The sequence below is a fragment of the Vidua chalybeata genome, chromosome 12 (genome assembly GCF_026979565.1).
Source record: "Vidua chalybeata isolate OUT-0048 chromosome 12, bVidCha1 merged haplotype, whole genome shotgun sequence".
Classification (NCBI taxonomy): Eukaryota; Metazoa; Chordata; class Aves; order Passeriformes; family Viduidae; genus Vidua; species Vidua chalybeata.
In genome coordinates, this window is record NC_071541.1 from 11,512,030 (window position 1) to 11,800,387 (window position 288,358).

The following is a 288,358-nucleotide window of genomic DNA, read 5'->3' on the forward strand; positions in this document are numbered from 1 at the left end:
GTTGTGTGGCGGCTGCAAGGAGTTCTTACTGCAGAGCAAGGCCTACACAAAAATACATAACCAGGAAACGAACTTTAAGTGCTTATTTATGTATTTGTCTGTTGAAATCTCTTACACCAGCGCTACGCTTTGCGGTAGCTAAAACACGCGTTCCTCGACACAGCCGGACACAGGAGCCGGCCCCATCCCACATCAAGATGGCGGGAGGCGCAGGACTACAACTCCCGGCAAGCCGCGCAGACCCGTGCCTAGCATCCGCGCCATTGTTCTCTCTGGCCGCAGAGCACGATGGGAGTTGTAGGCGGAGGGCGGAGTTGCCACGGCCCCGCGCATGCGCGGCGGCGGCGGCGGACGCGGCGCGTGGCAGGAAGCGGAAGGGGGCGGCCGCGCTCGGAGCCTGACGTGTCCCTCCCGCCGCGGCCGCCGCTCGCTGCTGCTCGGCCGGCGCCGCCATGGGCAGTGAGTACCGGGGACCCCCCGCTCCCGCGCCTCCCCTTGGGCTCTTGCTTCTCCCCGCTGGCCGGGAAAGCGGCGTTCCCGGGGGTGGCAGCTCATCCCGGGGAAGGAACCGGCGCCGTGTGCCCCGTGCCGGGCGCTCCGCCCGGCCCCGCCAGGCTGAGCGTGCCGGGCGCGGTGCCGGGGTGGGGGGCCCGAGGTCCCCTCGGCACGAGCCGTGCAGGGGCAGACCGTGTGTGCATCCCGGAGCGATCCGATCCGTGTGCATCTGCGGGATCCCGCAGCGCGAGGAAAAGCTGCTTGGGAAGCGCCTGAGTCGATTGCTGTGTTACTGTAGATGTTGGAGAGACCCTTGAATTGAATTAAAATGAATATCGTGGCCCAGTGTCGCTTTTCAGACATAATCGGTTGAAATTAAGAAAATACCTTTTGTGGGCTGGTCTTAAGTTGCCGCTGAAATTGCAGCCTTCCGTGAAAAGATGGAAAGGCACCAGTAGTTTCGGTTCTGCACTGTTGTACTCTTCTTAGCTCAAATCAGTCCAAAATAAGGGTGCAACCTTAGATTTGTCTTAGCAGATTTAGAATTAACTCTTCAAATTCAGAGCTCTCTGCTTCTTGGAGAACTTGTGACTTTGCAGAACCCCTCTTCATTTAATGCTTATTTCAAGACAGACTTCTGACCTAAGGATGTGTCTTTTTGTCTAGGAGGGGATCATGGCATGAGATGTCTGTAGACTAACTTGAATTGAGGCTTCTTATTTCATGGGTAGGAACTGTTAAGCTGTGTGGCCCAAATGTGTGTAGGAATTCTTAAACTGTATGGCTCAAAAGTAATACATATATAATACTCAAGGCACTTTTTTCCCTCTAATATTTGGCTGAGGAGAAACTACCATGAAGTAAAAGTTCAAGGGTGTTGATAAACTCATGTAAAGCAATGACAAAGGCTTTTTGGTGCTGTCAACCTACTCAATGAAATGGGAAAATGCTTGACTTTCTTTAATTCTGTTCCCAGTCCATACTGTACTTAAAACATGTTAGCTGAATCTCTGTGTAATTAGAGCAGATAAGAATTTAATAATACAAAACACGCCCCCTGCCCCAAACTAACCAACCAAAATTTCCCCAGAATTGGGACTTTTATTATATAGAGTACATGTGCAAATTCAATTCAGCATGAGCTTTTTTTAGTGTTTGTTGTAGCTGTGTGTTCACTTTGTCTTTTAACTTATTTCTGTACAGTAAAATTTCTTGAAGTGATCAAGCCCTTCTGTGTCATCTTGCCTGAAATTCAAAAGCCAGAACGGAAGGTAGGTTAAAAAATTTTCTTCCTAGGTTTCTATTTGTGTGCTATAAAATGTTTGGAGTCTGCATTTGTGGGATTTGGGGTTTCTTCCCTAATGGGAGAATGGCAGTTTTAGGTACAGTTGTTTTTAGTGGAGTGCATGTGTGGTGCATCTCGTGTGGATGTGGCTGTACAAGAATAAATGCAGTTGGGCAGATTTGTTTATGTCACAGCAGTGCATGGTGAGATGTTGAAGGCAGTACAGATTGAAGTGTAAACTAGAGTAAGTTAAAGCAACAACCTGAAAATCTTTGCTTCATAAGCTCTAATCTAAGATTATTTGCTGAGATAAGCTGCTCCCTATTACTGTTTTTTTCTCATCATAAGCTCTTACTCATGAACATGTAAGACTCATTTCTGTGGAAGTGCTAGATTTACCTTGCATTGACATAAGCTTGTTTATTTGGATTAAATTTTGAATAAAGCCTTGTAGCTTTCCTTGGTCTTATATGGCATGAAAGGGATGAACAGTATGTTGTTTTCTTTAGGGTGTTCTGTACTTTGTCCCTCCACAAGAAAACCAAATGTGCTACTATGAAAGTTTGCTTGATGGCCTAGGTTTTATTATCTTGACACCTTTATAATCTGTTGTTGGTTTTTGGTTTTGTGTTTTTTCCCTTTAGATTCAGTTTAAGGAAAAGGTACTATGGACAGCTATCACACTCTTCATCTTCTTAGTATGCTGCCAGGTATGTTTCCTTCCCTTTTTAAGGAAGAGCTGAAATGTTTAAAGCATGCTGTGAAGTCTCTAATTTAATCTCTTGGTTGGAAATGCAGATTCCCTTGTTTGGCATTATGTCATCAGACTCTGCAGATCCTTTCTACTGGATGAGAGTGATTTTGGCATCAAATAGAGGTATGGCCAGACTTTCAGGGGGGCATTTTTTTCAGCTTGACTCAAAATGGTTTTGGACTTGCATTCTGCTCCATTGTAATGGATATAAAAACTGAAGTGGAGAGTGAAAAGTAATTTTTCTGTATTATTTAAAGTCATAAATCAGTGTGGCACTGGGAAAGGCACAACTTTCTGAACAAAATGAGTTTGTGGTTGACTGTTTGCAATCTATTATATGTACAAAAATTGGGCTTTTTTTTTTTGCTGCTGTTGCAATCTTCAAGATTTGTGATTTGTGTTTCAAAATCATTTGTGTTCCTTGAGTGCTGTGGTTTCCTGGATGACTTCTTTGAGTCTGTCACACAGAAGATTGAAATGCATAGTAGTTTATATAAATTTCAGTTTCTTGTAGAGGCTTTCTAATGCAGGTATGAAGGTTAAAATTCATGATAGTTTATATAAATTTCTGTTTCTTGGAAGGCTTTCTAATGCAGCTATGAATTAAGAATAGTGACAGTTTCCTGAATGCTCTTTTCAAGCTATCAGTTTATATCATACTTTGTTTTATGTAGAGTAAATCTATTCTTAACAGCAAAAGTCTTTTTCAGTGAATACAGTATTTTTGAAGTACTGAGGAGTACTATGTATCAAACTGACTTCTAACAAACTTTTGTTATCACTGACAATTTTTACATTTATGGAGATTTGGAGTTTTAGATCGTCTCCATTGTGAGGTAAAGTTTGATAAAAACTAACTTTGAACTTCACTGTTCTTCCTGTGTCTGGCAGGAACATTGATGGAGCTGGGCATTTCACCCATTGTCACCTCAGGGCTCATCATGCAACTCTTGGCAGGTGCTAAAATAATTGAGGTTGGTGACACTCCAAAGGACAGAGCTCTCTTCAATGGAGCCCAGAAATGTGAGTAACAGCTCATGTTGAGCACTGGTGGTTTAGAGTATCTCACCCTGACAGTGGAAAGTGTGAATTTACCATGGGAGGAGTGGTGCAGTTGGGCTTGTGGGTTTGTGTTGTGCTGTGTGTCATGTTCTGCTGCAGATACCTGCATTTCTTCAGTCTCTCACTGCCACCTCTCTGCCTTGTTGGCTGTTAAGCTTCAGAAAGGTTTGAAAAGTAAAAGTGTCAGTGCCATTGGCATTGCTGCTGTAATCTCCCCAGATAAGTGAAGCAATGTAGAGGCTGTGGAGACTCAACTATTGAACTGTGATGGTCAGTGTTGATCTGAGTGTTTTGTGGTGATTAAAATGTTGGTTGTAGCTGTTTATACCTTGCAGCTCCAGGCATGGGTCTTCCTCATCAGTAAGGAGTCTCTGTGGTCAGTTGATAATTACTTCCAGAAAAAAATGGGTGTTTTGTAGCTATTTAATGCTATACTATTTACTGATATGTGTACTGGAAAAAATCATTAATTGCTACAGTAATATCTTAACACCCTCAGAGTTTTCAGTATCTAAAGCAGCCTTTGGTAACCAAACCCACTTGCTTCTAAGTACATTTGTTTTTGTGTATTTCTATTTTCAGTGCCAGATTTCAGACAACAAAGTTAACTTGCTCTTGAATTTAAGCATCCTGTGACTTATGTATTCCTTCCCAAATGTTGTGCTTTAACCCCATCTGGCAACTAAGTATCACATGAGATACTTGCTCGCTCTCCTGTGGGAAGGGGAGGAGAATCAGGAAAAAAAATCGTGGGTTGAGATAAGAAAAGGTCCATAACTGATACAAAGTATAATTAATAACAATAACAACAACTGTAACAAAAAGGAGAGAGAGAAGTAAAACCTCAGAGAAACAAGTGATGCACAATGCAATGCTCACCACGTGCTGAGGGATGCCCAGCCAGTTCCTGAGCAGAGATGAGCCGCTCCTGGCCAATCCCCCTCAGCTGGTGTGCTGAGCCTGACATTCCAGGGTCTGGAATATCCCTGTGGCCACTTAGGGTCAGCTGTCCTGATCATGCTCCCTCCCAGCTTCTTGTGCACCTGCTGGCTGCAGAGCAGGGGACACTGAGAAGTCCTTGACTTGGGGTAAGCACTGCTGAGCAACAACTAACACAACAGCACATCAGCCTGTTATCAGCATTATTCTCATGGAAAATCCAAACCACAGCACTCTACCAGCTACTACAAAGAAAATTAACTCTATCTCAGCTGAAACCAAGATTCTCTACAAAAAAGTGATTTCTGTTTCTCTAATTGCCCACTGACATAAGTATCCAGGTCAAATACATACTTTTTCTCTTTGTTCTGTAGTGTTTGGAATGATCATTACCATTGGACAGTCTATTGTGTATGTAATGACTGGAATGTACGGAGACCCATCTGAGATGGGTGCTGGTATCTGCTTGCTTATCACAATCCAGGTAATTTCTAGTCTTCTCTACTTACTCTTCTCCTGAAAGGGTCAAAAAATCAGCCTTATGGACAGGCTGTCCCACATGCAGAGCAAGAAGCCCCAAGTGTACTTGCTTCTTCACATGTAGTCTAATCTTTTAATACACATTATTTTTCTAACAAAATGAAAAAGACATGGAACTAATACTGTATTTCTTTTTTTACTGTAGCTTTTTGTTGCTGGTTTGATAGTTCTGCTCTTGGATGAGCTGCTCCAGAAAGGATATGGTCTTGGTTCTGGCATCTCTCTCTTCATTGCTACCAATATCTGTGAGACCATTGTGTGGAAAGCATTCAGCCCCACCACAGTGAACACTGGGCGAGGTAATACAGCACAATCTATTTTCTTTACCAATTGTTTGTACAAAAAGGCAACAACTTTTTTTTTTTTTTCTTTTTTTACTGTGAACTTAATGCCAAATGCTGTTACTACCATCTTGGCTGTGTAATGATTCTTGCTAATGCAGCAGATGCTGCTGTGCAAAGTGCAAGCACAAGACATTTTTTCATAATTTGTAGTATCTCACAAGATATTTACTGAACTTGAGTTTCTTACAGTGCCTTCATTATAAGTCAGCAGTAGTAGACTGCCATTGTATTATGGTTGCTGTCCAACTTACTGACCAAATATTAGCTGTTTCTTTCTGCTTCTTGCTTTTTTTACACTTTTCCTTAAAGACCTTATTCTCCAAACTCCACTGGAGATGATCCTGTTTGCTGCTGTATAGTAGACAACAGAAGTGAGTTTATGCCATTTGCTGTAATCCAAACAATAACTTGTGTCTTACCACAAGTGACACTAGAAAGCCTGATGCTTCTTTTTTTTTCAGGATGAGGAAAGAAAAAACTTGGTGCTTGTCAATGTTTCTAGAGACCAATAGAGTTATCCTGTGCTGGGTTATGATTTAGTTTCTAGGCCACTACAAAGGGATTAAAAAAAAAATCTTGGAAATAACATAACTGATATGAAGGGTGACAGTACAAAAGTCTGAGAACATGCTCAAGGTGCAAAAGACTCAGCAATCCCATTCTGAATCCTGTAGTTCAGAAGTATGCTTAATGGGACAAAACACTGAAACTTGGAGATAATCACAGCTCACCTAACTTTTTCTTTTCCAAGGCATGGAATTTGAGGGAGCCATCATTGCTCTGTTCCATCTTCTGGCTACTCGCACAGACAAAGTCCGAGCTCTTCGTGAGGCTTTTTACCGCCAGAATCTTCCCAACCTCATGAATCTGATCGCCACCATCTTTGTCTTTGCAATTGTCATTTACTTCCAGGTCAGTTGGAATAATGAGGGTTGTAAAACTGCATGGAAGTAGGTCTGAAATTTGTTTCCTTCTACAAGAAATTATATATTCACAAGGCTCATTTTTGTACCTTATCATCTGGATCTTCATTATACACTGCCTTCTCTTAATCAGTTTCCATACTTACTGTAGTCACACAGAAGACTTGAGACTTAGTTTGGTCTCTGAAAAAAGAAACAAAACAAACCAAATAAAAATACCTCAGGCGCATGTGTGCATGTGATATTGTCTAACCCAAATGCTATTGCTTTTTACTGAGAAACACTTTGAAGTTTTTAGGCCTGTGTGTCTCTTACTGTTTGTCAGTGAAGAATATAGGAAGCTTTAATGTTTCTTTTCCTGGATGCTTTGTTCAGTCTTCTTGAAACTTCAGATTTCTTCTGATGTCTGAATCTTTCATACCTTCTTGTGTGTGACAACCATGACAACCATGCAGGCTTGCAGACCCTTTGCAGAAGGGTTCTGAAGGAGAGGAGAGCCCTCTGGGCAGAGTATTTGTACTTGCACAAAACGATTGCAGGTTTCTTCTGCTGCTGTCAAGGCCTTGCACTTGCAGTTTATGATCTCTGCTGTGGGTTCACATCCAGATGTAATGGGGGACTTTCTTTTGAAAACTTTTCAGGGCTTCAGAGTGGATCTTCCTATCAAATCTGCTCGCTACCGGGGCCAGTACAACACGTACCCTATCAAGCTGTTCTATACTTCCAACATTCCCATTATTCTCCAGTCTGCCCTGGTGTCAAACTTGTACGTCATCTCCCAGATGCTTTCTGCCCGCTTCAGTGGCAACTTGCTGGTCAGCCTGCTGGGCACCTGGTCTGTGAGTATTCCTTCTCATCTTGCATACATCTTTACAGGGGCACCATTGAAATGTGTGGTTGAAGAGATGTATTAAGACACACTTTGATAGGTGGCCATGCACACTGAAACTCCTAAATTAGTAATTTGTTTGAATTAATGGTAACATAGGAGGCTTACTGTGATGAATGTAAATTTGTGTGCTGCTGCAGTAGTAATGATGCAAAGTGACACAAAGGTGATACAAACTTTTGTAAGACTTTGCTTAATGGCTAAGAAATGGTGAGAAGATTGGTGACTGCTTGCTTTCTTCTTTCAGGACACATCATCTGGAGGCCCTGCTCGTGCTTATCCAGTTGGTGGACTCTGTTATTACCTGTCACCTCCAGAGTCCTTTTCTTCAGTTTTGGAAGACCCTGTACATGCAGTTGTTTATATTGTATTTATGTTGGGCTCCTGTGCTTTCTTCTCTAAGACATGGATTGAAGTCTCTGGCTCCTCTGCCAAAGATGTAAGTTTAAAATGACAACTTATGTAAGCTTACATGATGAAAACAGATGGGCAGTTGTAAGAATAAGACTGACTTTCTTCTGAAAAGATGTTCTGCTGGTAATCTTGTTGGGAATATTCATTGTTTGTGTAAACAGGGACTGTATCTTTTTTTAATTGAGAAAGATTAAGACAGGATGGGGGTCATTTTTTCCTATTTTCTTTACTGCTTTTTCAAAACAGCATCAAAACTTAAATTGCTTTAATTGGAATTAGGAAATTTAGAACATAGAAATATGTGATCAGTGTGAGAGCAGGAAAGGTAACAGGAGAGGTAGAAACTCTTTCAGTGCCACATGACAGGTGCACTGTGTGCAAGGCAGTTGCCACTTAAAACCTTGCAGATAAAGCTCAGACAGCCATTCCTGACACAGAGAGTTCTGAGCTTCCTTTGTGGGAAAATTAACTGGAGGTTGTTACTTTTAACTTGAGAACACTGACAATGGAGAATATAGTGCAGTGCATTGATGTACCTGAGGCTAGCTTCTCAAAATTTCCATTTGCTACAGGATATTTAACATTCAGGAACTATATAATCCTGAAATTGGAGTTGGAAAACAAAATGGAAAATAGCTGTCATTGTGGTATGTTTGTATTGTGTGGTTCTGGGTAGGAGGTGAAGTTTGGCAGCCATATGGAATGGTTTCATCCATTCTTTAACAAATAAGTAATTGCACAGTTGCTGTAACAGTGTGAGCACTCTCTTGTTTTGCACTTGCATCTTGCTGCTTCTCAGGCATGCAGGGAGGCACTCACAGCCATGTACAGTCAAGTTTTTATTTCAGAGTAAAGCAATTCAGTTTCAGAGTAGACAGTTTTTAACACTTTAATCTTTTTTCCTGGTATGAAGTAAAATAATTTTAGGTTCATGCAAAAAAGGTCAGAAATAAAAGTTGATAAATCATTACTTAAGTTTTCACTGTGTAGTGGAAAACTGGAAGCCTACTCATCTAAAAGTGTGTTTTCTCAGTGCATGGAATCAGTGATGAGCACCTTCATGTTCCCCTGCTAGAGTTTGTTACCCACAGTTGTTAGGAAAGTGTTTGCAGGGCTCTGCTGTAACCGTGTGCATCTGCAGAAATCTAGTTTTAGAATAATTTTCCAAGAAGGGATTCTAAGTCTGGTTCCTAGTGTAGCTCCACAAATAAATAGTTGACTCAACTGAATGCAGGAAACTGAAACACTTCAAGGAATGGTTTTGCACCATCTGTGAAACCTTCGTGAGGGGAAGGGTAGGTGGCAAAACATGGATTGACTTATGTGTATGAGAGCCTACCAGTATCCAAATTGTCCTTTTCTCACTAGGACTAGAATTATCCAGAAAGCTTTGTATAACTGACAGGTAGAAAAGTGCCTGTGACTGTAATATATCTGCAGTTAAAATACTGGATATTTTGAACGCAGATGAATAATCTAAAACACAATCCAGAACACAAAACAATACAAAAAACGCCCGACCCCGCCACCATTTATTTCTGTTTTCTCACAGTACTACATTCCATGGCCTTGGGAAATCACAGTAAATTTACTTGCTCCATTCCTTGATTCAATACAGGTTGCCAAGCAATTGAAAGAACAGCAGATGGTAATGCGAGGCCACAGAGAAACTTCAATGGTACATGAACTCAACAGGTGAGCTACATATTCACTGGCTGTGCATGCACAGTGTTGTGGGCAAACAAATGGCAAAGTTTGCTTTGACTTCTATTTTCTAGATCCTAGAACACAGATGTTATTTCAGCTTTGATGTCACATGCATGAGACATGGAACATTATTTCATTAATGGAAGATGTGTACAGTACAGCTTATTTTTGCCTCGCATTTAAAGATTTTGTCTCAAATTGTGGACCTTTTATTTCCCTGTTTTATTTTTTCATTTATATGCTCTTCTCAGGGTAGCTAATAATGAGCATTTTAGTGTACTTTACTACTTCAAGCTGACCCAGAAATATTTTCTTACTGTAATTTTTCATGTGTCACTAGTCTTGAAGACTTTTCATGCAGACCTTGCTTCTAAAACAAGTAGTTACTTAAATCACCTAGGTGCAGAGGTGGGCAGGGGTTGATGTCTTTAGGTTTTCAGATTTCAGGGTAGGACCTGTGTACCCTTTGTGTTATGATAATGTTATTGCAACTTTGGATTTCAGTCATCTACAGACAATTTGAAGAGCCAATAGCTATAAGTTTAATTGTGCACAATTGCATGGTGGACTGTAATACCTTCTCCTCTTAGTGTAGCATTTTTTTCTTCTCCAGTCAGGTTGAGCATTTTATATTCTTATCCAGATTGCAGCCCCACAAGGGAAGAGAGTATTCTGCCATTGACCTTTTTGTTACTATCTAAGCAAACTCTAATGGCCCCTTTGTCATTTCATGTTTTACAGGTACATCCCTACAGCTGCTGCCTTTGGTGGGCTCTGTATCGGCGCCCTCTCTGTGCTGGCAGACTTCCTTGGGGCAATTGGCTCTGGAACTGGAATTCTGCTCGCTGTCACCATCATTTATCAGTACTTTGAAATTTTTGTAAAGGAACAGAGTGAAGTTGGCAGTATGGGAGCTCTTCTTTTCTAAACCTAGTTTCTCATGGACCCAGGAAAGAGAGGAGGGACATTCTCAAAGTGTAGCCAGTCAGGGGAAAAGAGGTATCATAAACTTGATAGTGTCATTCTATAGAAACACATATTTTAATAATGTTTCCAAAGCACATTCCCTTGTGTTCAAACTTTTCTAGCATACTGTTTGCATTTTATAAATTGATGAGGAAGATGTGCAAAGAAATTTTTTAAGAAAATTGTTTTTTAATTATGTATTAGGAGAGTCAGCTCTCTAACTTGGATTTAGTTCAATGACTCCTGAAAATTTTTTGAGCCCCTTTCACATTTAGTAACCTGAAGCCTTTACAGGCTTTAATTAATGTTTGTTGAATGAAAATTTGGAAGGGATTTTTTTCCATTTAACTTGTTTTTGCAGCTCCTTTGCAGTAATGGTGAAAAAAGCCTCTCCATCTGATGCTCAAGTTCCATAATTATGGTTGTAAGCACAAATGGTGTTTCATGTGTTAGGGGTTTTTTTTCAGTATGGCAGATTTGAAAGGCAGTTGTTTCTTTTTACTACGATATAATATCTATAATTCCAAATGTTTTGTCTTGTAATTACTACACTAGACTTTGTCAGCTGTTGAGTATTGGCTTGAGACTGTTTTCAAGTGTCTGTGTAAGAAAGGAATGTGTCCTTTCCCACCACCTCTCCTCCACAAGCAGAAAACTCAGGTAAATCTAGATTCTGCCCGAACCTGTGCCTAAGAGTTGCTACTTTGAAACTTGGTTAAACCGACTTTGTAAAGCCTTCTAATTAGTCTTCATTGCCATAAGTGGCTGTGCTTCTAGTTCTGATGTCAGCTGAAAGGAATGAGTGTTATGGCTGCTTAGATGCAAATCTGCTTGTGCTCTTTGCTAGAGTGAAGTTTCTCTCCTTGATAATGAATTCTGGTCTCGTAGCAGTCAGGATGTTATCTGATTACTCATATCTAGTGAATTTTGAGTCTCAATTACCACAAAAGAGTGGAAAGAGTGGATGCTACTTGTCTGTTTTTGTAGATCTAGATACGAGACCCTTGTCAGATAACTCCACTAAGGGGCTTATGTAGAAGGCTTTTCCATCCTATAATCTCAAGGATTTGAGTGTTACATAGGAAAATACTCTTTCAGAATGTATTGGGATTCCTTTTTTGAAGATCACACCTTCAAAATGGAGAGTTTACAGTTAAGGCTGTAATGGACCAGAATAAAACTTAATTTTCCATTTAATTTAGGTTGTCAGTACTAATCAGGTGCCTAGGACCAAATGCAAATATTTGTGTGAATCTTGTAAATACACTTTTCCTCAATCAGTATTGGACAACATGGAAACCAGAAAGAGGAGTTGTGGCTGCTGGAACTTTTCTTTACACTGCATCAACATGCCTTCTGTGCATTTTTGCATGTTGGGCAGACAGTCTGGGAGTCACTGTTCCTGCTGGAGTGGTGGGACTCTGTTACACACCCAAGGAGCACAGATGACTTCCGGAGACCCTTGTTAATACCCTGAGCTCAGATACCATGGGAAATCTGCAGATGTGGATTGAGATGCACCTATCAATGAAAGTCAAATGCCTGGGATGAGGATCACAATTGGAAAAGGAATAAAAGAACTGGGATGAAGTATCCATGAAATGAGCACTGTCAGCCATTCACTATGATGTCACACTATGTTCAATAATTTTTCTGGTTTTTATGAAGTACTAATGCACCACAGCACAGCTGTGATGTAAATGGGGACAGTTAAAAAGTGGCATTAAAAGGAGAGGGAAAAGGTTCTGATACAATTCTGCTTTGGGGATTTTGTTTTTCCAGGAAGCCCAATACAAACTTTATTTTCATATAAAAGACTCCACTTCTGTGCATGCTGCTCTGGCTGGGCTGGAGCTGTACTTGTATTTTTGGTCATATCTGTTTGAACTGATTGCAGTTTAGACCATTTGCTCTTTGGTATCTAAGCAGCACTTGTTCTGTGCATCTGTATTTTTGTGGTCTAGTGGTGAATCTTTGTTATCAAACAGCTGTGTCCTCAAAGCAGAACCTCCTAGCCATAAAATGGATGTTCACAAAAAGAAATAATGCCTATAAAATCTGCTTTATAATGAAATAAAGTACATCTTTGGAGCTAGTGCTTGGGCTTTTGGTGCTTGGATACTGTTACAATTGTAACACTTGCAGAATAAGGTTACCCACCTATGAGACTGAGAAAGTGGTACCCTCAAAACACCTGATCAGAATGTCAGTGTGAAATAAAGACAATTTGTATTTGCTCCAAGGTCTCTCAGTAGTGGGTTGCCAAAATAATGATCTTGGGCTTTTCTTTTTTGAGTTGCAATTCTAAAGGTGCTGCACAAGTAAATAGAGGGTGAGTGGGGTAATGATGCATCACTTTAACAAAAACTGTTTCCATTAGAGATACAGTGCCAGTCTTCTTGTAGTGTGATAATTGGGACAACAAAACTCAAAGCTGATTATACTCCCAATGTTGTTTTGCCCTTTGAGCTTTTAAACTTAGAGTAAGGAAAAATTTTGCCTTCCTCCTGAACAGAAATACCCCAGTTCTTGAAAGCAAATTTACTTAAAATACTGTTACTGGATGCAGGAAGTTCAGCCATGATTTTGGTCATGTTTGAAGTCACTCTAAGCATCAGCCTGGTTTCTCCTTTGCTGTTTTATTTTTCATCAGGAAACTTGCATTGATGACTGTGGTTTCCATGGGAATGTTATGTCATCACACATATAATCACAGAAATAATTGAGGTCATTGTAGATATGATGAGTTATGTGCAAGAGCTGAATGAGAACTGACACCAGGGCAACATCTGACCTCTTTCTCCTGGAGTTGTTTTGTGCAAAATTCTTGACATGTCCTTTTCTTCTGCACTACAGGTTTCAGGTAAAAGCTTCTTTAGCATTTAAGTGCTGGATATTTAATTTTTGTCCCTTTTGTCATTATTCATGAAGCTTTAAAAATCGTCTGATTTATTCTAGTTCACTTATTCCTAGGGCCTATTTCCATGTAATTTTGAGACTGCAAACAAATGGACTTTTTTTTTTTTTTAATTTCTCAAACATTCTGTTGTTAGGTTTTTATATTTAAAAATAAATTAATTCCTTTTGGCTGCAACTGTAAAGGTTGTTGCTTTAGTTTAAATGTTTCATGACTCTGCTCCCTTGATTTTTTTCTGGGGATAACTCTGTCCCATACAGAGTCCCATACATAATGTCCCATACATAAACAGACTGATTTGTGGAATTTGTGATTTAGGTTTTCTAGCCAGCTTTTGGAAAAGGAGGAAGCCGAGTGGCCCAGTAACTGCTTTTCCTAACTGGCCTCTCTTGCAAGCTTTAGGTGGCCCTCAGTTTCTCCACTGCTGCGGGAGGCTCCGGGTTCCTGGGAGCTGTTTGCTCACGGATGTGCTGTGGCACTGCCGGGTCCTGGACCAGCCGCCGTGCCTGGATCCCAGACCTGCTCCCGAGGTGTGGCCGGTGCTGACTGCGCACTCCAGCCCTTCCCGCAGCCCGGCTGCCTCCCTGCGGGTCCGTGCAGGCTGTTTCCGCCAGTGGAGAAGGGACAGGACAGGGACAGTGTCCCTCTGGGCAGGGAGGGCCACTGGTGCCATCTCTGCTGTACCCTGTGTGCGCCTTGCCTGTCCTTCACCTTCTTTCCCCGCCGCTCCTCTGCCAGGTCTCTGCCATGACCCCCCGGCCTTGGGCGGCCTCCTGCCCCTAAAGCAGGCGCGGGTGCTGGGACAGCGCCGGCGGCTCCGGGGGCTGCGGCTCCGGGACGGCTCCTCGGGCCCGGAACGGCTCCTCGGGCCCGGAACGGCTCTTCAGCCCCAGAACGGCTCCTCGGGCCCAGAACGGCTCTTCAGCCCCAGAACGGCTCCTCGGGCCCAGAACGGCTCTTCAGCCCCAGAACGGCTCCTCGGGCCCAGAACGGCTCTTCAGCCCCAGAACGGCTCCTCGGGCCCAGAACGGCTCTTCAGCCCCAGAACGGCTCCTCGGGCCCGGAACGGCTCCTCGGGCCCGGAACGGCTCCTCCGCTCCGCCGAGCCTCCCGAAGCTCCGAGCCCGGCCCGGAGCCTCCGCCCGCCGGGTGGCAATGTTACCCTGCGAGTCAAGCACGGCAACCGGGATCAGGGAAAGGCGGATCAAACCTGTCCCAAATGTGTCCTTTCTTTTCCTGTGCTATTATGCCGGTGGGCGTCGTACAATGTAAAAAGTTCGGAGCAGAGTTTGCCGATATTTATTTGTGCTTCCTGGAGCTGCCGCCAGGATTGAGGTTGTTTTAAGATGAAACGCTGAAAATAATATTTTAGAGCGTTTATAATGTTTATAATATTTTCCAATATATTTTAAGCACGTTGGGTGCCAAGGGGCAGGTATCTTCTTCTGCCACTTAAGCTTAGACTGAGACAGTCTATGGGATTGGAAAGAAGAAAAGAAGCATTTAAAACCAAAATCAATATTCTAAGCTGGGGACCTAATTAGCCAGCTAGACTTTAAGCTGCTGGTTTATAATATGCTCCTGGATGGATCTGCTAAAATTGAAACTCTTCTGTGGGCCAGGTTCTAGCAATCCTCTGGCCATTGCCAGTCTGATTCCAGCCAAGCTGGCAGCGTTTGGCAGAAAGGAAATACCCTGAAAATTGGCACCTCCTTTGGCAGCTGTATCACAGGGGCTGGAGACTGAACCAGCACAGACATGATACACTTTGTCATCACAGAGGGGGCTGTCAAGGTCAGAGATGGGTTGCTGCTCTGAGATATTTTTCGCTAAAGAACAAGAAGACCAGGCCAATATCTCAGAAACAGGAATACTTGGAAGCTTAAAACAGAAGGAACAACTAGAACAGCAAGGATACATATTTTTAAGAAACTGTTTCAGGTATTTTTATATTGCTTTGAAGAAAATCAGGATACATGGTAGATATATAAAATCCCAGATTCCCCTTCTTAGATATTAAGGCTAAAGTGGATGGTTCCGAAAATGGTGTGAGCACTGCTGGGGAATATTAGCTATCTGAAATCTCAGGCGAGTATTATCCACTTTAATCTTCAGCGTGTCTGAAGCTCTCTGATGTTCTTACAGGTCTAATGTGTCTCTTCTTTATACCTGTGATGTGAAGATTTATGAAAGAAAAAGGCAGCTCCAAACATATAGGAACAGGGTACAGTGAGCATAACATTCTGCCTGATTAACTTCGCTATATTAGTGTGATTTTTATTTTTTGTTTAAATAGCTTTATCTTTTGGCAGTGCAAGAACATGAAATTGTTGTTGCTGCTGGATTCCTTAGGGCTGCAGAACTGTGCCTAATGCAGGTAGAGCAAGGGCTCCCTGTGACCACAAATGTGGTCACTTACTCAAGGATTTGGGATTACAGAGTTCAGCTGCAGGAAGTAACTGGAGGGTGTGTGGTGAGAGGCCATGAAGGAATTGTGGGAAGAAGCAGTGCAGGAGCCAAGGGGCAGTGAGGAGAGGATATACTCTCTTGAAGCTGGGATGTGGTGGCATGATGTCCCTATACCTAAAATCAGCCTATCTGAAAATGTTCTTAAGCTCCAGGATTCTGAAGACTGCTGACAACAAATTAAGAGTGCCTTGTGTGGCTGTGAATGGTGATTAAAATGCAGAGGGGCAGCTGCCTGCTGGATCTCCCCTGCCAGACAAACCCAGCATACCTGTGTGCTATAGAAATCAATGATTTGTTTAACCTTGGTGTCCCAGACTGACCTCATGTTTCCTTAGCACTGTCCAAAGTTTTCTTTGTGTTCTGCAGATGTAGAAACTTGTAAGACACGAAAGTGTGTTTGTTAAAATAATTCCTTTTCTAAGCACTTTTATCTTGGATGTTTGAGGATAAAGCTTAAACTGTTGATTTTTAAGTTACTGGAATAGCATTTTTTTAACCTATCCCCCTTGCTTTGAGTGACTCTTGAAAGGAGGAGAGATTTCTTGGGGGGGACATGTTAATTTCCTCAAGTAGGTAGAAAAGAGCTGTCTCTTATCTCAGTGCTTCCCATTTCTTAAGCAGTGCAGGCGGGTGGAAACAAGCCAACATTTGGGATAAGACTTATCTAATTTAGTGATGGAACACAGTAGCACAAGCCAGGGAGTCTGACACTACTTTCTGCAACTGAGGTACATCAAAGTCATTTTTATTTAGGTTTAAACACAGGTATCCACCTTTTTGTAAAGGATAGCTGGAAGCTCACAGGATCCATTAAACTGGAATGGTGACAAGGATATGGCATGTGAAAAGAGAAGGGTTCTAGTTGCAGAGCAAATAGACTAAAAGTGTTTCCATTTTTATGAAGTGGGTTATCAGTGGGTCATCTGTTATTTGTGTTGCAGGAGTTGTTTCTTTTGCATGTGAGCTCTCATTTTTGTGGGTGGTGGCTATAATTACATTATCATGGAGATTTTTGGTTCCAAAAATTGTGCACTCTGAAAAAAACCCTCCCACTTTTAAAAAGGAAAAAAAAAAAAAAAAAAAGAATCTGCAGAGCAGGATAGGACCTGTCCCCAGTCCTACAGTTGATCACTACAAGAGTCCTGGCTCAAACAATGTCTGCCACCTCTTTACTGGCCTCTTCCACCGATGTTGCCTCTTCTTAATGCACCAGAAGAAGTGTTAACTCTGTAGTGATTGAAGCACAGATCCAAACTGCATACATGTATGTATATAAAGTAGCTGTCTTTAAAACATAACTATCAACAGTTAATTAATGAAATAATACCCTTAATTCTGTCCTTAATCCCAAAATCAGTGTGTGAGCAGTGAGCTCATACCTGTAGGAGAATGGGGGTCAGAGAATTGAGTGGTCCATGGGCCATCATGGTCATGTTTTCCTTAGTTCATGCAGAATTGCTGATACATCACAGTCTTCGTATTATTTCACCCTTGCAGAATATTTCTACTTCTCCAGAGAGTGTTTCCTTTATGCATAATCCATTAAATGATGATCAGAGCTTTGAGTGCCTGCAATTCATCAAGTTTAACACTTTACTATAAGGAAAGACAAAACCATTTCTCTATGGTTTTGGTTGTTAAACATAATAGCTATAAAATTGACTCCATCTAGATCTTTTACCTAAGCAGTGGTGACGGATGGATGCTACTGGTGTTCTAGAAGGTGTTATTGGAGACATAATGAAGTTTCCTGCAGGCTGTTACATTGCTTCAGCTCAGGGAGCTCTGTATGAGCATAACGAAGCCTCACCCTCTAATCATCAGGAAAAAACATCTTTATTTAGCCCAGACTCCAGCCCACAACTTGAAAGACCTGAGCAAAATCCTCCATTTTATTTCTTTGTGTTCCACATGTGGATCTGTGCTGGGAGGTTCTTGAACAAAACAGGTATTTCTCATGTCAGAGCTTCAGTCCTTCTGTGGAAGTGACCCTTAGACGGTCCAAACCTTACATTTGCCATAAAAATGTGTTGCTGCAAATGCAAACACATTGGGGAGAACTCTGTTCCCCTGCCTGGAGCCCCCTCAGCAGGTACCTCTGTCATCTGAATAGATGCTGTTTTGTTCCATTACCAGGCAGAGCCGTTGCTGCAGCAATGAAGTGCAGCTTTGCCTTTCTCTTGTAAATCCTCTGGCAGGAGCACGATGTGGCTCTTGCCAAATACCTCTGTCAGGGGTAGGAAGAGCCAAGGGGTTTGAGGAGCAGGAGAATGCCCAGAGAGGTGGGCAGCAGAGGTCAGAGGTGGCTTTTCTTCCCTTGCATCAGAGCTTTGTGCACACATATCTGTCTGCTGGGAGGCACAAGAGCCTCGTACCATTGGCTGCCAAATCAGATGGGGCACAGGAGCTTTGTGACCTTATCCAACATGACCTTTCAAAGGGTGTGAGATGAGCTTCACACAATTTATTTTCATCTTACAACAACAGCAAAAGCACTTGACCATGTAAAACAATTTTGCTATATTTCTATCTAAAAGGCTTAGCAATTCCTGGATGTAATTTTTTTTTAATTTTCTCACTTGTTCCTGTGTGTGTGCTCCATTGGTGGTTAAATGCCATTGAATGAGTGCTTTCCAGCTGCCCTAGCACTGGTTGGGTGGGGTTGCCTGCTCTGATTCTGTGTGAGGGAAGGTGACTGGTTTTTCTGAAGACTGTTGATGATATGTGTGAATAGACCTGGCAAGATCCTGCCTTCTGGATTGGACAAAGCAAATTCATCCTCTGAAAAAATCTATCCAAAGGGACAGGACCCTTTAGGAATATATAGTTATCAGTCTCCGTAATCTTAGGTGTCTATCACCTGTATCCAAGTTGTACAATACAGATGTCCAGAGGGGCTGGAGCCATTCAATAAAGCTGCTGCAATAGTTCTTTACATTAATACTGAGTTTGAGCACATCACTCCTGCGGTCACTGCTCTGGAAAACCACATGCAGCTCTCAGTCCTGGAGAGCTTTGGGGATAATAAAAGAGCAGACAGGCTAAAGCAGGGCTGAGGATCCTGACAGTCCCCACTTGGGACCCAGGAAAAGTGGTGCTGGGGTGCTGGGGAATGTTTTTGGCCTCTGTGGCAGCATTTGGCTTGCTAGTTCCCAGTATTTGCCTAAATATATTTTGGATTGTTGCAGCTGTTACTGTTTGTGATAAAGGCTTGGACAAAAGGTCTATTGATCAGGCAGTCCTGGCCATCCATCTCTGTCTGCCTCTCCAGACAGCTGGGCTGTGGTGGCAGTGATGCTGCTGAGCCCCTGCTCTGCACCAGGCTGGCACAGAGCTGTGCTCCCTGGGAGGGAAAAGGTGCAATGGCACCACAGATCCCTTTGCCTTTCTCCCCACATGCACACGAGAATCTCTGTGTGATCACAGAGCGATGTGTGATGGGCTCTGAGCCTGGTTCAAAGCTCATGATGACCTTGCTCCCATGGTCTGGTTTAGTGAGGAACAGTCTGCCAGGTTTGAATGCTCATGACATTCAAGCCTCACACAGCAGAGAGATCATCACAGAAAAAAAGCTCTGAATTTTATACTTTTCTTTTTTTAATGAAATCAGCTATTGAGTGGAGAAAATCTTGTGAGTGGAGGAAAACTCCTGGGTTTCTTAGGAAAAGTGAAATATTTCCTGTAGTTATTGTTTGACCTAAACTTTGTCTGCTTGTCTAATGATGAAAAATGGTGTGTGGTGCAATTAGATAACACATGGAAAATAATAATATTTCTGGAAAACTTGTGAAAATACAGGCCATGTTAGAAATGAAATTGCATCTCACGCAACGATTCTTGCATTGACAGAGAAATTAAATACTTTTATTCCTAAAATAGGACAGAATAAGATATTGAAAATAAAAGGCATCAATATTGCTAATGTGTATACAGAAAAGATGGTTATATCTTGTGGCTCTGAAGTAGATCTTACATCCAGACATAATAATGCAGATACATAAAAACTTCTGTTTTGAAGAATTAGCTGGGAGAAAAAACAATGTGAGATTTCAATATAGATTCTTTTTAATGTACTTAAGAGAGTACAAAATTAGGACTGACAGTAAAGTTGGCCAGCAATAAGTGGGAGTTGTAGTTACCTGTTTTAACATTTAATAACTCAAATTAAAGTATTTATTCATTTTATAGGAGGCTTTATTTTCAAGCACTGGAGTACAGAAATAACAGTATCACTTCAAAAATGAATATATTTTTATACGTGTTACCATGTGTTCCTAATTTTTTGTTTTCTCAGTTAAGCCTTCCCTGACACCCCCAGTTCCCGATGCTGCTGCTGTGAAAGGTGGGGTCGGTGTCATGTGGCTGCACGCAGGGGCTCGGCACAGCGCAGAAGTTCTGGCAGCGCTGGCTCTGGGAAGATTTCAGAAGCCCGGTGCGGGTGGTGCCTGCGGGAGGAGGCAGGAGCTGGGGCGATGAAGGCAGAGCGCCGAGCACCGGGACGAGCCGGGCTGCAGCCCCACGGCCGCTCTCGGGGAGGGCAGGAGCGGCGACAGGAGCCCCTGTGTCCCCGGCGTGTCTGCAGGCTTCGGACGTGTCCACTTGGCGGACGGGCTGGCGAGGAGAGCTGAAGTGTGGGAGTCCTTAACCCCACCCGGCTGGAGAGAGTGTCCCGAGCCTCCCCTCCAGCGGCGGCCAGCGGCGCTCGGGGCGCTGGCCCTGCCCTGCGGCTCTCCGACCTCGGGGCTGCTTCCTCCTGTCCCCGCTGTGCCCCCTCGGCCCGGCCCTGCTGTCACCCCTCGTTTGCCGTCGCTCACATCAGCGCGGGGCCGGGCGGTGACCTCCCCTCACCGATCTGCGCCCCGGGGAGATCAAGGAGCGCTCGGACAAGGGGGACATTGTACCCTGCCTGGGGAAGCCAGCCTGTCCCGCACAGCGACAGCCCCGTGTGCCCGCACCTGGCAGGTCACCAGCCAGATGACGTGGGACTGATGCCGCAGAAGTGCGGAAAGAAGCGTTGGTGGGAGTGAATTGTGACTGCTTTTAGCCGGTGAGATAATTGAGGGGAACCGAGTGTTTTGAGCAGTATGATAAAAGGGGTGCAGGATTTGAGGTCCCCCATGCACACAAATTTGGAAATCATGTGTCTGAGAGGGCGTCTCTAATACTAACTGAATACATTATTTGATTCATAACTTGAAGTAAAACCTCTGCCTGGGGTTTTGGTGCATTTGCTTCTCTATGCTCAACACCTTTTCCCCCCATCTATTTGTTTACTGGCAATAGCTTCCTGGGAAGAAGGTTGCCAGACAACCTGCTGCATTTCCAGGGGGTTCCTCTTTCTCTTGCTTTCTCCATTTCATCTTTCTACTCGTCCTCTCTCTTTCTCTTCTCTTGTGATGCACAACCTTCTTTCAAACATTCCATCTCACTTGTGCTTCTCCTGCTGCCTTCTCTGGGATTGCATCTGCTATACAGAGGGTTTATTCCTCCCCTCTGCTTGTGCTTTCTCTTGCCTTTCTTAGCATAGTTCTGCCTTTCTCTTTTTCTTTCTTCATTCTCTAGATTGTCTTTCTTCTTCCTCACACTTTCTTCTCCTGTTTCAGGGAATTTTATTTTCCATTCTCTTCTTCCTTGTATCTCTCAGTTTTGCCATCCTCCCTTGCAGTGTCTGCTCCTTGTTTATCAGCCCTTTCCTTCCTTCTGTCTTCTGCTGGGTGTCTCAGCAGGCAATAAACTGAAGTCCCATGGCCAGGCCAGAGGTTCTGTCCAGTGTGATGGGCAAATAGGATCCTACAAAATGAACAGAGGAGTTTATCTGCGTGGGGTCATTGGAAATTACATCTACCCTGCCAGCTCCCCCTCTCACTGGCAGAGGATAGGAGGTGTCTGCTGATCAGTCTGACCTCCCAGTTTGGAAAAAGTGATTTTGAGTCCTGCCCACACTTGGTGAAAGTAGGGACATGGGATTGGTTTTTTAGGCAATGTGCACCTTGACCCATGATCCAATCAAACCTCATCACCCAAGAAATATTGGAATAAATCAACTCAGATGGGAAACTTACCTTACATGCAGAGATGTTGCAGTGAATGATTTATCTGAGGATGGTCTTGGTTCCTGTTGGGTGTGGGTGATAATCCCATAGAGCAGAGAGAGTCCTGTGCTGTGAGAGGTACTGTGGGTCAGTTGAGATCCACCCTCACAGCCCTCACTCCTCCACACTTCATGGTGTTGCTCGTCATAGGATTGAGCCTGAAGAATCCTCACTCCTGACCATTCAAGCCCAGTCTCAGTGGTTCAGGAACATTCCATACCTTCTTTTCTGGGCTGTATATTTTCCCAGTGTGGCATTACCTTGCTCCATCAGTCATATTTCACCCTAGAGATGGTTGTCTCTTGATGGCAGATGAAGTGGACTGATTGAAGCACTACTAGGCTGGGCCACTGTAAAATATTCTTTATCAAAAATGAGCCCTGCAAAGAGGGCTGTAATTCTTTTGACCCCCTCCCTTTTTTTATTTTTTCCTGTAGGACTATTTCAGCTATGTAATTAATTTTTTTTTTTTTAATATCTCTCTTTCCAGACTTTTTATTCTAGTCCCACTGCCTGCGATTCCTGTGGGGTGTGAGGAGGAGGGCTGAGTGACAGGCTAATAACCTGCTCTGGCTCTCGCTCCAAGCCCAGTGGCAGGTGTCCCAGAGCCCCTATTGAATGCCACCATCCAAAAAAAAATTTATCAACAATCTTCCTTCAACAATGATTTATTATTGCCATAATTTGCCTTGGTACAATGAGCTGCAGAGTGTATTTCTGCACCCGACTGACAGGTATTTGATGGCTCCAGGTTCCTATTTTATTTAGTCTTGAGCCTAATATGATTTGGTTACCCTCGCTCCCTCCTTCCCATCCCTCTTCTCCCTCCCCACCCAACCTTTTCTCATTTTGTTTTGTTTTCTAAGAGTGTGTTTCGCATAACCCTGGGCTGGCTGACAGCGCTTGTAAAAACCAGAAGTCGATCTTGCAGTGGCTTTTCACCATTAATCAAGCTGCCTGGAATTGGAAAGTAACACTGACAGGCTTTTATCTTGGAGAGAAGGAGGATGGCAGATGTATTTTATGGTGGATGAGCCTTCACGGCTTCTATTAGACTGGGACTTCAGTGGTACAAGGTGGTGGTTTGGGGGAGGAGGGGAGCGAGGGGGAGGAGAAGCCGGGGAGCAGCCTATAGATAAATAGATCCGTCAGTCAGGCGATGTGGAGGTCTCCAGGCGGCCAGCCATTGTAGGTGACAGAAAAGGCAATCAAAGACAAAACAAATCAAAAGGTACATCTTATCAGCAGCAGGCCAGCTGGACTTCCACCGCACTCAGAGGCCCCGCCGAGGGCAGGAGAAATTAATCCTGCTGTCGAGGCCAGAGAAATTGTCGCAGCTGAAGGTCCAAGTTCAGGCGAGCGGAGGTGGCCAACATTAAAGGAGAGGGAGAGCGGGGGGCGGGAGGAGAGGAGCGGGGAAGCGAGAGCCGCTGTCCCACCACCTCTCTCCCTCCCTCCCTCCTCCCTCTCCCCCCGGCCACCGCGGGCTCCTGACAAGTGCATTCATCGTGCGATGATAGCTCGGCACCTATGATTGGTACCTTTAATAATATAGCCCTCGCTCAGCTGTCACCCTGAAAGAACAATTTTTCCTCCTGCTTTCCTTGATGCAAAGATACATCTGTAATGAGAAGGGTGACAGAAAGTGGGAGCACGGGGAGCCAAGGAAAGTTTGGAAGAACATTAATCTAAAAGTGAAGTTGGAGGTGATTCTGGCTGCTTGAGGTGCCTGTGCCTCCAGTGGGGAGCCAGCAGAGAATTTGAAGTTGTTGTCATGTTTCCTGGCCTTCGATGCTTTGGAGCCCCCTCTGTGAAGGGAGAGGGGATCCATGGCCCAGCCTTGAACAGGAGCAACTTTGAAAGCCCCCATCCTCCTGCATGGCAGAGCTGGTCATGGTGGGAGGGACTGGCAAGTAGCCCCATGAGCTGGGAGTCATTGGTAGAAACTGGAAAGACTCCATTGTATGTGGATTTATGCTGGGCAGGGATCTCTCTTCACCTCTGCAGCCTGGAGGAAGAAATGTGTGATTATAGGTCCTGTGACTGTCCCTGCAGCAGGGCCCTGCTCACGTCCCACTCTGGTCCATCCTTTGGTTTCAGCCAGACTCAATGCACAGTGCCATCATTAGCAGCACTGTGCAGAAGCTGCCTCATTTCCCTGCAGGAGTTCTGCCTTCCAGGGCAGGATGCCCTTGTCTCCAGGCTGCAGTGTGGCTGCCCCTGGCTCACTTGCTCTTGGGTTTCCTCATGCATTAGCCCAAAGTCCCCCTGAAGCCCTGATTATAGACCAAGCTGCACTGTTGTGCTCCCTGGAGCAACTGCCCACATGTTCTGTGCCCAGGGCTGTAGGCACAGAGTCTGTGGTGATTGGGATGGGGCTGGCCCAGCCTCATCCCCAGTGGGTCCAGCTGTGAGCAGCACTGACAGCAATGAGCCATGGAGTGCCCAGGGGCACTGAGCAAGCACCAAAGGGAGCAGAGGGCACAGAGGTGCAGTGCAGGAACATGAGGGGATAAAAGGCTGGGCTGAAGAACAAGAAGGGCAGATGCTTGCAGCCTTCTGGAGTGGAGTGATGTTACTCTGAATGGGCAGCTGCCTGAAACCTTCTGATGAGGTAAGGTGTTATTGTGTATGGGGGAATGCTTAAAGCCTTCTGAACTTGTGTGGTGATGCTCTGTGTGTTGTGGCTGTCTCAAGTGCAGCACGTGCTGTGACACAGGGCCATTGCAGGAGGTGCCCTGGGATCCCAGTGCAGGTGCCCAGCCCTGCACACCCAGCAGCCCCTCCAAGCAATTGTGTGGGGGTGAGGAAGCTGTGGAAGTTTGTGGGAGTATATTCCACCCTAGGTGTAAAAGAGACTCTGTCAGCCCTGTTCTTGGGGGCTGGGGAGAGCAGCAGGTGCCCAAATCTGCGAGGCACTGAGGGAGCTCATTTTGTTGTATTTAGGGAGCAGGCCTATTTTAATTTAAGGGATAAGTAGCAATGTCCTCAAATGCTGTTATCTCCTGTGGTTTTTAGCAGCTTTCCTGGCTGCCCAGCTCTGCTCTGCAGTTGTCAGTCCCTCCCTGGTATGAAGCCCCTGGGCTTGAATTCTTTAGCATTGGCATTTGGCAGTCAGTTCTCTCATTCTGTGCTCTCTTGTCCCTACAAATGATTTGCTAATCTGCATCTGGTTTTGTTTTTATCCTGATGAAAGTGGGGATTATATGAAGATCTGTATCAAACAGGTTGTCTGTAAAATCCGGTGTGCTGGTCTCTGTGGTCTGCAGTCTCAAATCCCACAGGATCAGAAGGAAAGCAGGGAGGGTTAGGCAGCATCTCCAAAAGAAGTAGTTTGTTCTAGCTGGTCTCCAAAAATTCAGTGGTGGTTACTCTCTGCCTTCTCCATGGAAGCAGATAACTTCTGCAGTGGTTGGTGGGTTTGGGAACCATATGGATGGGAAAAATGTTGGTAACAATGGGTGGTGAAAACAGTTCTCAAGAAATGTTTCCCTTGTGTAAAGGGACGTGTTGAACCCAGCATGGATAAGCACAGCTCTGGTCTCCATGCAGATCTTACCAAGGCCTCACAGGAGGGGAAATGGGTCCTGCACAGTTGGTTTGGTCTGTCTATGCAGGAGCCTCAGAGGATGCTAAAAAGGATGAACCCTTCATACGTACTCTGCAGAGGTGATTCAGATATGTTTTGCTGGTGCTTAAATGAGTAAATAATGCTTTTGTCTGGTAACATTTTCTGTAGTCTATGGCTTGAAACTCTAAGAGCAGGAACTTCTAACTCAAGTGCTCAAGATGATTTTGAAAACTGAACAACAGTTTTCAAGAGACGTCCCATTCAGGACGCATACACGGTTACTAGACAGTTTAAAAATTTTTTTCTGCTTTGCTTTATCTTTGTTGCAGTGCTCTGGGGCTCAGTTCAGTTACCTGAACACACCTGGGGGTGTGGTGTGTGTCATGGGACCCCACAGTAGCTCTGACAGTGGAGCAGCCTCTGCAGGGGCACAGTGGGTGTATGTGGGGGCCCTGTGATTGAGTGCTGGGGTTTTGTGGGCAGTTGTTGCTGTCCTTGGGCAAGGTCTCCACTTCCACAAGTGAATGCAGGGTGTTTTGTGGTCTGTGGGATCTGGCAGTGCTGGTCTCACTGCTCTGCACTGCAGCAGTGGCTTCAGATGGGCTCCCTGGAAGCCACAGGTTTGTCTGAAAGCAAAATCTGTTTTGTCCCTTGCTCAAGTGCTTGGTCCCTGAAGGTTAACACCATTGCTTTTGAAGAAAAATAATACCCCAGGACAGAAAACAGCAACCCAGGCATCAAGGGGATGAATCATTGACCCAGAACACATCAAGTGTGCTGAGCACCCTCTAAGGCAGAGCTTGTCATGGCTGGGGAGTTCAGTGCACTGGTGGGGTGACAACTGCAGGGACAGTGCCCCAGTTCTAGAGGATCAGGCACGTGCTGGGAATGCTGCTTTTGTCCTTGCTGACACTTGCTTGACAAATGTCCTGAGCAGGCAAATGACACTTGCTGTGGGCAGCCCAGTGCCACCCCCTGTCCCTGCTTGCATGGCAGCAGCCTCTGCCAGGAGCTCTGCCCAAGGCTGGGTGAGGGCAGACCTGATGGTCTTGGCAGCACTGTGCTCCCACAGCCCAGGAGCCATGGCTGGCCTCACTGACTATTTCTGTGCTGCTTGAGCTCAGCCTGGATGTTGTTTTCATGGCAGCTGCCTTCAGCAGTCCCTGTGGATTCCAGCTTCCCACAGGAGACAGGATCTGCACGATCAGTGGAATCAGAGGCCACGTTGAGCTGGCAGTAAAACCTCAAGTTGTGCCATTTTCCCACTTTCCATTCCAGACTCAGGAATTTGAACTTTCTTTGGGAATGAAAGCAAGTATCAGCTGCAGATGTGAGCGTGCTCTTTGCTTCTTTGCTGTCCCTGTGCCCCTTCCTATGTTCCTATGCCTGGTTTCCAATCTGAAACGTGCTCAAATCTCTCCTCTTTACCCCTGCTTGCCTGGTTTTACACCAGAAAACCATCACAAGCTCCCCTGGCTACTGGCAGAGTCATGGGGCCATCAGCCAGTGGAGTTGGGAGCCTGGTGCCAGGTTTGGGGATCAGGGCTGGGAGCCCAGCAGTGCCGTGCAGGCTGCACAGTCACAAGGTGAAGTGTCCCCTTCAGTTTGGAAATCCTTAATTGGCACCCAAAAAAAAAAAAAAAAAAAAAAAAAAAAAAAAAACAACAAACCAAAAAAAACCACCAAACAAAAAACAACCCAAGTGAAGGTTGTATAGAATATTTTGTAATAAAAATAAACTAATTCTTAATTTTGTTGTTTAAGGGACAAAAAAGTCTACTCTTTTCCTGGCCTGCTCACTTTGTCCAAACATTGCCACTAAAAAGATTTTGTGGCTGTAACTCCCAGGATATCAGCATTGCTGCTTTGCTGGTATCAGTGGCTCACTTTGACATGCACAATTAAAAATGTACATGGATGCACAGGCTGCAAAGCTATTAATTGGCAGAAGAGATACAAATTGTGAACTGAGAGCCCAAAGTGTGCTTACACCCAGCTCCCAGAGCTGGTGCAGAGCATGGCAGAGCTTGTTCCTTTTAAAGATACCAAAATATTAAGCAGGAAAAGCTCCTGTTTGCTTCAGGGTGCTATGAGGCTGGATGAGAACAGTGGAGTTTAAAATAGTCTCCTGCTGGTAATGACTCTTGAATACCAGGGTATCTTCTGTCAAAAGAAATATAAAGCATCATCATCTTCACCTCTCTGAAGTGTTTCCCAGCCTGAGGAACACGGAGTATCTCACACTCCAACTGTGTGTGCAGGCATTGGTACAGAGGAAGGGTTTCCCAAGCCAATGTTTTGCTGGCCCTGCAGGGAGTAAAAAAGGTCACTGGTGTAACACCAGCACGTCCTCTGGCCATCCTGCAGCCTGAGGCAAGGTACAACCTGTGCCTTGTGCCTGCTGAGCCACAGCAAAGCTCTTACCATGCTTTGAGCTGCTGCATTCACCCTGGTGCTGTTTGTGGGTACCCCAATTTCAAATGGTAAAAGCCAATGCAACAAGGGCATAAGAGTTTTTTCCACTGAGGGCATCTGGACCAATTTTTGAGATGGGAAGTTTTCAGGATGTGTATAGTCTTGAGTTTTCTTGACAGTGGTGGTTTCCTGGCTGGGTCAGCTTTCAGACTATCTCCCACTGTTCCTCTGAAGGTTAATTTTGTTTTAAATGCTCTTGGCCACATGAAAACTAAAGGCAGGGCAATTTCTGCTCTCAGTGTGTATAAACAGGAGGAATCAACTTTCAGGTACTACCAGACCATGGCATCTGCATAGGAGGCACGTACACTGGATTTATGTGTATCCACTGTCTCAGAGCAGGAGCCAAGTGTGGCATCGCTCCACATTGAAAGGAAATCACAGCTTATAATATTCAACTGGTTACTAGAACCCCCACCCTCCCCAGGTTTAATATTAGAACTATTTTTCACGTTGAAAACGAAATAGTACAAAATATGGGCTTGCTGTAATTGTTGTTAGATTATGTGTCACCCTGATAAGATGTAACAAATATTTTCCTATACAGCAGGACCCGTTTCCCTGCAAGTAATGGATGGAGAAACTTCTCATAGTGTGTAGGCAATCGGTCGTAAAAACTTCCCTGAGAAGATTAATGCATCAAGTGCAACCTTTGTGGAAAATAGAAAGAAAAGAATTAAAATAATAGTTTGTTCTTTCACGTTTAATATTAATAACCAAACTTATTTGGTGGGAATGTTCCTTGCTGCCTGTGCCTTCCTCCTTCAAGGGGCAGCTTTGTGTCAGAAGTATTTCTACTTTTTTTTGAAGATCTTTGAGCAGCACCTATTGTATATGGTGCAGTGATTCTTCCAACAGAACTATTTTTATCAGTAATATGAAAGACCTTTTTTCACGGGCAAAGCTTTGACACCAGTAAGTCTGCTGGACGTCACTTAATAGGCTAGATAAACATTGGCTCACCATTCAGAGTGGAAGGATTTTCCCTCTGTGCCACAGCTCTACATCTTCCCATGGCACTTAATGGCCATCAGAGAGGTGGCACCTGGGGACAGGGCCCTGCAGGGGCTTGTTTGCTCTACAGACATGAAGGTGCAGAAGGGAAAAGTGGGGCCCTTCTGGGAGCAAAACCCGTGGGTAAGAGCAGCCCCTCCTGAGCACACTCTTCACCAAGTTCTGCCTGTTAAAAGGGTCCTTGCTCCTTCCTGGGGATTCTTTGGGACCAGCTACTGCTCTGCCACAGACTTGGCAGATGTAAGAGTGGTCTTACATTATGATATAATGATTTTTTTTTTAATTGCTCAAGGTTTGGGAAAACTGATTTAGTTTGATTGCTGCTGCTTTCCCCCCGTGTGTATTTTGAGATCTTGTTTTCTTCCTAAAGTACACTTGTACCTGCAGTCAGTCTCAAGTGACAGGTACCATCAGTCATGAAGTCTGCTGTGAAACCAGGGTCAGATGGAGCTGCTTATTTGCAGTGTGTGGCACACAGTTCACTTCTTCCCAGGTCTTTGCTTGTATCTGAGGTCTGGCAGGCTACCCAGCTTGAGTTTTACAGAGAATCACTTGTTTTACTGTTGTGAGAACAGATATTTCTCCCCAGTTTTACAGAGACTGAATTTTTATAAAGAACATTTTGTAAGCAAAGAAGCAACTGGTTTGCTAAAGTAGAAAAAAAGAGTTTCTGCCCCTTCCTGCTGATGGCAAGTGGGAACAGTGGTCTTAAGATTTCAGTATTCCAGGAAATCCACCCTTCACTGCCCCAGTAGGTGTTTTGCTGCAGAATGAACAGAGACAAATTTATCACTAAAAAGCCAATACCATCAAATGTTGATTGGGCTTTTGAACTGCTCTGGCATTCAGAATTTAGAGCTTATTCAAACTTCTTTCTAAATTGATCAGTTAGATGTTTCAGAAAACTCAAAGAAAAATGGTACTTATATTCTTAAATAACTACATTCATCATTGCCAAGAAGGACTTTCAAAGTGCAACAGAAAAAAAGGTTCAATTTTGATCATGCAGCAGCTTAATTCACCGTGTCTCTTTCCACGCTGCCATAGCACTAAAACAGAACGTGCCATCCAGCCACAGTAAAAAGAGATTTTAATTCTGCTGGTGTAATTGCCATCTTTATTCATTTGTAGTTAGTAAGAGAGCGGATTTTTAGGTTTGAAAGCAGGAACGCTCCTTGGCCAAAAATATTCACAGATAAACCAAAAATAATGAATTAAATCTGTCATTATTGTTTATTTGCAGATGTAGAGAAAGGAGTAGGTAGATTATTTAAAGTACAAAAGCTAATTAGGGCTGGCTGACAAGAGTACTGAATTTTACTTTGAAGAATGGGACAGGTTTTTTACATGACTGAGATGGTAGAATATGATCAAAACATTATTTAATCCAAACCACCCAGCTTCCTTCCAGCTCTATTTTTTTCTCCCCAGCAGACTCTGCTGTCCAGTCCACAGTTACTGGAGCTGAAAAATCATTAGCAATTTCCACTAACAGCACTTCAGCACAAGGAAGAGACAAGCCTCTAGAGCATAAAGGGGTGAGGACAGAGATTTTTAGCAGCTGGACTCCTTCCCCAAGGAGATGATGACTGAGCTCCTGCATGTTTTAGGAGGCAGAATTCCCTGATTTAACAAGGGAGCTTTGTTACATTTGGTAAGTATCAATTAACCCATGTAAATTATTTTATACAAATGTGCATGCTATGGCTTTGTGGTAATTTTAGATTCTTTAACTATCACAAAGTCTCAGAAGAAAACCTCTTAGGAAAGCAAATGAGTAACAGAGGTAGATTTCAGCTTTAAGAACAAAACAACAAAACCCCCCAAAGGCCTGTGTCTGCCTAATTTGCCATTACTGAGATTCTCCCCATGAGGAACCACTGACTTCCTGTGAAGGACTCATAGAAGGCTGAGTATGTTTGGTGTTTATGGGGCAGTGTCTCATTCAGGAACACAGATTAAAACTTTGACTTAATTAAAAACTCATCCTCTTCACTTTGCAGATGCTAAAAAGGACATTTAAACCTTGCCTCCTGTGATAAGTTACTATTTTTCCCACCCTACCCCAAGAGATGCTTATTTAAGTAGTGCACACAGGGTTTTAAATCCCTAAGGGTCTAATAAGGAATGTTAGGTTAGTCACTTGATAAGGGTTCTACGTTTTTTCTCCAATACATCCATTTATGTGGTTACAGAGATTTGTATTTCAGTGTTACAGGGATCTAAATCATTAATCATTTAACCTCAAAGTGCTGTGAAGCAATCAGGTATCCATACTTCACACAACTGTGAACATGAGACTAAGCTGAAGTTCATCCAAACTGAGCAGAGAGGGATTTCAGTTTTAGTTTGAAAATTTTTCCTGCTTCTGAGTAATCAAGAAAGTCGGGATAGTGCAAAAAATAGCTAATCATGATGGAAATGAATTTTTTTTTTTAATCTGCTTTAGAAAAACCCAAGAAAAATTTAAGTTTCTCTAGGGGAAAGGCTTCAAATAGGGCTAAGATAACGATTATGTATTTCTGCATTCTCTAAGGAAGTCTTCAGAAAATAAAACCCAAACCCTACAAAGAAGTAAACACTTCCAAAAGGTCCCAATATCTCTTTCTCTTTGCTGCAATCTATTTTTATTTTGCAAATCCATTTCACTCATATTTGGCTCTGTTAATTCCAATTTATTTTGACTGTTTTTAGGTCAACACCCAGAGTGAACACACACACACACACACACTTCCAATATTCTTGACATGTTTTATTATAAAGCACTTCAGACAAACTTTGATTCAAAACCAAAAAGTTATCATCTGTAAAAGAAAACTATTTTAAAACAGGATTCATAAAGAAAATAGACTGTTCTTAAGCATCAACTTCAGTTGGAGCTCTTCTGTAACGAAACCTAAAGACAAAACTGAGGGACCAAGAGCTACTAATGTCACATATACTGATAAAAGGGAGACTAAGATGTTACACACAAACCATGGAGCATCTTATTGTTGATAATGAAACAGGAACACTCGATAGTGAATTCTGGCCTGACAAAGCAGTCCAACATTTAAATATTCTTCAGTCCCAAAAGAGACAAACCATTAACATTTCTCATTCAATAACTAAGCCAGCCCTGGCAAAGGGTTAAAGCTACTTCAAAGCATGGAACATGATAAGCTTTTCATTTCATGTACTTCTCCTGTTGATCAGCCAGGATTTTTGCTGAGGATTTAGCATCATAGAAAAGTTCATTTATTTCTTCAATATGCTCTTTCTCAATGCTGTCTTTCCCATTAATCTTGGCAAGCAGGTTAGCTGGGGTCAGCAACTGCACAGCATACCTGTGATCAAACAGAGGCAGATGAGTAATTACAATTCAGTGCATCCCAGGGAACTGATGATACAGAGAGGTGGGACATTTGCTGGGAAACACAGCTCTACCAGCAGTATGAGAAAGTCAGCAAGCACTCCAGCACATTCATTCTTTAAAGAAGAAAAGAGGAGCATTACCACTCTCTTTTTAACAATTGTTAACAGACCATGACATTGTAAAGGAGAGGTTTGTCTGCTTTCAACAGTGAGTTTTAGACCCAGTCATGCTGAATAGAAAACTGTGCCCAACTTACCTCAGGGTTGTCTTGGTACCAATTTCCCCTAAGTGGTTTAGAGCTTCTTCACTGATATTAATCCCTTCTGTCTGAGCACGAAGTTTTGTGATCTGTTGGGAAGAGTGAGGTATGTGCCCAAACAATTAACATGCTAAATTACTTAATTTAGTATCTGTAAACTATCAGCTTAGAGATGAGACATGCTACAAGACAAGGTGGTGTGGAGTTACCCTGGTGTAACTTACCACTAAACCAGATTTTGTAGAATTCTAAGTCTTTGAACAGGCAAATATAATGTTAAAAAAAACTGTTATCACACAAGGAAGGCAAAGAAACACATCTGGACTGCTAACCCTTCATGGTAACTCTGCACACTTAGCAAATCCTATCTACTAATAAGGAGCAGAATATGAGAACTTATATAAGTAAATGGAAAATGTATGTTAGAAGTTAGTGGCAGCTGGAGGCTTCTGGATAGCTACACCAGTTACTGAATTCTGCAGTGTATCACTGATGCTGTACAGCAGAGCCCTCCAAAAAGCCCTACAGAAAGCTACAACCTTTCCTTAGCAGCTCTCAATACACTTTTTATTCAATTGACAAGAAGATAGTAAAATAAATCAAGAAGTTACTTTCTATGATTCACCTATTCCTTCAAGAAGAAAAAAAAAATCACTAAGAAGAATCTAATCTTTCAAGAACAGTCTCAGGCTTGTACCAGTTTGAAGATCCTTACAAAGTTGGAGAGGAAGATATCACCAATAAGCCTGAGCATATAAAGCTGTAACAAAAGTGGCACAAGTCTCTCGGTAGTCTGTATTACCAGCTGAGTGATAAGGGGCAGACTGGATAATGATGTTGTGTTGTAGTGCAGAGATAACTCTGGAACTGCAAGCCTCATATAATACAGGTATTTTTCACTTTGGCAGCTTTGTAAACAAGATATCAAGAAGCACTCGTTTAAATTAAAGCCATAAAAATGCGCTCAGGGAGCAGAGTAAGAGAGGGGCTTGAAATGGCAGAAAGTTGGTGCTATGAAATGTGCACTGAATATTGGCAATGCTGCTGCCAATTGCAATTTCAGGTTGAAGATTTTTTTACCTGTAGATCACCTAGGCATCCCCTTCCCTTCATTAAAACACTGCTACTTTGTTCTTCCTCTGCTATGAACAAGGTTTTGAATGCCACATCTTTAACAATGTTTTTTAGAATAACTTTTTATCTAGTAACCTGGTAGAACATTACCTAAGGACTAGGGCCCAAGCCATTAATCCACCACATATGCATTTACTATGGAGTAGGAAAACAAGTGTTTATTATGTGAAATACATTAGGAACATTAAAACATCTCAGTTATAACCTTTAATATCCAACAGGAGGCACATATGCAAAGAAGTTTGGTTACAACACCACCTGACTAGAATAAGCATAACAACGAATTTTTTCACTATTTTGGTTGCACTAAGGTTACTGTGTGTCTTTTCTCAGAGCAGCACTTCACAATGGGTTTTCTACTTTATCAACATGCCCCCAAAAAAATTTTGAACTGGTTATGAACAAACTTTCAGTAGATACACAACCAGATTCTGTGTTGATAAAGGAGTCAGTTGTGAAGGCAAAGAGTATCACACAGAGACTCAGGAGCAGAAACTTCTTCCTAACACAAAAGACAAATGAGAGCAAGAATAGAGAACTTACTTATGCCTTGTTTTTACCCCCACCCCAACTGTACTTAAAAGCCAAAGTTAAGTGTAATAGCTCCTCCTCTTCTCCCATGAGAAGCTGCCATTCAAAAGCCTTAATTTAAGGGAAGATGAGATTATCTGACTATGGGAACATAATTCCAGATGTCTGAACTCAATTTTTATCTTTAGGAAATGCTACTGTGAACACTTCATTTCCTTTAGCCCTGGGGAGGGTGGAAATCACAGCACTTACCCAGCTCTTCTGAACATCAGCATTGAGGAAGTGTCTTACCTGCATGGTACTACAGCACTAACTACACAGAATTCACTTACACTACAGGGAAGTCCAAACAGTCTTTAATACCCCCAGGTTGCGTAAAAGTCACACATGAAAATTTGTTTTGTAGACTAAACCTAATTGTAGTGTTAAATCACTGGGCTGCTTCTACTGCAATCTACACTACAGTGCTTCAAAGTGTCCTTTAGGTACCAAAAAAATCATCCTGAGAACAGCTCAGGACATCATCAATGAAAAGCTCCTCAAATCAAGTGAAATTAAGCTCTGCCTCTGTTCTATAAATGCATCCACATCACCTTGGCACTTTTCCAGCAGCAGGAGACCATTATCTGGCATAACACTCTCTTCCACTGACACTATCTCTTAAATAATACAAAGAATTGACATGGTAAACCCTAATGTCTTCTGCATTGTGTCACTTCCCAGCACTGAGAGGCTAATGAGGGGGGATCTTTGACACAATGCATCATAATGGCACCAAGCATTATAATCAATACACAATACACTGTGATGGCCCCACAGGAAAACTTCCAGACGTTTGGAAGGATATCTCTGCAACACTTTCTGTGCTTACATTTCCAAACTTAACTAGGAGCATAAAAATTCTCCCCATTTCAGGAGACAGCCCCAGTAGGTTAAAGCTACAGTACAGGGCACAAAGGCAAAAAATGCAGCACATGAGGTTGTATTCCTCAATCCCTCTCATGTCAGGGAAAAGCCTGAGGTCTGGGACAGAAGATCCCATCATGTGACACTTCATCTTATACCAAGTGAAAAAGCACTACCTGCTGAAATCTGTAAGCTATGGAAAGCACATCTGTGCAAGAGATTGCTTCAGCTAACAGTTCATCCCTTCCTGCAAGTGAGGTGCCACTTTCAGCTCCACCTGTGCCTAGTAACTCTTCAGTGGCTGGGAGTCAGCAAAGTTGTGTGCACAGTTTTAACCAGCTCACTCTATTAACTCCTAGAGAAGCAGGCTTTTAACAAGCAGGAAGCTTTCTAGCACAAGTCCTGGTAACCACAGAGTCAAACATCTCTACAGTAACAGACTAGGCAGAAGCTGTGCACAACTTTGGGGACTTGTAACAGGCTCTTTAAAATCCTGTGCATACCTGCTTCATTTCTTGGGGAGTATAGAGCATGGTTCGGATAATCATGACTCGATCCAGCAGGTCCAGTGGTATTCCATGAGGAGACACAATATCCTCTGTGCCTCTAGAGGAGAAACCAAACAGAAAGAAAGCAGACACTACTGTGAGTTCAGTACATTGATTTGGGTAAAATCAGTAAAGAGTGACTACACTAGTTTACAATTGCGTGTCCACAGAGACACACAACCTCTGGGTCAAACAGGAAACATTCTGGTCTAAGGTTCATTCCAGACAGCCCCAGGGAAACAAATACTATTGCTGGAGCTCTTAAACATGCCTCTCAAATATAGTGAGAAGTGCTTTCTTGTATTGTATCTCACAATACAGCCTTACCTAATGTTCCAAGGTATCCTCCAGCAAGGAACAAATCATTCTTACTAAGTTGTTTAGCAGTATCAGCAGAAATTATATATTCTATTATCCATTTGGAGAATATCCCCTGTTGCTGAGTAAGCCATTCTCTCCCCAGTCCCTCCAGTGAATACAGTGGTTTACATTCCATGCCTGCAATCCAGCAAACTGAGAGGTTTAGGTCTCTGTATGAAGGACAGGGGCAGGATCTAGATCCCCAAGCATTTTATTTGTTTGACATACAACACCCAACAGCAAAGCCTGCAGACACATGCACACTTGGTTTCCCAAGACCACTGTAATTTACTGTGAAGTCAAAAGATACCCAGATTTAATTTATGAGAATTATACAGATGGCAGTAAAAACAGTGAAGTGCTGGTATTTAGGTAGCTGCAGCTCTGGCCATGGTTCTCCAGTATTAGATATCAATATTATATGGAAAATTTCCTTTCTTAAATCACAGCTTTTTCATAACAAGATCTGCAGTGAATCCATGCTGACAGATCTCTACTTCCTTTACTTTTACAAGGCAGCTTTTTTATATCTTTGCAAAGAGAGTGCAGTAGTCCATCTTAAACATTTTTGAAGGGCTTATCATTCTCACTTCTAAGCAATGCAAACAGAGAAAGATTAATACCAGATGAGCCACTATGAGGGAAAGGAAAAGCTGGTTATACAGCTGAATTAAATCAATTCAAAGAGCAGCAATCATTGCTAATGACAGCTTGTTTAGACATAATTAGACCTAGACCACAAACTAGTAGTAGAACTTGCAGAAGACTCTGAAAGAGGAAAGAACTTCTACTGAACATGCAAAGAATTCATTTCGTGGGTGCAAAATATCAAAGTGAGGTGGAAGTGAAAAACAAGTTGGTTGAAAAGATTGATCACGAAACGCCAGACCAACATAGCAGGAAAAGGAGAAGCTGAACTGTGACACACTTTACCAGTATGAACAAGGAGCTGAAGTCTGATGGAATTAGGATAGCAAGCAGCAAAATAATGCAAAAGCAGGAAACAATGGTATTAGAGGTTTGTAGCTCTGGTGCTTTTGATGTCCCTAATGTGCAGGTAACAGATGTACTGATGTATACAATGAGAACAGTAACTGTCACAGATCATCCAGGAGTGAAACAATTCAGAGACTGTTAGAGGAGGAGAGATGTGTTAGAGGAAAGAAGGAATTCCAGTCAGCCTGGTGTTAAGTGCTTGTCCCATCATGAAGCTCATGAGCAGTTCTCAAGCATCAATGCAGCTTGCAACTCATGCAGAGGGTTATCAGAGGTGTCATTGTCAGAGACAAAAGCCTTCCAAGATTTTAACTCTACTGATACAGCTAATTCCAAGGTTTTTGGAACAATGCAAACTGGCAAATTCAAGTTTAGACATCATACCTGATAATGCAGTTTCCTCGGTTGGAAGCAAAGATGACAATGGGGGAAATAGAAGATTCCAGTGCTCGGTGCAGGTATGTGAAACACTCAATATCTAGCATGTGAACCTCATCCACAAAGAGCACACCTGGCACGAGCTCTGCAATGCCTTGATCGATGTATTTGTTCACCACCTTATTTATCTCTCCTCGAAGTTTGTCTGAGAACAAAAAGAAACTGTTGGTTGTTCTGCTAGTGAACTACAGGTCAGAGGGTAAGGCTTGAAGCAAGGAAAATTCTCCTTGAACTTTTCCATGGTTTGGTATCTTATTGCCACAAGGAAAATACCTGTGACTCTAAAATTTTCTGACATTTCATCCTGTGTTGGAGAGATATCTGTGCAACAAAGTATTTCTACCTGCAATACTCACATGTGAAAAATTGATTGTTGTAGGTTTGTGGAGTTTGGTAGGGGGTAGAGAAGTCAAGTCAAACCGCATTTTAAACACAAAACTTACTGAAGTTTCCAAGCATGGCTGAAAAGAACATCACTAATGTTCTGTAAACCTACTGCTCTCAAAGCTGTGCCAGATGTTATATCAATATAACTGGTGTTAGAATAAGCAAAGCAACCTCTGGAACAGACAAAATACTTCAAAAGATGACCATTCAGTTAGGTATTCAAACAGATTCTGATTTAAATTTAGATAGTAACTTAGAGAAGCATCATTTCTTTCAAAGCAAAAAGGAGAGCAGATCTGTCTGCAGATACTGTTTTCTCCAAAGACTTGCAGGTGGGAAGAGCAGCACTGCATGTGGAGTTTCATGTCCTTAGACTCTTGTTATAGAGGAGCCATTATTCTTCTCCACCAAAATTCAGTATGATTGCTACATCAATTTCTAGTTTTTGTTTATTACTGCTGTATTCAGTTTGGCTCTTTGTTGAAAGCCTGAACCTCACACTGTGGCAGGAATGTTGTAGGATAGGCACTGGCATTCTGACCTCTCCCCAGGAAGATGGGTGCAGAGCTCTGGATACATTTTACCACTACATGCATGAACCAGTAACTTGTACTGTCTCCAGCCCTTGCAATTCTAGCAACTGTATCACTGCTTCTGGAAAACTGAGTATGTATGAATATCTATTATGTAGGCATTCATTTAATTATACTAACTCTATTTTTAATCTTTTTCTAACTGGAAAACACCTGGATTATATAATCTCAAAATGCCATACAGGTTTCATACCAGTAATTTCAGTTTTCTTAGGTTTCATCAACTGTCCCATCATAGAAAGGATGTCTTGTCCTCCCTAGGAAAAAGAAAGTGACAGATCAGCTTTGAGGTCATGTAGTAAGCACACACCTTGGGAATTTTATAGATCAGGGACTGGTTAAAGAAGTTGTTTCTTAGAGTTAACTAAATACTTTGTAGCAGAAGTGTTTGATAATCTGTCAAAGTTTAGGTCACCTCACCACAGGAGTAGTCTAAACATAACCACCTAGCTACCCCCCCTCATCCTTGCTCATTTGGAGAGCATAAAAAATCAAAATGAGATATCCTCTCTTGAAAAAACTGTCACAGAGGAACTCTTAATGAATGAAATAGTCAGGGAACACAGAGACTTGGACTGCCTGCATATAAAGTAGGTGTTCAGCCTGTCAAGAGAGAAGAATTATTCTAAATTTTATATAACTTTTTAATACCATCATTTTTATCCTTTTTTTTTTTTAATAAAGAGGCTTATTTTGAAATTGACTAAGTTAAAGAATTGTATTGTTTTACTGTAGGGATTCCAGCCTTTACACTTGTTAGTGACTTCTGCTTTTGACACAGATGGAATTCCCTCAAGAGTGGATTTATGTGAAGACACGGCAAGGAGTAATTCTTCTGTTTTCTGGGGGTTTTTGCTGCAATACATGCAGAGCTCTACTGAAATTCACAAAGAAGTTTAACAGGTGGCTATAAAACATTTCTGAAATAAGTAAGAATATCAACAGAATTCACAGCAGTCAAAAATACTTAGGACACCTTTTATCACAGTCCTTGCAGTTTCCATTTCATGGTTATAAAACCATAAACACAGAGCAGAATATATTAATCTGCATTCAGAACTTCCATTAAATGAAATTATGCAGGTCTGTCTGCTGCTACCTCACACCTGGAGGCAGCTTTCCTTCTGGAAAGAAAGCAATAATCTCTTTTTCTGGTCAGAGGCAACAGCCCACAATACTCTTTTTCTGCAAGTGATGGGGCACAGCGGTGGAGGGAAAGAGAGCAGGGTCTAGATTTTACATTAACTGTGAAGGTGGTGGATCCCAAATACCCGTGTGAAAGCTGTTTTACAACTCCCAGACTGTTCTCTGTAGTGCTAGGAGTGTTATGCTGACCAGTATTCATGACCAGGTGCATGAATTCTAGAAGCAACTGCTTTAACCTCTTTAATCTCCATGGCAGGGCCCTGAGGCAGCCAGCTGCAGCACGACCTCCCTGAGGAGAGCCAGACTGACCTTCCAGGTATAACACCTACTGCTTTTCCTGCAGTGGAATCTTTGAGGGTGAGTTAGCTCAACTTCCTACATCTCAATTATTCTGGTAACATCACATCTATCTCAAATAATTTTTCTGTAAAGACTTCATCTGTGAAGTCTGATACCTGAGGTCGAGCATTGGCCACATCCAAGTCATGCAGGGTGACATCCTGAATAATTTCCTTTTTCTTGTGCACATCACCTTTTGGCAAGGGAACATACTCTTCAGCTTCAAGGTCAAATTCTGTAGCATAGATATCACACCTGCCTTGCCTCTGAGTAACAAAAAAGAGAAACCCAGGTATAGAATTAATTTCAGTGCCAAAACCTTGAGTGACATGAATTTGATAACATGGTTAGTTCACAATTCCAGTTCTGACAAGCTTCAGCTGACAATTCAGACATCCCACTCCCTGCTTAGCAACAGGCATACCCTATCTGCTGATCAAAGCTCAAAAACTCTGTTGAGAAACACCTGATATTTTCAGTGGCAATAATATTCTACTCCTCTCTCCCCTTCTTTTACTGTAGGCAATTCTTGCTAAAGGACAAATCCAGCAGATTAACCAGAGATTGGGAGAACCTTCTTTGTAGGTGGGTGATTTATTATGATAGAAAATATTATGCTCATCCATTAAACAGCAAGTATCACTATACACTTTCTAAATCAGATATGAAAAGAATGCTAACTAATGCAGTATTCCTTTCTACATGTATATATCTTGTGGAGAAAATATCAGAGTGATAAAAGAAAGATTAAATACGCTGCACATGTCAGCCTGAAAATGACTTAAATTGTTTGGTTCTTCCTCTCTTCCCTTAGAAATGCCTGGATCTTACAGAAAACTCATCCAGACAGCATCAGTGATAGCTTCCTTGCCAGATGACCTTAATTGTGAGCCAGATCACCGCATCCTTTGGGTGCAAAAGAGACTTTTCTCTCCCGATAAGGAAAGCACTGGGCTCTTTTTAAAAATTTCCATGTAACCACATCATGTCAGTTTAGGTTAATAAATCAGAGAGTCTTCTGACAAAGGCAGAGAAAGGTGTGCAAAAAACATACATCTGCATAAAAGTACAGAATTTTTCTTTTACCTTGACAGCTCCACTGTTTGCTTCAATATAAATAACGTCACCAGTTTCCACTCGCTCCTTCTGCAAGCTCTCAAAAATGCTCGGGTCCAGCTGGAGACAAACAAACAGCACAGTTGATCAAAGCAGCTCCATATTGTTATGGTAATCAAGGTAAAGAAACTCAGTTTGAAACTCACTCCCATCAGATGAAATTAAACTGCAACTCACCCTGACAAAACCTCTAGGATTTTATAAAGCTGTAATGTTTGAAGTAGGGATAGCAAATAAATATGGAAGATGCCCAGAACTTACTGTCTTACAAAAAAAATCTGCTATCCAAAAGAAGTGACAGTGCCAGAAACATAATGGTACCAGCTACAAAACATACCTCTGAGCAATGTGACAATGTATTTATACCTAAGAAACAGTAGTTCTCTAGCTTTTTAGGAAAACTTTTATAAAAAAATCTGGCTATAGCATTGAATATATGAATCAATGATTTCTTGAGTCCTTATCCTCTGTGGAGCTCTGTGAGGGAGAGTGGGTGTGGAATATATTAGATGCCTTTGTTTCTCCTGGTACATGTTTATTCACTTTTGCTCTTCATTTCCTTGTTTTCAGAGTGAACAAATGAAAGATGATACTTAACAACAGAGACAGCTTTTAGTTCTCTCCAAGTCTGACAGCGAAATTGAATGGAGACAAGAAAACAAAAGGAAAGTGGGCCTGAGCTGGCAACACACCAGCTCAATTTCCAGTTCTCGATCAAATATTCACTAGAGCATGACACCCCATGTAGAAAGAAAAGATGTGACAGAAAGAACAATTTCTTTTTAAACAGGCAATATTTCCCAAGCCATCCTCAAAAATTTGGTTCCTGACAATCACGAAAACAAAACCAAACAAGGCCTTTCTCGTATGTTTATTACCACAGATATTCATTTACAGCCAGGGTCAGAGTTTATCACAGACTGAGACAGAACAAAGCTCAGATTGCCAGCTCAGCCCATTTTTTGTGGTACTTGTCATTTACAAAATTGCACCAAGATCTCTTCCTATTAAAACTCACTTTTAACTCCTTGAAGACATATAGGTGAGTGCTGACAAACAGAGAAATAGCAGCTGCTAACCAAGTGATGATGGGTTTATCTCCTATTTCAATTAGTAGGATAAAAGACCAATATCTAAATATTCTACATAAAGCAGATAAACAGTCAAGATAAAGTTGTCTAGCCAAAGAAAGCAGCCTCCTGGCAGCCCCACTTGTCAGAGTGGATCCAGAGCTTGAAATAGAAATAAGAAGTGCTAATAATAGAAGCTGCAAACCCAAAATATTTCAGGAAATCTCTGAGACTCTACCACACATACCTTCAACTGTTTGGTTCCCTTTGCAGTTTTGAGTCCTATAATTACATGGCTGATGGTTTTGCCATATCCCCCCATAGGATTCTCAGTCTCACAGGGAGTTAGTTCTGTCACTTCTCCTTCATAAACTTCCTTGGTCTCTTTAATCCTCAACCCTGCAAGAAATTGTTTTAAATAGCTTCAGTATACACTTATGAGTCTGCTGCTTTATTGTCAACAAAATGTAATATATAGTTAGGGTGCCTTATACTTCATGGTAATGTTTTACTTTTAAAGACAGAAAGATGAATTATTGTTCTCTTCTTCAATATTAAGTAAGAATATCCATCCTGTGCATCAGAATGAAAGCTCAGCCCAAGTTCTGACCTGCTAAGAAGTTTATTAAACTTTTAGAAATTACTTTCTTCTATTCCTTATTATTAGTTCTTGAAGCAAATGTTAGAATCCTCTGTCTCTTCCCTCCCACAAAGAGGAAATTTGCTTGATTTGCTCCCTATGCTAAAGCCAAAAACACAGATCACCTTCTGAAACTAGTGACATTAATATGAGATTCACACAATTTCTGGACCATCAAAAAAGCCCTGCAAAGTTAACAAAAATACAGAAGAAAAAAAGTAACTTCATAAAAAACTTTATATTTTAGCAACTGAGTTAAAAATATAACATAAATTGATTAAACAGGTATTGTGCTAGAACATCATAAAATTACTGAAGGGTTTATGTATAATTTCAAATATTTTTCCAGTTAATAGCAAAAGGTGACCTAGATAAAATTTAGCAGAAACTGCTAAAACACAAATTTAAAACTATTTCAAAATAGCTGAAAATTACATCCTCGCTTTGTTATTTTTCATACATCCAAGCAACCATCAGAATATCGGGCTATCTTCTGTTCTAGTCACAATTACTGTAATTAACTAGCTTGTTTTAAATTGATAAATAATATAGAGCTGAAGACATTCATAGGCAGACTGTTTCAAAGCAAACCCACTATCATCACCGCCACCACTACAATTATGTATGTTCTAACTACACAGAAGTTCAAAGAATCCACATCTGAAGAAACTCCATGAAGTATTTTATGAGACACACATGCCATACCAAAAATAATGAATGAATGAATGAATGAATGAATGAATCTGTAACAAGATATAAGGAAGTCATCCTGCCCAGTCTGAGGGTATTGTGACTTTATAAACCTTTGCTTGTTCTGTAACTTTTCATTTTGCTTTGAAACAGATCAGACACTTCACCAGTAATTTTGAGCTGCTGATAGAGGCTATAAAGAACTGACAAATACGAGTCTGTCTCCCTCTACTGGGCCCAAATTCAGACCAGGATCTGAAATGTGAGAAACAGCCTAACTGTGAATAACATGACAAATTCTTGGTAAGAAATGTTTGCTTTCTCTTACTTAAGATGAGATAAAAAAATGTGTATAAAGTTTATTTCAGTAATTTTAAAAATGTTCTTCAGGTATGCCAAAACACCAGACAGAAATGAAAGAACCTCTGAGTTTAAAAACTGACCTAGACAAGGCTCCACCACACAGGCTCATAAGCAACGAGTGTGAAGCAATGTGGGAATCTGCACCTGAAACTGCTATTGCCACAAACTAGACCCGGTTTGCTTGTCCTCTTTGTTTTGCTTTAAACTTCCAGCACAAGCTCTACCCTGCTCTGAAAATGTGGCCGCCTGTTTGTGTTTGGGGTATGACTTGTACGCTGCTGAAGCATCTTCCAGTTCATTTCACCTGGAAAGAATCCAGTTCATGTGCTCATTCTGTTCCACAGCACAAGTCAAAGCCAAGTCAGCAAGGGCAAACCCAGGGATTTGCTTCAGAAGCCTTCCTCTAATCCAGACTAATGCGCTCTTAGAGAGGCATCTGTAGAAAATATTTACAGATGAACGTGATCTGAACAAAGGTAATTGATGCTTTGAACTTGCTGCTGATTGTCCTTTGATTTCAAATGAACATGTATATGTCAACTACAAACTTCATTCTCAGAAGAGCTCTTAGAGAGATCTCCTACTTCCAAATCAGACACAAATCCAAGGCAGTTGTTTCAAGCTTTGGTACAACAGCACTCCATGGAGCTAAACAGGGCTTGCTCAATTCATTGGCAGGTACAGTTTGGCAACACAAGGAACAATTATAGCTTTGAAGTGGCTAATGCAGCAGTTATTTTTTACTGCAACTGAGCTCTTAACATTAGCTGTTATCACCATCCTCACCAGCTGCTAATGAGCTCTATACTGGATTAATCTCTCCCAGGTTAAATTTCTTTTAACCCATACAACAATTTGATCTCCTCATTTCTCACTCTGTCCTTTTAGGTGTCTTACATATTATAACCTCTTTAATGCATCCCAAACACTACTTGGCCATGAGACTATGTCAAGTCTGTAATTAAAAGACTCTCAACAATAAAAAATCTGTAAACTCAGAGTAACTCCTACTTTCTTATAAAGTGATCCAAACCAGTCAGACTGTACTTTCCAAGAAAAAACCCCAACCATTAAGTAAAAAATTTGATGTTAAAATCTCTGATAATTTTTTAAAATTCAGGTGGCTAAACCCCTTGAAAGCAAAATGCATGATAGGAGCAATGACGATGTACACAAAACCTGCTACCAAGGAGACATACAAACAAAATTCAATACAACCTAAATGAATACTTTCAAGTAGTGACAGACGTGTGAGCTGAAGCTTCCCTTGCACCCAGACCCAACTACATTGTACAGAATATCTTTTTTAAAATGCACCCTTGTAAAATATTTCTTTACCAATCAGGGAAGCTAAAACCTACCTGAGATTAAAACCCAACTGGAAAGTATCTAGTTATAAGAAATGGTGGTTACTAATCCTTTAAAATAATTTAGAGAAATTTTTTTACACCCATAAAAATATTCAATAAAGGCTGTGTTAGGAAAATGTGACATGGAATTCAACAGAAAGGAATAAAAGAAGTTCCATCTTTCATTAACACTAATATTTGTTTAGAAGTGTCTCTCTATTGACATTCAGGGAATGCAGGGAACTAACAATGCAGCTGGCTGTTAAATCTCTGCTATCTCTAGAACTGACAACATGCATGGCATAAGTTCCACCTGCTGGTTCAGGTTTCTGAACCTCTGACAGGGAACTTCATCACATCAAGGAAATTTTGCAGACTACTGAGGCTTCCCTCCCCCAGGCCCTGCCAGTTTCATGGTAACCAGAAGACCAGAGACTACTGAAAGTTGCTTTCTTATAAAAGTCAGTGGAATACTTTTGTTTCACTGAAGAACTGAGAGACTTCTTCACCCTGCTGCTGCCAGATGAAGCCCAAGAGGAAACATGGCACTGAAACAGGAAAATTACTGTTAATATGTTCAGGACTAAAATCAACTGGGGTCTCTTTAGCCAATCCTCACACAAACAAGGGCCACTTCTATCTGCATTTATCAGCTGTCAGCAGCAGCTGTGTAGAGAGATTTTAGACAGTCACTGAGGTTGTGTTGCAAATTAAACCAATTTACATCAAACTTGTAAATGTACCATAGAATTGAGGAAGACATTAAGTTACAGTGTTTATTTAGTTGGCATGGAACTTTCTCTGTGCTCACTGGAACAGTAAGTCAGGCTAATGCTGCTGTTTGGGAGCCCCTGATTAAGTCTGTTTATTTAGTAAGGTGAAATCACTAGAACAAAAAACAGGAGGAACATTTTTCTGTCTATAAGTATTTCTGCCAATGTAAGAAACTACAAATTTTTTTTTCTTTCAGCTTTATTCAGTCACAGGCAAAATGGAGAGGTGAATGTGGCAGATGAGAGAAGAATTTGATGAAGTATAAACCAAAATACAATAATTAAATTACTGTTTGTAAACAGAAAACCTGACTCCACTACATGTGAAAGAGATTCACTAAATTAGAATCAGTACTGAAGAAAATAAGTATACAAAAATCTGAAAACGGCTCGACCACTGAAAAGTTTTTCCTTTTTACATCACTGGGAAAAAGCAAAGTATCATGCCAACACTTCATTCTTCTTTTCCTGAAACTTACCAATTGCACGTCGGAAGTTTTCCATTAGAACTTCTGTTTTCTTGATCTCAGTGGAATAGACCTCACTTCCAACCATAGGACAAAAAGGAACTTTGCTTCCCAGTTCCTGAGCAATAGCTAAAGCCAAAGCAGTCTTTAAAAGAAAAAAAAAAATACAAAACCCACACATTAATTTTGAAGAGAATTAAGAAACTATTCTTTTTGCACAAAGTTAACTTTCCTCATTATATCACCTTCTATACATCACCTACCAATTTAAGACTATTCTGCCTGACATATATTTCTCACATATAACAACCCTCCTCCAACACAGGCGACCCTGGCCAAAGACTTTTAAAAAACCCTGAAGACATGATACTGGCTATTTGAATTTGACACCCCACACAGATGCAAAAAGCCTAAACAGCATGGGGAAAAAAAGTAAACCAAGCAAAAACTATTCTGGCTTTTAACAAAAAAGTAACTTCTACAACGTTTTCAGAGCCCTTGTTACTGATGTGCTTAGTAACCTACAAGAGGTGGTTTCACATTAAAGATGTTGAACACACCACTGGATACTGCCAGTGTTGATGACATCGCAAAAGCAAAAATATCAAGTAGAAAACTACATCAATACATTGATTGAAAAAAAAATCTGGTATATGAAAACACTTTGTAACCATTACCCTAAAATGGTTTTGATAAACTAAAACAGATTTGGAAATATTTTATTTTGTAACAAAATAGAAAAATAATACCTTGCCAGTTCCAGGGGGTCCTGCCAACAGCACTGCTCTGCCAGCCATTTTTTTGCTTTTGATTAGCTCCACTATAACCCCACATGCCTATAAATTAAAACGTATTTATACCATTAACAAAAGTATTGCTATAGTATCTTCTATAGTATCTTCTGTTCCAACATTACTTAAAGTATTTAGAAATAAGAGGTTTTACAAAAAGTAAAGATTTCAATGTCATGCACACAAAAAGAAAGAAAAGGTCAGGAAAACGTACTTTCTACAATCATTTTATCTGACACAGCCATTAAAAATCACAGAAAACGGAACTCAATCTGTGAGCCCCGACTCCTTTTCCCTCTCGCCGTCCCACGCACAGAGAGAGGTTTGAAAGTAAAGACAGAAATTCATCTTCGCTGCCTGAGCCGCAGATCCTCTGCAGAGCTCCTTTCAGGGCCAGGCTGGGTGAGGTTCTGAACAACCCGGTCCGGTGGGAGGTGTCCCTGCCCACGGCAGCGGGGCTGGAACGAGACATCATCTTTAAGGTCCCTTCCAAACCAAACCAATCTGCGATTCTGTGATGGTTTTATCCGGCCACCGCACAGAAGCGGATGCTGCAATCCCCATCTGCATCAAACCTGCTGACTTTTGCTCGGTTCCGTTGCCTGCAGCACCCCGATTTCTACGCCGACACCCGGGAGACCGTCACCGTCCCTGCGCGAAGCAGGAGCAGAGCGAGTACAGCCCCGGCCGCCCCCATCGCGCCTCACACCGCAGCAGCCGCACGGAGGAACCCAGGCACGACTCTCACTCGCCGTCGGGCTCTTGTCAGCCGCCCCGGCCCGGCCCGGCCCGGCCCGGCGCTCACCTCCCGCGCATTCTCCTGCCCCACGAGCCCGGCCCCCGCCGGCTTGGCGGCGCCGCTCTCGTCCAGCCCCAGCCCCTTGACATGGCTGTGGGCGGCGATGCGCTGGGTCTTCGAGGTGCTCTTCACCTCCTCGATCTTCATGGCGGGGCAGGGCAGCGGCAGCTCCGGCCCGGCCGCCCCGCGCTCCTCGCACGCGGCCCGCGCGTTACCGGGGCTCCCAGCGCGCGCCCCGCCTCCGGCCCGCCATTGGCCCCCGCCACGGCGCTCCCGGCGCTCATTGGGCGCGGAGCCCGCCCGTCAGCAGCGGGGGCTCGGGGTTTTAGGGTCCGCCCGCCCGTTTCCGCGTGCGGCGCGCACGGGCGGTCCGGGCGGGCGCGGGCGCTGCGGAGGAGTAGGGCCGGGGAGGAGCGAGGTGGCGGAGCGGCTGTCCCTGGAGTCGCTCAGGGAAACGCTGGACGTGGCACTCGGTGCCAGGGCCTGGTTCGGAAGGTGGTGACCCGTCGTGGGCTGGACTCTGATCTCGGAGGTCTCTTCCAGCCTAAGTGGTTCTGCGAGTCTCTGAATCGGCAAGGGCAGTTTGGGGAGAGGCGAGCGGAGCCCTCCCGGAGGGGGAACCAGCTCGTTCTTGCTCGCAGGTTTCAGGCCCTGCCGCACCATAAGCACTTTCTTTCTTTCTTTTTACAATCCGATTTGGCGCTGGAGCCAGCGTCTGTCCTGCTGCCGGGGCTGGGGGAGCGCTGGGTGGCCCTGGCTCGGTGTCTTGTCGCTTGCCCGCCCACAGCCGCTGGCAGTGCGCCAGGAGCCCTGAGCCTTATCAAAACCTCGGCTGGCTTTAGCTCACAAAAATAAGTTGAGGTTTTCCAAGGGTGTTTTCTAAAACTTTGTCAAAGATTCACAGAATTGTTAAGGTTGGAAGGGACCACTGGAGACCACCTAGTCCAACTCCCCTGCCAAGGAAAGTGGGGGTGGTCTCTTACCTGCTCGGTGTCGCTCATCAGGTTCTATTCTATTATCAGTGAATAATTCTATTCTGCGTCTTGAAAACCTTCCTGAAAGCATTTGAGGCTGTGACGTGCTGCACTTACAGCACGTATTCCTTATGAGCAATTGAAATGGGTAAAAACACTCCAGCCTCCCAGCAGGTCGTTTCACGGCCTCGCAGAAATATCCGTGTTTCACGAGGTGTGTGATGCTGCAGCTTGCAGGCTGCTACGGCTCCTGACTGGGCTTTGGTGGTAATTCTGCTGCACCTCCTATGAGGGGTTTAAAGGCTCAATATGGAGATCACTCACAGTGAAACTTTAGATGGGATCTGGCAGCCCGCAGTTCCAGTGAGCTCTCTTTGTTTGTAGATGTTGTGATCTCTCCCACTAGAAAAGACAGGGGACTCTTCCCATAGATACATAGAGTTTTCTGTGACTATAAAGCCATGTCTGTTTTGCTGTGTTTAAAGCCAGTGGATTAATGTGGTATGAGGCAGGACTGATGTCTGGCAAAAGCAGTCCTGTGGCAGCACAAACTCTGAGAGCAGCTTTAGGGAGGATGGGTTACGGTTCAATTTGCAAAAGCCCAGTGAACCATATGCATGCTATTCATTCCCTCGTTGTTCAAGCGCTTCCATTAGGTTTGTTATGAATGTAATTTGGCAAAGAAAAGATTTTGCTTATTGTTGCTTGCTTTTTTCTGTTAATTGTTCTGTCAGCTTATATTTACATACTCTAGTTTAAATTTGTAATTACAATATAATTGCACACATGTGTGGTTCAGCACCTTTGTGAGGGTATCCTGCTATACAACTGTTCAGCTAAGAATTTTTGCCTAACAAATATGAGCTATTCTTTAAATAATTAGAAAAGTGTGTATGTCATTAGACTCTCTACATCCTCTCAGGGTCATATTAGTTGCAGAATACAAACACCTAATGGTAGTGAGCTGCAGACTTTTTCCTTTGTAAAAGTGCAAATATACAACTTTGATTTCTCCAGTGCATTAAACTGCCGCAAGTGCTGTGGGTAAGTCTGGTCAGAGTTCAAGTTTCTGCCACTTCTGGAACGATAATTAGCAAGTCTGGTAAGAGCTCTGAAGGCAGCGGTATTGCTATCAAGGGGTTCAGGCTAGGTATGACCCTCCTTCTCAAAAGGGTGAAATAATAATTTGTTAACTTAGACTGAAACTTATCCATATGGTCCATGTTATCTTGTTTGATGTTGCAACAAGACCTGTTTTTGAGATTATGGCATTTCAAAGTCTATTTAATAATATTTGCTTATTTATTTTTGGTGAAATTCAATATACAGGAATGCAGATGGTAGGAATAGAGAATTGCTGTTAATCTTCACTGTAACTTGGAAGAAGGATAGAAATATTCTATGTCTATAAATATCAGATATGCTACATAAGATTCTTTAGTAAATAAACTCTGCTGCCACAATGAAGGTACAATTTTAATATTGACCTGCAGAAAATGTGATTAAAACTATTTGGGTTTGTGTTTATAGTAGAAGAAGAAATCTCAGTAGAAATAAAAGTAAAAAATAGTTTGCTGTATAAATGTAAGGCTGGTTTCTCCCTCTTATTTGCTCACAGGTATTACTTAACTGTGCCAGGTTTGGCATTGCTCATTGTATTGATTGTTTTACTCATTCCATATGCTTTTTGAACATTGTCCTGAAGCTGCAGTTAAAGGGGGCAAAAGAGGATATTCAGATGAGGGAAAATAAACAAAAATCCTTTAGACCACACAGGATTAATTGTTTATTCCCCAGGAAGAGCAGAGTACAAGTGGAACTACTGGAAAGTTTAGAACTACCACATTGTTTATCATCTTTTATAGCTGGTGTCTTGTGTTGTGATGCATCAGTACGAGGAAATATAAAACCTCAACTTTTACATTATTTTCTGTGATTTTTTAAAAACTAGTTAATGTATTAGAGAGGGAGGATAAAAGAATTCAATTGCAAATCATGTCTTCTTCCTCCTTTGTCCAGGCCACCAGATGGAACATAAGTAGGTTGTACAACCCTCCTGCCCAGCTCACTCTATGGATGCTTCGAGTATAATTTAATATTTCGCTAGCCAGCTAACCAGAAAAAAAATCACTAACAGTCTGAACTGCTATTCCCCAGGTTTAACCAACTCATTTTACCAACGTTTCTTTTGCCCCCTGGTTTGAGGTCTTCTATTTGGCACAGACGTCATGCGATACCCGAGGTGGGAGCTGGAGACTTGAGAGCTGTTTTCCTAGACTAAATGTTTGAGGTTACAGGACGTAGCCTAGTTTCACATAAGCTTTCAAATTTCAGTGGGACATGCTGAATCCTGAAACTGTCAAATAGTGTATTATTTTTGGAGTGAGAGAGAGTATATGTGTATGTGTGTGAATGACCTTTACATTTTTACCCTATCCCAAAAGCCTGACTTCCTGCCCTTTCTCCCATGAGTCCATAAACTTTAGCATTAAAGTGAACATGTTTTAAGGAAAGAATTCCATACAGGAGAGAACAACTGGGATGGAGAATGGTTTATTTAGGGGAAAACAAGGAAAACTGCTAAATGCTACAAATTTTGGGAGGGATATCTGGAAAAATCTGGAGAAGCTGGGATTCTCTCATTTTGCCAGGTTCCCCTCTCCCTCTAAGTAACACCAAGACCTTCGTGTAGGGGTAGGGAGTGGTGGGGATAGTGGTCATGTCTTGTTTTGTTCCCTGCAAAAAAAGCTGATTCTTTTTCTACTCTTCAAAGGAATAGGAGCGATGTGTCCTACTGAATGCCACACCTTAATTTCCAAATTCATAATTAATTCTAAAAGTTTGTAAGCTAACAGAATGGACCTTTTTAAATGCTGAATAAAAGTACTTATGTCTGTCTTCATCATATTTCTTCTTTGATATTGGTGATTGAAGTTATTCAGTTCACAGGTACTATGTGCACTCTAATATTTCCTCAAGTGATATGTGGTAAAATCAGATCCACAGGCTTTAAAACCCTGGAGACAGAGGTATGATCTCAGTGGTAACAACAAAAGTGTAGGCACTGAGTTTTTTTCTTTCCCTCTACAGAAGATCAACTGCTTCCCTATCTAGAAAGTTGCAAATCTTTTCTGGTCTAAAGGGATAAAATTAAACCTCCATTTCTACTCCTCCTTCTTGCAGGTCACTCAGGAGTAGAAGAAGAGCCAATATTGTTATGTGAGGAGTGGAATAATATCCATTTTCCTGTGGATTTTTATCTTCCTTCCTTAGTTATCCTTAACAGAAAGAATTACATTTTTTTTCATTCCATAAGTTCTATCCAGTATCCCTCTAAATTGTGGCTGAGCAAAATGCATCTCTCTGTTGAGCTGGCAGACCAAAATGGATCTCAGGTGAGCCCTGCTGTGGCCTCTTACACTGTGAGTATTGAAATGGGACCTCCTTGACCTCATTGCCAGTTTTCTCAAGAGTTGTAGAAAGTTTTAGACCTTTCTACATTGTCAAGGCTTGTTGAAAAATAGCTGTTATTTTTAGATGTTTTGGGGGGACTTCTGGATACTACCTTTTCTGGTTGAGAATCAGAACTTTTTGCACCTCTTCCTTCTGAACTCATCTAATAATGCTAAAAGAAAAGAATTAAAGGGTAGGTTATATGATCCAGGGATATCTGTGTGGATTCTAACTTTTTAGGGCCTTATGGGAATTGATGTAAACTTTCCCTTCCCTTTGCAAGTGCATATTGATGTAACATATTCAGCACAAGGAAGTGTATATGAGCCTTATGATTTAACAGGAAACTATTCAAAGCCTGGGAACTTGGTCTGAAAAGCGACATTATGCTTAATTTGGCTCCCATGACAGAGATTCCATCAGGCTGAACTATTCTGCTCAAGAAGCTGATTAGCTAGGCTAGCTCAGTGTTCCTTGTGGGTTCACGTCTTTCCTTCAGGGAGACACTTGTCTCTCAAATAGCACTGAGTGCTAGGAAGAAATGCAGGTTTTTTCCCTCTTTTTCATTTGAGTCATTGATTCTGTCATCTTGACTTCCATGTGTTTGGGAAGGAGGAGTAATTTGCATCCAGCTTTAAACCAAACTTTTATATTGAAAGTGTTTGTATATAAAGCAAATGTCTTTATAGGAAAAAGCCTGGAGTTTGGAGTCAAAGCCTAAAAACACCAAATCCATGATGTTGACAGTAGCCTTAGGCAAGTCATTTTACACTTCTGGCTTATTCATTAGTTATTCAAATGTGAATGTTATTACTATGAGCAATATGTATTACTGCACAGAGTGAGCAGAAAAGCAACTGCGCTGCTCTCAAACAGAGAAAAAAAGAAGCAGAATATAGAACAAATCTAGTCTACTTTGACAGCTGTGGGAAGTCCGTGACACAGTCTTGGTTTCTTGGCTTGTAAAGAGCTGTAATCATTTGAAGAGGTACTTTGGGCTCCTTAGTCACTGTTGAAATGCCGAGCACACGTGTTAAGCTTTATCCCGTAGAGCATTTATCTCCCTGGATAATCAGTAAAGCAAAGTGACTTAAATCAGTGAAGCAATCCTGCCCTTAGCCTCTGAAATGCCCTCAGGCCTCTCCAATGTTCATGTGCTTGTCTGTTTTGGTGGTGGTTACCTGGAAATCTGTTCACCACTGTTAATAATCTTGGATTCTTAATACATTAAGGATATGATTTTTAAAGCAGCATTTTACCTAACTTAAATATTCCTTTACAGGAAAATGAATTATGCAAGCCTAGAATTTATTAAGTGTGAGGAGATCCAAACGTGGCCTGCTTTTTCATGTGTGTTTGCAATGCCCATGTGACTTTGAAATCAAACCTGGTCACCGCAGTTCCAGCAGCACCGGGGTTTGCTTGGGGTCAGAATGGCGGGGATGATGTGACAGTCCCCAGCAGCGTTTCATTAGCGCGGGCGAGGTGCGAGCGAAGGTGCAGCCGCTCAGGGTCAATACCGTGCCCCCTGCCCAGGGCCGCTGCCTGCCAGCCCTCCCTCAGGCCCAGCGGACGGGCATGTGGCCATTAAGGTAACCTGCTGAAATTGCCCCTCCTTGCAGGGGCTGCCCGGTGGGGGCAGAGAGGTGAGCTGGGTGTGTGCCGGGCCGCTGGCCCTCATCCCCGGGCGGAGCGGACGAACCGCGCCAGTTCCGAGCGGCCCGGCCCGGCCCCGGGCACCGGCCCCCGGCGGGCGGAACGGCGGCGGCGGGGCCCGCGTTGCCACAGGGGCGCTGTAGGGACGGACCGGGCGGGTGCAGCGCCGCCATGGCCGCCCGCGTCCTGAACGTGAACGTGGGAGTGCTGGGCCACATCGACAGCGGGAAGACGGCGCTGGCGCGGGCGCTCAGCACCACCGGCTCTACCGCCGCCTTCGACCGGGCGCCGCAGAGCCGCGCGCGGGGCATCACGCTGGACCTGGGCTTCTCCTGCCTGCGCACCGCGCTGCCGCCGCAGCTGGGCCCGGGGCCCGGCGAGCTGCAGCTCACGCTGGTGGACTGCCCGGGGCACGCCTCCCTCATCCGCACCATCATCGGCGGTAAGGGGGGGCGCAGGGGGGGCCGTCCCGGCCCGCCCCGGTGGCTGTCGTGCCTCCCGGGGTGCTCCGGGCCGCGCTGGGGGGCTGCGCCCGCCCCGTGTCCGCGGTGGGAGCGGGGCCGCTGGCGGTCGGGGTCTCCGGCCATGCCCAAACCGAGGGGACGGGGGGAGTCAGGTTTTTCACGCACCTATGACTTTGCTACGCTTGCTCGTAGTTGCTCTTTAAATAAAAAAAACCTGTGCTCATAGGAAAGCGCTTGGTACACGTGAGTTGCTGGAGTGCTGTTTGGGTGGGTGGTCAGGTGTGCTCAGGCTTCTTACACAATAAATAAAACTTTCTTCTAGTAAGTGTATGAAAGCCTTATTAATGGCATCGAATGGCCCTATAAATTGCTGTTTTCTTGCCTGTTAAAGCAGTCAGAGTTTGATAGTGTCTGTAGTTGAGAGCTGTGATGCAGTTGCTGGACGTGCCCATGTTGTCTTGGAGGACTAGGGAGTTGTAACAGGATACTTTTAGGCTCAGGAATAATTTTGTGGATTTTGGTAACTCTTCATTTTAGTCTTCATAGATTATGTCAGAAGGTAAATTTGGTTTGCATTTGGACTCATTTTAAATTAGCTGGCTGTGTTCTGTCTGTTCTAGAGAGTGTTAGGAGGTGCTCGGTGCTTGCCTAAGGCTAGGACGGAGTCACAGCAGCAGGAGTTCAGAGCAGTCGCAGGTTGTTGTCACTGCGGGGATCAGCCTGCACGTTCAGCTCCTCTGCCAGTGTCTCTTTAATGACAGCTTGGTGGTAGTTTTGTAGGACAATGTTTCTCGGCTAGACCGAGGTTCAGGCTGAGTTACTTGTCACGATGTGGGAATTTAACCCCCTTTTGAACAATTGTGCTATTTGCGTTAGTGGTAACGGTGGTGTATTGTTTGCACTTCTTGTGGGTAGGATAATAAATGTTTACTTATTTGTCAGTTTCAGCAGCAGTAAAACGGTCTGTTTCAGCAATGTGCGCTCCGCAGCTGCAGGGGAGGAGTGGCCGTGGGCTTAACTCCAGTAACCTGCGGTCTTGTAGTAATCTCTTGTACTTGACGATCCCTTATTATTCTTTAGTAATTGTAAGCACCTGATTATCTTCTAAAGAGCAAAGTTGACTTTGGCAGATGTTTCTTGGATGCACTGAAGAGTCACTTGTAGTCAGACATTCCTTTCTGCCGGATCAACTAATCTGAATGGTGTGAACTTTCTCATGAAAGAGACATGGGAAAACTTAGACATGAGCTTTAACCAGTTTTGTTTTTCAGTAACTTTAACACTTATTTGGGGTGATTGTTTGATATACAGACTTCTCACTGCTTTCTGTTATTTTTATGAAACTGTTCAAGGTATTTACTCACAGCTGACCACATCAGCTGAATAAGTTATTCAGATTTGCTTATTGATAGGCTGTGCAGGGAGAAGGAATACGTGGATGAGATGATGATAGTTTTCTTCCCAGCAAAAGTCATTGTTTACAGATGGTAATTCAGACACATAAGCACATCAAACTTGCTTAGTTCCAGTTATACCAGATTATGTATTTTACTGAAGTAAAACAGTTGATTAGTGTGACTTACTGCAATTCTCTGTGTTAAGAAAGGGCTGTAGAAAAAATGCAGTATTGTGTTAATAGTTTAAAGAATTAGGAACTTCAGTTTTCTTCTTGATAACATAGATTTTTTTTTTTTTTTTACTACCAGGTTTGAAAGGTGAAACCTTGATGATAAAACCTGATATGTGCCTGTGGGACTATTTAGGTGCTTACAGGTTTAGTGAAACTCAAACTGAAGTGTAGCATGTCTTGTGTAACAGGATACATTCTTTGGTGTTCATGTGTGTTTCAATAATGCCAACTTTTTCATCACTTCAGGAATGGAACGTGAGTCCTCCCAGATAATGGTACTTGAAAAATTTAGGTTATTTTCATGTACTTCCTTGTTACTACGCATTAAGGGTTCACCATTCCAAACATTTTCTCTGCAACCAAGAATGCCACTACCCTTTTCTTTTTGATGGAATCTGTGATTTCCCTGTTACTGCATGTTTTCTGTATGTGTGGTTTTTCATTAAGACAGAAGTGCAAAGTACTTTATCTTCCTGTGTTTATTCTGCACCTCAGATTTCCCATACCTCTTTAAAATATCGCTGTTCTGAATTCAGATTCTGGGGTAGCTACAGGTGGAAGTTGATCTGCAGAAAAACTACAATGCTCGTGGGCAAGAGAGCTGGATGTGAGGATTTGGAAGGTGGAGTGACAGCAGAGATGAGAGGGCTGCTTCAGAACTCTGTTAGTCGTGTGCATGCAGGGTTTGCAGGAGAAGCTACTGCTGAGAAAATGTTATTGCATCTTCTTGTTGTTTGCAGTTCTCTTTTTTCACTGAAGGTGGGATAAACTAGTTGGCTTTCCCTTGAGTGATCCCAGCTCATGGAAACACTGTGTGCTGTGGCAGGGTAGCACAGCATTGTTCACTCAGGTCTCCCTTGAGGTGAGGAGCTCAGGGTTTCCTTCTGAGGAGTCACTTTCTGCCTCTTCTCTTCCAAAGTGCCATTTTCACCAGTGGTGTCCCAAGTTGTCTCTCTTTTGTAACTGTCATCTTTTCTGTGCTCCCAGAGTGCTCTAAGAGTTAATTCCTTTGCTGTACAAAGCTGATAATCTGCTCACAGGTTAAATGTTACTATTTACCACTCTTTAACATACTTCTGTATGTAGCTAATTCCTGAAGTGGATTTTTTCATGTCAGAATCTAGTACTGCACTTTTGTCATGCTGTGCCAGGTAGTGCTTGACCTTGTGAGTACTTCTCACAGTCACTCACAAGATGCTTGTTCAGACACAGTACCTTAGGATTAAATGAATGCAGAATATTTGAGCAGTAACCAACTGGAATGAAAAATGGAAGTTGTATTTCATTCTGTGTGGCTACATTTTTCTTGCAAAGCTTGTCCTTGAAAACAAAACATATCAAATGTTAAATCAAAAGTGTTTTGTTTTGGGTGTTTTTTGTGGTTTTTTTTGGTTTTTTTTCTTTTTTTACCTGCATGCTGGGAATGGGAAATGTTGCAGACAGTTTCACCCAAGATGTTTTGTTTAAGTTTTAGATGGAAGGTGATAGTCAAGGTTGGAATGGAATAAGTAATAGTCACTTGGTGTACTTCATCATGCCACTTGTATTCAAACCATACTGGTTTATATTCTTCTAAGGCTCTTGTGAGTCTGTGGCAGGAAGGCATTAAGTTATTGTGGGTAGCATTAAGTAAGGAAGGCATTAAGTTGTTGTGGGTAGCTGTATGGCTTGGACTGTGCTATGTATTTCTGTCTTACTCTTTCAAACAATAAAAACAGAACTCTATTTTAAAACACAATTTCAGACTTTTCCTGTGCTTTAGCAGGATTTTGTCTCAAGCAAGGCAAGAAAACCAATATTTAGAACCATTTGTGTCTGACTTGTGCCAAGCAGTAAGAAGCACCCAGATCAGCCTTAAACTTTGGTTTGTGCGGTGAAGGAATGACTGCAAGATGCAGGACTGATATTTTTGTCACAACTGTATTCTTCTGTTGCTGTAGAGATTTAGGGTGGTATTTTTGGTAGAATTTCAGACTGAGATGGGGTAGTTTGTCACAGCACTATGGGTTTTTTTAAGCTTCTGTTCTTCTGTTAATGTTTGGCTCCTCATCTTCCACAAAGCTAATGTCATTGAAATAAAATAAGAGTTGCTTTTACATTTGTTTGTCACAGACCTGTGCACCAGTAGGGTCTGGAATAGTTTCTCAAATGAGTTCAGCAGGAAGGGATGCCTGCAGAGAGGTTAGACAAGTTAATCTGCCAGACGAAATTCAATCCTCATATTTCATTTTAAGACCACTTTGCGTAGCAAAGTAGTTTAAGCAGTAGCAGATTTTTTCCTTGCTGATGGTTAATTTCATGCCCTACAAAGGGTCAGCACACTAATATAGGAGAACATGATTACCTCATCCCAACTTCCCCCACACAGGCAGCCAAGGGATAACGAGTGTTTGCTTTAGGTGAGCTGTTGTTGGACGCCCTTTATCTGTTTGATTTCGAGATGGGTCCTCAAAACTACTTCTAAATCAGAAAATTGTCTTTTTTTTTTTTTTTTTCCTATGAAGTTCAAAGGACTAAGTATCCTTATAGGGTTTTAATTGGAAAGCTACTGCTTGACCCTGGTTGTTTAAACCTGGGCTGGGGGGAACACTGACAAACTTGTAGTTTTGTAATCCTTATGCCTGTCTGAACCTTTGACCTTTTTACTTTATAACTAGAACTTCATTGTCACCATTTGTCCCTGCAGTTCCTTTCAAAGCAGACTGCCTTGCAAGTGTCTGTTTCCACTTTGCTGCTGTGTTCAGCTAAGGAAGGGTATTAATTCATACCTGATACATTGGAGGGGCCAAGACTTTTGAACTTGCACTAGAGCTCGGAGAGGGGGAAATGAGCATAGCAAAAGCATGTCTTGCTGATGCAAATGAGTACAATGAAAACAGGCTTGGGAGATCAAGGGAAATGTGGTCTTGCTACCAGCATTCAAATTCAGTCAGATGCAGATTATTTGTAAGATTAACATATCACAAAAAGAACCCACCTTTTATCACAGATTAGCTGTTTTGCTGAGTTTGTTATAAGCTTTTAAGAGGATTTGTAAACTCAGGGTTACCTTTGCATTACTGCAATGAAAACACACTTCTGTCAGTGTGAGCTTTTGTTTGTTGAGATCTTTGTGAAGATGTGACAGTTCTTGGGGTTTTTTTTTTTCTATTCTAGTTGAGTGAGCAAGTAGAGTTTTATAGTTGTAGGTGTATAGGTGGATGACTTGCTGTTGAGTACAGATGTTGAATGAAGGGAAACCTCTGGAGGGAAGGAGTGCCTTGTATTTAGTGGATATCATTCTATTCAGAGAGGAGTCACCAGAGCCTCGAGATCTTTGGCTGCCAGTTGGAAGTGAGAGTAACATAATGAACCCTGTTCTGATGGGGAAAAAAATAAAATTAACATGCAACTCTTGTGTAGTGTAATTCCTATCAGCAAATCTTGATTTTGTGCTTGATGTTAGGGAAGTACTTGTTAAGGGACTTCAGCTAGCAATAGTGGGAATGTTTTCTAAAACCTATTAGAGTCTTTGGGTTTGTGGTGCTTGTGAATTGCTGACACTGCTTTATATGAAAATTTCAAATAAACTTTATTTCTGTAAATGAAATTGAAAGTGTGTCTTTTTTTTTAGTCACTCTAACTTGGCTGGTGCCAGATACTTGTCTGACAACACGAAGGAGTATTTTTATTGCCATTTTAAAATAAAAGCCACTTTTTTTTAAAGTAAGGAGCTATACATGAAGAAAGGCAACCAGTATAAAAACTTTGTTGCGTGGCTCCACAGCCCTTGAAATGGAACTTTGTCTCCTGGATGTTGCAGTGCACAAGAGGGCAGTGTTTGCTTACATTGTAGGATCTTAGGGATAAGTACTCGGGGTAACAGGTCAGCCTGGGGGGAGTGACCTCACTGTGAATCGAAACAGAATTAAGTAGATGATTTGGAACACATCTCTGGGTTAATTTTCTCATTCATAAAGAAAACATCCTCTGTGCTTTAAGGAAGGTTAGTCTTATTTCATCTATAATTTGGGTTGTGCTTTTTATACCTTAAGCAATAAAAATGTGTGGGGTGTTGTCTTATACATGACATGAGACACAGGTAACAGGTGAGAAAAAACAACTGGTTTGATGTGGGAACCATGGAATTTAGTGTGTACAAGTCTTTTATTTCCTCCCTCATTTCCCCTGTGTCTTTTATTAACTGGGTAAAAGGAAGCTAGTTGTACTAAATCTGTTCTGATCCACTACTGTGTGAAATAGGATTTGTTGTGTGATATTGGGTAGAATGAAACTTGGGGGGGTTTATCAGGGTTCTTTAAAATAGGGGTCTTGTGGAGTTTTTGTCTGTGTATATCATAACTGTAGTAGTTCTAACTTTCTATGTATTGCATTGCTTCTTGTTTTTGTGGGGTTTGTGAGTGATGTGACAGTGGGACTGCTGCTGTTATTTCTGTTCTATGCCCTTTTCTGCAGTTTTGACTTGAAGCTGATTTCACTGTAAAAGTTACATGTTCAACAACTTCCTAAACTTACACAACAACTCTTAGGCAATATTAGAGACTGAAGCAGGAGGAGTGTTCTGTTCATTTTCTGTCAAGTAGTTTACAAGGAGCAAGAGACCCATTGTCTCCTGATATCAAAAGTTAGAGTGAATAATCACATTCTCTTCTGCTTGTTCTTAGCATCCTGTCAGAAATGTACTGGTCTCTGTGTGTGGCTTAAAAAATAAAAATAATTGTGCATTTCTTGTTTGGAAGATGTGATTTATAATGGAATTCTCAATCTAAAGTGTAGATTTTAACCAGGAGTGGTTTTATTGAAACTTGTTTGAATAGGAAATTGTCCCTTGCTAATAAGTGGCAGTTTTTCTACAAAACTTCTGAGTGGTTGTGTTTGTTTGCTTGGATACAGCAAAACTGTGCTAGTTGACACTTTGCTATTTGACACAAAACCATGACAGCTTCTCATGAAAACTTAATAACCAAGCACTGTAATTATGCTTTTCAAGTCTGCTTGATAATTTTTCGTATTGGTTTAACACCAGAATTTCTTTTTTCAAGGATACTGTGTGCAAGCATTCATCAAATAACTACTTTTCAGTTTTGCTTCATGTTTATTCTTCCTTTAAATTATTTGTAAGCTGTTTGGAAGAGCAGGAAAGCTTTGTTAATTTTTAGATGCTTTAAAATATTAGCTAATGTAGTGAAGTATTATAAATAACTGCATAAAATCTAGAACAACTTACTGTAAAATATGGAGCATATTTGTAGTTAAAATTACCCTTGTCAAAGTAAATTTAAAGTGCGTTTTTCAAAGTAGCCTTCTTACTGATGATGCATATGCTTGCTTCCTAAATAGTACATGTGAGCAACTCAGTGATCTGCTAATTGACAAACCAGCCTTATAAAATTCTACTGTATTGGTTCTGCATCTTGATTTAGAAGTTGTCTTCAATTAGTAGATGCTAGATATAAGCAGAATATGTTGCTTATGTATAAACCCATCTTTAATAGCTGATTAGCTGGATGGAGCCATGAACTGAATTTCCTTAATATATTTGTTTTGGGGGTTTTGTACTTAAAATAATACATGTTTTTGCATGGCTGTTGTAAAGTACTGCCTATGAAAATCCCTAGAAAAACAAAATGTGGATGGAAGAATTGAGGTTATAATTGTAAAGCACACATGCAACAGATCTCACTAAGTGAGCAAACCAAACCTGTACTCGGTCATTGCTAAGGTCTGTTAAGTGTAATAAGGAGCTGTTTTTCCTTGTGGCAGTGAGTTATTTTCTGTCTGGGAACTCTGAGGTTGGCCTGCCAGGCTGAAGGGCAAGGACAGCTGTTTTGCAGTGGTAATTTCCAGCTAGATTCTTGAACACGTTGTGTTCTGTGGGTGACAGCTCATCATGGGGCAAAACTGAGTTAAAATTACCCTTGTGAGCTTCAGCAAAGACCTCGAACAGCTCACACGATCTCTGGGATTGCAGAGATGCTGTGCAATCTGTGAAATTCAGATTAGGTAGCTGTTCTGAAGTGCTTCCTTTAAACTGTTTGCTTCTAGAAAGTGTTGCAGGCTAAGTAAATACCAATTATTCTTATTTCCCATCTCCTAATCAATTATTTTACTGAAATGTTCTTATGCAGTTTATCTGATCTCTTCAAGTGAACATGAAATGGTTAGTGTTGGCTTCCAAATTGAGTGACAATCTCAGTTTCAAACTTAGGCTGATTAATCCTACGTTAGATTGTAATTATCAGCATTACCAACACTAGGGTTAGTTGGGACCAGATGAACAATAATAAATATATATTTATGTTTACTGCAACAGCAGAAGGAATTGGTGGATGGTAGAGGAAGAGGAAATGGAATAGACAGCGTAGCTTAAATAAAAATGAAGAAATTGTATTCAGGAGCTTCATGGAGGTAAAGAATGATAAGGGGGAAATAAAAACTGAGATTTGAATTTTGAGATTTATGTTGATCTGAGTAAAAATCCAGGCTCCCTCACCTCAGGCTGTAGAGAAGAGATGATTCATTTGGGCTTATGATTTTGTTGAGAAATTCCTTTCTTGCTTCATGTTATAGAAGGGATGATGATGACTCTTTTGTCTACTGCAAATCTGTTTTTTTTTCTGAAGTACTGGATAAATGAATTTATTATTTTTGCCTGTAGCATTTTCTTGTCTTTTGTACTTACGTTTTCCTTTGTTTTCTGTCTTATTTAGGATGCAGGATATGATTGGCATATGAGAATAAGCTGGTATTCTTGGATCTCAGGAGCTCTTTTTAGTTGTTAAACTTTGCCTTAATTTTTTTTTTTGGCCAAGTTTTACCTGTCTTGTTTCCATTCAATACATTGTAGAGCAGGTGAATATACCTTAGATATGATCCTCCTGTATATGTAAAATTTGAAATGGTCTTGAAGGACCTGTTGGGTAAAAAAAAGCTATAGAAGTGTTTTGAGAGTTGTTGATAGAACTATCCTATCATATTAATAAGGATAGGCATAGGAAATGTTTTTTTTTTTGTCATAGATGTTTATTTATGCTTAAATTTACTTCTCTTATATTAAAAACTAGTCTTTCAGCAGTATTGCTTTGGGGAAGAAAGCTTTCCAAAGTATGCAAAAACTGCATTTCAGAGAGAAAAACAAAATTGTAGCTTTCTTTTTTAGGATCAAGAAGAGGGGGAGGGAAAATGGTTTCCTTGTATTTGACTGTGCTGTTGGATGGGAGACAAAGCTCAGTCTCTCTTGCTGAGTAATGTCATCATCAAGGCATTTTTTTCTCCCACAGAGCAGTTTTGTCTCCATTGAGACCCCCACAGCCATTGGCAAGACCATGGCCTGAGATTAAATCTCACGCTTGGGTGAAATTCTAATGACTGTAATTGTTTCCTCTTTTTAAGTCTGTGGTCCCTTCATCAAAGAGTGGTGTGGAAATTATGCATTTATGTTGTAAAAAGAGAGGTCATGATTACCTGAACCTGTGGTTGACTTGGGGGGATTCTGTGTTGTGTTCTGGCAGCGGTTATCCACGCTGACATTGCAGTGTGTGAAATGATTGAAAGAGTGGCTGCGAGTGCAGAGTGCTGGTGTGGCACCGCTCGGTCCGCTGGCTCTGGGCTGTCCCTGTCAGGTGAGCGTGGCAGCAGCAGCAGCTCTGCTGTGTTGGTCACCTGCTGGGACAGGAAGGAAGAAGCAGCACATGTGGGCTGAGGGAGTTTCTGTGAATGATCCCCTGCAAGGGGCTTGGGACTCACCAGCAGGTGTTACCTTAACCCTCACTGTGCTTACTGGAGGTGTTCAGCAGCTTGAAGGACAGCACCAGTGTGGTGGGGCTGGTTGTGGTGGAACCCAACGTGTGAGTGTGGATATGCAAAGAATTGCAGATAGCTTTGTAGAGATAGATTGCCCCATCCTGTAAAAATTGGAGTGTACGTGTGCAGCAGTGTTGCTGTGTGATGGAAATATTCACGTAAGTATTTTGTGTTCTTTGGCTTTAGGGTGCAGTTCTTTATGTACGCAATTTTGGGACTGTACTGTCCCCCTAACTCTGAAGATTGATGAAAAAAATGAGCTGTGTGTTAAGTAGAAAACACTTTGAGCTTGTACTCTAATTCAGGAAGTATCCTTTAAAAGCATCAAAAGAACTGACCAAGAGACTTTCCATCAGAGAATAAGGAAAATGGTTCAAATAGAACCTAATTTTAGGTGTCTAATGTTGCATTTAAAGACTAAAGAAATCCCCAAACCTCATAATTCTTAAAAGCATTCAGCATTAGAATCTTTCCTTGATCTCTGAAATGATGAGTATTCAGTTTAGAGTATTAAAAAGTTTATCAACAAAAAGCCACCAAGTGTCAGCAGTACTGTTCACCTAAGGGACTAGCTTTGGGCATTTGACACTGGCCTCTATCTGGATATATTATAGCTTCAAATCATATGATAATATGCCTAATTTTAAAAATTCCTTAAAGCTCAAAAAGCAAATTTTTACACTGAAATTACATCTGTTTGTTTATATGTGTATAAATAAAGGACATAATAAAACCATTGAAATAATAGTTAATATTTATTCTTGTGTATGGCTAAAAATTCAAAAGTCACAGGTCAGGCACCCCTACAAGTTTTCTTAAGGAAGTAATTTCGTTCTTTGGATTTGCTTGCTATTTGATAGGTTTTCACCTTGTGGGAGGGACCATCATGAGTATTTTCTTCTCTGAGTGGATATTTTTCATGCCTATCAGCTGAGATTCTCCCATTATTTGAAGTGTTGTGCTACAGTTGTGGTGCCCATGTGTTTGTAGTTGAGCTCTCCATTTACTCTCTGATGTCTATTGCCATATCCAGCAATGGTGGCTTTTCCTGTCTAAAACTGGAGTTGAACTGAAGTCTCTTGTGGGAAGAGATTCACCTGTCTGTGGTGCTGTATAGTATTTTTAGGGGCAATAAAAAAAAAAGTGTATTTGGTTAAATTGAACTGTACCAAACTTATGCAGAGAAAATAATTTTCTGGTTAGGGGAACAAAAGAGTTTAAACTGAAGCTAAATTCTATTTAAAAAAAAAAACCAAAACAAGTGACTGAAAATTCAGTCTTTACAGAAAGTTTGTTTGAGGTATTTTCATTACTGAACTTTGTTCACAAATTATGTGGAGGCAGGTGTTTGGGAGTTCTTTCATTGTATGTCCCTAAATGTGCTTTTTAACTAATTTTTAACTTTATATATAGTATAATATAGTTGATTATTCTACTAATGTTCAGCACTGCTTAATGTTTTTGAATTTTTTTTGTTGTAATTTAAAACCCAACAAATCAAAGTGAAGATAAATTTGGCTGTCTGTTTCTTTACTTACCCTGCACCAAGAAACCAGTGAGTAAACTTACTATGTAAAAGAATGCTGGGTTTTTTTAAGACTTGCTGTCAAATTGATGCAGTGGATGAAAGTTATTTTGGTCACTGTACTTCTTACTTTTTCCTTTGCATTGTAAAGATACTTATTTTTGTCTCATTAAGAAAATGATGGAGTGTAGCTAGGAAGAGAATAGATCACCTAGAAAGTGATGTCAGGTTTATGGAATTTCTTGTTATGTTCTTCAATATAATTGAGTCAATCCTAGGTAAAACCAGAAATTACTAATGTGAAATTTAAATTATTTGACAGTATCCTTTCAAGGCTTGTGTACGGTTTTAAATTTTTTTGCAGTAACTTATGAGCTCTTGTAAAAACGGTGGGGACAAAATGAGTACAAGACTGTTTGAGGTGAAGCTGTCTAGTATTTATTTTAGTAGCATATGATAGTTTCCCTTTCTCTTGGAGAGCTAACAATTTTGTAGCCTCTCAAATGCACCTGTATTAACTGTTGTTATTGGATGCTGAAAATTTTCAGGATGACATGATGAAATCATCAAAATACACTCATTTTGGGGATGTTGTTATTCTATTTAGAAGCTTTATGTTAAAGAGTTGTAATTTTGTCCCAGTTCCTCTTTATGTACTGTTTGTTCAGAAATAGAAAAAATAAGTTCTGTGAATGAAAAATCTGTTTCTGCTAAGGGAAAGCTGAAGTGGAGTTTTTGTTCTCTAACAATAACAAATTAATTTCTGGGTCAGAAGCATTGTACAACAGAGATGCAGTAAAAGCAGCCAAGGTGAGCTCAGCTGCAAGAAGCTGTTTAGAACTTACTGGAAGAGTAGAGCTGTGTGGTTGAGTTGTGATGGAAATATGGAATGCTTGGGCATAGTCTATAGGTGGCAATTGTGATTTTGTAATAGGTCAGCAAATTATCAAGCCAGTTTTTCAGAATTAAATACATTTCAGAATATATGTTTTTCTGCTAAGTGGTAATGATCATTGTAAAATACTTTAAATGCATGAGTTGTAATCTGTCTTTCTATTTCTGTTGCCTCTGAGCACCCAAAAAAATTGAGTTTTAATCACCAAGGCTGTGTTCTTTCTTGGTGATTTCAGCATTTCATTAAGGAGTGATTAGTACTCTTCAATTATGCATTCATTTACCTTAGTGATGCATTTACAGTTAGAGATAGTGTTGGTTTATTGAATTTGGCTGATGCTGAGCAGTTTCGGCAGATTTTTTTTCTTGCCCTATAAGAACTGAAAGAAAGCAGTAGAGAGGCATTTGCAGCCTTGGCATAATTTTAAATTATAATCTTACCTGATCTTTATGGAGGAGGAAAAAAAAAAAAGGAAAAGATGAGGCATGATTTTCTTGTGTTTTTTGTTGCTGTTGTTTTCTTTTTTTCCACAGCTTTGGACTTTCAGAATTCCTTTCTGAAGTCCATCTCCATAGGCTTTGTCTGCAGAACGTCAATGGTTCATGGTGTGCCTCTTTTAGCTACAGGGGAATAAGCTCTGTAGCAGGCTGGTGTGGAAGCTTGTATTTAGAATAGGTTTTTCTCTATGTTCATAAGCTGGCAGTTCCAGAAATGAATTAAAAGATCTTATTTAGCTAAAGTGCTGTCAAGGAAGAAGGAAAAGAGGAGGGACAATGTGAAATGGGATTAAAAACCAATTTCTTGATGTTTATATGGTGTCCTTGCCTATATGAATAAGAGGGAGAGACAAGGATCTTGATACTTTTAAAAAAAGCCCTTGCTTGTTTTGTATCATAACCAGGGTTAAATTTAGGTGGGCACTGTTGGACTGAAGGTTATAGTGGTTTGTGGCAAGATTTGGGTTGCTGATAACCCAGGTTGCTTCACTTCTGTTTGTTTCATGTTTTCTGTTTCCATGTTTTAAAGTCTGATGGCATTGCTTTCAGATTCAAGTGTCCAAGCCTGAGTTCCAGATTATTCACACAGCTGCAGGGAAATAGGCTTCTCTGCCTGCCTAGTGCTGCTGCAGAGGGAAGAGATTGATGCTGCTCTCTTGGGACTGAAAACTTCAAAGCTTTCATTTTGCTGGTAAAGCCCTTCCTAAAACTTGTGTACTTTGAGATGTTGTGATTCAATTTTCCATGGACCAACACAATCTAGGTCCTGGAGAGAGGCAAATTGTCTCATTGTACATTGAATTCTTGTTTTTCTGAGTAACAGAAAACATTAGGTATGTTTAAAACATGGTGACTACAGATGAGAAAACGGTTTTAAAAACTCTTTTCCCGAACGCTTGTGGTGTCTCAGGTCTCTCTCCAGCCCCAAGGAGTGGCGCTTGCTTTTAACAGGACCCTAGAAGTAAAAAGCATATAAACAGATGCTGTTATTACTTCATTAAAGGAGGAAAAAATTAAATATCCATTTCTATGATTATTTGATTTTTTTCTTCTATGTACACCAGTCATTAGACAATTTCATTTTATGTACCTACATACCTTTTTTCCTCTTTATGTGCTTTATTTCAATGTTATATTTTCACAAAATGGCAAGATAATTTTTTCCTCAAAAGCAAATTAGCTATGACATTTTAAACATAATTAATAAAAATAATTTATTGGAAGTACTTTAAGGAAATCCTCCAACAAAATTTAATTTAAGTCTGCAGTAAATTGTCAGTAAGAATATGTAATAAAGTTCCATTGTATTTCTCTTCGGTTATTATTATACGCTTCTCCAACAGCAGTTGTCTCCATCGTTTGATGCGAAGGCCGAAGTGGTTAGATAACAAGTATATTTACTTAAGTTCTTTTGAAATTAAATTCTCATTCTGAGTTTTCCATCCCTTGTTCTGTAATTCTAGTTCTTGCTGTCAGGAAGTTCAATTTAGAAACCATTGTGCTCAGAGTCTACAAGATATGAATGGGAAAGGAGACCTAACAAAATGTGAAAAGCAATAATTAAAAATATAAAAAAGGCTCATACAAGGCTAGAGCATCCAAGAAGGAGTTTTGTGAAAGAGTGAAGTATGTCATCTTTAAATATTCTTTGTACACTTGATATACTGTTGTTCCTGTTTTGTATTCATGCTTAGGAATTTCTTCTCTTAGTCACAGAGGTTAGATTAGCAGGGGCAGATGACTTTACTGCACTTCTGGGTGCTTCTTTTCCAGAACCCCATCCTAGCTAGAGAGTGATGGCTCAGTGCCTGCACTTGCTGTCTTTGAATTTTTGATGGGACTGGTGTTCTTTTGCAGTTAAATGCAAATCTACTGTTACATCTTTGGAGTAGCAGCATTAGTGCCTCGCACTCCATGTTATTTTCTTGTTTATCCAAGATTCTTGTTTGTTGCTTATTTTGAGTGTGTAATTTGAACAGTGCCAGCATTCCTGAGAGCTGGTCACATGAGCCTGGCAGAGCAATGTGTATTCTGAGCAGACTTTGTTTTCAGTAGGCTTTCTTCCCACTTCCTGGGGATGCTGTCAGCCTTTGTTTTAACTTGAAAATTTAAATTGTGATTTGTGAGAAGAAAAGTGGTTTGCAATGATTAAATGAAACTGGAGGGTGAGTGTGGGATGCAAAACTGTGAGACCCACTGTACTTAGCTTATGATGATCTTACTTTGTCACAATTCTGTTCTTGTTGAAGGTTTTGAGCTTGAGTGATGTTTTGCTTAACCCACAGGTGTTACAGCTCACAAACTCCGCTTACAGAAACTGCTACTACTGCTTGTAAAATGCTTGTTGCTTTGTGTCAACATTTGTATTTTATTCAGTTGTTTGCTCATCCTAGAGAACATGCTGGAAGGACTTGCTCTGAATTATACTGAAATATCTATGATTAGATAATCATGTTCTGGTTTACAGTGTTTGAGCTGTCTTACAAAATTTCTGTGTAGGGTTGTGTTGAACAACTTCGCTTTTGGAAATCTTTCAAGGTACATAATTGAAAACCTTTTTCCTATATTTATGAGGGCTTTTAGAGATAAAGGGCCTGTTTTTGTATGTTGATGGTTTCTATATGTTCTCCTCACAAAGATCTATGCTATTCTAAGTGTAAAACTTGAAACAATACAATAACAGGGTTATGTCAGAGATGAAAATACTTTCCTTATTTCAGGGAGCAAGGTGTCTAAAATTAGTCTATGAGCTTTGTAAACCTAGGGCCTTGTTTTGTGTTTATCTGTGAGGTGCCATGCATATTTGCAGCTTTGTACAAGTACCAGTTCAGTGCCCCGACGGGTGTTCTAAATCCATGAAGCCTTGTAGGAATGATCTCAGTAAGGCAGTCTGCAGGATTAACATCCAAACCAGTATGAAGTCAGACCAGATCTGTATTTTGCTCCTTGGCTGTAAAAGCTCATTCACATTAATATCTAATGTTAAATAAGAAACTATATAATTCAAAACATTTAAAGTATTTATTTTTAAACTTATATTCCACCAGTGAAATTTGGAATATCTTTATGGCACTCACACTGCTGTAAAATTTTTTTTAAAGAAGTCATCTGGCTATAAATCATGATAACTGAGATTTTTCATCTTGTCTCCTCTTAGTCCTATGGACAACATTTACTCAGGCATTGCTACTGTCCCTTATCTCGATGTGGTTATAGATCATTAAATTCCAGCCCCTCTTAACACAGTATAAATTCTAGTCTTGACAAGTATTGTGCCTAGTTTTATTTAGTAATTAAACTTTGCACGGCTTTCTTCCCTTACGGTGAGCTTCACCTTTTATATTTTAGTGGACTTTTATTAATTATATGGAGAATGTAATAATGTGAAACACAAATGGCATACACCCTACAATTTCTGGAGTGCTTTGTGGTGTTGGCAGTTTAGATAGCATATCCACATGATATAGTTTGTTTTGTCCTGAAGTACTGGGATGTGAAATTTACATGGCTGTTGACCCCTTGGGACTGCTCTGAAATGAGGTGTGTATCTTGTGCAATCCTAATCAGCAAAAATTTAAATAAAAATAAGTACACTGTCAGAAGCCCGTGTACTGGCCTGGCAGGATGTATGAAATAGTACCCCGTGCTTGGTAATGGCCTTCTTGGAGAAGGGTCCCTAGCACAATGTGATGTCACTTAGTGGAATAACAAATTATGCAAAATATGCTTGCAATAACAAATTATGCTTGCTATTGTCATGATTAGGTAGTGAATTGTTGGGCAGGGCCTGATGTCTGCCATGGGCTGAAGGCCAGACAACTAAATGCAAAATAAATCTGTCATGAAATTTGAGTGGTGAATCCAATTTATCTTTTAAGACAAACAGAAGTTACAGCCTTTGTGTACAAACATAGAAAACTCTGTTAAAGTGAACTGAGAATAAACTAATAGATCACTACTTTGACTGTGGTTTTCAAGTGATATGTTTGTGGTGATTTTTGCATGTAAAAACTTCCCTTGGTAGTTCAGTATAAAGTCTTAAAACTTTAGCCAGAACAATTTAATGGCAGCATTAACTCTTCAGCTACCCTTCCGCTGAAATTTGCAAGTTAGGTGCTTTGCTGCCTAGAATGGTGTCCAGAAACCTTTGTTTTCCAAAGTATTGCTTGTTTACTTTGGCTCTAATTATCTGTGCGTACTGCAGAGAAGGAAAGTGTTTTGTTTCTCAGAACTGGCATCCGTAATGTGTTTGGGACTGATTTGTTTGAGATTTCTGTATGCATGCTGCACTGCTATAGCTGTGTAGTAATGTGGGTGCTTGAAATAAAGCTTGACATAAAAGCTGACATTGTTTGCAGGGTGTCTTTCTTGAGAACAACCTACTTTTTTGACATTAATCTTATTTTTCATCCTTGATTCAACTACTGTTCTGGTAAGGATTATAATTCTTGTTGGTGTTTGGAGATGGTGAAGACTTGGAGAGTGGTAGCGTTACAGAAGTCTCACAGAATTTCTTATCGTGACATTGAATTAATTTCCCAGTTTGCATGTGTGTGGAGTTGTATGTTGAAATATAAGAGACAAGAAATACCCTAATTGTTGTCTCTTTGTATTTCTATTTGCTTATGTTCTGCAGCTGGAATACCAACATGACAGTTTTCTGCATTACTGTTACAGAAATCCAGAAGCTTGCATCAAAGTTGGGGTTCACCATGCTCCAATGTACAGAAGACTCTAAGGCAAAATGTAACATAGTCCTGGTAACTTGAGGTAGTTGTCTTCCAGCTTCCCACTAGGTATTAGTAACTGTTCTACCCATTCTACATTGCTTAAGAGAAGCAAAGCTGTAGCTGGAAGAAAAGAAAAATCACTTGGAGGATGCACTGTAGTTGAGTGTATGAAAGGGATATATGTAGGAGATTGTAACTGATATAGGCATGCTTATTGCTGCTAGTTTTAGGGGCGTTCTTCTTTGTTCCTTGTTATCCCCCTCCATTTGGTTCTCAGTTGTGGTGAGATTTGTCCTTGCTTGATTGACGAATTTTCAAACTCTCTCCGTAGCATTCTGTCGATGCAGGCAATGACTTAGCTTTGCAGTCTTGGTGTCACTTTGCAGCTGTGCACCACATTTGGTTGTTTTGGGCAGTCTCTCCTGACTCCTGGTCAGAGCTGGGGCTCTCTTTGAGAGGAGCTTCTTGACCCTTTGTACTTTGCATAGTATCCGCCTCGCAGGCGGACTCTGGAGCCGTTGTGTGGAATGCGTGTCTAATGCGTTCCACTCGGACCTCAGTTCCATTCCATAATGTTAGCTTTAATTGGCTGGTTTTAAACTTTCATGTACAACTTGGTTGTACACGGTAAATTACCACCCTCTTCGCCTTTTCCTAGGAGCACGAAAGTAGAATCCAGCCTCTGCTTTCCCGTGCTGCCTTTTGGCATTGCCCTTGAGCTCTTTTAGGGACAGTACTGGTGGGTAGTGTTTCTGTCAGAGGACAGACTTTTTTTCTATGTTTTTTTTTTACCTCTAATCTTCCAAAGGTTGTACCTTTTAAACATTGTGCTGTATTTTTGAACTGAATTCTGCATTTGAAAGTTTAAAAATAATTAATGTTTCTTGCCCAAAGAAATATCACCAGTTTAATAACTGTTGCCTAACTCTTATTTTGGCTAGATAGCCAGTGTGTCCTCCAAGTGATTTTTATTTTCTTTTAAATATTCCTATATTTTAATTTCAGTTAGTTTGAGTGCACAAGGACATCAGGGCAACATCAATGGTATAACCAAAGCTGGTCTTTACTATGTAAGAATGCCTTTGTAGGTGCTTCTGAAGTGTCAGAATGTGTAGTGTGGGCAGAATGAGAGTCTGCTACTAGACAGGTTTCATTTAGGCTTAAATAGATTGGAGCATCATTAGAGCTACTTTTGAAAAAGATGGGTAGTTGAGTTACGTGAGGAAAGAAATGGGCAATGCTGCATACAAAATAAATTTTGCAGTTCAAACTCAAAACAGTGATGAGTCTCTTGTTTGTACTTGGTATGAATGAGGTAAAACAAAGCCTGTCTTTATTCTCCACATCAGGCTTATGAGCTCATGTTTCGGCTTTTCCTTTCCCCTCCCTTTCTGACATGGGCTCTTGTCTTTTTTTCCTTGCTGAACAGACAGTAACTCTCCACAATATTTTTAATCTCAACAAGATGTCCAGTGGCTGATGATGCAAAAGTGTTGCATCAACAAAGAGGGGATGATAGCTGGAGCATTCCAGGCCTGACATTTTTGGCTGAGGACCTGTGTATTGTGGCCACTGATTCCTCCCGGCACAGCATGCTTGCTTGGGGCAGGAGACTACTTTTCATTGACTCCTGTTGTGTGGCTCCCTGCTCCTTATTTTAGGCTTCCCCAAGAAGTTATGACTGGGAGTTTCATGGTTTTAGATGAAAGAGCCTGTTGTCTTACTGAATTATCTCCTTTCTGTCTATATTTAAAGCAAAGTTGGCAGGTAAAAAAAAAAAAAAAGATACAGTAAAACAAAAGCTCTCTTATGGTAATATGTGAGACTAGATTAGAATAAAAGTGAAAGAAAAATTTAATATTTTTTTATTTACATATGTTTCTTGGGGCTGCTTGCTTACCTGTAGTCATTGGCAGCCAGCTCTGTAACTGATCTCGTTGCATTGACCTTAAGATGAGTGCCTAGGCCCTGGTGGGATCTAACCCAAAAATTTTTCCACTAAAATAGATCATGAGAAGTATTAGATGATTTGGAATAGAAAAATTAATATTATGGAATTTTAAAATAATACACATTTGTAATTATGGCTATTGAGTAGCCATGCAGTATGCAAGTGCTTGTAGTCCTAAATTTGTGAGAGAAAAATTACTTTAAAGTGTAAAAGAAACACTTTCAAATTTTTAGCACTCTAGTGCAATATTTTAAGGTAATAGCATTTTTTACTGACTGAAGTGAACCCAACTCATGAAACTTTTCATTCACTAAAAATATAGCTGATGCTTTTAAAAAGTAAGGACTTAAGAACTTCTTCATGACAGCTGAACTTCTTGAAACCATATAAAAATCTGCTTATACCATAATTCAGCCTTGCAGCACTGGTTTTATTGTGTGAAGAACCTCTCAGAAATTGATTTATAACCTTGTTGTTCCCTAGACGTGCCTGTTTGTTATGTACGACTGTTCTTGTTCATCGTCTGTGTTCCTTCACAGCATAAAACCTTCAGCCATCTCTGCAGCCGTGTCTTACACTGTTTCCATCAGGTATTACTTCCAGCCATGAAGTTGTCCCCAATTTAATAAAGGCAAGGTGGGATAATTTGTTGACTGCTACCTAAAAGCGTCATTAACCATTGCAAGAGGGGAAATTAGGGCGTGGGTTTGGTGACTTTTCTCTTTTTTTTTTTTTTTGCAAATCTTATTTTTGATGCAAAGGCAGTTCTGTCGCCAGCCAGTCCAGCATGCAGAGACTCTCCCCCCCACCATAAAACAATGAGCACATTCAGGCACAACTAGTGTTTTCAGTTATTAAAAAACGGAGCCGTCTGTCTCTGCCTGTGACTTTAATCTTTAAGCCTTTATTCCCTATACCCCACCCCCTCTTTCTTTCCCCAACCTTTTGTTTGTGAAGTACAGAGCTACAGGATATGTGGGCCTGGAGTTTTTGAATGTATTGTACATTCCCCTGGCAATTACACATGTTTATAACCCTGACTGATGTTATTTCAGTATTGTGGAGGGTGAACAGAAAATTAAAGAATGCATTTTTCATTGCCGCTAGCAATCTTTAATTTTTGGGGTTTTTTTTTTGAGGACAGGAGAGAAGAAAAAAAAAGCAAAATGTAAACTGTTAATTTTTTTTTTTTAAATCTTGTTTTGCATTTTCAGATGAAGCACATCTGAGAGCTGTGCAGGAATAGCTTCCCATACTCTACCATAACTCTTTTGTTAGGACAGTGTGTTGCATGCAATGTTGTAAAAACTAATAGGACTGGATTTTAATACAAAAGAAGTTTCTTAATGCAGGGTGCAAGACTTTTGCTTACTTTATTTCAAAGACAAGCTAGCTTAGGGCTTGTAACGACTTAAGAGCAGAATCACATAGATTTTTTTTTCAGCTTTGTCTGGAACACTTTTTTTTTTTGTAGAAGAATGATTTAGAATCTGATGAGTTGGGAGTTTTACTTTTGGGCTTGGTGACAGAATTGTTTAAGAAAATTAATTTTTGTTAGTCTTGTAGAAATATGCTCTTGCTCAGTACCAGGTTTTAAATCAATTTCTTACTGGTGGTGGTTGAGCTATCTAAAGCTGCAGGTGCACTGTAAGATTAGTGTCCTTGAATTGACAGAGGGGTGGAGAGAAGAGAATCCTGTAGGAAATCTCTATAATCAAGGTGATAATTGGTGTGTTTCTTGGGGACTCCAATGCATTCCATGATTTTCAGAGTTGTTGGCCTAAAACATTGAATATAAGTAGAGAAAAGTTAATTGGAGTCAAGAATTTCAAGGTGGTTCAGCAGTATCTCTCAGGTACAACTTTCATATCTGTACCTGTTTTCAACTGCATGCAAACTGCTGTTTATAGGTTTTGGAAGTTTGAAGTTGCATATCTAAATGTATATTCAGGTCTGTCTACCTGTGTGATGGTCCTTATCTCCAGTGACTGCTGTATGGAACTTTTCTTTCGACTGATCTTTCAAAGATACGGCAGAAGAGTGAGCAAGAATTTACAGTGAGATATCCTTTGGCTAGGCAGGACTTGAAGAAGTTAACACAAAAGATAGCAAAAAAGTCTCCTTGTCATCTAATATTAAACTGATAAAAATATGCTTAAAGAAATTCTAACATGTTCCAAGATGTTTATACTTCAGTAATTCTCCAAAGCATCCCACGGGAGGTAATAGATGCACTGTAGTAACAGTTCCCCAGTCCTCTGGGAAGGAAAAAACCAACTAGTTGGTCATTAAGCATAGCACATTCTTTTCATCCTGAGATAATCAAGTGCTAAAGTTGTGTGTTGCTTGTGTAAGGATTTCTGAGATGTGCTGGTTCTCTTTGTGTTACAACATGGGGGCATGGGTGTGATCAAATCCTAGATATGCTAAGGGAAGGATACCATCTTGTACAAATGTTAACTTGAAAAGTTGGAGAGCTGAGTGTGAAGTAGTACTGATAGAGAACAGAATTTATAGACACTTCATAGTTACTGTTCATGAGTCTGGTTTTGCCCCCTCTCTGAGTCCAGTACTGGGCTTGTATGCAATAGTAGATTAAAATATGGGCAGAAATATGAACAATGGTTGGGAAACATTTCAGTTGGTCTGTTCTTGGAAATCAGAGTGTTAAATTGTCTGAAAAGCTAATACAGGAGTTCACATACTGAAAGAGCTCTGCTTTGAGGGAAAATGTGTGCACTGGTGGCTGTTTATGTGCTTCTCTTCCTGAAACAGTCTTGGAAAATAGATCAAGTTATTCCAGTAATTTTTGTACTGCTTTTCTCTTTCCAGTATAAACATGGTTTTGCATGATTTATCATTCCTAGTGAAAGGCATACTGGTGTAGGTTGCTGTCAGCTCTGGCCTGAGCATCCTGTAGTATCAGGGATGTAGCAGGAATTTCCATGGTTGTAGGTACCACAGAGGCTTTCACTCAATATTTGTCTCCACACTCCAGTTAGTGGAATAACCTCAGGTGCAACATTCTTGAAGCTGGGAATAGTCTGTTTCTGTGTGGTGTGAACTGAGTCATTAGAGATGGAGCAGAGGACTCCAGATGTGTGAAAGTCAGTCAGAACTGGAGATGGGCTCATGTCCTCATTGGTGCAGGTTCAGCCTTTGCAGGCCTTCCAGATATTTGATTATTTTTATACTGCTAAGCTACTGTTTTCTCTTTCAGGTCTTGGAAATAGCTTCAAAGGTGGTCTCTGTCTGTAATCTTTGAAAGATGCAAAGGACAGAATGGTCATACTTGTAGTTATATTTTTGCAACATATTTAACATTATCACGTGCAAATATAGTTACTTTTTTTCTTGAAATTTGGCAGGAGATCTTGTAGAGAGCAAATGTAAAGCTGATGTGGGTCAGGACTACAAAAAGGTTTTTTCTTCTTGGTCCTCTGACCTGTTTGCTTTTCACTGTTTGCAGTAAAGACTTTATGGACCATCAGGGACCATTTATGGTCACTATGTAAGGCCCAAGTGTAATGTTACCTTACATTTAACTCTTCAGAGCTATGCAAAAGCACACGTGGCCTTGATACCAAAACAAAATACCTCTGAGTAACAGGTCTGAAACTTGAACTAATCACTCATTAGGCACTAGGAAAGCTTACTAGAATGCTGAGCACACCATATCATCTGAGGAGGTCAAAGCTGGGGTTTACAAGTATCCGTTTTCCATTTTTTTTACTTTGCACCTTTTTTCCTGAAGCATGAACATAAAGTGTTGATTCCTTACACAACTTACTGTCACATTGTTTGAGAAATCTTATTTTATGAACTAAACAACTCCAGGCAAGAGGAACAGGGCACCTCATTGCTGATCTCTAAGTTTGGGTTTGATATGAATTGGTGGAATTACAGGTGCCATTTCTGTATGACATTTGGGAACTTAGAAATATTGAAATAGCCTGAAATGTTTTATAGCCTAAATTCCAAAATATGAAACTGAACTTTTTTCTGCTATGTGTAGTATAGGCAGGTAGTACAAAAACCAGACAAACAAAATCCCATCAAACACCCCTGGACAAATCAGGTTTGTTACTTGGATAGTAATAACCAATAAGTTGGTTTCTTCTGTGCTTTCTTTTGCTTTTAAGTCTATGAAATAAAAGATTTTCTTACTATATGCCACAGATTATACTCCATGGCTGATGAGCTGTATAATGACATTCAGTCTAAAATGCTAAAACTGTAGTTTTGTGCAGTATCCTAAATATTTAAATTCTCAGCTTTTACTGGTGTCTGTATTTGCATATACATATGTATGAATGACACTTTTAAAAAGTTAATGTTTGCTAACTAATTCACAATTTGTGCACTTTTGACTTCAAGCCAAGAAAGAAATTAATGCAGCTGAAATACCACAGTGTTGAGTAATTCTGCAAATGCTACCTTTTTTTGTAGCAGTCATCTGTGTCTACTCAGAATGATTGTTGCTCTTCCAAGATATGTAGGCTTTTTTAAACTGTACCATAGTTTATGTTTTCAGCATTAAAATAAGTAGAGGTCTGTTTTGGACTCTGTCCAGTTTGTACTCTGTCAATATAGAAATTCAGATCTAGTAATAGGTAATATTACAGAAAAGGACTTTTGTACATATGGAAGAAGGATGACGTCTTCTCTCGTATGGTGCGTTACCTCCATTTTTACACATGCTATGTATTACATGGCATTTTGTGTTACAAGGCAGGGATTGTTTGCTTTGCTCTCCCCTCATTGTCTATCGGATTTCCATTTGGGGTGATTTTCTGGTTTTTGAGAAATATTTATTTAAAGAACAGGAATTTAAATGCCAGACTGTAGTAGTCACTCATCTGGTTTGCTACATTTTCTTTGGAAATAGTAGAAATTACTGTTTTTGAGGGACAAACAAGAAAGTGATGGAATAAAATATCCCCTTTTTTAAGTTTCATCTTAAAACTTCTTACACAGGATAAAATCATAAAAGTTTTATTAAAAAATTAAACTTCATCTAGCTGGATATAGCTTTAAATTCTTAATGATGTAAATATCAAAGCTGTATTTTAATTGTCTAAAAACAAATGGTACTTAGCAACACTGAATTTGAATTGTTGTGCTGCTTAAATTTATATGGTTGATTGTGCTCTTTTATTAGAGGTGTTTTATTTCCCTTCTTTCACTCAACTTCATTTGCTTTTGTCACTCTGTGCTGTTAACATGGATTTTTCTTTGTGAAGGACCTAACTGCATTTGTCTTGTTTCCTTTTTTGAAGCTACTTTATCTTTAAGATTCCTCTTCCAGAAAGTGACCAGATTAAAATGCAGTATCTTATTTCAATATTATAATGTATATAGGCAGAGTCTAATACTTTACTTTTCTTTGCTGCTTCTAAACTTAAAACAGTTTTGCATTGAACAGCATATAATGACTGTATCTTTTCACCATTTTCTGAAGTAATTGCACTAGTTTTGTGTATATACACATGTACTTTAGTTTCTTTCAATTCTTCCTAACAACATGTGGACTGTTATTCAGCTTTAAGTTTCTCTGTAGTTCCTCAGGCTGCTGTTCAGTGAACCCCTTGCCCTGCAGCAGCGTCTTGTCCCTAGGAACAGGAGGTTTGCTTTGCTCTTCCCTTTTCACCTTTGCAGGTCTTGGCTCTTGGGTCCTACTGCCTCGCTTGTGCCAGCTCTGGCTCTCCCTGGAGTGCTGCAGGAGCTGGGTCACCTCGCCAGTGTCAGGGAGAGCTCTCTGGTGTGGCTGGGTTGAGCTGACTGGTCTGAGCTTCAACTTTGCTTTTCATCAAACTTTGGGAGGCCTAAATAAACACAGTGTTGGGAAAGGTAACTGGGAGCAGGAACTTCCCAGCTCACGGAGCTGCAGGCTCTGTGACCAGATGCCAGAGCCTTTTCACTGCTGTGCTCCACTGACAGCTGCTTCTAGATCACTCCTGTGTGCAGGCAGTGATGTAGATCAGCACAATAACAAAGTGAAGTGCGGGATTGCCCTGGCTTGAAACCAGGGTAAAATTGCCTTTTTCCCTTGCATGTTTCGTCTTTACAATGGAAGTGAAGGATGTTAGTCATGGCCTTTCCTTTGCTGTGGAAGGATGTGTCCTTAGCAGTGGCCATTACTTGTGCTGCTCTAGCTTATGCTCAGGCTGGGAGAGGTGAGGTGTACTGAGGTTCTGTTTGTGCTGGGGAGAGGGGAGGACAAGTATAGGAAATTAATTTGTTAGCTAAATTAAAAAGGTTCATAGCAAACTCTCTTTAGTAGTGCATTTCTATTTGGAAGTCTTTGGAGGAAGGTTTCTCTGTAATTGTACGTATTTTTTTACAAAACTACGTGTAATTTTAATGTGTGTTTAACCAGTGAATTTAGTCAGATTGCAATAAGGGCATCCTGTATTTGCCTTGTTTAAGAATAGTCTCTCTTCCATAAGTGGTGGAAACTACCAAAGTATTCAGGCATTTCTCAAGCTTGTCCTCTGAAGAGGCTGAAGACAACATGGGCCTCCTTACATTCTGTAAATCCTTGCAAAGGATCTCCTGATAATCTTTCTTCCTGTGTTGTTCTGTTTGTTGAGAGTGTTTTCACTTTAAGGTTTGTTAGTGATTTTTTTTTTTCTCAATAACTCATCCATGTCATATAAGCTTAATCCTATGTACAGTATTACAATGGCTAGACCAACATGTAAAATTTGTTGGAAGATACTCCTCAGTCTTTCTTAGCATGACCTTCATAGAGGCTTTATCAGCTTTGTTTGTGCTACTTCAGCATGGCTGATCAAGCTTATTGACATACTCTAATCATTACAGGCCTTTGAAGAGCATAGACTTGTTTCTGACATGTAGTTAGAAGTTATTCAAACAAGACAGATGCTTGGATGACTTGAAAAGGAAATGGTAGAGGCATTATCCTTTATCCTCTTCAGAACAATATGGCACACTGTTTCTTCTGCCAGATGAAGTATAAAGTATATTCAAGGGGATTCTTGTGTGACATCTTTTTTGCAAAAGAACCCTTTTATTTCTTATAAGAAGTTATCACCTACTACTTAGTAGTTGAGTTGAACTCATGTTTACAAATAAATAACTGTTGTGTTATTCAACATACAAGAAATGGACTTCTTCCAATTATGCCCTTATGGCCACACTGCTTTCCCTTTCTAGCTCTCAGTTACAGACCAACCACAGTGGCTGGTTCTCATCTGAAGAGAATTCATGCAATGACATAATGCTTCTAATTTTAAGCTTTACTGTGCACTCAGAAATGTTGTGGGTTGCCCGAGTGATGCTTTCTGTGTGTTGTTACAAATGCTCTGGAGTTTGAAGCTGCACAGCTCCCTGTTTGTGCTCTGAGCTACTGATGGCCTGCTTTGGAAATGATGGTGGGATGCTTGAGCTCCATGAGTTCCTTTTCTTTTCAAAGTGTTTCCTAACAGAGGTTGTATCAGTTTTGATCCACAATTTGCATTGCTTTACAGAAGGTTTCTTCATGTGTAATTCATGTTCCCCGGTTGAGTGCATGTCTCTCCCTGCATCACACCTCCTATTTCTGTTTGAATTTTGGGGGATTCCATATCCTGTAAAACATCTTCCTTATTCATCACAGTGCCTCCCCTAAGGTAACTAGCAAAATCCTGTGTGACTTGTAACATCTCCCAGGGTGCAACTGTATATGGAAACAGGGAATAATTTAGTTGTTTCTGAATAAAGTTTCTTAACAAAAAAAAGAGTGGGGGGAGGGGGCTGTGAAAGGGGAAGTTGGATACTCTCTGCATGATACAGACAATATTTCCTGAGACAGGAGATACTAACCTCAAAGAATTTAAAATAAAACGTTGATTTAATTTTTTTTTTTTTTTTTGGAAGTGGAATAGCGGAGGTAAAAATGGTAGAATAGTTGGTCTTTTTATCCTGTGTGCAGATGAAATTGATTAAACCTTAAAAACTCGCCTCAGTCCACCCGGTTTATTAATTGAAGAATTTCCTCTTCCCCAGAATGGGAAGTGCACATTAAAACAGAGCTTTGCCCTTGAGTAGCAATGATACTTGAGAATGGTACATTTTCTACAATCCTATTTTCTCTTCTACACTAGAGGAAATCCTAACATGGTAAAAAGCATATTTAAAAAAAAAAAAAGTATGTTTAAGGAAGTCCTCTTTCATTTCCTTGTAGAGCATGAAATCAAATTATAGCCCATAGCCCACAATTATTTTATTTTTACATTTCAAATTCCATTTTCTGCTTCCTTTTGCTGCCTGTGAACAAGAGTTGTACTGTTTGTGCAAAGTCAGCTAAAAAGATTATCACAAACAGGACAGGACACAGTAGCTTAAAGAAGCCACCACTCAGAATCTGTGCCTATGTTCCATGTTTGTGTGACATGCAAAACGTCCCCTTTGTTCACACAGGGACCTGATCCCCTCTTCTTCCCTCCACTCATCAGGTTTTACCTTTTGAAGCCAAGTCTGCTTTATATTGAGGTATTACTGGGAATATAATGCAAAACTTGAGTTATGCTTGCTAAAATAATACAACCTAAAATGCTCACATATTCTTGATCTACATTTGGTAAAGACAAACCAATTGAGATTCTGCTTATTTATTGAAGATGCCTTTGGAGTGAGCTTTTCAGTAAGGAATTGGTAGCTAATTTAGTGCTTGGAGATTATAACTGGATGGTTCTGAAAGTGGGCTCAGTGCATGTATAATAAAATAGTAATACATTTTTGGAACTGATAAATTAATACATGAGGCTGAAGTGTTTGGGTTTTTGTAATTTTTTTTTTAATTGGTTTTAATATTATGTTTTGCTGTAGGGACACAGCTCAGTCTGGGAGTTCAGGTATAAAATGCATGCAACAGGCTGCACAGGTGGAAGGTGTTTTGAGTTCATGTACATGCAGAACTACAACAGCCTCTGTGGTTGAGGTTGAAGGTTTGCTATTTAAGATGGAATGTTCTGTTTCAGAATAAAACATGGTAATTATAGTGCTTTACTGTTTTCCAAAATGCATCTGATATCTTGGCTACTCCCATGGTGTTTCTCTGTGAACATGGGTATAAGAGCTGGTTTTTACTAGTTATGTGTGACACTAAGCACGTTTATGAGGAGTGGATTTTCTGGAGGGGATGAAGGTCTGCAACCTTGTTGCCTAGAACTCTGGGCAGGCTTTTTTTCCTATTTCAGCAAAGGTTTGAAGATACATTAAAATAAATAATGCAAATATAGAGAATGCAGTGAATTTTCCCCAAAAGACTAAAAGTTCATCAATACACATACTTTTAAAAGGCATACTGTTCTTTTTCAGTGTACTCAGGCAGCAGCTGGTGAGCTCTTTCAGGATCCAAGAGTGAGAGCTAGCTAGGAGTGATGTTGCAAGTGCACTTTAGGGAAGCTTGAGCTGCTGCCTTCTGCTCTTTGGAAACGTGTCATAATCTCTGACATCTGTGATTCAACTAATCTCCTGCGTAAAGAGTAATAAATTACTTCCTTGATGACTTTATAAAATCAGATAATCTTCAAAATTCAGGAGCAAGCGTGGATTGTGTGTTCAAAGCAGTAGCTGGACCTTCTCTTTATCTTGTCTGTGAAGGTATTTTTATTATTTTCTGAGTTTTGTGTTCCCTGTCACTTTTGTGATACAAATGAGTGCTGCTGCCTCCAGGTTTAGCTGGCACTTGCAGTCTTTGTGATGCTGTGCTGCTGGTCTTGTGTTTTTCCTGTATCTGGCTGTCATCCAGAATCTCTCAGTTCATGTTTTATCTTTCTTGTTTGTTTTTCTTCACTCAGACTATCTACTTTATTTTTGCTGTGGTTAAGCTGCTTATCTTTGAAGTATAATTCCCATCTTTCTCCACCTCCTTGTGTTTTCTGATGACAACTTGTTTATTTCATTTGCTTTTTACAGGGCTTCATCTGAGCTGTGTGTCATCACAGAAAGGGTACTCCAATAATTGATCTTTCATTTTCAAGCAAAGTGAGAATTCACGTCAGGATTTATCTTTTCAATGTTCTTGAACATGTCTTTCACAGATGAAGTGACAAATAAAAGGTTACACCCTGTTTTCTCTGTGGAAGAAATAATTTGAGTATCTTAGTTTAACTTTTTCATTGATTCTATGTGATCTGCTTCAGTGCAGATAAAATGTTTTTGATTGCTGTGCTTCCTTGTATGCAGTCCTTTGCGTGTGTCTCTGCTTTGTTCAAAGTAATTTCAAGCCTTTTTCTTGCTCTGAAGGTTTGAGGAATATTCAAATAGTCTATAATCTCTTCCCTATTACTATTCTTAACTGTGTAGGCCCATATTCTGTCTCCTTTTTTGAGGAGTTCAGTTCTCTCTTCTTTCTGTTCTGTTTTGCACAAGACCCCATGGTTGACATTTTGTTGACAGATAGTGCAGGTGTGAGTAATATTTTCACCGTTTTTATTCTTATTACTGTTTTTGAGTCTCCACATAGTGTATCTGCAAAATTTTTATGTCCCAATTGAAAAATCTTTCCAAGTGAGGTTGTATTAATGAGAATACTGATATAGTCCATCCTTGCTTCACTGTTCCTTGTTAAATCTTACTCTGCTGCAGAAAACTATTCAGAAATATTGTTCCTTTTGTTGACTGAACTCTGATATGATAGTGAGCTGATTGTTAGTTACTAGAGGTTATTTAAGCAGTGAATTTGAAGTTAAATATATTCTAAGTCTGCTATTATGATTTATATGTTATGAGGAGAAAATGTATTGAATGAGGTGTTCTGTGGTAGATGGGAGAGGGTTATAGTTTAGTCATCTTGACAACTTTCCTAATTTGAATTGTGACATTGGTGAATGCTTGTACACTTCTCTAGATGTTTTTGTTTCAGTATTTAATGAACTTTTTGCATGGCTGATGGGCAATGAAAGAAATGGGTTCTAGAATAAATCAAAATGTAAAACTATGTAGGAGAAGATGGGGGATTGAGAAGAAGGTGAAACGTCAAAGATGGTTTATTAAACAGCTCAAAAAGAAAGTTGAGGAACGAAGTTTTAGCATTATTTTTTTGCCTTGTTACTCAAGGGTCCTGTAACCCTGAGCACTCCTGCCTTGATACCCACCAGTAGACCCATACAAAACATTACAAAACATCCTCATGTCTCAGTGAGAATGGAGTTCGGGTATTGCTGTCAGTGCTGTTGTGGTCCTTGCCTTGGCTCCACGACTCCTGTGAAGGGCAGCAGCTTCCCACTCTGCTTGTGTGCCAGCTGTGTGTGCCATGCCTTCTGTCCCATCTTGTGCCATCTCTTAGGAGCTGTGGCCATCAGTACACTGGGGCTTTGGAGGAGGCACAATAATTGTGCTGGCAGTGTTTGTGAACTTGTGTGTGCTGCTGCTTTCCTTGACTTGAAGTATTTTTTGTCTGGAGTGTCATGGTATGTCTTCTGGTGTTTCTGGAGTTTCTCCATGGAATTGATGGTTATTTCTCTTTGTGTATGCTCTGTGAAGAGGAGGCAATGCCCCAAGGCAGACATTCTCGACCTTCTAGCAACTGGGTTGATGATCTTTATGGCTTTTTTAAAGTGCTGCTAACAGATTCATAAATACAGCAATTGCAAGTATTTGATGTATAACAAATTAATTTGAAGCAGTTGATTTCGAGTTTTAAGGTAAAGTGACCCCTTTAACTGAAACTACATATTCAGTGCAGATTTTGTGTTCTTTTGGAGGGAAAGATACCACACTGTACATAATGCATCTTATCAGCTACCCTTTTCAAGGCCAAGTTTGGATCTGGTGGCTTTGGCTTAATTCTGGAGCACGAGGATCACTGTGCTTTAGTAGTCACAGTAATGTTTGGTAAGGCTCAAGCTGTAGCATTGTTGTGTTACCAGAATGTCCTTTCTATAGTATTAGTAAAGAATTGGACTTGATGGCTTGGTTTCTATTATTTATTCCCATTCCTTTTGAGGATGTCAGCTGTGTAGAGCAGTGTAACACTAAATATGTATATTAGGTTTAAAACAGCCCTGTTGCATGCATTCACAAAAATGGATCCATTCCGGTAAGTGCTTTGTCCCACTCAAACTATTTTCATGCCATTTGTTTCACTTGGTTTCTGACCTTTAAGTCTGCACTTGGATGGTGTATAAAGTCTGAGCCTTTTGTACAGACTTGATGATGTTTGTGTTGAAATTTAAGCAAGGTCTAAATCATTACAATTCCTGAAACAATAAAAATGCAAACTACTTTCAAAGATATAAAGCCCATATTTGCTTTGTCAAGGAGAGATATTTGAAATGATTGAAAATTCTGCAGAAGCATTGGAAATATCATAATTATCCAGTTAGTGCTCTGAAGGGCTTAACATTCATTATTACAAGATGAAAGGTCTGGTAGGTTGAAATAGTCATTTGTAGCCATAATTTTTTTTTCTTGTAGTTCCCACCCACTCATTCACCCATGCACTTCAACCTCGGAATGATTTCCTATCCTGAGTTCGTGGGAACTAGGAACAAGGGGAGCTGTTGTCGTAGCCATTGTAAAAGCCTTAAAAGCAAAAAAGGCAAAGGAAAGGCTGGACAGCATGGAGGAACAAGGAACAGTTGTATTGATTTCTTGTTCTTCTGATCTTAAGGCCAATATTAAAAGTACTTAAGTTAGAGAACTGGAATTTTGCATGAATTCTAGCTTTCATCATTTTTCAAAATGTACTCTTTTTGGCATATTACTTTCTGGTACTTCAGCTTTAATTTTTTCTTACTTTTTATGTTTAAAATTTCTCAATACTCGAGTCTGTTGCATTTTTCTGTTTTGGTATTCAGAGCATTTCAGTTACCTCAAATGAAACAAGAAAATTCTGAATATAATTAGTGGAAGGCCCAATGTTCATCAAAAGCTTCCTTGAAAACTAATTTAAATCCATGAAATTCAGGTTGCCTCAATCAAAAGATGAAGGGTTCATGGCAGCAATACTTTGAAAAATAAAAATAATCCATAAGTGTGATAGGTAAAATTTAGGAACCTTTCCACAAAGAGATGTGGGAATCAGATCTGTGTTCCTGTGTTTGAAATTACTTGTTCAAGTTATGTGGATCTGAATTGGGAATGAATGGCAATACACTGCAGCTTTTAAGCTGCCTCTTTCTAACATTGAGGGATGCAAGAATTTCTTTAGACTTGGGATAAACCTATCTCTGGTGGTGATCACGGTTTTCACTTTTATGAAATTTTGGGCTTGGAAAGAAAAATGGTGGGAAGCAGGTAGGGACTGAGGCTTGTGGATGTTTTTATGGGGTACCTGGTTGGCTCTTGTTGGGGTTGCTCTGAGTGTGCAGCTCCCTGCAGTGTTGCTATATGTTTCTTTGGCTGTATTTGATTCTTGCTTGGCTGCTTAGATTATAATTTTTAATTGAGGCAAATGTCATGCCTGTGTTGCTACAAGCTTAATTTTCTTAGTATTTTTTCAATGCAGTGATAACAGCCTTAGACTTAAACTACCACATTCTTCCGTGGTTCTTATGACTCAGTGATAGCCTATAATAGCTTAAATTCCCAAGGTCTTAATTTCAAAAGAGCTGTAGAATTCAGTCCTTACTTTGACTTGTATTTTGTCTTTCTTTGTACATATGTTGACAATTTTAAATGGAAATGATTTGAGAAAATGATCCTTAATCTTTTTATGCTGTGGCAATACTGACTGTGAGTTCTCCTCCAGGTGCCCAGATTATCGATTTAATGATGCTTGTGATAGATGTGACAAAAGGGATGCAGACACAGTCGGCAGAGTGCTTGGTAATTGGGCAAATTGCCTGCCAGAAGATGGTGGTAGTCCTGAACAAAATAGATCTCCTTCCAGAGGGGAAGAGACAGAGTGCCATTGAGAAGATGACTAAGAAAATGCAGAAGACCTTGGAAAATACCAAGTAAGTGAACAGTAATACTAACAGGTAACTTGTAGCAAAATTTGTTTTGGCAGAAATACCAACATTTCTCTTCCAACGTGCTTCTAAACATACTGGCACATCTAGCAAAAATGATGAGAAGGGAGTGAAGAGTTTCACAGAAACTCAGATGCAATTCCAAATTCACATCTGCAAGTATCACATGTAGAGAAATATTTTCCTGTAATTAAGCTTTTCGATTTAAAGAGCTGCTTGAAGTTTGGATAGGATAATACAAAGCCAGAATATTCAGGTGAAGAACTGTTGGATGTGGTTACAGCAGATCTTTGCTTTTCTCTGGGATATAAGGGGATATAACTATTTGGTCACATTTTGAGTCGAAGAACTTAAGGAATAGGATTCAGAGTACGGAGGAGAAAGAACCAAAGTTGAGTTTTGGCATGTGCAGTCTGTGCTTGATGGTGCTTTGAAAGCACTGCTGATCTGGGTGTGATTGCAATGTGCTTGTTCTGTTGTATCTCGGGCATGTGAAGTTTCTCAACAGCCTTTTTCCCACTTGACTTTGAATCTCCAAATGTATTCCTAAACTATTCTTATTAGCAGGATATATGCCAATAACATTTGACAGTTGCCTCTAATGGCAATTATGGGGTTTTGTTTTTCTTTCAAATAGTTTACTTGTTGAAAAATTTTCGCACACATAGATGTGCGTGTGGAATTCCATAGCAGTCAGCAAAACTGAAGGCTGTTGCAGTTGTAGAGTAGATGTTGCCACCAATGCTGGGAAAATTATTGTAATGTTGTCAGAAAATTGTATGGAAGGCAAAAAAAAAAAAAGGCAGAGAAAGGTAACTTGTGTATTTGAGTAGTTTGATACTTGTGAATTTACCTAATCAAAACTCTGTTTTCTGTGATTTGATACCAAAAGTAAAAGTAAACTGTCTCTATGAATGGAATTTCTATTTTTTAAAAATTCTTTTGCACATCAGCTTCTCCCTTTGCCCAGCAGGATCTAAATTCAGCTGAGAGAAATTTGGTTTGATGGAGTAAGAGTTTCAGTAAAGCTGGATCATGTTTAGAAGTGCCTCCAAATGCACTATACAATTACTCCAGTTTGTTCTGGTCTATGGGAAGAGGAGTAAAGCATTTGGTTACACATAGATTTGTTTATTGCAATACAGTGCTCTGAAATACTTGTATGAAAATAAATTTCCAAAAGTTTTATGGTTAATCACAGGAATTTTCAGTGCATGTTTTTATGACCCTTTGTCCTTAGATGCCTCAGGCTTATGGCGTGTAAACAAAGAAAATACCTTATGTGCCTGATTACAGCTGGGTCACTCAGTGAGATCCCTTTATAGAACTTAACATTTCTTCTTCAGCAAAGCACCACTTCTTCCCTCCAGCTTGCTCCCTTTTGTGAGAAAATCAGTGGGGGGTGGGTGTCAAGAGGATGGCCAAAATAATTTATTTTAGTCTGAATCTGTTGCATAAGAATTGAGTACCTATGAGAGCCAGTCACTTTTTGGTGTAATTACTGATTACTGTTCTGTTACTTTAATATATATTTTATGTGATTAATTCTAATTTTTGAAAAAATGAGATACAAAACACTAGGTTTCATTTTAGGGAGCAAAAGTTAAGTCTGCTGACTGAATTTGTAAAAAAAGAAAAAAAGAAAATCTGCTGTAAGTTAAGGACTTGAAAAATAAAATTGATGGTAGGATAAAAGGTAAACTGAGGTCAGCTGGCTGTACTGCTCCTCTCTGAACCTTTGTGTGTTTGAGATTTGTGAGTTTTGCAGACTTTGATTTCATAGATTTAGATCTTTCTGTTGTCTAGAGATCTTGCAGACTCAGGTAGGCATCATGAGGCATCTTGCATTTGGCTCCCATTTTGAAGGTTATGACTTTACATTTAGAATTTTAATTGATTCATGAAAGTTAAAAATGTGCTAGTCTCCAGGTAAAGTGACTTTGGATGCAAACCACTGCATTAAGACTGGGTAACAACAGATGTTTACTTCTGAAATAAACTGAATCTTGCATTTGACTGTCACAGCATTGAATCAGTAGCTAATGTGCAATAGGACTGAAGCTTTCATAGTGAAGTCCAGTAGTGCTATCTGCTGGTAATTCAGGAAGAAATTGTCAGTCATAATGGGAGAAGAGCAGATGAGTTGGAATTTTAGGGAGTTTAATAGCCTGCAGATGAGCCTGGAAGTTCTTTATATTGACATGTGTAGGAGATCTGTGGTCTAATGGTGCAAGTCTTTCTCTCTTTCAGATTCTCTGGGTGTCCTATTGTTGCTGTTGCAGCAAAGCCTGGTGGACCAGAAGCCCCAGAGTCTGAGAATCCACAGGGTATTTCTGAACTAATTGAGGTACTTGCTGAAGAACATAGTAATAACATGAAAGCATCCATTCTTAGATGTTTAAAACCCTTAGTTATATGGCATTATGTTTATACTGTGAAGGGAAGGACACCTGAGTTAACTGAGACCAGTTTGTAGCTTGCAATAGACTTGTCACCTGTCATTAGCTTAGGGAGAGGAACATCTTTGCCCTGGAGGAACGCCACTGTACTTAAGCCAGCAGAAAAGAATCCCAAAATAAAGGCATCATTCTTTGAAGACTTGTCAAATTCTGATTTGGATGCTGACAGGTTTAAAGTATTTGTAAATTGCTGAAGTTAAGGGGTAACATCAGACATCAAAAATCTAGGGATGCCTAGCCCTCGGCAGCCAGGCTCGTATAAAGGCAGGATATTCCACAAGGCTGCTGAGCACTGAATGCTGCATCACCTCCCAGGCTCCTGTGAGTCAGGGTGGGCATGGGGATGGGATGTAGTGTGGCCTTAGACTAGGCTTAGCTAGGACCAGTCTGCCCCCAGCAGTTTCTAGAGATGAGATATGCAAGTGCTTACTTCTGCCTTTATCTGGTTCCTGTTAGATTTACTGGGATGTTCTCCAGGGTTAAAACCTTTGAAGGAAACTCTCATTGCAGCTGTTTTGTCAACTGAAACCTAATATTAGATGAGCTGGCAAATGTTGTGGGAGCCCTGCCATTGAACTTGGAGCTATTATCCCTTCTGCCCTTCCTAAGAGACTCTCCATTGTTCTGCCATTACAAGCTGGGCTTGGGCTGCAGTTTTTGACCTTAAAAACAGATGTTAAAGGCAATACCAAGTGTATATACAGGTGATAGAGAGAGATAGCAAAAGTGATTTGAGACAGGAGTGAACCAATTCCTTTGAAGCTGTTGAGTACATGACTTCCTTTCTATAATTAAAATCTTTTGTCTGATAACATATTTTAAGGAACGTAGTATTTGTCAACAAAAGAAAAACACTAAACTCAGAATTTCTCTAGAAAATGGTACTTATGTAGTTTTTCTTAATGGATTGATCCTTAAAGAAACACTGACAAAAATTTGAAGGGGAAGTTGAATTTGAAAACTTAACCCAGTATTACAGTTTTTCTGGGAGGGAGTCAGAGATGGGCTTTATGGGGCACTAATATCAGTACATAAGTTAATTTTCACAAAATCCAAAAAAGCTGAAGTAGCAAAACACTCTGTAAAATTGTACTTTTGAGAGAAGGAGGAAAAAGGGGGAGATGACATACATACAGTTTTTTTTCTCTTTGCTTTGCTGCAGTGTTTATATTGAATTTGGCAGCAACTTTATCACCAGTGAGGTTGTGCTAACCAAGCTAAATGTGCAGCACCAAATCTTTCTAAGGCAGAAAATCGAACTGTTCCTGCTGCTAAGTGTGCAGCTCCCCTATGGCTCACACAGTTAATTTGACATTGGTGAGTTCTAAGCTCATTGGGAGATGCCTGAAATCAGTAAAATTGCAAGCTTGTTCAATCAATCATCCGCTTGCCTGCCTTCTGCTGTGTTGCTGTCATGACTTTTCACCCAGGTATGGTGCTGCTTTTATCTTTTTTTTCAGGTCTTGAAGTCTCAGGCTTACCTGCCATCAAGAGACCCCTCAGGACACTTCCTTATGGCAGTCGACCACTGTTTCTCTATCAAGGGTCAAGGCACAGTGATGACAGGGACTATTCTTTCTGGCTCTGTTAGCCTTGGTGACAATGTGGAGATTCCTGCCCTGAAGGTGAGTCTCTCATTTTCATTCCTCGTGGTTTTCCTGATAGACAGAGACACTCAACAAAGAAGAGAGTGTTCTCATCCAGTCTGAAATTACTCAATTATTTTCAATTTTTATTTTTGTACTCTATTATAACTCAGTTTATAACAGTAAGAGGCATAGTGATTTTTAAATAAGGCAGTCAGTAAAGTTACCTGCTCAATAATTTAGTTGGATGAAGAGAAGACTGATCTAGATTAGCATGTTAGACTTTCAAATTCAGAGAAGCAAAGTGGGCATGTTTCCAAGATGGGATGCACCCAAGGACTGAACAAGGTTTGAGGAAGGTTACTTTCATTTGAGATATGCTACAGTGAGAAGGTTTGCAAAAGAATCCATGTAAGTAGGCTTCCAGAAATGTCTGAAAGCAAAGGAAATGACAAGAAGAGGGCATTGAAATGCTTGATGCACATTCTCTTTGTTTGCTGAAGCTTTAATTTGTGTCAGCATGTTCTGAGAGAACTGCTGGGATGCAATAGGTGGCTTGCTGCTATTGGGCTCTTCAGAGAGCCTGTAGAAAGTCAAAGAGACCTTCCAATGGCCTTTGAACTGCTCAACTGTTGTTACTATTGAATTTCCTTAAAATATATTCATCCTTTAAAAAAAAACAAAATTGCTTTATGCTTGGAACATGTGAAATCTATTTCACAGATGCTGATTATCACTGCTTTGATTTTTCCCTTTGTATTATTAATTGCCCAAAATGAATTAAGACTTGAAGAGTATTTTGCAGCTGCCACTTAAAAGTGGACCAAGCTGATTACATTCTGTGAGCAGGCAAGTTCTGGCCTAACAAGCTTGGATGGGACTGTTTTGGTGCTGTCAGTATTATCTTCAAGTCATTTTACTATAAGGATCTTACTATTTCATTGAGTGAACCTGCTGTTTTCTCATTTTTCACTGTACTGTTTGGACAAGTGAAGGACTACATGAGGCATTCTGATTTCACCTGAGGTATTTGGCCGATACTGGACAATTTCTTTCTGGCCAGCCTCTTCAGTGATACCTGTGGCCATCTAGTTTATATCCTATTGTCTTTTGCATAGAAGTGATTTGTACCATATGTAGTCTGACATTTCTGCTCCCCCAAAGGAGTTCCTCACTGCACATATTCTTATTTACAGCATGCAGCCCATTTTGGGAGCTGTGCTTTCAATTTCTGCATGGAATATGCTTGCTGGGATTGTAGCTCTAGCTTCAACCTCTCCTGGTTTCCACTTGGCATTTTTCTTTCCTTTGTTGTTGCGTCCTGTTCTCAGTCCTGAGCCTGCCTGTGTTTGGGGTCCAAAGAGGGCCAAGTAGTTAGGAGTGCAAGGAGTGGGAGATGGCTCTTGCCCAAATAGGGCCTTGCATAGTGAGTTCACTGCTTTCTTTTTGGCATAGCATTTGCCAAACTTCCTGTCATTTTGTGCTCCAGGAGATGGGGGAGACAGGGCAGAGTAATTATTTCTTGCAAAGAAAGAATGCATCACTAGATTATATCTGGAAATTACTATTTTGCTTTTCATCTATAGTCCAAGAATGTTTTGAAGAAATGTGTTTAGAACTAAATCTGCGTTTTGAGAATCCATATGAAGGAAGAAATGACAAAAATATAGTAAATAACTTGTGAATTGGCGTTTAAAAGTGGAAATAGACTTTCTGTGTTTTCCAGCAGTGGAAAAGACTTCATGTGACTTTTTTTACTGGGCTTTCTTCCCAGGTGACTGGGAGAGTAGTCACTGAAGTGACAGACAACTTAGCAGATGAACAGGTCATTTGCAAAAACAAGCCAGATCACTTGGCTCTTATGGCATTAACAACTTCCCTCAAAGTTTTAGTTGTTTTTCCAATTGCTGTTAATGAATTAAACCTTCCACTGCTGTGTGTGAAATAGAAGATGTGTGCATGCCTCAGGATGATAATAGCAGTGGGCAGAGTTTTGTATTTTGGCACTAGTAACTTGTGGACATTCACCTTCATGTTGCACAGGTATGGAAACCAAGGCACAGTAAAAGGAAGCAATGTTTGTAAGTTTGAGCTGTGTGTTGTACTTACCCCTGCCAGCATCATGCAGAGCTGGGTTAGGATACCTATAAAAGGTCAAACCTTTCTCAGGCGTACAAGGTAACAGAGGAAGCACATTTCACAACACATTGTGGTTTATGACTCCCTCTGACCTTTTTTTGCCCTGACCCAATGGTAACTGAGATTGACAACTGGTACATTTAGGGACGTTACAGACTAGCTGCTTTTTTTAAATTTGAAGACCCCTCTCACCCAATGAAGTGGCATCACCTTCCAGTTCTACTAATGGACTTCGACATCTTTGACCGCTTGAACCTGCACAAAGGAGGGACACAGCAATTAAAAATAAACAGTGACATTCTCAAATGCCCATGCTTGCTCTGATTGAGGCTGAGAGCACCAGCAGTGCATGGATTCCTTTATGCTTTGCCTATGTAAATTGCCATCTGGGGTTGATTATCCATATAGCAAAAAGAAAAATTATATATATGTGTTTGGCAAAAAGCTTTGACACAGCAAACAGTTCACTATCCAATTGAGTTAGTACTATTTGCTCCTTAGCACTTGAAATCCACCTTGAAGAGCATGAACCTAGAATTTCTGCAGCAAAAACATAGTGTTGGCAGAATTGTGAATGTCATTTAAGATTATTTCAGTGGTCTTTCCATCTGTATAGTCTTTGAGTTTATAAACTGCAACAACATGTGACACTTGTATTTCTGCTTTATAAAAGTTACTGGAGTTTGAATAATAAGGTTTTTTGCCATTTAGTTTTGTTTTGTTTTACTGGTAGATTTTTATTTTACTTATATCTAAAGTAGATGTTGTTTAGAGATTTCAGTTTAAATGAGGATGAATGTCAAACTCCAGTGCAGGGTCTTTTTATAGCATGCTTTAACTGAAAAAGGAAAATCTTTTCATTTCAGTGGGGGAAAGGTATCTTTTGCCTTCCTTATCCAGATGAGAAAGATTGTTGAAAAGGTGAGGGAGAGTGAGATGTGCACAGCTCATGGATCTGGTTATCCTGGAGTGTCCCCTTGGCATTGCCTTACCTGTGATTGGGGCTGTGGGTGTACAAGACCCAGAACACAGATGTGGCAGCCAAGTATGAAGACCACTGCTGGGACTCTATTTCAGGAATTGCAAGAAATAGAAACTTTTCTCTTTGTCTTATAGTCAGGTTCCTGTTTGTCCTATTTAACGAATTGCTAACAAATGCTGGAGCAGATTGATGCAAGATGAGTGGCTGGTGGAGGTAAATAACTGACTTGGAGCCTCTGTAAAGTCCAGTGCTGCTATTTGTACTGTGTATGTGTCAGAAGTTGTGGTTGTCTTGAATGCTGAGTAGCTGTGCTGCTGCTGAGTGGTTACATTCATGTTTTTCTCCAGGGGATCATGTGGGGATTCTTGCTCTGTGCTGAATCTGAATCACATATCTGGTGTTGTATGGTAAAAAGTTGTTTCTCGTATAATAAATCTCATTAAAAGGAAAGAGAAGTATTCTTACCAGCTCCAGCCCTGACCATCCTGGAGGTTGGTAGTAGACAATTGCCATTATTAGTGTGGAGCATCTCAGTCTCAAAAGTTGCAAGCAGACTTATGAAATGCTCCCCTCATACTGGAGAGCAGTTATACAGATTGTTTCAGCACTCAGGTGAACTTTCACAAGCTCATGTGAGACTAGGTTATGAAAAATGTGAGGAACTTGCTTCTGTTTATCTCATCAATTCTCTAGTAAATGAGAGTGTTGGTTTAAACCAGTAGTGATTCTGTCTTGGCAAGAGCCTATTGACTGTCAAATTATACTGATTTTATGAACTTAAAAGAAGCATCGTTTTGTGTGGCTTCATGGCTTCATATACTTTGACCATATGAAGAGAGATGTTTTCTCCTAAGCTTTTTTTGTTAGCTAGATAACCTTGGTCTGTGTTTTGGCAAATGTTCTGTAGCTTTTATGGCTAATACAACAAAAAACTTCTCCTCTGTCTGATAGAATAACTCAAATAGTATTTGCAAGACTATTTCCTTCAAACCATTGTAGCTATTAAAATTGTAACTTTTGTCCATGTAAGTACTTCAGTCTATCTGATGTCCCAGGACCTCTGATTAGTGAGCTTTAGTATGTATATACATGTAGTAAGAACTAATTTTAGTTTATTTAAGGACTCTTGCACAATCAGAGTTGCACAGTTAAACTGTGTCAGAGGACATTTAAGTCTCAGAAAATGAACTTGGTTCAAACCCCACTGAACTGGATCACGAAAATGTTTGTATGTGGACTTTCATGGTGCAATCTTAAAGAAGTTTTTGGTTTTACCATTTTGAGCACTTTGGGCCTCCTAATATGCCCCTTCCCAACTGCAGTCAGTGTTGACTGCTTTTAGCACTGTGAACAGAGAGAACCCTTGCTGTATATTCTGAGTGTATGTCTGAATACTGTTTCTACATCTGTTGCTTCCTGTGCTGCTTGGGATTTTCTTGCCCAATACCGATATAAACAGCCTTTCAAATGCAACAAGTCTTCTGCTGGGAGGGGAGTTCTGCTTGCCTGGAACATTTTCTTTTCACTGGAGTGCTGTGAAGAAGGGCAGAGAATTGGGTTGAGGGAGAATAACCTAAATGGAGCTGGTAAAATTGTGAAAAGGCAGTTTATAGTGCATATTAAAGGATGTGGGTACAAAAATGCAAGAATCTTAAATCCTAAAGCAATAAATTAAATGTAGAAGGATAATGTTTTACATGCGGTTTAATTCAGTACCAGAATTAAACTTTATTTGTCTGCTGCTTCTAAAAGCATGGGTTATGGTTTTTTTGAGATTTTCTTCTTTCCTAGAAAACATCACTGTGAATCCTACTGGTTTTGCATCTGCTGTGGCATTACTTAAAAGCAAAATATGCAGGATTTGACTTATACTGGAAAGTACTCTGCTTTGAGCATTTAGGATATTATCAGTTGTTTTGGAAGAACAAAATTGCTCTGCATAGTTCTTTGTGGTTAAGTAGAGGATGAAAGATCTGATCCTGTGCCTGTGGAATGAAATTTAGATCTGGCAATAAAAACTTCTCAAATCTTTTTGGCTCAATCTCTTAAGAGAATAAGAGTAGCAGATGCTGCGTTCTTTCTGAAGATCAGTTCCCTCATTTTCAAGTATGGTTTTGTAACTTTTTACTGTGTGAAAAGTTATGGATTTGTTTTTTATTTCTGTTTTAGTTCACATTTTTAAAAAACCCAAACCAACACCAAGCCCTCAAAAAAAAGCCAACAAAACCTAAAGACTGCGAAACACAAAATCCATTTAAAGTTTGTATTAAAAAACCATACAAAACTGTGGTTAACTTTAGACCTTTAAACTTACAAAAAAACCCCCTCAGGAACAGAAACATTCAGCAAGAGATTTGTATGTTGCTATTCATTCACTACCTGTTACTGAAGTACAATGTTTAGTTCAAATCACTTGCAATTTTTTATTGAATATCATGTAGGTACAGTAAACTGAGGAAGCAAGATAAGGGACTTAAGGTCCCTTATCATTAAGGGTTTGTTTTATTCAGGACCAGGGATAATACATAATAGATATATGTTGTGGAGCTTTTAATTTTTTTCTACTTTGTCCGAGCAGAAGGGAAAGAAGCCAGGGGAGAGCAGCCAACCTGAGCAGTGCTAATCCAAACCATACACTGTATTTCTGGAGCTTGTGTGTCTAATGTGATCTCTGTAGGCAGAAAAGTGGCCTAGTCGGTGCTGGCCAATTAACTCTTCAAATACCAGAATTTATCTGCAGCTTTTCTTGGAGGTCTAGGTGTACCCTGTGCTCCCTGCCAGATAGAGACAGTTGGGGTACAAGATTGGGTAATTTTTCTCATCCATTAGAAGGCAAAGCATATGAGTTTCTTCCTACAGTGAATCTGAAAAGGAAGAGATTTGTAACTTGTGTTGCTTCTGTCTATTTAAATCATCTTGAAATGACTGTTGGGATCAAGGCTCCACCTGCACATGCAGCGTTGCTGGAAATGATATTGCTCTCCAGGGTAGACTTAGCTTCTGCAGCATTTCCATGGCAATGCTTGCTTGTGCAGAGTTATCTGCAATGCTGACTGGTAGTGGTTAATGCATGAGATTAATTTGGGGTGTGTATTTTGTGCCCTTGCCACACAGATAATTTTGCCTTAATAGTTAGCTGGTGCAGAGAGCTGTTACTGTCTAAGAACAGGTACACTCTTCAGTGTGTACACTCTTCTAAAAGTGAAAAAATAATGCAAGATGATCTTGACTCTAAGTAAAAGAAGATACTGTGTGATATGAATGTCATACTTTTATTTGATGACTGCTTTTCTTAGATTAGTCAAGATACGTTTTTTCTGTCAAGATTTCAGTAAACATTTTGTCCCATGAGAACTGTTAGAAAAGCTAAAGAAAGTTGTGACAGAAATACAAGGTGGGAAAGAAACTGAGCTGAAGAAGGAACCATTGTACTGACATGAAAATGGTACAGGTAGAGTTGTTCTGAGGTTGGTCTTGGCACTGAAGTGTGATAGTTCCACTGGTGACTGCATGTGCTGCCCCATGCATGTAGGCATTCTCCCCACTAATTTGCCTCTTTAGTGTCCTCTTTGGACTGCTGGAGACTGCTGGCAGATGTGATGTCCATGTGTAGTCTCATGATCAGTATAGCTCTTTTGGAATTACCAACATACTGGGTTGCAGGATCTGGTGGTAATGCCTCCAAATCCCAGTGTACAAGTGTGCCACAAATGGAGAAGTGAGTGAGCAGTTTTGCTCTAGGATAAACAAATATGCAGGTCTGTTACTCCAAAATGAGGTTGAAAAGAAAACTAAACATTTGATGAGCTACTCCTGACATCTAGATTTTTCTGTATTGTCTCAACTTTCTGTATCTGCTCACTCTATGTTTTCTCCTGCCTGTACTTTTTTGTCCATTTCTAGCTTCCTTTCCAGTCTCAGAGTTTGCTTTTCAAAGTGATTGGTCTTTTCTACTTATACCATAGATTGAAGAAACTTTTTTTCTTCTTGCATTTTCTCATCTGCTGTTGCAGTTTTGAGCTGTGACTGGGACGCAGCTGAACAAAAAGGCACATGTTATCCTGGAACTTAGTAGGCAACATCTTTCCTGTTGAACCATTGCAGCTCCCGGGACTGTGTGTGTTGTGTTCTTGGCTTTGTGTACCCTGGGGTTCAAGATCAGTTTGGAACTAAGTTAATGGACATTGCTGTAGTAGTCACAAGTTTCATCCAAATGTCTTTTTGTTTAACTTTAGGGTAACTCCTTAAAGCAAAGGGTGGCTGGATTATGTTTGCATAACTTGTTTGCTTAAGCATTGCTGCTGCCAGGTCATTAACTTGATTTTTATTTCTTTTAATTTATCAGGTAGAATTGTTCTCAATGCAGCTTAATTGAAAGCAGACCCACATGCACGTACACAAACAGTTGGAGCAGGAATCTTAGTGGGATGCTTGAATAGTAATTGGGAAGGTAACCTCCTGTATGGTACACACAGCCTTCACATGGCATTGCTGCTGGGAATGTAACATTATTAGAAGGCTTAGTTAGGGCAGAGAGGAACTCTCATGTTTTAAATATTCAAATTCAAGTGCTTGAGGCTTTGGCAAAAATTCAGTAATCAGGATGAAGGGAAGGAATGTCACTCTTCCTCCTTGGTCATCCATACACAGTACAATTCCTCATTTGATGAGGCTTTTAGAAGCAGAACAGCTCAGCAAGTGCCATATTAACTAAGCTTTGGTCTGTAACTTAAAAAGTTCTGCTCAGTTCTGGCCACTGGCAAAGAAAGGATCTGAATATTGAAAACATTGCTTAACCAATGCTGCTGAAAATAAATATGACCTAGAGACAGAAGAAAATGGATTAGTGCATAACTGCCCAGAAATCTGTATTTACTCTATTACCAGAGTACTTCCATGCGGTATTGCTACAATGCCATAGGAAGTTGTCCGGTTTTCATGCCTTGTACTGTGTGTTTCTGAGAGGGCTGCACTTAGAGAACTCTTTACATTTTATTCTTTGATGTTGCCATGCAAATCATGTGAGAATTTACTTTGCTCTTTAAGTGTTTATTCAGCTCATCACCTGAATCTGTCATCATATGCCTGTGACAATAACATGTGTTGCTGAAACTAAATGTAGATGCATCTTTTCACTAAAATATTCCCATCACTTCATGTTATAATAGCTGGTGCAGCTTGAATTGGAAAAGTTAATACTAGAGAGAGCCAATATTTACAGTATCAGCTGGAACGATATAATTAGTTTAGCTGCCCAGATAGTACTGTGATGAACACGATACGAATGCCTAGATACAGATTTCCATTTGCAACTGTCTGAAATGAAAGCTGCAACCTCCCAGGCTCTTCATGGGAGTAAAGATTAGCTTCAAAGCATATGACATAAAATTGGCTTCTCTTTCTCCTCTAATGAATAAATAATCAAGAAGAAACATTTCACACTTTAGAAATAGCAAGCAAAGCTCAAATAGCCTTTTCAAGAGTCTCTGTAGCTAATACATTTTTAAATACTAAAATTGTAGACTTAAAAACTGTCAGGTCTTTGTGAAAGATTTACTGGTGGAGCTGTTGCTCTCTAGGCAACCTGTATTTAAGATATATTCTCTCAATATATGTCTATAGGGTATGTAATAGGTTCTGCAGAAGAACAGCAGAGGTGGCCTTAATCCTTGTGCAGTTTAGGTGGCAGAAATCAGCCATGAGAACAGATTAACTCATGGAAGTAAATAACCCCAGTGTATATATACAGCTGTCAAGGTTTTTTCTTCAGCAGAAAGGGGATAGAGGTATGGAAAACAAGTCAGAAATTTGTCATGTAAGTTTTGTGTGGTGCTTCAGAATGTCTAGAAGTTTTTCTGTTCTTTCTTGGTATTCCTTTAAGTTATTTGTTTTTGTAATTTCAAAATAATATAGTTATAGTTATAGTTGCTTTTTCTTAATATTAATTATGTAATGAATTTCAATGAACTGTTACACTAAGCATCCCTAGAGGAGATTTTTGTCTGATGTGCAATACCTATTACATAGAACTGCAAAAAATTAAATGATGGCTTAAGGAAAAAATATGTACTATTATGAATAACTTCATTTTTAAAATATGGCTATTATTCATGAGGTATTTTCTTGCCTAGTTGAAGATGTCAATCCTGCATGTGGAGATTAGCTGACAACAATTTAAAGTCTTGAGGGAGTGAGGGATATGCAGGTACACCACAAACACTTAAAATGAAACCACAGAAAAAAGGGAAGCTTGAAAATATGTATTTTTACTAAAGGATTGGAATAAATCAGCAATACATACGATTTACTAAAGGATTTGAATAAATGCTCAATAAAATAAATGTCCAGTTTAGCCTTGAGTCAGCACAGAGCAGCACCAGTTGGTTTTGTCTAAACGCAAATCTTTGTAAAATAGTAAAATACAACAGTAAATCCCACTGTGAAGTATTTTGCATTTGGTTTTAGGAGAGAGTTGGAGTCAAGTGGTGATTGAACAAGAATAATGTTTTGTATAACATGTGTTTCTGTTTCAAATGTTCCTTTTCTGTTGTTGACATGATGTTCTTGTTTGGGGAAAAGCAGTCGTGTGTACAAAGTGTATTAAAGTGGCAAGGACCCTCATATTAATGCTTCTTTCCAGTCTTGCCAAGGGCTGCTCTGTTGTTTGGGCTCTAGAGGAGGTTATTAGACATCTTCACCCCAGGGTAGGTCTTTAATCTCTTATGGGTGGAGGTGGAGAATGTTCTCCAACATAGGGATACAGATCGAGGCCCAGCTTGTTCTGAGCCCTCTGGTGAGTCTGAGATGAGTAAGATTGAAGTTCAGCATAATTTATTCTGATGTGTTAATATTTTTGGGCATGTATTTCCCTGAATAGAAGCAAAATGGTGGAAAATTCCTGGGTTGGTAGAAATCTCAGTGTCTGCTTTTCTTTCTTGCAGAAAGCACTAACAGATTAGTCAAAAGTTCTAAAATACAATTGTGGTCAAACACTTTTTTGTAGTACAAATGTTTTGGGTTTTTTTTTTTTTTCCAGATCTTTCCTTTCAGTTGTCTTTGCTTTGTTTTCATCTTCACTTTTCCTGCCTACTCATCCTTTCTGTGGAGATTGTTGAACTTCCATTTTTAAATGCTCTTTCCAGGTGTGTGATCTGTGCAGGTAGCACATCCCTGAGGTCACAGGCTCTGGCTGCACTTCTGGAGACATCCTTGGAGATTTTAAAGTCTTTGTGGTGGGGGGAAATTTTTTCACAACTTGAGATTTACTGTTTGGAATAGAGAGAATGGGGTTAATAAGGGTAAGGAGAACATGCTTCGGGAAGGCAATTGTGGCTCCATCTGCCTCTATCTCTGTAAAACATGTATATGCTGAACTGCTTTGGGTTCATTGAAACATTGAGGTGCTTTTTCTTAAAGGGATGCTTTTGCCAGGAAATTAAGCAGTATTTTTGGAATATGACAGTAATTCTCTAGTAAAAACACACAAATAAGAATGTGAAGGTAAGGGTTTTGTTCACTTGGTTTGTGGGGTTTTGTGGGTTTTGGTTTTCTTTTTTGTTTGTGGATTTTTGGTTTTATAATTTTCATGAGGATGGAGGTTTTGGGGCTTTTTGTTTGTTTTTTATTTAAATAAGGGTGGTTCTAACCCTTTTCTGAGGCTTTCATGTGCTCAATATTGGCAAGATGCTTTGAAGGTGCATATATGGGGAAAGAGATAGGCAAAGAAATTTTTACATCAGATTTAGATGGAGTAGGGGAGAAAGAAAAGTTAATGCTCAGGCATAGTTTTGTGGTTATAGTGTGACTCACAAGAAAGACTTAGTCCATGTGACACATACATTGCAAACAGTTGTAAAAACATGCCGTTAGAAATCCAGAACGAGGAGTGGGCTGAGTTAATGTTATTCTGAATCCATAACATTCATGTTTTCTGGCACAGTGAGAGTAATGCTGCAAATGAAACGTTGTATTACTGCTTTTGCTTTTACATTACTTTGTTGTCCTTGATGGACAATGTCCATTCTGATCAGCTAGAAATGAAGTTTTAATCCTACCTTTCATTTTTTCCATGCCATCTAGTGATGCTGACACTAGGGCTTTTTATTTGAGTCAGGATTTAGATATACTTAGACAGAGGACTCACTGTGATTTAAATTTTTATAGTTACATAAGTACTTTAAAGTACATGCTGTTTTTCTTGCTGTTTTCCTACATATGAAGAATCAAATTTTCAGGTTAGATTTATGTTTAAATGTGATTATGTTTTAAGTTTTCATTAATGTCTCCCTCAATCTCCGTTGTGTGGTGATAATTTTCCTCAGTGTGTTTGCATAAATATAGTTTTAAACCTATTGGAGCCATTCCTATATCTGGGCATGGCCATGTAGAAATGGATCTTGTATCTTCCTAATGTTTTGTAGGCCATTAATATTCACTGGTAATCTTTGTTCAGAATTTGGATCCCTGTATTTTAAGTTTTTGAAAGTAGTGGATTTCTTAGGTTCAGTCTTGGATCTGAAGGAGACATTGTAAACATTTAATAGTTTTAAAAGAAACTTGTTAGAAACTACAGTATCTGTGGCATGTGCTGTATCTAAGAGGGGGTTTTATATTTTCATTTCAGAAGAGTTGTTTGTTTTTTTTCTTAGAAAGCTATGAAAATGAGCCTTTTTTGTGATAAAGATTGAGCTTTAGGATCTGTTTCACATTCTGTTTAATCTTAGCTTTAACAAAGTTAAGATTTCATTCTGTGTTTAAATCCCCTTGCTAACATAATTTATTCCATCTATTTTTTTTTTACCTGTGTTGGTAAGTCAGCTACTAAGACTCCAATAGGTTGATAAAGAAACTAAGAACAGCACGTGAAAAGAAAAAAATCTTCTCCATATGTAGCAATTGCAACAAGTGGGATTTGAGAGGCTGAATGTATCTCTTACACTGACAGTAACAGGAAAGCTTCAGAGGGCACAGAGATGTCACAGCAGGTCTTGAAAGCTGAGTGTGTAGGGGTTTTTTGGTTTTTTTAGCGGGTGGTCGTGAGAGTGGTTGTTAGATTTTTCTAATACAAATACTAAAAGTTCAAGTCACAAAGGAAAACAAATTCCCAGAGATGCTGATTATCCCAGTTACCACGCAAATAATTTGGGGCCACAAGAGCTCAGTGTTAATATAAAGCGGACTGTTGTGATTTAATGATAGATTTTGTTGTTTAATTGTAAAAAAGGCCAATGAAGTATCATAAATGCGGGGTTTTTTGGGACTAAGACTTTCCCCTGTTACATTTAAAGAGCATATTAGATGCATTTCTCATATACAATTATGTGGCAGTTCTACCTAGTGCTCTGATAATGGTCAGAATTCTGCATTAATGAAAAATAAATCAGAGTTGGAACAGGCAAATATGTGTGCTTTTGAACCTGCAGAGTTATTTTTATGGGGTTTTTTTATTTGTTCATAAATAAAACAAGCTTTAGTTTCTTTGAAGCAGACATCTCTCTGCAAATGGGAGAAGCTGAAACCAGCACAGGCAGGTGTTGAGCAAATGTCTCCAGTGAGCTCTCACAAGGGTTTTGTTATAGATTTTTGATTCTTTTTATTAGTCTGCTCAGAATCTCACTTCTCAGGTTTGTACTTAATTGCTGGGTGATTCTATGGTAGAAACTTCCAGATGTTTACCTGTTGTTTAAGTCTGATTCCAGCCAGTCTCCCAAGCAAAACTTGTTTACCCCTTGTACGTCCAAGGCTCACTCAAGTAGCTTGAATGTTGTTTCTTCAAGGTAATTTTAACAGACAAATTTACAGGACCACACACTTGGGGTATTCAGTTGTACCTTTTGAATCTCACTTACAAAAATGTAGGTGATTTACATGTTCCAAAAACATGAGTGTTTTCAACCTCATCAATTATTTTTAATATTAAAAGTCAGCAGATGGAGCCAAAGGCTTGTAGAAAAATGACTTGTGCTGAATGTGTATTAAACCACAAAGTCCACTGAGTTTAACTAATGATGTTCTACTAAAATTTATAACAGCAAAGCTATTTATTTGCTGCTAAACCTTACATTAGCATCATTTTTTCATTCTCTTGTGTCTGTGCAGAGTGAGAGCTGATCCCTTCATGTACCAGGGGTCTAACAAGACTAAAATGAGTGAAGTTTGGGTGGGAACCTGATTTTCTTTGTAGATGTACATTTTTGCAATGTTTTCTATGGCAGCATTTACTGTTTTATCTGAAAAATGGTGTTATATTTTGTCAATATTTTTCTTTCTCCTGTGAGCATGGTAACTGGAATCCACTCTTGAAGGTTAGACTGGAATTCATTGCAACCTCGTTTCTGTTGTTGCATGGTTGGTAAGGTACTGGGGTTTCATGTTTTTCTTCTGAAATGACTGAAATAAGTCTTTGCCTTCAATAACTCGTCAGATTTGGTATCCTCATAGGCTAACCCTATGCTTTTTGTTAAATATTAGCATCCTTTTGGGATTTTAAATAATATTTTCATAACAATAAGGAGATGGGATGTTTTCTAAACTATCTGTGCAATTTATCCCATTTTGATAAAATGAAAAAAACCCCAAAGGCAATGTGGTACCTACCTTTTGTAGTAAAAGGGAAAAAAAACTATCATAGTTTTAAAATACGATATCCAAAGTGTATGCAAAAATTTATGGTGGCTGACCAGAGAATATTTCATTGGTACAATGATATTTTGCCATTTAAGAAAGACAGAAAAATGAAATTGTTAAGTGACTAATGGCAGCTGTTTTGTCGAACTTGATGCAAAAACTTTTGTCCTCTAAATCTAATGTTCTGAAGGAATATGAAATGTGCATATGTTACACATAGAATCTAGAGCCAGTGGGATATAAATGTATGCTTAAATGTTGCATGTATATTTTTTCTCATTTTTGTTTTGCTGATTCTTGAAGCTCAGTCTCTTCAGTTTGAAGCAAGGATCTCCTTAGAGAGACTTGAGAAACTTGGTATACTGGCCAAGTTAAAAGCTTTTCTTATTTTTCTGTTTATCTTTGGCCTCATCTCTGTTTAAATTATCTTTCCTGCACTCCTGGTCTTGAAAGACAGTGATAAAAATTCCACCAGTTGTACCAACTTGCTGACTTAATTTTCTCTAATGAGCATTGGCTGTAGTAGCAAGATTTTCTAACACTGATGTTTTTCTTTCAAATGATATGGTCAGGTTTTAGTTTCAGATTCACTCTGGACTTAGTCATAGGCTTTTCTAGTAGGCATTTTACTTCCAAAATGTGCTCAGTCACTTCCAATTAAATTATATTTTCTTTCTGAGCCCCTTGCATTGTTTTAGAAAAGTTATACAGGACTGGGATGGTGCATCCCTAATTATATCTTTATGCAGTTTCCAGGTACTGATGTTGCAGTCTCACTGTGATGTATCTTCTATGTTTCTTTTTGCTGTAGATGAACGTTAATGCAACTTTTAACACAGAGAAAATAAAGTGATAACATAGGAAGGCACAGTGCTTTTTGCTATATTGGAGCAATGAGAGCTAGTGACTATGATGAAAAAAATCTGCAGAAAAGGAAGCCTGATCATGAAGAAGTACTTCTAAAAGATCCGATGAAACTTTTTAAAATACATTGCCCCCTGCCCCCCCCCCCAAAAAAAAAAAAAAATTCCGAACACCCAATCCCAACTATCTAGTTTCTAATAATGAAATTTTTTTGCATTGCTGGATAGGCTAGATAACTTTTTTGGACTGGATTCAGTCATCTCATAGAATTTTTTGTGGCCTGCACACTTTGGATTACATGTAATTTCAACTTTAATTTAAAAAGAAAAGATTCTAGCTTTCAGGACTTGGAAGGGAGTGACACTTGCAGTTTTTCAGCTTGAGTGGAGTCAAGTAGTAATATGGAAATTTTCTCTGGGTCCTGGGTTGTTAATTTCAAAGCCTAATTGTGGTACTTTGAAATGTCATTGGTCATTTTAGTGAAGGTTGTCTCAGCAGGTGTGATTTGGCAGCTACAGTCCCGAGACCCAAAGGACAGGAAGTAACAGATTCTGTGAGGAAAGCAATTGAGCAGAAGAGATACATAGAAAAAAACAAAAAGGAAATGAAAACCTGTTTTTTGTGTGCTGCAATACCACATAAAGAATTGTTCTTTACTCTGTGAAATACCTTTACATGCCAACAGGCTACTCACTATTCTTTCATAGGTTTCAAGTTGCCCCTGTTACTTTTACCAAGCTTCTGTCTGTGTTAATTTGCTGTCAGGTATTCTTGCTGCTGGCTCTGAAGCTGTCTCCTCTGTTAAACATGCATGTTGCAACCCCAGTGAGCCTATTTTTAAGGTTCCCTCATAGACCACATCTAGCTTCCTTTTAAAAGACCCATAATGGATTAAAATTATTTATAAATTGACAACTGTTTACCATCTTTATTCTGACTGATGACTGTTTCCTTATCTTTGATGCATAAATGCCCAGAAGTGATGTTTCTCAGAAAATACTCTGATAGAGTGTGTTCTAAAACAAATCAATAAATAAAAGCACTAACAAAAACAAAGTAGCATTTTGTTCATAGTGCATAGTGAATATTTTGGTAAAGGTCATATTAGCCAAGAGACTCCTGTTGAGCATTCCCTGTACCTCAGTGGTACTTGCACATCTCTGCCCAATGGGCTTCTTCCCTTCCCTGAGGTGTAGTGGATTTCCCATGTTTGTTACAGGTGTCTGTGACACTTGATACTGAAAAATGAGGATGCTTGTTTTAAATAAAGAATGGATTTGCATAGTGTGAAAGACAACACTCAATTTTAAGTTTTAAAATTTATTAAACCGTAACAAAATAAAACAAAGAACTGAATAAGGAAAAATGACGGCGTTGGGAGCATGGGGCTTCTCTTAACATACACATCTCTTAATTGTGAGAGCCAACCATCACATACTCATCTAAAACACATAGGTACTCAGAATCATGAAAATATGCTGATGATAGTTGCAATTTCTGTCAATCTTGATGAAGGTTTTAAAATAGGACTGCCAGTAAGAAATGCCTGTGTGCAAAGTGTAGAAATATTTATTCATCTGATGACAGTTGAAAGGATTAGGCAAATAGAAAGATAATAGAAGATTAGAAGTGTTTAGAAGATAACAGTTTGTACTTCTGTCATTTGAATACAGCTCTTGTCTGGCATTGTCAGAATTTAGTAGGTGTGCTTGCAGCATGTATCAGGAATTACTTCTTTTATAGTCACACCTTAGGTTTTTTCAAATTGGACAACTCTTCGATAGCAAGTTAACAAATCCTTGAGAGGCACAGAAGTCACAACTCTTTGTCTATTGTAAGTGCTTGTTGTATCAGAGGTGAGGGCCCTTTTAATGAGTTAATCAAAAAGACCTACGCAAACAAGCAAGAGGATTTTTTCTTTGGTCAGTCACTACAGTTACAGAGCCTGACATTATTAGTGAACCTTCATGATCTCATAGGCTGCTGCAAACTCTTGTGCACCAGAACCCTCTTAATAAAAATGTGAGGCACTGGATACACAAATTCATAGCAGCTGTCACAGCTGGGCTGTGGTGAAGTTTGGTCAAGACCCTTTGAACTTTTTATTTCACACTAATCCCATTTAGTGTGATCAATATAAGGACCTCCAGCTCCTAGGTCTGTTAATTGGGTGTCAAGTGTTGGGTTGGCCTGTGTCAGGCTGTAAAATACAAACGCAGAAGAGACTATCAGTAGGGAAGTAAAGTGTTTATTGTCTGAATGTATAAGAGTGAAAAGTTGCCTTCCTAGTCCAAGATGTCCTTAGGGGGATCTTAAGAGTCTTTTGTTTCTCTCAGTAAAGTAACAGTATAGTTAAATATGCATTTTAACAAAAATAGTAGAGCAGTTGGGGGCTGCAGAATACTGTGAAAGATCTAGTTCTGCTAATAATTTGATGCTGGACTACCTCTTTGTCTACCTACCCTCCTGCCTTTTTTCCTGATAATAAATATACTTAATTGCTCTCTTAACTATTTGTGTTGGGTTGCTTTAAGATGGGAGTCCTTTCTTGTTTTGCACGTGTATGTCTAAAATGAAGCTTCTTCTAAGACTTAACAATATTTATTTTAACTTGTGCTTTGTAGCATTCAGGGAATAGACAGGATAACTTAGATCTTCATTTCCCCATCGCAGACAATCTCAGGAGGTTTTTAACTCCCCCATCTTTAGTTCTCTATCATTCAGGGAAGCGTAAATATGTAGAATGATATTTCAACTTTCATACATTTTTGGGTTCTTTTATTTCAGCCTTTCAGTGACAGAAAAGACTGGGGAGTTTTGAGTAGTTTGTTTCATCTCCTTTGAAGAAAACCTAAAATTTATAATCCCAGATCAGACCTTTCCTATAACTCACGCAACTCATCCTGTTAACTGTTTTAATATATGGCACTGCTATTTCATTAAACAACATCCAGGAATAATTAGTTCAGCAATGATGCCTCGGAACAAAAGCCCTTGATTTCGTTCAACTTTATAAGTTGGTCTCTTTTGATCTGCAAGAACACATCTGGGGCCTTTAAGAAAGCAGAAAGAAAAATATTAAATGTTTAGTAAGGCTGTTGGTGAAGGTTTCAAAGCACAGTAACCCTTTGGTACCATGATGTAGCTCAGAAGCAAAGAAGTGTGAATTTCTTGTTTCATAAGGTATCACATAGCACCGCTTTATAGTAAATGCAGTTTTTGTTACCTGATGACGACTACATTTTGCCTTTATTTCCAGTTTCAGAAGAGGGAATATCTTCATTCTTCCCCCAATTTTTTTCATTCATTTTTCTGGTCTTTTACCTTCATTTTCCCTTGGATGCATTTAAATGAAGTAATCAGAATCATTACTGTAAACCTGACTTTTTTTTTACCAGGTATCTTTGCATTAGAATTTATTTTTGCTGCATGAAACCTTTCACTGTACTGCTTTGTTCCTTTAATAGCTTACTATAATTTTCCAAGGTGGTAGGGATAAGTCCATTTGTTCTTTACTCTAGACTTAGCTGCTTAGATTTTGCAAGTATCCTAAGGACTTGCAAAAGTGCAGAGGATATAAATTTACTTGTCTAATCTTAATCACTGTTACTGACTTGTAATAGAAAATTGAACTCTTTAAAATTTGCCACTAAAAAAATCCTGCCTCGAGGGAAAGCTATAAAGATTTTTGTATGCCAATTGTTTTTTATTTCGTAAACTAAAAAGTATTGCAAAAAATACTCGTCTGATCATAATTAATTTCTTTTTCTTTTCTTCTCCTAGCAGAAGTAGCCTTTGTTTTGATTGTAATTAGTAGAAGGAATTCACCAGGAGTAGCACCGTATCATTTGATTTGTACTGCTGTGTGTTGTGTTTGCTTGTTTGCTGTATTGCACCTGAGTGCTGCTGTATTTATATTCCAAGCGTTTCCTAGAAAATGTACAAATCATCACGATTAATGTTAACATTTGCCATAGCTAACGAAGCCTACCAGATCTCTCAGTAATTATTCATCACCTTTGTTTCATTTTGTATAAATCATGGCTTCTATTAACAAGCTTATTTTAGAGAAAGGACAGGAGAACTTTGTTCATGAGAAAGAAATGAGCAAATAACTTTTTTCTTGTTTCTCCCCTTGGCCATTCAAAATAGAAGTGAAAAGAGTTGAAAATATTATTTTTCATTATTTTTAAATGCAGCTTTATGTTCACTCTGTTTTCCTTAGTGAGCCTTTAACGCTAAGGTTGTGACCCAAAAATGACCTCCTTTTCCACTCTCAATTGCTTTTGAACTACTCCAATAAGTAAAAAGAAATAACCCAACAGAAGGGTAACCAGATCACTGCTACCACACCAAGGAAACAGGCAGGCTTTGGGGTGCTCTTCTTTAATCTCTCTATCCACAGAGCCTTCGTTTTAATTTGCAAAATTGAACCCAGATCGAGAGCAGTAAAGCCTGAATATGGTAAATATTCATGCCTCAGTGATCTAGAGTGGCTCCATTACATTTCAGAGATTGGGAGAATTACCTTTTGGATTATGTATATTCATGGGCTGATTTTTATTTGAGATCTAATATTACTCACATTGGGCTACATGTCGCATATTCTGTCAAAATCAGCCTTCTCACAAAGCTCCAAGTGTTCCTTACACATAAAAGTTTTACTTCTTTTCCCTATAGTTTTCTCCCTTTTATGCTTTTCAAAGACTGGTAGTAAACAAATTTCTTTTAAAGAAGAAGGGGAAAAAACCCAGTAGAAATTCTATAAAACCTTCAACCCTGTGTTTACTGTGATATATTTTTTTGCATGTGACTTTGAAGTCTTCAGATAAAAGTATTATTATTGTTCTAAACCTAAATCTATTTGGGAAAAAAATTCATTTTGTTCTGTTGGAAGAAGAAAATTCCAGACAGCCTTTCTTTAACCTATAATTTTGCATTGGTTTTGACTTTTTTTTTCTTTGAGAAATGTTTTATTGTAATATTTTTGATAAGTTGCAGAAATTTTAATTGGAATGTAAATGTTAAGCTGCTTCTGTGTCATAGTTTTACTATGGGTCTGACATTTTCTGCATAGATACTTGCTACCTCAGTTCATTGGCATTATACTATACTTTTAAAGTACATACTTTGTCATCTGTAGTGATAGGTGGCACAAGCAGTACCACTTAATTTAGGACACTTGACATCTTACTATTCCTTTCTTGTTACAAAAGAAACCCCCAAAACCCCCAGATATTTTAGTCATTTTGAGTTAAAATGACTAAAAGGATTATGAAAAAGGAGATGAAAGGATTATGGTAGGTGTCTGCCTTCTGCATCCTGCCACACATCCAGGGGTGTAGGGATCTACTCCCTACCTGCCAGACATTTGATGTGTGTGACTGTTGGACTCTTTTGGCCAGAGGACCAAAACGGGACGTGGTTCTCTCCTGTGTGAAAAGATTCACCCAAATTTGGAAGAGGTAAAGCAGAGAGAAAATAAAAGTGCAGTGGGGCTTGGCAGAGGTGAGGGGTGGGAGCCAAAGAGTGTTTTAAGAACTTGTTACTGGGAAATGCTGCAGGGTGCTTGAGCAGCCTGATTGTCTTCTGGGGCAGAGCACCAAGACATGGTGCTCTGGACATGACTCCAAGAGGAGTCATGACCTGAGTGAGGTTTGGACAACATTTCTCACAAGGTTCTCATGTGGCAGCTGGGGAGGGATGAGATGGGCTCAAGTGGGTTTGGTGTGAGTTAAAAGTTGTCTGAAATGGTTCAATTTATTGGAAGCTTTGCTGTGAATGAGGAAAATTGCTATGAAATTATAATAATTCTGAAAAATTAGCATTTCCTCTTAAAAAGCGGACATTGTTGGTTATTTTTTTTTCCTCGAGAATTTGGATTGTGACTAATGATGCAGTTGAATTTATCTGCAGTGAGGCGTAATGCCATGTTATATCACAAGGGTGACAAGATTACTGGAGTTTACCAAACAAATATTCCAGTAAGATAGCCTACATGTAATTCAGTGGGAATTTGATGGTTTACAGTAAATAATGAATTCTCTGAGTTCAGTCATGAGAAGAAAATAGAGGGCAGTTTTTTTGATTCAGTGAGATTTGTCCAGCCTGTGTATGGCATAGATTAGGTTCTGTTGAAAAAAATTTGGGTTTGTATATTTAAAGGCTAGAGGAGACTGCTGAAGCAGAGAAGGTCACTTAAGTTTACCTGAAAAATCTTATTTTAATTTGTGACTGTCTGCATGAATATAGCATACATGTAATATAAATTAAAATTATGGTATTGAAGTGGAGTTGCATGAGAGTAAGATCATTGACCTGCTTCTTTATATATTGAGTGCGTAGTCATATTTTAGATGCTGGGAAAGGGAATAACCCAAATGGATTTTAGTATCTCTTTTTATATTGCTTTATTCCAATGTTTTAGTGCATGCTCTTCAGGCTCTGGTATTATTTTATCCAGAAGGAGGAATATATTAAATAAAATCTGATAGCACGTGTGTGGTGTTGCATAAGCACCACAGTGGTCATATGGTGAATGCCCTTATAAAACTCACTTAAAAAATTAATTTAAAAGAATCATTCAATATGAAATAATTTTTTCTCCAGATGCTATATTCCTTTCCCACATGGGGGTGAGGCCATGCAGAAATAATAGAATCTAGACATATTCTAGGTCTTTCAGATAATTGTTACTAAGCCACATGATCTTGCTGGAACCCACAAACTTGGAATTATTTCTGACTCTTGGAGGTTTCTACTCTTTGTAGCTGGTCCTAACTGCTCTTGTAATGTTGACTCAGAAGAGAAAGCTCTCCACAACCTGAGCAGTGGCAGAGTTTGCATTGTGTGATTTGCTGTTCAATGATGTGTTATTGACACGTCCTGTTTTATCTCCATTTAGGCTGATTTGAAATCCTGGTTAAAATTTTGGAGCTAACTAGTTACTGCATGAACCAAAAAGGCATCTTAGAGAATCTAGAAAATACTTGGTACATTATTTCTTGAAATAAATGTTTTATTTTTATATCAATGGAGGATGTGACTTTTTATTTCTGATTTCTCATTGTTGCTCTCTTGTTCCTTCACATCCCATATGTCCTTTTAATGCTTTTGAGCAGGAGTGGTTTGCCAGATTCACTAAATGAATGGCTGCTTGCTCATCTATGGGATTTGGCTTTGCCATCCCACATAAAGCACAGGATTGAACATTCTTCATGTTTAGAAGAGAATTTAGAAAGATATCTGCTTATGTGTAAGGAGCGGTTTTATGACTGAATTGGAGCTTTGCTTCATTTCAGTTGATGTGCTTAAACACAGGCTGACTGAAAACTAAAAGTTGTTAGCCTTTGTGGTAGCCTTTCAGACAAGAGGCCAGTGTGGTTTGGTATCTTCTGAAAGCTAGATCCACCATGAGAGGTTATTAGAAGATAGAAGATGAGATACCTTATTCTGTACATGAATTTGTAGTAGATCAATAGGGAGGAAGCAACAGGTATGGGATGCATATTGGTCATGCAGTTGGGAGTTTGCTGCTCCCCTTCTGCTTATAAAGATGCCCTGCTGGATGATACTGAGGTGGTGTTTCGTGCATTTGGCACTTTGCTACAGTGTATGGCCAGCTTATACTTCTCGAAAGGACTTTTTCTTGCTAGGGTACTGATTCAGGAAGGCTTGCACTTGGTGTATTTTTAAACCTCAGGGCTGAAATGGTGCTGTCTTAATTTCAGTTCCTTTTTCTATGTAAGTTTAAAGATGCAGCTCTTAGTGACTGGGCTGTGATTTTTATCTTTAAACTTGTTGGAGTCCTCACTATTTCAAGTGGGGTCATTTTTTTATACTGCATATGCAATACCCCTTTTATAAATACTGCACTCATAATCAGTATTTTTTCTAACATATTATTGAGACTATTTTAGCTTTGCAGTTTCTCATCAGCATTACAGGGAAGCGTGGTTGCTGTATCTCATATCAGAAAGATGCACTCACAGCACTGAGAGGCAGCAGGATGGCTAAGTTTTTATCTAAAGAAGCTATGAGCAATGGCATGTGGCTGATAACTTAATGGAAGTTGGATAAATAAAGGAAAAACAGGTCTGACATATCAGTGCAAAAAGTCATTAGTGGACTTTTTTTGTATCCTGTTTTCTATTAGTCTGTAGTAAACTGCTTTGAAAATCTTAGTGGGCTTTTCCTTTGGTCTTAAAATAACAAGTTCTCATATATTGGATACATTTGTTTATCTCAAGGGCTGAACTGTTTGGGTGCTTTTGATTTCTTTTTTGTGTTTTTTAATCTGCATTTGAATACAAACTTCTTTCTCACCCTTTTTATGCCTTTTTACATAATGCTTTAGGAACATTAATGTGATTATGCAAACTAAAATTTAAAACAGGAAGCAAATCTCTGCAAATTATGTAAGATTTCAACACGTGGCTCTTGATTTATATGTTGAAATATAATCAATTCCCCTGTGCCACAAGAAAACAAAATGTGAGTGAATTTCTTAGCAAAGTTTGTGGCAGGTTTTGTAATGGTATCCATGTTCTCCATGTTTACCTACATGGTTCACATGCAGTAAAGCCTGTCACTTTAAAGTTGTACTCAATATTGTTCACTTTCTGTGTCTGAAGGCCTACTTTTCCCACTTTGAGTGGATTGCTAAAATGGAGCTTGGGTAATTTTCATGGACAATAGAAGATAGAAGTTGTTTTCCAGACAGCATTTTGAGAACTAAAAAGGGGTGCTTGAAATAAATGCAAAAAAATGCCAAGGATATTTGTCATAGCTGGTCTCAGTTACAAATTCCTGTTGCTCAGGACAGTGCTCTGAAGTATTTTACCTCATTCTGGTGCTGGAGGGGTGGACTGAGTGATCCAGCCCCAACTCCCTACTTGAAAAATCCATTGCTGTAAAGCTAAAGAAAATATATGAAAGCTTAGAACTCTGTTATAGCTTGTAGGGATCCCTTACATAGGGAAACTAGATATGCATAAGAGAAACAAATCTAATACTGGGGGTCAGTTGCACCCTTTTCAGTGCTTCTGGGTTTGTATTTTAAAGGCCAGACAAAATAAGGATGAATTTTACTTATGTACTTGAGCCTCTTGAAGAAAAAAACCCTACATTTGGAATATTTTAAACCATGGGCAAATGTCTCTGTCAGTCAGAATCAGAGTGAAATGGAATGAAATACTGTACTGATGTTCATGGTCTGCTCAGAAAACAGGAAATCAGTGATTTAAAGCTACTCTGGCTCTTGTTATTTGATACAGTGGGTGCAGACCAACTCCCTGATTCACTTCTCTTCTGGTTCCATGTCTGACCTTTTGAAGGAGATGCAACTCCAACTCACTTTGTGTGATCTAATCCACCCCCCACTCACACTCTGTGTTCTGGTCAGATTCTAGTTCCTACAAACTTATTCTCTTGGAACAGAGGTTAAGTTAGTTAAGATACTATGCTCTATGCTCCTTTGACAATTCTGTCACTGAGAACAGGAGGGGAGAAAAGAAATGGCTTTGAATATGTTCTTTCTCTGATAGGTTTATGGAAACTTCAGATACAGTAATAGAAACCAATTAGAGCCAATATAGATGGGCTGATTAAAGAGGCAGGGTACTGGATAGATCAGCATGAAGTCATGATTTTCAGTAGGTTGAGTGATGCAGTGGCATTTCCTGCTCGTGTCTGAGGACAAGCAGACCTGTGTGAAAGCCAGACCCAGCTAAAAGGAAATCAGGTGATTCTGAGAGCTCTGGGTGAGCACAGTCATGATGTACAGGGCTTCCCTCCTGGGAGAGAGTTGGAGGCAGCACAAATAACCTGCTTTGGTGGGGGGTGGGGGCAGGGGTAGGTGGAGCTCTACATGATTCTGCAAATTTTCAATGTGTTTTCAATTAGTAGGATAATGTTTTATGAAAGAGAATTAGTCAGGATCCAAGCTGTTCTTGAACTGGCATTTGAAACTGTGAAGACCATAAGCAAATGTATTAACAGGAGCTTCATTCAACACTGGAAAATACTTTTGTGTCCATACTCCACTGCAATGTTTATCTTACACATAGGAATTACAGCAGACTTTTGTCACAGGAAGTGATGCTTTGCAATTGTGTATTGTTTAATGTAGGTGAACACTGAGGAATGTGGCAGAACACAGCTGATATTCTGACACAGGCCAGCTCTGTATGCTATGGTTGAGAACTGTAAATCACAATGAAAAAAGGTTAATCATGTGAAGTGAATATTTCAAAAGTACTTGTTTCATTCTCCTTCTGATCACTGTTTATGAGCTGCATGTCAGATGCGCCTAATCATTTGAGTTAATTTAAGAGGAGAGAGTAGGCATAAGGCTGAGGAAAGTTTCATGGATGCCTAATTAAAAGCCAATATGTGTTCTGAGTATATGCACACAATTTTTTGTGTTTTCTAATCACATCTTTTAGTCTTAAATGTTATCTAAATTCTGTAAAAGATATTTCAGATTAATGCATGTAGATCATTTCTTTAATACTTTGATTCATCTGTTTAGGTGGGTAACTTCTGAAAAATAATATTATCAACTGGAATAAAGTCTTTGTGACTTCATTTAAAATAGAAAAGTAGACAGATCTCTTATGCATCTTCTGGTTCCAATTTTGTTTTGAGGAGTGATAGTGCTGGAAGATTCCTTAGTTCTTGCCTATTTATTGACCCCATCCATGGTTGTAGAAGAGGAAGGATTTATTGCCAGTATTATCACATATGAAATCACAGAAGTCTTTCAAATTTGTTTGGGCCGGTACTTTTCATACTACAGATTCATTCTTGTACTGCTTGTAATGTCTTCGAAACACTCATGTTTAGAAAACCTTGGGTTTTTTAGTTTCATTTTTCTTCTTGAAGTCCTTAAATGTTACTTGTATCACCATTGATGCAACTATAGAATGATTGAAACTGGAGAGGGAGGGGTAGTGGATGAAAGAAGGAAGGGTTTGGGAAAGGTTTGATTCAAGCCCCTCTACTTCCAGCCTTTAAAAATACAATCTTGGAAGTTAATAGAAAGGTGGAGGTAAGTGCTAAATTGTTTCTCTCCAATGTATCTGTATGGTTAGTATTGTTGAGGATGTTTAGCTAAAGGAGTAACGAATGTTTGTGTTCCAAAATGCTTGAAACTGAAACTACCAAGTGTTTACAAGGGCCTTTTAAGTCTGTTTTGACACTAGTTAATATCTTGACAAACTACTTTAGTTCAGGCATTTTTAGTGAGGGTTTTTTCTCTTACATGAACATACCTCTTGATCTCCTTCTCATAATATTTTGTGGATTCTTCAAGAATTCACAGGCATTGATGTGGCATTTGATTTGAAAAATGTTGTAATAATAACATTATAATCTGTAACAGGGTGTTTCTTTTGGTTTTGGTTAGCAGCCAGAGGATCAGGGAACCCAAACAATATTAGTAGTGGTGAAGCTCATGGGTATTGTTATTTGTATAATTATGATTTCCAAAAGGAATACAAGTTTTGTGTTATTCTCCAGGAGGCATGTAACTGCTAGATTGTCTTTTTTTTTTAAACAGCTTTCTATATATTGCCTGTGACCATTTATTGCTGACTTATTTGGAGACCTCCTTATATTTCAGAAGGTTTTAGTTCAGCCAATAGACTTTTCATCTGCTCTTCTGTTTTGATCTACGTTTCTGCAATTTGTTCCCCTCTGGGTGATGTTGGAAATAGGCATAGACAGATTATCTGGAGCCAAGTGAGATGTCCTCCATACAGGCCAGCAGGATTTGTGGAAAAGAAGAATGTGAAAAACTTCATTTTGTTTCCACTTATACATCGCAGCTACCATGCAGAAAAAAGCTGGTATTTTCAGTATTATGAATTACTGAGTAAATAGCTTTGTGATGAAAATAATTAAGTTCCCTAGACTGTTCTGAATTGTCCAGCCTAAATGCTGTGCTCTGAAGCTCTGTGACATCTGAGGATGAAGCCCAGCTCTGCTGAGTCCAGTCCTTTGGTTTGGAATTCTCTTCATCAGTGCTTGCATATTTTGGTTTTTTATTTTCAGGAGTTAAAAGATAAATGGGTGGGCTGGGATTAGAAGATGGCTACTAAGAGACATGCAGTGATTGGAGATTGATTTGAGAATAGTTCCAGCTGAGTAAGAATGTAAAAGCTTGAATGCTGAGAGTTGCACAGTAGCATTTGGCATGAACCTTTTTGATAGCTGTAGAATTGATGATAAGTAAAGGGAGATAGAAGAAGAAATGCTGAGTTGAGATCTGTCCTAGCAATGTTGTTGTTCTGTACACATTCACAGAATAATCTATTGCATGTAGATAAAAGCCTACTAAAAAAAGTATCTCCGGAATTGAGCATTCTCATGAAGAGTTCTGTTCTTGGATCTGAGTGTTGAGGTTTCAGCCCTTCAAAAATGCTGTGTATAACTTTTCTGTACTAAGGACTCTTGTCCAATAATAATATTTATTTAGGAGATTTTTTTTTTTTACCAAAGATATCATTTCAGTATTAAAAGATATCTCATGTAGGGACTTGAAGCAGAGTGGTTACCTATCCAGGCATCCAGCATTAGTAGGAATGCAACAGGTGGCACCATAAACATATTACCTGAAAAAACTTTTGGTTACATTCAACTTGAGGGGATGGGGGTACTTATTAAGGGTGAAGGTTTGCTGAACTGAAAAAGAAAAAAGCCAAAAATGAATCCTTGTTAAACTAAACGAGTTTAGTCTGATCAAGCTGAGCCTAGACTGCTTTTTAAAAGCTTATTTCATTCTTCTCCTCTCCTTGAAATAAGTAATACAATAGCAAGCTCATTAAGGCCAAAATTTGATAGCATCTAGGAAATTTTAGTATAAGTAATGATTGGTGTTTCAGTTTTCCTACAATATTCCTGAGATCTGGAACCCCACATTTTAGTGACAGCAGTGCTAGCTGTATGTTCATGAGCATTCAAATCTTCCTAAGAAAGCTTTGAGGATTTTCTTTTTTAGTCTATGGAATACTATAGACTAGGAAGGGGTGGGCTTTTGTGTTACTGATTATTTTGTAGTGATGGTTCATGAGAATTCATTGTGCTTAGTGCTGTGCAAATACACTTTTTTTTTGCTCTGCACATTTTACAGTTTATTCAACCATGTCAAAGAACTGTGTGAAAGGATTTTCATGGAAGGGATGGGAAAGCAGACACATAGACCCATGCATGAATGGGTACTGTAGTGCTATACTTTTGATGCTGCAGATGCTTGAGGGAGTATATTTAAGCTATTCCATGGTGTGGGTATATCTGATTATTTGCAGATAGTATTGTGGGTATGGCAGCACAGGTGATGTAAATATCAACAATTGTGGTCATGATAATTTTCAGTCTCATGAACAGAATAAGCTAGGAGGCTCAAATATGTGGTAATTTTAAGTGATGGAGTTCTCAGACTGTTGGCCTTCTACTTTTTGAGTTGTGGACTCTTCTAGAAGGTCAGTTGTTTTACAAGACAGCAGGGTGTCATGTGTGGCTGATAGATCACAGTATAAGCAGATACCATGTGACATAAGCATATGAGTGCTTATGATGCACTCATGTGCAATTAATTGTTTCATTCTTTTTGTTCCCCTTTCATCCACAGGTGACAAAGAGGGTCAAGTCCATGCAGATGTTCCATACTCCTGTGACTTATGCAATGCAGGGTGACAGAGTAGGTGTCTGTGTGACCCAGTTTGATCCCAAACTGCTGGAACGAGGCCTAATTTGCACCCCAGATTCACTTCACACCATCCACGCTGCCATAATTTCCTTGAAGAAAATTCAGTATTTTCGAGGATCTCTTCAGACTAAGGCCAAGTTCCACATCACAGTTGGTCATGAGACAGTTATGGGAAGAGTGATGTTTTTCAGTCCAGCCCCTGCTAACTTCAATGAAGAAATTCAAGAAAATGTTTTTGATTTTGAAAAAGATTATCTTTATCAAGAGCAATATTTGTCCAAGGACTCAGTTTCTTCAGAGGAGAACAAAGAAAATGACCAGGCAGGAGAAGTCCAGCTCCCAAAACAACAGTGGGCTTTGCTGGAGTTTGAAAAACCAGTCACTTGTCCTAAACTGTGCCTTGTGATTGGCTCTAAGCTGGACACAGATATTCATGCTAATACCTGCAGGCTGGCATTCCATGGGGTGCTGCTCCAAGGCATGGAAGACAAGAACTACACAGAGACTTTCCTTCCAAAGCTGAAAGTGTACAAGCAGAAGCACAAAGAAGGACAGGTGGAAAGGGTAAGCTGCCTCTCTGTGCTATATATGGGAACTGGAAATATTTGTCTTGTACATGTTGGTGGGCTGCAGAATTGTCACTGCTATGGTCCAGAGCCCTTACACAGGTTTTTCTAATGTCTGTGTTACCCAGTGTATTACATCTGGTCTGCTTGCCAACAGAAATCACTGTTTAAAGTGACAGGTTTATTCAGTGCAATGCAGTGGTCAGTAATTTGGTGCTGTTTTTGCACTGATCCTTTCAGAGTCTGATCAGTGTGTTCCTCCCAGAGACTGGTTTCGTGCACCTTCCTAAATGACAAAACTTCCAGGTTTCCATTGATGTATTTACATCTTCAATGTACTGCAGACTGTGTAAAGACTGTGGAAAACAAAGTGACATTTGGTTAAATAACACAATAATTTTTTTTTGTATCTTTACATTTTAATAAAAATATTTATTTTAGTAGGCAAAAAGGAATTTCCTACAGGATGCCTTACGAGTGGTAACATGTTGTAGTTGGAATCAGGTTCATGACATGGTGAACTTAAGCCATGCCTAATGCATGTTATTTCTATATCACACAGGTAATAATAATTATCATCATCTGCTATAGGGTTTGTATTTGACCCATCTCAGTGTAGCAGAAAACAGATATGCTTTCTGGAGGAGTTAGCAGCTGCAGTGAAAATGAGAGGGGATTTGTTTGTACTCTGCCATTGGAATTGGAGAGATGCACTGTCTGTAGTGGCTGGTGTTCCATTGCTGGCATAGGTTTGGCCTTGGTGGTGGTTACCCTTCAGTCAGCAGTGGAGAATCACTTGTTGATACATTGCATAGTGGAATTTTTCATTATGAAGTGTTTAGGTGGAGATGTACAATGTATAAATAACTTAATTGTTTACCCCTTAGTGAACAAAGTTGATCCAAACTTCAGCATTTGTTTACTTGATATATTGGTATGACAGGTAATATTGGGTATAGAACTCTTTTAATTTTGATTTTCCTAACTCAAAACTTCATTGTTTGAACAAAATGTTTAGCATTCTTCTTTTCAAAATTCCATAAAGCTGAGTTGAGGATTGCATAATATCTCTCCTTAATTTGCTATAGGAGACTAAACACTTGGCATATGATACTATGTTTGCTATGTATAATGCAGACTCCTTGAATATTGTTTGTTTGCTTTACTAATTTAATAGTAGGAAGATCCCTGCTAGGGCATTAGTAAGGTTCTTCAAAATGCCTCACTAAATTAATTGACCAAATAGCTAATTTGTATTTCTTCCCTTTTTTCCTGAGACTTCTATTGAATTTTTAGCTCTTAAAAAAAAAGAAAATTCAAAGGAGAAACTCATATTTCAGTTCTGATTTTGGAGGCCTTTTATTTCAAAGGAATGACAGACCTATGACATTGTGTTGATTTTTTGAATGCCAGTTTTGTCACTAGAAAGGGAGGTAGTTAGGAGGGGGATGTCTCTAGCTTTCTGAATTTTTCTTTGTTTATATGAGTTATCTGAAACACCCCAAATCTGTGGGCACTCTTCACAATTTTGGTAGCAGGTGTATTGTCTCCCTTGTTTGACATGCCCAGCTGCCTTTCTCTATGGCTGATGGAGGCACTGAATTAGAACCAGGAGTCCAAAGAGTTCTGGGCTCAGAGCTGCAGAGAAGCTCTAGACCAAATATGTGTGTGTGTCATTCCTCTGGCACTCAGGAGCTTTCTGAAATCATGAAACATTTGCCTTTATTTTGGCTGAAGATTGATACGCTTGTGCAAGGCCCATGCTGCCAGGATCCAGTGAGACCTGGCTTACAATAACAATGGGAACGGGAGTTTGTGTGAGCCATGGAGACAGATGCCTTTCTCCAGCTGGGGTGAACTGGTCTCACATTCTTCATTTTTGTTCTCAGTACCTGGCATTGATCTACGGCACTTAAAAACTTGCAGAGTACCAACTGTGTGAGTTGTCTGTTGGGGTTGACAGTTTGCTGTTAGCCCTGGTCATACAATTTTAATTGGTTTTATTTAGTGTTCTTTTCAAACTGTTTGCCAGTTTATGTATTCTGCTCTTGATTTTATAAAAATCAAATCATGGAATAACATTAATAACATAATGGAATAATGTGTAAATAATTGAATAACATTAATCAATTACACATACTTTATTTTCTGACCCAAACAAAAACCAATGAACATGCTTTATTTAATATTTGACCAACAGAATAATTTATTAGGCTATGTTAGTGAACTGTTTTATCTTCCTGTGCTTTTTAAAATGTAGACCAGGGAGGTGTATTATTTTATCCTGCCTTTGTGCCACAGTATGCCCTATTTGTGTGTATGGATACTAATTGGCCCTGTAAAGGGACAACCGTCATCGCAGCTTTGTTTGTACCCACATTCTGCCTCCTGTGGTACTGCAGATACTTGGAGCTGGCATTTTCCCTATGCTTGCTGAAGGGATGATGGAGCAAACACAGCAGGAAAGGCTCATGGTGTAAAGTCCCAGGAGTACTCAGGGACTTGGAATGGTTGGTGGGAAGAGGATGGTGCCAGGTATAAAGGGCCTGCTGGGGAAGTACTTACAGCCGAGGTAGCTGCTGCTCAAGTCTGTGCTTTGCAGAGCGCAGCAGCAGGAACAATTGGGTGGTACAGAGACTTATTTTAGTACACAAAGTCACCAGCTAATAGAAAACTTGAATCAGCTGGTCCCACCCTGCTGCTGATGGATGGCTGGAGATTAGGATCGCTGAATTTAGGGTGTCTGTTCTTGGCACTGATACAGGAAAATTTCTTTCTCTGTTGAGCAAGGAAGCTCCCCCCTCCTCACCTTCCCTGGGGAGGCATAAAATAATAATAATAATAATTAAAAAATACATGTTACCTTCACAAGAAGTGAACTTTTCCTTCAGAGAATACTGCTGGGGAAAATTAGCTTCATAGCTTCCTGAAAGGCTGGGAGAGAGGGAGGCAGGGCATGTAACGTCCCTTCGTGATGGAAACATGCTTCCAGAGCTGGGATGCAGGGCAATTCCATAGTGCCCATTTGTAAAACATTGCTGCTAATCTGATGTGGGGTCTCCCAAGCCCCCCTGCTTGCTGCTGGAATTAAAATAAATTCCCTGCAGTTGAACTACCAGTTTACCCAGGAGAAATCAGGCATTTATGGTTTGGCTTTTTGTTCCTATTCTGATTACTTTCAGAACACTGATGGAATAGTAAGAACTGTAAATTCATTAAGTTTCAGCATCACAGTATTTTTCTTGTGTGCCCCTTGTGCATGGCACCCTTCTGGACTGTAAGGTTTATTTTTTTAAATAAAACAAGAATATTTATTCTCCAACATTTTTTGTCTCTCTACAAGAAAGTGTGACATTTTTCCTGTTTCACATAGAAATCAAATCCATGGAAAATATGGCATTTACTACACAGTATTTTTAAAAAATCATACTTAAGCTAGCAAACAGTCTTCAAGTAGTACAGTTTACTGAAATTTCATGCCTGAGCTTCCTGTTTTTTCTCATCAAGTGATGGAAAATGTTCTACAAAAATTCAAGTACCCTGCCATTGCATTTTTTACTGCTCACTTTTCCCTTTTGGTATCTTACTTCTCTAATGCCGGGATTGAGTGGAACACTGGGAGAGAAAGAATCAAACTTGACTGCTGTTGCTCATCATAATCTTTGTATTTACCTGTCTGCAGTGCATCCTTGTTTGTTCATCTACTGTTTTTTTTTTTTTTGAGGGGAAGGAGAGTAAGGGGGAATAAGTATTACTGTGATTTATGAAAAATTAGTATATTAGAAATTAGTGTTGTCTGAGGTGCAGCTTAGTCCATGAAATTGAAGTGCTGGGATTGCATCTTGGTTATGAAAATGTTGCATGATTCTACTGCAGTAATGGGTTTTTATCTGGTATTATACCATTTGATATTTTTGAGCTGTTACTAAAATGTGTGAATGCTCTATTTTACTTTAGACCACAAGGGTTTTTTTATGTTTAAGTATGGTGAGTTTTAAGGAAAATCAAAAAATGCTTTTCATCAGAACTAAGAAGGCGGTAGCAGAGGTTTGTATTTGCTTAATGGTTTCAAAACCAGTGTGAAATACCAGTCCAGCTTTCTCTTGCAGAGAGGACTTGAGAGAGGGGAGAACTTCAGTGGGAGGAAGTTTCTGTCAAGAGCATCTTTCGGGTGTGGTTATGTGGAGGCAGAGACTGTCGCCCTCTGGACATTTTATTTTTGCAAACCCTTGGCTGCCTGACAAATGTGCTTTCAATAGGAAAAAGCTAGGCTGGCAACAAGTGGCTTGTACTGATAAAAAGGTAAAAGAGAGTGCTATTGTGAACACCAGTGCAGCTCTAAGGAGGGTAATGTGGGAATATTGGTGGAAAAAGGGCAAAGGAGTGTGAAGGAGGTTTTGTCCCTCTGATTTGGCATTCAGTGCTGGTGGTAGATGTGGGCTTGCTGAACTGCAGCAGGTCAGCAGTTCCTGGAGTTGGAGACAAATTACAAAGCTAAACAGCAACTGTTGTCCTTGGTCTTGTGCTTCTGGAGACAGTGTTCAGCTCTTCATAATTTTGTGGGCAAAGAGACTTGTATTAATCCTAACATCATCTCTGAAATACCTTCTTTGAACTTAACCTTTATGCAGCCTTGCAGGTTAATTCCAGTCTGACTCATGAAGCAGTTACTCAGTTCCTGGAGTAAATCCTTTATATTTGTCACATTATTTGCTCTTTGGCTTCCATGAACGTACGGGTTGAGTGCAGAGAGTTTCAACTGAAAGGTGAACCGTAGGAGTGCATCATGCTTTCCTGCATGACTCAGATATTCTGCCTGTTTTGAAAATGTTTGCACGAGCAGGATTTATCTTAGGATGGTTGCCACAGAGTCCTATTGTCATGAGTACTCGTAAATCCGTAGCTCTGTGACAGAAACAAAAAGAGGAGGAAAAGTCTGTCTTGCAGTGTGAGCTGCATCTTCTGCATTTTCAGGCTTGTGTAGTGAAAAATATACATGTGTTGGCTGGAATGGTTTCCCATTGTAAGTGCAGCAGAATGCTTTCCTATCATAATCGGCTTGTCCTTTATAGAGATACTTTATCTGTGTTCCTCTGTCAATGAGATGAATTAATTCTCTCTATTCCAAAGTTTTTAATGTATCTTTCTCATTATTTGCTTGCTCTTTCAGTGTTCCTTGGTGGTAATCATGGTGCATGATGTCCTGGTTTTGTTCATAGCTACTTTGTTCACACTTTTGTGGGTTGCTGGATAGTGAGTTTTCTTCTTGTGCCCATTTTCTTGTGCCCATACCTCTCCTGGGGGCTGAGGCCATCATGTAGCCAGCATGTTTAGTTTCTAGGGATGCCTGTTGTTTAATAACAACATGTTACTAATTGTTTGCATATTAGTGTGATCTAAGTGTCCCCAAGGAGAAAACACATTGTTGCAAGAGCAAGAAGTGAAAGCAGGGTAAGTTATCAAGATCTTTATCAGCGCATCTCTTCTGAAGCCTGAAAGGAAGAGAGAAAGCTTATCTTTCACATCTTTTAAAAGTGTTGGGTTCTTTCCTCTTCTTCCAGCAGGATAGGAAGAGCTTTGTCAGAGCAAGTACATTACCTGAGTGGTCAAAGGGAAGGTCTTTGTCACCATCATTTCACAGATCTTTCTGGCCTTTCAGAAGGATAGGATTTTGTGGAGATGAGTGCCAGTAAACAGATAGAGGAACTGTGAAAAAATGGTATTAAATTTGTTGATAACCAGCAATGACCCAGACTGTCCCTTGGGGAACTAGACATTTTCAAAAGCAGCAGTTTTGAAAATGGTGAGTTTTCAAAAACTATGAGCAATGTTTGAGTGGAAACAGCACATTTAGTTGTTGAGCACACACCAAGTTTGTAGTAGCTCAGCCACACACTTAACCACACTGCTGAAGGAGTGTGCAAAGGAGGAAAAATGGACTTGCCCATGAGTGAATAGGAACATCTGATGTGATTCATTTAAGAGATGAGAGCAGTTCTGTGGTGGTTACCTTTGCTCAGGGAGGCAGTAGGTTAGTATAGGAGTACCAGAGTACTCCTATCTGGAAAGATTCCTGGGTAGTGGATCATTTATAAACAACACTGGTACTTTTTTCACTTAATCCTTTCCAGATATCTGTAACACCAGAATTTGATTTAAAGTTGTGCCTATAGACTGTTTTCAAAGTATGTGTGACAGAAATATTGTCCCTTAAATTTTCTGCTGAGTGGTTTCATGGTGCAGCTATGAATGAAGATAATTAAAATTTATCAAATTTTACTTCCATCGAACTTATTTCTAGGTACAGGATGTTTCATTGTCTTACTAGAGCTAATGTTGCATCTGCTGTTTTCTTACAGTGACAGTGCAATGCCAGGGGCATAGCAAGTAAAACCCTGCATCAGCCAGGTGCTTTCTGGGTGACTGAGGTGGGCTTTGCAGACTGATAGGGGCACAGTGTGAGTAACAAGGCCACACTGTGAAATCTGATGGAGTGCTGCCTGCACGTACAAGCAGTGACCTGGGCTGTCTGCAGAACCCTCTGGGACTCTAGCTGGGAGAAGTGGTGGATGTCACTCCATCATCTACTGTAAACATGCAGACGCCACAATTACTATTTTTCCTGCTTTGAAGTCTGAACATGAGTTTGTTTGGTTCTGCTTGGCTGCTGATGGTATGCTAAATACAGTAATAATACAGAGATGAAGGCAATCAGGTGAATAAAAGTGCACAGCACATTCACTAGTTAAAATGCACTGTTAAATAGGAGTATAAAAGATGCATTGGCTCATGTTTAGTTTTTGAGTAAAAGAGTTTGAGAAGCTTAGTGGGGGAAGCAAGAAGGGAGGGCTTACTGCCCATTAAACAGAAATACCATTTCTGCTAAACAATGGTGAGAAAAGGATGGTGATGTTTCCCAACATTTCCTAACTCAGCATATATGGATTAACATAGTACAGTAAATTGGTCATAAAAGTATACCAGGTAAGTTGCAGAATCTGCCTTCTTACCCATAGGAAGAAAAAAGTTTTGTTCACTCACCAGAAAAAGAATGGCATACTCCACGTGACGGGGTAGTAGAATTTTGCAAGTTTTGAGTAACACCTATGGTTATTATTTACATTATTAAATTTAAAATGCAGACATGCTTTTGAGTCTTGCAAGTGTGTGGACAGCTGGTCTTGATTTTTCTGAGGTTGTGTAACAGTCACCTGTGGGGGAATCAGTTTGTCAGCAAGGCAACCAATACACCGTTTTATTTATTGGATACAAAAATAAATTAAGAATGTTGCTTAGGTTGCAAAATCAAGAACTTGAAAGTTAGGAAATACCAGATTTACAGTTGCTTATGCAACATTAATTCTGTTCTCCTGTGCCTCTACCCTGTGCACTTAATAAGGCAAGGTTCCTCTGAAATTTTTTTGGATGTGGTCATGTTAAGACTATATCATGGAGCATATCAAAGAGGAACATGGATAAGACTGTATGGACATCTGGCATTTCTTAAGTGCCCAATTCTACAACTTATATTTATATAAAACCTAAGTTATTTAATTTCCTAGGTATTTTTAAAGTCAAAAGATGAAGTAAAACTAAGCCTCCTTATTGCTGAAGCATGGCCATCCCTTTACTGTGCACCTTCACTGGGGCTGCAGTTGTAAACATCCAGTGTAGCAACAGGCTTGTGTGGCTTGATAACACAAACCTTGTTAGCCAAATGGCAGAAGGAGGCTGTTACCTGATAGAGGAGGTGGCTTTGGGCAGCAGATCCACACACTGGAGTTGGAGATCCTCAGGGGAGGGGACAGACTCAGGGTATTTGAATGTCTTGAGAGGGGAATGCAAGTCTGTCAGAGACAGTTCTCTTCTTCCTCAGCATCAGTTTCTTCAGCTCTTTCCAAGCTTGTTCTGTCCTTGTTGCCTCCTTCCAGTGAGGATTTTGTAAGCCTCTGCTCTTCATTCCCCCCTGCCCTCCTCAAGCTATTTGTGGGCCGTTTCCTTTAGAAAGAAATTTAATTTACTGTGGCTATAGCTGACCTCCTGCTATGTGCCAGGTCTGTGCAATGTTCCAAATGAAACTTGTCATGTCCCACTGATGTCTCCTTTTGGATGTTTAGGATTTAAGAACCTGAGATCACCACAGTTAAAAATACTTTAAAATAGTTAAGAAATTGCCTGTGTGTTTTTAAGTCATGGAGGTACCACCAGCAATCCTCCTGGCCGCTCAGAACCTTCTCCAGGAAGAGGAGCCATCTTCAGCTTGGCAGTCCTCTCTGAGCCACGCTTACAGAGCCAGGTCAAGACCTGTAAATACCATCCTATCTACAGAACAGCTTGTGGTTTGGTTTTGTTCTTGGATAGTAAGGATCACAGCATTTTTAATCTGTGTAGCAAGCCAGGGCTGGCTGGTCTGGAGATGGATGGATGTCTTGAGCTTCCACTTTCCCATATCTGTTAATGTTGCTTTTTCCACATAATGGGAATGCAGCATAGATTAATAAAAAATGAAATCATGACATGAACCAATTTCTTCTCACTTGGTAAAACTCATGTTTTCATTCAGACCATGTCAGGAATTCAGTGCCTGTGTTTATTTTGGGATTCAACCCTTCTAAGCTTTAAACAGAGATGAAGGAAACTTGCAGTATAAAGGTGCATAATGAATGAATAGTGCGCTGTTGAAATCCTGTATGTGCCTGGAGAATTCTGATGGGGGGTTGGAGAGCTTTTAGAACCTAGAGCAGTCTGGTTGTGCACCTCTCACTCATTGTCCTGATTCAGTACTCTACGCTCTTTTTTTTTTTTTCTGCCATACAAGGTTTTACCAGGTTCTAGTGGTGGCATAATGCTCAGCAAAAAGAAGGGGATTTTATGGCTGCTTGTTAAATGTTCCCAAACTCAATTGTCCCTTTCCTCAGAAAGGCAGAGAAAAGGAAAATGTTTTTTGGATATAAGAAACATAGGCTGGTGAGAGATGGGACAAACATCTGAAAACCAAGTTAATGGATATGTGGAGATGTTAATGTGATGGCTTCCATTAAAACAGCAGTAATGAGATGTGAAGCTGAAGGCTTCTAGTGCTGGAGGGACTTGCAGAAAGAAAAGTCTTCATGCTGCTGTAAGTAAACTCTTGAGGAAAAGCTGGCTGCCCAAATCATTCTTTCTCTGTACCAAGTTGTCCAGTTAGTCCTCAGTAACCAGCTGTAAGCTAGAAGTCTTCGTAGAGTCAAAAAAGGTGGAAACTTGGTCATTGGAGCAATCCTTTCAGTTCCTTTCTCCTTCACCCTTTTTGTGGCCTCATGTTACCATCATTTTCTCAATGCATAAAACTTTGTTTTAAAAGAGAACAGGAATTTGCAGCCTCAAAAATATTCCCATTTCTGACACAGAAATGGAAAGTGCTTGAAACTGTTTTCTAGAAATAAATGAGCTGTCACTGATCATGATGAAGATGTCTCAAGTGTACTTTTTCTGACGTACAAAAAAGTAATAAAAATGCTTTGTATTTTCAGTATTAGTCACAGGTTCTTTTTGTTCTTTTTTCTCTCCTGTTGTTTTTCTGCTTTAGTTTCAATGAACCTTTTTATCAGTTTGCAGAGAATAATCCTTAGACCTTTAAAAGAATTTCTTTTTAAACTCATGTAACTTTTTATTAAATCAGAAAAGGTTATCCCTTCTCTTTCTCTGTATCTTTTCTAGTATTTAATGTACAGTGCTTTTACTTTGTCTTAAGCCTTTCCTTATTGCCCTGCCATACTGGCACTTGGTTTCCTCATGTGTTTCTGTTCTGATCCACTTTTTTTCCCTACAGATACATTAAGAGTTATTTGCTCTCAAAATATGTGTAATGGATTGTTTGAGAGGATGTTCAGATGACAGTCATTTCTAAATTATCCTAAAAAGGAGGGTTGTTTAACAGGCTGGACAGTAGAACTTGCTGTCCTGCTCAAAGGGGCATCTTGGAGTTGTTTTTCCTTGGAGTTACTATGGCTTGCACTGAATTCCAGCACATAACGTGAACTGTGGTTTTGCAAACAGTCTAAGGCAGGGTAAGTACTGAAGAGATGAGGAGTGCAAGTTGGTTATTTTTTTATGCTAACTTCTTGGTTTCAGCACAAGGGTTATGTGCCAGAGATGCACATACTTCACCTACGGTTATAAAGCACTGTTTACTTTTTTTTTGTGCAAACACAAAAGCCAAGTGGGAAGGGATATTTCATAAACTCAGTGCTATTGTGTCCTCTGGTCTAAGCCATAAAACAAGAGTAACAGAGACATTCCCTTTGAACTTGAAATCCTTTTCTAAGCTGCTGATCTAACCTAAGGGAGAGGGGGAGACTATACCAGCCAGAAAATTTCTCTTCTGGGTGTTTTTCCCGTCCTGCCCCTTTTCTTTTTTAAATGTCTTTAAGTGAGTTTGATACTGCACCTCTGCCCATAAATTTAAAAAAATATTATCGTAATGTAGGTCAGTGAACTGAAACGCCACTGTACACCATGGGGGATTAAAGTCAGAGAGGCAGCCCTCTCCCACTCCTACTAGGTCATATGACAATATAAACAAGAAATGCAAGGAGCCTTCAGCTTTTTCTTGCCCTAATCCTTTGTTTATGCAGCACTTAAACTGACTTTTGGGGTCGTCTCTGTCTGGCATTAAAGCCCTAAAGCTTTTTGAAGTTTCCCTGAAGTTAATAAAATTAGTCTGCCCTCATTGCTAGGCCCCTTGCTGCTGCTTCAGAGCAGACTGCGGATCCCTTACTGTCTTTGTGGCATTTGGCTTTGTAAGTTCATAATATTTTATACCAAAAGAAAAAGTGTTTGAGAGAAAAGCAGAAAGCTCTCCCGAAAGGCTGTTCTGCTAATAGGCAAAGTGATTGCCATTGTAGATGTTCTGAGAACTCAAAGGGGATTAACTTAAAATCCTGTGATTGGAGGTAAATTGCTGGTAAAGTAATTGGAAGTGTTGAGTTTCAGTTAGAAAGAACAACATGCATTTCTCTCCCTTTTTACAAAGCAAAGCTAAACCAAAAATACAATTTTTCTTTTTCTTTTATTTTTTTCTAATGCGAACTTAAAATTGAGAAAATGAGCTTTCCTTCATAGCAATTCTCTGCTACACTCATTTATTTTAATGCAAAGACTGATCCAGTTATCTTAGTTCCTGGTAGGACAGGCATTCTCTAGTTATTTTGTCTTTGTCAGGGATAAATTGATGATAGGCTCACTGGAGGGCATGGATGGCACAGGATGGGGTGTGTAGTATTTAGTGTATGAGACAGAGACCTCGGGTCATAGAGGTTTTATTCCAAACAGCCAGTCAGGCAAGTCACTGATCACTTATTATCTCAGCACCACTAAAGTGGTTTTGTTTCTAATGGCCTGTAGAGATGCCCAAGGAGTCATGGTGATACTTACAGAACGTATTCATTGGTTAAAGAAGGGATTTTTTTTAAAAACAAGTTGAGTTAAGAACTGGCTGGATGGCCGGGTAGAGAGTGGTGGTGAATGGTGCTGCATCCAGCTGGCAGCCAGTCACCAGTGGTGCCCCTCAGGGGTCTCTGCTGGGGCCAGTTCTGTTTCATGTTTTTATTGATGACATGGACGAGGGGATTGAGTCTATCATTGGTAAATTTGCAGATGACACTAAGCTGAGAGAGTGTGTTGATCTGTTGGAAGGTAGGAGAGCTCTGCAGAGAGACCTGGAATGGTTGGATGGATGGGCAGAGTCCAATAAGATGAAGTTTAATAAATCCAAGTGCTGAGTGCTGCATTTTGGCCACAAAATAATCAATAATCCCCTGCAGCGCTACAGGCTTGGGATGGCATGGCTGGACAGTGCTCAGGCAGAAAAGGACCTGGGGGTACTGGTCAACAGCTGACTGAACATGAGGCAGCAGTGTGCCCTGCTGGCCAAGAAGCCATCCTGGCCTGTGTCAGGAATAGTGTGGCCAGCAGGAGCAGGGAGGTCATTCTTTCCCTGTACTCAGCCCTGGTGAGGGCACACCTCGAGTGCTGTGTCCAGTTCTGGCCCCTCAGTTTGGGAAGGACGTTGAGACGCTCGAGCGCATCCAGAGGAGGCAGCGAGGCTGGTGAGGGGCTGGGAACACAAACCCTGTGAGGAATGGCTGAGGGAGCTGGGGTTGTTCAGCCTGGAGAAAAGGAGACTCAGATGTGACCTTATCACTCTCTACAACTCCCTGAAAGGTGGCTGTGCTCAGGTGGGGTTGGTCTCTTTCTCCAGGCAGCAACTGACAGAACGAGAGGACACAGTCTCAGGCTGTGCCAAGAGAAATACAGGTTGGATATTAGGAAAAAGATTTTTACAGAAGGGTGATAAAGTACTGGAATGGTCTGCCTGGGGAGGTGGTGGAGTCACCATCCCTGGATGTGTTTAAAAAAGACTGGCTGTGGCACTCGGTACCATGGTTTAGTTGAGGTGATGTTAGGGCATGGCTTGGACTTGATCTTAGAGGTCTGTTCAAACTTGTGATTCTGTGACCATTAGAGTGAAAAGAATCATGCAGTTGTGCATTGGTTACTCTCCTATACTGAATGTACAAGAGCAAGACCCTAAAAAGCACTTTTCTTTATAAAAGATAAGGGTTTTTTAATTCAAAGGCTTAGTGAGTGTGGCATAACTAAATGCTGATAGATTTTGTTTCTGTTCTAACACTCAGTTAAAGGTTATCATTGCTGGTTTACTGTAAGGTACTTGATGCCTGTAACACTTGTTCACAGAAGTCACTGGAGTATTTTCTGACAGCCTTGCTGGGGAGGCTCTAAACTGAGCCATGCTAGCCTAGTATGATTGCTCATCCTGTAATTCCATTTTTAATTAAGTTAAAGATAACTTTGAAGTGCTCTTGGAAAAATAAAAGATGTTTAGAAAGACGTTGGCCTTTAAAGTTGGCTTCCTGAGCCATTTGAGGGATAACTGCAAAAATAATAGATATATTAGAGATCCTCCCTGGAGCATATTGTACCATCTATATTTCAAACACAGGGCCAGCAGTGGACAAGAGGGATGAACAGTTTTGAAATTTTTGTTTTAGGAATAAAAGATTTATAGGATGAAGTAACATTTTAATTTCTTCAGCCACTGTAACTGGAAAAAAAATAGGTTTTGAGAATATGAGTGCTTCTTCAGGTTGGAATTAACAGCTTCTTTTTCTTCTAGTCTAGCCAAAGAAAGGCAAGGGTGCCTGAAAGCTTATCTCCCCTCTCAACTTCCACCTATTATCAGGGGCTCTAGGAAAAGACATGATTGAATTTTGCATTTAAGCCAGAATATTGCCAAGCAGTGATACTGCTATCAAGCTATTTTGAAGCAGTGAGAGAGGACAGACACAACAAAAAAACATAAATGTGTCTTTTTGGGGAAAGATGAGGAGTTTGGGCAGTGAGTGTTGTTGAGGCATCTGAGTGTTTCTGCCTACAGCTTTGGCTGCACCCAGAGCAAAGCTGCCTGTCCTGTTGTCATTTCCACGTGACAGAAACAAGAAGGGCTGTAGATATTTCTCATCCTGTACCTGGTCTGGGACAGGGAGAGGTCCTGCCAGTGCTCTCTAATACCCCACAGCCCTTTCAAGACTGTTCATAGCCAAGCAAGTAAGTTCTGTTTAAAATAAAACAAAAATGAAATTTCTGATGCTAGATTTACTGCCATACTGAAAATTGCATTAAAATGGAGGGATATATATGTAACAAAGTAATAACAATCCTGGGGATTTGAGTCTGTATATGCATTATAGTTTATGGAGGAGGCTTCAGGGAAGGACAGTTGCTTAATAAACCGTCAAGATTTTGAGTCATCAATATTTTGAGTTCATTTAAACTGAATAAAGGGGAGTGTTCAGAACTGATTGCAATTCTTTACTGTTCTAAGTCACTTTGGTCTTTGCAACCCTTAGGTGTAGCTAAAAATGGTTCCTGACATGTGAAGAAGAGCTGCAACGTTTACCACAAAAAATAATCGTGGAAAGATTGAAGTAATATCCTTATATTTATTCTGATAAATAAATGTTCTTTCTGCATCTACAAGGTAGAGTAACTGCAGGCATTGGGTGTACAAGGATATTCACACCTACAGGATTAGGCTCACTTGACTGCACCTTATACTTTGTAATGCCTAAGGGAGGGTTGTTTATCTTGCCTTACCCACCAACCTCACTGCCTCTTGTTCCTGATAGCTTAATTAACAATTCAACTTGGAATGGTTCTTCCCACTGGGTTACAAACCTTGAAATTAAAATTGGATACAGTGGTCATAAGGCTCTTGGTTTAACAAATCAATATGTATGTAAAGGTGAGTATTTAAAAGGCTCTATTTAGAAGCTATGTCATTTCTTTGGAAGTGGAGCTGTTGGAACGCAGGTCTGGAGCTAAGAGAAAGAATGTTTATGTAGGTGATAATGTACTTAGCTGTAGAATAAATAATGGAATAAACTTTTTGTCAGCATAGGTACTTCAGTGACTTTCATGGAAAGGTTTCAAGGCAGAAAAAAGATTTTAATTAACTGGTCTTTACAGCATGTTCTGATGTAGGTTTTATTGTTCTTATATTTTGATAAGGGGAGTAGAAACAGAAATGTTTTAGTTCATAAAATCTTCTATGGTTTTAGACACAAATTATCTTAAACTCAGCAGTTTAGATCACTCACCCAGAGTTTTGCTCATTTGGGGGTAAATGGTTTGTCAAAGGTGGAATGGTAGAAGTTGCCAAACTTAGCAGGTAACACGGATAATTTCTTGTCACTTTAGCTTGTAGAGTTATGAATACTTTTTTTTTTTTTTGCAGGTGATGGATGATTACAGTGTGATTGGTCGTTCATTGTTTAAAAAGGAAACAAACATCCAGATTTTTGTGGGTCTGAAAGTGAAACTGTCTACAGGAGAAGATGGAATAATAGATGGTGGTTTTGGGCAAAGTGGTAAATTTAAAATACGAATTCCAGGTAGGTGCTTAGCAGTTAACAAATATTAATCTATGTCCAGTGTAGAGGATCTTTCCATATTGCAAGGTGAAGTGCTGCCAATAATCTCCTGAAGTTTCGAAATCAGCTCATATCCAGTTGGAGCAGTAATCTGGTGGGGACTGTACCTCTTCTAATTACATGATGGTGGCTGTGACTTAGTGTGACACTGAATGGCCTGAAACCACATCCTCTGTGTCAAAAAACTCAGGTCTCAAAATGACTTCTTGCTGAGTGGCCCTAACACAGAAATCATGCTGTGCCCAGAGAGGTTTGTGGTAATCTCTCCTCTCTTAATGTATGTATGATTTGCAGCAGAGCCCTACTGAACAAATAAAAGAAAGCAAACCTGCAATCATTTTTACCTGTAGCTGCTTATTAAATACAGTATATTGGATGCAAGTTCCTTAAATTGGCTCTGTTCTGCATGTTATTACCTAACTTGCCTTCAAGCAAAAACTGCTTGATAGATGGGGTTTTGAACATCTTGAGAGTTTTTTTATTGCTTGTGTCTCCTGGTTTTATAATATTATATATGGCTTTATTTTTCATCCTTGGTGAATTACAGGAAGGAATTATGCCTCCTTAGGTTAGAGCGTGGGAAATTATGGGTGCTGGCGTTTATAAGTGTCATTTACTGGGGGTATTCTTCCTCCTTCTTTTAAGGCAGGAGAATAGTTCTGAGACTTTTCAAAAGGCAGTAATAGGTATTGCATTTAACTCAGATTGCAGGAGAAGATTTTAAGGATACCAGGCAGTACTTTTGTATTCCTGTTTTGTCTTCAGCCCATTTGTCACTAGTTAATCCCCCACCCTCTTAGGGAGATGAGGAAGATTACTTCTGTTGAACAAGCAGAGAGAAGAAATTACAGTGTTCTATGGCACCAAACAGTCAACATAGCCATTGATCTTCAGTGAAAGATGAAGTTTCCTGATTCCTTGTAGAAGATGGACTGTCCATTTAGAGTGTGATGCAACTGCTCTAATTTTGACCCTCTGCAAGTTTCCTTTCTACTTCCTATTACAGGATAAGAATTTCTGACTATATAAAATATCCCATGTGTCCTATCCTACCTGTACTTCTAGTTTTGTAACCAAATGCCAGATTTTGCAAATAGGTCTGACAGCCTAATCAGCAAGCACACTTCACATTTAAAGAAAAAGGTTGCACCAGATAATGTTTTTGCTTTTTGTTTTCTGGTATAGAAAAGATTTGGGGGATTCACTGAGGTACCTTTAGGTAGGCCATGAAATGATGCATAGACGACCGTAGAGCTGAAAAGCTGAAAATCAAGATGGTGTCTTGCTTAAAAATGTAATTATGTAATGTTCTTAGTAACTTTTCTCTCCCAGAGGCAAAAATCTGAATCTGATAAATAGAAAGAGGAGGATGGCATTTAATTGTCATTTCTGCTTTTTTGGATGGAGGAAATGGTTCTTCCTGGGACAGAGAAAGACCTTATAAGGAGTCTCTGGCACCCTTGTGGATTTAAGCAGGAACTGTAATTGTGAACCAGCAGTTACATTAAGAAAATTGTATATAGATTTAGATAATGGCATTTTGCGCTATCCATTAAGTTAGTGGGAAGCAATGATACCTTTCACCAAGGTGTTCATTATCTAATCTTGGTTACACTCATCAGATGTTTAACAGCAGACCTTGAAACAGAGGACCCTTTATGGTTTGTTCTTTCAATGAGAAAAATATGTGGCAGAATGCTAGAATTTAATACCTCTCTAAGGTAGGCAGAATAATACAACTTAGTTTGCTTTGCTTTAGTCTGGGTCAAACTTGGGTGCTCTTGTTGTGTGGAAAGAAAAGGCAGTAAGTTAAGTCAGGTTGAGGGTATCAAAAGCACAGAATTTGAAAGAGCCTAAAAACCTGTCTCTTTAAGAGTTCCAAAGATTCGTGTGTAGGGGGAGGGCCATTGCTGTGATACTGCTTGAGTCAACTGCAGTTCACATTCCTTTGTTAGATCAGTGTTGCTTTTTTAATGTGTCTGCACCCTGTTTGTGAGTTGGTTTTTTTTTTTTTTTTTAATTTAACTGACTTCTCTCTCCCTTACCCCCACCCAATTCTTAATCTTTGTCTCCTCTCATACAGTCTCTTTCATGCTTTTTTGGGTAGACCTTTTTTAAAATTTTTGTAAAGTCATTTTTCTGTGATTCCTTCAGAAATGTATCAAGAAATGAGAGGGAAGGAAAGGAAATGTCCAGTTTGAAAACTGCCTTGTATTGCCTCAGCCTGGCAGTCCATCAGTCCTTGCATATTTAAAACCAATCAAGCCCTAGAACTGAGTTAGCATGTTCAGCTAGTTGACCTGATGATAGCTGGTGGCTGGTTTTAGAAACACACCTCTCCATGGCAGCAGAATTCAAGGAGATGTGTCAGAGATTTGTGTCCTGACTACTAAAGGTAATATTAGACCATGGCACATCTGAGGATGCTGCATGGTCCCACTGGTACCAACAGCACCTGCTCACATGAGCAAGTGTTGGGCTCCCCAAGTGTTCTTCTGTACTCTCTTGGAAATGGCTTGTGCTTGCTATAGATCGGCCTGGGAGCTTTGTCTTATGTCATCTGTGGGCTGAAACTTGGCAGACCTCGGCTGGGAATGGCAGAAAGTGGATCTGTTTCTTACTCTGGCGCTGAGTAAGAAACTGCTCTGTGCACTGCTTGTGTGCAGCAATAAGTCAGATACTTCTCTCTGCTCTTCTGCTTTGTGGAACGGGGATAATTACTATCCATTCTAGAAAAAAAACCCAAAATCATGGAATTCCTGATTTAGATTTATTCCAGGCTTAGAACATTAATATTTCTTGAAAAGACATAATTATCTTTCTTTAGAGTACAAAAAGCACATCCAGAGTACAGCATGCAATTGGAAGTTCCTCAGTTGCTGAAAGATGTCAGTACTTTGGAAGAAGTTCAGGGAAGAGCAGCAAGAATGCTGAGAGGCTGAAGGGATTGATTTATGAGGGAAAGAAGATGAAAAGAAATGCATGAAACTTGGCTAAACAATGTCTAAGTGGGAGATACTATTATCCACAAGTATTTGAAGAACATAATGAGAAGAATCCCTTAGGGTGGTCCAGGGAGGTGGAAGCAAAGCTTAATAACATGAAATAAAGCAAAGTGTAACTTGACTATTGAGAGATGTTATTTAGCAGAGATGTCTTGCACTGCCAGATCATCTTTGCAGATGAAGATGTATTCCAGTTTGACAATATTTATGTGTAGTTTGCCTGGATGTTTGCTAGTGCAGGGTAAAACAGGCAGGTAGTAGGATGGTGGGTGGAAGTACAATTTATTTTTCAGTTCACTTCTTTTTTTTTGTGTCCAGGCATGCTTTTACTGCTTGAATGACAAGGTATAACCTTTCTAGAATGTTTGCAGCAGCATCTAAAAGAAAAAAAAAAGTATTTGCTGGCAGATCTGCTCTTCTGTAGGGCTGAGTTGTGGAGCTGCTTGTGCTTTAACTAAAGGCAAAGTTTCAGGGCCAGTTAATTGACAGGATGACACTTCCTTTCCAGACTGGTTGCATGATCAAATGCATAAAAAGGGGGACATAATCTCTAAACTCACAAGAGAGTTTTGTGCAGTTTAACAAGCTGCTTAAAAAGCAAACAGGGTTTGAAAGGCAGTTTAAACTACACTGCTTTTAAAGTTATGCTTTGTGGGATGAGGGAGCGAGCTACTGATGGGGCACTGCTTGCTGAGGTGGGTGATACGTGGCAGCTGTTCTAGTTGTAAATGGAACACTGTACAGGGTAAATGAGTGAGAAGTATTGTTCAAGAACAAGTTTGGGGAGGCAAGAACTGTATGTTTAAGTGTCTTATTCTGAAGAAGATAAAAGCTAACAATGGCAGTCTTTGGAAAATGCTTATTTCAACATACCTTGCACCAAGGAATGTTGTGCCAGTTGATAAGACATTTAGAGGAAAGTTCAGCAAATCATTTGAATAACCTAGTGCTAATTGTGGATTTTATTTAACTGTCTCTCACCCAAGAACTGACCCTGTAAAACTGTGCTTGCTTTGCAAAATCATGATCTGTTGCTGTGTGTCTTGACATCTTCTAAAAGATTGACTTTAGATATGCCCATTTCTTTGGTTGTGGCTCATTGCATTTGTCATGTGCTTGATTATTGTAAAACGTAGCAACTTTTTCAATCTAATTGGAGCATGTGTGATATCTCAGGCATGGTTCACTTTCCTTTCTGTCTAATTTCTAGTGAAGTGTTCATCCTTTCTGAGGCATTGCAATGTGTCTGCCGTTCTCCACTTTTTGACTAAAAATTGCTGTACATGACTTAGATTTACCTTATTTCTTAATGTGAAAGAAGCAGTGCATATCTAACACTCCTAAGAGCTGAACACATTTCTGAATTGAGCAAATTTAAATGTAAAAAAAGACTCTTTTCATAAGAAGAGATAAAAATAAGAATATTGGAGTACAAGCTTTGTGGCTTCTCGGTTCTTTTTAGCCATACAGGATAACAGGAGTTTTACGTTTCTTAAAAGAGGTGAAAACAAACTGGTTTATGACTTAGTCTTTTGTTGCCAGTAACTTTTTGCCTTGCACTTGAGAGAACAAGTCCATTTCACTGTTTCCACTGCTTGTCAGGGTAAGAGGGATTCTGAAGCAACAGCAAAGATCTTCTCCCTCACCCAGGACACAGCACCTCTGGGATCCTGCAGTGTTGGTATAACGTGACATAAAGTGGTCAGAATTCAGCAAAGTGTCTTATTCTTGAGAATTCCTTGTATTCTTACATGTGAAATTAAGGGTAGAAATACAGAGGCATATTGTGGATTTGTGCATCTTTGGTGTTTTGATATTTTGCTGCTTTTTTCATTGGATGAGATCCCCCACTGGCTTGCAAAGTACTTAATGACCTAGTGGGAGAGCTGTGATGTAAGAGCTGCACATGAACAGCACTACTCTGTATGATTTCAATTCCAGTTAAAAACAGAGTTTAAAAGTGCAATTCATTTTTTTCAGTATTTTTAAGGATTCTACCTAAACAAGGAAGTTGACTAGAGATTAAATAGCATGAGGGAAATTAAAGTTATGTGAAGATTGAAAAATACAACAGTAAAATAATTAGTGTATCACATTGCCTTCTGTAACCTCCTCCTTAAGAGCTATCTTAATTGCATTCTTTTTTGATATTTGATTTTTTTCATTACTATTGAAGGCATATGCTACTTCGTTCAGGTAGGTCGCAACACTCCAAGGTGGCTGGCATTTGTGGAATATTACATTCAGGGGTTTGGGTTTTTCTTAACAATTGTAGGAGACAAGCTTTAAATGGTTGACTGTAGTTAATGCCATATTCCCAGCTCTGTGATTTGGAGGACACTCCTTACTGACATCAGTAGGAATGGGGCAGCCTAAACCTTTTCATTGCACTGAGAATAATTAAACATCCTGTCACTAAGCAGCATACCTTTTTGGTGGGAGATCTTGACATTTTGAATTCTTTGTGTTGCATTAGAATAGGATAGTCTTCTTTTAGGCCAAATGGAATTTAATGGCACATTTAATGTCCCTGCTTTCCCAGCCTGGCTTCTGTTTTAATAAAAGAAAATAAAAAAATGTTGGCTGCAAGGGTCTGGTGGGTTGCCATCCCTGTCAATATCAGGTGAGGCTGAGCAGGATTTCAGTCAAGAGGAAAAACAAAAGCCCAAGGGCAAAGAAATCTGTGTAGCTGTGTTTTATTTAAAAGCTGGAGATTAGCTCTGCTTGTTCTTTCACAGTCTCTTTTCCCCTACCCTCTAAACCAAACAAAACCCAAAATCCTTAAGGGGTACTTCAGGCATAAATCTCCTTCTCTCCTTTTTGTGAAAGTTGGCTGGTGTAGTATGGACAGAGGCTGGGAGATGATTGTTGCCAGAGAGGCATCACTTCCTTGTATGATCCCCTCTTGAGCAGATTAAACTGTAGTGATGTGGAAGTCCTGGTGACCACATAGGAGCTAGGAATTTGTACTGCATTTACACAAAAAGGTTGACCTGAAGGAATCAAGCCTACTTGTGTGTGGTGACATCATGTGAGCCCATATTGACCCTTGTAGCTGAATAACCAGATTTATCGACCTTTGATTCCACAAGAACACTCTTAAGTCCAAATTTGTGTACATTACTTCTGAATGAAAACAGAAGTCAAGGAAATAACTTCCTAACTGCTTGTCTACCTCATTCATTATAGGATTGGGAGACCCTGGTCTTGTCTGCAATGACAGAATTGCAGGATGGAATCTCTGAACTGAGAGCTCTGAAGGGGGAATCTGTGGATAGTAAGATTGGTTTCACAGGCAGCAGGTCATGGCACACTAGAGCAGGTGCTGCTCCCAGAGCAGGTTATGACTCTTTGGATTTGAAGTTTCCATTGGAGTATCTCTCCAGCAGGTTATTTTTCTGAGATCAAGCAGATATGGACTACAGAATTATCAGGCATCAGGTGATGTAGCAGCATTTGAGTGTGTCTGCAAGAAAAAAGTCCAGCTGCTCTGAAAGCCTTGTGTTGGGTGCAGTATGGGTCACACAGCGATCCTCGTGGTCATTGAAAAGAGTGAGAGGGAGCCTTTTATTTTACTGCCACCCCTCCCTTTCTATTCCTGTGCAAGAGGAGCTTAAAGGAAGTGTCACTAGTGCAACAGAAGGAACATTGCTGGTTCTGCCCCACATGATGTAACTGCAGTGTTTCTTTCCTACAGCCCACATCAAACCAGTGACCATCACACTCCCCTCGAGGGCAGGGCTATTGAGTGGCCTTCAGGAAGGAGTCCTGTTGCTCTCGGACCAACCCTGCTGTGGCAGTAAAGAGCAGTGTGTACTGAGCCCTTTCTGCTTCCCTGAGTAGCAAAGCACCTCACACTTCCACAAGCGTGAGCTCAGCCCCAAAGCAAACTGAGCTTTCACTCTGGGCTTTGCTGCCTCTCGGGTTGGTGTTCAGTTTATTTCTGCACGACTCAGTAGAGCATGTTTTTCTGAACTTACTGTTTGTATGTGGAAAGCAGTAAGATGTAGGTGCAGCCTCAATCTATATAGACAATTACCTTGAAAAGACAAGGTGGTGAAGTTAAGGGGTTTGAACTTCAGCTATAAAAAATAATATTCTAATTAGCTCTCCATTGTGAGATGCATTATGATACCAGGTCTAATTCAGTGATTGCATTCCCCACGTTGACATGCACAAGGAAAACTTTGCTGGTTTTGGTGATGCTTTGTAATTGACCTGTTGTCCTGTACTGTGGGATTTTTTTCCTCCATGGTGAGTAATCAACTCTTTTATTTTTTGCATTTCACTGGAGTCCTGCTTTAAATATGAAATTAATTATTTGTGCTATTTATGGAAAAAAAATTCCTATTACAAAAATAAAAAGAATTCCAACAGATGGCATTTGTTTGACTATAGGGTATCTTATACAGATTCTACCACTTGGGGAAGAAAAAAAAATACACAACCCACAACCAAAAGAAACCCCACTTAGTAATCACTTGCATACATTTTCTTTTCTTTATACTTGCTTCCAATCTCCATTGAGCCTCCCTTCCCTTTGGCTAAGTTTTTGCTAATGCTCTCACCTCTCTCCTATTTTCTTTTGTTCTTTATTTATCTGCTACTGCATCCCCTGCCCATCTTTCTTGGTCCTTGAAGTTGGATGCCAGTGACAGCTTGGTTTGCTCTCAAATATTTCTACCAGCATTTTTAGGCTTCTGTAGGGATGTGCAAGGTAGAGGTGATTTTTTCTGACGTGTGGATGTTCTAGTGCTGCAATATTGTGAGCTCTTGAAAGGAAGAGCTGAAGGGAAAATCCAGTCTAGCTCTGTGCCTGAGATTGCCCTCTGCAGATAGAGGCCATTGGGAATTTAGCTGCCAAAATAGTCTGCTCCAAGTGCATTCTAATTAAGTTTCCTTTTTTGCCTCCAAGAACAGCAACTGCTCTACTAGTTATCCTGAAGTTAAGTTTCAAATCCCTGTAACAAAATAGAAAGATGCTATAATAGAATTTATTTATCTTAATTTGAGGATAAAATCAGGATCTGATAGTGTGGGAAGAGCTTGGGAGACGACTATGGGTTTTTACAAGTATTTTTGAAACTGAGCAGTTGTTGTTTCAATTGGCAGTGACATTGCTAGTCAGCTGTCCAAAGTACTCATGATAGTAAGCCCCCAAAGAATGATTTTCTTTTTATTAAAAGAAAAAAAAATCTGTAAAGATTGTTTCTTTTCTTAGATAAACTCAGGTTATATATAAGATTCTCCTAAGCCACAAGAGCTAGATACATAAATTAAACAAACTGAGATTTGCACTCAGTTGCATGTTTTTAGGATCTGGGATTTCAAAAGAGGTGCACTTATCTTGAGATTTGTGGTAAAACTGAGAGCTGGAAGTGCTGCTCTGTATAATAACCTTACTTCTGTGTAGAGTCTCTTGTGGTCGTAAGTCTTTCCAGTTAATCCAGGCTTTGTTATTTTGGGGGAATGTAGTTATTGTGGAAAGTTGCATTCCCTGGGAGAAAATAAGCATCTTGCACATTTAGGGCTGTTCCTTTGCTGAATGCTGAATAATTGTAACAGCAGCTGTAAGCTCTTGGAGCCCATTGCCCAGTCCAGCTCCCTGGCAGGGCATGTCTGCAGTGGATGTGGCCAAACAAGCTGCTCCATTTGCCTGTATTTCTTGTGTACTTGTATTTGCCATCACATCACCCTTAACCTCCTTGGGCACCATTTCCAAATTGTCTAATAGCTCTTGGCTCCATGCTGCTGTTACGTAAACTGCCTGTTGGGCTGTCATGAGTCTTGCTTCACCTGCTTAGGAAATCATTTGTTCAATGGGCTCCTTTACTGAAGGTTATCCTTTTGAAAAAAAAAGGAGGAAAAATATCCAGTATGTGGGTGGGAGGCAAAATTAAATATTCAAAATGAGGAACGGAATAAGTTTGTTTTCCCTATAAAAGCAATCCTACCCTGTTTTGCATATGTGATGGTTCCATAAACACACAGCTGCAGAATATAACCATATTCAGGTTTTAAAATTTCTGCTGCATTTTTATTTTGGATATTTTTCATTTTTGAGTGGAGATGCCTTGCACAGTCACTATAACCCAGATATTTTGTTCCTTACAGACCAAATTCTTCATTTACTTTTGGCTCCACTGGGTTTATGCTGCTGAAGTTGCAAACAGTTTGGATTAGAACATGGCATGGAACAACACGATTGCTCTTACTTTCATGACATGGTACAGAAGTTTAATGTACCACACATCCTGCAAACAAGAGCAGGATGCATGTGCTACCTTCTGTCTGGTTTTTTGTTGTTGTCCTTTTTAGGTGTTTCATTTTGCAAATTCAGTACACGCTGTCATTTCAAATGTGAAAAGTTTTTTTTTTCTTGAAAAAGAATGTAACTAACAGTGGGTTTTATTATGTGTCTATGCAGTTTGGCTGAGCAACCATAGAGCATCAAAAATAATAATTTGGTAATATCCTGTATCTTCTAGAACAAATGAGAATTTTTTTTTTCTTTAACTTAGTTCTCATATAATTGCCCTTTGCAAGTTTGGGATGCTTCAGTGAGTGCCTTGGAAAAGTATACAGAAAGAACAAAATACAGTTTCTTCTGAAGAGTTACAAAATGTCATTAAAATGTCTGTTGGTTTACTGCTGCTCAGTTAAGCATTGTCCTTTGGGAAGAAGGGCCCTTTTTCTTGCTGAAGGCTTAGCTGGTGTCAGTACAGCAAAATGTGAGGAATTCAGGTACATGACCAGGCTGCCCAAATATGGTACTTTTTAAAGTGATCCTTAAATTCTCCAAAAAAATATGCAGGGGATGTTTTAGGTGGAGTTTTACTTTGAAGGGTTATGTTTTTGGTGAGAGATGACTGAAGTAACTCTTTAGACAGGTGGACCAAAGGTTTCAGGATGAGCAGGTCAGGAGGAACTTGCTCTGTCCTATTTGTAGTGGGTAGCTTTCTCCAAGAACCCACTTCTTTAGGTAGAGAAAGGAAGATGAAGCCATGAATCCAAATTCTGTGTTCCCAGGTCTGTAGTTTATTTATACAATACCAAAGAAGGAATTATTTCATTCATCTTTATTTCTTCTTTCTTGTGTGCAAAACGGGATGCTAGTTTATGGATGTTACAGTTCTCACTCACAGCTCTGTAGTATTTGGGTGGAAAATACTTAAGTTACCAACCTTTATGTAACTTTGATCTTCTTAAGTCTCCACAAGGGTCACTCATGCATTCAGGTTGCCTCCTTGCCATGAAATTTCTCTCCCTTTCTGTAAACTGTTTGTGCTCGTTTACTTGATTTTGATCGTTCATCCCCTGGGCCTTTCACCTTCCCTTTCCACCAGTGTTTGTTCTGATAGCTTTTTGAAGTCTGAGTAAAAACATACACCACGGGGGCTTCCTGGAGGCATAGAGCTTTGTGGTTTGCAAATTGTAGAGTATTTGAAGTATTGACTCACAACAGTGGCCAGTGCACAGTGTATGAGAACTGTTGTGTGACAAGGACGTTAACCTTGAGAGCCTGATCCATGTTTTGAGTTTGGGGACAAAAAAAATAGTTGTTCTTAATAGTGTGCATTGATTTCAAGGAAGTCTGTGTGAAGGAGTCTTTGGTTTGTGTTTTCACAAAGGAATTTGAGTGTTTAATAAAGAATAGGAAATAACTGGAGCTTCAATAGACCTGTTTTCATTGGGGGTGCTCTGCTGTAACATGATTTTGTATAATGTTATATATAAGCAACAAAAGCATTTCCTGCCTGTAGCTAGAGTATTACTGCATTTAAAAGAAAATTGCAAAAAATACTTTAAAAAGTACTTAATACATGGAATAAAAGTTATAGGAAAAGTAGAGAAGACCATAATCTTGCTTAGAAAAGTCTTTCTTGTAATATCTGAAGTTGTAACTTCAATCCCAGGAATGCCATACTGCATGCTTTTGTGCTGTGGGTTTTATGACAATATTTTTTTAAACCTCTGAGCCCTCAATTGCCCTCACTGCTTTCCCCTCATCCCCCTCAAGTATTCCAGATTAGCAAATCAAGACAATTAGGTGATTCAGAGAACCTGTTCTTTTCTATTACAACTGATGAATTACCCAGTTTGATTTTTTTTTAATCCACTTCTACTCTCCCCTCCCCACTCAATTCCCTCTCTGTTTGGCCATTTGCCTCTTCTCACTTCTGCAGCCCCTTCCCCTGATCTTTCCCACACAACCCAGAGCAGCCTCTGATGCTTTTTAGGGTGTTTTTTAAAGGGATGTATGTGTGTGTGTATGTATGAGAGTGTATATATATATATATATATACACACTTCTGAACCAAGAAGATGGACCTGTGCCATCTGTGTCATTGTATGTAAATGAAGAACATTGTTTCTGTGGTGCAGGCTTTTTGCTGTGCACCTGAGGATTTTTAATCCAGTACAAGTTTGCTGCCAGGTATGTATTTACTCCTCAGTGCACTTGTTCACCTTAGTTTTCTGTCTGTGAAAGAACAGTTCTCTCTCCCTAATACAGCCAGTTGACGTATGGATGTGTTAGGCAAGGGGCTGTTTGCCTGCTGAAGTATCAGCTCATCAGGATTGGTTTTACAACATGAATGCAGCCTGCAGAATATGCATTTGTTTTCTTTATGATTGCAATGAATTATCTTTTCAGGCTCCCACAGTGGTAATATCAGCTGTGCCAAGCAGCAAGTGCCAGGCATAAGAGAAAGAAGATGTTTTTTGAGGACTGAAAATGTGCTAAAGAATGCAAGTTCCTGCTGACGGGAGAGCAGGCTGTATATCATGAACTGGGGATTTTCTTTTCATGGCTCATTACAATCGATTGTTCTCACAAGTACTTCCTCAGAAGATGCTCAAAGATTATAGTCCCTTTGGAGTTCATGTGGAAATTGATGCCTGTTCCTCAATCCCAGCTTTTTCCCCCTAGTTTTTCTTCATATTTTGCTTGTTATGCTCTGAAGTGAGTAATTTGAGGACATAAAGTAATTGGATTTAGTGATGGCTTTTACTTCTCTGTGTTGAAATTGTGCACCTTTAGAGAAATATTGACTTATTCCGTAAATTATCAGTGTTTTTATTTTTTACTTGAAGTGAAATTTAAACTTGAGCTTATTGACCCAGTAGCTCTCTGTTGAGCTACTCATCCTTTTAAGAGAAGTTGAATATTTTTAAGAATATTTTTCCATTGGCCAAGGCCAAATAGAAAGGTTTTTTGGGAAAATACTAAAATACTTATATATTTTAATATTTGGCAATTTATTCCTGTGAAAAATCAAATTAATTTCTCACATCTGTGAAAATACTGCAACTTGACTATTTCTGTTCGGTTGATCATTGTGCAATTCACTAGTGTTCAGTCTTAAATATGTGATTAGATTTCAGAGTAAATGTATGCTGGAGCAAAAGCAGGAGTGAGTCTCTTTCAGAACTTATTTTTTATAAGCACAGGGAAAAAGTTTTATTTGGCATTTGGAAAGAATTATAGGAAGATTAACAACAGATTTTGAATGTTGTTTCTCTATAAGATTTTGAGCTTTAATAAATACTGATTCTTGTAAGACGACTATAGTGTAGAATTTTGCAAATGAGTTTGGTTGAATAACCTTATTTTCTCTAATCATTTTAAAGAAAGGATGGATTTGTAGTATACACAAATGATTGCTTTTTGGGTGGCTAAGAAATGAGGGAAATCTTATAAAGATGGGGAAGGGTCTGTGTTATTCAGACTCTGAGGTTTCCTGGGTTTGATTACTGATGGTTGGGAATCTTCCCTTCAAGACCTGTTGATTGCCTCTGTATTTAAAGCTTTTACTCTTATATTAGGTACTAGGTTTTGATTTCAGGGCACACATACATGGATCACACACAGGATAAGTGGAAGCATGTTATGGATTCCCTGCTACTTTCATAGACCAGGTAGAATGGGCTTGGGGAGGAAAAGGGGGAAGAGACTTTCTGTAAGCAAATTGATGGAGGGTATTTCAGTCCACCCCTGCCAATTATTTCTAATCGAAGCTGTCTGAGCCAGTCTTAATACAATTTAGATATTGCCAGCCAGAAGGATTTTATTTATGGAACAGGGCCTGTTGAAACTTCCTCCGACCCTGGAGAAGCTGTGAACGGGAGAGAGCTGATCAAGCAGGCATGTCTGGCTAGCGTATGCATTTCTTTAATAAGGCAGGGATTGATGTCTTTTGCAGTTCAGGGGTTAGATAAACAGCAGTCCCTCGGTTCAAGGCTCTCCATGTTCAGTTGTTTGTTTATACGGATCTCAGAAGGTTAGCTTAGCCTTCTTGACATCCCCAGGGAGCTTTCCTGACCATGCTATAACCTCGTCTGCTCCAAAGCTGCTCAGGAGGTGTCGCATCGCCTTCTAGGAAGAGTGCTGGCTGAGTGGAGTGTGCAGCTCGGACCTGGTCTCAAAGAAAGGTAGATGTAATCAGAGTGGTTGGAACACTGGGTCTGTCTTCAGGAACTCATAAATAATTTCCATGTGTAGCATGTGTACGGTGCTTTCATTCTGTGTCTTGATGTTTGCACACAAAGATGCCTACAACATGCAACTCAGGCTCTTACTGATTGCAGTTCTGAGAAATCAGTGACATGCATGACTAATTTCACCAGAACTTTGAGGTTGTCTTAATTTCTGCCTCTATTGACTTGGCAGTGGTAGCCGAATAAATTGAATGGGATAAACAGCAAATAAATAAGTAGCTATGTTAATAATTTTTTTACTAAAAAAATTAGTGATGGTTACGTGTTGAACAATACAGAGAGTTAAAGCATGCATCTAATTAGGTTCATTTCCATAGATATTCTGTCCTAGTTTTCCTCCTCCACAGAGGAGGATGATGATGGTCACATGAGACATGAGAAAGGAATGGTACAAATTCATCTGGGTCTTATTGCAGTGTAATTCTGATGAGTAGGGTTGTTCTGGAATTTGAGGATGGCTTTGCTCAGGGTTAGAAGTGTGCTTTATCACATGTGGGACTGGCTGATTTTAAAATGTGACATGTTACAAAGTTGGCTTAAATCCCAGAATTTGTTGAATTAGTTTTTGCTGATTTGATGTCTGATTATTCGTACTTCATTTTTCTGCAGCACCTTCAGTCTGTAGCTGTGCAGACCCAAACAGACATTAATAAACTGGCTGCACACCTACAGCCCAGCTTGTGAAATATCCTCTCATACAGGTGGAGAAACTGAGGCACAAACATGGGCTGTTAATGGCCACTGGATATTTTTCAGAGAGCAGAGATCTGTAGGGACCCTTCCTGTCCTGTAACCCCCAGTGTTGTGTTGCTTGACCTGCAGTGTCTTCATTTCCTTGTCATCAGTTTGTGCATTCCCAGAGCTTCTCAGGAAACCTAAACTTTGTCTGGTGTTCCCAAGTAGGACGATGCTCTTAAAGTATCCTGTCCTGTACAAATCCATATGGATGGCATCCCAGCTGAAAGGTGTTCAGAGTGGGGGGAGAGGTCACTTCCATGCTGGCTGAGGTTTCAAAGTGCCAAAATATGAACATCTTGTCGCTTTTAAATAATGTGTGGGGTCTGACTTCAATGTTGGGTTTCGTATTTAATCAGTATTAATATGATAACAGGAATGTGGCAACTGAAGCGAACACAAAGAGATTATCTTCTTAGCCAAATGCATCCATTAGCTAGGAAATATAGGTTTCTATTAAATGAAGCAGACAGATGGAGTATTGGAGGTGACTGAGAACAGGAGGGGGAGGGGGCTAAGAGGTGAAAGTTCAGGTTTAGAAAATCTCTATAAAAATAAAAACAAACCATCCATCTTGATGGCTGGCGTTTTACCCTCCCGTTGCACTTTCAGGATGGTGCTCCGATTCCTATCAAGAACATTATGCTGAAATTTAATCTAACAGAGCACTTACTCCTGCCAAACTCTGGCTCAGCATCTACTCCACACCCCAGAAAGAGCCAACAAAGCTTCAAATACAGGACAGTGTTGTGCCATCTTCAGGAAAGCTGCTACTTTGGGATCCCAGGGGAAGACAGATTGGATCTTGTCCCTCTAGTTTGTTGGGGGTTTTCTGATTTTTGCTAGAGAAGCGTGTTGGGGAAACAAAATCATGTTCCAGCATTTCAGAGCAGTTGTAGAGTAAATTATTCATCTCTCTGTGTGTATGTATAGGAACCCTCATCTCATAACTGTTGTAACAATGTTTATAACCAGTGTTTGAAACCAAGGTTATAATAGTATAAATAATTTTAGATAATGCAGATAACAAGAAGAAAATAATATAATTAGAATTTTACAAGGTGGACAATTCACTAAGATAGATGGAGTAACACAATACATTAAAAAAAAAAAAATCTGTAACAGCACAAACATGACACTGGCGACAGGAAACATCTGCATTGCCAACCATCCTCGGGCTGGCCACAGCCTCACATCTGCACCAGCAGCCTGGGAGCTGGGTGTGCTCCATTGTATGAGTGCACATCAGACCCTCTGTTCTGCATCAGAGGTTTGGATTATTTTCTTTGGGCATTTTGTGTTGGTTTTAAGTCTATAAGCATTTTACTTGTAAGTGAAATTGAAGAAACCATGTAGGATGGTGCTGCTTAGAAAGAGTGGACTAAGTGTAAACAAACTGTAGTTCATTTTTTTGAAAGCTGTTGTGAATTGGACCTAATTACTATCATGGCAAATTCTGCATGTGAGCAGTGAGAGTCTGGTTGGCTGCAAACAATTTTTCATTGCTTGTTCTTATCTTTCATCCCATTTTGGTTTTGCTGCCAGTGATTATTCCTCCCCTGGATTTTGAGGAATTTGCCAAGCTTCCTCTGGTTAAGCTTTGTGTGAAATTTTAGATTTGCTGGTAGGGAATGGGAGAGGAAAAAACATGTGGCAGGAGGGAGAAGCAGCACCACTCTTCTGTCTGGTGTTTCAGACTTCACACAGTTTTGTAAATGAATTTTATGTTCTTTTACTAAAATTCACACATTACTTCTGCTTGATTTTTCTCTAAAGCCTTTAGATGTTAACAGAAATGGGACACATGGAAAGTCCAGAGTGGGCTTTTCTTGATCCTCTACACTTTGCCCACTGTCCATCTCTAAGCCAGTGCCAAATTAACAGTGACTGGTTCATTTGGACAGCACAAACCAAATGTTGTTCCCATCTCTGGATCCAAGAAGAGTTTAGAAATTAAACTTTAAAACCAGATTTGGTTTGTATTTTCCCATTGTCCATGGTGTTCCCTGTTCATATATACTGATTTCCTTCCTCAAGATGCAGTGAGTCACAGGAAGGAGAGAAGATCCTGGAGAAGGTGTGTAGGGCTGGCTGATGGTGCAGAGCTGCTCGTGTTGGCTGTGCCAGGGCCCTGCTCCCAGCAGGGAGCTGTGTGCTCTGCTGGCTTCATGGGAGGGTGCAGGAGGTGCAGAGCCATTTCTCAGGCTGTCCTGTCATTCCTGCTTGGGAACCTGACACATGGGCCTAACTTTCTTGCTTGTGTTGTTTTTTTAGGAGGGAGGGAGGTGACTGAGCAGCTAGCCCCTTGACAGGGCAGTTCTAAAACATTCATAAAACTTTTATTGGGCTGCCACCCTTACAGATAAATATTTTCTGAGTTTATGGGTTTATTTTAAGGACTGAAGTTTAATAGCAGCTTTGTAGCCCTATCTGTCCCCAAAATAGCCTTTTGGCAAGCTCCATCTCTGGAGGCTGCCATGCTTTGCTAGGTCTTTGGAGTTCCTTCATCACTAAATTATTACCCTTTTGCCTCTTTCCAGCTTTGTCTGACTAAATGTGACCAACTGTTAAGTCTTTCCCCTTCCCCCAGCCTCGCTGAAAGCTGATGCTGAGTACCCATATTTGGTCATCATAAAAGGAGAAAGATTGCAGTAGTTATAAATTAATTTCTTTTATTAAATTGCATTCGTTAAACCTGTTTTATATGAGTCTTACTTATCAGTCTTTTCTTAATGCTGCATGTGATTTTAAGATGGTACAGGCTGGTGGCATTTCAGACATGTACTGGCACTTTTCAGGCACTTTCTCAATGTGCTTCCACAAATATAAAAGCTTTGCAGCTCGTCTCAGCATTAAGTGGGGAAACCAGTGGGCTTGCAGCCAAGGCTACACAAAGGCATGCTGTATGTAGTGCTTGGAGGAAGATGGAGCTGCAGTTTGAGCATCCCTGCCATTTGATTTCACTGTGCTGTGTCCAAAGAGGTTTCATGGATTTCAGGATGGGCTTTTGCTCAGCACTGACTCAAGACACCGTGTGCGTTTTGGCTGCCCTGGGAGAGCCATGTTTGATCCCCATGTGTTCCAGCTCCTGAAAAGTGAATGTCTGTAGCACCTGGAGCACTACTACATGTTATGTTTTCTTTCTATGCCAGTATAGTTACTGATCTCCCTTCTTTTCTTACCAGAGACAGTTGTAATACCTAGAAGGGAAGTGTGTGACTTCTTTTTCCATTTGCTTGGCCGTGTTTTATGGCACTGCTTTCAATGGCTGATTTCCTGAACAGCAAACTGCTGGCACATGATATTGTATCATGGTATTTTTTGTCTAATCCCAAGTTTTTTGGGGGTGTGAGTCTTTTTCTGCACAGGAAGCCCTTTTCCAACATATGTGATTGTTGGTCCCTCAGACTTACTCAGAAAAGTGCCATGAGTAGGAAACAACTTAAAGGTTGGGTTCAAGGGTACTTGTGAAGGACTAGTCTGCAGAACTGACAAAGATAAAATAAGAACTTCAGGACAACTGAAGAGATTAAAATAGACTTTACCTCCCTTAAGAGGGTCACTTGGTCCTAACAGATGTAAAAAAAAAAAAAGAAAAAAGAAAAACAAACAAAAACAACCCACTTGCTTTATTGTGGGTGAGGTTGACAGTTTATACAGTCAGGGAACTCCCTTTTCCAGACCAGTCACAGTTCAGCAATACATTTGCTGGTTTGTTTTTTTTTTTTTCTTCCAAAAATAGGAATATCTATTTTTGTACAAAACAGTGCCCTGAGACTTTTGTTTCTGTATTTCCATGACTTCTGTTTTTTATGTCAGCACATATTGGGGCTTGTCCTAAGAATGGAGCTGATGTAATAATAATGGTTTTCATCGTAGCCGTCTGATTTGTTGCTTAGAATATGAAACTGTTTACTTTTGCAGGACTGTTTTTCTGCAAGTTTTACACTGATGAAGAAAAAAAAATCATAGGAGTCAAGGAAGTTATATTCAATGTAAAAATTAATTCAAACAGCTTATATACTCAAATAACCCAGCAATATGTGCCTACCTCAGTATAAGCAAAGAGGTTAAGGCTTTTTTTTTTCTTTTTCTTTTTTTTTTCAGGAGACTGTTGAGTTCTAGCAATGTGCACATTTTATGCAGAGTTCTTGTCCAGCAAAATTCTGGGCAAAGCTGGACAGTTTGAATTTTTGTATATTCACATGAGAATTTTATTGCTCTATCCATAATGTAAATATGAGTATAATGGATTGTAACTGTTTCAAGTCCTTTCCCTGACATTTGGTAGTGGTAGCCCCCAGCTAGTGCCTGTCTCATATCAGATGGAGTTTATTCTTTTTTTCCTCTAGAAAGCCATGGAGCAGAGATGTAGAGATATTAGATAAGTTGCCAGCAAATTTATGGCACTACAGTGAAGAAGACTCTGGAGTTTTGGTTTAGCAGCAGTACAAGTCCATCTGCTGGAGCTGTTGCAGTGTGTTACCTTTCAGGTTAGTTATTGAGTCAGCCAGAAGCCTGTTGGCATTGACTGTTGGTAATTCTGTTTTTTAATTGCTTGTCATAATAGTGTATTTTGATACACTGCATTCATTCTCTATTGGTGATTAATCTTCAGAAGAAAACTGGACATTGTCTAATTCATAAGAGTTTTAAATGCATCTGGAAAAGTAACCAAAGGTGTGCTTTCAGGAAACATCCTGTCTTAAATTGAAATATCCTATCTTAAATGTTCTCTGGATGATCTAATAATTTTCCATAATTATATATACATATATTATATATATGGTAAGGACACAAATATAGATCAAGAGTTTAGCAAATACAACCTATTAGGTTTTGGATTTTTTCACTCTTTCTTTCTGGTACATTTTGATTGTGTTCTGGGAGGACAGTAGGTTTTTGGTTTGTTGGTTTGGGTTTTTTTGCCAGCAGCATTGAAAGACCCACAACTAGGCAAGCTGAGAGGTACTTCTGATTCTTATTTGACTTTTGAACTCCGTGTCTGTTTTCTTTTGTTGTGGTTTAAATTTCACATCATTCAGAAGTTAATGCTTCTTAAGGATGTAATTTACCTTCTACATGATTCTTCTTGCTGGTGTATGAATGGTTCAAGCACTGTGGTTCTGATGGGAAAGTGTGAACTGCAGGCAAGAGTTCCTGCTGTGGAAACAGAAATAGTGAAACAAGGAACAAACACGGCTTCAGGGTAAAAATGACTCTTCTCAAGTTTTGTTGTAAAATAATTAGCCTTCTGTGAAGGCGCAGAGACCATAGAAAAAGCACAGGAGCTGCTCAGTTGCCTGTGATTTGACTTAAAGTTTATGACCTTGAGTAATGTGCCTGCTCAACCACACTTAACAAAAGCATATTTGATGAAATGTTAAAGTCATGAATTACACTCCATGGAAAGCCTTTTTTAAAATTTGTAAAATCAGAAATAAATCAACATCTTCAGACCTCAGCAGAGTTGTTTAAATATGGAATTAAAAGGAACAGGCTGTTTCATCAACAATGACACTTTGTAAACTTACACAGAATGTGTAGCTTTTCTTCAGGTTGAAAAAGGACTCTATATTCCAAGGTATTGTATAAAGAACTGTAGCATTAGGAACCCTGTTTTCTAAGTGGGGAAGCTGAGACAGAGGTGAAATAATGTTGTGAACTGATGGAAGCCAAAGAAGCAAAACTGCCTAGGCCTGGGTTTCTTAATTTCCTTTCTAAATGTCTGCCTATTAGGGCAGCAAAAATTTGAGAGCAAGTTGTGTGACAATTTGGAGGCTTCTGTAAGGCAGTATCTGTCCCTCTGTTTTCCTTGTTTTGATCAACAGTTACTGGTTCAATCATCCTCTCATTTCAACCATTAAATGTGTAGTTAACTCCCAGTTTATACTTACGAAACAGATTTTACTTCTGAGAGAATAAACATGCTATAACATTCTGTCCGTGCTCACACAGCAGCTCTGGCTGGTATCTCTTCCATAGACCTGTCCCAAAGCTTTGCATGGCATTGGGAGCCTGTTCTTCTCTCTTTTATTGCTTCATGAGTTTTATTTATCTGCTTTAATGCAATATATTGGAATTGTTATTAATTATTTCATTTGTTTAGGGATTTTTTTAATTAGTTGGGTACTACTGTATTGAAACAAAAATAGGAAGTGTTTTTTTTTGACTAGATGTTAGGATTACTGTATAACAATGAAAATACAGTTTCTCTTTTCTTGGAGGGCTTTTACCTTTTTTTTTTTATGAATTAGGCATCACATCTGATGCTAAACCACTGTATAAAACATCTTTGTTGAAAACTGGAAATTTCCCTGTAAAGCTAGATAGATTTAACTTTTTTTTTTGGTCACAAGAAAGTTTGAAATGCACAATAACTCTGAACATTAACTTTTCACTTTGTCCATTGAACTTTTGAAGAGAGAGCATTTTTTGGCATTGGTCAAGTAGTCTGGTCTTGATAGACTTGCAGTCTGTAGTGTCTTTGTGTTAAGTGTTCCCCCTGGGGCTCCATCTTGTGTTTTAATTCCCAGTTTGTTGCTGATGTATGGGCTCTTCTGTTAAATAACTTTTATTTTCTATGCCATTATGCCTACATACTTTACTTGATTTGTGTTGCATACAGAGTGTTTTCTCCTTGTTGTGTTTGGAACTGGTTTGTAATAGGGTTATTGTTATGTAATTCTGACTGAAAGTTAAAACTTCATCAACAAACACAAAGTGCTTGTTCTGTTTGAAAATTTGTGTCTTACACTCATCATAAACTATTTATCCATTATGTGCTGGTTTTTATCGTTTAAAAGAAACCACTATTTCATCCATGCTGCAACTTAGGAAGTATTAAAGATTCACTGGTATGTAGAGCACTTACTGCTGTGAACACAAGTGAAGAGCTTCTGTAAACAATTGATTCAAGATTTCAAAATAACACAAGTGCTGAGAAAACTGCTGCACTCAACTATACTGTCACATTTCCATGGATTAATGAGTTACTGTTTGTTATCTCAGTGATAGTGACTGTCTGAGTGCTCAAACCCCATCACAAATGTGCTATAAATTCCTAACCTCAGATCTCTCTTTAAATCCCAGTGAAGATGTTTTGTGGGGAATATGATGTGCTGAGGAGCATTTTGCAGTTACTGAAGCTCGGCTGATAGGCACTGACTTGCTTCTGTGTCTGAGCTGTAAAATGACAAATGGTTGAAAAATATATCCTTTGTGCCAAGATCAGAGATTTCTGCCTGCAATTGTAGGGTGCTTTAGAGCAATTCAAGAAGATATTCAGATGTTGGCTGGAGAATACATTCATTCTTCCAAGCTGTGAATATTCCACTAGTCTGCGACTCCGCTTTTGTCAGTGTTACTCATGAAGTTACTGGGCTCAGTGATCCCCAGCCTCCTCATGCTTTCTAGTCTTCCTGCCCATCTTACTTAACCCCCAGCTTCATTTACACTTTTACCCTGCAGTGTCTGTGCTGGAAAGCACTGTGAATATGAGAACTCCTGGTCTGTTGAATCCATTACTTGGGTATACCTGTGGTGGGCATATTAGTGTGTAGATCTAATCAGGCTTGCAGAACTGGTCAGTGTACTTTATCTGGAGCATGCTAAGTAGGTAGTATTGCAGTTAGGTTTTTTTTCAGTGGTTTATCCTTTTAAAATTACACTTAAAAATTCCAGAAGCTTTTTGAATGGCAGGCTGGCTGTGTTTGGCTTGGGATGGCTGAATGCTGCATCCAGTGCACATCACTCCAGTGTGTACTGGATGATGTTTTGGTATTTAGGAAGATGCAGCACGTTCTGCGTGCAAACCCTGACACACAAACGCTCACACACTGTGTGTACTGTGGCTGCACATCTTCAGCTTGTGTGGTATGATGTACACACTCGTGCACGCCCACACACTAAACCTTTGCAGGTCAAAAAGGGAGGATAAACTTTTGAACCCAGCTGCTTCCAAATTAACTACATGTGCAGGGACCACCAAAGCTGGGGTTACCGTATTCCAGAAAAGTGCCGGACACTGACACCCACATCTTGTACTGCAGGAGACTTCTTGTTCTTCCCTTAGAACCTGAAGGATGATGCCTTGGAAACACGCCGTCCTCTTTGCCCTTTCCTTGTCACCAGAAAGGACAGGCAGCAGTTTGGTGACTTCTCCCTTCGTTATGGAAATGGGACTGATACAGTAATCAGGATGCTACATATGGAGCTTTTTAAATTACTGCTCTTCAGTCTTTTGTTAGCCTTCATTATTCCTGAAGATTTTTTTCCAAGTCATAAAAATGACATTTTTAATATGCAGAATTAAAAAAAAAGGCAATATGAAGAATACATTTTTGTCAATAAGCTTTTACCTTTTAAACCAGTTATCTTAGTTTCTGCTCTAGGTATTTTAATTGAAGATTAACTACTCTTAAAGAGTATACAAATTTAGGTAGTATATATTTGAAGTAGTAAAATAGGACTGAATAAAAGCTGAGAATAGAGTGGCCTGTCCATTGTAATTTTAGATTGCAGAGCACAAACTAACCTTCATTTGAAGTAAGCACTGTTGACTGAGAGACTCTTCTAATGTTAAGGCTATTTTATTTAATTTTTTTTTGTTGTTGTTCTGATGAAGTTCACTAGAAATATACTTTGGAGTTGCAAGTTGAGCAGGTCATACCTGGAATTTGTTTTATTCCTGCTGCCTGCTTTAATAAAAAGTTTTTGGGTCAAAACTAATGCATGCAAGTATGAAACTAAAATAATTGCTTTATGTTTCTTTTGACTTTAGTGAGCTCCTTTTTACCTCCTACAGGAAATAAGACCAGTTCATTTCTGTCTGAAGACTGATAATTTCTCTTGCATCTTGAGCAGCCTTGGGTACCACACAGGTTGTCTAAACTATGTCTAAACCATACAAGACATGGAGGCTGCTTTTGTTTCAGAGGGAGGGAGTTGAAGAGGCTGCTGCATTCTAAGCACCTGTCTTGTCTCTGGGGCAAAGTACCTGGTTGCCTTCCAAAGAGAGAGGCTCATGTCTTCCTCAAGTATCCCATATTTTTTCCAAGGATTCAAGGATAGCTGTCCTCGAGAAAATATTGTTAAGATTTATTGTTTTAAGCTATTTGGAAGGGAGTGCATCTGGTAGGTTTTGTAAACACTCCGGTTTTTCTTTCTCCTTAGAGTTTTTACTAGAGCTTGAATTTTAGCAGCCTAAGTATTAATGTAAACCTCCTGTAGATCCATAGCCTTGATGAACTGCATGTAAAACACACACTTTTATGAACACTTTGAATTCCCTCATCAGTATGCAAGATGGGCGAATGCTGCTGCTTCCATTTTCATCCCTGAAAGCTGCAGTAGTGTAATAAAGCTGGAGCTGGTGCTTGTGCTGGCACATTACCCTGCATGGAGACCTGCCAGCTGGACCATTCCCTTGGGCAGTCCCTGAGGTAGCCCTGCCCTGTGCCTCAGTCTGCAGGGCATGGAGAGCTTTAGAAGGAGAATATGGCTCAATATTGTGCTGTGCTGCAGACTTCCCCCTCTGCTGTCTGCGTGTAAGGAAGGAGCCTGGATAAGATAGGACCTTGGATTTGACTTAATATGGTGTAATAGTCTCTATGTTCCCAGTTTTGTACAGGCAAAGCTGGTTTTGCCCAGGACTGTGCCTTTTATCCATGACACTTCCCCAGTCCTTCCCTTTTCTTGGGTTTTTGTTGTTGTTGTTTATTTCTTGTTTTCCCCCTCCTCATTAGGAGGAAGGGTTTGAACTACAGATTTGCCGTAATTCTGCTACAAAATCAGTAACAGCTGTTGGAATTGTAAGTGGCTTCTTGGTTGCCATCATAGAACCTGCAGCTGATCATCTCTGCCCTGAGCAATAACTGAAGACATCAGAGCTCTAAATGAGAACACAGATGAGAATGGGAAGGGATGGGGTTTCCTTTTACTGGATGACTTTTCAGATGCTGTGAAGTGCAGAGTTGACTGGAGTAGTGTCATAATGGGAGCTACAAGGAAGATGTAGAGGAGCTACCAGAGAAAATTTAATTTGAATGTGAATATTTCTTAAATAACCCCCTTTCAAAAATCCAGTATTCTAGGAAAACTCAGTGGGCAAAAGATACTCCATGCTGTTATTGGGTCACTCCACAAGTTATTTATAATGATAAGCTAAATATGTTCCTGTGTTGTCTTTAAGTAATTTAGGTATCATAAACATTGGTATGTTAATACATGGCAAACATTTAACAATTATTTGTCAAGAAAAATAAGTCTTCAGATCTGACAGCCCCTGCTCCTGAAAAGGACTGTATTAGAACCTAAATGTAATTAAATCAGTAGTCATCACAAAGGTGCTGCCTTTGTGGTTTTGGTAATGGGGCTGGTTTATTCTTGTTTATATGTTTTGGCTGATCATATTACATCTTCTGTAATTTTGTTTTCCTCTCCTTCCATGCTGCCTTTTACTGCACTCCCTAGAAACACCGTATTTATTTGTGGGGGTTGGATGCTTTTGGCAGTGCAAGTCAGAGAAGTTGATGTGTTGGAAATGAGCAGTGGCTCTCCAATCCAGGTTGTTGCTCCACGGAGCTGGGTTGGCTGTTGTAAGACTCCACAGTTTAAGTTGCGAAACTTTTCCCTTTCACGGCTGAATTTGGACCCAGACACTCAAACAGCTTTGCACTGGTAGTGGGAATCTTGTCCATTAGGTTGCTGTATTTGTTCTGTTCCAGCCAGCCACTTGTATCAGGACACTTGTTAATAATTCCTGCATCAGAGCCCTGTGAATTGCCTACATCTTATTTCTAAACAGTGTGATCAGCACCTGGAAATTTCAGAAAGATGAAGAGAATCTTTTGGGGTGGTGGTTCAGGAAAGCTAATCTCCTTCAGCCTAAATATGATCTGCTTCCCTGGACTTGGACAGAGGCTGTACCTGTTTTCTGATATTTTACTTGACTAGGTTTTAGAACAGTCTGTACCCCAGGAAGAGTGCAGTGAGGAAGGAAACCCAGCCCTTGGGTGCTTGCCTAGAAAAATGGAAGTATTGCTGTGGCATGGATAGAGGTACTAAGTTATTAATATTTGCTAGGCCTGTGTCCCTGTATCTCTGCAGCTTGTGCTATCTCATTTAAAGTCTGACCTACTGTGCCTGTCCCTTTGTAAACATATCACTGCTCATGGTCAACTTGGTTGGCATTGCTGTTTATTTGGAGCCTGAGTACTATAAAGGAATTATTAGAAAACATTAACTTTTATATTCAAAATTTTATTTCTGGTCTTTGTATTTACTGAGAAAAAGCATGAAAATATTGAACTAAATCTTGATATTTAGGAGGGAAATATAAATAAATTGTTACTTTTAGAATCATGCTTATATCAATTTTAAGCATTTTTATTTGTAGAGTTGACTGATGACATTGCATTTTTGAAATTTACAATATTGAATCAGCTTACAGAGTCCCATGCTGCAAATCTTCCCTTCCTGCTTTCTGATAATCATTGGCTAATTTATTTCTATAAGAACATTTAAAAATATTGTAGTTAAATAATACAAAGAGAATCAAGTTAAGGCTCAGTAGTGTTCAACCAGCATGTGAAAAGCACAATGTCTTAATTAAAAAAATGAAGAAAACTTAGTTATTGGAAAGTATTTTTTACTGCTAGAGAATTTGTGGGTGACTAAGAAATTTATAGACTTGAGTTTTTTATTTTTTAAATAAAAGCCAGATACATGTCTTCATCATTTGGCTTGTTGAGTCAATTTACTTGGATGGAATTTTTCAACATTTAAAACAAATTAAAATTCATGAATCGTTTGTGCTTAAAGGCACGAGCTTATTTTGATACAGCAGTTAAGACTTAACTGGTTACATACATAAAATACTGGTTTGGATATGTAAATTTGGTACTTGCTCCCTTAAAACTGCAGCTGAAAGTTTAAATAGTTGGGATACAGTCATGATTACCTGTTTTACAATAATTATTGTGCTTGAATAACTGTTTATATTAGTGTTGTATCGTGTCTTTCTCTCTTGCTTCCTGTTTCCCTGCAAAAGCAGTGAGTACTTTGCAGGACAGCTGTGAAGAAAAAATTCCACCATAGCAGAAGGCAACAACGTGGTTTTAAAGCTGTTTTGTGCTGCCTTAGTCACAGTCTGCAATTTCTTGGTACTCAGGTGATTTTCAGTTTTGGTCTGTTGATCCATATTCACTCTTGAATTGGGTTTTGCTGCTCTGTGCTGGTGTGGTGGGACTCGTTCAGGAGGGGAAGGTGTTGTTCCAACCAGGGTGCCATCAGTGTTAGATTAGGATCAGCATTGTTTTATTCTGTGCTAAATGCAGCATGTGAATTTTTTAATTGTTTTAATTATTGTGGCCAGTTGATTGCTGGTACAGCTAAGTGAGCTTTTCCACAAACATTTTGTAGATGTGGCAGGCTTTATTGTCAGGTTTTAAACTCTGCTTTCCTGGAATTTGCTTAAAAACATGACTCTGAAAATGTAGGTGAGCAGTCAGTGGATGTCGACAAAAAATGACAGTCGTTCCAGATCAAAATGCCTGTTCTCTTTGAAAACTATTATTTCAAGAATATTTTGGGGATTTTATGTATTCACTTAGGAAGCTCATTTCTCTGCTGCTGTAGTACCCAGGCACCCAGTCACTGGAGCACAGCTCTGGGCACTCTATTGGTGTCAGAGAAGTACCAGCCATGGCTTGTTTTTTTCCTCTGGACTTGTATTGCAGAGGACAGGGGGGAGCAAAGGGGTTTGTGGCTGTACATGTGCAGATGCACATGTACTGCTGAGAACTTAAAGCAGTTAAATTAGAATGTACAATTTTTAAGTAAAAAGAAATGTAAAACAGTAGACAAATTGGGAAACAAAGACAGACTACATCTTCTTGGATGTTCCTTACTAAGGCTGCTTTGTATGTAAAGTCCATAATTTGTATGTAGAAGTCCATAATGGGCTTTCACTGAAAGCTGTGTTCATTTTCTGCAGAAGGGATTTCTTAAAGAACACTGGAATTGCTGAGAATGAGTTTTGATACATGAGCCAGGTAATTAGTGTTTGAAAATCCACTATAACTGGAAAACACAGTGCCAGTGAGAACAAACCTGTCCAGTCTTGTCCCTCAAGTGGCCCCTACTTACTGAGTGAGCCTTGCTTTTCTCATGCAGCCTTCCCTCGTGTTGGACTGAGATCCACCTGTGGATGGGGTTTGAGTGTGGGAGCCTCACCCAGGAACGTGTGTGCCCCGTGGAGCTGCTGCATCTGAGGGTGCTTGAGGACCCCTTCACGATCATTTCACTGTTGGCTGTTGGTCTTGGCAGACTGTGAAAGACACTGGGAGGGGAACACGCTGTGGAACTGTGAAGAGTCATTTTAGGGAAGAAGTATATGAATAATAAAGGAGAAAGAACTGGCAAACATTTGATTTTGTCTTGGTAAAACAAAATTATACAAATTTTTAGTGGGTGGGTTTTTTCTTTGTTTGGGTTTTTTGTTGTTGGCTTTTTTTTTTTTGTTTGGTTGGCTTTTTGGTAGAAAGCCATAGAGTAGAAATTTATGGTTTATTAAAAGACTGAAAACTTCATAGTAATCCAAAACTCTCATGCTGCTTATTCTCTTCCACCTCCTACAACATTTTATTTCCTTGTAATAATTAGTTTGAACTTTCCTCTATTTCTCTGGATCAAGTAATTTTCATACAAGTTTGGGATTTTTTTTTATATGCTTTAAATCTTTCTTCTAAATAATGTTTTTTATAACAAAAAAAGAGCCATGAATACATTATAATTTCAATTTTCATGGTGTGTGGAAGATTTCTGCACTAGGTCTTTATTGTTTTTGAAGAATTCATCACCCTAGTTAAGAAGCTTAATATAAATTAAAGAAGGTATTAAGGAACATTAAGACATCAAAATGTGGAGCGTTCTTTTCCTTTCGATTGCTCCAAATGCAAACAAGTTGAATAAAATGTAATCAAAGGGCCTGTTTGGAGAACATTGAGTGGCTTTACAGCTGTGCTGTAGAGAACCTCTGGTAAGAGCATAATTCAAATAAAAAGGCCTTTCTTTCCTCCTCCTAATTCTCTTTGTTGTGGTGACAACAGAGTACAAGCCCGATAAAAATTTAATCACCTTATCTTTTTAAAGCAAATTGCATATTTGTTTACACACAATATACATAACATGAAAAAGCAAAAGCTGCTATCCAATCCCCCTCCCCTTCTAATCGCCTTAAAGGCCCTTGCCTAGAAGTTTTAAAAAAAATATATATTTAAATGTTTTAGTCTTTATTCTGAAGTCCCATTGTTCAGGATTGCTTTAAAAAGGCAGCCTGGGGAAAGATGAGTATCACCAAACTTAAACTCTGGACCAGGGCTGAGCAGCAGATGCCTGGGATATGTCAGTGGAGTTGGTCCAGCTTAACTGGCTGCTGCGGTGCCTCCTCCACATGGAGAGTCTCGGGCGAGGTGGGAGGATTACAAACGGGCCTGTGGATCGAGCACTTTGATTTGGAGCTGCTTTGTAATGAACTGCCTTTGATTCTGGGGCAGGTCTGCTAACCTGGGCTTCTTCCGCATTGTGTGCATTTCTGAGAGGCTGCTGCAGGAGATACTGGGCACTGCTGCAGGTTTTGTTGTTGTTGTTGTTCCCTTTTCACTGGGATGATGAAGTTTTAGTCCCTTGTGTTGAATGCAAAACATGTTTTCAGTTGTTTCTGCTCACCTTGGTGCACACAACACGAGCATTGTTGGTTTTGTTTATTTACTGTTTAATAGGTCCTGGAGTGCTGACAAAAAACACAATCAAAAGTGCCTTCTGGCCCACTGCTGAGTGGCTCTGGGCTGAGAAACTCCCTCACTGGATGGAAATTTAGTGCCAAAGGGATATTCTATGGTTTTCAAAATTACAAAAGCTCCTGTCCTTAGTGGTTCCTTGATCTATTTTTACACACCTAACTGTACTCTCTGGGGACATGTTTGTGACACTGTTCCTCTTGATCCGAGAATTTAATCAGCAAGGACTACCTCAACAATAAAACTTGTGAAAATCTGTCCTTGTGTAACAGTTGTCATAGACTCTCCCAGATTCTACTGTGTTTATATCTGCATGTTTCTTAGTACTCTGCCAGAAGAGAGAGAGCTTAGGAGATCCAGTGACAGTAATTGTGATTTCAAGACACTGTTCTGAGTATTTTGAATGGTCTTGGGTATTTCACGCTGACCTGCCTGTAATTTTTCTACTGTTGAATTGTAATAAGGGCCTGCCTATAATCCCAAGCTTCCAACATTACATTTATATGCATAAATAATTGATTCCTTATTAGTTCCATTATTTTTTCATAGTTGCTCCTGTTATGCACTGGGTATTTTCCATGCATTCAGTTTTTGCTTCAGGGAGCTTGAAGAGTGTGTGGACTGAAATCACAGCACCAGTGTGAGTGGTGCCTCTCCCTGCAGGTATGCTACAGCACTTGGGCATGATCTCAGTGGCTCTGTGGACCTTGAGTGGCCATAAAATGAGAATAGAGTTGTAATAATTTTTTGTATGATACATCAGCTGGCATAATTGCAACTATATTACTGTACTGAAAGCCCATGGAGAAATTAATTTGAAATTTTCCTATAGGCTAGTGGAACAGTGTTGGATTTGAGGCCAGAAATACGATCATAGTGGTTGTCTTTTAGCTCTGACAGTTGATCCACTGCATTGTGCATACACTTAATTTGTGTAGCCTAGACCTAGTGCATGGTGCACTGGAGTCTCCCTGTAGCCTGTATTAAGGTTAGTCCCTGCTGCACAGAAACACAAAGTCTTGTGGAGCATACAACTCATAGTTGTGTTCCAAGAGTGCGAGGTAGAGAGTTCTCTGCTCTTAGGGAAGTTGTTCCAGGAAGACTTGGCTGACAAATGGTTGTGGTGCACTGTGCAACAGCAGCTGTGTTGGCCTATAAAATGAGGTCAGGTTTGGTACTCTCAGCAGATTTCTGCTGAAGGATGGCCAACTGGCCAAGGAATGAAAACCTTATGTCACGTCATGTCCATGCTGTCATTTAGGGCTGTTGGTGTATTTTGGAAAACCCACTGTGGGAACTGCAAAAACCCACTGTGGGAACTGCAAATAACTGCAAATATGTAAAATAATACACTTTTAAAGTGTGTGTGGCCTTGTGTAGATTTACTTAAGTAATGAGATGGATGCAGAGCAGTGGTGTGATACATGATGGGGATTTGTCAAGTTCAGAATCTGTCCTGCTTTGTAGCTTCAGATGACAGTGGTCCATTTGTACCTGGTGTTTAATAGTTGCATTTTATTTTTGAAAAACAAGGTTAAAAATGTGGTTGTATTATGTAAATTTGGGAAAACAGATAATATATCCTGGTCATCTTGCTGGAAATTGAGCAATATAAAGCTGAATGAATGACATCCTCAATGCACTGTGTTATGCTAGGTCTCCTCAGTGTGGATGACAGGTTTAGGATGAAGAGAGGAGAGGGAAGGGGCAGGCAAGGGAAGCACAGGGAAGTGTACCACTGATACTCAGCAGCCAGCAGCTACGGTGTGGTGCTGGAGTCTGTGCTGCATTTAGCAATATGAAAAATATCAGACTGAAAATCAAGACGCTGACTTCATGTAGAAGGTATGGCAGACTAATTAAAGAAAAAAATGTGTACCAATTGAGCCTATAAAACTCTTCCTGACCTTGAGAAAACTCCCAGAGAGCTGTGGGAAACTCCAATCTGTCCCCTCTGAACTTTTTTGTGTTGTTGTTTAAATATAGTAACTGCTTTTTTAATTAAAAAGAAAAATTAGATGGCATTTCAAATTGTGTCCATGGTGCCTTGGGGACCTATTACAGTACAAATTACCCTCTACTATTTAGTGAGGTCTTGTTTACTATTGTGTGAAGCGAGGGTTACCAGTGTAAGGATGTAGGACAAGAAGGGCCCTTCTTTGAAAGTCTGGCTCTGCACATGAAAGTGACGCCAGCAATTGGAAGCAATTTGTGGAATTGTTTGATTATATTAATTATGGCACCAGCAAACAGTGCTTGGGAAACAGTTTTGTTTTCTTGCATTCTTTCTTGATTGCTTGCAGCAAAAGCCAAGATACAAAATGTGCCTTTAAGGACTGCCAGAGAGCGCAGTTCAAGCCATTGTGTGGAATTGGCACTGAGCTTGAAAGGGTTGTGTCCAGCTTGATGGGAGAGTTTTCCAAATACAGCTTCAGCCTGAACTTCACCCAGGTCAGCTTCTTAAATTAAAACAGCTTCTGTCTTCCTCATCAGGGAAGATTGGCTCTTTCCCTGCAAAGTAGGAGCCCATAATGAAATCCATGTTCTTTCCAGTAGTACCACTTATAATAATCTTTCAGTCCAAAAGCCTTTATAAGCTTAAATTGATACACAAGATTCAATCCTGCTTACCACTGAGCTGCAGCCTTCTCTGATGTGGTACAGGGCACCTGTTCCCTAGTTTATGGGAAGATGTTTTATTTGTGAAGGATTTCCAAGCAGTCTGCCATGCTGAGACTGCAGGAATAGTGCTGCTGATGGAGGCTGGTTGTCACAACAGTGTTTGGGTGGGACATGGGGCAATCTACTTCTGCTCAAAGTGACTGTAAGATTTTTTTTTCCCCTTTGTCTGTCATCAAACAAAGAATTATGGATGTTTTGCGTAGATCCCAAATACCATGCTGAGGATTTAGCACATTTGGAAGGAAGGAGTCTCCTTTCTTGTCTTCTTGAAGGCTGGTTGCTCCCTGGCCAACTTCTTGCTGTAGCCCTATTAATATTTACAAGCCAGGCAAAGTGATAATAACTAATCTTGTACTGGTCAAAAAAAAAAAATTACTCTTCTCTGGAGTTTGAAACTCTAGCAGAATATTTGAGAGGGCTGACAAGAGATGTGGAAAAGGTGGTGTGAATTCAAAATAGAATTATTGGAGAATTATGAAGGGATTTACATAAGTAAAATTCACTGCTGGATCTGTGGAAGTAATTGAAGCTAAAATCCTGAGCTCCTGAGGGTAGCGAGGAAAGAAGTATGTATCCCTTGTTTCTTGAGTGAATCTCTGGTCAACTATTACACTGAAATTGTCTTGGTAATCATATTATTTGTTATCGTGGCAATGAACACCTAGGAACAGCGTAGATTGGCTCCTGTAAGAGAACTTGCATCTCTGCCTAGAAGAGGTTTATAGGTGTTGACCCTGATGTCAGGTAGAGAATTCCTGCCTAAATCCAGTTAGCTCAGGACACAGTTTCTCCTCTGCTCTTTCTAAAGCACAATATATTCATGATAGGCAGATGGGATGGTGAACTAGATAAGATCAGCAGTCTCTAGATGACCCATCATCCAGTCCACTAGATACAGTGTGGTGCATTTGAGGGCCCTATTATAGTGTTTATGGGTACAGCAACACAGTACTTTTGTCCTTGGAAGGCTCACAAAGATCTTGTTTTTCCTGATCAGTTTGGGGCTTTTTTAGTTTGGGTTTTTGTTTTGTTGGTGGTTTAGTTTTTGTTTGGGTTTTTGGTTTTGTTTTGTTTTGTTTGTTTTTTTTTTTTTTTTTGCTGGGATATTGAAGGTGCAAAATTGCATTAATAAAGTCAGAAGGTAGAATTTGGGGTATCTTTAGGGAGAGGAGAAGAGAAGCAGAATTGCTAACTGATGTAAGGAGTTGAAGCAGCAGGATGTTACATTTTGTTGTTCTTGTCCTTTCTGCCTGACTGCAGAGATAACTGTAACAGGACAGGCTGGGCAAACAGATCCTCTCATTTTGGAATGCTTCTGTCTTTTGTTTAAATCAAAACTCCGGAGTGTTACTTTAGAGCTATTACACCAGCTTTTCAAGTTCTTAGGGTGCATAGAAACAGTTTTGTAGAACTGCTGGCATATTTTGGGACTAGTTGGAAAACAAATGTGTTCTTTCTAGTGTGTTGTGAGACTCTGAGAATCAGTTCTTATAACACTGATATTTCTATTAATTTTGCTGGAAACCAATGATAAGTTTATTCTCATTTTGAAGTTAATCAGAATGTGAAACAAATAGGAGTACTACTCTATTTGAACTTCTTTGGACACAGGTAGCTATGTTTTTTTTAAGAATGGATATTTCTAAGGATGGATAAATATATATAGATGTTGCAAGAGAAGAAAAATTAATTAGTTTTTAATTGTGTTGTGCTGAGTCCTGCAGTACTGACAGAAAGTTTCTATTTCCTTTCAGTGGTCCCTCATTGCAGTAAGCTGAGGGAGAGGCTGGTCTTTGTACACTCTCTGATGAAGCCCCTCTGCATCAGACTGTGGCACGGATGTCTCCATCTGGGCCTCTAATTATTTCTGATTTTCAGGTCAACCAGCTTTTGTACTCTCTGTTAGCAAGAGTTGATGCAACCACACACTCTCTAACTGTGTAATTAGGGTTCAGGTTCTGAGAGTTCAATTTGAGGAAATCCTGAAATTGTGCAAACCAGCTGTTACCAATAATCCATTGTGAGTGAGGATTATCCCCAACACTTTGCCTCTTTCAAGTTTTGCTCTTTTTTTCCTTCCCTTGGGAGGAAAGAAAAATGTCTGCCTGTCATATTAAAAGGTTACGTTTGCCTCAGATAAAAATTATTTCCAACATCAAATATGCTACGTTAACTTGTTCTCTGATGTTCAGTCCATTTTTAACATTTGAATATTGATGGGAAACAAGAAGTTGTATGTAGCTGAGTCTTCTACCTGCAGCATTCTAAGGAAGTGAATAGGATATTTTGTTTACAGAAGGGAGAAGCAAGTCCAGTTTCCCACTAAAACTCTGCTCACAAATTCCTGAATGGAATGGGAGGTTTGGCAATAGTATGAGCAAGTCAAGAATGGTCTAGCAATTTCTTAATAAGTAATGAAGGAAGGAATGTCTTCTATTCCCAGGGTAGCTGCTGGTGTAGCCTCAATGTGCTTTTTCCTAACAGCATGGTGAGGATCCTGGGCCAGTGCTTTTCCAGCAAACTGTGGCAAGTACCAGTGCAGGGTAGGATGAACTTTTCATTTTGGCCTGAAAGCAAAATTCTCATTAATTGGGAGCACTGAAATCTTTTAACATGATTTATTTTCCCATTACAGTTCTTATACTGTAAGAAAACTGTGTAAAAATCCATGCAGATACTTTCATATTCACCAGCATAGTGAGCAATAGGCTTTTTTTACAAGTGTGCACACGAGAAGGGAGTTGTTGAAGTTCGGCAAAATAAATTATTCTCCCTGGCTGTGCTGGAAGACATGCCCTGCACCTATATTATTACACCTGTTTTCAATGATGGGTTATCAGTTGCTTAAAAATTGCTCCTGTCTCTGGCTGGACTACAAGGAGATACTGTATTATCTTGCTTCTCATCTAAAGTGTGTCTGGTATTCGGTCTTTAAAATCTTGCATTCAAACACAATGTTTCATTAGCTTTGATGGAGACATGACTATTCCTAAATATTGAAGAGAACTGTGAAAATAGGAAATGGAAATACAGAGATGGGAAATCTGAAAAATTAAGTTGGTAAAGGGGGAGAGAGATAAAACTCCTGAAGGGCTGAATAGCAAGTGCAATTTTGAGTCAAGGAAGAAGGAGTTGAACTTCAGAAAGAAAGAACGGGGACTGTTCCTGGAGACCTTTTGAAGGAGCAGGGAAGCAGAAGGCTAATAAGAAAAAAAGTCAACAAATCTGACAAGGAATGTTGATAAGGAATGACAATATTAAGTGAAGGAGAATGTGTAGTGGAGAAGTTAAAAGTGTAAAAGGCAAAGTAGAGTCCAAGGTTGCAGGTAATAGATGAAATAAATATTTATATGGGGCAAAAGCACAGAGGCGCTCCTTCACCCTGCTGTTGGGTGAGCAAAAGGAATTAGAGGAGCAGATTCTGTGTCAGCTTTCATCCTCCTTCCAGCTGAAGCAGAAGTAAAAACAAAGCAAAAGTAAACCAGATTATGGTGCTGTGTGTGGGTGGTGTGATTTGTGTCGGGGCTGGCATTCCAGGCTGGCTGATGTGGAGCCTGTCCCGGGCCCAGCGCAGATCTGCGGGAGGTGTGCACAGGGCAGAACTTGTGTCCATTGGAGAAACTTCCCTGGAGGGAGGGAGGGAGGGAGGGGAGCTGAACTGATTGTGTAGAGATAAAACTGGATTTTAATCTATACATGAGTAGGTGTCCAGAGTTCTATGGTGTGGAATTTCCGTATGAAGTGGTTAAAATCTGTGTGTTCCCATGCAAATTTCTTGTGTGAGCAATTGTAAAACTCGATGCTGCCATTCATTTAACTGTGTAAGATACTGCAAATCACTAAGCTGCTAGCTACTTATATGTGAAAATTGCATAAAATACTGTGGTTTTCCTTTGTTTTGTGCATGTGAAATGTTTTTTTGGCTTGGAAAATGTTTTTCCTGATTTAGTATTGCTTTTCATTTGAATTTGAAAATGCATTTTTTTATTAATATCACTTATAAATGGATCAGTTTGGACTAAATCCTTCAGGCCATTCTGAGACAAAGGCTATTAAAGAGTCTGTATTTTTATCTGTTAATTATTAACAGCAGTTGAAAAGAATTAAGTAAATTACACTGTTTTGTAACTAGATTTTCATATCTAACCTTAGTTGGTGGATGCTAAAAGTACATTTTGCATAACACCTTGTCTGGGCACTTCTTCTTACAGACATGGTTTTGATGGGAAGGAATGAATTTGCTAAGCTTTCACATATCTTATGTGCCTTTGAGGATGGCCCATTAATAATATTAATACATAGGTATTTTCCATTGTTGTATGCAAGGCATTTTTTTAGAACTTTGAAGCTAAAGTCTTTTTTTTAACACATGGACCTTTTCAATTTAATCCATTAGCAACTTGGCAAAATAAAGTAATTGTCCAACAGAGGAAGAAAAAAAAATCTATTAACATTTGCTACAAATCCGAGTAGTACAGGCAGCACTTAATTAATGGAAGAGATTTCTCACTATGTGTTCAAGCTAACATAGCTATTGTTCAGCAGAGATTAGACCCTTAATGTAAGTAAGTTAAACTAGACCTCCATCTAAAAATATCCGTCATTTCAGCTATTAAAGCTCTGATGTCTTCTTCGGTGACAGATATATTTCCCTTCATTTCCTTGGTTTTGTAAAATGTAAAGTATGCATTGTGTGTAATGTGAGAAATCCACGGAGGTAGATGAAACCCCGATTGTGCCTGTCTCTCTCTGCCTGCTCCTTTGTGCTGCTCCCTGTCTCAGAGCCTCCTCAGCCCTGAGACCTGCTGGCACCAGAGCAGAAAAACAGAAAATGCCATTTGTCAGGGTATGATGCCAGCCACCTAATCTGTTTGCAGAATGAGGGCCATGGGATCTGATTAGGTAATTTAGATACCATGTGAGTTTAATAATACCTGAGCTGCCTCTGGCTGTCAGCCTGTCACTTCACTGGTGCAAACTGCCACGTTCTGCCATTTTTTCTGTAAACTTCTTACCTGGAATACCTTATTTAGTCCAAATAGGTGTTAAGTGCTGCAGGTGAGGTGTACCTTTACTTCTTCTATGTGGAAGTTAGTGATAGGGTGGAGGAGGTGAGATGGCTCACTTTTAACTTCATTTTCCCCAGCAGAATTCCACATGCAGCATGTCTTTTTTCTCGAAAACAGAGTTTTTCAGACATGAGATGCTTTGTTTGAACACCACAGATGCTGTGCCAGGTTTCAGTTGTGTTGGGCCATCCAAGCTGATGTCACTGGTGGGTTTGAAGTTCAGTTTATCCACGGTGCTTATTTCACCCTCATGGCTGAGACTTCCCTGACTTGCTGCTGCAGCCCAGGGTCTCTGTGGGGTGAGAGCCCAACCCCTGCCATGTCCCTGTGGGTAAGGGCTTGCAGAGGCAGCCTGGGTCCTTCAGGTACCCATAAGGGAAAATTTTGGCTGCAATTTTAATGCCACATCTCCTCCCTTCCTCTCTCCTTTCCGCCAATTACCATTTTTTGGAAATTAGCGTCTCGCAAAGGCTGCTAACATAAATAAAAGTGTTTTAGGATTTGTTTGCTTTAATTAAAATGTGTCTTTCTGAAAGGATTTAGTTAAACATCTTTCTTAAACAGTGCAGTGCCAGTAACAGCAACATTTGTAATTGTGATAAGACCCAGAAAGGGAAACCAACTAGAAAGCAAAATGAAATGTTTCTTTGTCCAAAAAATAAATGGTACTCTCAGGAAAGCAGAGGAAACCCTGTGCAGGGACAGTTACAATTAGGTTGATCAAAACAGTAGAAAACATAAAATATTAAATAAATTCTGCAAAGGTAGTGAGTGGGGCTGCATGAGGTTACTCTTTCTGCTGTTTTTATTTTGTTTTCCCCTTTTTTGACTGTTGCTATTTTTTTCTAGCAGCACCCACAATGCTCTCAGAGCTTTCCAAATAGGAAATAAGTTGCTTTTCATGTAGTGATAAATTATTTTTCGTAGTGAAGATGGAGTGATTGTAAGGGTAATGATATTAATGGGATTTATATGAAAGCATCCAATTAAAAAATCGAAACAGCTGCATCAAACATGACTCTACAGTGTAATAAAATCATATAATAAATATGTGGTCCCGCCACACCATATTACCTAGTTTGATTAATTGAACCTTACGTGTGCAAAGATAGTCATTATCAGACTTCTCAGCCATCAAGGAAGAACAGTCTCAATTATTTTCACAATGAAATAATCATTGCTTTTTTTGTGTCCTGCCATCTGGAAAGAGAAAACAGCAGCTGCCATGACTGTGAAATGCATGATCTTGCAAAACTGTACAAAGTTGATTGTGCTTGATGCTGGACTCCTGCAGCCTTAGAGTGGGCTGTACTTTTAGCTACATACAAATATACAAAACATGTTGATTTTCTTCTCTTTTGGACCCTTGCACTTTTCCCCTTTCTTTTTCTTTTTTTTTTTTTTTGGGGGGGGGGGGGAGTGTGGGTGTTAGTTTGGGTTTTTTGGTTTGGTTCGATTTTTTTGGTTGGTTTTTTATTAGGGTTTTTTTGGGTTTTTTTTTTTTGGGGGGGGGGGCTTTTTTTTGTTGTTGGGTTTTTTTCTTTGTTGGCTTTTTTTCCCCAAAAAAAAAGACCCCTCTCTCTGCTAAAGTCTCCCCACTGCAGGGCCTTAGGGATGGTTTACAGCCTCTGGTTGTGAAATGCCAAATGAGCAGCTTCCTGGTTTTGCTTCAACACTTCCTCATTTCCTCCCTTCCCTTGGCCATGCGGTGGGAATGCTGCTGGCACAATTTGCTCCCTGTGACACAGCAAGATGAGAGGCTGGGCTCTGGGGCTGTGTCCCCTTGCCGTCAGCTGTGAGTGGCCCTGGATGTGTCTGAGCTGGAGCAGTTCCCCTTGCCCGTAGACCTCGTGTCTCCAGGAAATCATAAGCATCTCAATCTTTTTGTCAGGCCGTGATACGAGAATCCGCATCTGAATTTCAGTATGAAGAGAGAGAGGCTGATTAAGTGTTTGAGATAAGGTTATGTGACACCACAGGTTAAAAATACCTGAACTGATTTTGGCCCAATGCCTGAAAACCACATTGTAGCATATTCAGGTGGCACTGAAAAAGCTTCTGAGGAGTTTGTTGCCTTCTGCTTTATGCAAGTGCTTCTTCAGGAGTGGTTTTTTAGGAGCTGCCTCTCTCTTGTTTTACAGCTTTTCTTTGGACTTTGCTATCTTGTTTTTCTTATCTAAAATGTTACCAATGTGTTGAGTTATAAGAAAAAATAAAGGTGTAACAAACTCTGGCTGTTTAGGAGGAAAAGGACAAATATTTTTGTTTGGCACAAATGTCTGGAGAAACAGATCCCCAAAATACTATGCAGCTTAATTCTAGTGCCCCTAAGCAATAAGCAGTGCAAGTTGAAATCCCTAACAAATACTTTGTCTTAACAAAATAAAAACAAAACAAAACCTCAACAAACAAAAGCAAACACTAAACCTGTATAATTTACAATGTGCAAGTTATAAAAAAAGCAATGTGCTTTAGGTAAATCCAGAAAATAGGCTTAAAGAAATTCAAGAATCTTCTGAGTCTTGTGACTGTCTATAATTTTAGTGGTTTACCAGTTGTTTTTTTATTAATGACTTATATTTTTATAAATATTCTTAGTGATGACAAGAAACTTTGGGTATGTGTCTAAATAGTAGGAAAGGCCTGCCAAGTAAAAAAGACTTAGACCAGGCAAGCTGGTCTGGCTTGTTTAAATTCTTGCCTGTGTTTAATACTTTAAAAGCTCTAGATGGACACTGAATGATTCAGGATCCTGCACTGGATTTGTGGTATCACTGTTGTGCACTTTATGTTTAAAGACTTCTGTTATTTTCTGTGTAAATTACCATATTGAAGGAGTCTTATGCAGAAATGTGACTTCCCTAATGCATTTTATTTACTTTCTTGTTTTCTTTGCTTGATTTCGGATGAAAACATGCCTGCTCATTTTTTCTAGTTCTCTGAAATGTGATGTTGAGTGTGTTAGTCATGTGTGTTCTTGTTCTTTTACAGATGGGCTGAAGCCAGATACCAAGATGCTGCTAACTGCTGCCTCCAAGAAGAAATCTAAGGGAGGGAAGGGGGATATGACCAAAGAGGATGAAAGCAGCAAGAATGATTCAGCCCAACCTGTTACTATCTCTCTTATCTTTAAAAGATATGTTTTTGACACACAGAAGAAAATGATTCAATCTTGAGGAAACAAGAGAGGCCTCTGATTACACCTAAAAGTCCAGACCCTGAAATGCATTGAGGTGTAATGTGTTTCTTGTCCAAACACATTCGACCTGCTCCTTCCTCACAAACAGAGCCTGGAAGCTTATGCTGACTGTGCCCCCTTCCAGAATCTCTGCAGTCTCATATTGTTCTGTTCAAATTTGCTTATTTTGTCATCTCTGTGATGTGCAGCTTTATGGCATCTCAGAGAATCTCACTTGCCAGATGAGCACCCCTGGGTGTACATTCTAATGCATTGTTTTCCTGGATAATTGTGTTGAAGTTTCTCTTGATTTAGAAGTTTGCCACCAAGTCAGGATGTGAATTTCATGTGACCCACAAAGTGAAGCTGGTTATTCTAGGCTTCCTTCCTTGAGCAAAGTGGGAGACAGAAGGCATACTATTTAATAAGTGAAACCTAAAATGGATGTTCCACATTCCTTCAGTTGCAACTCTGTAAGATGCTATCTGAGAGATGGTATGGATGTTTTTATAAATACAGTTTATGTCTAGAAATGTTTTTCATATTAAACATAATGATCTGTGTAGAGGAGAGTCTTAATTGTTCTGTTTGCTGTTCCAAAGGTCCAGAATTTATCTTCAGTGACATTTTATGTAACTTTTTTATTTTCCTGCCTGTTCTGCAATGAATCCTATTCCAAAACTGTTTTCTTTTTCCTTTTTTGTTTTTCTGTAACCAAAATGCCTTTTGTGTGTGAAAGAAAAAGCTGCCTATGGAAATAGTCAGGGGCTTTGTTTCATTAAAATAATGATAGAAGATTGCTGCATAAGCCTTGTAAAATGAGTGTCTCCAAGATGCTTTAGAAACCATTAGTTTTTAAAAGGGATTTCATGGCTGCTTTAGCTCTTTCTCTCAATTTCATGTCCTAGGCTCATAAAAAGGAGAGCACTTGTAATATCCCTTCCTTGTTGTATGCAAAGTATAGGACACCTTAACATGAAAACTAACAGCAATTCCACAGGTACGAAAGCTGCAGTCTGGAACAGGAATTGGACTCTGGCTTGGCAGCATGGCAAATGTTGGTTCCTGCCTTTTGAACAAAAAGAATACCTGCTTGTTGATGCTGAATAGCAGCCTGTGACCCATTTGCTGAAGTCAGCTATAGATGGTGACCATATGTACACTGTAAGTGCATGTTGCACATGGAGGTAAATAATTGCTACATTCATTCTTATTTATCATGTTATTATATCCCTTGATGGACACAAGTCAATCACATTAACATGATACTGATTTTTTTTCCCAGTCTTTTCCTTTTAATTTTTAGGTAGCCACAGTGGCTACAAATGGCACAGTTATCAGCTATTGAGAGGATATTTACAGCTGGACAGTTGTGAGACAGAGCAAGCCTCATGTCTAAACTAGGCTGATGGTACCCCTTTAAACCAGAACAGAATTAGTGCTTTGTGTAATAATCCCAAACAGTTTCTGCTGAGTGAGTCCCAGCAAAGCTTTAGCACATCCCTTAAGATTATGGGGTATGCTTTCAGTGTGATCCCAGAGGAATTAGGCAACTTCAGCTATTGGCTTAATGTAACTTGTGCTGCCAGCCTTGCTGGAAAATGTATCCTTCTGTAATGGAAAAAATGCATTTCACACCCCTGTCACCTCTCCTTCCCTATTTCTCTCTTCTTCCCAAACACCCCAAAAGCAGTCTTTGGAAAGAATATTTATAATGTTATCTTTCTTTTAAGCCTTTATCAAATCCTTTTTTGTACTCTGCCTAAGATACTGCAGTGATGGAACATAGAGAAACAGATGACATTGAAGGAACAGTGTTACTATCATCCCAGGTTAGTCTAAGAATTATGGGTATAAAAAACCTTAATTAAATGTGCCTAGTTATTAAGGAACTTACACTTGTATCTGTATAGTACTAGTGTCCTTGCCAAATTTTAAATGGGTTGCTAATTTGGAGTATTGGAAAGAAAAGAGGAGTGATCAGGAAAGGTGCTTCCAGAGTTGTTTTCCTTGCACTTAAAGGATTTTGTCTTTTCTCATTTCTAAGACACTTTTGAGTAGTTCTGGAGAGGAGGTTGTCAGTGTAAATGGGGGTATGTATTTTTATAAAAGCCTATCTGATGAATGTTTCTCCCCCTACACCATGGATTGCCCTTAACAGGATCAGTGAGTCTGTTGTTACGGAACTTGATCCCTTTGAAAACTCATTAACCCTGAACACTTAGATTTGCAGTCCTCTGCTTCGCTGAAAGGACTCCTAGTGCAGGGAGTCCCATGGTTTATTTGCTTGGGGTACTCCAAGGGAGTGAGCAGCAATAATTCCAGAGTTGGACCTACATCACTTTCTCATCCAGTCTCTTGTAAACATATTTTTTAAATCTTCTTCCTATCTTCCGTTTGATTTCCAGACTAGCATACTAACTTGGCATTTTTCTTCCATCTTCTCAGTCTCAGACCTGATCTCCTCAGTGCTCCCATTTCCTTCTTCACTCATTGCTTCTCCTTGCTCTGGCTCTGCTCTTGCCCTGGAGATCTGTGGCAGGGCTCCCACAACGGTTGCAGGGAGCCCAGTGAGGTGGGGAAGGTTCTTGGCCTGCAGCTCATCCCCGCTCCTGTGTGCACTGAGGAGCTGCCTCTGTTCAGGCTTTGACCCTGGGCAGCTCTAATGGACCCACAGGAGCAGGCTGTGTCTTCACCTCTCACCCTGCCCTGTCCTTGTGCCTTGGAATCCTCTGCAGAAGGCCCCTGTCACTGAGCCTCGTCCTCTCGTTTTGCTCCTGCTGCAGAGGTTTGTATAGGATACACAGCTGGGGAGGGATCTGATGAAGACTGGGGTTTGGTTTTGTGTTTTTCCCAATGTAGAATTCCAAATGGAGAACCTAAGTGTGCCCAGGAACTTTGATTATAATGTGCTATTACTGCAGATCTCTGGCTACTGTCCTGAGGCTGTTGGATACACATTCAAAAAAGGGTGAAATGGTGGAACAAAATGATTATGGGAAAATCAAAGCTTTAAAAGACATTTGTAGGATGAACAGATGTTCAAACATTCTTTTATTTGGTTTCCAGACAGACGTAGAGACTTTCCTTTCATCCTCATAATCAGTGCATTATGCTGTAATTTGTAAAAATGGCATTAAAAAAATATTAACAGGGTCATATTGTGATCTACTGACTCTGTGTCATTAAGCCGTGAAGTTAAGAACGGCAGCTGGGAGCATGGGTTAAATGTTGCAGAATGTACTGTACTAGCATATATTGTCAGACTGTATTATAATGAATCCAAAATGGAATAAAGATGTAAGGAGTTTTTTTTTAATACTCCTAAGGTTGTCAGTGTTGCAAAACTAGAAATTATTACGGCTGTGCAGATGTTTGGTGAGTAATACATCTTCGGGTTGTGGAGAGAGTAGCAGGGAGAAAAGCTTCGTTTTTACAAGCCTGTTTTCTACTTTTCCTTGGAATTTATTTTGGGACTGCAGTCTGGCTTGTGATCATGCCAGAGGTCTGGAGCCAGGAGGGTCAAAGCTGTGCTCATGGTAGCAAGGATTCAGTAGGTGGCATCCTTTGCTTGGAATCAAAGCTGAGTCTCCCCACCTAAAAAGGGGGTTTGCACTGAAACTGAGAATGAAGGGTTTGCATCAGGCTTGCAACACAGCTCTTAAAGAACAGCTTCTGTTAAAAACTACAGTGCATTTAATGTCTGGGACAGAGCCATCAACTCCAATCTGTTGACCAAAGCCTGAGGCACCGATGTCCTTTCTGTGTATGTTTCTGGCTCAGCTGAAAATAGCTCTGTCTCTTAAATCCTGTATTAGTTGGTTGCAAGAAACTGACTATGAAAAAGTGAACCATCTGCACCAGGGCAGTTTTTGATGTGTACAAGGCATTTATTTCTGGGCAATAGCACTTTCCTTGCCTGTTGGACTCTGCAGTTGAACAGCCACGAGGTGGTAAAGCAAAATGAGAGCCCATCACTGCTCGTGGGGAGTTGCAGTGAAGCCACAGTCCATCCCAGCACTGTTTGCCTCTCACTGCTGGGAGAGCAGCTCTGTGTTTACATCTGCAAAGTGCTCTGGGATCTTGTGAAATGAGGGATGAAAGGCAGCAGAGGAATGCTACCTTATTAGCAGTTCCAAAACCCCTTCATGTTTCCCTTTTAGTTTAATATCCACAGTGAGATGGAAAGCTCTTCATTTACAAACACATGAGTTTTAAACAAACTTGTTGAGGATAGAAATAGAATTATTTTAAGATAGAGACTAGCACTGGGAGCTAACCTGCCAAGCCTGGCAGAAAGGGAAGGACTTTATGACTGCAATCTGTGGTAAGGCCAGTTTTGCTAGATGATGGGCACCCAGAAGGAATCCACGGGCTTGGGGAGGCTGAGTTTAAGCAAGATACTGGCAGTGTTCTGGGATTGCCCACAAATTCTCTGTTCTGTCCAAAAACAGGTTAAAAACATCAGTTTACACTGTAGACAATATATGAGGAAAAAGAGTACAGTGGATCTGCTTATTTCCCATTGACAATGCCAGAATATGGAGTCTTTCTCACATCTCCTGCTGTGCATGCTGTGCTAGTTGAAGTTCCAGTTGTTGGGTTTCCATTCCTCAGTAAGTGTTACAATTTTTATTTTCATTTGTGTGTCTGGTACAAGTGCTTTTCCAAGATGGTGCAATCAGTCTGCAAGACTTGGATCATCCACTTCCCCCTCAAGGAAACTGTTGCTTGTCAAAGGTGAGTCCTCTAAGGGGCATCTAAGCCATCCGTTTCTCATGTGCTTTTGTATACTTTTTCTAGTAAAGGACAGGAGAGAGAATGTATCAGATTCTTGTCTTTTTGTATTTCATAGTCAACTGTGAAATGAACTCATTGAACAGAATCAGAAAATACTGCAAGATCTCTGGTAAATCTCAACCCTGCCCTGATTTACAGGCACATTCTTAAAAACGAGACTGTCTTTTTCACTACTACTGAGTCCTTGCCAGTCCTGCCTGTTCTAGTTCATATTTCTTAACCAAAAGGTAATTTGAGGTCTGGATAAAGTGCTCCTAAACTGACAACCCCAGCGGTGAATGAGGTGCCTGCTAACACCCTTGCACTGGGAATTTTGGCTAAACTGCTCTAATTACTTTTGATCCTTTCAGAAAACTAGGCTGTTCATTAGCTCTAGATTGTTCTGTTTGGATCAATTTCTTATCCTTTGAGTGGGAGTCATGCAGCTTTCTTGTGTTTTGGTTGATCATTCTGAGATTTCTCAAGGGCCTCGTTCATGTCAATCAGAGACTCCATCCTTTTTGGACCACAAAATTGCTTTTATTAGGCTGTATGTGGCCCCCATTCAGATGTGTAGGAGCAGATTCTTTTATACTATTTTCTGTGAAAACTGATATTTTAGTGCCTATAACTTGAGTCTTGACAGTTAGGAGTGATCCATGCCCTCATGGTGAATTCATTCCCAAAACAGCATTCCAGAAGGACAAGCTGAAACTTAGAGCCCACACAGAAGTTTTGCCTAAATTTCTTTGTTTTTGCTAAAGTAAGCGATCAATCATCTGATTTTCTTTCTTAAGCCTCACTTACAACCAAAGCTGACTTGAACTCTGCACTCTCTGAGAACGTAGTTTTGTTACCTGGAAAGATCAAGGTCTTTCAGAAGCTCTTCTAGACACTGTTATGTTACTGAAATATTATCTACATTGGTACCTACCTCTGTTAAATGGATATGGGAATTTTTTTTTCTGCAGAGAGCTGGTCATGCTATTTGTGAGAACAGTAGAAATGCAGATGGGGTACTTAAGTTACTTATTGTGCAAGAATAACTAAAATTATTCCTCAAAAAAAAAAAAATCAGGCATCTGAGAAGTGTGTTTTCTCATGTACATCTTACTTGTTTCATCTTTAGATGAACTAAGGTAGGTTTCAATTGCTGATGAATGTGGAAGGGAAAAAGAAAGGATGGTTTTGTGTCATCTTGTCTTTTAAAAATAGTGTTGGAAAGCTCTGTCAAGAGAAGTATTTTGTTCTGAGAGAAATGCAAATCACTTTATACCTCAGTGTTGGGGCGGGGGTTTGTGTTGTTTTTAACTGTGAAGAACCCCACTGGGTGAGTGGACAATTTGGTCTCCATCCAGTTCTAAATTGAGCTCCAAATCTCATTTGCCATCTGGCAAAGCATAGCATGACTGGGCAGTTTCAGGCAGAGGTCTGGATTTAGAACCTCTGTGGAAGAACGCAGAGGTTTGCCAGATTGGAATGAAAATAGAACTGTCAGAAACAAAACTCAAGGAGAGGCAGGGGTTTAGACTGAAATGTATTTGTAGGGACCTTAAACTGCTGTAATAATGGTATCTGTGCACATTTACTTAGTAATTTATGTAACCTGTTGTTACAACAGGTACATAAATCTTTAAGCATCACAGTTTAACATACACAAATTCCTTTAAAGCTGAAGTTGCTTTAAGTGAGATCAGTACTGAGAAAAGCTCTTACAAAGTATTTTGAGTTCTCAGTACCAAGTTCTGACAGTATTTGACAATTTTTTTGCTTTTGATATATGGTATATTTTAAAAACACATCATTATGTACAACTTGCACTTACTTATGTTTGTGTGAAGTGAATCGATGCCCAACTGATGGGTACAAAAGTGGGAGAATGAATTTGGTCAGTTGTCCACTGCCACGTGTGGTCCGCAGAGGTGGACCTGAGTCTTCAGACTGTGACTCCTGCTACTTCTCTTCCCACGTTTCCCTTGCTGCCATGTGAAGGGCACTGATGATTCTGCTGTTGCCAGCCTTGAGGGTAGTCTGGACTCCTCAGAACATTTCTTTCCTGCGACAACAGTAAGAGGAAATCTGTCATAACTTTATCTTTCACTGAGGCAATGCAGAGAGAGTTTGTCCATATTGTCCGTATTTGGTTTTGTCCATCTTCCAAAGGAAGGTTCTTAAATGGATTGTCTGTGGATTGCCCTCCACCCTAACATAGAAGGCTCATGTAGGAATTGGTACTTGTGTCCCACTACTAAAACAGACAGAAGTGAACTTGTGGTAACTTTGTCCACAATTTGCTTAAAATACTAACATTAAAGTCATCTGTGAAAGAGCAGCAAAGACCACCTTCAATTAGTACACAAGGCTTGCTAATTTGCAACATTAGTTTTGCTGGTTAGTGTTGGGTGATTTTTTTCCCCCCTTAATTAGAATTTTTAATTAGAGCATGCTGTGTATTAAGATGTTAAAGCTTTGACTGGCAGTTTGGAATTGCAGAAGGATCAGCTCTCTCTGTAGGGTTGCAGCACAACAGGGATTAGCTCGCACCCTCCTGCCTGCAGGTGTGTTTTGCTTCTTGAGTCGGATTGTCAGGAAATGTTCCTCAAGGTAGAAAGCATTCATCTTCCTGATCAGACCTGTCTGTTCCAAAGAGCCTGAGCTTAGGGAAGAGCTGCAGATTCGCAGATCATACACAAGGTGTAAGGACAAAGTCTCAAACCTGAATGACAAATAGGTCAATTGTTGGAGTGTTTCACCACAGCACCATTGTCTGCTTAACTCCAGTTGTGCCAGTGCAGGAAGGTTCCTTGTCTTTGGAGATCAGCTGCTAGGCTGGCCCTTCTGCAGCTCCAATTTTCAGTCCTGTAATGTGGAAGAGCTGCCTGAAGAGATTTCCCCATGTGCTGAAGAGATTTCAGCCTGATGTGCTGCTGGGCTGTCTGTAACACACCATGCATAGCGACTTGCTGGGTGTGAGGGAGCCTTGTGGGCTGATGTATTTGGAGTTGCTCAAGCTCCCTTACCTCATTTTTCTTCTTTCTTGTTTTAAAGCAGATTCAAGGGGAGATAGGATAGATTTTTAAACATTAACATTTAATGTTTCCAGCATCACACTCCTGGAAAGTACAAAAACTTCTGCCATGGATAATTATGGAGTAACCTATATAAGGGAACTGTTTCCCCAGTCTCCTCACAACTGGTGGGTATCTTGTGTCCTTTGAGCCTGAAAATTTGTATTTTTGTTCTGTCTAGAGTAAGTGTGGGTTTTTCTGTTAGCCAGACAAATACACAATCATTTAAAAAACTGCTGAAATGCATTTTCCAAGATACCTTGTGGCACTCTAACCCACAAGCTAATTATGGTACTGCAATTATAATTTGCTATTTTGAGTTGATTTCATGTTCTGCAGGAACAGAAGTCGTGATTTTCCTTATTTCTTGCTGTTAGTTTGTTTATCAGATGACATCTCTCTTCAGAAGTGCAAATCTTTGCCACCTCTGTTGGTACAGAAAACTATTCATGCTTCCAATGGTTTTAGTCAATCAATATGCTCTTCCAAATGAAGGTTGATAAGTAGCATTTTAATAATTTCAATATTGTCTGTCCCTTTTAAGCATCATCCCACAGAGTTCTGCTGTGCAGAGTCCCTGTTCTATTGAGTGTTCATTTCTATTGAGGGTTCACACTGGTGCCCAAATCTTTCATCATGGATTCTTTTGTCAATGTGTCCACGTAGTTCAATTTATATGTTATTGATGGTTAACTTTCACTTGTCAATACTCAATTTCAGCCTGGCTTTGGTGGTACTTAAGTTCTTCCTCCTCTTCCAGCCAGCTATACTAACCTTCTGCTATTTGCAAATCTTGTCCAGTTATAGTTCTTCCCTCCCTGGAAGGTCACTGGTTAAGCAACACTGAGTTAGTGTGGACTTTTTTAGCAGTTGTTTGATCTTTCATTTGATTTGATTAAAGCCAGATTCTTACTTCTGTCCCTTTTTTTTTTTGCTTTTCTTGCACAAAGTCTTTGGTAGCCAAATGGTTTATGAATGTGTGTGTATAATTCCAGTATAGTAGAGGTATCCAGTATTCCTTGGCTTTTTTTGGTGCTTAGTGAATGACATTGATCAGGATGATTGGCCTGCCTGGTTTTGATTGATGCCTCATGGTTTTATCTGGCACTGAAGTAAGCTGGCACTGGTCTGTAATTCCTTGTATGTTCTGTTTTAAAAAAAGTGGTAACTCCGGTAATAGCCTGTAGTTGAGACATACATGTCTGTTAGTGTGTAAATAATTTTAAAATGCTGTCAATAGTCAGTGAAGCATTTTATCAGTTATTTTCTGCTGATCGTGCACTTAGTGATCTTGTCATTTTTATACCAATCAAGAGAAGTGACTAAGTTGATAATTAATGAATGTTATTGAGCATCTCCTCTTTTTGCTGAGCAATTCTAGATCAAAGTTCATCACAAACACAAATTATAGAGTTTGTCACCTCATAGTAAAAGCAGATTCTGTTTTAAGTTTGTGAAGATGAAATTTTATTTTCATCTGAACTTTAAGCTAGCACTGTCAGCACCACATAATGGTTTTTTTGCCGGAAGGACTTTTGCAGATATTGTGGATGTTGAGGTGGGCAGTGCTTGAGGAGTGGCTGAGCTAATCCAGTATCACTGTTCTGCACTTGGCTGCTCCTGGCTCATGCCTTTTGCAGTAACTTTGAGTGTCTTAAAAAGGGAACATCAGGAGAGGCTTTGCAACAAGTTGAAAATGAGCAATGATGTAGAAAATATGCCATGATTGAAAAAAGGCTGATTTAATTAAATGTTTACGGCTGAGACGCTCTGGTGTAAATAGCCTGTGGCTCCTGGCTTGCAAATTAGGTGTCTTTCTGTTTGTGGCCAATCTCACTGTTCTGTGCTTGTGGTACTGGAGTTTCTGTCACTCTGAGCTCAAAATCTCAAATCCACATGAGTGACTTTGCACGTTATGGAATAGAAGAGTCCCTTCACTTAAGCACAGGTGTGCAGCCTTTTCTGGAGGGGTGGTCAGAACAGCACAGTGAGTGACAGAGCTACAGTGCCACATCCATTCCAGCTTGTGGCATTTGTGTGTGAAGAGGAGGAGCTCTGTTACATGTCAATACAATAGTGTCTGTCTAAGACAGCACCAAATCCCATTAAAAGTACTGTGTACTAAGCTCCCACTCTGTTTCTGGCATCTCCATTTTTGTCTTGGAATCCTGTGGCTTGCTTTGTTATCAATATAAAAATATTAAGAGAGCATGGAACATTTTTCCATTCCATTAGTAAGATCTCTTTAGAATCTGTGACTGACAAGCATGTCTCTGCACCTTCTCAGTAAGGAGCTGTCATCTGTTAGATGGATGTACAATGGCAGGAACTATTACGTTTTGAAGGAAATCCTAAAGTCACCTTGTCCCTGTCCCTACACAGAGGAAGGATCAGTTGTATATATGTTCTTTTCTGGTGTCCAGCTAACTGGGTTTTAGAGATGTTTGTTACTAGCTGTCACAGGACTTCAGTATCATTAGGGTTGTTTGGGAGAGCAAGGGAACAGATTTTTTGTCCCAGCATCTTCCTTGTTGCAGTGTAAGCCTATTTTTATATATATATATTTTATCCCTATCCACTGTGATACAGAGAACAGACTATTCTTTTTCACTTTGCAGCATTCTTTATATACTTGAAGACTGAGCATGGATGTGATCAATCTTCTTTCCTCTGTACTAAATGTTCTTTGTTGGTACAGCCTCTCCCCTTGGGGGCTGTGTTTCCTGCACCTGGGCTTTTTTCTGTCTTCCTGAGTTTCTCCAAATGGTCAGTGTCTTTTCTTAAGTACATTTCTCTCAGCCAGGCAGTTCTCTAGCTAAGACCTCATGAGAGCTGACTAATTCAAGTAGGATTTTAACTTTGGGGGTGTCCCAGGACCTCTTCCTGTTTATGCTTCCCTGTCTGCAGGCTTTGCACAGTTAGGAGTTTTTTGTGTGAGCTCAGATCACGATGCCTCTCTGTAGGTTTCTTAATATAGGTTCCCATGTCTCATTCTGGACTTAGACACTTCAACATCCCATCTTAAATAGCTTCTTATTTTTTCAGACTACTGTCCCAGTTTGCTGGGTACAAATTCTAGTCCTTTCCTCCAGCATATTCATTCCCAACTGATCTATCCAGTCATTGAGATCATGAATGAAAATATTAAATAGAACTAGCTCAAGGACAGGCTTCTGTGAACCATGCTTAATACACCCTCCCAAACAGCATACCATCAATAACTATTCTCTTAATGTTCTCCAAACAGTCTCATGCTCAGCCTATAATGAGTTTCTCTAGGAGACTTTTCCCCAGCTTGCTTATGCAAATATCTTGTAGAAAACTGTTACAATTTTTTTTTCTAAATCAAGCTACCTACACCTGTAGTCTAGGTGATATTTTCAGAGTTATTCACTCTGGTTTTTTTTTGGCTTCAGCTGCAAAACTGGACCTGTGTGGAGCCTGCTGCCCCAAGGCATGTGTTTATTTTTGGGTTTTACTAGAATCCATTTTTCTTAGAAAAATAAATGTGTAAATTTTAATGTGTAAGAGAATGTTTAGGAATGTGGACTACTTTGGTGCAAAATACGCTGTACACAGGTGATATGCAAGTTATCTTTGTTCTGTAGGTGCATTTTAATCTTGACCTGCAAGACTGGTTTAAGTATCCTGCACTTGCAGCCCTAAATCAGAGCTGTCATCACACACTCAGATGCCAAGCATCCAAACACAGCCTGGACCCAGTTTCAGCCCTGCAGCTTTTCTCTCTCATGGCTCCTGTGTAAATCACAGCTTGTAAGGCTTTCAGGGCTAAGAAGCAGCAAATTTTGCAGTTGAATTAAACAATATTTTGGTGACAAGGGTGAATCCTAACAGGAGTCCGAGGAGACTTTCAGGGTCATTTTCACGTATGGAATAAGTGGGGATTTGAATTGCAGGTTAGTATTGTGGTCCATTTCAGTATCATGATGCTTTCAGGTGTGATTAAAATGTTTTCATTAAAATTTAAAAATTAAGACGTTTTCTGATAATTCCTCTCCTTTCTTGGCCTTGTAATAAGCATGTAATAAATTCAACAGCTGATGTCATGAGGAGCTATTGGATTTCAGCCCATCTGAACATGGAGATATTAGGATGCCTCCTGCACCTTTGTGTGTAGTGAATGGGTCTTAGTTATTATAAAGTGCTGCACAACTTCACCTCTGCACAGGGTGTTCAGCAAACAATCCCCAGCAGAAAATACCTGCTGTTTCCTAAGCCATGGGAAATGCTGTCTTACTCCATTAGCCCCACTGCACTTGCTTGGTTTTTCCCCCTACTTGCTCCAAAGAGGAGGGAAACATATCTTTACAACCACACTGGCAAGAATTAGCCCAACTGTATTTTACAGGTAAACTAACAAATAAGAGGAGAATCTGAGCAGCCTCCAGGGACGGAACTTGTTTGCTGCTGGCCTGTTCTATCTGCAGCTGGCATCAATGGAAACCTGAGTGCTCCATTAAAAGTCGACAATCTCTGTTGTCTGGGGCATGGGGCAAACAGAGCCAGCCTGTTCTGCAGACAGACTGATGGCCTTTGTCATCCCCCACCCAGCTCAGGATGGGAAATGATGAGACTCTGAACCAAAAAGCTTGAAACTGGGACTTAGAGTTCTTACCCTGCAGCCGTGGTTCCAAGGAGGAGCAGAGACACAAGGTTGCTTTCAAGGGCCGTGTGGGAAATTCACTGAGTGCGACGCATTAAGTGAGGATTGGGGTTCATCTGTAAGGAATGGGAAATAACGCATGGTGCTGGTGTGGGCCCCAGGTAGTGACATGGGGTGTGAATCTGGAAATCTTCATTCCAAAACCTTGGGAATGGCGTGAGGAAGTTACCACTCTAAGCTGATAAGAGCAATAATCTGGTATAGGGTCTACCCTTTTAACCATGCCCATGGATTAGTGCCTTAAGCAGCAGCATACTGTCCTCTCACCCACCCCAAGGAGGCTCAGGCCTACGCTCTCCTGTAGCATTTTCTTCCAGTAAATGTGACTGCTCAATTGGTGCCTTGACGTTCTGATTGCTCACAAAACAGAAAAGGGTTGTATGTACTTTTGTCCCCATGGTGCAGCAGAATTAGATTGCATCTCAAACACCTGGGGTTAGGGCTGATTCATAGGAAATACCCAGCATTTGATGTTTTCATCTTTTCAGAAGACAGCCCTTCAGCTAGGGGACAGTGTGCCACACAGGAAGTACACTGGGCTTTGATGGTATCAGAGCCTGAAGGGAAACGCATGATAGTACTTCGAATGCAAGGGAAGTGGTCTTTCCACTCTGAGTTTGCAGATATTTGAGTGGTGAATTCATTGGTTCTCCCATGCAGAAGAAATTATCTTTACCTCATCCTTGCTGCTTCTCTGTCCCTTTGTTCCACCAACAATTTTTATCAGTAAACGTTTTGGTACAGCCAGCAAGTTGCGTGTCACAGGCTCAAGGCCTTGTTTTGTCACTAAATGCTGCTATTTTGTTACTTGCACTTTTCTTTTGCAGTCTGGGTCCATGAGCTACCCAACAGTAACACTGGAGTTTTGGGGCTGTTGGGAGATTGCACATAGTCTTGCTATGCTTTTACTTTTTAATTCTATCAGGCAATGCTAGAAAATGTATAAAGAGAGAGTTCCTCGTATCATCTGCCTTTGTTCATCTTAATCTCTAATAAGTATAAGTGACCTTTAGACAACAGCCAAGATAGTATTTTGTGCTCTAAAAGCTTGAACGTAGAAATGAGTGCTGCAAATATCCCTTTTGCTCTTAGCTGTCCGCCCTGTCTCGGGTACATATGTTGAATCATTCTAATTACCTTTTGAAGGTAAAGGTGGTTTCCCATTAATGGGATTTTCAGAAGCACTAACCCTAAACCTGCTCTTACAACAGTCAGAGTGAGTTTCATGGCTGACTCCAGGGGTAGGAGTGTGCCCACAGCATGCAGCTGGCAGCCCAAATCCAACTGCTATACCTGGTTTGGTATGGCTGCAGGAGTGACTTTGGTTGATCTCCAACAGAGTTAGGGCATTTTCCCCTGAATTACAGGGATTCAACCTCTTATTTGTAGGGCATACTCTGATGTCTGTTCAATAGTCTCTAAACCTCTCCTCACATACACAATAAACTCTGGTATTCCTGCAGAGGAGAGGAAAATGAAGGGAAAACATCTGGGGAAGGTAGAACATGAGCACAGACTACTGAATACATTTGGATATCGTCTTTTGGTTATAACAGTGTGTGAAACCTCAGGATGATGCACTGCAGAAAGAGGGCAAGGATGGCTCTGCCAAAAATTCCTTCTGGCTTAGAGCTTGTGCCCATATTTTTTGTCAATTTGACCATGGTGCTGCACTGTATCAAATAATAATAGCGTTTGTGATTAGCCTTTAAGCCCTTCTCCCTACACCGCACATAGGTCCAAGCCAACTGCTTGACTTTGTGGGTTCTGAGACTTCACAAGTGTTGGAGTGAGGAAAAAGCCCAGTGATCCAAATGTCAGCAAGGATTTGGCCATCCTGCAGTCCCTTTAGCAAGTCTCTCTGGCATGCATGTGGAATATTTTCTGCCAGGTAAATGGATAATTTGTCCTTTTGGTCTTCGTTTCAGCTGCTTTTTGTCTGTCATCTTCAGACTTCTGAAAAATTGCCCTAGGTGTCTCATGGTCTCAAGAATACCCATCTCTAAACATTTTGGTGTAGATGTCTGATTTGCACTGTTCTCTGCCTCCTGGTTTGTGACCAATGCTTTTTCTCCCTTCCCTGTTTTTTCTGAGATGCTTCTGGTCAAGAGGTTTTGTTTCTTGCGGCACCAGGAGCAGAGTTAGAGGCGGAAGCAATGCAAAACTCTGATATATCCACATCTCTCTTCAATCTGTTTATCTTCCTCAGAGGCCTGCTAGTGAATGACATTCATATAAACAGTGGGTGAAAGACCTGATGTGCACAGTTCAAACATCCTGCCATGGTCTGGGCACATGTACCTGATTGAAAAATAAACACCTAACATGCATAAATATCTGATGTGTTTTCCTGCTTAAAGTCTTGTGTTCCTGTGCAGTGTTTTTGGGAGACCTACAGTTCATTGTTCTATTTTCTCAGAATCCATAGGATATAACCTGATTTCAATTCTGCCTTGAGCTGCTGGCCGTGACTTGATTGATGCTGTAGACAAGTTTATCTGAATGCAAGTTTATGTCCTATAACAACCAGTACTTCAGAGAAACACTTAAATGCTTTTCTGTTTCCAGCAGTGACCTGTTAAACTATTTCACACAATTTAACCTTGTCTCTCCCCTTGATGGAAAGGACTTGATGGAAAGGACAGTGCTTCAGTCTAGAAAGCCATGTAGGTTGGACCAGGCTGACATTTCAAATTCTAGAATCTCTATTCTTGCAAATTTTTCAGGACCAACCTGGATAAAGTTCACCAGGTCTGAAATAACTTTGCTTTCAGCAGAGGTTGGTGCTAGACGGTTTCCCAATATCTGAGTGATTCTATTAATCTGTATTAGACCGTGTGCAGCCATAGTTAAAATCAGGTTTGTTCACCCTGAAGTTCCTGTAGCTTGAAAGAACATCATCCTTAGATAATGTTTTCATTGCTGCTTCTTTGTGTCAGCCTCCTATAGTGGGATTTTTGACCTGAAGATCAGATGTTTCCTGGAACTGAGGGCATACAAGAGATAAATTGCTGAAAACGGTGAGAACAGAAGGTGCAGTAAAACTCTTCTAGAGGCATCATTTGTTGCAATTGTAGTCTGGTTTCAGCTTCCAGCTGTGCAGAGGGTGGGACAATCCTGAACATCTGTGGTGCTGCTCTGGCTGTGGTGGATTCTCTGTGCTGGGCCCATGAAGATAAAACTGATCCGACAGAAATGGCTGGGAAGCTGCTGACCATGTGCAGTGGTTTCACTGCACTCATCTGCCTGGAGGGACATTACAGAGCCCCAGAGCTGTATTTCCAGAAGAGTATTCCTTTTCAAGGCAGGAGGATATGTGCTCTCCCAGATTGCTCAGAGGACAGACCTCAGGCAAAGACCTTCAAAGTTTGAGCTTTCTCCTACATCTGGGGAAGAGGATGGCAAACCCAGTCCAGGGGCTGCTGATGTTAGAGGGGGTCAGGCTTTGAGTCTGAAAGTCCTCAATGATTACTGTTTTGGTCTGTAATAAGGCTTGGTAACATCTCTGGTAGAAAGTTATTTGTGCAGTTGAGTTTTGCCTATAAGAAGAAGTTTGTTTTTACTATGAGCTGCGTTGTGCGTGTTGTTCGTCCCTAGCTGTCTCTTTGCCCTCCTGCTATCCTCAGCTCTTTTCAGAAACCTTAGATTTATCACTCTTGGACTGTCTGTCTGGTTCTGGCTTTTAAAAAGAAAAGCTTTTCAAAGGGCCTTTGGAACAGGCTGTGTTATTTTTGGCTCAGTCTCTTAGTGACACTTATTGCAGAATTAAAACTTCTAATTAGAAAGCAAAAAAAAATTGCAAGGGAAGGAAAACACATTGCTGCAAAATTAAGGTGGATATTTTAATTGCCCCAGAGGCATGGAATTGCAGTCCACTGCAGAGTTTGCTCTGCTCCAGAAGATCACTCTAGAAAATGATTACTGATTTCCATAACTAATCTACAACTTTTAATTTTAAAAGCTCAAACAAACATCTCTGACAAGATACTTGGATGCTGCCTGAGTTTGATGCAAATATCCTAATAAGAATAATTTAAAATTTTCACACATGATGTTAGGAAGACAACGTAGAGGGGAAAAAGTAGTGAATTAAGGATGGCAAGGGAAAGAGATTGTTGTAATAAAACAAGAGATACAATGGAGTTAGAAGTGCAGATGACCTCTATGACCTTGGACTTTTCAAGTGATTCATTTCTCCTGTGCAAACGTCTTGAAAATTGCTTTGAGATCATATGCCCTGAGGCTCTGCATGAAGGGACATTTCTGTAGAAATTCGTATGGGCTCCTGTCTGGTTTGGATGGGTGCTGCCTGATGGCTGCTCTCTTTTCTTTTCCATGTGTGCATGCTTGGCCCTCAAGCCATCAGTTTTTTCCATGGTACTTTTCACTGGAGCAGGGGTGGGTTGTGCTTGTTGGTGTCTGTGTGTGTTTGTGTCTGCCAGAACCCCCCTGAGGTCCCAGCTGTGCTCTGCAAAGCTGTTTTGAGGGGAGAGGAAAAAGAAACAGAAAAAATGAGATGATTGACAGTAGCCCTTTAGATTTCTGTTGTTAATGCACCAGTAATAAGATAAGGCTTATCTTTAAATGTTCATGGAATCGAGACTTTGATGGAAACAGGCTTTTGGGTTAATATATTTTTGATAGATAAAGCAGAATGAAATTAATAGACCAGAGGAACATAGAGTATTTAGAGAAAGAGATATTTTTTGTTTAAATCTCTCTCCTGGCATGCTGTCGGGGGGAGCATGTGACATTCACATATAAATGGTGTGTTTGTAAACACACACTTACTGTGTGTGTTTTAGAGGGATATGGGGGCCTAAAAGGGGTGTTGCTGGGCTAAGAGGCTGCTGAGTGAGATGAAATCTGCTAGTTGAGATGAAAAATCTCACCTTCTGTCCCTTCACTTCCGTTCAAGTCCAGCTCTTGCTGGGTGGGTAAATGTGAACAGATAAGAGTTTGCAGCGTAGAGATTTTGCCTCCCCCATGCTCTGACATGAAAAAGGAGTTGCATGCCAGCCCCTTTGAGGAGTTTGGGCAGCAATGTTCTGTTGTTTGAGCTGCTCAGGGGGACTTCGGGATGTTGTAGTCATTAATGCATTTCAGCTCAAGCCCTTTGGATGGTCTGTTTTGCATATTTGCACATTTGGATGAAATTATCTCACAACCGTGCGTACGTAGTACAGTGTCTGGGAAGGCCATGCCGAGGGGACAGAGCCTCCTCGCAGCAAAGAGCTGCAGCATCTGGGACTTGGATCCCAGACCGCCTGGTTGCTGCTTTTCCATTGTGTGTTTACATCACAATTGTTGAATTTCATCTGCCTGGCTTTATCCCTCTCTTTTATACCTCTTCAGTGAGGAGTCATCTGTCTTTCCTTGTCTCTCCCTGCCCATAAACCTCTGCACTGCAGCCCCAGACATCTGAGCCATGCAAGTTCATTTTCTCCATAACCTGCCTGGACTCAAAATAATCTCTCCCTCTTATGATATGCTGACATAACCCCAGCATTTTACCAAATCTTACAAAGTGTCACTAAAAATGGCTGCTAGGGCATCACTTGGAATTGCTGGGAAATATTGCCTGGCAAGTGAGTGTCACAGCTGGGAGAAGAAGGTCCCAGAGTCTTCTAAGACAGACAAAGGTGTCTAAAAAACCTGTCATTCAGATCAACCTGGGGGAGCAAGAGACACAAATTTTCATTTGATTATACAAAATCTTTGATGTCACAATGCCAAACTGGGGCTTTGATTTCTCTTGTTTTAATACAACCTCCTTAGCTTGGTCCAGAGTTTTGCTTGTTTTAAGAGGTTATAAAGAGGTCTGGAAACACAGGATGAAAACTTTGGTTCTTTTCAAAACTGGTGACAGAAGTCTGACTTAATGCCATTAGGATTGGCATCAAATCCAGGCAAACAATTTTTCCAGGAGTAATTTTGCATAGAACAGACTACAAGTGTAGTAGGGTCCAAATTCCCCATTCATTTATCATTTCTTGCTTTTTCAGCCTTTCACTGAGTAGTGAGCTCTGGGCTCTGAGTTCCTGAGCTTGCTTATCCCTGTTTGTGGTGTCCCTGTTTTCAGCTGTGCTTGTGGACACCTGTCACAGGTGCCAGTCTTTGCATCACTCTGAAATTTGCTTCCTTTTTACAATTTTAATAGGGTTTGTTCATTAGGAAGCAAATGCATTTTAGAAACCTGCATGTATGTTGGTTAGAATGTATTTGTGTAGCTCACAGACCTCTATATTTAATTAACGTAAAACAACCGTCTTGAATCTAAGAAGCTATCTAGTTGCAATTAGTTCTTGTTTGCTAATTAATTACCAATGGATGATTAAAGACTTGTTTACTGAGGTTTAGCAGCTATCAAGACACACATCTAGTACTCAGGGGATTTACTATGCGGTAGCTGGATTGTTGAATTAAATTCTTATTGGAGACCTTTAAACTGTGACTGAAGAAAGCTGCTCTGCTAATGGAGTTTCCTTTCACAGCTCACCCGGCTCCTCCAGGTCCTGCTGCCCTGGGTAGCTTTGCTCTTAAAAGGAGGGCTGGTACACCTGACTCACTGGGGTTGGCAACTTGTTTCCTTCTGCAAATTAAAGGCATGGAAAACCAGGATCTCAGGTCTTGCCTCTGCTGGTTAAGCAGTGCTGCTTGCACACACTCTGTCTGTCATGTCTGGCAGTCATGGTTTACCTCTGTCTCTTCGTAGGTGCTCATCACATCTTAGTCCAAACAGACAGCCATGAATTGAGTCTTGCTCTGTTGGGATTTGATTGCAGACTGGCTTTTGCTCCTGCATGTAGGCTTTTGGTTTTGCTTCTTTTGACAATTTGCTGGGTTGTTTTGTTGAATTTTTTTAAGTCTGTGGGTTTGTTTCAGATTCAGTCCCTGTGTTTATGGACTATTTGGTCACCAAAACCCCAAGTTTCTGCTCACCACTTGATGAATGGGATCAAGATTTATAGTGGCAATTAGTGGTTTTTTTGGGTAACCAGCTGGAAAAGGCTTAAGAAGGTGGTGTGTTCACTGCCTTCTCAAAGCCAAGCTCTTAAGTTGCCTGGAGATGTGCAACCAACATTGCTCACTGCTTTTGAGAGCCCTCCCTTGCATGTCATGGATAAAACAATGGCAGGGAAAGTTAAACACTGGTACTCACACACAGGAGCTCTTGGGTTTGCCACAGAGAGTTGCTTCTTGCGGATTGGCATGAACAAAAGCTGTCCATGCAGGTGTTGTGAATAATAAGGCACAGCAATGTGCTTTAGGAGAGCAGCAGTTCAGAGTTTGGAGGGTTGGCTTTAAAGCTGTCTGCAGGGTCTTTAGCCTCTGTCAAGGACTGCTCTTGCATTTTGGTTTTTAGTCAGTAGGTCATGAAAGGAGGTAGGAGACCAGCAAGGGTGCTGGGAGTTTCTACATGGAGACAAGCTTGGTAGGATTTCATGGCACAATTTTATCCATTATTTCATTTTCTCTTGTGCTTTCCTTATTTATAAGCTAGAGGTTTGGATTGCTTTTCTCCAGACTCTCTCACTAAGCGGAGCTGGCAGCGAAAAAAAAAAAAAAAATCAGAGAGAATGAGCAACTGTGGCAGAAAACTGATTAAAAAGAATAATTAGCATTTGCCCCTGATAAATGAGCAAAGCCATTAATTAGACTGATTTACTCCTGGCTTTTTTTTTTCCCTTCTCCCTTTCCTCTCTCTTTTTTTTTTTTTTCTCCCTCTTTATCAAATGGCAGTGCCGTGACTGCCCCTTTGGTACGTTTTCATCAGCTTTTCACCAGTTGTCAGAGCTAACACCCTCCTTTCCTGGAGCCCAAGCAGCCTCTTGTAGCTAATGGATATGGAATGCAGCCAGAGCTGATAGCTGCTAGATCTCCACTGGCTTACAGGTGTTTCCATCATTACTGGCATATTATCTGCCACAGGGTCTCCTTCTTCCTCCTCCTCCTCCTCCTCCTCTTCTTCTTCTTTTTTCTCTCTGTTTTCAGCCTTCTTTGCAGTGTTCTAGAAGTAATTACAGTTAAAAAAAAAAAGCTGGCAAATTTTTAAGAATTTTATTTTATGCAACATGATGTCCCGGTGATCAAATCAATTTCTTTTTTTGGCACGGTGACAAACAGCGATGCTGGTGCTGTCGCCTGTTTGAATGTAATTACCAGGATGAAAGGGAGAATTTTAATTAAGACAATTTCCCCCCACACCTTCTTCCCTCCTCCTTGTTCAAATAATGAGCTGGGGGCTGTGGTTTTTTTAGTGCTGGGTTTTTTTAATATGTGCTTTTTTATTAAGAAATACTACTAATCATCAGACTATTGCATATTATATCATGACTATACCCCCCCCCACCCTGATGAGAGCTGGCTGAAGGCTTGGATCCATGCAGAATGGGAAAATGATGCATTCACAGTCTCAAATGGGAGCTGGGCATTATACAAGCCAATATGAGCATAAAAGTCCTTGTTTCAAATCTTAAATGGTGCAAATGGGATTGCTGGCATGTATATGGTGCTTAGAGACTTTTGTGATTAATTATTATATGCATTCCTGTAATGCCCAGAGGTCAAATTTTTCATGCAGTTTAGAGCCCTGGAAGCAGAAACAGGCCCAAGTGGCTGCCTGGGAGCCAAAAGCCACAGAAACATCACAACATCTGGATTTCACCTTCATTCTTTAGACCTAGCTCTAATTTAGGGAAGCATTTGAATTGTGTGCTGGGCAATGGGTAAGAAGAAGGAGGAAGAAAGTTTCTGGCAAAGGGCAGATGTGGAGTGAAATGGGAGAAGAATATGCTGGGATTTGTTGGAAGGAGCTGGTAGAAAACTGAGAAGAAAATGGCAACTGGAGCTGGGAAATAAGAGAATGAGAGCTTATCTGGAATGGGATTCACTTTTAAAGTTCAAGCAAGCACAAATGGATAATTCTTATGAGCCTCTGGCATGGGAGGTGCATTGGCAATGGGTTTGCAAGTCAGGACAATCAGTTAGAGTTAGGGCTTTGTGAGGAGCAAGTGAGGTGATGGACTAAGATTTTGGGGGGTAGTCAACCAAATTCCCTAATCATTCTGTGAGGCTTATTGCAGGGGGGTGCATGCTGGGGATGATTTTAACTGGCTGTTGCCTTGGAGGGACATGTTAACCTGCAGTACTGTCACCTCTGTGCCCCTGAGTGTCAGCACCATTTGCAGAAGTTAGAGGTCAAGTTCTCTGGGACTTGTACCCTGATGCACAGGCAGGAGCATGGAGAGGAATTTTTCTTCTTTCTGTTGTTGCTGTTCTTGTTGTTGTTGAGGTTTTGTTGTAGTTGTTTTGTTTGGGGTTTTTTTGTTTGTTTGGGGTTTGTGGTGGGTTTGTTTGTTTTTGTTTTCATTTGGGATTTTATTTTATTTTATTTTTCTTTTTCTTTGTAGGGAGGGCAAGGACACCTTCCTAGTCCTCTGAGATTTGCCCCTCTCTGGGTTCACCCCATAGCATGCATCGCAATCCTGTTGTGCTCCTTCATACACAGGCAGGGCATCCTCTGCAGCCTGGCCACCCAAGTCTGTTAGCAATCCAGAGTGGCTGGTTCAGGATAATTCAAATTGCCTCCTTCCCCCAGGGCAGGACACACACTGCCTCCAAAATATGCTTTTTAACCTGCAGCCTTGGGACCAGAGCAGTGCCATTACTTGGGACTGAAATTAGGTCTTCAAAGGGTTGGTGTTGGAAGGGGCTACAAAGAGGAAATTGATTTCCCAGATGTGTTTTTGAAGCATGTCTCATGTCAGTGGAAGGTAATTTAAACCGATCTGGGTGCTTGGTTTCCCAGAACAACTGAAAGTCTATGTGCAAGTTCCTTGGCTGTGCAGTCTGTGGCAGGTACCCTGAGCAGGGCTGCTCCCCAGGCTCCACCCTGCTCTCCTGGGGATCCCTTCAGGCATGACGTGAACATTGCTGGACAAATAGGAAAACCGGCAGAGCAAGGTAGGTGCCTGATAAAAAAATGAAGGCAGCAAGCTCTGTTTGGGTCTCTTCACTTGTTCAGTGATATTCAGAGGGGTCACAGCTCTGCCTCCCACCTCGCCTGTCTCACTGGCTGCCATGGAGCAGTGGAGCTCAGGCATTTGGGCAGAGCTGGTTGAAAAAGCTGAAAAAAAGGAACTGGTAGAACTTGAACCTTGGCTGAATGGCTGCCCTTGTCCTCTGCAAAGAAACCATTCCTGCTTATAAAATCCATGTGCTTACACCTGGGTTTTCAAGTCCAAAGCGGGAACTTTTCTCCTTTATTCATTGCCAAGTGAGTTGGGGGATAGGTGAGCTGTGGTGTAGGGTGTGAGGACTAAAGTTACTGGATAGAGGGGGGGTCAGGGGGTTTAGGTGAGGAACAACACCAGACCCAGGATGGTAAGAGAGTAGAGTGGATATATCATTGTGCTTTCAAAGGCCTTGGGCTCTGCTGGATTTGTCCTAAAGCTGACAGCCATTCATGGGCTGGCATTCACCACCACAATGGCCAGTTGTCAAGAGATGCCTCCTTTAGGGTGGCAGCCCTCAAGGGTTTGGCAGAGCTTGGGTGCACTGGGTTAATGAGCAAGGATCGGTATGCATGCTCCTACCACACACAAACAGATGCAGTAATCTGAATTATTTGTGTGCAGCCCATGTCCCTGGCTTGCTCAATCCCAGAGTGGAAATTGTGCCTGAGGTTAATGCACTGCAAAGAATGTAGGGGAAATGTTTTGCGTTTTAAACAAATAAAAATCAGTGCGTATTTTTTTAACGCTTGCTGACCAGCTCTTCACATCCTGTTAAGCTAAATATTTGCATGGTGGTGGTGCAGAGAGGGCTGAGCAAGGAGCCCCTGTGTTTCGTTTGGGTGGCTCTATATTGCCATCAGCTGCTCTTTCCTCTTCTGTCTGTTTTTCTTAGCAGGGTCAGGACGAGTTTCACAGTCCAAATGGTTCACTGCAATTCTCTACAGGATATCCTCATTTTACTTTAATGGGGAGGAAATTAATGAAACATACAGGCCCTGGGGCTTCAAATACTATACATTAATATTATCCCAACGTATTGTGGTATGTGCACTCTCTTAGACTAAACTTTACACTGGACAGAGGAAGTTGTGATCAGATTCAGGTGCCTGTGAAATTTAAGTGGTGGGGGGAGACGGGGAAAAAAAATAAAGGAAAAGAGAAGCTTGAAGCTGTTTCCTTCCATTTCAGCCTCTGATCAGTGTGAGAACAGGGATGTTCAAATGGGATCAGGTCAATACAAACCAAACAAACTCTCACAACTCTTAGGACAGGAGTATTTAGCCGTATTTGTGTATCTGAGAGACTCATTCTTTTGATTTGTTGATTACCTACTTTGGAGACCAAATTCTTCCCATCTGTCACTAGGCCAGTAGTGATCTAAGACAGTGGTGGTCTTTGCAGAAGATGTGCTGCTAAAGGATTCCAAATCTTCCCATCTTCCTTTCCTCCAAGTGAAAAACACCACAAAATGGGAGAGTGTCATAAAGAAAATCAAGTTCAGCTTCAGTTTTCTTTGGTGGTTACAGGGAAAACTAAGAAGGCTGGTCTGAGCATTCAGCTGTTACCCCCTGTGCCAGCCACCTCATAAGCCAACAATTTCCATGCAGAGATGCATTCTGGCTCCAGCACAGCCCAGAACCTTCAGCTGGGGGTGCCTGGCCCAGACAGTGGATCTGTATGTTATTAAGCCTCTCAAGACAACCAAGAAGCTTTGGCCATGTATTGAAAACAGCTTAGACCCAGGGTGCTCAGCTGCCATCCCACTGCTGCTCTCAGCTGCTTAAATACAGCCCCTCTTGTCTAGCTGCTCCTGCAACTGGAAGGGGGTCACTAACACTGGGCTGTATTGGGCCTGTTCCTCAAAGCTGCTGACTTCTGTGAATTCTGGTTTTCCTTCTGGGATTTTTGTTTTGTTTTCTTTCTCCTCGTGCTGCAATTTCCTCATGTTACAGCAACTGGCACTACCTTTGCATCAAAGGGAGCAGTCCTTCTTGATTTTAGTGGAAGAATGTGGAGGAGGGGATCTTGTTTGGAGAAACTGGCTGCATCAAGGAAAAATAAGAATTTAAATGGTCATCATGGTCTTGGGAAATAACAAGGCTCTTTTTTTTTTTTTTTTCATTTTCTCAGAAATGCACTAAAATACCTTAAATTTTATATGGGCTGAAGTAGAAAGCAAACCCCCTCCCATTCCCCAACTCCACATTCCCATCTCTGTCCATTTGATTTCAAATGTAGCTGAACCGCTTGCCTGGTGGAGAAAACCACAACTTGAATATTACCACATTTTGCAAACTGAAGGCTCTGCCTTGGGATATGGGGACAATTTATTAGTGGAAATATCTTTAATTAATTTGTGCACAAGTTCGTGTTTTTCTTTAATTCTTCTCCCCGGGCACTTGACCCATAGTAATGAAATCCGGGAGTCCTTTTCAGAAAATTACTTTCTCAGCATTTTTGTTCCTTTTAAAGTTAAGTGTATCGCATAATGACCATGAAATGTTATCCTCTATTAGGAACACACTTTTCACTGAGAGTCTTCAAACAGAGTTTATTACCAGGAATTCTGTGGTAAGCTGCCATCTGCTGCCTCACGGTCACACAGGACTGGCTTTGAACTCTGCACGGGAGTGCCTTCGAGGACAAGTGCTCTGCCCGGGCAGCTCGGGTGGAGCTGGTTGTCACTGGGGAAGGTAGGTCCAAGGTTTGGTTCCAGCCTCAAAGGCCAGGCCCAGGAGAGAGCAGAGCTCTGACATCAGTGGCCATAAGCTGGACAATGGGCTCCTGCAACCCAGGACAACCCAGGTGTTTGGGAACCTGATGTGTGACCTGGCCCCTGGGCAGTTCTAGGTGCCTCCAGCATTGCAGTTGGAAACGCAGACCTTTTTGTTGGGTCTGAGCAGGGACAATGACCAGAATGGCTCTTGCTGGCCCTGTCCCCACCAGTGTCCTATTGTGGTTGGCAGCATCTCAATGGTTTCTTCTTGTCCAGGCTGCCCCTAGGGAATGGCTCCAGGCTCAGGAAAGTAGGACATGCCTTGAGAGGTTCTTTGGTGTCTTTGCCTCTCACTGCAAACAGTCCATAAGGACAGAATGGTTTCCTTTTGCACAGGGATGGGCCAACAGTCCCCTGTGGTTTGGCATGTGGGGATGTTGGCACTGACACAACAGACACTGGTGATTGAGGGGTTGTTTGGGAGTAATGCTGCCAAGGCACAATGGGATTTTTCAGTTTTTTGCAACGGAGAAAGGTGGGAGGGGGGATGCTAAACAGCAACAGGCGATGAACAGTTCTGATTTATAACCCATCTGAAATATGTTATCTCCCCACCCCACCTTCTGCCCCTCAACTGCCACTGTCTAAGCCTGGCGCCTTCTGATGCAACATTTAGGTGCTGATTCAGACCAGACTTGGAGGACATGGTGTTGTTGTGGAGGAGTTCAGATGGGTGTTTCCTAAAAAGTCTCATTCAACTACTGACTGGACTTTTAACCCCCCCTGGACACATGCCAGGGAATTCACCATGCTGTAACATTACTGTGTTGTCCTGGAATGGACAGTCTTGGCCAGAGCTGTAGAGCTCCTTGCAGCCCTCTGACTCCACGTCTGAATCCTTTTCTGGGGCAGTAACACAGGGCACTCACTGCTCTCTTCGCTCTCTGATGCTCAGTCCAAGTAGAATCAAACTCCAGGGGTCAGAGTTGGTTCATTCATCTTATCATAAAGATATTATTAGTGTTTAGAAACCCCCTACCAGCAGCAGAAAGGGCTGTTGCACAAAGGGCCTGTCCCCATTGTTTTGAGGTCATCCATCTCCCTGTCCTGGTCCCGTTTTCACTCTAATTTGTTTAGACCACAGAATGGGCGCGTGAACAACTTGTTTTGTTTTTGATGGGCGACCACAAGAACATTGGCTGCATGTGCTTTTTGTTTGGCTGCAGTTTAACAGCTGTTCCCTTTGAAATAACCCCATTTCTGCTGGCTTTATTTCCTAGTTGCTCTTACCCAACTTTTCTGTCCAGTGAGGTTTCTCTCTCCTCCCCACACACCTGGCCCTGTTCCCTGCCCTCCCCACCACTACCCCAGGAACCCTTTTGGTTATTTCAACCTCCGTGATTAAACTGGCCCCCAATTGTTATCAAGAACATTCAGGAAGGAGGATGAAAAAAGGAAACATAATCTTATCTGAGAATAGAAAATATGATAAGGGCCCCCTATCTGGAGGCTGCAGTGTCCCTCGTGGTGGGGCTGCAACAGTTCCTTTGAAAATAATCACCGACACCATCTCTGCTAAATCACCTTTCACACAGCTCAGGCCTTTGATACAAAGGCCCCTGGCAAAATTAGAGCAGGATTGTGTAGACCCCAGAGCAAACGAATTAAATGCTCAAGAGATCAGAATTAGGGGGCACACAGATATAATTGCTTAGGAGGAACTTGTGTTCCTGGGGGGTGACAGTGTGTGGGTGGATGTGTATGCTCATTTGTGGCTCTGTCTAGTAGCTACCAGATGATGCCTGCAAGTTATAAGGCATGTCGAGGTGCTAATTATATGGCCTTTGTATGTTTTAATCACCTGCCTAGGAGAGGAGTTAATGCTGGACTATATGCAATGTATGATGATTGAGTGCTCAGCTCTCTCAGAAAGTCTCTGAGCAGTCTTGTGCTGGTTACATGTAAACAGCAAGTCCAAGAAAGTAATTTTTGCTTTTAGTTTTTGTAGTTTGGTTTTGGGATTTTTTTGGTGGTTTTGTGTCGCCCACCCCTGTTTTGGTGTTGAAGCCTCAGGATTAAGCTTTTCTTATTTTATTTCAGCTGAATTGAATTTCATTGGTTTTTATGTAATAGATCCTATTAGGCGCATTGCAAAAACCCCTCCATGTGTTGTTCCCAAGAACTTGACAGACCTTTTCATGACTATACCTGGCCTGAAACAGTCCTACTGCAGTGTGGGGAAGCTGCTGGAGCTGGGAAAGCAAAATACCCTGCAGGGACAGGATGGAGGTGCATTGAGGAGAATCATAGGAAATACAAATATGTGGGCCATAAGTACTACTTACTTCAAAAAAGAAAATAAAATCTCCATTGTATTTGTTTTAAGATTCTAAAAAATGCTTAGGGATTTTGGGTACTTACTCATTTTTTGGGTTCTTGGCATGGGGTGCCCTTCAGAGAGTGGTATAAAATACCTCTTTTTAAGCAGCTAAGTTATTTTAAAATGTTTGAAATTAGTAAGCCAAAAATTGAGGTTTCCCAAATCCAAATTCACTTGAGAAAATTGTATGTTGCTAATTGACTCCATACATTTCTGATCATCATGGCTTATATCTTTTAGAAAATGATTTGGCTTGAACTGGGAAACTCTGCACCACCACCCTGACTCACAGGTGTTAGCCATCAGCCAGTCAACCCATTTCCAAGGGACTTGAAGGCAAAGCTTCAAAATATGCTTAAAAAAACCAAACCAAAACAAAAACCTGTGAAAACCTTCAACAGCCAAGCAAACTCCACTCCTCTGTGAATATCAGGTTAGGAGGTCTTGCCTGGGGCATAGGAAGTGCTGAAATTGTCATATCTTGTGAAATTATTCAACTAAAGAGTCCAGGCTAAATCTGGCAAAGCTCAAACTGTAACAAAGTTCCTCTGCAACATAATAATCTGGAATTAAACCCCTTTTTCTCATTAGAGGGAAAAATACTTCTTTCTCATACATTTTGGTGGGACCCTGCAGCACAGGGAAAGGGCATTATAGCGTTGCCACCTGGTATCTCAAAGTGTTAACTTCAGCACTGCATTGTTATTCTAAGGTAGAAAGTCTGTAAAGTAACCCGATTTTAAGTACTGGCCAGGAAGCAAATTGCAGTGGTGGGAAACTGGCACAAGAGGCAAGAGATAAGCTCAGAAATCCTTGCCTTTCTGCTGATCTGACTTTCAGGGACTGGCATTTGTGAATGCAGCCCATTGAATATGAGTGCTGTAGTTTGCTGGTCTGTAACAGAGACGTGGTCCATGTGGAATAAGGTTGTGAATGACTGGCAGAACCTTCTGTCCATTTTTTTCTAGATACACAAAATATGCCCTTTAGGTCTTTTCCTCCTATTCTTCCCCTTGACAGCCCAAATTATGGATGGAGGTGCCAGCCTGAACACTAAATTTCCTGTTGCATGCTGATTTGTGGGTTATTTGTGCTGCTGAAAAGCATGCTGATTTCTGAAGCAGTCAGAGAGGGCTAAACAGTGAATTTGGACATAAATCCATTTTATCTTTCATAGGTGGGTGGAATCCTTTGTCACTTCTGTAGCTGGCTATGAAATGCAGCTAAACCAAATCCTCAAATTTCCTTGATCCTTGTGGGAAGCTTGAATCTGAGATGTCCCAGAAGAGACATCTAAACGAAAAACCTGGATTCACCAAAATGGCTGTGTTTTATTATTAGATATAATTGCTGATCTGGAGACACAGCACTGATTCACTTGCAGAATTATGAAGGGAGGCATGAGCCAGCCAAGGCAAGCCCTACTTTCATCTGCAGAACTCAATGGCATCATGGTCTGGGGCATTCCCAGCCTGCAGCAGCCATCCCTGTGATGGTGACCATGTGGTTTTATAAGTCAGTGCAGTGAAATATCTCAGGGAACTGTTCCAACTGCAGAAGAAAAAGAAAAATCCTGCTTTTGTGTGTCCTGTGTGTTTCTTGTTACAGTGGATCAGTTAGTTCCCCAGCCAGGCTGACGTCATGGACCACTGCAGCAGCACACGGAGGGGATCACACATTGCAAGGCAGAGGCACTCAGAAAGGAATCCCCAAAACTGGAATTGCCACCAAATTTCTAACATGAAACTGTAGCCCCAGCAAAGCAGGAGAGAAAAATTCTGTGAGCAGTTTAAAGAAAAAGAAAAACCCAATCAACAGGGAAGACTGTTTTGCTGAAGAATGTACTTTGGGGGAAAAAGCCAAAGAACACTCCAAACAAACCCCAGCCCAACCCAAGTCCTTTTTCATAAGAAAGGGTTGAAGATCAGACCTCTTCAGCCTGACTCAGCAGTGTGGAGTGGGCCGTTTTGGGAAGCTTTGCAATGCAGGAGGGGGAGAGAGCGAGGAAAACAAGCAACACCAATGAGTGCCCAGAGAGTGAGAGTCCAAAGCCTCATTTGGGCTCCAGCAGCAGAAGCTGCTCTTGGTGACTGCAAAGGGAAGAGAGCTCTCCCAGAGTGTCTGACCCTGGCATCCCTGTGTGCAGCCCCTTCTCAGACCCTTTTTCTGTTTGCACCTTTTAAAGAGGGGTTCCCAGGCATTGTTCAATCTGTAACCTTCGTGTGCTTCCTGTGGAGCATGCTCTTAAATTATTTTTGATAAAAAATGCCCAGAAATTTGATAGGGAAGATGAGAAGATGGGTATGATCAGGGAGGATAATAATGAAGAACTGTCAGTTCCCTGGCTGTAGCTTTGTTGGCCCTCCTGCTTTCTGAGATAAAGACACAGTGGCTGGTCTGGGTTCTATATTAAAGGGCTGATTTGGCTGCTTGATTATATATGAAATATAGATTGAAAGCTTAACTTATGTTACCAAAAGCTAATCAATTGCAGGGTAAAGCCAGACACATTTATTATGATCACTAAAAAGCTTTTCTTGGGTTGTTGGTGTTCATAGTGGCTGGAGGGGTTTTAAAAAGCTGCTTGGATCCAGTTTAGTGAAATCATACCTGTTCAGAATCTATTTATATATTTAGTGATAACAGCACAGGATGGAAATATTTTCCTTCTCTGCTATCTTTCTCCACCTGAGTTCCAGCAACCTCTACAAAGAAGGAGTTAAAACCTCCTTTTAGCAGGTAGAAAGGGAAAGAGAGGTAGAAAAAAATTCCAGAGCCAGTGTCCAGAAAGACTGTGATCCTGCCAAAGTATTTTATTTCTTCTGGAGATGACCTTGCTCAGCTCCTTTGTTAAATGCTTTGCTGGATCCGTTGTTTTAGGCTTTTTTCCTGGAAAGCTGAATGTACCAGAGCTAGAAAAATGTTGCCCTAGCATCACTAAATGGTTCTGATACTCATGCAAGCTCTCATAGAACAACCTGGAGCATCTCTGTGGGTGCTGGAGGAAGAAAACGCCTTTCAGAGGCTGTGGCTCTTTGCCATGGTCACCTCCCTGGCAGCCTGACAAGTGCACAGCCAGAAGGTCAGTGCAGCACCAGAGTTTGCCAGGAAGCAATGGCTGGAGCCATGCTGCCTTGGCTGACAGGCCTCTGGGGCTTGTCTGCTCACAAATGACACACACATGCAGGCACAAATAAAACCCTGGCAATCGCTGCCTGCAACAGCCTCACTGCTTCCAGGGGGAAGGAGTGCAGAGTAATTTGATGCCTTCATTATCTTCATAACATGAACCAATTTGTCAGCAAACTACTGTGCAGCCTGATTCCTGATTGCAGGGAAAACCAGGCTGGGAGAGAGGACTATTATTTGCAACCAGTTAAAGCATTGTTCTTTTTCAGAGGAATATAAATACACTGTGTAGAGCTGGCTCATTAGACACTTATCCGTTTGTATTTATGGTTTAATTAAATAACTGCACGGGAGGACTTTGGTTTCTAATCACAGTCACAATACAGTTTTGCCCTCTTTATGGCAGTCTGTTTCTTGAGAAAGGTATTGTAGACACGAGCACATTCAATCTGCCAGGTCGCATTCCTTGATGGGAATAAGAAAGTGAAATACTTTAAGCCCCAATGTATGGATGGGGGAGCTAATGGATAAAGAGTTTCAGTGACCAGCCTCAGGTTATGCTGTTTACTGACTTCTTGTGAGAAACCATTGAGTTTTCTGCTGAAAAGCAGGGCTAGGAAGTGAGTTACTGATTGCTCTTTGCTTCTGAAGAGATGATCCCCCACAGAATTTTGCAAGCACCACTTTTACCTGCTTTCTTCTTTTGTTATAAAGTCCAAGCTTAGCCCATCTTTCCAATCACCCCGAATCAGGTTTTGTCTTGCAGATTTGCTTGTCTTGGCTCTGATTTTAACCTGAAGCAGCAAGAATGCAACATACTGGGCATGATTGCTCTGAATGAGCTCCTGCAGAGTCCTGTGCTACTTCACCATCCCAGGAGCTCATTCCATGCGGGATGTGGCAGGAACTACCTGCTAGGTTGGGTGTACAGAGATGTGAGGTGACTTACAAATCAGCAGAAAAGCTGCAGACAAGTTAGGTCATCCTCTGCCTGTCTCTGACATGGCCCCTACTCTGGTTTTGCTTCTATTCTGGTATTGTCTTCTGGTACCAAATCCAGTGGGTTTCTTGCCACACTGTATTTCCTGTAAAAAACATTCTACAGAGGATTGGCTTTGAGATTTTGCTGAAGGAGAGTCTGTGTCACGGCTGTGGAGTGGAGGTCAGGTAAATATACAGGTAAGCTTTTTGTGTCTGCCCCTCCCCTCACTTCTTGCATCAGCTCACATCTCTGGTCTCAGTCTGGGACAGAGGACAGCAGGGTTATGAGATCTTCTGATCAGGCATGCAACCAGCAGTGCTTTGACTTTGAGTGTAAATTTTCTCTCTGAAAAGTCAGGGGAAATCTAAAGGAGCTGCCTGTTGCTTAGAGAATAGAGAGGAAGAGTGCTTTGACATTATATTTTCTTATTCCTAATCCCTGAGGTAGCTGATGTTTTTATTTAATATTTTTTACTCCCTTCCACGTTTAATGTGCTCCTTTAAATTGCTTAAGCTTCTTTTTCTTCTCTTTAACTCAGTTAAATCAGATTCCCCTGTACCCTGAAATATAAAATACATGGAGGTTTTCTCTAAAGCATAGTTTATGCTAATAATTCCCTCTCTGCATTCCTGTGCTAGAGTCAAGCACTGCATATCTGATTGGGCTCTTAATGACTTTTGGGAATCATTTAAATATCTAGCTGACTAGCCCAGTTAATAATCAAAGCTGCAGCTCCTTGAAGCAGGAGTGATTCATGGAAGAAGAAGAAAGCTTCTGGTTATTTCTAAGCCTCTCTCCTGCCCCTTCACCGCTGTGCAGGCTCTGAAGGGCACAGCCTTATCAGATGTTCCCAGGCAATGTGCATCCTTTCTCTCTTGCTCCCAGTCACACGTTCAGGTGTGCAAAGTGCCAGCTTGGTGCCTGAACATCTGTTGCCTGTGCACCCATTGCAGGGAGATCACTGGAGCTTGCAGATTAAGCAGTTCAGGGGCAAATTTAATTTTTGAATTGCAGATTTTTTTGGGGGGGTGGAGGGGGGAAACCCTTGAATATTGCAGTGGGGATAGTTCTTGGGAGACAACTGGTTTTACTCCTGTGTGCTTAAGTGTGCCCTGATGCTGCTGGTACTATCTGTGGATGAATCAGAAAGCAGCCCGACATTGGGATTTGCCTTTGGGATTGCTTGTCTAATTCAGTGTCCTTTCCCAAATGAGTGCTACCCTATCCCAATGTTTGTTTTCATTCTTAAGGTATTTTCTGACCATCTCACCTAATAGCTCCTGAAGTTTCATTTAATTTCTAGAATGAGCTCGTTTTTTACATTTTTTGTCCTAGAGTGCCATGGATCATTGTCATGTGCTGTTTCTGCTGTCTGTGCTGCAGACAGACAAGAAATCTGCTCTGGTAATGGAAAAAAAAAAATTGCTGTGTTTCCCCTCCTCCTGCACCCCAGATTACTCTCCTGAGCACTGGCATGATGTTAGAACTACCTTTGGCATCTCTGTATTTCCTTTTGTGTCCTGAATGGCAGTGCTCACTGAGATCCCTGCTTCTCTGATTTGTGAATTGAGATATGTTCCACCAGAGAGAATGAGTGCCTGGGGGAGGAGAGAAGGGCTTTGATCTCACTGTGCTTTTGAAATATGACTGTAAAATCAGAATTAGATGGCAATCTCTTTGGGGCAGGGACATCTCTGTTTGCCCTGCACAGTGCCTGGCATGCTTTGGGTGCCATGTTATCAACAACAGAGGTTGAGTAATGGGTGCTGCTCTCAAAACTGGTCTATTGACCCTGAAGAGTCGAGGAGCTGTTCTCCCCTCATGCTATTATTAATAGTGCTTTTGTTTTCTCCCCCCTGCTCCACAGTAACTGGACCTTGCTGGGCCCTCTGGCCATAGATGTGGTGGGATGGAGCTGCTGCTGAGCCCTTGCCTGGTGTTTGTGCTGTGACAGGAGCTGTGCCCTCTCCTGGGCACAGCCTCGTGTCCTGCTGTACAAACCGTGGTTTTTCTGTGGTATTCACACTCCACACTTGGCCTTAAGCCCCAACTACAGTTTCAGGAATCCTGAAAATAGTGAAAGTAACAAGGAAAAAGCACAGGGATCTTTGCAGCTGCTGGGACCAGTCACGGATTTTTCCATTTAGCAATGTGAGTGCAGAAATGCCATCTAATTCTTTCTCTTGATTTGAAGTTTTGGAAAAGATGTACAAAGACTGTGAGGGATTTAATCATTGGGCTGAGTTGTTCTAAATCCACAAAATGATCCTCTGAAATTTCTTTTTCTTGTCTTTTTTTTTTTCTTTCAAACCTACTTTTCTCTCACCACCAGATGTGAAATGTCAATTTCTGATCAACCTAAATCAAAGTTTTTCAGTGGGGGAGGTACAGCTGAAGATGGCCTTTCTGCTTCCAGAACTGCTGTTTTATCTCAGCTTTAGAAGCAACACCACACTTAATGATTTCACCAAGTTTTTGCTGTCACTGCTATTAAAGAGCCTGACTTAATTCATAGTCATTGCATTTGAGTGGAAAATTTGTCTTATCATTATAAAGCAAGAGGAAGGAAAGGATACTCATGGTGTGATTGCCATGATTCCTAAATGAGTCATGGATCTCGATGTGGAAAGAGCTGGCCTTGTCCTCCTCAGACACCTCAATTGGTGTCTGTCTGCACCTGGTGGTCCAGATTTGAGGAGAGCAGTTTCCATAGCCTTTACAGTTAAAGCTGGGGTTTTGGGATAGAGGTATGCCCCCTCCAGGGTGCCCTGCTGCAGTGGGGAGTCTGTTCACCCAACAGCAGCCATTTCTGAAGAGGGGCAGCAGGATGGGTGCTCAGATTATTTGAACTGAGTTGGCTCTGAAACACGGTCCATGTGGAAACTCTTTCCAAGACAACTGTTCTTATGCTTTGTCATGATGATCATGCTTTCCTAAGAGTAAGGAAAATTAATTGGACTTTGGAGAGAGGCAGAAAAGAAAAAAAAGCTTCTTTTAAGACCCACCAAGCTATGGGCTAAAGCTGAGCTGCACTCGGGTGATGTCTTCAGCTCAGTTTCCTATGGTGCTCTGCTCTAAAAATGGGACATGTGACATCTCATGTGGGCTACTGACCTGTGTCCTAAAACTCTCACCTAATTGTTTTGGTTCTCCAGCTGCAAAGATTCATTAGAGGAGATGGAAATTTCTTGCCTCCCCAGCCAGGAGTATAAAGGCAAAGGGATGGATGAAAGGGAGCGGGGAGAGCTCACAAGGAGACTTTGCTGGCAGATGTCTGCAGTGGATCTTACAGCCCCATCCAGCACATCTGTCTCTCCAGAGAAGCTGATGGCACATGTGAAATGCAGTGAGTTCTTGGGCTATTGTGTAACTTGGGGGATGCCTGCAGCCACTGTTCATAATTAATCATTTAAGCAACAAAATCAAGTGACTTTACTGACAGTATCCAAACTGCTGACCTCAATGCATTTTAAAAGTTCGTTGGATACTGAACCTCGAATGACCCATGGATGGATCTGGAATAATAATTTTCATAATCCTCAAGTCATTATCTTAAGAGGGAACGTATTGTTCTCCTAATTAAGTCTGTCCACACGCTGTGCAGCTTCCCATGCAAATGCACTGTGCATAAACTAATTAAAAGAAATATACAGCCACAAGGACTTAAATGGTCTTTTATGCAATCTCTTTAAATTATAGTCTCCCCCCTCCCCCCCCCCCCCCCCCCACAAACTAACAAGGGATTCAGCATCATATTCAGCAGGGAAAACCACTGAGCAGTTTTGGATCCCAATCTGGAATCCCCCAGAATTTATTAGAAAGCTTTTGTTTTATGACATTTTTGTGAGGGCCCTGGATGTGTAGAAGACCCTAATTGAGAATTACGATTGTTTAATAGGAGACAGTCCCTGCCCTGAGGAGCTTACAGTCTAAACAGACAAGACAGCCAAAAGCTGAAAAAGCCTTGTTTTGCACTTGAACAGCTCAGCCATTGAAAAGTTGAATGACTTTTTCAAGGTCATATATACAGAGCTGGGAACTGGAAGCAGATCTACTCCAGCACTGTAAGTACCTGAGTCTTCTACCTTTGATAATAGACCCAAAAGACATAATACATAGAAACCTATTTTGTGCAACAGCACCAAAGGGCAATTTCACACTGATTCTCACTGGTATTTTTTTGGCTGGGAAATGGCTGTGAGACTGCTTGGCTGTTTTCAGTAGCTCTTTCATGTTCTCTGGTGTGGTGGAGGTTGTGCCCCTGGAGAGCAGTATGTTGGAGGCATGTGACCATGGTAAAACATTTTCTGCCAGGTCTCCCCACTTAAACCTCAGCAACACTGTGCAGATACAGCAGAAGCCCCCGGCCAGCAGTGTTCATGCTGTCTGTGTGCCTTGCATTGGATCATGAGTTTGATGAACCCTGGACTGGCCGCCGTTTGTGCTTGGTTGTGAACATGAGTGAAGCAAGCTGAAGGAGATCATCAGGGTTATTTTTGCTGTCATTTCCCTTGGGACTGTTGCATCATTGCCTTTGGCTTCTATTTTGCAGAAGAGGAGTGGAAGCTCTGGGTGTAGGACGTCTCACTTGCTGTTTTCACTCTTCTTCCAGTACATGGATCTGGTGTTTGTGTGTTTGCCAGACAGCCAGCAAAGGAATACTTTCTGAGTGGTCTGACCCGAGCAGAGTACCCAAACAGAGAAGCTGTGTTTGCACTGAGGTGAACTGGGACAATGCAGCCATGCCCATCCATGGGAGAGGATGCAAACAGTTGTTGTGCAGCTCAGCTGCTCTGAACCAGGTGGAATGATATCAGCTGCTAGATGAAGATGGGCTGTGTAGCTTACAGCATTGCAGAAGCCTTAAGTTCTGCCAAATAGACATTAGTTGGTGTCTGCAGCTTCTGAACAATTATTGAGGCAGTGGAGCTGCAAGCTTCAGAAACAGCCCATCAGTGTGTGAGTGCCATCCACAGTGGGACTGGTTCAGGGGGAAGTGGCAGCTAAGCCCTCAACAGCCCAGGCATGGCTGGATAGGAATTTGCACATAAATTTTGAGAGAGAACAGGGATTTTCTTGCTCTTTTTTGTAGATGGGTGTTTATGAGTGTGAAGTGGAAGATGAAATTTCCTTAGTCTGTTCTCAATTACTGTCTCATTCTTTGCATGTGGCAGGTTTCCTGACAGCATCCCTCCCGATGCAGCAGCCATTGAAAACAGCAGCTGGAAAAGGAGGGTGAGGAGGAGCCTGGCCTTGCAGCCGGGAGGCCCCTGAGCACAGGATCAGAACCACAGTGAACAAGCAGTTCTCCTCTTATCTGATGTAGCCTGAAGAGCAGACAGATAGGACTGCAGCAATCACTATGATGGGAATGTGGTGGGTGGACTCTATCAAGAGAAAAGAAACCCTCCCCTCTATGGATGAACCTTCATCTCTCTGTTTTCCCCCTCTCCAGTCCTCATTCTGGTAAGAGGGAGGATCTTTTCTCCATCCAACGATGAGATGAAAGAGTGCCCCACATTTGACACTTCATGAGTTGGCTGAACCCTACAAAGTGATCTTCATAAAATCCTGATTCCAAAGCATCAAAGCCTTTTCCTTACTGGTAAAAACCCTAAAAATTCCTGGAAGAACTGCCAAAGGGCAATGGGGCTGATTCTGTCAACTGCCTTTGGTTAGAGCTGGGTTTGGTTATTTATGGGGGCCGGGGGAGGCAAGAACTCTCCAGATGGGTGGCTAAACCAAATAAAACAATGATAAAAATCAATGAAGTTATGTGCAGGGAAAAGAATGCCTGTGCATGAGGCACACACTTCTCTGTGCTGAAACATCCCTCAGCACTGTGCTGCTCTGGGCACTCCATCCCATGCTGTCTCATCCCCCTGTGTCTGCCCAAATGTGCCTTTTGCTGGGGGAATTCTGGCTTGATTTATTGGTACCTTCCTAATGAGACTTCACACTGACTGAGGCACAAATCCTACTAGAAACATGTCCAGGCAAGTAATCTCCCAAATGCCACAAGAAGTCATCCCACTGCAGTGGGATCATAGCAGGGCTGGTCTGTCAGCCCTTGCAAGAAGCCAGCAATGGATTAGGAGTGTGACTTTCATGTCTCTGGAAAGGTGGCAGTGTTCAGGTCCTGCTGGGACTCCAAAGAAGCAGGTGTGTGTCTCATCAGACTGTGCCTCAGAGTTGATGTGTGAGGGATGGAGGTTGGGACACTGGGTTCCGCAGAAGCCCTTGGATGATAAGCAAGGTGTGAAGATGAAGATTTCCTGTCCGAAAAGGCTGAAGAAATTTGCTGTTGCAGTGTGATGGTGTATAGGAACTGAGTGAGCAGGAGGACAATCTTCAAAATCATCTGGGTACTTGAGGCATCCTGAAGCATTAATTCTGAGTCCTGTTGGGGTGTGTGTCACTGCAAAGCTGTGAGTCAGAGTGAAAAACTGTCCCTTCTCCAAAGAATTGAAGTCTAAGTGTACAAGGGGAGAGAAAGCAAATATGGGATATATAGGATTGGGACTGGCTGTTAGATCTTTCGTGCATCCAAGATTAGAGGAGGAGGATCCAGTAATTCCTTCAAGGAGGAAGATTGCTTGCAATCTACTTTGCAAGGAAGCATGCTGAGCATCTCAGCAAGTGGGAAGAGGACCAGGAGTCAAGACTGAGTGGACTGCTGAAATATCTGATGAGAGGAAATTTGGTGGAGAGGGGTGAACTTGGTGACTGCAAGCTGCTTTTGCATGAGTGCACCTCTGGTTTTCCTATGTTAGTGAAATTTTGGATGTTTGCATGGGTTGTTACACAGCCATACCATTAGCCAGTCCAATATTTTCATCTCCTTAGTGCTCATTTTTATTTTTTGGAGGTATGCTTTGGTGGAAAACCTCCAGCACTCTCATGGAAAAATTGTCCCTTGAGTAATTCCTCTTTTTTTTTCCACTGAGTCCTTTTGGACTTCATGGAATCATAGAATGGTTTGAGTTGAAAGGGACCTTAAAGGTAATCTAGTCCCAAGCCCCTGCCATGGGCAGGGACACGTTGCACTCGACTGGGTTGCTCAGAGTCCCTCCCAACCTGGCCTTGGACACTTTCAGTCACTCCCTACCTCACCTGTTCACCAGTATCTGTTTATGCTGTTAAAAAGGTGGTGAGGATCAGCCTACTGAGGTTGCTGTTCATCACTGTGCTGTGAACTCCAGCTCTGGTAAGTGTAATTAATTTTTTTCCATCTTATCCATCAGACAGCCTGAGTTCTTTGTTCAGGTCAGCTTCTACCCCTGTGTGAGTGGTCCCACCACTGGGTTGCCTTTGCCCAGTTTGTTGTTTCAAGGGATCCCAACCCTTGCCACAGTCATGGCCCAGCTGAGACACTTGTTCCTCTCTGCTCCTTTCCCACACATGGAGCCTGCTTGCAGCACTTCAGCAGGAGAGGGACAGGATGAGGTGAATGATTTGTTCACTAGTCAGATGGCAGGATCCTTGTTTTTTGTTAAAGGCCTGTGAGATAAGAGATGCCACTGATGTTTCAAGGTGTTCTTATCATAGGCCTTAGTCTGAAACAACACTACTCACCCACACTTTCTCTCCAGCTTGTTGATGAAAATGGAGAATTTTCTTCTGCTGTTTCCAGTCTCTGGAATGCCCCTAGAAAAAAAGAAATTTTCAGACACATCTTTTCCTTTTGTGGCTCAAACTCCAGCCCCTTAATGTTCAGCAAAAAATGTGTTCCAAAGAGACTATGTTGTATGTGATCGTAATTACATTTGAGTTTTAATAATCATAAACACTCCTGTTTTCTAAGAACCAGCTAAACTGATTTCCAAATAATTTAGTTTGAATGGCATGTTTTGTGTTTGTGTAGCATCTTCTCCCCCACTTCTAAAGAAAAACAAACAATGTATTAAAAAAAAAAAAAGCAAGTATGGGGTAAAAAAAAAACCTTGGAGAACTTTAAAAGACTCTAAACCTGAAAAGGGAGGGTGGGATCAGCTAATTTGTCCCTCTTTTGTATGGTTTATTAAGCCTTTTGTTCTGGAACGCATGGGTTCAGTGGGAAAGCGGTTTTTGATATATAATGTATTTACTTTTGCTAATTAATTAAAGCAGTATTCATATGAAAATGCCGACTGATAATGGCTTTCACAGCAACAACTGTGTTTTTTAAAGTAGCAACTTTTAATTACAAATTGACTGGCAGAAATATATAAACCCAAATATTGTTCCACTGATTTCCTTTTAACTGTGTTACTCTTGCTTGATTTATCGGATTAGGGCTTTTCACACATAGTGGGTACAAGATATTGTTTTTAATGAGAAATTAAAAGATTACCAACAATACCCATAAACCATTAAAAACACAAACTCTAGATGAATGGTAATTAGACTGAATGATTTGAGGCTGATAAATTGAAAGCAATTAATGTATTTGTTAGGGATTCTGAAGATAGCTCTGGGTGTTCCAGAAAGCACTGAAGGGTTCAGATGTGGTGTGGAATTGCATGTGGAGATACCTTTCACTGCCTCAAGTGTCCAGGGTACCAGAGGAGAAGATGCTGGCAGGGCTCCACTGGGTTCTGGGAAGGGGGAGAGATGAGGAGTTACATCAGGGGGTTTTGTGGGGAGGGCTGAAGGGATGTATCAGAGCAGAGTTTCCCTGATCAAGCCTTTTTTGTGTTTCACTGTTATCTGTGACATATTATGAGGGAAAACTTGAGCAGGTAAGGCAGGGGAAGTGCTGAGGAGAAGTAAAGTTTTCTCATCTCTGCTGTGGTTTATCAGGAATGCATCTTCTGCTCAACTCAAGCAACCCTGAGTCAGTAAAGCTGCACAAGATGCTCTCTTTTGACATATGAGGAGGTTGCATTTGTTAATGGTGGCTTGTAGCCCCAGCAAGAGCATCCTGTTTCTATTCTTTCTCTTATTCTTGGCAAAGCAAATGTTTTGGGATTCTGTTTCAGCAAAAGGAAGTAATCTTGGGTGCTGATGCCTTGTGATATTGTTACTTGGGTCTAGAGCAGAGCTCACCATGATTTCCCATCTTAGGAGAATTTTTCAGCACAAGAAAAATAGCCAAAACCAAGTAATCTAAATCAGGACAGTGAGGTCTACTCAAAAAATCTTAAAAACAAGCCCTCCCCACCATAAAACATAAAGGCTCAGGTAACATATGACTTGAACAACTGAAACATCTAATTTTAGTTTTTGCTATTTTTATTTCAAATCTTCTCCAAGTGTAAATTAGGACATTCAAATTAAGAGTCATGGCAAACAAAAACCAGAAACCTTTCCCCCATTTTCCCCCAAGTCAGGAATGTAATCAGTCCCTTCTTACACACATTTTCTTTGTGATAATTTGTGACTTCTGTTAAGGGGTGGGTTTTTTTTCCAGAAAAAAAAAAATCTTGACATTGAATTCTCCAAGTAGAATTTCTTCTCCACCATTGGCTTATCTCTCTTCTAATCCCTCCTTCAGATGTATTCATTCCACAAGGCTTTTCAGTTTTTATCCACTGTGGAAAGAAATGCATCATTTAACAAGGCAAGAGCACAGTGAACTCTGATGAACCCTTCATGTTCTGCCATCAGCTGCTGGTATCTTGTTCAGGAAACCAGGTTTTCAAAGGAGCTGGAGTTCTTGAATTCACTTAGAACTGGTGGTGGTGGGTGCTGAGTTCCTTTGTAAACCTGGTCATTGCATTCTGAATGAAAGTTGTTGGACTGAACCAAGATTTTTTTTTCTGAATTTTTGCCCCAAAAATGGTGTTCTTTATGGAAATGTTGTGGCTTTTTTCATTTTTCTCATTTGTTGTCTATCTCAAAGGTACACTTAAGCCTTGCAGGAGTTCTGAAGGTTATATTTGCAGGAGCAGGAGCCCTGCCATCTCTCCATGTGGCTCCATCCCTGTGCAGCACATTGTGGCTTGTGTAGGGTGATTTGTTGCAGCTCTTTTCCATCCTACCGAAGTCACAGTCAGTTGCAGATAAAAGTAGATGTTTTGTCAAGGAGTGTCTTGCTTGCAAGGATGAACTGGACAAGGAGCTGCTTCACCCAGCAGCCTTCCTCTGGGGAACATTTCCTGGGTTGCTGCCGCTGCTGTGAAGTAGCATCTTGGGCATTGCATTTCAGTATTTTTCATTCCTCATGCACTGGTTCAGCTATCAAATTAACAAATAAGGCTCTTGGAGGAGCCACCTGGGGCCTATTGCACAAGCTGGACGCCAGTAAAATCCAGTTGTGTGTAGCAAAAGGGAAAAGACCAATAAGGAAACAATAACAGAAAAGCTCTGTTAAAAAGGCATATGGGTACAATGCTGCTGGCCCAGTTAGGGAACCTGTTATATTCAGTAGTGCAATAAAATCCCAAGTAATTGCAAATGAAACTTAATGCCTTGTAAAAGAGCTGAGCTCCTTTCTCCCGTGGCTGCAGCTTTTTGAATGGGTCCAGCAGGAGGTGTATTTGTGCTGCACAGCCTCGGGAGGCTTTGGGGAAACAGCTGATCAGCCGTGGGCAGTATGAGGGTTGTTTGAAAGTGTTTTTGGCCAGCCTGGCCTTCTGCAGGAGGATATGGAACAGGGCAACACACAGGGAATTTGACTCTGACCCTGTGCATGTGGGATCCAGAATGTCCTGGTCTTCCCAGCAGGTGCAGGAATCACTTCAGACTGGTCCAGCTGCTGAGGTGATGGTTACTTTTTCCTCTGTTTTCAAATCCCTGTGTTCCATCATCATCTTCATCCTGACTAGAGCAGTGGGCTCGAAAGCCATGCAAAAGCAAGGCAGAGAAGCCCTCCTAACATTACTTGTGTGTGTATTCCTTCTGGACTTTTATCCACAATTTTCCCTGAATTCTTACAGCACAGGATTCTTGCCTGCTTCAAGCAAACTCCATTTATTTGGGGAAAAGAGACTTGTGGTTCTGCTCTCTATTAATTTTGGATCATAACAGTTTCTTTCAGTCATAGGGCTAAATCCTGATTGTCTTTCTTCAGGTCTCACGTCAAACTCCCTTTATGTGAATAAGAAATATGTAGGAGGAGAGGATTTGCAGCACCAGGCTTTCCAGTGAGGATAGGGATATTTTTTTTATTGTTTAGTGTCTGGTCTTTGGGAATTAAATAACTGCTTGATAATTTTAACTTCACTTCAAAGGCATGTTTCTAGTCCTTATGTTTGTGTGAACTCCACCCCCACCACGCACCTCCCCATGTAATTTGAAAGTGTGATTTGGTTATGCTTGAAAGCCTCAGGATCCAGAAGACAGAGAAAAACAACCCAAAGCTGATTGTTATTAAAAACAAGCAGCACCATCCCCTCCCCAGACTGATGGTATTTGAATTCCTGGGTTTGCATTGCTGGTTTTGGGCCAAAGGAACTGAAGGCAGGTAGAAGCCTGACTTGCATTAGAACAGAGAAGCAAGAACCTGGTGGCTTTGCTTGCAAATGGCCTGAGCCTGCTAAGCTGTGTGTCCAAGTGCCATAAAATGGTGTGAGCAAGGATTGAGTGCCATGGAAGGAAATACCAGCCCTTAGAGAAAATCCTTCCAGTTTCCACACACTTTCCTCACTTTCCAGTCCTGCAAAGTATGATATCCCCTCCTTCTCCTTTATTAATCAGATTTTAATTTAAACTGTGATGCTTTATTACCCCACATGATTAACTGTATTTGGTAAATAAAGTATTGAATGGCCCTTTTAAGTTCAAATGATGGTTCTAGCTGCCCACACTTCAGTTGAAAATGTACCGTGCCCTTCTTTCCTGGTATGAGCTGACAGAAGTCATGGGGTGCACTCTGAGAAATAGCCCCTGCTTTCTTTATTGTTGCTTTTTCCTTCCTCTGATGGCATGAATCAGGAGCACTGTCAGTCTCTCAACCAACAGTGTCTCCTTTTCAACAATTAATCTGCCTATTTCATTGTTTGACTGAGCTGTGGCATGCTGTAAGATTTCTCTAAATTCTCCATAGTTGACAATAAAGAGGCAAATTTATGAAATTCTAGGAGGATTTCTAGAGAAACTTCCTTCCCACTTCCCCTCACCGTGAAATAAAGCAACCTCCTGCAAACTCATCAGCCCATTTCTTTCCTTATAGGGGTAGGGCTGGCATCCTTTGTTAACTTCCTGCATAGCTATGGGTTTGACTTGGCTTCTCTAAATGTTCTTGCTGAAATTGGTCCAACACTTTATCCTCACATCCACCCACACATGTAAATTTCTCAGTGTCATAAGTTGGTTAGGATCCATGGAAGTCATGGCATCCCTTCATCTCTGCCCCTTCATCCACCCCTGTGAAAAATATCTGGTGTTTAAAATGGAGGCAAATGCAGATAGACACGAGGTGGGGAAATGGAACTAAGAGAGGAGGGCAGAGAGGTCAGAGTCTGTGGAGTTTATTAGGCCATTTCAATACTAAAGTGCAAGACTGTCCCTTAAAGCTGGATGTGAAAACTGCTGAGCCAAGAGAGAGGTTTGTATTGATTTCAGTGAGCTCTGGATCAGTCCCTTCAAAAGCAGCAAGGAATATGGACCAGATGATGCCCCCGTGGCAAAAGATAAGGCTTAGCATCCATGCAGGACCCTAAATAAGACCTCAGGTCTTTTGGAAGTGCTCCTTAGGAAAGGGCATATCCTATACTGAGAGATAATTGTAGCAGTCTGAGGCCAGTGCTTTGGAAAGTCTCTTCTCTTGGCTAAGTGAGAATGCCTTGGATTTTCAAGTACCAGTTGTAGGTGTTGAATGAGTGAAAGTCTATTTCTGTACAAAGTTTTGAAGACTGCCTCCCCTGCAACATCTAAACTGAATTTTGCAAGGTGTTACGTTCCTTTAACTTTTAGGGCTACACATACACACATTCAAGGACTTAGGAGGATCACTGATGGGAAATTAAAAAGAAAAATTCAGATAAAAATAGTGTGGATATTTAGATCAAGGATATGGACACTTGAGACCATTTTAGAAATGGCAGGCCAGCCAGCAGTTTCACCACCAGATCTTGGTTTGAACTCTGAAACCCCAGCAAAGCTGGGGTATGTGATCCCAAGACTGGGGTTGTCTAAACATGGAAATCACTCAGAACTCAAGTCAGCAGAAATGTCTGTAAAGGCACTGAATAAATGCAGCAGTCCTGGGGAGCTAATCTCTCCACCCAGAGCTCTGGAGTTCTCAGTATGCAACCATTGTCATCTAAAATATTACCTGTCCTGTTGCAGCCTGGATTTGGTCTCCTTGCCTGTGGATTAGACATAAGGAATATAAAACAAAATACATGCACAAAACCCTTGTGTTTCCCTTGCAAAATCAGGCTGTGCACATAGCTAATTCTTTTCATGTTAATCTACACTTACAACCCGATAACAAGCTAGAGCTTTCTTCTAACCAGGCTTGATTAAATTTGGAAGATTTCTTCCCAACAGGAGAACCCTTTCTGCTTTCATGCAGTAAACATGATTTTGTGCTTTCTGTATTTCCCTTTTTATTTTTATTTCGGGAATTCTTTTTTCCCCCCTTATTATTATTATGAATAAGCTAGTTTTAAATCAATTTCAACAGCTGGAATTAATTTTCCTGTTACTGACTCTTCACTTGGGCCTGTCACAGAGAGGGAGGCTTTCTATTAGCATAAACATAACTGAAAGCTCTGGAATTTGCATTAATGTACTTTTAACAAGTTGACAGTCTTTTGGCACACGCTTCTGAGATCTGAGAAGCAAGGGAAAAAAAGACTGTATTATACCTTACACTGGCTGGATTGTAAGGAGCTGTCAGGTAAAACCTCTGGTTTCTTTTTCTACTACAAAAATATGGGACAAAATATCCACTCATAAGCAGGTGCACATATCTGACAATTTTGCAAAGTCCTTACTACTTCCCTCCTAGTGCCTGGAAGAGCCTGCTTCCAGCTTGGGAACAAGCTGTTTCATTGTTATTTAAGGGATGTGGAACTTGCACAAGGGGTGGAGGTGCTGAGCAAGATATTTTACAAAGCTTTTAAAGGGTCTCAGGAAATGTATATTTTGGTGACAGGAGCATGGACCCTTTGAAAAGTGATCCAAACTCTGCTAAATAAATTGGTAGATGTGCCAAATAATAAGCTAGTCCTGCAAGCTCCTTATTGCCATGGGGTAGGTATTTAAGAGGATTCAGCATGGCAGTTTGGCCAGCAGATGACAAAATCTTAAGGCATGACCTGAAGACTGAGATAGTGGTTTCCTACATCTCTGTTTAAACCACAGAATTAAAGTGAGGTTCTTTCCATTTGATTCCAGCTCCTGCATGGCAAGTGAATTGTGGTTGAACTTGGCCTTCATTAACCAGAAGAACCAAAAATTGCTGTTCCTGCCAAATCACTGAATCATTTAAGTTGGAAACAACCTCTAATATTTGAGTCCAACCTTTGGCCGATCACCACCTTGTCAACCAGACCATGGTAGTAAGGGCAAAATGATATGGCAGTAGCAGCAGGGCCTGAAAGGAGGATGATTTTTAGGAAGCCTGGGGTTGATGACATTTGGCTGAACTCTGCTTGCTCTGCAGTCAGTGTGCAGAAGTAACAGGACTACTGCTGGGTTGGTGTGGGCAACCAAGGGGCTGATCTGTGCGCCCCTGCCTGCCCGAATTGACTCTGTCATGGCCTGAAGGTAAGAGTTAACTCAGTCCTTGCACTGCAGCCTGCAGATGTATGGAAAGGAAGCCTTTGAGTAGTTCTGGGTCTCTCAGTTATGTAGACATTCTGCTTGTGCCTCAGTGCAGTTGATGTGTTTTTTTAAAGAATGCAATGTGCTTCCACCAATTACTTAGAATAAATGTGTTACACTATTTGCCAAAACTGTACAAGCTAACATTAAATTTGTGTATGTTTCTAGTTACACTAGAAAAGGAGGCAGGAGAAAATATTTGGGCTGCAGATCAGACTCACATTAGTTGCCATGGGAATAAAAGAAATACTGAGAATTGAGGGAATCCTTTAAACTACAGGATTTTTTAAACTGAGGTCTTATTTGATTGTTTATTTAGGCCCTCCATTAAGACAAAAATGTGCGTTTAGCCAGCTCCTCCTGCTGGACCCAGAGCAACTATTAGGGCTTATTTCCATAGAAATATTGCTGATCCTGGCCCCAGAACAGAGCTGAAGGAGGCCTGGGAGAGCTGCTGTGCTTAGTGGCACTGGGCTCGCTCTGCAGCCGGGGGCTCGAGCAGCCCCCTTGCAGTTCAGCACATAGAGGTCAGCTTCACGTTCACATGGTAAAGCTGCTGCCAGAGCTTTGGCAAAGCTGCAGTATTTTTCTGCTCCAGGCTTTGCTCCTGGGTTTTTCTCTTGAGTTTGGAGAGACCAAAATGGTACCCCTTTGGTCTGGAAACTATGACTTGATCTGGCCAGCATGGGAGCGATATGATGCAGCTTACAGTATGGGAACTGTCTCACTGCTGGGAAAAGTCACTGAAAGGTCTGCTAGTTAATTAGCAGGGGGATTGTAAATAGCTAAAACCTGACTGAATTCCTCTGTCAGCTCAGGACAGAATCCTCCTGTCACTCCTCTTTCTGTTTCATCTCTCTTTTAGCACAATTGGTTATTCTGGAGATAATTTTTCCTCTCACGGCTTCTGCTCCAGTGTCTGTTATGGTTCACTGTGGCTGTTATTTGTTCCCTCTAGGAGAAGAAGAAACTCAGTGCTGTGGGAGAGCAGTATTCTCTCAGTCTTCTTCACACCCTTTGTACTTTTTCCCTTTCCCAGGGAAAGGCTGAGAGCAGAGACAGCCTGTCCAGTGCTGCTTGACTTGGATGCTGCTGTCCTCTCTTGCTTTGGCTGACGGAAAGCACTTGAGACAGATCTGCCGTGGCTGTGGCTGAATCACATAACTTTTTCTGAGCTTTTCTGTGTACTTATGGCTTCACAGAGCCTGGTGCATGTTCTTCATCCAGCCAACAACCACAACCCATGGCAGACTGGATGGCTTCAAGATACCTTGGCAATGTCTTCAGTTGCCATCATTGACCAGTGCACAGGGCCAGATCACTGGACATTTCTTCACACAAGTCTCCAGACCCCAAGGTCATGAAGTCAACAAACCTTCTAGAAGGTTTATTTCCTTCTTCTTAAGACACTTCCCCTGGAGGAAACCTGTGTTGGTACAGGCAGTGCATCCTGAAAATGCATCAGAACACCACCTGTCTAACAACTGTGTGTTTTCCTTTGATAAAGACATTTCTCATCTTTCACATGAAGGTATTTTTCCTACATGCCAACCCAATCCCTTCCAATTGCATGAGCTCAGAAACTGTCCCAAATGCAGTCTAAAAGTAAGTTGGAAGCAGGTGTCAGCTACTGTGTGGAGAGGGAAGCTATCCCAAGCCAAGGGCCTAGTGCCTACACCAGACTTCATTGGCCTCAACAGAGGGGCTTGTGTGAGCCAGCACTGACAGCAGCAGACCCCTGGTAGGGTGTGAGCTGTGGGCTGGGAGGACTTTGAAATGATGGGAAGAAGAGTGTGGGAGGGTAAAAGGGAAGAGTAGCTTGTTTTAGAGATACTGTCCACAGTGCTGATTCACTGGGCTAATCAGATCTTGGTGGCCTTTTCCTTCTGGTATCTGCTCTGTGCGTCTGTCACTGTTTTTGAGAATTTATCTTTCTCATCAGAGCTTGGGTTTTTTTGGAGTTTTTTCCTCTCTTCATCCAATGCCTGTTAGAGGAAAATCTTTGAAAACAAGATGTATTTTTCTTCAGAGCTCTGTTTGGTAGGTCTGAGCTGTGATAGTGTTTTCTCTTGATGATTTCCAAGGAATATGGGTGCCCTATGGGCAGTGGCCAGCCAGTCCTCCCTACAGCCTCTGCTGAATTCTTTCTTTCTTTTTTATTTTTTTTTTTTTGGTAGAAGTTCTCAGTTATCCAATCTCTAAAGCTTAATTCAGCAATTCAGCACTATGCAGCAAAGGCTGCCGATGGCCAGTTTATGTTGAACCATGCCCTGTGGCACAGACCTGTTGGCAAGGGTCTGGACTCATTCCTTAAGTGACACTGTTTCTGGCAAATGTGAGAAGTGGCAGACTGTGATTGAAATGGGCAGCCCTAATGGGTTTGGAGATGGAGAGGAGCACTGTCTTGCCTGGTCCATATCCTCCAAGAGAAAAAGCCTAATAACAAATAGCTGAAAAGTTGAGAAGTTTTTATTATAGTTCAGGTTCTGGTACAGCTGCTGGAGAAGTTTGAGCAACTCTTGCAGAGCTCCACTGTGTCCTGTACAGATTGATGTGAAGCCAGGAGCTATGTTGAGCTCCTGATGACCAGTGTGCCAAACCTCTGAAATCCACAGATTTGGAAAAAAGGGTTCAAGTGCTGGTTATTATCTGCCATCTGAAAATTCCCCTCCAACCCCTGTTTTATCTGTTTGCTGAGCACAGCATGAGAGAGGGGCTGCTTGGGGAGTGCCTGATAAAAGAACTTTAGCTGTGCAAAGCTCCTTCAGTGAGACTTCTCCATAAACATCATCTGTTATGAATTCAGCCTTGCATGATTGCAGGCAGACATCTGTGTTGATTATGTGGGTTTTCTGGAGGAAAGATTTTAAAATATGGAAATGAATGGAGGTATTTGCACAACCAGTTAGCATCCGTTTCATGTTATTATTGAATATATGTCTCAGAGAAGTGCTTAGAGACCTTAGGTCAGAGTAGGGCTTCACTGAACAAGGTACAGAATATGCCTGAGGAGATACACCTTGCTACAAATAGCCTGAGACAGTCCCAGCCATGGCAGACAGCTGGGCAGAGGGAGGGCCAGCATGAGGGGTAAGGTGACCTGCTCAGGGCTGCGTGCAAGAACGTAGGAACAAAACTGGGCCAGGCTGCAGCTCTTGTGGCTCTGCCCAGTCCTCAAACACTGCTGTGCCTCCAGGCCTGTGTGGGCAAATAAGAATAGCCCTGTAAATTAGTGGTAATATTGCTATCTCTCTCTCTGTGGTGTTTTCACCATCCTTCTTCTGATGTCTGCCTTACACCCTGAGTTTTTGAGGAGAGAGATGCTGGTGGTCTTAAGGATAAAGCACGATGCTAGTTTTATACCTTTACTGCATTCAGAATGAAGGGACAATAAGAAAAATGTTCATGTTTAAGAAATATCAAAACTCAGTGGTGTCAAGAGTGTATGTTAGATCTAAATAAATCAACACATTTGCTTGTAGAAATTTGAGAACTTGGGATGAGGCAGTGAAAGGAGATCAAATAAAATTTTAGGTGTAGATGTAGGCTGTTATGATCTGGTTTAGCACAATTTGGTTGAGATTTGGGTGTGAGTGAAAATCAGAATCCTCCTTCTCTAAAGCTGATATTTTCTGCATTTCAATTTGTATGACCTTGCACATTGTGAATGTAGATCTGTTGAGGGTTATGACCATCAGAACAGTGTTACCCATGGGGCTGGTGGGGGACCAACCCCAAACTTTTTCTTGCAGGCAGGTTCTGACATAAGGAGTTGAGCCATTAGATCCAGGCACCAAAAATATAGAAACACCAGTTGGCAAATGTGTCCCACTATCCTGGAGTGCCCCTTGTGATGGCTCTGTTTTTGCTGAGTAACACCATAACCTAAAAGTGCTCCTATGGAGCTGGGAGCAAGCCACAGCCAGGAGCCCTCTCCCATCTCAGAGTGAGCACTTCTCCCTCAGATAGCTGTCTTGCTGGCAGCAGGACCCCAAACTGAGCTCTGAGGACATGGGTAGGCTGCCAGAAGGACCCCAGATTAATGTGGCTTCAAGAAAACCTGTCCTCAGCTTCTGTTTCTTTGTCATCACGCAAACCTTCAGAACCTTTCTGTGCTCCCAGGATGGCTGTTTGTTATGGTTATCACAATGGTAACGCTGTCTACCATCCCACTGTCCAGAAATACAAGAAAACAGCATGGGCAAAGGGGCCCATCCTCCACACCACACTTCCCCTCTCAACTCCTCCACACTCAGGAAGTGGCAAGGCTGTCCTGTGTGACCAAAAACAAGGCAAAAGAACACTAGTGAAAAAGGGAGTTAGGGCTGATTGGTAAGCCAGGCATGGGCACTGAACATCTCTTGAGAGATAAGCCTCTGATGCTTGATTCTTTTCAGTCTTTTGGAGACTGTGATAAGGAGAGGCAGTTGCTTTGTCAGGGTTACTCACACTCTTTGTGCAGCATGTTCAGTCACTGAATTTGTTCAGATAAGACAAACATCTAAACTCCATTTCCGGAGACACACACCAGTCTTTGCACGCAGGCAATGGTTACACCACGGTGGGCTGCTAGAGACAGGGCTGATGATGAATGCTTGTGAGCAAGATGCTCCATTGTAGCTGGTGGTTCTGTGTCTCCTTTGCTTCCCCAGAGCTCCAAAACTGTAGTCCCAAATAGTCCAATCTCTGTGGTATTTGGCAAAGGTGGCCATAAGTATCCCTGCAGTGGAGGGAGAAGTACTTCTGAAAAACTCACCAAAATTCTGTGTGCTTTGGGCTGAACAAAGCTGGACACTCCCAAAGTCTGGTCACATCCAGACTCATGTGTATTCCCTTTGCAGGATTTGTGAGTCATCAGCCATCAGAAGAAAACTTGTTGTAGTTAGTGAGTACTTCAGTTGCTGCTGAAAGGCAGCCACAGGGGAATAGAAACATGATTGATTCAAGAGAACAATGTCTAGACACAATTGCTTAGGACAGACAGTACTAGAAAATAATGTAGGCAACTGGAAATCTGAAGGGAATTCTGTAAAGTGTCAGGATGTGATAAATGCCCAAGGTAGAAATCAGTCGAGGTGTTACTCAGCACCCTTGCTGCAAGAAGTATTGGGGCAGCTCCAGTCACTGAAGTTGGCTGGAGCTCTTTTCCAAACTCTCACACAAAGCAAGAGGTTTGTTTGGGAAGCAGTCCTGACTAGAAGGAAGAAGCACTCCCCATGCAGTTTCCTTTATTTTTTCAGTTTCTATACTTTCTCTAGAGTGCTTCCAAATAACTGCTCATCTTGTTTTTTCATGAGAGCTCAGAGGAGTCCCCTGGACTGATGAGCAGAAGTACATCAAATGACTGGAGCTGTCCCTGCAGGAGCAGCAGACTCAGAGCAGTCCTGCTGCCTGGGCAGTGGGGGTTATGGGTATTATATACCCACACCTGTCTGTGGGTGTTATATCTTCTATTTTGAGACTTAACATGAAAAGGTTGAGATATAGTTTGTGTAGAGACTTCTGGGTGAATGACAGCACCATTTAAATTTTTTGTCCTCTTTTTTGAGGAGATGCCTCATGAAACTGCCATCTTACACAGGATCAGTTTATAAGCTGAGATGTGAGTAGCAGACAGGTGTTGACTTGTCCTAAACTGGGCTCCTAGCTCTGCTGTTGTTCTGCACTGAAAATGAATCTACTTTATATGCCTCTTGGAAGTCCTGGAGGGAGAGGGACTGCCAAAACTTTGAGAACTTGTTTCATTATTCTGTCCAAATCTCCCCTAAGACCTCTATGTGAACAGATTTCACATAGAGAAAAAAATTTCACAAAAAGTCTTCTCTCCCCTCCTTAAGCAGACTTCATCTGAAGGCCACCAAGAGAGCTGGGGATCTTTGGCACTCAGAGGATCTGGTTCACATTGAAAGCACTGTCCCCACTGTCCCTGGGGGATGTTCCTCCTGGTGACCCTGCAGAGTGCTCAGCACTTGCATCACTTAGGCATCTAATTGCTTTTAGGCATCAAGATGCCAGGTATAAGATGCCTATAAATTTTAAAAACCCTGCAATGGAAAGGTTAAACTAGATATTACCAGGCCATTGAGGATGCAGCTCCATCAGCACAGGGTTATTCAATTAACTGGGATCTGAGCAATTAGTATGGCAGAGTTTTATTGTTTGGTTTGGGTGGGGGTTTTTTATTTTGTTTGTTTGTGTTTGGTTTTTTGTTTTGGGGTTTTTTATGTTTATTTCTACTACCAGAGCAAGAATTTAAAGTGTTCCTGAATTGCAGTGATGATTTTGTTCTCTGCCAGTTGCCCAAAGTAAAATATTAGGCCTATGGCATATGCTGGTATCAGCGTGCTGTGAACAGCAACAGAAAATCCTGTCCTGAGAGGTGCTTGTTCTTGGAGGAATGGATGCACACAGTCCCCCTCTCTTTTCTCATGTTGCATTGGATTCTCCTTTACAGGTCATGGTTCCCAGTTTTCCCATGTTCTGCTATGTGCTGTGCAGACTGGAATAACACCATCTGTGTGCAGGCAAACCCCCAGAGTCCTGCTGTCCTACAGCAGCGCTTCCAGGGTGGAAACACTTCTCTTGCTTTATCTGAATGTACCTGTCCATGTCTGAGCTGGCATGTACCTGCTGGTACCTATTCCATTCAGGCTTCAGTGTCCTTCTCTTTCCTCAGCCTTTAATTCCATCTTTGCTCTCCCCATCCCCAGACCAGCTGCCTGCCTCGATGGAAGGGCTGCCTGTGCCCTCCTTGTGGAAGGCAGCTGCCTGTATCAGGGAACTCCAAAAGCTGTCCACGTCCTGAGCAGTGAAACTTTGTTGTTTCAAAGTCACTTTGACCTGAGTGCTGCAGCAAACGTGTACAGCATCTGCTGCCGCTGTTTCGCATGAGGGAGCTGCAGTCAAATATTAAAAAGGCAGCAAGAGCATTAAATTATTCTGCAATGGAACATTGTCATTCCTCCATAAAACTACTTTGACCTGTAGTTTTCTATGGAGTCCATTGCTCTTAAATGTGCAGTGAGAAAGGAAATTAAAAATTAATCTTTATTTCCATCTCAGAAGAAAACCTTAATTCTCTGCATTGAAATTATACTCATAATCCAGGGTAATAAATTATAGTTTTTAATTGCAGCTAGTCGCAGCCAATCAAATGGGAACCTCTCTCTCTCTCTTGCTTGCTTTAACTTTGCTATACAGAAGAACTCGTGGAGTGCTGGAAAAAATTCACATACATTGACCCAGGCTCTAACACTGTGTGGAATGAGCCCAGGATGTATTAACACAGCCAGGTTCTGCTCTTGCCTGGCACCCTTGAGCCAGTGACCTGAAAGTACCTCATGGGCACCAGCTGCACCAGGCACACAGGCACAGGGACGTGGATAAACTGTACCATTTCCACGTGGGGAAGGTGTGGTATAGGATCTTGTTCAAGGTTACAGAGTGAGTCAGTGTTGAATGAGGAACAAAATCTTGATCTTGGTTCACCTGCTTTTGACTATGAGACAAAGCAGCCTTCCCAGCAGAGGACAGGAGCCAGCATGCTCTGCTCTGGCCCACTGACCAATGTTGCTGACCTTCAGGCATCTCAGCTATGATATCAGACCTCTTCTGACAAAAAGACAGCTGGTTAAAGCAGATGCTTCTTCTTGCTTAGTGTCTGTTGCAAGTAACCTCTCTGTTCTTTCATATTACAGTGTGTTGCAGACAAGTGGAATGTTTCTTGGGATTTGACATTGCTGTGTTGCATATGATGAAAGCTACCTTGCAAATGGGCTTACTGAGCTATGGCAACCTTTAGCACAGCCAAGGAGCTGTCTCTGTTCCCAAATAACTAATGCTCTGCATGTGCCAGCTCTTTCCAGTGCTATCCCACAATGTCTAGCTGTCATCCCAACCCTTGAGTAGTGGCACTTAGCCCGGGGTTGTTGCCTCTAGGAGCAGCCCATAAGGTCTATAAATACCTGTGTAGTGCAGGTACTGAAATGTTTGCCTAGCACAATTCTCCCAGCAACTCAGCCTTGCTGGTTTGTGATTTTTTTTTCCCACTCTATTATATCCCAGACAATGTGATGGACCTGTTCTAACAAGGAGGATTTGAAGGGTGGCTTAGCACTCCCAAGCTCAGCTAGGGAAAGGGAGAGCCAACAGGAATGCAATCCTCATCTGGAGGGAGAAGCAGTGGGAGTGGGAGTCTTCTATTCTGATAATCACTCCTTGTTCTTCCCATTTTTCTTTTCCTCAATTATAGCAGAATGTGGAAGAAAGGACAAGTGAGAAAAAGGTTGGAGAAGTGGCTAAAATACCAGACACAGCTGCGAAAATGAAATGAGGTACACCTGACATAAGAAGCCTTAAGTGGTTATTACCAATATAATCACAGCAAAGGTGTTTGTTACTGATCAGGATTAACCTGGTATGTCTCTAGCCATTGATTTGGAAAAGGCTGTAAAATCTCTGCTGTGAGGATCTTGACTCTGTGACCATACCTTCTCAGGGTTCAGTACTGTTAGCTGCTGTGAGAACAGTGGGGGGAAATCCTTACCCAAGGATGCATGGAAAAGTACAGACAATAAAATCTAACAATATTTTCATGCAAAAGCATTGATGTTCTTGATTAATAGTTCCCACATTCCAGACAGGAGGTTTTATGGGGCCTTATTCTGCACTTTTTAACACTGGCTGCTCCTAGAGATTTCCAGGTGGACAAAAGGAAGCATTAGCATGGGCAAAGCATGTTTTTGCCATTATAAGAGATTACCACTCTCAGAAATTCTGCTGCCCACCTTCCCTCACTGGCAGTGAGCTACTGTCTATGGAGGATCTCTGTGTGCCCTGCAAAGGGCCCCAGTGCAAACCCAAATGGTGCAAGCCCTTCTCTGGTGACTGACTGGCTTTCCTGGTTGGATGATCAGCAGCTCCACATTAGCAGGACAGGCGTGTGCTGCAGCAGTTGTGCAGAAAGATTCATTTACCCATGTGAAATTTTCAGAGGGGACAAAAGTGGTGTGAGTGGGAATGACTGCCCTGAGCACCTTGGGCAGAGCTCCTTCGTGTACTCAGCTGCCTCAGCTTGACAGACAGATGGTTACAAGGAAATAAATTTTAACATCCTGGAGTTCTTCTGCTATCTTGACTCTTCCATGCATTTTGTTAGACAGGGCTCTCATAGAAATGTGCGTATTGGGAAGGGCTGCCTCTGTCTGAAGTTGTGGAGATGTTGATGACCAGTTTGCACTGAGCTGTCCTGCTTTTGCTGTTATCAATGTGCAAGGTTTAGCGAAAGGTAGCTAATGTGTGTTCATATATGGTGAGCACACCTCTGGTTTCTTTTATCTGAGCTGCTTTTAGATGTGAAATCTCTCCCTGAGCAGGATTAACCGTGGCATAATGAATCAAACTGCTTGGAGGCTTTTTCTGATGATCTAGTTGAATTTGGCTGTTAACTTCCTTCCTTCCCTTCTAGTTCTACCAACTGGATTTATCTCTATGTTATTCTCCTTTCTTGCAGCATTTAAACAGGAGAAGGAAACTGCATAGCTTTTCCACTCTTTCATTGTTTTCCCTCCTAAGCCAGTTCCTCACAATTCTTGGTCATTTTTTATTATAGCTTTATTTCCTACTTTCACTCACAGTTTCATACAAATTAAAACAAAAAATGTCGAGCCTCTTCTCCTAGGCTGTGAAACTGTAGAACAGCATACTTGGATTGCTGCTGAGGTAAATAACACAGTTTCTTATGGTTCATGAAAGTGATTCTTAAATTTTGAATGAGACAGCTTTGTGATGCAGAAAGCTGAGACTGCCAGTTACTCAACCAAAGCCTCTGCTTCCCAACAGGGAGCAGTCAGGGAGAAAGGAGAACACCCAGCAGTGTATACAGACAAGGCTCCTTCTGGAAATTAAATGGTGTATCTAAAGTTATCAAACTGTTGACTGCTCTTTTAAAGAGGTACTTCAGGGCTGGGGAAAGACCTGCAGTTCTATTTGTCAAATCCAAAGGAAGAATGATCCTGGAATTTATTATCCTATGCTTAATTTCTGTGTTTAGCAAAGCACTGAAACCAGGATTTATGAAATAAACAAACCTCTTTCCGGAAGATGATGGCAGCTCTATGCCTTTAGCAGTAGTGGTGGCACAGTAAATATATCTCACCAGGAAATCTTTTATTTTATAGGACAATAAAATCAGTGAATGAAAGCAAAAAAGGTATAAGCGATCTGGGTTTTAACAAGCATATGAATCAGTATCTCATGAGATCTTACCTGAAAAAAAAAATCATTGTATTTTGCTGGGAAAAGACATGGAGAGAATAAAAGAAAAAGAATAGGAGAGAGAATCCTGTGCCCGTGGTTGGAGACTTGACTAAGATGGGGTGACCTGCTGCTCACGGCTTCAGCCAGTGGGTTTAAGTCCTTGCTCTGCCATGGAATTTACAAGGGCACGTCACTTTCTTTCTGTGTTTTTTTCATATCACTTCTTTTCTTCGTTTGCCATCATTAAATGAAAAATGGTACTCTTGCCCTTCCTGCTTGTGAGAATGATGGCTTTTAACATTGAGAGTTTCCATGAACCGTGGGAGTGCAGACCATGCAACAATATCAGATTTTTCCACTGCCATATGAGCAATTATAACAAGTTACCCATTTTTCATCCTTTCATGCTTCATGCACAGGGTGAGCAGACTCTTGATTTGCCTTTGTGGGAAGACAAAAAAAATTTATCTGGTGTTTGAAATTTTCCTGTAATGACAACAAGAGAGGAAAAAAAGGTCTTTTGCTTTTCCTTCATCCTGTAAATGGTTAAGAGGAGTTCTCTGGTGAAGCTATGCAGCGACAGTTCAGACTCATGGCCATGTCATTTAATGTTTTCTTGGCTTCCTGGTGATTTGGAATGAAAGGGGATTGGCTTCTCTGTCCCCCTGCAGCCTGGGGACACTGCTGTTCCTGGGCCCAGGAGCATTTGCTATGCCCACTCCCCTGAACATGTGTGCTAGCCAGAGAGATTGTCTCTAACGTAGGCTGGGCAGCTCTTTCTCACATGCTCTTCTGTATCAAACACTTCCCACCTTGAAAACTTCCTTGGTTAACTGCTAATTTCAAAATCATTATTAATGTATTTGCGCAGGGATTTTGGAATTTAATTAGCCTCTTTTGAACTGTTCTTAGAGTGTTTGTCTAGAGAAACAGAAAATCCCTCCATGGCGTTTGCTTTCCCCATTCGTTGGTTTTCACTGGAAGGGAAAGATACTGGCTGGCTTTGCAGGGCTGCATCCTCCTGGTGCCACTGATGCTGCAGCTGAGGATAAGCCACAGGCTCTGCAGAGGGAGCAGCTGGTTTTGGGGTGCATCAAGGCCCCTCCTGGCCACAAGTGGGTTTATGTTGGCACAGGCTGGGCTGCTGAGCACAGTAGGACTCAGCCAGCTGGTGACAAGGGGCTGTGCAGTGTCCCAGCACACAGCTTGCTCTTACTCCTGACCCAGGCGTGTTTGCACCCGGACAGCCATGCTGGCTGAACTGGGCTCCCATTTCCCTCTTCATTAGTTTCCTCTGGGAAATTCCAATCCCTGACTGAGATCTGAATGGGTGTCACTTCCACTTGGCACAGTGTGATTTTCATCTCACTTTTTGAAAGCACTGTGTTCAGGACAGTGGTTCTGCCACACCCCGTCCAGAACATATTGCAGGCTGTGCATGTTCATGTGTGCAAATCTGCAGGCTCTCAGTTTTCATTTGAAGGCTGGTTTAAGTTGGATTTTCTTCCTTTTGTCTGATCCAGCTTTGAGAAGCCAGGCTGGGCAGAGCAGGATGGGGTTTCTGGTGTTCCCTGCTGCCGCAGGAGCACATGCGCTCTCCTTCTCCCTGGCAAACCACAGTGGTTATGACCACTGCCTCTGGTAGTGTTGTATTGGTCCCAAATTGAGGAAGGATGACTAACTTAATCACTCAATAGTTTTGATTTCTAAAATTAAACAGCCTGCCATATGTGCAGCCCTGTTACTATATTTATGCCAGCAGTTAGCAGAGAGAACCAGCCAAGCTGGAGGGGCTTTGCAGCTGCAGCTTGTGCCTGTACTGCTGCTGCTGTGAGCACACAGATGTTTCTTTGCCCTTGCCCTAAATGCAGCCCTGTAGACATTTCTCCTGTGGAAACAAAAGCACTCATAGAGCTTTCAGGACACTCTTCAGCCATTTCTTTTTCAACGTGTCCTGATGCTCCCTGGTGAACCTCAGCTCCCAAGAATGGGTGGAAGGATTCAGGGGCTGGATCAAGCCCAGGAGACAGTGCAGCAAGCCAAAGCTGAAGGCTCCAGCCCCAGTGCTCAGGCAGGCACAGGAGCGAGCTGCAGTGGCTTCCTTGAGGCAGTGGTGGGTGCTCCCCCAAAGAAGTCACCTCGAGGGCCATGCATGGCCCCAGGGGACACGTGGCAGCTCGTTTTCTGGGTTGCCTGAGCTGTTCAGTGAATTAGGGGATTGAGATGCCTTTCTTCCACCGTTTGTTTTGTAGGAGCTCAGTTAGCACCATGCAGATTTATTTAGATTCTAGGAGAAAGGAAATAAGATGAATAAGCAGTGGATGAAAGCCAAGGTGAAATGTACTGAAGTGGAAGGAGTGCAACCTTGTTTTTTGGAGGAGGGCAGACTGAGAGATGAGATGTTGGTTATTATTTTGGTCCAGGCAACATTCCTCTGTGATCTTAGACATGTTGCTTGACTTTGTTTGCTAGCAGGAAATCTGGCTTGCTAGCAGAAGGATTAAGAGGTGGAATGAATATTCAGCACTAACTAACCAAGAGTGTTTGGGTGAAACTGAAATATTTTGACATATTAGATCTGATTTTACCAACTGACTTGGTGACTTATAGGTGCTTTTGTTTGGTGTTGAGCAAGTGTTACTGCAAAGCATTAGCAGAAGTGTTTGGGTAGGGTTGCATGTGCTTGTTGAGTAGGTGGCAGGAGAAGGTTTGTTTTTCATTTGCTTGGGTTTTTTATTTAAAACAATCAGAATCTTTGGGGATTTCTTTCTTGTGGAACAGAGCTATATGGATCTGGCATCTGTATGCAATAAAAGTAGAGAGTATCTCTGACCCTTAGGGCAATGTCAGATTGAGAAACCTACATCAATTAGATCAGAAAAAACCGAACTTTAGTTAAGTTTCTGTGCCTGTTGCACACTCTCCTCTAAGGATGCATGAATGATTTTGGATTATAGGGACACCTCAGAGCACCTGAGGTGACCTATGTACATCAAAACACTGTGAACTAACCTGTCTCCTTTGGAGAGAGGCACTTTGTAATAGCCCTGCAAATTTTGGAGATCATCTTCCATACCTGATCCTCATTTCAGTGTCCATAAACTGTCTAGAGCTAGTTCTTATGTAACTGTTACAGCTGCATGAGACTTGCACACATGGATCAGTATTCATTCTGGAATTACCCCACAACATGTAAATTCTTAGAAATTTCACTGATGCAAAAAGCAAAATAAAATATTGACAGGCCACTTTTTCAAAATCTTCCCTCCACTATTTTTTGGGGGGGTGGGGGGAGTGTTTTTTTTCTATCTACTTCCTTCTGCTCCTTGTTTATTGGGAGCCAAGGAGGAGGCTTGTTGGACTGATTGCTGTTGTTTATTAAGCTTGCTTCCTTTAGGAAGATTTTCAAGCCCACTGTGGTCAACACAGGGAAATGCCTTCTTATGCTCCACCTCTGTTCAGAGGGCAGGAGTCTGGCATACAAAAACAAACAAGAAAACCTTGGGAATAATCCTTTCTTAAAAAGAGATAGACCAGACTCACAGCATTTGAAGTTTTCTGGAACCAGGGATCATAATTTCCGTGGAGTCACAGAACCTTGATGTTTTGTACCTTAAAACAGCATTTGCCCTTGCAGGCAAAATGAGCCTATATGTTTACTGTGTCACTTGTGGATAGTTCCAGTTAAATTACTTAAAATTCTCAGGTGTCTGCATAGCATAGAATATTGGAAAAGGAGAAGAGATTCTTCTGTGCCAGAGCAGCATGGGCAGCAGGCAAGTGAGCTGGCTCATCTCTTTGGCTTGTTGCCTTGGGTGGGTCAGACTTTCTGCTCAGTTTCTGCATCCCAAGAGTACTGTTTGCCAGTGTTATTAGTAGTGATACATTATAAATTATTAAAATTTGGAAGAGGCTTGGATTTATTTGTAGAGAGATGTTCTGGGCAAAAGAAGGATGAATAGATTTTTTTTGTTTGTATTGGGTTTTTTATTGGGTTTGGTTTGGTGTTTTTTTTTGGTTTTTTTTTTTTTTTTTTTTTTTTTTTTCTAATTCCTTTTTTTTTTTTAATTTAGTTAGCTAAGTGTGAGTCCATAATTTGACTCATATTTTAAACAGCAGCATCTAGGAACTCACTATTTCTGCCAGCAGGGCACTTGGCCCTCTTCTCTTTGCTGTGCTCTCTGCCTCCCTTCTGAAAGGTAATGTGGGGTGTATTGATCCCAGCTTTTAGGACTTGTTCTATTTCTGAACCCAGATTGCAGTATAAAGTACAAACACCATTTTAAAAGGGAAGATCTATATTAGAATGACAAAGAGAACAAATGAAAGCACTGTCCTGTCTCTCATGGTCTGCAGGCAGTGGTTAAGGAGGGAATGCCCAGTGCTGTCCACCTGAATGATGCTTTAGAGTCTCCAGTATCAGGGGACTTCAGTGAGCACAGTATTGATTTTTGTTGCTACATTAAGCTTTTTGCTTTGCAAATGGTTTTCTTTGAAATCATTAACATTGCAGTGTGCACTCTGAGGGTGAAACAACTCTGCTGCTGTGCAGGTACCACCTCTGATCACTTCCTTCTTCCCTTCCTCTGTTGAGCCATCATTCAGCTGATGCACCTGCAGGAGAGCAAAGAGAAAAGGAAGTGAAGTTGCAAGCCAGGACAGCCTTGTAACTGGGTGAGGAAGATCAGTTTTTCAAGAAATTGGCAATGTTTTAAGCTTTTTTATTGGTTGTGAGCCTAGGGTGGGAGAATGGAACACAGTCAAGGGCTGTGTCTGTATCCTTTGGGTGGTACCTGGCTGTGGGTGTGGGGAGGCTGTAACAGCTCAGCCATCAGCATGTTTATTCCTGCTTGGACAAAGAATCTTAGGTAAATTCAGCTATCAGGTAAGCTCAGATTTTCCCACCTCAAGACTGAAGACAGTGAAGTGGTGACAGGGAAACACTGGGGGTCTGTTACTAACATCAGACTGAGGTTTGCATCAGGGGCCAGGTTTGCTTGTTAGAGGATTAACACAGCTGAACCAGTAAACCAAGATTGTTATGGTTGTTTCAGATTTATCCAGACACTTGTTTGATGGGATCTGCTTGCAGACAGGAGCATGTCACTGCAGACACAGCTATGCTGCTTGGAGCAGCTCACTCTCTCTCTCCCTTTTCTCCCACTCTGTTGCTCTTCCCTCTCCATGCCTGGCTTCCTGCTGTCAGGGCTGACACTCACCCCAGGGGAGTGGGAAGGCTGCTGCAAATAGGTGGATGCTGTGAAACTGTCACCCTCTGGGAAAGATTGCAGAGACAGCCACTGGTGTGCCCAGGCAGGGCGGGGATGATCCCAGGGGAATGGTCTCCCAGTTGTATGGAGGGGGAAGGATGTTTGTGTCTTTTGCTTTTGTCTGTGTGCATGGGCCCAACGACCTGAGTCCTTCAAGTCTAATTATACTGTTTAATTTCAGGACAGGACAAGGAGCTTTTTGCCCTTAACACTCCTGACTTTGCTGCTGTGCTGAGCTCCTGGGAGATAGGGATGTCTGTCTCTCCTGTTACAGAAAGGAGGTGGATGTCATGTGGTCACAGAAGTGACAAGTGCCCAAGTCGTGGTGGCTTCTGTGTCACCCAGCCCTCATGGTTATTTTAATGTCAGTTCTTTGTGGGAAGGAGCTGGAAGGGACATGGAGATATTGTCTAGTGCTTTCTGCTGCCCCAAGATGGAGTCAGCTTGCTCAAAGATTTGTTTTGGTGCAGCACAGCACAGGATGGGCTCTGCTGCTCTGACCAGCACTGCCTGTCCTACTCCCACCAGACCCTATTGGACCCCTCCTCTGCAGTGTAGGGCATTGCTGCTCGTAGGAAACTGCAGCTGCCTCCTCTCTCTGCACTCTGCAGCCCTTTTGGGGAATACTGCAATGCCAGAGCCCAGTTTATTTGCTGTAGCAGGTCTGCAGTCATGCTGTTTGGTCTGTGTTGTGATCCTTCATCTAAACCAGTAACTCACACACACAAATAGTGTGTGTAGAGCTGGAACATTTGATTTGTGCTTTGATTTAGTTTTTGTCTCCATCAAGACAGCTCAAATAAGAGGCAATTGAAATAAGAGGCTAGAAAGTTTCCCAGGCTTGCTGTTAGTGAGTGTGCTTCAGGAAGAGACCAGTCTCCCACCTTAACAAGCAGCAGAGAAAAATTTTGTTTTCTGTGGTCTCCTCCCTCCCCCAGTCCACTAGTGCGTCAAAACCTTGAGTTTTGTGTAAATTGTTAAATAAGCTTCTAGGCAAAATAAAAGATCAAAAGGGGTCTAATTAGTTGCAGTCTGCTTAGGAATTGTGGTTGTTTACCTAGTTATATAAATTGACACTTTTAACATTAGAACTCAAAGCAAAAGCGATGTAATTATTCCCTTTTTTTGAAGCTTAGGTTTAATGTCTTTATTGAAAATTGGATATTTCTATGGCATCTCAAGATGCTTTATTCTATCAAATCTGAAGCAAGTAATTTTTCATTTTGGATTGTAATGTGGTATAAATGATAAGGGCCTGATTCAGAAAGCATTTTTTTTGTCCCCCCCACTGGCAGCCTGACGAGAAAGCTTCGCAGTCACCTCACAATAACCCTGAAGATAATCTAGGGTTTGAGTCTTTGTGAAGCTGCTTGCTCTAATTCAAGGGAAGGAGTGAGATTTCTGAGCTCTTAGGTAGGGTGCCTGAAGCTAGCTTGTCATCACAGGATTTTTAGCTCTTTTCATATCTCTTACGAGTTGTAGGATGCCAAGGCAAAAATTTATTTCTCCTATAGCCTTTCTGTGCTGTGATCATGCCTCTGAGAGTACCATGTACCTAATTTAAATCTCAGAGAGGGTAGCAGGTAGTTGAATGGAGAACATCTGGTGATTAAAGCAAAGGAGGAATGAGAGAGAGATGAGTTCTGTTATAAATTTTTCAGTTTTGCTCTGGTATGAGCTGATCATGTGTCTTGTTTCCCAGTCTCTGATCATTTGGACATACCATGCATGAGTCAGTTTCACATGTCCAACCTCACCAAATCTGACCTCAGTATCTTAGAGCAGCGTGGATAGAGGAGGGGAGGGTCCTCATGAAGTCGTGTTAGGGCTTGGATAGGTTATGAATTTTATTTATATTGTGGCAGGATTCACAGACTCCATTTAGAAACAGAAGTTGATGGTGCTGGTATTTTACTAATGCAGAGGAAGTCGTGGTGCCTGCCCTAAGACCTTACCACCCATCAAGACAAATGGCAAATAGAGGATTTGTGTGAGGGTGATTGCAGGAAAGAGTCAGTCCCTCAATGAACTTCTAACTTTTTTTTTTGTGTTTATCTAAAAGTTCGTGCAAATTGAGGTGGGTTTCTTTGATCTGAGAACTGTCTTTTGTAATTTCAACTGCTCCCTGGCTTGTGTCAGAAATACTGTGAGTGGAGTTTCTCTGGGGTTTTTGCACAGCCCAGGTTTTAGCTGGGCTAGGAGGGACGTGAGGCAAGACCTATACATCAGAACAGGACTAGCAGTAAAGAGATTTTTATTGGCATATTTTATATTGTCCTAATTCAAAAGTTTCAGTTCCTGATGATCATTCTGGGCATAGGTTCAAGGTTTCATTTGCACTTGGCTCAGCTCAGATGCTGGAGGAAATTTTCATGATGGGAGACAGGTCCTTTTCCTTCAAAAACAGAATTTCTCAGTAGATGGTAGGATTGGATAAGAGCTTCCTTTGAGAATCCAGAAGGGATTTGCTTGAATTTTTCTAACTTTGCTTTTCTGACACAGTATGGTGATTAGAGGAGAGCTTTTCAAGTGTCCCTCTGAGAGTCTGAGCACAGTCTGGCTACTTGCATCTGTGAGGTTTTCAGTAATTAGGGCTCACCAAATGAAAATCTTGGTATATCTATATATTCTATAAAGGTTTCCCTGAGAAAGCGGGTGTCTATTCTTTAGTAACCCTAAATCTTTTTATTGGCTAACTAGTAAAGAGCCATTGGTTTCTAAGCCTGAGACAGCTGCTTTGTGGCAAAGGTTCAGTTATTCTGTCTGCATGCTCTATATGGACTGTGTTGCCATACAGCATAAGCACAGCCCAAGGCTTTTTCCCATCTGCTGCCTACACGATGCCCACTGGCTTCACTGGGAAGAGGCAGAGCCCAAGAGCAGCTCTGTGAGCCTGCAGAGAGCGATGCACACCCTTTGGGATAATGTAACATCAGGCTGCTCTGAAGGGCAGCTCAGCCCCTCTGTCCCACCCAGAGCCAGAGGAGATGGATGTTCTCCCTGCCTCTGTGTTGGGTCAAGGGCTCAAACGTTGTGGAGCTACCCTGTGCTGTCAGAGTTGTTGCTAGGAGGGTCTGTGTCATGCAGAGCATCACCCCTGGGAAGCTGAGTTTGGACAGCACAGAGCAGCTTGCATCTGGCTGTCACACTGCCATAGTGGTCATTAAATAGCACTTCAGTGTTTTAGAGCTCAGTGGTTTTGTTTAAATATCAAATAAGGATTTTCTTTTATCTGAATTTAGCTTAATCATCTGGTTGCATGGCTGACTTGAGTAGGAGCATTGGAAATCTGCAGAATTCCCAAAATACACCAGAGTGAAAATCCTTATGATTTCCTAAACTTTACAAATCAAGTAACTGGACTAAAGGATTTGTGATCTGCAACTGAGGGGTATGACGTGTGCACATGTTAGAGGCAGGAAACCAACACTTCCACCAGAACACGCAGCTGCTTCTTGGGTGAGGTGAATGCAATCTACACTTTTTATTTCATGGTAGTTTATACCAACATGCCTACTCTAAAAGTTTCTTTAGACATATGTGATTTTTCCTTTTTTTTCTTACTCCTCAGGAACATGCAAGTCTTGTAAATTCCCATTATTGTTTAACCCCTTAGAAGCTCCCCTAAACTGGCCAAGGCACTGTACAGCTGTCCCTTGAGTCCACTGTATTGCCTCTAGATAATGCCTGGTGCTTCAGTGTCAATCCAGGAATTTCCAGGTTGTACATCACCAGGTAGGTAATAAAGAGAGAAATTCTTATCTGAACATGGGGTTACAACTGCACATTATTGAGCTGGATTAAACATGTTGTTATATGTATTATTGCCATGTTTTGACGACCTACAAACTAGAGCATTAATCATGTCATTACATAGCTTATGATCACCTAAAAATGCTCCCTCTTCAAATGACTGTTGCAAATTTGTCATCTGCTTATTTTGCTTCATTAAATATGTTGCAACTGGTTTATAGTCTTCATTAGTTTCACAGAATAAATCCAAAACCAAGGATAAACCTTTTTTTTCACTGAACCAAGCAGTCGTAGGTGTTGGTGTATGTCTCTTTCACCAAGAAAAGTCTTGGTCCTAAACTCACTTCCAGTGTTTCTTATTCTTGAGGGTTTCCTAGGTTTCAAGATTAAGCCTCTCAAGAGCAACATTAGCAGCATACAGAAAACAGGGATTTGTAAAATAATATTAACTTCTATAATTTATAAACTTGATTTCAGATTCCTTTCTTTTGACCATTTTGTTTTCAGAAGCATTCATCAGAGCACTGGTTTTAATTTCCTTTTAACTGACACATTTTGGAATCAGACAAGATACATTTCTCTGATTACTGCTGGACAAGGCTTGTAGGTAGAGATAGTGTCTTTTATTAGAGGAGTAGCATGGTTGGAGAGCTCAGGCAAACTGAGGCACACGAGCCCTCCAAATTTGAACCAGAGGCTGTCAGTGCTAAGCATGTGCTGAATAAGCAGCTGCTTGGGGTTAGATATGTGTGAATTAGACCATCTCAGTGAGGGGAAGGTGGTGAGAGTAGCTCTCTCTAGGTCACAACAGCAACTAGGAAGTGTTGCCAGATTATTTGTAAGCATGGTCTGGTACACAGGTGAAGGGTGGCAGAATTGTACAAGGAAGAGTCTTGTTGTGCCTTGAGTATGGGAAAGATGTGTTTCTTTTGAGTGATCTAGTAACAACATGAACAGGAAAGTTCCTATTTCATGTTCAGAAGTGTGTGTCCTTCTGAGATTGCACTTCAAATTTTCTTCCTTATTTATCTCTGTGGGCTTTTGCAGGAAGCTGGAAAAAAAGACTTCCACATCTACAGGTCTTTTTGCTCTAACACAGGCAGAGTAATCTTCAACATGGAAGCTCAAACCCTGTCCCTGGGGTTTCAGGCCCACAGAGAAGTCATATATGACTGACAATGCAGAGCCAGTGAGATCTGCTGTTCTGGGTTTGTCAATTATTAGCCTGCTCTGACAAAGGTTCTACCATGAGCATTGTGGTAACTTCTTAAAGTTGATTGGGAGCTATTAAAGAGTGATAAAAATCAGATATTTCTGACCATGGTGATCAAAGGAGGAATTCAGTGATAGTACAATAGGTGCTTGGAATTCTCTGGGCATTGCCATCAGTATTGTTTAATGACCCAATGCTATGGCTATGTTGGGTAAATAGCAGCTTTGGCAGGTATATAGAAAAGAAGTCCTTAGGACACAGGGGTTCCAGAGCAACGACATAATTCATTGCAAACTGCCCACTGTCCTTGGACACTGGTGGTTGCCATATTGTGACTGTCAGCCAGAAGGCTGACCCCACTTCCAGAATCCTGATTTATTCAGAAACCTGCAGATTTCCTCTCTCAGGTTTCACACACACTGCTTGTGGTCTAAAGGCAACAGTTCCACCAGCTGAGCTGTCAAAGGTTTCTTTCTGTCTGAGGTTATACATACACATATTAAAAGCTGGTGTCAGGTGAATTTTGCCTAATAGGATTCTGAAATTTCCTCCTCCTTTAAGAACAAGGGTAATTTAATGCTCCTGCCCTAATATAGGAATATATTGATTTGGGAGCACAAATCCTCCACTCTGCCACACTGAAAGACTTCAGCAGCCTGTGCTAAGAAGTTGGGAGCTCAGCACATGGCAGCTCAGTGAGTGGAGCCACAACGTCCCGTGGAATACCAAAAGGTTTTTTACCCTCATTATCTTTCACTCAAAACTCATGGGCATCCTCACACTGCTTGGAGTTCACAGTGGTGGCTGGGAGGATGTTGGCTTCCTGCATCTCAGCCTTTGATGCCTTGAGTTCCCCAAATTCCCTGAAGCTGCCATGCATTGGAGCTGTGTGAATCTCCTTGTTCTTGCTGACCAACAACCAGCAATTTCCCAGGCATCAAGTACATGTGTGTGTGGTATTGAGTCATTTCTTTGGGGCTATTGTTTAAGGCTTCAAACCATGGAAGGAAACTGGGAGCCTGTTTAGATGTCACTAAAGGTCACTGGCTATTTTTATAGATTACATTAAAAGAAACCAAAACTGCACTAAAAGAATATTGAGATTGTGAAATCAGGACTTTGAAAAATATTTTTGCTGCCTATCACAAATCACTACAGAGCATATGCAAACTGATTTTTCAGGGGCTCACAGCTTGGACAAAGGTGCATTACTCTTCCTGTAAAAAATTACTCCCTGGCACCATTGTGACCTTCCTGCCAAAATTTAAAGCAGGGCTCCAAATGATAGCACTGATACTATTCAACCAAAAAGCTTGCATGAGATATCAGTTGTTTGTTGTTCCTTTTTTTTAACTGGGGTAAAAAGCTTTCCTGTAGTAGATGAACTGCATTAGCTGAAATTTTCACCCTGAATTCCAGCAGGGCAGACAACCAGCATCAAAAGCTTTAATTCAAAAGATTAAAGTCTGGTAAAATTCTACGCAACCTGAGTCTTATAATAGTGAGTTTTGTACAATGTGGTCAGCATATCAAAGGGAAATACTTTTTTCTGTCTGTTTTGATTTTGATGTCATTCCATCAAACATTTAACTGGTAGACACAGCATTAGCTCCAAACTGATTTTGAAGCAACGAACATTAGTCAGACATAAACAATTGGGCTGGGGGCAGATTAGATGAGTGTCAAATGGTGGGAGAGATTTTGAAAATGGGGCTTTGCAAACTGTGTCCCTCCATGAACAGAATTGTAGCAGAGCAGAAAACAGACCTTGAAGTGGTCTCTGATGGAAGGAGAAGGGCTTGTGTGGCACAAGGGAGTTTACCTACATAGCAGCCTTGAGCCAGGTATGCAAGTGCTTGGGAAAAGGAGGTCGGGGTGGGACAGATGCAGGTCTGGCATCAGAGTGAGCAGGGCAGAGGGTGGTGGACTTTGACAGTATGGTGCAGCTCAGTGGTGGCTTGATCCAAAATCCTGCCAGCCTGCTCTCTTGGGGGAGCAGCAGGGTAATGTTCTGGTGGCTTAGAGGCAATTTATGAGGTTAAACTGGAGGTTAGGAGGTGAAATTGGCCCCCATGCAAATGGGTCAAAATGCTAATATGTACATATACAAAAACAGTGCAGGCAGGCAGCAAGCTTCTTGAAAAAACAGACTTGCAGCGACCAGACCTCAGACACCATAAAATAAGGAATAACCATTGCTAATTCTCAGTCATTGCCCCTGCAGAGCATTGCAGGCCAGAGTGGCAGGTGGGACTTACTCAAGGTCTTATCTTGAGTCAGAGCACAGCTGAAGTTTCATTCCCAGGTTCATGGTCTCACTGCTGGAACAGGCTGCTTGGAATTACTGGCAATATGTTTGGTTTTAATCTTTGTACTGTTCTCCAGTGAAGTTCTCCAGGCTGAAGCGCCTGGAATTTATCTCCAAAATATTTTGGAGGGGAAATGTGATCATAAAGCTAAAGCTTTGGGCTATGCATGCTTCTTTTCAGGCTCCTAACAGGTTTGAGAGGGGTGTTAGTAACCTGCCTTCTTTGTTTTTTGACAAGAAAAGTAATTTAGAAAAAACAAAAACCAAAAAAAAAACCCTAAACCATTTTAATTCTTTACACTGAGTTCATGTCAGCTTTAGCTTAACTCAACCCACATTGCAGGAACTTTAGGAGGCATTTTATGTTTGTAAAAATAAGTTTGAGTCTCTTAGCGCTCTTATGACTGTCACTGACTGGGGCCAGCAAAATCCTGTCCTTGGTGGCAAAAGTGAGAGAAAGCTGCTCAGCCCCAGTTTCAGGTCTGCTGAGCAAACAGCGTGCCCAGCCTGTGCAAAAGGGCTGAGCCTCCAGTTCCTGTCCAGCTCCTAACACAAAACCTGTGCTTCCTCTCCTGTATCTCTGGAGCCTTGTAAGACCCTTCCTCTTCCCAGCATATCGAATTGCAGCTGTCTCAAGCTGACTGGCAGCAAATTGCTGCTCCCGAGTCTGCCCTTGGGTGTTTTCCAAGCAGAAGGAAAAGGCTGAAAGTTCCCGGTTTCTGCGGTCACAGCTGTCCCAGCGAGCTCATATCTGCCCTGTTGAGAGACGCCGGCACCCTCTGGGCGGGGTGAGAGCCTGAATGCAGCCGGGGAGCACCAGTGTCAGGTGGGCATCGTGCCTGCCTTCACCAGCCTGACGGGAACAGACAGGGACAAAGGTAAGCTCGAGGCATGAAAAGACTGCTTGTTGCAGCGTTTCATGGCCAGTGAGCATGACCAGCCTTCAGGGCTAATTACCAAAGGAGAGAGAAGTATGTTCTTGTCAGCAGACCTACAGGGTTACTATTTAATGAAGCAGATATGCAGGTAACTTGTTCAGTGAGCAAGTGACTGACTTGTGTCCACAAGGATGTAGGTGTGTGTGACAGGACACTTCAGGTGGCTTTCGGCCTCTGTCTTCTCTCTAAGTGCATTTGGGCACAACTCTCAGCAGTGACAATCTGTATCTCTCTTCTCCAGTTTTTCCCCTCTACCTTCTCTGCTCTCCTTTTACCTTTTTTTCTCAACTATTGTCTTTTTTTTCAACCCTAGGACTTCTTGTGTATTCCATCCTGACCTTTCATAGCTCTCCACCTTCTTTTTCCTCCTCTTTTTTTAATTACTGATGCTAAGCAGCATTGAACAGTGGTGTCATCACTATTTCATCAGGCCTGCCCAAGTTCCTGCCAGTGGTTTATGGAGCATATGTGAGCTTGGGAACGGCCAGTGTCCTCCATGTGCTTGCATCAGGGTCCCCCGCCGATCCCAGTTTCTCAGCACATCTGTCAAGTGTTATTTGTCCTTTTCTTGGGACTGCCCGTGGAGGTGTGCAGGGGGTTGTGAGCTGTGCCAAACCCTGGTGTGGTGCTGGCAGGGTTACAGCCAGTGTGAGGATGTCTCCATGCTGCAGGAATCTTTGTATTGCTGTGTAGTCAAAGCCAAAAAGTTACTTGTGTGTTAATCCAGTGCCTGCATTGGTCTCTGTAAGAGAGATGGGACAAAAAATGCAGGAATTAATCAAATGGTGGTTTGGTTTTTTTCTGCCCAAGTCAGTGGATATGAGCAGATTCAATTACTCTTTCTGACTCCTAAACTTGTGCTCTGAATTCATACCATTTAGTCCATCCAGCATCACCTCTCAGACTTGTCCTGACTTCTAGACTGGAGTAGGTACCACTAAGGAGGAGTAGCAGCATCTACAGTACAACACCTCTCACAGTTTGTTATGGGAATCATTCTTTTACCTTACTGCAAGCTACATTTTGGCCTGATAGCAGCTACACTTGGTAGCTGCTAATAATCAACAAAAGTTGATTATTGATTCTAAGACAATAATTGATAATAATTATGGATCTCTTCTACCAGTGTCTCTTGTGTATTTACCAGAAAAGATAAGTGGATTGTCAAAATTTCACCTGTACCTCCCATGGCATTGGGAAAAACATGCCAGTTGAAAACTTATGAGACTGCAGAGAGAGTTTGAAGCCCAACAGCCAAGGTGTGCATGGGGAGCACAGACGGCAGCAGGGAGGCTGGTGCAGGTCAGAAGTGAGATGCATTAGCAAAAACTCTGGGACAAGGCACACCATGTCTGTCTGACCCACGCCTGCTATTCCCAACCTGTGGGCATGATCCTCAGATTCTTTTCATAGGAGAATATGACAATTTTAAAAAACACTTTGACTTGCATTTTCCCTGCATTTTATGCTCTTTTCTCTGTAGAGAATGTTGGGTTTTTTTTCTGGAATATTAATCAAAAATGTACCTTGGGAAAAAGTCAGCCTTCCTTTTATTCTCCTTTTTGCTGCACAAACCACTTGATGCGAGGCATTGAGATGTTTTGGGATACAGTGTGAGCTTGGCCTCAGTTCAAAACTGCAAAAGTGGCTGCCACCCACAGGAGAACATGGGGCTGGGACAAGACAGTCAAAGCTGTGCTACTGCGCAAGTGCTGTGAGTCCTGGCCTCTTGCTCTGGGCTGCTATGGACAAGGCAGGCCATGAGAGAGCAATCCTTGCTGGCTCCAGGACCTGTCACTTGTCCCCTTGTAGTGACACCAGAAAACACATTTCTTGACAGTTGTGCTGCTTCACACTCTGTTTCCACCAGCAGGTTCCAGGCCAGCTCTACGACTGTGCTGTCCCCAGGGAAGGAAGGGTCCTCCTGCTGCACTGGCCGCTGGTGACCTGGCCGGGGACATGGAGCTGCTGGCTGTCACAGCCTCAGAGGAAGCAGGGAAGGATGCAACAGCATCACAAGCCGAGGTGGAAGGAGCAGAAAAAGCAGCTGCAATGCCAGAGGCAGAAAGCCTAGTGGGGAAGGTGGTCACTCCTGAAGGAGCAGCAGCAATTGTGGTGGGAGCATCAGAAAACCCAGCAGCAGAAAGAGTGGCTGAAGCATTTGCCAGGGCAGCAGAAAGAACTGCAGTAGCAGAAGTAGCCAAGGTGTTGCAGTCAGCAATAGCTGAGGTAGGCACTCCTGCAGCCCTAGCTGCCTGAGGGGGTGGAGGGGCTAGCAGTATTCGCTCCCCTGGGCTGGGCTCACAGATCCCAATGGCATGGGAGGCTGCAGCTCCAGCTCCAGAGCTAACCCTGACCTTTCAGCCCTGCCCTCAGAATGCCTCAGGTGGATCAGACCATATTTATACTTAGCATCGAGCAATGGGATGAGATTTTTATTTTGGAAAAATTGAAAGCAAAGTCAAAAAAAAAAAAAATCCCTGAAATTCCTGCTGGGAGTTTGTGTTCTTTTCCCATCTGGTTTCCCTCTGTCTTTCAGATGAGCTTTTTTTCATGATAGCGGGCACTTTATCACGCCTGGTATAGTTAAGGTTACAAAGCACTCTCCATTCCAGCCCCGCTGGCCACATGCTCATCCTGTTCTAAAGCATTCATATTTGGGGATCAAAAAAGGTCCACGCGTGGTGTTTGCTCAGCCGAGAATTTTTATTTGACATTTGAGCAATTATGTCTTGTGTTGATCGTGAGTTTGCTGAGGGTGATAAACGCACTTTTCCCATTTGAAAAACCTGTCTTTTAACATTGACGATGTGGTGACAGATTTTCAGCAGGGATGGGAGTTGGATTTGCCAGGGCTCAGTGCCCGCTCTGAGCGCCAGATTTTCAGCTGCCTTCGGCACCCAGCAGCTTCCCGTTGGGTGTGAGGCCTTTGGTCATGTTTGTTCCCATGTGTGGAGCTCGTTTGAAGAGCTGCCTGCCTGCAGTACCACTGAGCATCCACATTCTGCTCTCAGGAAAATCTGGATCTCATCTCCCGGGGCTCTGATTGCATTTGGGTGTGCAGGGTCAGCTTACTGCTATCACTCTTTCTTGAGCCCAAGAGCTGTCCTGAGCACATGGAATTTCAATAGGATATCTTAACTTATCCCTCACCTTGGGCAAGTGGCTTCACTCAGAAAGGGCTTCTCACTGTCTGTTTGAGTTTTGGTGTCTGAGTTTTAGTGCAGTTTTACATCTTGTGGAGATCAGCTGCATTTAGGTACATGCCAAAACAATTCTCTAAATCAGCCTGTGAATAGGTACCTTTATTTTTAACATCAGCAGTTTGCTTTGTAGTGGCTTTTCCAGGGCTCATGTATTTCTTCTCTTGACTTTTCAGCTCAAAGGGAAGAGGAAGGACATGTGGGTAAAGCCAAGGAACGCCACTCAGCAAGAAGAGGATTGGATGAAAGAGCGAGAGGTGAAATGAAAAGGAGAGGTGATTTTCTGGGTCATACCTCCTAATGGCTTGTACCATCATTCCTGGAATGCAATAGGGCTGCCAATCACATCTCTTTTGTGACTCACTATACTGTTAAAAATAAATATATGGCAGATTCTGCATGCAGTAATGTTGAGGGTCTGTCAAAGGTCTTTGTCTTCTGGTTTTGTGAAAGGCAGCTCTATTCCTCATCTATTCCTCAAAGATGAGGGAGAACAAAATGTGCTGTTCATAACAGAAAACATACTACAGGCATGAAATGACATAAAAAAGAAATACTTTCACAGAATCTTAGAATATCCTGAGTTGCAAATGACCCACTAAGATGATCAAAGTCACCTCCTGGCCCTGCACAGGACACCCCCAAGGCTTAAATTTACATTAAATATGCAGTCAAGTTTTCATGTCTGTAGGATGAGAGATGGTCCATGGAAGCACTGCTAATGTGAAATAGTTTCAAATCCTAACAGAGTAGGTGCATTTACCAGTCAATCCACATTGCTCCAACTCTCTCCAGCTCTCAAGTGGGTTTCTTGCTTAGATGGGAATGGTAGGTGTGTTCTTTTTTCTTTTTTTTTTCCTAATTCTATTTATTCATATGACGCATGGAATGGGAAAGGTGTCTCCATCCAGATTGATAATGGTGCGATGTGAGAGGAAGTCCAGAAGAAATTCAAGAAACAGAAAAAATAGCTTCAAAACAGTGGTGGACTTGTCAGCATGAATGACATTCCCCAGATAGATCATTAAAACAGATTTCTAATTTTTGAGAGGAAAAAGTATTATTTGTTGTAAGATTGTTTTCTCAGCCTCTGAGGTACAGGTAAGACAGGTTTGTAGCGACAGTTGGATGATGGATCAGTCAACATAAGAGATAAATGATGATAAAGTGTTACAGAGTGTGGAATTAGAACAAAGCCAGTCTTGGTGGGTGTCTCACAGGTTTTCTGATGGAGGATGATCACAACTCAGAAGTGCCTGATGTCTTCAACAAATGTCCACTTCATTAATTCCCTCCAGATACTTCATGGTTTGCTGCTCCAGGTTTGTGTTTAGCAGACTGATGGGATGAGGTCAAATCTGTACTTGGATAGAAAATTTCTGAACCAAATGCAGGAGGTGATGCAAGTGCTTGTGTGTGACTTGTGGCCATAGCCCAGGTTGGGTAACCAGGCAGTGTCTCCAGGCACTCCAAGTAAAACAGAAAGCAACTCCCTGACTGCAGGTGGTCACAACTAAAGCCATATCACTTTTGGAAAGAGTAAAGACTGCAGCCCTGGATTCCACCCCAAAATTCATGAGTGTATTGACAATTCCTGCGTAGTTGCAGCTGGATGTGGTATTCTCCATATACCTTACTTCCAGCTTCCAGGGATGTTTCTGTGGGAAACATGCCATTTCTTCTGGTGCACCCCAGAAGGGGCAGCACATCAGTTCCAGCATTGTACGGAGCTGTTCTCCAACAGACCCCAGGCAAGGAGGGTGTTGAGGAGGATCTGCTGCTTCCCTGTGCAAGCTGGCTGGCCATGAAGATCCATGTCCCTCTGGGGAAATATGCCCTTGCATTGCAGCAAAGAGAAGGGGTTTCAGTGCAGGCTTGTGCCTTTGCCCCTCTGCAGTGCACCCAGTGCCTGTACACCTCTGCTGGCTTCTCTCTCTGTGCAGTGACAGGCTGGGGAGGAGAGAGGAGGGGAGAACAGCAGCCTCTGATTAAAACTCAGCCCCTCTGGCCTTAGATCTGAGGAGACAGAGCCCGCCCTCCCTTCCCTTACCATAATTTTATTTTATTACAAAAAGAGCCCGTATTAAAAAAGCTCATGATTATGTTTTCTGTTCACCAAGACTTTTCCTGTATCCGACCTTTGGATAACCTCCAAGGCTTGCAAACATTTGAAAGGAGTAAAGGAGCTCGTTTTATTGCAGGGCCTCAGCATACATTCTTTCCAGCCTATCTTTAACATCAGTTGACAAGAATTATATAATTGCAGTCTGTGATCCCTTTAAGGCTAAAATGTATTCGTTTTCCCTCAAAGAACACTTCAGGTTTCAGAGTTAAAAGTATACTTTTTTCCCCCCATCTGGGTTATTCTGTAGAAAGCCGTTTTTTCTTAAACTGGCAAGTCTCATTCTACCAAGCTGCATGGATTTATTTTTTACTGTGGTTTTAAGCTCACATGTTAACAAGTAGAAGAAGTAGTCTCCAAATCCCAACCTGTGTTTCCCATTCCATTGGAAAATTAGTGGGTTACAGAGAACGCGCAAGGGGAATTACACTCCTTAGGTGGAATCAAATAAAATTTCAACATACCAATTTAATCAAATTAGTGTCTAATGCTAATTGATAGGCACTCTGGAGATGGACAGGTAGCTGGATTGGATTTGATCTTGCATTTCAGAGGCATGACGTAATCTGCTGGATCAGGAAGGAATTTCTGCTTTCCTATCAGAATGGCATCTGCCACCATGTTTTAGGAAGCTGTGGACATTGGATACTTGTATAGGAACTGGGGAAGGATGCCAAAAAAGAAGTCTGAAGATAATACCTGGAATTTAAAAGATGAATTAGCTGTTGCCACGATGAAGTTCTGTTTGCATATGTTCCTCGCCATTCAGGTTTTCACTAGTGTTTGTGCTCCTGCAGAGTAAAACAAAAGCATAAACACCTGGGTATTCCTAGGAGCTTTTCATGCCAGTTGTGTTTGTGTGTCAGAGCCAGTGATGGTCAGATCCTCTGCTTGACTGGAACAGAAGTGATGCCACCACAGTGCTCAGAGCATATTTACAGCACTTTTTGAGAATGGAGTGAGATGTTCAGAGAAGCTGCACAAAAACTCACCACTCCAAGTATTTCTGGACAATGAAAAATGGAGGGTGTAAGTAGCCTAGTCATGGGCATGTGCATGCAGGAGGGGAAATTAAATTTGTCTCAAGAATTGGCTGTTAGGAATGATCTGGCTGGCTGGAGCTGGAGAAGAGACTAGGTTGAGTGGGCCAATTGTCCACTTTGGTGCTGCAAAGGGGCCTGGGGAGTTTTGAGGGGTTCTTCTCAATTTTGCCATGAGCTTACCCCAGATCTCAGCTTTCTTACCTGATAAAAAAGGACAATGGCAGCCAATGTGCCTGCCTCCATGCCCTTTTATCTAAGCACTTGAGGAACTACAAACTTTTATTCCAAGTAATGTTTGCCAGTAAAAATGGATATCTTCTTCAAATATTTAGTTACTCTAATGCTGATTGCCCCCATTCCCTAAGGGGAGTAGGGGGCAGGGGCAGCATTCCTGGTTTTATAGAGGGGCAGGCTTGAGAGGGCTTTAACTGCATGTCACAGGGGTTGGATGCAATAACTGAAGAGAGGGGAGCCAGCAATAGAATCCTTTTAATAAACTACAAGCCCACAGTTTATAAACTTGGACACAGATTATGCTCCTGCCTAGTGTATAAAAATAACCGCATTTCGATGTCTTTGTGGCCAAAGGATCTTGTAACCTGTTAAGTTCTTGCTGCCTGTATTTCTAATGTAGGCAGGACCAGTGTAATACCCAGCATTGCACTGAAAGGGAAAATCTCTGGTCTGTTAAGCTGTTCCCTGCCTTTGGTAGCCTCTCTGTATCAGGATTCACATTCTTGTTTCCGTTTCAAACAGGAGACTAGTTTACAAGGCAAGTTACTCCTTGGAGATCACAAGAGGCTTTCTTTCCCCTTTCTTTTTCTGAGAGGAAGGATTAGGTCACGGTATTCTGTTTGCCTTTTTTTTTTTTTTTCTTTCCCTCCTTTGGCTAATCTGCTCTCCAAGATGTCCATGTCACAAGAGAAATAAAAGGCTTTAAGTGAGCGCAGGATTTTTTTCCCCTCACCTCAGCACTCCTGCCGATAAAGGCGATTTATAGAAATCGCCACATGGAAAAGCCTTAAAACAGAATTTCAGATGCTTATAAGACAAAGCAGAAAGATAGAGTGGCAGGTGCCTTCTCCTTACCTCACAGGGTCGTGTTCTGCCTGCTCTTAAGGAGTTTGGTGGATGGTGATTACAAATACGTCTGCACCGTATCCGGGTGTACTGTACGTGCAGTTACAGCTTTGTACAAGGAGCTCGTGTAGTCCCTCACCTGCAATCAGGAGGTTTATCACTATTCAAAGACCTTTGTTTTCTATTATCTTTGTGCATTTTGTGTGCTGGAAGCATTAATGGCACCACGGTTTAAGATGTGTTTTTGAGGCTGGCACCTTTCCTGGTGCCAGCGTGTGATGTGCTGCGCATCGCTTGGCTCCATTCGAGGGGAGGACACACACTGGTGCCGATCCCTCTATGCGGAAAGTTTCAGGACTCTCTAAACAAAATGACTTTGTTCAGAGCATACTGAACACAAAGATTATTGCTTTAATGAATGCTGAATTATTCTTGTTCAAATACCAAGTACTGGTACTAGTCTGTGGTAAGACATAAAGATTTTTGCAGCAATACGTATGAATCTGCATTTGGTGGTTTGTACCTAGCACAGGTACAGCTTGTTCACACTGGTCACGTCACATCCAGCAAACTATGTTTCAAGGGCCAGGTCTGCCTTGATTTAAGTCAGCACAGCTCTGCTGAACTTTGTGCCAGTCTTTGACAACTAAAGTTATGCTTCTCCAATGTTTTCAGCTATTTTTTTCCAGTTCTTTCTTTCCAAAGAGTTTTAGAAATGCAATTAAATGGACAGTAAGACTCAGCAATTATACATAAAAAGCTGTTTATCTAAGGGTATCAAAGTGCTTGACAAAAGTGGGTAATTCTCACAGTGCCCTTTTTTTTTTTCTGGGTGAGATGCTGGCATGCAGAGACAGCAAGTAGTTTATCTGAGTAACAGAGTCAGTAGCAGAGGTAGTAATTAAAACTTTGGTCTCATGACACCCAACTCTGTACTGTAACCACTAGACAAACTGCCTCCCGGAACCGTATCTCATCTCTATCTCCCTACATATGCACAATAAAGCCTTTGTAGTATATGCTGTACACTTGCTATTGATAGTTGTATCAGCTGAAAGATAATGCTCGCTCTTCTAGCTGGCTGCAAGTGTGCTCCACACAGCCTCAATTATCTGAACATAATGGTGGAGAAGGGGAGAATTTTGGATAACTGAAGGCTTCAAATAACTGAAGGAGTTTTCAGAGCAATTGATAACATGGTAGGAGCACAGAAGGTTTTGGAGAGCAGGTTCATGTACCTGGTGTCACACTGCAGTCAGTCAATAAAAAACATGCTGCTCTTTCAGAGTTTTTTTCTGAACATAGTTGTGGCTTTTCGTTGCTTTTTTTCAGACAAAAAAAAAAAAAGACTAATGTATTTTAGATGTGTTGGTATCCATTTAAGTTTGATGAAGACTAACAGCCATCATTTTGGTCAATGGGAAGCTGCTTATGGACATGGGTATTTTAAAAACACCAACTGATCGGTGTTACACAGTTTGGCTGGCAGTGGGATGTGGGCTATGTGGGTGGCTCTGAATGTCTGCAGAGAAGCACGACCAGAGATCATATGAAAAATAATTTCCCCTGTACATGCCATAAACTCTGGGATTTCAAGTATGACCCTGCTGTAATGAGCTCCATACAAGCAAACAAACGTTCGGTTACTGTAGAGACGCATTCGTTTAGGAAGATAAAAACATGATCCACAGAACACGCTCACGGAGTGTCTGTGCACTGCACACTGACCTCCATGTGACAGAAATCTTCACTTGTGTGACTTCATAATAAATTTCACCATGCCACCTAGGTCAGCTGCACATCACTGTCTGCTTTCTCTGCAAGATAATTTATTTCTAATTGCAATAGAATAAAAAGACGGGATAAAATTTGCACAGCGTATCACAAAGTGTTACTGGCCCTGTTCGGTTTTCATTGCACCGCATGCTCTCACTCTGACTTGCTTTTCAAAACCAGCTCTGTCCTCTGCCTCACACCAGATGCAGGAATTAAGAGCAGCCTTTACCCTTGCAGCGGTTATGAACTAACAGATTGGTGCAGGTAAGGCTGAAAGACCTTATGGAAGGGAATAAATTTGGGTTGGTTTTTATGAAATACAGTGTTGGGTAGAGGATGGGTGTTCAGCTCTGACTGGCTCACAGGTCATCCTGAACTGCCTCTGTTCTGGGACTGAGGCAGTTATGTGCCCCCATCAGAGAAGCACCCGAACACATTCAGATTAGTACAAACCCCACAGTTTGGTTTATTTTTCTCAGTTATTACCTGAGAGACAGGATATGCTGACGTCTGGGGCCTGATATCTGACTTAATTTTTGAAGAGATTGATCTAATCTTAGTTGCTTTAAATTATGATCTTAAATTTTTCTCTGTACGTTTTCATTGCCTGGTCTCATTAGCTACTTTAAGTGCCTGAAAAAAAAATATATACTTTCTTATATGCCTCAGTATTTACCCAATATGCATTTTGGTCAGAGAGAACATGCATATTTATTATCATTAATACAGTTTGGATACACACATACATGATTCTCTTCCTACTTAGACATCATATTATACACAATTTGTATATGCGTATTTATAAGGGCTTAAATGGAAATAGGACTGACACCAACTTTTATGCATTATTAGGAGGAGCAAGTTCATCCTTTAAAATGACTATATTTGGAAATCTGATTCTAAACTCTTGCTGGTTTAACTTAACTTTGTGGCTTTTCTCCAGATTTTCAAAACCAGTGGAAGTGAGGACAGGATTGAGAGGAACACTTGTGCTCCTTGAAGGTGAGCGTTCACATGGACGCACTTGTGTTAAAGGACTGGGTAAGGGTGCTGCTTTCAGCCCATCTGAGAAATGACTGCACCAAAGTGTGGGGCTTCACAGGTCAATACTTGTGCATTGCTGTGCTCTCTTTTTCCCCCACCACTTTGGTGGTCAAAAGTCCCATCCTTTTTTTTTTTTTTTTTTTTTTTTTTTTTTTTTTTTTTTTAATTTTCTTTTAATACCTAGTCAGCTGCTCTAGTGGGAATCTTGCACTCCCTCTTCTTTTCCCTCATTGTGTCGATCCCTTTTTGAAACCATAAAGCAGTGAGCTAAAGCGCAAAGAGCCCGCTATAAAGCCAGGGGTTTTCTCTAGCAGTTCCGATAGTGAAACTTGGCGGGCGCGGCGCTGGGAAAGCGATGCCCTGAGCAGAGCTGCTCTGGCCAGCCTGGCTTTGTCCGGCCTGGCGGGCCTAAGAGCGGGTGTTCGGCGGCGGCTCAGCGGCCTCTCGGAGCGGCGGGTGCGCGCCGAGGCTGCGCTGCGCTGCGCGGCTGCGGGCCGGCTCCGCGGCGCCGCGCCGGCCGGGGCAGTGCGCGCCGCCGCCCATAGGGGGCAGCAGCCGCCTGCGCTCGGGCCGCGCTCCGCCCGTGCCGCGCAAAGCCCGCGCCAGCCCCGCACGGCGCAAAGCGCCCCGCGCAGCCACCCCCGGCCCCGCGCACCCTGCTCCTCATGGCAACAGGCCCCTGCAGGAACCGGGTCTTTTTTTTGTTTTTGCGGGTTTTCGCTTTTTCTCTATTTTTGTGTGTAAAATTGCAGAGCGGAGTGAGGAGGCTCTGACGTGCTGTCCTAGGTAACTTTCCCCACAATGGAAAAAAATCAAACCAAACCTAAAGACCTACTAAAAAGAAAACAAAAAGTGCAACCACTTACACACCTATAAATAATTTTGTGCTGCTTGTGCAAAAATACACCCTGAAGAACATCTGAGTAAATGCACGTATAGAATATGTAAGTTGCTGTAAAAGCAGCTTTTTGTTTGCGTGAGGGTCCGTATGAAACCCAAGATGATATATCGTGTCATGCTCTGATCTTTGTTTTAAGCTACAGCTATGATTTCACGATGGAACATCTTTTACCTCTTATTTCATCACTTCTAACTTTGCTGTTTTCAGCACATGCACACTCAGTATTAAAATCCCGTGATTATTACTTTTTCTAACTCTCTCTTTGCCTGTTAACAAGATCCTTTAAAAACCAAACTAAACCAAAATCCTTTTAGATCCCATGTGGATTTGTTACTCCAATGTTGGTAGCATCAGTGGCCAGTTCTCTGAACTTTCTGGCAAGTACAAGGGCGAGCTGCTTCCCCGGGTGAGTTTGCAGCCAGAGCCGCTGCTGCTGCCGAAGCACCGACCGAGGCGCAGGGAGGACTGAGCAAATGGTTACAAACGAGCACTGCTCCTCGGCTCCACATTTTTCTCTTCGCCTTAAATGCACTTTATTGCACCTTTCCCGCAGTTTGTTCTGAGGACAGCCACACTGATAATCCTTATCCAGCGCAGAGGAATTCCCCTCCTGGCTCTCAGATTGAAGCCGCGGCTGGTGCTCTACTACTCTGATATGTTGACTTGGATATTTTTTAATTACTCTTCCATATTATCTCTTGCTCGTGTTGCTGGTGTAGTTTACCACCAACCACAATCCGAGACTGGCTAACAGTTGCTATAACATAGCTTCAGCATTTCCTATCCCTAGATTTTTAGGGTTGTGATTTCAGCAGAATACATGGTTTGTCATTTCAGTGGGGGCTTTCAAACTGCATGGCAGCCGTGAAAGTGAAGAATCCGTGTGAGAAGCTGTGTGTGTGTGGTACTGGGGCTGTAGGATATGGGCAGACTCTTTAATACACTGAGAATATTATTTTTGATTTTTGGTTCTCTGGAAGGTTTTTGTTCTGTTTTTTGATGATGGCTTGAACTATTCCTCAAACTGAAAGTAGTTGCTTTTACTGTATTTTGACAGCAGCCTTTAATAAATAGAAGTCCTTCTCAGTTTTTAGAAAATCAGTGTATTGAGTGCATGCTGAATAGCAAGAACAAACTATTTTTGAAGTTGTTCTGCATTGTGGAGTATCGGTGTTTTATATGTTCAAACCAGTGTGTGCAATTCCTCACGACTGTTACGTTCACTTTAAACAATGAGATCTTTGCTCAGGAATAGTCCTGGGCTTGTTAGTGTAATGCTGGCCCTAATCAATAAATGAAGTTTGCTTGTGGCAGGAGTAACGCAGCCATTATATAAGAGGAAAATCCATTTAAGTATTTGATTATTTTCCTAAGGGTTTCATTTGCTGGTTTTCAGGCAGGATAGTGTCACTTAGAGCAAGTATTTAATCTTTTTTTCTCTAAAAAAATCAAACTGCAAATGACACTGAAAACTTAGCACTGAACCTTGGTCTTACAGGATTAGTTCCCATCAACTTCACACACAGGAGCAAAGGCCACAGGAGAAATCCCACATAGGAAAACATATTCTTTGCCCTGGAAACCTTGTTATCTTATTATGTTCCAGGTATGAACTGTTGGTTCATTCCTGATGCATGAAGAGTGAATTCCTGCCTTTCTTACTCTGACAGGGTTTTGCCAGGGCAAATTTACTCCTGGCTTACACCATCTGTAACCTCAGTGGGAGCAAAATTCAGCCCTTTAGCTCTAATGGGAGCCTGTTTGATCTCGTCCTTTATTGCCGAGTGGTATCAGGAAGGGAGCTGAGCACAGAAACGTGACTACCACCGAGCTGCTATTTGTTGCACTGCATTATCTGTAGTATCCTTGTTATTCTAGAAACCTTTTTTTTTTTTTTTTCCCTGCCTGGAACATTTTGCTGCAGCAAATGAAGAAGGGGGGGAAAAAATTGAAGAGACCTTCATTTGGTGGCATAGAAAATTTGCATAAAATATCGCTCTAAGCATTGAAGGATCTTATTACATAGGGTTTTGATGATAATCTTTGTTGAAATAATATTTAACACATGCTGCACTTTTAATTAAGTATCTGAATAATCTCAAATTAATACCAGAGGTTTAAAAATAAGTTTTCATTTTAGTGAACTGTAACATAATAGCAAGCTGCATGGCAACCCCTTCCTTTAGCCTTTGATTTAATTAAATGCCCTTCTGTGTGCTTCTTCTCACTTCAGAAATGCACATAAAGAAATCAGACCCAGACGTTTTATTTAGGATTTTGCCACTTTTCCTTTTCCTTACAACTTTGCTTATTAATTTGCCCTGCTTCCTCTTCAGCTTTGATTAAGGTGTTTCTTTGAGGATCAGCTCATCTGGGGCTTTGCAAACTGGCCTGCATGTTTGAAAGGGGCAGTTGCAGCGTGTCGCGCTGGAGTTGGGGTTTTGGTGATGGTGACACGCAGGTCCCTCTCTGGAAGCAGCCAGCTGTGGCAGGGAAGTGCTGGGTCCTGTACTGCACACGTCTGTGTGTGCCACGGGGAGGATGCAGCCAGGTAAATCCTGGGGCAGCTCACACAGCACAGTGACACGCTGGAGCGTGTTATGTTCCTGGAGTTTAAGGTGAAAAGGAGCTCAACAGTGCAATGGCTTCGGACGGCAATCAAACCATTGCAAATAAATTCAGGTTTATTCTATTTATTTTTTCCAATTAAAAAGGCCTGATCCAGCCAATTTGTTTGCCTTCCAGTAAGGTATGTTTGACAATCACTGCTTCATTATTCCTTCTTAAGAAATTCCACTAACCAAAGGAGGGGAAACAGCCCTCACTCAAATCCATGCCGGTGAAATTGTTTTGCTGGAGCCACTTTGCTGGGTGAGCATGGGTGTGGGCTGGGGGGAGGCTGTTTACTGCTTTTATGGAAACATGCTCCAGTTTGGGAGAGTGAGGATGTGAAGCAGGCTGGCTTTGAAGGCTTTCTGTTAGATTTCTCCCTTTATCCCTTTCCATCTATCATTGTAAAGGAGACATATATAACCACCGCACTTTGTATATTAAGGGGGGCTGCCTGCTTTTTCCCTTTGCTGAGATAATGACGCTGAGGGTTGTTGACTGCTGTTATCTCTGATGACAGCCTTATCTGCATGGCTCTGATTCCTGCTCCCGGAGTCAGAGATATCCAGTCCTTCGGGAACTGACCACTGCTCCCACTGTGGCCAGGCAGGCTGGAAAGCAAATACTTAGGGGTGACAGAGTTCTTGATCAGATGTGCTGTTTACTATGTTCACCTCTCCCAAAATACTGAAAGGAATATTGGAGGGAAATACTGGGGGTGAGAAATGAGAGCCGCAGAATCAGGTCAGATAAAAACCAAATGCCTCCAGCTCTCCCCAGACAGCCACTGGTGGGGACAGTTTTTTGTCCATGACCAGTTGTTGAATAGTGTTGGTGTGGGGCTCGGCTTTTCTGCCCCACAGAGACACCACACTGATGGACCTGGGGATGATATTGACACAGCAGAGGGACTGTTACACCCTCCTGGCTGTACCAAGTCAGAATCCAGGGGTTTATTTTAATTCCTCTAAACATAATAATCTGCAGTTAATTGGCTAACATTCACCATGCCTCCAACATGCACGGTACTGCCGTGGTTTGGCACGTCACAGTCCTGTCCCTCAGAGATCTCAAGCCAAATTTCAAATATTTGTGAATTTAGCCTCCTAATGGTCTTGAGAAATGCTCTAGTTTTACTGCTGCAGGAAGTGAGATACAGAGATAGTGTGTGCACTTGACTGGGATCCTCCAGCTGCACGTGCAGTCAGCCATGAAATCCAGGTCTCCAAACACCTCCCTGGCACCCTGCTCATCAAACCCATCCAGTTGCCCAAGTTTTACCCTAACAACCCTTAAAAACAGACAACTGTTCCCACTTTCTAAAGCATGGGTTTGTGCAAACCCTGCTGTACTAAAAGTACCTTTCAGGGTGGAAAAACTCCTAATTAATTCCACCTTAAAGCAGCGCTAAGCAGGAGCTCGTTCAGTAAACGTGCAAGAGCTCAGAGATGCATGAGTTTGAGTCAGAGAGCCCTGCCCATGCTCTGCCTCGTCTCCTCTGCAAGATCATCTGCCCTTTCTTAAATGCTTGGGGCTATAAGGAGTTCTTTTCCTCCCCGCCACGTTTTATAATACAAGTGTTTCAATCTGAACACTTAGACCAATCTGATGGATATATGATCCAGCCTGTCTGTACCCAGTGGCACCTCTGCTGTTGGTGCTCTGCCATCTGAGCTGCCCTGAGCAGCAATCTCAGGCTTCCAAGGTGAATTATAAAGCCAGTGTTACTGAAAATACACATTGCTGAAGTATGCTGATACTTCCCCCCAACACTTGAAAAATTTATTTTACTGAAAACTGCTGGCTGGGGGTAGGGGAGGAATACTGCATTTGCCTTAAAAGTTTAAAGGGATGTTTATTTTTTTTAGTGGTTCACAAGAAGGCAAAGCACTTTTTAGTACTAAAAACCAATTACTGATTAAAAACCAGAATTGGTACTGAAAAAACTATTTCATTTATTTTTTTTTTCTTTTCTTGAAAAGGAAGAAAAATATAACTCAAAACTTTTTATTCAAAAAGCATTTTTATTTGCAAAGCTGATTTTGTAATGTAAGGAGTTCTTTTATTCTTACTCCCAGTATGGTTTTGTGCAATGTAATGTGTGACCACCCAGGGCTGCTTCTGCACTTTCCCCATGGCTAACGTGTGGGGCTGTTTTCCTGAGACATGCAAACCAATACTGATCTACAAATATTCAACTAAGAATGTAAGAAATCTGTCTAGGATATTATTAAATCAGGAGAAATTTCAGTTGCAAACCACAGTTTGGAATATTCTTACACACACTGTTTGAAGAGGAGCTTAGACATTGATAACTTGTCTGTCTTTTCCCCTCCAGTGCTTCCAGCTGGTCTAATAAAAGGGAAAACCTCACCCTGTGGATTTTGCTTTGCTGTTGAATGTGAGGATGAAATATGTCAAGTGAATAATACTTATTTTCCAAAGCTATAAGGGACTGAAAGGGGTTAGGATGGGATCTCACTGTGGTAAAATTGGGATTACGCACTTGGGTATAACATTGCCTTTTCCCTGGGTCTGTCTAGGGCTCTGACTCAAACCTGCTGGCTCAAGGACTTCAGAGAGAGAGCCCAGGAGGGGCCCTGGACACTGGGGTCCTGGCTGCTGGCTCCTGTTCACGTCACCAAGGCACATCCTCCCACATCGGTCTCATCAGCTGTGCCAGAGTCACCGGCAGCAGAGCTGCACAGCAGTGCCTGAGCTGAGCTACCTGTAAGTAGTGCAAAGCCCTGTGCTAAAGCCAGACATCATCTCTGCTGGGATTTTAACCTGAGCTCACAGACAGAACAGTAATTTGATCATTCAAGCGCACCGTTACGCAGCCCCGGAGATGATAAGGGTGGTTCAATTCCAGTATTTGCAGTATGGAAACTTTCTCCCTGATGGTTTCTCTGTTGTGATTCCCCCACCCAGCACATGCCATCCTCGACCACAAATGTGCTCATTTTCCTGTATCATTTCCACCCATCCAGCACAGCACCACTGTGACTCCTCTCCCACACTGCAGCCCCGCCACGGGAGGACATCCCTGTGCATTCCGGATCACGGTGGGAGCAGGTTTTGTGTGTTAGCAGGACTTATCTGCAGCTGTGGAAATGCCAGCAGCCCCCATCTCCTGAACATTAATTACACAGCCCCCTGTGCTCCTCTGTTCCCAGGTGGAAAATGGAGATACCCTTCTTAATCCACACCATCACTTTAGTTCACTGTGGCTCGCAAGGTGCTCCTGCATCCACGGAGGGGAGGCACTGGAGAAGTGACAAAGATGATTAATAAGGAGGTTATTAACAAATGCTACAGGTCAAATTCCACACCAGCTCCCAAGTTTGTGCTTGACACGGAGGTCAGTGTCATGAACAATTCCCCATGTGGCTGGGAGCTGGACTTGTCTTTTGGATGTAAAGCCAGGATAGGCAAAAATTAGGTTAAATAGATTTGACCTGCACCTGATAGGAATGTTTCTGAGTGAGGTGCTTTCTGTGGTATTACTGGAATGTAAAACCATCTCCCAGGTGTTTTACCAGTGGTCACATGGACTGGTGTAGTTGTTTTGCAAGCTTGTTTATCTAAACTTTTGGAATTTGAGGGGTTGCTGACAAACAAAACTTTTGAATCTCTTATGGCTTGGGCAGACAGCAAACTGTGTACTTGCTGTGGGGGAAAAGCACTGCTCTTCTGGAGTGTAGTTGCCATTTAAATATTCGGAGGGCTCCTAGCTCTGGCCTGCCTGTGTTTATCTGTGCCAAGTGTGAATGGGAATTGGAAAAGGAGAAATTAGCGTTTTAAAAAGCTAATTTAGAAGCAGACACAGTCTTCTGTAAAGATGATTCTGATTGTCCAGAGCTCTTTTAAAGGAACAAGGTTAAATGCATTTTATTGAGAATACAGGATTAGACACACGCACAAAATGAACAACATCGTCTTTATTTATTTCATACTTGTACAGCTAAGAGTATAAGCCAGTCAATTCCTGATGATTCAGGAATGCAAGGGGATTTTCTGTATTGTTTTTTTATTTCATAAAGCTCTTTATCTCTGGCTTTGTGTATTAGCTGCTTGTACACTGCCAGCAGTGCAGTGCACTCCCCCTGACCACTATCCTTCTGTAACCAAAGGGGGAAAATGGGCATTGACTGGAAACAGGGCAATCCATGGAAGCTACAGGTAAAATCCTTGTGAGTCTATTCCCACATGCCCTGATTTAACAGTATAACCTACCTTGCATGGGAAAGACTGGTGCTCACACTGCTCTTCCACACAAGATGACCGAGGGTTTAAAACAACCCAATGAAGCACTATAATCACAGTATTATTTACAAAGTGCTGATGTTTTGGCAAATAACATGAGCAGAGCCAGTTCAAATTGATTGCAGTCTGTGTTCAAAGCCATGTCTGGAGCTCGACTGCCTTTTTTGTATATTGTACTCTGTGATTTTTATTTTGGCTGCATCTGTTCACTGCCATTGTATAAGGGAAACATAATAACTTAAAGAAAAAGCATGGGGAAATGGGAGTTTCTTTTTTTCAGCTTTACACTCAGGGAAACTGAGGCACAGAGAGGTGGTGGAGGTTTGTGAATGAAGAAAGCCTGTGAAGCAGCAGAGGATTTTGAAAGAGGGCCCAGGGCTCCAACGTCATGGCACTGGCAGATGTTCCCCATGCACAAGGATAACAGGAGAGCAGCCCAAAAGTTATTCACTTGATGGAGTTTGCCCACACACCTCAGCAGCACACAGGTGGTAAGGGCAGGAAGAGGGGGTGCCTCATGAGTTTAAGGTTTTGTAGCTTGGTCTCTGATGGAGCAGGATGCTCCAGACATGGATCATTTCTCAGGAAAAAAAAAAAAAGGTTAAAAGCAACTCATCTTCAAACTCCTTTTGGATGAGCACAGCCAAAAACTTCAAGAGCCCTCCACGTAGGCTCTTGACAAAGAGAACTCCAGTCTCAACTACACATCAGTGTCCCATCAGTGGAGAGAAAAAAAGAGAAAAAAAAAGAGAAAAGAGAAAGAAAAGAGAAAGAAAAGAGAAAGAAAAGAGAAAGAAAAGAAAAGAAAAGAAAAGAAAAGAAAAGAAAAGATTTAAAAATTAATATATTAATTCCAGCTTTTCATGGACTGTCTGCCTTGTCTCAGCTGTCTGGCTTTACCCTCCCACCCTCATTTTGGTAGTGTCATCTCTCTAGATCCTATCTTACCTTTCTGGAGCAAACACAGGCTCTTGCTTATGCAGATGGAGCCAGGATCTGCACTGCAGAGGAGCGGCGTGTCACTGTGTGAGTTCAAATAAGCTGTGTTGAGTCATGCCAGCTGAGGATCCTGCTGCTTGGATTTATTGCTGAGAAAAGACCAAAATTGAATGCCCAGCACAAGGGAGGTTTTGCCTTATGTGCCTCATAGGCTTAATTAATATACAGATTTTTGTTCACTGCTAGTTCTTAAAACCAAAATCACTAACAGACAAATGATGTAAAGGACAAGGGCAGAAATGCTGTGTTCATGGCTTTTTACTGTCTGTATAGCACTGAAGTTGGGTAGAGCACTCTGAGGCATTTAACAGACATGATGGCATGAAATGCTGAATATAATTAAGCCAGATGGAGCTTTGTTGTCAGTTTGTGTGGAGTCACGACTGCCCTTTCCTGAAGAGTTCCTGGTTTAAGGGTCATTCTTGCCTTGAACAGAGCTTCAGCAGGCAACAGGATTTGGATCTGCTGGGCAAAGTCTTGGCCTGAAGGAGCCTCAGATGGTGAGCTTGAGCCCTAAGCACAGCAGAGCTGTGCTGGCTGGGGTGCCTCTCTTTAGTTGAGGGCATGTCCCCAAGGACCTATGGCTATTCAGACATGCTGGTTAAACACTTGCTCTTCCTGCTGTTGCAAATACCATAACAAAAATAGCCTCCCACAAGCTGGACCTAAATTTTCTGTACGTTCCTGTGTATTACTTTTTTCCAGGCTTAATCTTGGCAGTGAATATTCCAGGATTCCTGTTCAGAAGAGAGTGGTCTACACCCCTTTGCAAATCCTTGGTTTGAGTCACTAAAAATGTGTTACTTTCTTGCTGTGGTGCTACCCAAGATTTAGAGGTTGCAATCCAACATTCAGGCAAATCAATGACCTTGGATTGCAAGCAAGAAGGTTTTCAAAAGATTTATTTAATTGCTGGTGGTAATTACCTGCTTTCTGTGTTTGAAACCATAAGGGTACTTAAAAAATTACATTCTATTCCTTTTTCCAAAGCAGTGAAGGCTAGACACTCTTTTTGCCTGTTGAAGAATGTGTGGTAATTTATAGTGCTCCTCTTAAGACACCTGTCTTACGTACCTGAGCGGGGAAACTACTCTTCTGAATGTTTTCATGCTCTTCTGAAAGGACCATTTGGAGGCCAGCCTCCCAAAGTTTGTTACTCAGGTTACAGTTTAAGTGACAGCCCCTCATCTCTGGTTTCATTTGTTGCCTCTGAGAGCTAAAACTGAAGCTTCAGGAAAAACCTTGTGTAGTATTAGCTCACTATGAATTTGTGGTCTCCAGTCATCTACAAAAATCTAAGAGTGGAAGAGAAGGTCCAGCAAAGCTGTTTCCCAGAGCATGGAAAATATGGCTGCAAGTGTTCTAGGACTGAAAATTTGGAATTCTTTTCTCTATCCCTTTTGACTGCATTTTTACCCTTGTCTGGTTTCTCTGTCTGTTTGTACCAGTGTATTTCACTGGAACTTAAGGTTTGTGCCAAGTAGATTTAACATCAGTGAATATCCAACCCTTCCCACAGGACTGAAAGGGAGTTCTACTTATCCAGCTAAGAAGATGTTTCATGTGCTCACGTCATCCCTGATCACAGCTAAGCAGCACATCAGTAGTGAGAACTGGAAATGGCCACCAATGAATTTCAAGGAATCCCAGTCCACCTCGAGATGCTCCACAGCCATAAAAGTTGGTGAGAGTGCTTGTGCAGATTTTTCCAAGTAACAAACAATAGGATAAGAAGAAACAGCCTCAGGTTGCAGCAGGGGAGGTACAATGGGATTGGATTTTAGGAAGAAATCATCACCAGCTGGGCTGTCAAGCACTGGAAGAGGCTGCCCAGGGCAGTGGTGGAACCACCACCCTTGGAGGAATTTAGAAGACATGTAGAGGTGGCACTGAGGGACATGGGTTAGTGGTGACCTTGGCAGTGCTGGGTAAACAGTTGAGCTGTATGTTCTGAAAAGACTTTTCCATCCTAAACAATTCTATGGCTCTGTATCTCTGACATACTCCACTCCATCTGTTCTTTTGCATCTGCAGGTTTATCTGCTGCAGTCCCATCTTATGTCCAGCCAGAGCTGGGAGGGGAGTAATGGCAAAGTTTCACAGCACTCAAATTGCTCCTCATTTAACATCTATGTAATATTTCTTTTTGCTTTTCCCTTGCAGAACTGAAAGGCCTTTTCATGAACTGCAGTGCCCTGCCCTGGAGGGCTCTCCCTGGCCTGTGGTGTCATGCTCTGCAGTCTCATCCAAGACAACTGCATTTGGGATTTCTCTTCCAGCCCATTTCCCACAGAGCAATTTGGAGCAGGTACATTTCTGTAGTGCAGGACTGAGCCTGGGGAGCACTACAAACCGTGCATGGGAAGTTGTCCTGTGCAAAGAAGGACACAAGAACACAAGAACATATATTAATAATAGGAAATTGTTTGGGTGTGGGATGCAGTTGGGATTCATTGTCACTGCAAGGAGTGGAGAGCATTGCCTTGGTTTGTTGGTGCAGGTCCAGGTTCTATCTCAGGACTCTGCTCTTGCCACTGTCCCTGTGGCATGGGCACACCTCTGCTGTCCCCTGCAGCAAAGGGATCGGCATCAGGGTGAATTGACGTGGGGAAAAGCTTGCAAATATTGCTGGGTGGTTTGAGGCCGGCAGGAAGAGAGCAGAGCAGCGGGGCATTAACTGAGGGGCTTTAGAGGATTGGGAAGGACCTGAAAGGGGAGGATTTGGTGGCACTTCCTCTGGGCGAGGAGCGCTCAATGCTCGCACGCCCCTATTGTGTGCGGAGGATAAAGCGGGGTGGCCGGAGGGACCCGGGCCGGGCTCCGGCCGGCGCCAGCCGAAGGAGCGCAGCCCCAGCGGGAGCTCCCAGCGCCAGCAGCCGGCCCGGCCCGCCCGGCACACGGCCCTGCTCGCTTTGAAGCCCCTGGTGCTGCAGAGGGGCGCTTTCTCTGGCTCTTGTTTGCTGATGATCCCTAAATTAAGAAATGCAAATCTATTCAGGACAGATTCCTTTTCCAAAGGCAACTTGCCTCAGTTGCTAATTCCCTGCACGGCTTCTATACAGACCCCTCGCAAACACCTGCAGCTTTTTTTTTTTTTTCTTCCTCTCCCCCTTTTTCCAGGGAGCGGGTGGCAATGGGGAGTTTATTGAAAATCTTTGTTTTCTCTGATGCAGTGAAACTTGCTTTGCTCTTTTGCCACCTTTTCTTTCCCCTTTTCACAGAATAAATACAGCTGATCCATCTCCAGCCCCTCTGCACGTGCCAGAAGAATAAATCGCCCGCCTCACCCCCAGCCCCCTCCTTTAATTCTTTCCCCTGCTGCTGTGTTTGCTTATTCTCACTGCAGCTGTAGTGCTGGTTGCAAGCGTGAGTTGACCTATTGCTGGTTTGTTTGGCACTGGCTCTGCAGAGCCATCCCCCCAAAAAAGACTTCAAAATCAACTGTTAGAGCCCTCACTAGGCTGCTTTTTTTTTTTTTTTGCTCCTCCCTCTTTTATTATTACAGCACTTGCCTTTTGTTGCCAGTGCAAATACAAATACACACACACACACCACACACAGGCGTGCAAGCACTGGGGAGTGAGGAGAGTGAAGCCCCTGAAATATTGCACTGTCCAAAGTCCACGGGTTAAAACAAACATCAACACTGCGTCAAATAGTTTGCCCTAAGAGTCTTTTGTTATGAAGATAAGCTTGTTATCTCTTTCATTCAGATTTTAATCTGACAGGTCATTTGCATACTGCCAGCCGACTTCAGGGTGTGCATTAGATCCACTTTGCATTTAAATCCTCTGTCAGTCAGGCAAATAAAAAAAGGGGGAGTTGGGGGGGGGGGGAGAGAATAGCAAAGAACCCCTTTCAGATACTCCCAGTTATTGCTAGTACTTTTTGTAGTTTTGATTGTTGATGCAGAAAAGTTCTCCTGGGTCTTGTGGCTCTGTATGATTTTGGGTAGCCAGGATGCCATGAGCTACATCTTTGAGGTCTTGCAAAAGATCCCATTGTGACCCCTGGGCCCCTTCCTCACGCAAATCCCTCTTCAAACCCTGCTAGGCAGATTCTCCCCACACTGACCTCTGTTTCCCGGTAAAACATAGACCCTGCCCTCAGTCAAGTTAAGCCTGTCCTGGACTTGCATGAGAAGGGATTAAACCCTTGGGAATAACAGGACAAGAAACAATGCCACAATGCAGTTAACAAGACACCTATTTAGCAACTTTCATGTAAATATGCCTCTTCCCTTAGTTATTCTACTTGTCTTACATGTCTCTATATATTTTTATTTCTTCTCCACGTGAAGCCTGATCCTGCATCCTTAATCCTGAAGCTCCATCACATGTGCTGGAGGGATTCTAGGGCCAAGGCTGCTCTTCCAGGTAACAGGAAAGACAAAAGCTGTGGGACACGGGTCACCTATGGTGCAAGTGCAGGTTGGTGAGATTGTGTTGATCTGTGGGCACAGATGGCTACAGCAGTTTCTGGTGTCTGGAAAGTACATAAGCACAAAACCCCAAACAAACCAATGAAAAAAACCCATACTACTTGTTGAAGGTGTTATCAAAATGCACGACTGCTGAGGATGTGTGGTTCTTGCCACCACATTTTTCTGTAACAGCACAAGTCGGGAATTTCAGCTTCTGGATCTGGTTCTTCTCATGTCTATGTTTGGACAAATTGGTGGCGCTCACTTTTCTCTTCCTGAGGCCAGCCCAAATAGCGTCAAGACTTCTTTGTTTCTTGGAGATCCAAGCACAGGTTCCAGCCTGCCCTGCCTTGGCTGTCCCCAGCATTTGGCCATGGACCACCAGGTCCTGCCAGCTCTTGCCAGCACCTCCTCTGAGATGCTGAAACAATGAACTGTGGACAAGATTAAACCTGGTGCAATTCTTGTCCTGTGCATGGATGTGTAACCGCAGCTCTGCTGAAGACCACAGAAATTATCCTGGGGTAAGTGAAAGGTAAAACTATGACCCTCCTTCCTGAAATACAATGGAGAGCCCGTGAGACAAGGCCACAGTCCCCCTACAGAGAGGGATGGAGTTCCTGGGAATTGTGTCCCAAACCACAGCAAGCAGAGCTATAGAAGAACTTCTCCTTCAGCTCCAGTGGGGTTAAAGATTGAATGTGATTAAATTAGTGTATCCAAAAGAGAGGAGTGAATAGTTGCAGGGCATTTATTCAGCTCTAATATGACAAGTTCAATTCTTCTGTTCAGAGCCAGTAATTTTCTTACATATATTAATTATTTGAAATAATTCTCTGAATAACATCTAAGAATAATTCAGGCAATATATCTTGATTAATGAACGTGTTACTAGTGAATGGTTGAAATCTCAGCTGTGCTGGTGATTTTGGCTTAGGTGAACGTTCACACGGCATTGTTTCTTCTCTGAAATACTAGTACGTGACTTTCAGAAGCAGATTCTGGTCTGAACTGCTGTGTTTCTGAGGTTTCTATTATTTGCCATTTCGGTAAATGTTCCTGACAGTAAATGCCATTGTTAGAATATTATTGGTAAACAAACATAAAAGCATGTGAATGCAGCCAGACCAAATTTGAACCATTTATTTGAAATGATGGTGGGGGAAAGGTTTGAGATACATAACCACCTCCAACCTTAAAGGAAGTTGGTGGGAGAGGGGTTTCTCTTCACAGCTGATATCTGCTTCACTCTTTCCCATCTTCTTGTAAGGATTTCTCAGGGCAACCCAGAGCAGCAAACCTTTCCAAGCAAAGTCCCACATAATGCCACAGTAATGGAAAACCAGGAGCGTTCCCAGTCTTCTGGCACTCTGGGATAGGCTTCTCCATGGTGTTTGCACAGGGCCATCGTGTCCCTGCTCATGGTGTTTGGTACAGGCAGGAGAGAGGTGTGCTGTTCCTGCTCTGGCTGCCGTTTCTGGAGATGACTGGGACAAGGTGATTGAGATATCCAGTCCGTGCTGGGGCTCTCAGGCAAGGGAGCTGTGCCCTCAGTTATTTATCATCCAGCAGCACGGCCAGAATTACTGGGACTGAGGCAGCCCAGAGCGGTGTCCAGCGCCGCTGGCTGAGCAAAGAGAGTGTCTTTTGTGACAAGGAGTGGCAGCAGAGCCATCCCCAGCCAGCAGCAGGGAGAGCTGGCTGGGCACTGCGGGGTGTGACCGTGCTGCCAGAGCAGCACTCCACACCCTGCTCCAGTCAGCCAGCCCTGCACACTCACAGGCATGGGAGCACTGGAGTTTGGGAGGGAGCTTCTGTCCAAAATCTGGACTGTTTGGCCAAGGATGGAGTGAAAAGGAAAGGCAGGGACACCCATATACAAATAGGGAAGAGCTCCTTCTGCAATCCAGTTTCCAAATCATGCCCTAAAATTGACAACACTTAAGACCCTTAGACTAAGGGGAATGAATGCAAAATGAGAGCTCTGCAAAATCCCTTGGTTCAAGGCCAGCTCTCTTGCTTTGCTTTGCTGCTCCTTGACATCAGTCTTTCAGCCAAGTAAGCAAGTCAATGGCTAGCTGTATTGCCAAAAAAAAAAAAAAATCTTCCTAGCTGTTTTCCATATAGCTAATGAGAATGCAAATGTGCTCATTTTCCAGGCTTGCTTACAGCCTCTGCTGCTTCCTTTCTGTGGATGGTACCTAAGTGTCCTTCCCTTAGCCATGTGATCTAAGTACGTTACACTGGCTGGTGGGGCTGTCCTCGTGCTGCCGGTGAGAAATTGAGTGTTTTGAGTGGAATGACAATGTAGGAAGCAGAGCTCTCAAGCACCTGCTGTGCACTATCCTTCCACATGCTGTCCCTGGAGGTTTAAAGAAAGACCAGTTTAGAATAAGAAAGGCAGACAAGAAGGTCTGTCTTTGTAAGTTACATATCACATCAGAGCTGAAGTCACATGGTATAAAGACTTCAATGAGCCCATGGTTGGGCAGTGTAGAGTGTCTTTGCTGGGCTCTCCTTGGGAGTTTTCCTTCTCATGAGCAATTTCTTACATACTTCCAAAAGTGTTGCTTTTCTAATCCCCATCAAAAGGTTTCTCATTGGGTTTGCAATGTGATACCACTTAGAGCTGTGATCCCTTCAGAAATGGAGTGGTGATTCTGTTTGTACCTTTCACTATGCTTCTCTATTGAAGAACAGAACCTCTCTTGACCAAAATCTCTTGTCACACATTGTAAAATCAGCTCTGGGTGCTTTTCAGCTACCCGAGACTGGACAGAGTCCAGGCAATGTCCCAAGCCCTGGTTTTCAAGGACATGTCTCTTGCCTGGCTCCCTTTCTGGGGATGTTGGATCAGAGATGAGAGCTCAGTAGCCTGTGGGCATTGTTGCATCGTCTGTCCTGACCAACACTCTGGACTCTTCAGCGACCATGGGGACAATTCAATAAAGGGACATAACATCTGCATAGGAATTTTTTCCACACAAACACACACACACTTCATCCCTAGACAATGCAGGAACGCTGCAAAGTGAGGCAAAGCTGTCGCCTCCTGAGCATTGCCCTTTTCTCATCTCTCCCGTCTGGTGTATGTCTCCAGATTTGCCTCCAGTCTTTAACAGCGCTCAGGTTCCTCTGGTTGAGCCTCCCACTCTGGCCACCAAAGGGCTTCCTCTGCTCTGAGAACAAGTCCCTTTTAAAAGCAGCCTGACATCTTTCCTTTGTTCCTAGCTTTCCACTAGGATTTTCCATGATGCAATCCCGTATGGGGTTACTGGCAAAAGCTGTTAAAAGTCAGTAGCTGTGCCTGGAGCAAACCCATTGTTCTGCCAGCACAGAGCCCTTCAATGCCGCTGACTCCTGCATGGCCTTGCTCCTGCCCCCCAACCCCACCGGCAGGAGGGATGTCCAAATCCAGGAGGGAAACAGACATAAATGCCAGGCACAGCACAAAGAGCAAGGGCTGATAAAACACAGCCACAGCCCCTGACCATCACTCTGGCTGTGGCTGGGGACTGGGCTCTGACTCACCAGCTGCATCTCACTTTTCCTGGGGAAGTTCACAGGCTGCTGCTCTGGCCAAGAAGGGTTATTTTGGAGTGGAAAGTGAGAAGCTGTAGCTTTTATCCTTTTGGAGGAGCAATTTACAAGGAAAACAATGCAGGATTCTCTGGAATAAGGAGTATTAGCTGCATCATCTTTTAAAAATAATTTAGCCAAGTGAATGTTGGCTGGGGATTAGCACCCTTGCAGGCACTTGGGTTGCAGTGAAGGGATATTTGCTGAGATTTATTGATGTTGGGGATTGTTTCAAATGCATAGGTGACATCTAATGCCAAAGCAGATCTCTGGCTTGTTAATCAGATAAGTCAAAGGCTCTGCAAAGTTTTCAGCAGCATAGCCATTAACCCCAAGACTGCAATATCCTTTGTGTTTTTCCAGCATGTTCTGCCAAGATTTTGCCTTAAGCAGAGAAAAGATGAAAACTAGAGTATCTTACAGCTGAAAACTGCTGTCTTCTGTGTTGTTCCCTGGGACAGAGGAGAGCCTGTGTATAATCACCACTGAGCAGGGAAACATTCCTACTGTCCAGCACAGTCATTTTCTTCAGTGTTGGACAAGTGGAAAAAGGAAAAAAGCCACTGAGAATGGTTCTGTCTGGGAAGTTGCAATCTTATGTCCCCTGTTCTCCTCTGGTGCTCGGATTTATGGGGCTCCCAAACTCGAGTTTTAGAAGGACTTTCTAGGTAGTTACATCAGATACTTCATTTCCATCCAAGCAGGTCTTGTTATGGGAATTACTTTTTGTGGTAGTAATGAGGTTTTTGTTTCTACCCTTTACTAGGCCTTGCACACTTGAAATGGAGACAGGCTGCAGTTGAATTCTGGTAGTAACTGACCAAGACTGATGATTGGAAAAATCCCTCAGCTAAGGGATTTTAGGAAATAAACAGATGCTGTTTTAGTGATGGTGAAATGTTTAGTGACTTCACTTTGATGTGCCTGTGCCATTGTGTTGGAAGGACTTCAGCTTTTATATTTTGTCCTCTCCTGCAAAACATGAGACATTTATTCCTAGAAATTTCCTTCAGTTTTATTTAAATCAATTTTTAAAAGTACCTCCCTCATAAAAAAAAAAAAAGAAAAAGCTTAAAGTTAAACCAATACTTTTGTTCTGCTCCAAAGTTTTTTAAAATGCCAACTACATCAAAATGATAACCAACATTATTTGGATGTTTGAAGCAAAATTCTTGTTTCCTTTTATTCTCTATAGTTTCTTGGTGAGGAGTAACTTCCACTTGTGACACTTAGACAATGATTTGCAAAGTTAAAGGATAAAAAGAGGACAGTCCAGGGTCATAGATGTGTCAGTATTGTGGCTAGGTGCTGTGGGATTTCTTCCTATATTTACCTTGGAGAGTTGAAAAAACCAAGGCAGTGACTCAGTGCTAAGCTAATGAATTGCATCCAGCCTTCAAGGAAGAAAACCAAATAGTTGTGATAATAAGATAACACGTGCTATGTTATTGTTAGAAGTATGTTTCAGTCTCATGTGAATGCTGAATAAACAGCTTTGATCTCTTTGCAGTGAGAGAAACATTTTGTATCACCCCTTGTACCATGAAAAAGACTCTCCTGACCACTCCTGGGGAAGTGATTCCAGTGTGGATCAGTGCTATCTCAAAGACTGGTTGTGGTTGATTCACTTGACAGAGCCATTCTTCACATCCTTTCTTTAGTGTCCAAAATGAGCACCTCACCTGCCCTTCCAGCCCTCTGGAAGAGGCAAAGCCATGATAGTTTCCATGGTCCCCCTCTTGTGCCACTTCAGACAGTGCCCAGCTTTGCTTGTGCCCAAGTCCAGCTTCAGATTTTACAGGATTGCTGTTCTCAAAATACACATGGGCTGTGCCAAGGATGAGTCAGATGCTGTTAGTGGTGCACTGGGTGGTGCAAGTTAGCCCTTATTCATGGGAGTCCATGAGCAAATAAAGGATAAAAATCCTAATTAATGCCAATCAGCATGAGTTAATGGAAAATAGAATGGGATGCCTCTCTTTAGTTTAGTTGATAAAAGTGATAGTAACATACAAGACTTCTGTGAGACATTTGACTGGGTACCACATGACATTTTGATTAAGAATCTAGAGCAGTATAAAATCAAGAGGGTGTGCGTTAAATGGATTAAAACCTGGCTCCCTGACAAGTCTCCAAATGTAACTGTAAATCATCTGCCAGCTGTGTTTGTAGTAAAGTCCCTCCAGTATTCTTGGTTTTAATATCTTTATCAATGACATGGAAGAAAACGTAAAATCACCACTGATGTAGTCTGTTGATGGTGTGATGAGACGGAAACAGTAAATAATGGAGAGGGGAGGTCACTGACTGGGAGGAATATAGAGTGCTTGGGGAGCCAGGCTCAAGGAAAAAACAAATATGGTGATGCAGGTGAACACAAGAACCAAGAATAAAAGCTGTGTTTATGAGACAGTGAACTCCAGGAAGAAGGATCCTGAAGAAGCTTTTTGGAAGCTTTTTTTTTTTTGGAAAAGCTTCTTCGCCAGCCAAAAATCAGCTACCTGGATGGTCTTGGGGCAGAGCTGTAACTGAGCAGGGGGACACTTGGAGGTAGAAAGAGTATAGAGTGTCTCTAATTTATTTCCTCCTGAGGGCAGTGCTGCTGTGGTGAGTAAACACATCAAAATGCTGGAGAGGGTTCAGGAAAGAGACAGAATAATTTTGGAAAGATAGAAAAGCCCTGAGTGACCCTGTTTGCTAAGCCACCAGAGCAAAATTGAAGATAGAGTTGGTCCCAGTTTGCAGATGTGGGGAGCGAAGTAAATACTAGGATTTATTTTTTTTTTTCTGTAGTAGACCACTGCACAGCAACTGGAAGTTGGGTGTGGAGGCAGTCATTTGGGAAAAGGTTTCAAAGAGTCAGCTTGATCAGGAACTAATTTCTGTTGTCTGGGATCTTTGTCCAGGCTCAGCAACTCATGGCATACCTGAGTGCAGGGACCAGAATCTCAGCCAGGTTTAACCAGCGCTGCTACAGTGGCATAGCCAGATTGGTGGCTGACACCTGCACAGAAGTAAAAGCTGAAGCTCTGCTTATGTTGAGTCTGTACCAAAAGTGCCTTGGGGGAGGTAGAACTTGTGAGTTCTTAGGCACCTTTGTATCCTGGTCTATACACAAATGTGGAAAAAAGTACAAGTACAAGTTCTTGGATAGACATCTCAAAATTGATTTAAAACTGCTGTAGGTGGTGCAGGTTGTAACTCCAAATCTTTAGACAGGTGTTCACAGCGTAAGCTGTGATAGCTGAAATGTTACCATACCCACAACCAACTGGTTCTTGTCCACCTCAGCTTGAAACTATTCCATCCAGCAGTGGGTTTGTGGGGTAGCAGCCTCTCTAGGAAGGTGCCAATGAGCATCTTGTGGTCAAACTATCAGCTAGCCCAAGAAGACCTGGAGGACAAGGATGTCCATCCTAACCTGTATCCACAGCATGAATCAACATCTAGGACTGATTTAAGTGTAGTTGCTCTGGTGTTGCTATGTATTTAAGTTTGCTAAATAAGATCTAAGGTAGTTCAAGTTTCATTGAGAAGAACAAGCTAATGCCAGGGATGGCTTTACTGCAGCTTGAAGGTAGCTTAGGCTAATGCAGTTTATTTTGCAGGATCAGGCTAGGAGAGTGCATTGACAAGTGGCAGATCAGTCACTGCCAACTGTTACTGTTTATATCCTGTGAGCAGAAGAATGCCCCAGGCAGATTCATTTTGGTGTTTTATGCCAACACAATGAAGTTGTAGGGAGCCTACAACTGACATAATTTACACACCATGCAGTCAGAAGACCAATGAACACTGAATCCAAGAGGGACCTATTTTAACTTACATTTGCTTACAAGGCTTTGGGGAACAAAGTCATGTTTTGGCTAATCCATCTAGCTGGGCACTGCATCCAAAAGGGGCAGCACTGCTCTTCTACTTCCTGCCTCACCTTGTCTCTTGAGGAGCTGGATTTACTTGCTGCTTGTGCAGGCTCTGTTTTGGTGAGCTGGTTTCGAATTGGATCCAATCTACTTTGAAAAAATACAACTTTTAGAGTGGCTTCCCAGCCACCACAGTCCAAAAGAGCGGGTGGGATTTCTGTGGCCCCCTTTGGTTAGAAGGGGTGGAGCCTGTTCAATAATAGTTGATTTTCTGACTTTGACTCTTTGAGATGGGCATTGCATTATCTTAAATCCCTCTTCACAACAGCAAAGCAAGTTAGCAGCATATTCTAATGAGACAAATTGTGCAAGACAGCAGTGTACAGGCACAGTGACCAGGTTACACAGGGGCAGAGTTAGTGGGCTAAGCAAAGAAGGAAAGTCTAGACTGAAATAACACACAGTACTGTGCAGGTTGAAAAGCTACAGTAGGAGGCACAGCTGCAATTCACATATCTGTAGGGTCTGTGGTGACACTGGAAGAGCCATCATTTGCCTCTTCTATAATCTGTCACCCATCACTGCTGCCTCAAGCATGGGAAGTTTAATTTCCTATGAATCATGGTGTGACTTGAGAAGTTAAATCCTACATCTTTCTGAGCCTCCACTGACAAAATAGTAGACTAAGTCTGCTGTGGTATTCCTGCCTGCTTACTTGTTGGAAATTGTCCTCTGGCTGTTGGTATCTTCATCAGCTTCAATTTACCTGCAGGCCAGACTGCTGTGGCATCCCAGGTTGGTGGATTCGAGATGCTGGTGGAAAAACTGCTTGAGTTAAAGGCAAGTGTCTGATGTCAGGGGACTCCTGCCAGTCATTGTTCTGCTGTTTGTGTGAAAACAGGCTGAATTCTGTGGTTTTGCTATGTAACATTCTTATGTAGCTGGCTGAGTCGCCAACATGATAAATGCAATTACTTTTTCCAATTGTTATTTTTGCCCAAAGCATGCAATTGACACTGAAGTCTGCTGGGCAGAAGGGGAATGTAGTGGCTGCTGAGATCCCCACAGCGGCACAATGATGTGAAGGCACAGGCTGCAGTGATGGGAAGCAAAGGCTGCACATGGTATGTCAGGAGCAGGCACCCATCTGTGTGTCCATCAGTCCTACCTTCAGATGTCAGTGGTCAGGGAGTAATCTGCTTTCTTGGAGTCATTGAAGGGGGAAGAATGGAGTTTCTAGGTCAGCTGCAAAGTGATTTTCCCTGGAAAGGTGGGAGGGAGTGGGATTTGGTTGTGCAATGCAGTTGAAGGGAGCTGTATTGCACCATCTGGGAGGGGAGCAATGGCACCAGAGCCACCTCCCTCTCCCCTGTGCCCACCACGGCCAGCCGTGTCTCTAGCTCCCAATAGGAGCATTCCCAAACGAGAAAAAGGATTTGGTGCCCTTCTCCAGTGGGAGACAAGACTGAACTCGGGAGGGAGCACAGCTCTCTCATGATGATGGGGATGAGGGTGCTTTCACAGAGAGTGGTGATGGGCTGGCTACTTTGGGTTGTCTGCATCCTTTGTGAAACCAGCACTACGTGGTGACTGTGCTGTGGGCTCCCTACGCTGTGACTTATTCAGCTGAGTAAAAGGACAGCCCAGTCAAGCTCCCACCGTGGTGGTTAAAGTTTGTTTTAGCCACCTTATCTAATCTCTCCCCTAACTTTTGCTGGGGGAAAGCGTTTATTGCTTATATCGTGTTACTCCATGAGCACTTGCTGGCTGCGGCTGTTTGCGTGTGTATATGTAGATGTGAAGACAGATAACTTCAGGCCTTGCAGTTTTATGGGTCAGTCAATCCAAACTGCTTCCACTGGCAGATGTGGGGATGTGCTGCGTTCATTACCTGTGGGCCATGTGCTATCAGGGTGTAAATCAGCAAAGCGGGGCTCTGTTTATACACATAAATTGCCCCAATGTGACAGCTTAATACCCTTTTGACTTTTTACCCTCTGCGGGGGAGAGCCTCAAATGTCTTAGAGCACTGCTCACCCCCAGGATGACGGCAATGCGGGGAAACCAGCCCCGCTATAAAAGGAGCGAGCACGCTTTGCTCCCGTGTGTCTTCAGGCTTGGCTGCGTAGCCAGCAGCTCCCCGGAGGGGAAAGGCCCTTCCAACAGACCAGTCCAACAGGAAATTACCTGCTCGCCCTTTGCTAAATTACTAGCTGGACAGCCAGTCACAGGGTCCCAAAAATGCCAGCTCCATCTATTCCCCTAGGGACATGATTCCCAGGCACGCAAGATCCCAGCTTGTTCACCGTGAGGCAAACCCACCTGTCCGTCCCTTCCCTGCAGCGCCTTGCGCAAGGCTTGATTTCATCTCTTCTGCAGGACGCAGAGATCACATGGGTGAATTTTCCCTGAGCAATCACAGGGTAAAACCTGCCAGGCTTCCTTTAGCTCTGGCTGAAGGGTTTTCTTACTCCAGGAGATGCTTTATTTTTTTCAGCAGATGTGAGAGTGTTCCCAATGAGATAATAGGGAGCTGATGAGAGGGAAGAAGTGCCAGGACATTCACAACAAAATGGATTGTTGTGATATTCTGAGGAGATTTCCAAATTTAAATTATGCGGGAGCAGGGGTAGGATTGTTCAAATTGAGATCCTCCCCATTAGAAAGGTCCTTTTTGCGTTCCCCTATGGTGTCTCCATCATCTTGGAGAACAGGAGCTCATGGCTGCATCCAAACCTTTGGTAAACCCCTTGACTTTTTTCCTAAATCTGACTGCACTAAACCATCCTAAACCAAACCTAGAGGAAAAGACACCCTCTAAATTAGGACATTTTCTTGTGCTGGCACTGAGCAGCCCTGGTTGGGACTCTCAATTTATTCCATTGTCCTTTTCAAGCCCTCCTCCCCATCAGCACCCAAGCTCTGTTGGAATATGGCAGGTCCCAGATCACTTCCATGCTCCCACCCCAACCAAGAGCGTCCCTGTGTCCTTTATGAGAGAGAGACATCTGCAGCAGGCCTTTCCCAAACTGCTTTTAAAGTGCAAGTTGAGCCTGAAAATTGATGCTGTAGGAGAATGACCTTGTTAGAATGTCCTTCCCTCTGGCTGATCCCAAGTCAAATGCTCTCAGTTTATGAGTCACTGACTCCCACAGTAGCTACACTGCACCTACCTCTACTTCTGCTCGCCCAAGCAGCAGGAAAGACCCTGCAGCTGGGATGTTGCATGGAGCAGAAGGTGATCCCATCCCTATTCCTGGCCTTGGATCCCCTCGGTGCCCAAGAGGTGGCTTTGGTGCAGGAAGGGCTGAGGACAGGTTTAGGTGGCTGGAGAGCAGTGCTGGTACTACCCTGGGCCTGCAGGCATCCCATTTTACCTGGCTGGGACTCCTTCCCATGCTGGCACTGATCTTGTGACATTTCTCAGAAAGATACCATAATTCTGAACTCTCAGCCCAAATGATGCCATTTCTATACTGCACTTCATGTGAGTCAGTGAACTGTGGCTTCCTGCAGAGAAACATATGGGCAACTCCAGGTTGGATGCTCTGGTGTTTAATATCAGGAGTGCCCAGGCTGCAACCTTTGTCTCACCATGGGTTCAGTGTTTTCTTGTCTACCCAGCTCTGGCAAGACTTGAAAGCAGTTGGTATCTTTGAGGACTCTGCCCTTCTGGTAAAGTTGGTTGAAATTCGCCAGGGAGCTCCAAGTTTTATTAGGGAGAAAGACAGACACACCCACAGAATGATCACAAACAAATTGTTTCTCTAGGAAACTAGGCTGGGAAAAAAAATGGTTGTTTAAGTAAGCAAATGTTTTTCTTGAAGACACTAGAGCAGGGAAGGTGGGAGGGGAAGTGTGTGTTTATATAGTTGTTGACCCAACCTTCCCTTAAGCATTAGTTTCTTGGTTTAAAGCTCTTTATTCCTATTTATGCCCATTTTTATCATGCTGGTTATTGTTTCTAATGACTTGCTCTGCCCTGTGCTGCCACCTTCATCTCAGCAAGCTCCCGTTTTGCTGCAGAATTCTACAGACCACTTTGCTGAGATCAGCCCATCCAAATAACTTCACACATATAAACAATGAACCCAGTGAGAGAGTGGGGGTTGGCAGGGCCCCACAGGGGCAAGGCATAGGTGTGAGCAAAATTAATCAGTGGCTCAAGCTCTCCTATAAGGCTCCTGTTTCAGGATTTGCAAACTGATTTCCTCTATCAGCTCCAAAGCATCAGAGCTGCTAGCTAATACCAGGGCAGTAAAGGCTTTTGTGGTATGAGTTGTCAGCCAGAAATTCAAGTGCCTGTAAGTTGTTCTAGTTTTTCCAAAAATGGGTGCAGTGGTCAGGTGTCCCTTTGATGTGCTCCTGTTTATTTACAAAGAGCCCAAAAGGTCCCATTCCCCCAAAGGTGGCAGGAAACAGGCAGGGACAGAATTTGGTACCTTGTTCTTCCTGTTAGGGCTGATCTCACATGTGAGTAAACAGTGGGTGCGTGGTGAGCTGCAGCAAAGGCTTTGCTGCCTGAACAGCCACTCATCCTCCTGTTTTCCAGTCCTGGATGCCTGTGAGAGTCTCCCTTTCACTTTCTTCCTGGCTGGCTCAATGCAGGAAATCAGACTGATTAAAAACTAAAGTGGAAAAAAAAAATAAAAGAAAAATGTGTTTCTTTAAAAGCAGAAAAAAAAAATAAAGATCATTTTAATTAGGTTTGAAAAATCTGCGGCCCAGTTGACAGGCGAGCTGACAGGGCTCCCTTTCACCGGATTGCCCAGCTCAGGGTTTTTCATCTTGTGTGCAGAATATTTTGACATTCATGCTTTCTTGGCTCCGCTTGTGGAGCCCAGTGGAACCTGCAGCCTAATTAAATGTAACAATTCCTGAAAATGAGGGTTGTTATTTTTTTTCCTACGGATAATAATAGAGGTTTTATTTTAAAAAGAGCTGATCTATTTACTCTAGGCTGCCTGCTTCCTGACCGGGCCTCAGCACCTGAGGGGACAGGAACAGAAGGAATTAGACAGGAGCTTAGTCACTGGAAAAGATGAGGGTGTTAATGTCTATGTGTGTGTGCACATGTGTCCTGCCTGCTCTGCTAAAAGAGTTGAGAGGTGGAAGGTTAGGAGGTTCAGATTTTCCCTGCAGCTCACTTTTCCCCTGACTTTTGTGGTTGGGTGCTGGTTTTTAGGCGGTGTCAGACCCTGTGGGCTCTAGAGGGGCTGCACAATCCCTGCTCTGGCTCTTCCACCGCGGGTACCAGCTTGCAGAGGAGGATGAGCCAGGGCCTTTGCTGACCTGGGGCTGTGCAAGCCAGGGGGTGATGACAGAGCCTTTGTACAGGGAGTTGTGCTAAAGAAGAAGGAAAACACAAGTCAGTATTGTCGAGGACTGGATGTGCCCAACTATGCACCCTTGGTGCCCAGAGCTTTCCTTCCAGGGCTTTAACCACAGTGGGTCATTTTTACCATGGAGTTACTCCTGGTCCCTTCCTTACATCCCTGCATCCTTGTGACTGGTGAAGCACAGGCCAAGCTCCAGGAAAAAGACGAGTCACAGAAAGTTGCTCGTGCCTCTCCCTGTGGGTTCCCAGGGCTGTTGTGCCTCAGGTCTGTCAGCTGCCGTCACTGCAACTGGGCAGCACTGCTCAGGTGTCACTGCTCATGGCTTCCTATGGGCTGCTTGGCACTGAGAGCACTCCAGTGTGAGAGCAGAGTCCCTCTTTCATCTCAGTGTGCAATCTCCCAGGCTGACAGGGAGGAGATGGTGACAGAGGCTGAGGAACACTACTTCCCATCCTGTACATGATGGATGGCTTCCCTGTGCCCCTGGGTTCAACACTGCTCATCCAACCACCTCAAAACTTGCCAGCTGATGTGCCCATTGCTCAGCCAAAAGCAACAAGGTAGGACACCAGCAGTGCAAACCACTCCCAGGCTTTCCCTCTCCCCACTTCCCCCTGCAGCTCCAGGGAGCTCCCCTCAGGCACAAGAAATCAAAGCTTCAGGGGCACTTGTCCCTGCCTGGCCAGGGCAGCAGTGGCTCGTGGTGCCCATTGCCTTTCCCAGCCCGCAGCCTGATGGCAGCAATGAATCAGCAGCCAGTGGACTTGTCAAAGGCATTCCTCCACTTTAATCCTATTGACAGGGACTACTGCCTGGAACAGGAACTGCGGGGTGAGCCATGTCAACAGCAGATTCTTATTACAGATAATATTGATGGGGCCTTTTCTTGAATAATGAAGGGAAGAGCCCTCTGCTTTGACGTTTGTCTCCAAAACCTAGAATTACTAAGAGTTTAACCATCGGAGGGGAGCTTAAGATAGTTGCATCTTAAAGGATCTGCTTTCTTGTCGCATTCAAGGCTGGGGGAAGGAGTTTAGCCCATACAGTCCATGCTGACCTTTTCACTGCTCTTAATAAATGTTACAGTTAAATAAAGTCGGATGGATTTTTCTATCTACTGTAGGATGTTATCCACTTTCTAGAGGGAAAAAAAAAAAGGCAAAAAACCCCAAATCCCTGTTTAATATCACTGTTACTCATTATCTTTGGTAGCTGCACGGTGAAAGGCAAGGAGGAAGGGCAGGGGCAGGACAATTCAGGCTATATTACCAGGGTAATTCCTACCACTACACATGATTATGTGTGACTCTGTGAAAGGGTGAATTGGGGCTGTTTAAATCCATTGTGATCTTACTGCCAAAGCTCAAACCAATATCAGCAGCTCTGGAAATATTTGGGGAAAGTTTTGTTTGCTTGTTTTTAAATTTACTTTCTGTTTTTCCACTCTTTAAGAGAGCAAAAAACCCTCTCTATCTGGTCTGGTCTCTACCGCTTGGTTCCCTACAGGAGTGCAGGCACCAGAGCTGCAGGGGAGAGGCTGTCTGGGAAGTCAAAAGAGGGCAGAAAGCATCAGCTGTTCCAGGAAATAACCTGTCCTTGCACATTTCCTCATGTTCAGGCTTCAATATTATGAATGCAAGCACTGTGATGAGAGAAGGTAAGGAAGGAAGATGGGACTGAATAGTGGGCATTCTTGGATTTCAGATGCAACCAGGAGCTCAAAGGTGTATCTGATGCCAGGGACATCTCCAAATGGGGTTGGGACCTCTCGCCTCCTCTTGGGACAGATGAGGAAGACAGCAGGCAAATTTGATTTTTGTCCACGTTCCTACCTCCCAGATCCTAGAGCTGGCCCAGGACTGAACTGGCAGGTGGTTTAAGTTAGAGCAGCCACAGGGCTGCTCTAACTTAAGCCAGCTGGAATTGCTTCTGGGGCTGGTTCTACCAGCCAAGGTTTGCTGGATTATAGCAGGGCCCTGAAAGCCTCCAGCCTATCACTGCATGGCCTTCACAAGAGGACCAGGGAGCAGATGACACGAAAATGTCAGGGCAGTTCCCAACTGGTGCTTAAGGACAAATTTAATTCCTTCACACTGCTGCAGAAAATCAGTCTCTGGTCCAAGGAAGCCTGTTCTCATGGTATTTTTAGTCTGATTGTGAAGACCCTAGGAGTTTTGGATTGCCCTTAAGGTTCTGAATATTGGGCTTTCTGACTTGAACTGTTAAATATTTTCCATACATAAACAGCAGCCACAAAATTTCAGCCACAAAATTCAAAAATGGATGTCTTGTGCTTTAGATCTTTTTAAAAAATTAAATGCCAGAACAAGACAGAGGAAAAGCAAAGTCTCCAAAGCAGTTCAGTTACTCTGAGTGCATCTTCTTCCTCTGAAATGGGTTCTTGACACAGGGTTCTCTTGGCACAGTTCTTAAAAGTGCAGAGACCCAGCAAGCACAGGAGGAACTGTTCCTGGGGCTGAGTGGTCCCCCAGCACACGATGGGGTGCATGTGAAGGCAGCCCATGCTCTCAGTGTGCACCCTGTACCTCTCAGCATTGTCCATGTCTACATGCAGTGTTTTAATCTCCTTGGATATTCTGATTAACCCAGGAATAAACATGGCTTACATGGGCACTTGTCTTCCTGGAACAGATCACCACAGAAGCATCTCACAGAGCAACTGTGAAATCCCACTGAAGTGCAATCTTCCTTCTCTTCCAGCCCTGATTTATTCCTTTTTTCTTCCAGAAGATCAAGGTGTGGGATAGAAACTTAGCCCTGCACCTTAAAAAGGACATTTTATCTCCATGTTGTTGCACAGGGAGCTGAAATCTGGCCAGTGCAAGCCACTGGTGGTACCTATGGAATTAGCTGACTCTTCATCCCAAGGGCTCAAAAATCAGTTGAGTCCTTCAGGTCATGAGGGTCTTTTTTTCACTCACCTCTTAAAAAAAAAAAAAAAAAGGTGATAAATATTGTTTTTTCCATACTTTCTTTTTTTTGTTTGGAGGTGCCTTAGGATGCTCTGAGTTAATGTTTCTCAGCTTTTTTCTTGAACCTGGAAGTCCATGAACTGCTTGTTCCTTTTTCTTCTCTTTTAAAAATGAAATCTGAGATTTTTGCCTAACACATTGAAGCAAGAAGCTGAGGAGGGGGTGAAGAAAAACATCAAGTACCATGGGACTAAAATTTCAAGAGCTGGCAACACTGATTATTTTTGTTTTTCTTTCTGTTTTCCATAGGAAAAGAAAACCATCTTCCATTTTGCTGAGCGCCAGCAGTGTGAACAAAAATATAAGGTGCTTCAGGGCAGGAAGAAACTTTGAAGAAATAGGTTTTAAAATTCCATTTGTGTTGGATTGTCTGAAAATTGTCTCAAGAGCTGCCTTCTGGAGACAGCTGCCCTGCTCTGAGAGAGGGCAGAGACCTGTGGGGAGAAGCTGCGTGGGGGCCTCGGGCTGGGACAGACTCAGGTTGCAGTTGCCTCTGATTGTGCTCAGGTCTCAGCAATGCCAGGCTCTCAAGGAGCACGAGCAGAGGTCAGGTGTGCAGTGAAAGGCTCCATGAAACTCTTCCTCCCCATAGGAGCATCATCTTCTGCAACAGACATCCAGGTTGGCCAGAACCAGTCCTGGCAGGCAGAAAGGTGGAAGAGGACAGGCTCCCTTCCTGCTGGTCACCTGGAAGTCATGGCAATGGTGTAGTGCCCCTGTGCTCAAGGAAGACACACAGAAGGACCTGAGTCTGTGCTGGAGGTGTTCAAGAGGTACCCAACCACACCTCTGGTGCTTGCAGGACTCCCAAGCCACCAGCAGCCAGAGGGATCCATGCATGGAAGCTCAGAAAAGTGGGATATTGCCCTTAAGGTATCACATCCCAAGGGGTGATGTCCCTGGGGTAGGGATGATGGTGTGGATCTCTGCTCATGCAGCCAGAGCAGGTATCTCCTGCAGGCTGTTAAACGGCACCAGTGACTGTGTCTGTCTCGCCTTGGCCGCGCGTGGTCTGCACAGGGGGCTGGTATTTATTAATGGTTGGCAAGAGCTGCTGGAACGGACGTAGAGCTCCAACTGCTGTTCCTGCCTGTCCTCCATCACTTGTGCTCATATCTTACTCAGGCTCACTCCTTTTGTGTTGAAATTTTCCATGCTCTGTCTTAGCCCAGTGACACATTTTTGCTGAAGGTATGGACTGTGCTCATTGGAGTCCTCTTTGTAGAGCTCCTTGCTAATCTCTGCCTTGTGGTAAAAGTCCATCTTTCATGTCTCAGGAGATATCAGGCTGAAGGAAATCCTTAGGGGATGGATCCTACTTTATTTACTTGTTTATTATTTGAAAAATTACTTAAAATCTTACATTTCAGTCAACTAGAACTTAAAAGGAAATCTCTTCTTTAGATCTTCCCCAGTGGAAAACTAAGCAGCTCTGGCAAAATTAAAGTTTTTCCATGGAACATTCAGATTTTGTGAAAACTACTCTTTCTATTTAAAAAAATATATTTTGCTCATTAGTTTTTCATGTGCTCAACTTTTTCAGGATGATTCAAAAGCATAAAGGCAAAAATCTCCACTTCCTACGTCTAATGTATCAACTTTTTTTTTTTTCAATCATGACTTCAATTCCATCTCCTTAGCAAGGAGGCTAGAAAAATTATTCAGCTTAAGGAAAAGCATTTTATCAGTTATAAAGTTGTAGAAATTTTAAATGGGTATCTTAGTGCAACTATTGGATTTGCTGCTTGCCTTTCTCCCTATCTGGGTCGAGGATGCCAGACTTAAAAACCTGGTCTTAACTTAGTTAAGGGTATCTCTGGTAGGAGGCTTTTGATTTGTGGTAGGGGGTTTTGGTTGGGTTTTTTTCAATTTTTTTAAGGACAGCTGAAATACAGAAAAATCTGTTTAGGACTGCAGGACTGAAAATTACCTCTGGGTGCTGAGAGACCTGCATTCATGGTGATTCTGAAACAGTGATTCCAGGGTTGAAGTTATCATTTACAGGAGGCTTGTGGTTTTAATACATGTTTTTCCTTACGATTTTCAAACTTAAAGATTGTTTTCCTCAGACAACCTTCCTTTTTTTAGAAAGCTAGGATGACCAAATACTAAACTTAACTAATTCAATCTTTAAAAATTAGCAATTTCCACTCCAAGGATTAATGACATTACAGAGCTAAGACAAGCTCATTGTGCAGCTGTAGAATTTTCTCTATCTCTTTCTCTAACCTATTGTGATGAGGCAACTTCTTGAATGTTCAGAGATTGTCCCTACAAGTAGATATAAATTTGGTACTTTCAGGCATGTAAATACATGTACAGAATCAGTGTAGACTGTGCACAGAGCACAAGACACAATTCCTTGCACACAAAACACATTCAAAATGGCTAATTTGCAAAATACCCAGGATGCATCACTGTGGATGACTTGATTTGAAACATTAGAATAGGTGATAAGAAGTCATGTTATGGAATCATTTATATATATTTCAAATGACTCCCACTTAAAGGGGAAAAAAGCCTTTATAATTAACATGACAGATAAGAGCAAATGTGACACTTTAAATAAATGCAGTGGATTTGATTTTGAAATAGCGTTTCAGATTCTGGGGATGTGTTAAAGACAGAAAAAAATTGTGTGCTCAGAGTTGAAAATTAAGATATACTAGAGACCATCTTTAAAAACTAAGCAGCCTCACAGAACTCTCATTTCTGATGGCCTTCAGCACAGAGCTCCTAGGAAATGGAAGGGGAATAATTTAGTGAGAGCTGAAAAACAGAGGCCCTATAAGGGAAAGTTGTGGGCTTCTTTTCCATGCCAATAACTATCCAAGGAGAAGACACCCAAAAATCTAGTTGTGGTGGAAGTAACTCTTGAGGACTGCTGCATCTTTACAGATTTTCAAATAAAATGTGGGTCCAGTTAAGGGTTAGATGTTGGATAGAATGGACATTATGTTGGTCATTGGATGGAGGCTTAGCAACCAGTTCAGTGAATAGTTATGCTTAGTTATTGGATGTATGATCCTAGGTCCTGTGTTGGGCTGAGTTCCTATGGCTCCTCCAAGATACATGGGCAGGAGGTAGAGGAGGACAGCAGTATAGCAGAAAAACAGGAATACGTATTTCCCACCAGCACACTAATCTGCAGAGCCCATGGCCAAGATGAATTAAAAAATATTAATTTCTGCAGCACTGTCTTCTCATTTTTTTAGCTGTCGTTCAGGAAAAGCTGTTACTAATTCAGGAGGAGTCTGCCTGAGCAAAAACTCTCCAGAGTCCAAAATATTTTGCAAAGAGTAAATATGAGAATTATTCACCTACCACAGAACAGCATCAGCCCCTGGGTGGAATGCAGGAGCTGTTTAACAGCGCGCAGAAACATTTCCCCAAAGTTTTGGACAGGAGTCGAAGGTTTCTGAATGCCCAATTGCAGCTACAACTGAAAGAAACCAGCAGTACAGCCCCCTCCCTTACCTTGGTCCCGGATGGAAGGGTGACACCACCCACCTGAGTAACACGCCACTTCCTCTAGGACCCTACGAGATTTTTCTGGAGCTCACCCATCTGCCTCAGTCCTCCACATGAGATCTGGCAAATTAATCGCTCCAAGTGTCTGGGT

At 41.5% G+C, this 288,358-nt stretch overlaps 3 protein-coding genes across 6 annotated transcripts; 2 read left to right on the forward strand and 1 right to left on the reverse strand.

Moving 5' to 3' along the window:
• The first annotated feature begins 366 nt into the window (after nucleotides 1-366).
• On the forward strand, nucleotides 367-12,414 carry SEC61A1 (SEC61 translocon subunit alpha 1). The gene is made up of 12 exons (XM_053953646.1): nucleotides 367-459; nucleotides 1,699-1,766; nucleotides 2,425-2,490; nucleotides 2,579-2,657; nucleotides 3,426-3,557; nucleotides 4,910-5,019; nucleotides 5,221-5,374; nucleotides 6,171-6,331; nucleotides 6,984-7,181; nucleotides 7,479-7,670; nucleotides 9,264-9,340; nucleotides 10,094-12,414. The coding sequence occupies exons 1-12, from the start codon at nucleotides 453-455 to the stop codon at nucleotides 10,278-10,280; spliced, it is 1,431 nt and encodes a 476-aa protein (XP_053809621.1). The 5' UTR covers nucleotides 367-452; the 3' UTR covers nucleotides 10,281-12,414.
• A 19,179-nt stretch (nucleotides 12,415-31,593) lies between these two features.
• Nucleotides 31,594-48,131, reverse strand: RUVBL1 (RuvB like AAA ATPase 1). The gene is made up of 11 exons (XM_053954073.1): nucleotides 47,913-48,131; nucleotides 47,066-47,152; nucleotides 46,329-46,461; nucleotides 42,282-42,433; nucleotides 40,935-41,024; nucleotides 39,965-40,114; nucleotides 38,557-38,620; nucleotides 37,330-37,528; nucleotides 35,545-35,647; nucleotides 32,468-32,559; nucleotides 31,594-32,182 (listed from the first exon to the last, which is right to left on the reverse strand). The coding sequence occupies exons 1-11, from the start codon at nucleotides 48,051-48,053 to the stop codon at nucleotides 32,023-32,025; spliced, it is 1,371 nt and encodes a 456-aa protein (XP_053810048.1). The 5' UTR covers nucleotides 48,054-48,131; the 3' UTR covers nucleotides 31,594-32,022.
• A 5,726-nt stretch (nucleotides 48,132-53,857) lies between these two features.
• EEFSEC (eukaryotic elongation factor, selenocysteine-tRNA specific) lies at nucleotides 53,858-178,621 on the forward strand. Of its 4 annotated transcripts, none has more exons than XM_053954005.1 (7): nucleotides 53,858-53,925; nucleotides 87,187-87,394; nucleotides 89,660-89,756; nucleotides 91,329-91,493; nucleotides 119,696-120,337; nucleotides 135,137-135,293; nucleotides 175,116-178,621. In XM_053954005.1, exons 2-7 carry the CDS (start codon nucleotides 87,207-87,209, stop codon nucleotides 175,298-175,300), a joined length of 1,434 nt encoding a protein of 477 aa, XP_053809980.1. In that variant the 5' UTR covers nucleotides 53,858-53,925; nucleotides 87,187-87,206; the 3' UTR covers nucleotides 175,301-178,621. The 4 variants fall into 4 exon arrangements, with proteins under 4 accessions (XP_053809980.1, XP_053809979.1, XP_053809982.1 ...); XM_053954004.1 differs by lacking the exon at nucleotides 53,858-53,925 and adding an exon at nucleotides 54,159-54,431; XM_053954007.1 differs by lacking the exons at nucleotides 53,858-53,925; nucleotides 119,696-120,337 and adding an exon at nucleotides 54,159-54,431.
• The last annotated feature ends 109,737 nt before the right edge of the window (nucleotides 178,622-288,358 follow it).

Coding starts and splice junctions, on each gene's coding strand:
- RUVBL1 (XM_053954073.1), bottom strand. CDS start 48,053: ATGAAGATCGAGGAGGTGAAGAGCACCTCGAAGACCCAGCGCATCGCC. Junction 42,434..46,328: donor AAACTTCCGACGTGCAATTG/GTAAGTTTCAGG, acceptor AATTTCTTGCAG/GGTTGAGGATTAAAGAGACC. Junction 41,025..42,281: donor AGGGAACCAAACAGTTGAAG/GTATGTGTGGTA, acceptor GTTTGTCTCCAG/CTGGACCCGAGCATTTTTGA.
- EEFSEC (XM_053954004.1), top strand. CDS start 54,161: ATGGCCGCCCGCGTCCTGAACGTGAACGTGGGAGTGCTGGGCCACATC. Junction 54,432..87,186: donor CATCCGCACCATCATCGGCG/GTAAGGGGGGGC, acceptor GTTCTCCTCCAG/GTGCCCAGATTATCGATTTA. Junction 91,494..119,695: donor TGGAGATTCCTGCCCTGAAG/GTGAGTCTCTCA, acceptor TTTCATCCACAG/GTGACAAAGAGGGTCAAGTC.
- SEC61A1 (XM_053953646.1), top strand. Junction 2,658..3,425: donor GATTTTGGCATCAAATAGAG/GTATGGCCAGAC, acceptor TGTGTCTGGCAG/GAACATTGATGGAGCTGGGC. Junction 3,558..4,909: donor CTTCAATGGAGCCCAGAAAT/GTGAGTAACAGC, acceptor TTTGTTCTGTAG/TGTTTGGAATGATCATTACC.